Source organism: Aphelocoma coerulescens, chromosome 1A (assembly GCF_041296385.1).
Source record: "Aphelocoma coerulescens isolate FSJ_1873_10779 chromosome 1A, UR_Acoe_1.0, whole genome shotgun sequence".
NCBI lineage: Eukaryota > Metazoa > Chordata > Aves > Passeriformes > Corvidae > Aphelocoma > Aphelocoma coerulescens.
In genome coordinates, this window is record NC_091014.1 from 16,824,507 (window position 1) to 17,112,864 (window position 288,358).

Below are 288,358 nucleotides of genomic sequence, written 5' to 3' on the forward strand. Positions count from 1 at the left end.
ACCATGAAGCTGCTTTTACAATTCTCATTTAAAAGCTCTTCTAGCAATGCTGCTGTTATGGTAAAGTTTGTGAGTGGAAATACAGAGGGTGACCCAGCATTTTTCTAGAAATATGTCTTCATAACAGTGATGAAGATTTTATTCTCTCTACCAGTTGTAAATAGTCAAACTTACAGCAATCTACTCAACCTTTAGTGCTAGCTTTACTGTGCAGTTACAGTACACGTACCCAGGCAAAGCTTTCCAGAGAGTAAATGGAAAAGAAAAAATCTGGTTTTTGTTTTCTTGTTTCTTCTTTTATTTTTCTTCTTTTTAATATTTGTTTTGCAGTTTTTCTCTTTCCAGAATTTGGTCTTCATGATATTTTTAATTTGCATCACTTCTGTTATTATTTCAATATTTTTCCTTTATGAATAATTATTTTTCCTTTACATTTTTTCTGTCCCACGCTATTGAAATATTGAAAAAAAATACTAAAAACCTATTAATTTTATCTATTGGTGGAGGATTTCTATGAAATAAGCCAGAAAATTGCACCTTAGATGAAATAGCTACCAACAAGAGCAAATCATCCTTTCAGACATGCAATAGTCTCAAAGGAGACAACATTTTTTGAAGACAACCTCATTGACAATTTTGGTAGGTACCTATTATGAATCATTTCTAAACAGTAGGAAATTGAATAAAGAAATTGTGATTGCAAATACTCATTGCAGAGTATTTGAAAGGCATGACTGAAGAATGAATGCCCCACCCCCTTCTAATTAATTGGACTAGTCATGCATGAATTAAGAACATGCATAAGCTTTGCAAGATGTCCATCATGTACATAGAAGTGGGTAAGACAGAAGTCTGGGAAGACTGTTGCTTTGTTATGGACTCATTCAAATTCATTCATTTAATGCAACTTAAATACCAGTTAGAATCCACTGAATTACTTAACTCTCCTGTTGAAAAGTTGAAATAAGAGCAATGTCACTCACTAATGAGAATAAAAATGATGAATTCCTATTACTCATTTACTTCATAGGGATTAAGGCAGGAGTCTAAGGAAATTAATTCTGTGTTCAGTTCTGGGCCCCTCATTAGAAGAGGGGATCATGTCCAGAGAATGGCAACAGAACAGGGGACGTGTCTGGAGCACAAGTCTGGTGAGGAGCTGCTGAGGGAGACAGGGGTGTGCCTATTCTGAAGAAAAGGAGGCTCAGGGGAGACTATTACACTCTACAACTACCTGAAAAGAGCTTGTAGCCAGATGGGGGTCGGTCTCCTTTTCTATATAAAAGCAATAGAACAAGAGGAACTAGAGGAAATAGCCTCGAGTTGAGGCCAATATCAGCTTTAGACTCAAGCTGATCTTTAAAGTCCCTTCCATTCCAAGTTCCTATCAATTTGTGTCAGGGGAGGTTTAGATTCAATATTAGGAAAAATTTTTTTGTGGAAAGGATTATCAAACATTGGAACAGGCTGTCCAGGGAAGTGGTTGAGTCACTGTCCCTGGAAGTATTTAAAAGACATGTAGATGCAGCCTTTAGGGACATGGTTTAGTGGTGGACTCGGCAGTGCTGGTTTAAGGGTTGGGCTTTATGATATTAAAGGTCTTTTCCAACCTAAATGGTTCTAAGATTCTATTATTCTAATACTTGAATTGCAAGACACATGCTTGGAGAAATTTCTGATTCTAGACCATCCTCCTCAGGATGGGATGAAGAATGATGAAAAGCACATGGGTCAAGCTGAGGACAGGGAGGTTCCTTAGCAATTAGTCAGGGGCAAAACAAAGCCATCTTGGGGAAAATTAATTTATTGCCAATTAATACCAGAGTAAGACAGAAATAAACCCAAACTCAAACCTAAACTCACCACCTCCTCTCCTCCCTCTCTGCCTCATTCCTATGCTCAATTTCACTTTTGACTCTTTCAGCTCATCCCCTCTACCTTGAGCAGTGCAGGGGGATGGAGAAATGGGGGGTTCTAGTGAGTTCACCATTTTCCTACTTCTTCCTCCTTCCTGAGCAGTAAATGGTCCCCCATGGACCACAGTTCCTGCCAAAAATATCCACTCCTGTATGTGCTCCTCTCGGTGGCTGCAGCCCCTGCCAGGAAACTTGCTCCAGATGGGCTCTCCATGGGTTGCAGCTTTCCTCAAGGCACATCCACCTGCTCCAGTGTGGGGTCCTCCACTGGCTGCAGGGTAATCGCATCTGGTGCCTGGAGCACCTCCTCCCCCTTCTCCACTGACCTTAAGTGTCTCCAGGATGTTTATTTTCCACTCACTCCTTTCAAAGCTGTTGAGCAGCATTTTTGACCCTTTTTTTATTTATCATGGAGGTGCTTAGCAATGCCATTCAATGAGCTCAGCTTTGGCTGGTGGCAGGTCCATCTTGGAGCTGGCTGGGTTGTCTTCTTCCAGAAGTCACCCTTGCAGCCCCCCAGCTACCAAAACCTTGCCACACAAAACCAATACACTTCAAAAGCAGAAGTGTCTACAGAGCTGAAAAACACGTTCTCCTGTGCCCATTGTTTATCTACAATGAACACATTTTACTTACTAGAATACGTACTTCATCTCTAGTAATTATGGCAACAAAATTCTAGATTCCCATCTACTTATACTATTTATAGTATAATACATATTTCATGCTTCTTAGAACAGCAGTTTCTTTTCACTTCCATAATAATAGCAACTCTAAATATCTGCATTATAGTAAGTTTCATATTTAGTTTACCCTGGCAGAGTTGCTTAGTATTAGCCTAAGTCCAGCTTCACTAGTTGCTTTCCTTCACTCTCATGTTTTTTCACACTCACACTTGCCACAAAGCTGTTGTCAGCCCCACTGGAAGGTTATGAATTGCTTCTCTTGGTTTGATCAGCCCACAGTGGTTACACTAAGTGCACTACTGCTGGATTTCTGTTAGTGAGATTTTCTTTCAAATCAAGTTGTGAAAATAAGAAAAGCAACGTACTGTTGTACAATGCAGTTTTATTTTTTTAATGAAATGCCCTAGCATCATAAAACAGAACTCATTTTCTAATCTTGAAGCCAGCAAGATTGGGAAAAAAGAAAAATCAAAGTTGGTTTTCCTATACATAATTTCCATACTAAGATTACATTCCAAGAAAAAAAATCCCTGGAATTAAAATGTAAGCAGACATTACTTACACAGCTCTCTAAAACAAACAGGACATGTCATACAACTCACATATGGTGCTTTGCTAGTTTAATATGCTACAAATAGAATTATTCAAATGCAACTATGCAGCTTTTCTATTACCTAAGACCTTTTAATTTTATTATGTTGCAATGCCTTTATTATTTACTTCATACTTCTTTACCATACTATACAATGTTCTTTTGTCCTTTTCTGGTGGCTTTTTCTCAAAAAGGAGACCTTCACTGTGGCTTTCTTTGGAAACAACAAGCACTCAGTTGCAGATACTCAAATATTCAAAGCATTTCAATATACGTTCACTATGAGATTAAGTCTGCATTTTTCAAGTAGGAGTTTCATGACTTGCTAGTAAACTAATGGAGAGAGCTGGTTAGTATTTATTCCAGTTCTCATTGATGAGAATGTGCTCTGGATAGCTGCACCACCCCAAACTCCCCCACTGTTGGTAAGCTGAGTGTGCACAAGAATTACTGTAACTTGGAAGTCTGGGTACTCTCACAATATTCATGGATTAACCACAATTACTGCAGACATTTTTTAACAACTGACCCTTTCAAGAAATATTCACATTTGTAGAACTGCATAATTTCATTTTCAATGGGATGTTAGTTCAAAAGTACTATTTCACTTATTAAACATGGCTTTAAAAATACAGTATATGTAACACCTGTGTTACAAGTGTCAGAAAAAAATTGGATGAGTCAACATTTCAACTCATTGTATTAATAAGGAAAGCAAAGAACAGTAGTTTTGGAAAAGTATTCAAGTATTTTCCTGAAATACTATATAACAAAATAAAGATCCTAAACTTTGTATGATTGTACTTGAGGCAAATATAATTTGCAAGTGCTTTTTGTCACATAGAGCAATATGAATAATACTTTGTAACAGAGATATAGCACACAATTTTGATAATACACAAAACTGGAATGTAAATAACTTCAATAGAAAAAAATAACCTGCCATTTATAACAATATTCAAGTGCTTCAGTAATGAAATGACCCATCACCATGGCTTACATTGACCAAATACATGAGAAACATGAAACTAACACAAGCCGGATGACAGAAGTACCAATAAATACACATGAATACAGAATCATCAGCTGTTTGGATGCAAAAAAACCCCTCAGACTCAGTAAGTTTTAAAGAGAACTTTAAACTTAAAAGAACACTTATAAAAAGATAAAATAGAACTGGGGCTAACTTCTGTCCTCAAACAGGAATAAGTCTCTACAAGAAGAGCAAAATTTAGCCCCAACCCTGGACACAAAACATGTATGTGCCACAATACACATAACTATACACAAATAATCACTCCATAGCTCTATATGACAGTCTAATGTTTTTTATTATAAAAACAAATCAGCACAGTGCATTCATGATTTGTCAGATGCCAGTTTCTTCCCTTGGCTTCACAAAACAAATTATTTTGTTTCATATTTAGTTAAATTATTTTAAGGACTTCCAATCATCAGATCATATTTCTAAACATTTCAACATCTTATTTCGCAGAGACATTTTAACATACGGAGTAGAATGTCCAAAGAATTGTGTACTGAAGAGGGAAGCTTTTAATATGTTAATACTAGATACTTTTAAAAAAAATTAAAACTTGCTGGTGTTTGAGAACTTATTTATATTTTCCCTTGTCTGTGCCTTCCTGATATTATACAAGTATTCCTGCAATTTGCTTGCAAGACTTGTCAGTTGCACTGTGTGGTATTTGGTATCATCCAAACAGTCATAAAACCTTTTATAATCCCAAAAAGCATGGTGCAAGGAAGCCTTCAAAGACAGAATATATAGGATGAGGTGTGACCTGTATATAGTTGTGCTTTTATTTTTCAAATATTTGTACACTATTATTATTATTATTACTACTTAAAGCCAGGAATGTGTGTTTGAATTGCATTGATAAGTTGCAAGGTATTGTCAGAATTACAAAATGAAAGATTTTAATTAAAAAAAAAAAAAGATGCGAATGACAACACCGTTGTCCAGCATTTAAGCCACATGCAACTACATAACACTCCCAGCAGAAAACATCTTCTCAGACACTGAAAATGTCTTGTCTTGGTGCCAGTGGGAAGTCCAATGTTTCATAACATTTAGATATTATTGCAACACAATTACAAAATTAGCTCTCTAGAAAAGCACAGAGAATTTATCAGTCATCATGAATACACAGATATAGGCCAACCCTCTCTTTTCTAACATAACAGATTACATTGCTCCAAGATATATTTTAATGATTACAATGTTTTTTTTAAAAAATGACACAATGCAGTAAGATGTCTAAAATTATACTGAAGCCATAAAAAAAAAAATCTAAAAGTTTAAAATACTTGTCAATTTGACTAAAATGCATATTTACTCAATTTCCTTGAGCTTTTATTTTTTCTTCTCCCCATTGGAGGAACAATGTTTATAGTAATTGTTCAACACTACTCTGGCTGTAGGCAGTTTCATCTTTACAGTTTTCCTCAATTCCCCTTGCAAACAGTTTCATTAACTGGCAGTGAACCCTGAAAAATATAGAAATCAATTAACAAGACATAAATGGGTGCCACATATTTAATTCTAATAATTTAATTCTAATAATCCATTAATTTCAAGCAGTTGGACAAAGTTCCTTACTCCCGACTACAGAAACCACACCCTCATTTTTGATTCAATCCTCCCCTGCAAAGAGGGCTGGATGCTTTCATGTATCCTCTTTTACTCCCCTTGTCTACACAAGAAGTTCTATAGGCACTTAGATGAGCCAATCTTTTACAATATACAGCATTTACAAAACTCACCTTTGGACTGCTAAGTGATTATGTTTTAATGGAACACACTTGTATGTAAATGGTTTTGGTTCCCTTTGCTTTAAAAACAACAAAACAAGCAACCAAAACTAATCCAAACAAACAAAAAAAACCTTTCAAATTTCACAAACTTCTTTGCTAATTTGAGTATTTGCACAACTGCAAAATTCTTTCTCTGTATGCAAAGATCGGAGATAAGACTCTGTGCTGTGTGCCAAAAAACACAAAGTAGGGACATACTCAGTATTTCTGTAAGACGAAGATGCTTACTTAAGCTAAATAGGAAAAGCTATTGCTCAGAGTAATGAGGCATTCCACTCATTTGAAAAGAATCCTTACAACACCATTTTCACTTTCAGCACTTTAAGCACATAATACCAGTTCCTAAGAAGTAAGTATGACTTCAAAGGTAGGGCCATCCATCTCACTCAGAGTGATCATTTACAACACACCTGGTTGCAGTATTCTCTGGAAAGGATTCAAAACTGTAACAAAAATATTTAGGTTTATTATCAGAAGACTCAAATTTGCTATGCACAGGCATCTTTCTGGGATGTCTTTATGAACATCAATGAGAAGGCTTAATGTGTTCTGCTATATAGACAGAAAAATCAAAGCTTACCTCACTTCAATTGCTGAACTATCCAGAGTTTCTCCATCACAGTTCCAGGTGCTATTAACAATATTACAGCAGCAGGCTGGATGATCTCTGCAGAACTGGCCAAAACGTTTCTTTCCTATGTCCATGACATTGCTTTCATTGTCTTCTGAAAGCTTTGATGTAAATTGAAAACACTTCACCCGATAAACGTCTACAAATGGAAAGTCAAACTAGGAAGAAAAAAAAGAAATGGGCAAATCAGGCAATTACAAGTTAATATATTTGATGTGTAAAGCAACTCAGCATGCAGCATTTTGTACTCAAGGACAGTCTGTCCACTCCAATCTTCTAGAGAAGCTTACCTGAGACACAAAGTGATTTTTGGTTTTGAAAAACTGCACAAGTCAAAAACAATAAAGCCAAAATGAAACCTTACTTCTCAATGCTCACTGTACAGATAACCAGATAACAGGTTCTGAGATTATGAGTAAGTGGATTATAAAGACTATTTTAAACAACATATAAAAATTATTATAATGTGATATCAAAGTGTTGGAGACTGATGGTTTATAGCTTAAACATCTTTATGAAGGACTTTTGCCTATTATAGCAAAGCTGTATAAAAAAAAACTGCATGGAAGACCACCACACCCTGAACGTGCTTCCTGACTGAGGGCCTGCACTGCAAACTGGTGAAAATAAGATGCAGTGATTCAGGTCTGGGCTGGGGGAGAAGAATACATTCACAGGAGGATTAAGCCCAGCACCTTCGGGGTGGAGGCCACAGCCCCAGGGTTATCAGCTGCCAGGCTCAAACAGACCCTCACACCAAAGGGTGGTGGGGAGAGATGTGTGCTGAAAAAGCCTCTGGTGAGAGGCAGTGAACACCCATCTTCTGCTGTGCAGATCAGCTCAGCTGTGGAGACCTTTTGCCTCGGGAAAGCCACATCTAAGGGACATCTACATCAGGGACAGCAGAGGGAGTGTCATGGCCCATCAAAGGCCCACCCCCAAAGGGGTCCCCAGACCCTGCCCCAGAGCACTGCCCATGATACAAAATGATGCCACAGATCCACAGTCTTGCAAGGGACAGTGTCAAACTTGACCTCCCCAGAGAAGGCACGTGGGTGTTCCCATCTGGCCCAAATGTATACTAATTCCCTGGATTCTATACTTTTTGGTGGGGGACCCTCACCACCGAGAAGACCAGTTGGAGGGAAACAATGAGACGTTGTTGGGATCCATGGAAAGGTGATATGTTTCTGCTTAATCTGTCTCTGTCACTCTCCCTGTCCCCCCCTCTCCTTTTTCTATTTCTTTCTTTCTTTTCTCTTTCCTTCTCTTTGCCATTTTTACTATTAAATAAAATATATCATTCTTTTGGTTTCAACATCTAACCTCATTTGGTTTTAATCAAGTTTTGGGGTGTACTTCAAACCTTTTAAAGTTCGATCCGTTTTATTCACAGAGACTTGGTTTTCTCTGCTCTTCTGTGCTTAGACTGGATCTCAACACAAAGTCAAGAAGGTTTGGATTGTATCTTTGCATCATCCTCAGGACCTGTTCAAGTACAGTCCTTAAGGCTTTTCTGAAAGTCTTCTGCTTTTGCACTTGGAACAATGCCCTGAAGGCGAGAATTCCATGGCAGTGTTATCAAATCACAGAGCTGGGGGTACATGAAGAATAGAGGGAAATATTATTGCATTCCAAAAAAAAAAAAAAAAATTTAACTAGTTAATTGAACTAGAAAAAGCAGGTCAATTAGCAGATTGCTCCTAAAACCGAGGCTGCAGATTAACATTATAATACTGTACAGATGCTTTAAAACAGGCTTCATTAATTGAAGGAACAATAAATTAGAGGATGCCCCCGTCTGCCCAGAAAGCAACTTAACAGATATGGAACTAACTATTCAGCAAGCTGTAGTAAATACAGACAGGTCATTTAGCACAGGCCATGGAGCATGTCTGGGTGTGTCTATGAGAAGGGGATGGCAAGGAAGCAAATGTGAAGAAACAGTTTACTCACAAATCAGTATGTACGGGTGTACAGTCACCCTTTTCTTCCTTTTTTTTCACATTTCCTTAAGTTTTCAAAAAGGGTTTCCCACTACTATGGTGGATACTAACCTGAGCTAAGGACATATGTACAACCCTGCATTTAATCTCCACTGCAAAACCAGCATATCCCAGAGAGAAATGGGAAGCACTGGAAAGGAAATGGCTATAGTGAAAACCAGAAAAAGCAGAGATGGGTCAGAGATGGGTCTTAAGTTCCCTCAGCTTTTAACCATAAAGAACTGTAAAGTCATCAAACTCTATGCTTGGAAGTGGTGGCTCCTGGACCCAGTGGGACTCACTTAACAGTGTGCTGGTCCAAACTGCTCTGATGCAAATGCTGGTATCCATGGCTGTATCGTCACCTGTGTCTATGCAGAGAGCACCCGAGCTCTCATGTCTCAAGCCTAAGCAGAATGTTGTCCCTTGATAAATGTTACAGCCAATTTGAAAGGTAGCCAGGGGTGGCTTCAAATGATTGAAAATATCAAAGGAACAGTGAGTGAGAAGGAGTGAAGGGAAGAGGAGGAGATTGAGAACAGTGGGAAGGATGAATATGGACACATTCACAATGTCCCAGGGACTGGCAATGAGGAAATAAAGGGAAAAGAATCTATACTAATTCTTTTACAGAGGAAGAAGAGTAGCATCATAAACATGCAAGATTTGTATTGCTTTTATGCATTAGATATGACACTAGTCCATCATTCAGAAAATTTCCAGAACATATTAATAATATCATGTTGTGACAAATATTAAATATGTGTATTCACAGCCATAGCTCTGTTTCAACAGATACTACGAGCCAAAGCAGTGATGAATCTTCCCTCCTGACAGCTACAAGAAACACATGCAAGAAATAATTTTGAAGCTGAATGCATAAAGCTCATATCTTGGTTACTTACATGTAGTAAAATACTGCTAAAAGCCTACAGTTTACAATCAAACTGCAGTTCTGGTAACTTTCTTCTAAATCACATTTTTTTACAGTTCACAAAAGTGATTTATTATGCTTCACCACATCTACCTCAGCTATTCATGCTGTGAGCAGTTTTTCATGACAACTATATAAGGGCACAACTGTGATAAAGTAACTTTACATATTGTCCAAACAGCAAATACATGGAAAATGTTACAAAACTGAATTCCGTTGGCAGAAGTGGAATTTTGTTAGAATGCTACGGCCAAGGAGTTGACTTTGGTAAAATGTTTTGAGCTGCTTTATTTTTTATGATACACATGCTGAGATTGCATCACCCAAAATGTATAAATTTTAGAAAAACAAACAAACATGCTTTATAGATGTTATTTCTGTCATATAAGATTACCAATATTTACACCTTTGATGGACTGTCTATAATTCACTGTCAAAAGGAATACACACCTGATCATCTTGGTTTGTGTGTCTGACAAGATACCGTAGAAAATCAAATCTGGAGCATTTCCGAACTAGAATGAGGTCTGCTGAACCATCTGCCAAATGAGCTGCTGGTGAAAGACCTTTTGGACTTCGTGGACAGGCACAGCTCATACTTACTGCATTGATGGCTAGAAATTTCCCTTTTATAACCTTCCACTCTTCTTCACCTTCTGAAACATATCAGTAAAGACATGGAGATAGGTAATAATTTGATCTACTCACAAGAACACTAAAAGGCAACCACTGGCAACTTAAAAGTCTTCCCTGGGCATATTCATGTATTGTCAATAAATATCTAAAATAAGCTACATTTTAAAAATTACATTTTTAAGTATCTGTTTTTCACACACTAACATAGAAGGTTGCTTTCTCCCTCCAGACTGTGACTATCTCCCAAAATTGCTTGCCTGTTCTGGCATATGCATGTCAAATTCAGGATCAGTGCTATTTGGGTAAACTGGCAAAGGCATAGGAACAGAAAAGAGAGGCAAGTTACAGCTCTTGTAGTGTGAAAGTTCAGAGGGATTAACTTCTTAAAATTCTATTTTTGCTCTTCAACAATCTTAAATAAACAATGATGCAAAGATCGTAGTTTAGTATTTGGTTTCTAAAGCAATAGTCCTCTTCTGCCTCAATGCTACAAGTTAATATTTTAAAAAAAGACAAAGGGAAGAGATGACTCAGCAAGGACCAGCAGGCAGGATATCAGGAGTCTGTTTCCACCCCAGCCCCAAATGTCTGAAGATTAGAACTATTAACAGAGTTAAATGTCCCCGTGTGTAAATCTTCAGAGATTTCTAAAAAACAACACAAAGTCTGTTTTCAACACCATGAAACTCTGCTGGAGCTTACATCTAGACTGAGCTCAAATGTGTGCTGGCATCGATACTACCAGGAGGCAGAGGAATTTTCTAGAACAAAGAAGCATTGGCAGGCAAAGCAGAGATGTTACCTAAGCTGTATTTTCTTGAATATGGATAAAAATATATGAAAAATGCCTTTTTTATTTTTAGATTACACATAATTGTCTTCCTTATCACAATAAGAAAAAGCCAAAAAGCAGCCATAACACTCTTTTTCTCCTACCAAAAGTGGACTAATTTCAAATGAACAATTCCACAGATGTAATGACTGCAAAATAGACTATGGACATACATGTTGGGAGTTCAGGAGTGAAGTGTCATGAGGGGTAAAATTGAGGAGTGAACAAAAAATGCTGAAGTTTGTTTATGTAAACAAGGCAGAGTTTTTGAGGAATGTTAACTGGTATGGACTTGAACAGCTAACATTATTCAGTTCCCCAAATTTTGGTTAACTTACAGTGCTTTTCAAGGTGCTTTTGTGATGGGACTATAGACAATGTTTATGCTATGTATTTCATGTCCTGAAATTCTGATATTCCTTACTGTCTCAGTTTTAGGAACTTCACATTTATTTTAAAGAATCAATATCACAATTGTCTAGGTTATTTTGAACCTGAAGTCTATTATGCATTAATTTTGAATGGACATGTTCCAGGCTCTAAACATCAGAAAAAAGAAAAAGAAAAAAATTGTTTCCACAGTATTTAGTAGTTGCTCTTCACTCTTTGAACTTCTCTCATTTCCTGGAATTTTTATTCATTGGAACTTCTTACTATCCACTCTCTAGTAACAGAACCAAGAAAAACAGTGTTCCAGGAAAAACATGTAAGCTTATAATGTGACAAAAGACTTAAAGAAAACAAAAAACTTTATTATAATTTTTCCATCTAGACTATCCCCTCTATCTCCTGAGAAACAAATCAGAAATAGCAAGAAAAAACCACAGCTTTTAAATTCAGCATTTTTGCTTCATTTGCCACAGTGCTTTTTAGTATTGCTTGCTTTACTGCTGATCTTTTTATGTTGTTTTCAAACAGGACATTACTAAAGAAGTAATTTAAATCAGATTCAAAATGTGCATGTTAAGAGAGATGAGACAGACCTAAATGTCAGACTATAGAATGAATGTTCAGGCTGCAGGCAAATGACAAGACCCTGCTCTGAGATGAAGGTAACTGAACAGAACATAAACTACTGGAACTGGAAACAATAGGCATTTTCTGATACACAAACAACAAAATGAAAACAACACCTTTTACTGATAAATCCTTTTGCTGTTTCTCTGAGAACCATTAGTAATTTGGTCATCAGTGTTTCTAGATATGTATTAACATTTTAAGTATGCTCACTGTAGTAAGTCTCAAATTACTTAAGGTAAAATGCTTCTTTATTTTATTGTAATAGATGGTTTCATCTGGTATAAATTTCAGCATGTTACTCAAGAACACCTTCACTGTTCAAAGTAAGAACAAAGTCGGGGTATTAATCACATTTTAAATGAACAACTGTTTTCATAACCATTTTGCAGTGTGTATCACTGTAATAACACAAATTATTTGCTCAAAATATCTTTCCTACAATAGGGCAGTCATAGGCAGGGAGTGCATAAGTGGCACTCACTTCAATGGCCTATTGTGTACACACAGTGCAAATTGCTGAAGTCAGCATAAAGGACTAGCACTCAACATTTACTCAGCACATGCACAGAGACTCCTGCACAGTACAAAGAAATATGTTCAGTAACAACCAATCAGGCATCCTTCTAAACTTATCTGAATCATACACAAACCCAGTAGGCACAATGAAAGAGTCTGCCAAGACACCCTGCTGAGTGAAAAGCTTATCTGGAGATTTAAAATCCTTTCTATTGTGAATCAAAAGTAGCTGATTGTATTGTTCCCTTACCAGCACTGCATGGAGAAGAGACTGGACTGCAAAGAGAGCCAGCTACCAGAAGTAGAATGGAATAAAGTAAACAATATCCTACATAACCAGCTGCTTAATGTCATGTGCAATGTTGGCTAAAAGTGTCTTAATTGCTAACTAAGTCCTTTGCTGGATGAAAGGTAACAAAATGGCAGATTTAAAAACCAAACCAACCAACAAAATAACCAAACAACACACACAAACATGAAAAAAGGAAAATAAACCCCCCCCCACAAACAAAAGAAAAAAGTTTGGCAATTTCTAACTACAATTATCTCTCAAAAAGACAGAATTTATTTCTTACCAAAAAGCCTACTGTCATATTTATGTTATTATTTATGCCCATTATTTATAGTCTATAAAAAATTCTTTAGCTGAACCTGGGCATAGATTAAAATAACCCAAGAAATATTCTGATTTGGCCGTCTCTTGACTGTCTCAAAGATCTGAAAGCAGCAGCTGGGATGAAAGCACTAAACATGTGTAACAGGAATTCAAGTTGCACAGAAATCTTTGAGCTACCAGTGAATCTCCACAGTATGATGATCTTTTTGCTAAAAAATGCCTAGAACCTGGCACAGACACAGTGCAAAAAAACTGTAATTATAGGATAATCTAGGTCACAAGGACTAAAATGTTCATGTCAAGAAAATTGCGGTTGTATGCACTGGGCTCTACAAGAAGAAATAAAAACAGAGTAAAGGACCCACAGGAAGCCTGCCTGCTCTTTAAGAGGGGTTTATCCAAGATGATGAACCAAAGATGGAGGCAAAACCCAACTGAATCTATGTATCTTTCTCTACCATGGCCACAGGTGTATGAATATCAGTACTTCTTCCTGTTAGGATGTAGTAGCCAGAAATAAAGAGACACAACTAGGAGAATGACTGAACAGAATTCATTAACAGTTGTTTTAACAAAAGGAAAACAAAGTTACATCCATTAAAAAAAAATGACACAAGTGTGCACAGGGGTTAGAATGGGGATAAAGAAGAGAAAAAGGATAGTGTAACTAGAGAAAGAGGACAGAAATCTCATTTATCATTTACAGTGAGTATTGGTGGGGTGTTGTACAGAAATACTTAAGTCCACTAGATCAGCTACTAGTTGTCCAAGTTCACTGCCCCATAGTAGGGTGACATTTGTGCTAACAAAACCAAAATTTTACGCCTGATCCATTCTAAAAGTTATCTTAATGAACTGCTTCCTTCTATGACACCTCACAGTTTATCCATTCAGTCCTCACAAAAACCCAGAGTCCTAGCTCACAGAATATTATTTTTTCTAAAGAAAAGAAACTAAACACGCTGAAATATACAAGTAATTAGTAGGATTTTATCAGAACTTTCTGAGGTCTGGGTGGAGGAGACACCTTAAATGTTTTTCACATACTTAGAATCACAGTATCATAGAATCATTTTGTTTGGGAAAGACCTCTAAAATCAGATGTCAAAATTGGCATTGTCCAAATGTCAATTTAGCACCACTAAACCATATCTGCCCAAGTGCCACATCCATGTGTCTTCTGAACACTTCCAGGACACACGAATTGTTGGGAAATAGAATTATTGGGATCAATAAAAGAACTGTGCAAGCAATAGGCCTGGAAGCTTTAGGCTTGTGTGTGAGAAAACTTTCCATGGGAAAGTCCCTGTGTGAAAGATAACAAGCAGGGCTGGGAGAAAAAAGAGGGAGTCTTGAGATGGTCCAGCTGTACTATCTGGGAGTGAACGAGGGAGATGGGCACTGAATTCTTTTAATCATAACAAGATTATGGAAGCTTGCCAATGTAAGTCCAATTATGTAGAAATAGAAATGTGTTTTGATAAGCTTTAAGACACTTAGGAGTTAACAAGCTGGTATACTATATAAGTGCCTTTGGACTGCTAATAAACGGAGTTTGCTCTTATCAACCATATTGGCTGGCTGCTTCTCTCTCTCCCCCTCCGGGGGGCCCGAGCTTCTCGTCCTGTTAAGCTTCTAATAACGAATGTTGATTCTACCACTTCCATGGGCAGCCTTTTCCAATGCTTGACAACCCTTTCCCCAAAGAGATTTTTCCTAATATCCAAACTAAACCTTCCCTGGCATGACTTGAGGTCATTTCCTTTTGTCCTATCGCTTGTAACCTGGAAGAAGAAAGAGAACCCCGTGAGGCTACAAACTCCTTTCAGGCAGTTGGACAGAGTGATAAGGTCTCCCCTGATGCACCTTTTCTCCAGGCTATACACCCCCAGCTGCTCCTCACAGGACTTGTGCTCCAGACCCTTCACCAGCTCTGCTGTCCTTCTCTGGACATGCTCCAGCACCTCAATGTCCTTCTTAAAGTGAGGGGCTCAAAACTGAACACAGGATTTGAGGTGTGGCCTCACCAGTGCTGAGTGCAGAGGGCAATGACACACATGTTTTCTGTAAACTGAAAGAAACAATGGATTATCTAGTAACTCAGTGTTTAAAAAAACAAAATATATGAGCATTTGAACTGATATATTCTGAAAAATAATTATTTGTGTAATACTATCACATTTTACTTTTTTTGACAAATTACCTTCATGTTTTAATCCACATTCCTTGTGCTGTTCTTCCAGCTGTTTCTCACTTTTCTTGCAAATGTAACATCTGAAAACAAAAACACTATTCATTTCCTGAAAGACCTCCACTATTATTCATTTCAACTTTATTTTACCCAGTCATTACAAGATCTTCCCCCATCACAAGATGCAGCACAGCACTGACAACCCTCATGTGGCTGGAATCATCACAACCCGGCAGGCAGTGCAGTTATTTAAGTACAGCTCTGAAGATTACTGGATGTCAGTGGTAACAGCAGCAGAGAGACATAAGATCACATAGGTTGGGAGGGATCTCTGATGTGATCAAAGTGGTCTCACAGGAGTGCTCAAAGTTGGTCTTACAGGATCAGGATGTTCAGTGTCTTACTCAGCTGAGTTTTGAGGATCTGTGAGGGTAAAGTCCACAGACTTCTGAGCACCCTGTTCCAACGTTTGACTGCTCTAACAGTGAAAGACACTGACATACTGGGGACAGTCCATCTCACAAGTGTTGAGTGCAGGGGAAGAATCATTCCTACCTGTTGACTTCCTTTCTGCTTAGAAAACTCAGTATAAGGTGGGCTTTCCTTGCTGCAAGGACATACTGCTAACTAAGGTACAGCTGTTGTCCACCAGGATCTTGAAGTTATTTTTGGCAGAGCTGCCTTCCAGCCAGTCAATACCCAGTCAACACTCTTACACAGGACTATTCCACCCCAGGTACAGGACATTTACATCTCCTGAACTTCAGGAGATTCCTATCAGCCATTTCTTCAGCCACCAAGATCCCTCTGAATAGCAGCCCTGACTTTCAATATAAACCACTCCTCCCGATCTGGTATCATCCACAAAACAGCTGAGAGAGCACTTTCTGAGACTGTCCCAGTCATTAATAAGGACTCTGCACCATATTAGGTCCAATACTGCCAAGGGACACCATTAGTAATTGGCTGCCAGCCAGACTCTGCATTCACAACCTTTCTAGTAGTCCAGCCAGTTTCTCACCCACCCACTTACCTAGTCCACACCTCACCAACTTAGTTTTAACAGTACTACAGCAAACAGGACCATAGGTCTTGCTAAAGTCAAGGTATGTAACATCCACTGTTTCCCCTTCATCCAGGAGCCTGGGGACCTGTACGGCTTGGGGTGAGACTACATTAGTGAAAAATGGGATAAAGGGGTAACTTTGCAGCCTTTTTGATATATCTTATCACTATGTTCCCCATGCCACTAAGCAGCAGGCCCACAGTTCCTTCAGCCTTTTGTTATGATTGGTATATTTAAATAATCCCTTCATAAAAAGCAACACCGTTCACATCCCTCAGTGATTTCAACTCCACCTGAGCTTTGGCGTTTTCCAATTTCATTCCTGCATGTTTAAGCAGTATCTTTTGTGTTCTTCCAAAGTAACCCATTCCACTTTCACCTTCTTTTTACTGCTCAGTTCTTTGCTCATTCAAATTGCTTTTCTATCCTGGTTAATCAAGTTTCTGCATATCAGAGTGGATTATTCTTGAACTTTGATGAGGTACCAACTAACTCTCCTATGCCTCTTTATACTCCAGGACAGACTCCCATGGAATCCTGCCAAGTTCCCCAAATAAACCAAAGTCCAGGGTTGCAATTCTATGTCTTGTCTTGCTTACTACTCTCAGAAGTTAAAACTCTATAATCTCACAGCCACCACTGCCAAAATGGCCCACAACCATCACATTCCCACTTTTTATTTTCTGTAAAAAGACTGGCAGAGCAGTTGTTCTAGCCAGCCTGGCAATCATCTGCATCATCTATATCATTATCACACTCCAGGATTCTCCTAAATTGCTTGTGCCCAGCTCTGTTGCCCTTCCAGCAGTTACCAGGAAGTAAAAAATCCACTGTGAGGCACCAGGCATTCTTTACTCCATTCCTGACACCTGGATGACAGCTTTCTCCCTCTGGAGGCTCTGCTGCATCAGGGCACCTGATGGGTCAGGATTATTGCTCCAGCTGATACTAGAGACTGATCTGCAGCATGTCACAGCACTAGCACAGCAGTCTTGTTGTTTCTGGACAAAGTTTGTGGTTCCTCTGTATCCTGCTGTGCTGTTTGGCGCTGTGACAAGTACTTCATCTCTGATAGCTAAACTCATAGATAAAGAAGAATAATAAATACTAGTGCATAACTTCAAGCAGGTGAAAGCAAAGAGAAAGGAAGGAACACTGGGAGATTAAGACAGGCCCCCTGACTAAAGAAACACAGAATATCACACAGAATTTATACAGCATCATAGTAGTACACAAAAAACCAGGGTAGATAGGCTGATTCCTGAGAGGACTTGTCCTTAGGACAAGTCATGCCAGTTGTTGTCATGGCACTAAAACAACTGCTAAAATTGCTAGATCCAGTTACAATGTGAATACTTAAGAATTCCTGAATTATTATTTCCCTTTGTGGAAGCTACAAGGCATCCAGACTTTTGATTTCTTAGTAGTAACACAGCACAATATCCTCAGCATCTTGTAACTGGGTCCTGTGCTGTTATATTTTGCTTCCCTTAAAACTGAGGGAGGAGAAGAACCAGCTAACAAAATTTTATTAGATTTTTGTTTAATGACCTGATAAAATGAGGTGTTCGTTTTAATGAGTCAGTAATTTTTTTACAAGCTTATCTCTTTTAGAGTAAGTGTTTTGATATTAAAACCAACACTTCTGTAACCTCTCTTTATGTACGTTTTTAAATAGTTCACACCAAATATCCTGCGATAAACATTAGCCTACCCTGTTCTGCAGCTCTCTTTATCTCGTGGAGATCCGTGTGTATGTTTTGCTGGTTGATAAGCAATTGTTCCTTCATAATAATGATGAGAAAGAAAAGTCTTGAAGCCTACACAAAAAAGGCATTATGCAGCAGTAAGTCATTATAAATCCACATGGCAAACATCACTGCATACATTCCTTGATTTTTCCTCTCTTTCCTTTTCTAAGGACTGCAAAACAGTAGTAGCCCTCCTCAAGCTCAGAATTCTTTTTCTTACGATGTTTTAGACTGTAAGGAACAAGAAAATATCACAGTGCCACTCCAATGTTTTAACATTTGTCAGAAGTGCCATTATCGCACTTGACATCTTTAAAGACCAACTAAAAAATTTAGTTATACATCACTGTTGAATCTTAAAATTGGCCTGCACTAAAATTCTCCTAATGCATCTTCTTTCCCTAACACAAATCAAAGGAAGCAAAAGATACTTTCCCCTAGGAAAGTGCCATGGGATTTATTCAAATACTAGGTAACAAGACTAAATCACTCATCTCTCTCTAATCAGTGCTAGAGTAAGGGCAAAATTAACAATTCATTCCATCAGCTGAATGTTCAAGACAGAGGAGTGCCTATCTCTCTTTGAGTGACTAAAAAGAAAGTCATAATGATTAGGACAGAAGTTATTACTTTTTAGGCCATTTTCCATAGGTGGCACATATTCAACACAACTTTATTGAGCCCACTGTCAACACTAACCCCGAAGTCAAACCCAAAGAGCTTTACATAGTGCGATCCAATATACTTGGTGCTACAAGGAGTTCAAAATCAATTCTGTTTCTGATGTTTACAAACTTCTGACAAGGTTGGTTTGGAGAGACTAAACCAACTGCTCCAACGTATTTACACACTGACAAAAGAATGTAATAATTCCAAAAATTACCTGAGTAGTCATATCTCATTGGACCCATCCACCGCTTCTTCTCACTATCTTTTAATATATCTCCATAAAAACCATAACCCAGCAATGACACGGAGTATTTCAAAAACGTGTTGTTGTGATGTACAGAAGACACATCCAGAGGCTGACAGTCACCTATAAAGATCAGAAGTGCAAGGTTCTCTTAAGACTTACTTTATTTGCAGCTGCAAACGTTATAGTAACTTTAACATTGCAAAGTCATTAAAAATAAAAAATACATATTGCATTTATGTCAATATATATACCATGAATGCATATACTTCTTACACATGCAGAAAAAAGAAAAATAATTTTTAAAACTAATTTAATCTCATACTTTAAAAGCATTAAACACTAAGTGAGAAGAAAGGGCTCAGTATGCTAAAAATGTATAATGAAGAATTTACACTCCTTTATCCTGTAGCAGTAGGAGGGGATAGAGTCACAGAACTATTTAGATTGGAAAAGACCTTTAGGATCAGAGTCCAAATGTTAACCCAGCCCTGTCAAGGCCACCACTAAACCATGACCCTAAGTGCCACTTCTACACATTTTCTAAATATCTCCAGGGATGGGGACTCAACCACTTCCCTGGGCACACTGTGTAAATGCTTGACAGTCCCTTTCCCTGAGTGGACCGATGCAGTGTCTCCTGTGCATCTCCTGGGTACTACTTAAACCTCTATGTCATGCTATCAGAGGATAATTCGAGCTGGAAGGAGCCTTTGGAGGATTCTCATAAAACCTCCCACTCAAAGCAGGTTCAGCTATGAGGTCAGATCAGGTTACTCAGGGCTTGTCCTGTCAAGTTCTGGAAATTCCTAAGGACAAAGAGTACACCACTCCTCTCATGTCCTCCAGGTGTAAGCTTTGGAGTGATGGTGGGTGTTGTGGGGGTGGGTTTTTTTGCTTGTTTGGTATTTTGGTGTTTGCAGGTTTTTTTGTTTCACAGGGAAGTTGGACCAGATGATCCAACTAAAATACTACGATATACTAAAGCCACATCTCTCCAATCCTAGTCCAAAGGCCTAAACTCCACAGATGCTGAACAGAGTTAACCATAGGTTAGCAAGCGAAGCACATGTGCAGCTCTTTGCAACATGAGACCCTAAAACTGCAACTGTTAAATCAGTAATGATACTAAAAGGTGTTGTAACTCTAACTTGGCAAGGGAACATTGAATTGCCCAGGACAATTGGACAACTAGCACAAAATACTACTATTGAAATGTACATGCACTGATCATAGCTTTCTCTCAGATATATAGAGAGAGATATAGTCCAACAACTGATGCTGCTTATTGCATTTTACTATTTTCAAAAGAATGCCAGAATTCATGAAAACTTTAGCACCAAAGTTTCAAAATGTTACGATCCCTTGAAAACAATGAATTAGTGTAGACCAAGCATTAATTTTTAACCTCCTGTATTTCAAATCAGAGACTTAAATCCCAGACAAAAACTCTGTATTTCAACCCAGCCATTATGTTCAAATTATATTTCACAACGACAGAACTAAATGAAAACAGTATTTTGGGCTACTTTCATAATTTTCGTAACAAAACTGCAAACTGCGACCACCCACCTACAATAATATGAAGAGCTGAAGTTACTGGATCAGAAATGCCTACAGTTGAATAGCATATGCAATCTGTTGATCCTGAAAAACAGAAAACTAGGCATCAATTTGTATTTTTACAAAACAAGTATTATTGGCATAGTCCTCCACATAAAGGCATTATGTTCCTTCGGTTTGCTCCTTTCTATTTTATGGAACAAAGTATATACAGGGATACTGTATTATTATTAGTATTATTTAAACTGTAACACTCCCCCCCACTCCCTCCAGTGAGTACAAATTATTGCTCTCCATACAAAGTACAAAAATTTTCACAATATAAGCAATAAATATGTAGCAGTTAGTGAAGGGAAGTAAGTTAATTTACACAGAAAATTTCATGATCACATTATAGCTTTTATATCAAATGAGGTAGGCATACATTGATTCTCTTTTGTTTAAGATTTCTTGCTCATTGAAATCTCATGAAAAAAAGAGAAATTGACTGGTCTCCTGTTTTTGTGGTACTGATCTGAATTTCAGGATGTCATCTTATACCAGAAACTTCTGCTCTGTTCTATTATTTGAAAATCAGTAAAAATACTTGCTTTCAGGAATTAGTTTCTAGATAGGGTAACAAAATGGATAGAGATGTACCTTTACAGTCTTGATGCAAAATACCTACAAGAAGAAAGGGGGGAAGCTTTAGGTTTCACCTATATGCTGTTTAGAAATGGACAATTCTCCCTGTTCCCTATAAAAAACAAGAGCCTAGATAGGGATCTGGTTTCTACTCTGCAACAGGGACTTGGAACTCAGGTCCAGACATACAGAAGTGTATTTGTTGCAGCACCTAACACCAAATTTATCTTACAGTTTCTCCCATCCCTTCCATGAAACTGAATTCCTTCAAAGTCAAGGCTAGATATCTGAAAAGATAAACTTTGTCCACATACATGTTTTCAGCTTTCCTACCAATACATTAGGCTGAAGAGGAGCTCAAATACAGCATATTTGGTTACTGAGGCCTTACCAAGTTGAAATAGAAATTAAAAATGGAGGAATGAGCAACCATTATTTAAAACCACTTTTAGTTCTTTTTCACTTTGGAAATAGTCAGGGCATAAGCAGTTAAGAATAGGAGCAAAGAAAATCCTTTCTTCTCCAAGTCACTTTTCAGAAAATTGATACTACTTCCCCAACCTGTGAATGGCATGACAGAAGCTTCTACCAAGTAGACACTGTGCAGAAATTTGCCACAGCGAACAAGATGCAGCTCCAGGAGCCAATTAAAAAGAATAGAACAGGAATGTAGAACAAAAGAAACAGTGGGACTAAATTGAGTTGTTGCTACAAGACTGAGGTTCAGGACAGTGCCAGTGTATCATTACAGGCATATGCCACTACAGGACAGAGGACTCAAATTTCCTACAGTAACATAACAGACAAGGTACACAGATCTCATGTAACATTTAAAGTTTTATAGCAGAAAATATTAAGTGGAGTTATGAAGCTGAAGCTATACTTTACTGCCAAGTTTTTCAGTTTCATATTGTCTCCTATGTTCATGAATAGAAAATTCTACTTTTGAAAAGAAAAACAAACAAATAATCCCTGAGAGATCTGACCTAAACTTTACTGCTGAATGTACAAGCCTAACACTTTATCCAACATTTCTCATTTCTTCCAGATTTGTGTACATTCTGCTCCTAGAATTACCTCAGTCATGTTTGTCTTGATGTAAACAGAGCTTCCAAGTAGTCTTACACTACAGACGGATGAAGAAGAGGGGAATTCATGCAAGCTACATTTCAACACCAGAGGTTCATCTCCCTATGATCTTCTATAGCCAATTAAAAGCTGATTCATCTGTTTGGCAACTACACAGAACTTATTTTCATTTCTATTCATTTACTAGCAAGGAAGGGCTAAAATTAAAACTGAAGTCTGAAATTAATTCTGAGATTCTAAAATGGGAGACTGGGTAACATACCAACAGTAAAACATTTTTGGTTTTTTTTCTGTTGGAGCTAGTAGTGTGGAGCAACAAAATCAGTGACCTATTTACATGGATGTAACTACAGCATTCCTCACACACATGCCAAGAGAATGTAACTTACTACAACACCATACCAAGCATGAACCTAACAGTGCTTGTTTAAAGGTCACAAAAATGTTCATGATGACTAAGGTTTTGAGTCCTTTTGAACACTTCTTAGCCAAATAAGACTGCTAGACCATTGGGTGGGTCTTCACTAGATGTGGAATCTACAACTGCTGAAACAGCACTCTGAACAGATGCACACACGAACCCACCAAAATCTGGGTTATTTCATCAGTACAAGTTGAGTAAGTATAATATGAAAAGCAGGATTAGAAATGTAAATATAGCTTGAATAATATCCCATGATTAATATCTTAGGATTGCCAGAACACTCAGTTTGGGGAAGAAGCTTCCCATAGAGCATGACCCTTGACTAACGTTAAATGGTGGCTATTGCACACTCTGGCTAAACCAACAGAAAAATCATATACATACTCTGCCAGATTTTCTTTGGGGATTTTTAAGGGCAACAGCCTGAGTGAAGGAACATAAAAGAGGTTTTTATGGATTGCAGGGAACTACATGCAAATGTGAACAAAGTAGTTGGACTGCTTGCTAACTGGACCCTACTTCACTTAAAAAAAAGAGAGAAACATATTCAGTATAGAATCTAACTTTTGCATTGATTTGCTAGTAGAGAAGAAAATCAGCTTGCAAAGCAATGATTAAGTTGCAGGTTAAGACACTTACACACAGCTATTTGTGTGCATGTTACACTGCAGACAATATGTCAAAGCTTCTGTTCTGGTCAAGGACATCTTGTCAGGAATAGCTGATGGCACCTTCAGCTTGAGTCAAGGTACACACTCATAGGCCTCAGTGGAAGGGCTTTAGGAAGCAAGTGACAAGCAGATGCAACAGAAGATCAATGAGCTCTGTTGATCCTATTGACCAGATGCCTCCCATTATAATATGAATTTAGATGCCCATCTCACTTGTAGATACCATATGTAAGCATGAAAATTTGAGCGTCAGTTTCAAACCGAAACTTACCCTAAGGAGATTAATTCCTTCACCTAAAATGCCACCAACCACCAGGGATCAAGTGCTGCAGATTACTCTGCTTCTCCTCCCAACTCCTACTCTAGTATAACAATTGTCTTTCACAGGGCCAGTACATTTCAACAATGGTGGCACCATACCATGATACCATATGTAGATGCTGAATGTCTGAAATCTCCCAGCTAAAGAAAGCTCTCATCCCAGATACTTTGAGATTAAGAACTCATTGAAAATATGAAGTATGTAGAGGGCACAACAACTTTGTTAAAGTAAGCTAATTACTTTTAATCTTTACCATACATTGCTCATTTTCCCTGAAGTCTGTTTTTCATTAGGAGGTATCATACACCCACATAGTTGTTATACAGGCAAGTTCTTCTGTGTTCTTTTCCTCCCCAAATATGAGAAATGCAATCTTTTATATAAAATACATTTAATTATTTAAAAATTAAGGAAATCTTTCCTTTTAATTAATCAATCACAAGGAAGAATGATCAAGATATTTACTGAAGTGTAAAAGAGCATGTACTCTGCATAAGTAAGTTTTGCTACAGCAATACTAAAGAAAGCAAAGTGATGGACTGCATTACACAGAATGTACTACAGCTAAATCACCAGATTTCCCCTTTCACACGAACATTGCTAGATGTTTGTGAGTATAAGTGTCATGCAGACAGGTACACTCAGACACCACTTCACAAGTTTAAATTGGTACTAGAACCACCAAAGTGGTTAAGCAAAACCAGAAAATTTGCTGGTTGTATGGAAGAGTTCATGCCATTGATTGATGGACCAACAACAAAAAGTCGAAGTGCTAGACTTAATCATCTGAAACATGATTAGACTACTAACTTACAACTAGGGTTTCTTAAACCAAAACACACACATGGTGTAGGCTACAAGTATTTATTTTTGTGCTTTTACTGATGGAAAACTAAACAAATTGCAAACAGGTGAAGTACTAAACTAAGCAGGTGACAGAAGCAAGTCAGCTAGATGTTGATCCTATGCAAAACAGTGAATTTAACAAAGAAATAGAAATATTTTTAGAGCTAATGAGCATTGCTCCATGTGAGATACTCTTGACGGGGGCAGGTGCTCCCATAGCACACAAAGAATCCTCAGACAATTTAGTATGAAAACAGTATTTGTAGTGAAAACAGGCAGAATAGCAGCTTCAGTGGGGGTCTCATATTTGTGCAGTTTTTGAGAATCCATAACCTATGCAGTCATCACAGACAAAATGTCGGGTAAGTCACCCTAATGGCAGAGTAACTGCACGCTTTTGGATCAAACAGCATTTAATATTTTAAAAAATTCTAGAAAACTACTTGTCTGATAAGCGATTTTTAAAAGAGAAGGAGCTGGCACATTCAAAAGTAAGCAGAGAAGCTACTGCTGCAGGGAGAGATGAAGGGTCTGGGTTCACACCCATGTACCTACTTGAAGTTTTATACATCTTCCTTTCTGCATACAGAAACCAAGAAGTCAAGTCATCTGCAGAACAACAGACTGACTTAAAGAGAAGCAGTCCAGAAAGACTTTGGTGTAGGATTTTTTTTAGGTAATTACTTCAGCATAAGTTCAGTAACAGAGACAACAAAAATGGATTAATCCAATAATGGCAGATTTTAGACATGAAATGAACCTCACAAGAATAAGTAATGTTGACTTAGTTATCTCCATGGCAGGCCCACTATATTAAATTCAGTATTTAGCCCTAAGACTCTCATTTCAAGAAGTTTAATGGATTTAAAATGCTGGAGGAGGAACATAAAACATGCACTTCCAATTTCAAAGTGGATATACTGAACTTTGAAATGAGATGCTAACTAAATGGCAAAGATCATTAAATATTACAAGCATTGTAGCTGAGAAGGCTGTGAATAGATCACTTGGAGTAATTAAACAAGAAAGACAGCTTTTATGGCTATTCTTTAACACATTTTTAAGATAATTTTTACACTCTAAATAACAGAAATATGAGTCCAGTCACACTTCACAGCTTGACTTGAATCTATTTTTTAACTTTGTGAATGAATCCTCCATCTTTTTTCTGTATTACATTCATATAGGAAGCCTGCACTGTCTTTAGCATTCTTAACTTCTACAGTGACATATAAACAGTCTGATTATAATCATACTGCATCCTTCAATCCTAAACATTACAGAGCTGACCACCAACAAACAGAGTGATCTGGATACACTAGAAGCCTAAAATCACTATAGTTACTAACTTTATGTCTGTTCTTTACTCAATATTCCCAACTGCTTAGATTTACCCCCCAGGGTGGGTTGCAGACTTAGTTTTTGGAATGAATGCAATAGTATGTCACAACACAAAGTGAAGTGAGATTTTTTTCCCTATATGCTGAGATCATTAGAGTATTTAGTCTAGTAAGTTCTTTCTAACTAAAAAAGAACAGCAGTTGACAGCTTTGTCCTCCTATTCTATGCCAAGTGTAATAAGAACAGCAATTTACTTTGGCTTACCCCAGAGGGTGCAATTTTAATCCTAAAATATGTGGATAAAACGTCAGCGTCCACGCTGTATCAGGAATGAGTCTCTGTTTTTAAGTTCTATGGAGACATTACTTCTCTGAAGGCAGTGAGACCACATGGCTGAATGTGCTTTTAAGGCCAGTAAGAAATAACTGGTTTTTAAGGCTGAGAGGAAGAAATAACTAAGCAGAGGTTTTCAGAGATGCACTACAGCCTCTAAGTACTCTTAACAGCAAATCCATTTACAATGGCAAACTCATTTCCACTGGCAGATTTGAAGAATGGCTGCAACTAAGAGAAATTCAGAAGTTAAAACTGCCACTTGAGTAGAAGTTGTTTATTCATGTCAACAAAAACACAAGTTATTTCATAAAAATGTTCCATAATGCATAAGAATAAATGGTATTTTTCAACCATAAGACACACTAAGGAAAGACGATGTCTGAAAACTGACAGCTGTTCAAGAAAAAAAAAAGGAGCCAAGCAGGGACTTGCTCCAGAAAGTTAGAATCATGATTTACAAGTAGTATTCAACATTCAAAAAAGAGAGCCTGCACAATGCTATGAAATAAAGCTTATTACTGGAATAACCCAGTCATATAGGTGAGTGTTCTAGAATTAAATATCTTTCATTTGTAATTCTGAACCTTGTACAATTAAATTGTCAGTCTGAGCAAAGACTGACTATCTGCTGAATTTAGTGTTTGTTTGAATACAGAAACTGTTTAATCACAACCACAAACCACAGCCTGCCACATTTCACACAACTTGATATCAGGAACTAAATGATAAAAAAGGGGAAAACACTGATCTACTGTCACCTTACCCCAGGCTCCTGTTAACACTGAGTAAACTATCTCCACGTATCAGAAGACACACAGAGCTTTAGATCTTCGTCTCTAAACTATGAGTAGTCTTTCTTTTCAGTATCTATTCATGAGTCTTAGGATTTTTAAAAACAGGTTGGTTATAAAGAAGTAGAAAGAAGATAATGGATGAAGTTTTACTAGAGGTATCATTTTGACTTGCTGTGTTTCAGCACTATCAGTTTAGTTTAAAAAAAAAAGTTCTTCTTAAGAAGAATTTCACTTATTTTTGGAACAGACTTCTTGCACTAGTGATAGAACTAGGCGATCTGTTGGGGTCAATACATGGCCAGAACTGCATAATATCAAGCAAAGATGAATAGAGAACAGATTCACCATGGGCTGGAAAAATACAAACCAGAACAAACCCCCAAATCTTGCTGCCTTCAGGGTGGGTTTAGCTATTTCATACTCAATTTAAGGTCCCTGTCATGAGTAGATTTGAATGCTCAGATTTGATCAGTGACTTGACTACCTTTTTCAGTATATAAGCACTTTCCCATATATACCATAATGGATCATTTTAAATACCGTACAATATACAAACAGATCAAGAAATATATTATCCTCTGTACTTCCAAACACTTAATTAATAGAACTTTAGGGCCAGCTTCCTTATACATCATTATAAATAATTTCTGAGAGATTTGAATAATGACTTGGAGAAAATATTTGAACTATAGCACTGATTACAAGGCTGTACCTCATGTCAGTTCAAGGAGTAGAACATACAGTATACATTCAAATAGCAAAAAGATACAATGGACAAAACACAACAAACAAAACATTAAAATATGTAAGAGAAGTGACTTAATACATGTTAACAAAATTAAAATGTCAGTGAATATCATACTTTTTGGGTGCAATTGGAAAAAATGCATTAAGAAAATGTTGAAAAAGCAAGGTTAATCTTTCCTGAGGACAAAGAAATAGCTCTTAATATTGATGTTCTGTTTTTCCAATTGTATCTTCTTATGGTCATATATCACCAGTAGGCAAAATCTTCTGAAACCAATCATGTAAGCAAAAAACCTTCAGTTCAAGAAATTTACCCAAATAAGAAAAAGGAGGAGTAGAACACTTCAAGTTTTATTCTTGTGAAGTTTATTATACATATTGACTTTAATACAAAGCTTTAACAAATAAAACCAGAATATACCTAACTATAGCAGGAGAGTAAAAAACCATAAGGGGATGGATATTCACATTGCAACTTTTAGACACCAAACATTTATTGTACTGCAAGCAGAAAAGGTTAAGTTTCTTGCAAGCAACAATTCAGATCGTTTGGGTCTGGAGACATTCTTCACAATCATGTAAGGAGTATAAAATTAGTTACCTATAGCTTGAGAGTAGAAACATCGTACTTCACTTACTGTATTTTTACAACCTATGCTAAATTTTCTCAGAAGCCTCTGTTTTAATTCTAACCAGAAGCTCACAATATTTATTTTGTGTCCAGTTCTTTAATTCAAAGCTCAAGCATCAGACAAGAAAAGAGAACAAACAGCATAGAAAAGACACTGAACTGTCCATTTGTATTCCTACAGATACTTCAAAATTACTGATTCTGTTAAAGAGTTACAACACTTAATTCAGTCCTAGAAGAGAGCGCAAACTTATTAATCTGCTTTTGAAGGAATCTTTGAGGACCAAATGGGCATGATGAGGTAACACCTGGGACACTAGACTGCAAACAGCAAGATTGATCCAAAGAATGACTTTGTGGTCAATAATAGCAATAAGAAAAATATCAAAAAAGACCTCAATTGAAGAATGAGTTCTCTCAAATGACAGCAGTCAGGACTGCCTGAAAAAGTGGCTGACATTAAGAACTGTGAATGTGTAGCACCTCTAACAAGAGGCAGAAACTGCAGCTTGGTCTGGAAAACAAGAACTATTCCTCAGCTGTAGTTGCCCTGTACTTGCTGTGAGAACAAATGGAGGAAAAGAGAGTCAAGGAAACTTAGCATTTGTTTGGAGTTTGTCAGACCAGTGGGAAGTTCTCATTACAATTCTAACTAAATTAGTGAAGGATTTGGAACTGAAAAAATATTTATCTGGTAAATTTCTGTTTAGTAAATTCCACTCAATGTGTTTAGAAGGGTATTACTGTCAACATCTTATCTCATATTAATACACAATAAGCCACAAAAAAAGAAGTAGTAATTAAATTCTAAAGTTATACAGTAAGATTTGATTTCCTTTACAAAATATTCTTCCTAAATAAAATTGCATGTGATCAATAATTTTATATGGAAACAAACAGCTTTATCTAGGTGTCTTTATAAAATATCATTGCTCAGATCTTACACTTAGGCCTAAATTCAAGAAGTTATGAATAAGAAAAAAATTCAAGAATGAATGAATAAATTAAACTGAAAGTTAACCCTTTCTTACCAGCAGGAATTATGCCAATCCTTATATTGCACTGGACTAACGATGCTTTGGGATTATTTTGGTCTATGCCAGAGTCCTTCTGCATTCTTCCAATGAGACCATGCATCACTTCACTGAACATGCCGTCCCCACCAACACAAACAACACTGCCAGGAAACACAAATTAGAATGCACACTAACAGTCAATAAACAACACGGCAAATGTTCTACTTAGGGCATGCACTGGGCACACCAAAAATAGTTGTTCTATTCTCCTCTTCCATTTTTAGAGGATAAAGTAGCCCACAGTCAACCAGGCAATTAACAAAAAGAAGAAAAAAATTTTCAAGCTTCAAAACTGCAAGTGCACCTAGACATATCTGGAGCATTAGGCAAAAATGTTGGAATGCAACTGGCAAAAATCTTTATCCTCTACTACTGTGGGCAGACAGACAAATATCAGTGGAAATTCACTATACAAATAAAACACTGAACAGGACTGTACAAACAACTTTCTAAGTACACAAAATGGAAACAGGGTACCTTTACTAAAAGGGCAAAAAGTTGATACTTGCCACTTCAGGCAGAAGTTTATTTTACACAGTTTAGTAGGAATATACATTATATGAAAGTCAAAATCGAGAGGAGTGCATGCATCCTCTTTCCAACGTGCTGAGATCCCACCAGACAGAAGTCAAGTATATCTACAGAACCATTCGTAATCAGACAAAGTTCTAAATGTTACCAGATGCAAAACTTTGTTTCAGAAATTTAATTCAGGTCAGAACTGATACAGCAGCTACACAGATCCTCAATATGTTAAAGCTCAGCAGAGAGTTCACAACCAAGCAAATACTAGGAAGTAAAGCAGTATACATTTAATGAACAATAAACAAATGCACTGTGAACTCTAAGAGCATAAACATCCTTTAACTGAAAAACTAATTCAAATGCACTTTAAAAGAACACATGAGAAATCCAGAGTTACACATGTAGTTCCTAGTACATAAGTCTAGGAATGTGTACTGTTATCTATAGCATTAATTTCCAACTCATAAACTAATACTCTTTCACATCATCAGCAACAGATATTGCATATTACTTACTTCATAGAACAAATTAATTTAATTTTTAAGTATAGATCATTTAAATTTAGTTGTTCTATTTTTAGCAGGTGGAAAGCTTGATAAAAACATGGTTTTTTTCCATGAATGTAGAGGACAGTCTTAAAAATGTAAACTCTCCAACTCTAAGTCAAGACCTAGGAGACTGAGAGAGAAGGAATAAAAAGATATTTGTTTTCAATTTTTAATTTTTTTTCTCTTCCAATAGCTTAACTACACTATTCCTCAATTTTAGCCTTATCTTTCTCTGCAGACTCAAAAAAAGAGGCTAAAGAAACAAAAATTTTCCTCGTCAGCTCATGGCCAATGTTGTCTCAGTACTAGTATGCTCAAAGCTCCATCAATCCTGGCCTTTAAGACTTCCAGGGATGGGGTATCCATGACTTCTCTGAGCAGCCTGTTCCAGCGCCTCTCCACTCTCACAGTAAAAAATTTCTTCCTTAAACCTAGTCTAAACCTGCCCTCTTTCAGTTTAAAGCCATTCCCCCTTGTCCTATTGTTACATACCCTTGTAAAATGTCCCTCTCTAGCCTCCTTTTAAGTCCCCTTTAGGTACTGAAAGGTGCTCTAAAGTCTCCCTGGAGCCTGCCCATCTTCAGGCTGTACATGCCCAGCTCTCCCAACCTGCCTTCATAGGAGAGGTGCTACAGCCCTCTGATCATCTTCTATAACAAACACTACATCCAGGCTCAGAGGGGATAGTTACATGAATGTCTATACCTATCAAAGGTAAATATGATAAAGAACTTCACATATGCAGTAACAGCACAACCAAATTCATAGCAAACATCAGAAGACTAATGTACAAGTCAGACACATGCTGCACATGTGAAGGCCCCTAGTGAATAACATCTGAAAGAAACTGAGTGATTCTTACTCTTTGGCTTTGTTTTACTAGTGGGCAAGCATTTCACTTTTTAGATAGATGATAACAGCAAAGAACATCTGCTAGAGGACTTCAGAAGCTAATCCACAAGTCCAATGAGTTTTTAAAGAACTGCAGTTCCTTCTAATCTCAACCATTCTGTGAACTAACTCAAAAACTAGAAAAAAAAACCCAATCAGAACAATTTTACAAAGGCTTCTGCTACAGACATACGGATAAGAAACCACAGTGATACATATCACTTACTCCAAACATGGCTGTTACCTGCACAATATTACAGAATGTTCTAATTGTTCTGCACAGTGATGTACAAAACCCTGCAATATTGTAACCAAATGAATATTTTTAAGTAACTGTGCTTAAAGAAAAGCTGTTCTATTACTGAGCTATTAGCTTACTACATTCACCATAAGAATTTCCTATAAGGCAAAACAGGAAGAACAAACAGGAAACACACATAAGATATTTAAATAAGCTGTCTAAAATAAAAACATTTGAAAAGCAGCAAAGCAGTTATCATTAAGAATCCTGTATCTACTGGCAGAATTCCATGTATGATTTTGCCAAATAGGGAATCTGGAGATTAAATGAAGAAATTCATCACTGAATGAAGGGAAAGCCATATATCAGAACCAGTCTATGAGGACAGCTGAACAACAATTAGATGCAGGAATCCAAGGAACCTTTTATTGTATGTGAGAAAGGCCAAACTTGAAGAAACACACATTTATGTGGCTCAACCATTTTTAAAATCTTCCAGATGACCATGTGATCTGTTATTTAAAAAGCAGTTTTAATTCAAGAAGTCCTTCCTAACATCACTGTGAACCATAGAAAAAGAGTTGTACATGATGCCCAAAAGTCAGGCTTGGAAAGACAGGCTGCATATCCCAAGCAAACTGCCATTCAGGCCTAGCCCAGGAATAGAAGAACCATAAGATTCTAAAAAGATGCAGTTCTCTGGCATATTGTTTATCTTGGCATGTTAGAGAGACAAAAACCAAAAACACACCCCAAAACAAAACCAAAAAAACAAAGGAAAAGCAATTCTACAGTATGAGACTTTGAATCTGCCAAAAACGCTTCAGATATCACCACAATTGGTCACTGCCACTTGCTGTAAAAAAAAATTTTCTAGGACTGAACATGGGCTCACTTGCCTCCCTTTCTGCTCTGTATTGAAATTTCACCAATCATCAGTATACTTATTTCAAGTCAAAAATCAAATGAAAAGGAAAAAATCACAACTAACTAGCTTTTTCTAGGATCAGTGTTTCCCTTCCTCGAACTTCTGAAAAATTAAGAAAAATCATAGTATAGACAAAATGGTTTATTTAAAGGCAACTCACTTTTAAGCAGGTGAAGCCTGGGAACTCAGCCTATGAATACAATTTCCCAGCGTCATGCCCTTACTCAACACAGACAATGTATATAGTAAAGTCCTACAGCAAAAGTATTCTGGAAAGACCAACGTGTTTTCTTTTTGCAACTTACCAGTTTAAATGTACCTGTCAACAACCACGAGATATTTTAAAATACTGTAGTTATGGGAGTTTATCTGCATACATTTTCATGTTTTTCCAGACTTGTAGCTTCTTTCATGTCATGAACTGGAAACTGAAATGACTAGCTTTTTTTAAAATATTCTGCTTCTATAGCAGACTTAATAATGGAATGCAAGATCACCATTCAGTCAGGTCTTTTTTAAAAGCAGTAACTTCACAACAGGAGAAATGCAAATAAAACCAAACAATGTAGCCACTATCAAACAGTCAATATATAACAAGAGGAAATACCTGAAACATTTCTACACAGTTCATGTTTTTTACACAGGCTGAATGCCACTGGTGCAGTGCTCTGAACTCACGTATTTCAAGACCACAAAACATTTCTGGGTAGTTTTTGAGCTATAACAGAATGCTCAAGTGAGCAGAATTAATCTTACATTCATCTTTTGAACATAAATCTCATGCAAACATTGTTATACTATGCTTGAATATATTGTGTTGAACAAGTTTACTGAAACAGTTTCATTTTCTTTTTATACTCATAAATGTGGATCTCCTACAAAAAGGAACATGCCCCAGGACTTTCAGCTGTTGCAATAAGTGTATTAGCAATGATGTTTACTATTTTAAATTAGAGACAAGAACAGGCCAATTACATAATACATCAGCTTGAAAAGAATAAAAAGAAAAGGCAAGTAAAGTTACTTACCCATCATATTTATAAATATTAACTTCAAATAAGTTGTCCTTGGCATGGTTAGCATGTTCAGTTACTATGAAGAAATAAACACATTAAAATTTATTATTAGAAATACTACTACAAAGCTGCATATAATACAGAATTATAAAAATTAATTCATTAACAACCATGATTCGATTAGCAATGTGACCATAAAACAGTCTGTCCATAAGATGTGTCTCAAAAGATTTTTGCTAGGGAAAGAATTGAAGGAGACATGCACAGTAAATAGGAAAAAAAAAAAAAAATCACTAAAATTGTGCAAATGATCAATTAGTTTTAACAGTGAAACTAAAAATGAGAAGAAAAGCGGAGTCTAAAAAATTAAGACCTCAAATAGCTCAGGAGTACCAGAAGTTTTAATCTAGTAAGCAGAAAGCTGATAGATAGTTGCCATTTATCTGGCTACCTATGTTTTAATTAGAACACATTCTCTATGACTTTGTTTCATTTCCTTAGTAAGAAAAGTAGCTAACAGAAAGAACTTTAGCTACTTAGGGATGTTTAAAGAGTTCACACTGTGCTTATTAGGAAACTAAAATATTCATTACTCACTAACAACATCAGTGGATATAGAAGCCATACTGAAGAGTGGAGCAACTTTCTGTTCATAAATCCTCTTCCCTTGTCTTTTTCCTCCATAGGGATTAATATACACAAGCAACTGCTTTGGTCTAGACTCTGCAGTAAGGAAAATCATAGTATACTGCTTTTGTACACAAAACAGCAATTCAACAAGCCATACAAACCCAAACATATTAACATCAAAGCAAACACACAGCATAAAACACTTACTACCTCTTTATTAACTCTTAAAACTCTTTAACAAAGAGCTATAAAAGCCTGCTTTACCTGCCCTCTTTATTATACTGATACCAACAGTATAGAACAAATTTCTAATACGACAGCAGGTGGAATTCAGAATAATTTCTTTGGACTCCCTATCTCACATTCTTACTCATCATTCTTACTGTACCTTCCCACTACACAAGTTACACTGATTACATTAGTATTACGTGTGTACAAGACTAAAAGGGCAGCAATAGCAAAGGCACTTGTAAGTATCACACTTACATACATTTTACATACATAAAAATACTTTTACATTCATTTATTTAAACTACCTTCTTACTTTATTAACAGGGTTAAAATGCATTTCCTTTCTGTGATCAAGTTACAGCAAGAATGCCTCACAAAACTACAGGCTGCACAGCAAGTGCTTGTCCTACAGTGTTAGTTGCCCTAACACTGTTAGTTACCCCTCCCTCCCTCCCTCCCTCCAAAAACACCTTTGATATTACTATCTCAAATTTGTCCAAACAGTTATGGCTTTACACTAGTAGTGTCAATGAAAACAATTATTACACCTCTGTATTAACAGATATACAAAACAGTAATGCTTGCTGCACCTAGAAAACCTCCTTTTTTTATGGAACAGACAAAAACCTTAACATCTATACTTCCTCAGACAGCATTCTACATTATTACTTTAAAAGGAAAAAATATCAGATTTATTACATAAGCACGCTATTACAACAAATCCACCCAAGCAGATAGACTGAGTGGTTTAAATCTGCCAGGCACTTAAAGCACTATTGAACCTATCTGAGAACATATTCCCTTTCCTGAAATAGTTTGTTACCAATAAAATGAACAACTGTATTCAAATGGAATTGACTGCTCAGGCCACAGTTCTCACAGGTGTATTGATTTGGTGCACAAACCCCATTTTTTGAAAAAGACAGATACCTTGTGTAATGTAAACAAAACAAAAACATTAAGAATGCTTCGACTGCTTGTTCAGAACAGCTTTTCTTAAACTTACTAATTTTCAGTCTGTGAGCCTAAGCACTTGCTTGAGTCACACTGTAGGTACTTGTATCCAATCCCTTCTCCAGCTCTGGAGCTCAGCAGGGCCTCCGACCTACACTGTAGCAAGCTCATCCCTAGTCCTGTCTCCAGCTCCAGCTGTTCTACTCCAGCCTCCCTGGATGGACCCAATTACTTTATCTCATCTGAGCTATAAAATGGACCTACTTCTATTCCCATCCCTGTTCTGCCCACCCTGCTCAGAGACAGTGGGATGCTGGTCAGCAAGGGCACTGCCTCTGCTATGATCACCCTTGACATCCTTCTGTCATGGAGTTACTCTGCTCCTGCTGCTTCCTGACATCTATCAAGGTATCTCTTTCAGGAATAACTCCTTCAAAATTACTTTTAACCCCCCATGAAGCAGATGTCCAAGAGTCTCAGAAATTATTAATGGGAACTCTTATTACATAAGACATTTTGTTGATGACAGAGTCTGGAAAGGTGAAACACACCCATAAATCTTCCAATTGCTACAGTCCTTGCCCTCAAATCTCTAGAGTACCTCAAATCCCTGAGCTTACATCTCCCCATTACTTTTTCTGAAGCTACAGTCATTTAAAGCCTCTGCTAAGCTTCCAATGTGTCTCTATTTTGTGAAAATAGTTTATATCTGGGCAGAATTATATGACATCTACAGTCCTGACTGATTAAAGCACTCAGAACAACTTAGTGAATATGCAAGATAAAGTAGTGATAAGGGGACACTTCAGCTCCTGGCTCCCTCATTTTGAGCATAAGCTGCTCTTAAAAAGTTCAAAAAAGCAGATATATCAAAATAACATTGATTGATGTACAAGCCTACAAAATGATGGTGCAAATGTTCATAGTTTATTCAAACTTACTCTGCATTTCAAGTAATTCTTTCAGTGCCTGTATCCACTGATTACATATGGGCTCATCAACACACCAAAACGTCACATCACTGCACCGCCAGCGGTGATTTCGGGCTTTCTTCACATAATACACTATTTAAATTAAAAAAAAAAAAAAAAAAAAAAAAAAAGGCATAATGAGATGGTTCTGTGAAATGAAAAATGCATTTCAGAAAGATCTCCAAAATACTGACCTGTAATTAACCTCCACTACACATTTCTACAAATGACAGAAGCATTCCGATGAACAGCACATTTGTAGAGTCCAAACGAAAACATAAATGAAAACACTTGCTCGAGGTGTCTGCTTATAGCAGACACCCAAACACAGGCTTCTTTTTAAAGAAGCCATTTCTCATCAACTTATTATAGACATACTTGTTCAGAAGTTCACTGAGCTTATGTATTGTCTGTATTAAAGTCTGCAATATCTACATAAAATGCCACAAGCTTAAGATGATAAGCCAGGCTGACACCAGCTCTGATGTAACCAACAGCGTGAAATTTCATTACATAACGCTGAAATTTGAGAAAAAAAGGTTTTCTTGTGCATTAAGACCTTATACTTACTTCATCTACGGTATCTCCAATCACTCTCACTGGGGGACTAAATGTGAGGAAAGTACTCCACAACACATAATTTTGGCATGACATCTTTTTAGCACAGAAGTCACCACTCCTTTCCCAAAACAGACATTTATTTCTGGCACTTTGTTTTAAGAAAGCAGTCAATAATACAAAGAAACTTTCATGCATACATCCTGATGGTTAGGGGTAATTTAAAAAACCCCAAACATTTAGGGCTCTTTTTTTCAGGCTCTCTCGATTTTCTAGTCAAGTAGTAGAAAGCAGGTGTCCTGCTGCAGAGTCATTCAGCAGCAACAAGACATTAGAGTAAACACCCATAGATTAGTTTGAACTTCATTAAAAGTAACTAAACAGAGCATGTGTTCTTAAAGGAAGAGTTTTATCTTCCAAGTAAGGATCTTTAAATGTAAACTAACAGATTTTTGGTGGGGGTTCTTTTGGTTTTGTGGGACTTTTGCTTGGGTTTAGTTCAGTTTGGGTTTTTTTTTTGTTTGTTTTGGTTTTGGTTTTTTTGGGGGGGTTTTTGTTTGTTTGGTTTGGTTTTTTGTTTGTTGTGGGTTTTTTGTTTTGGATGATTGGTGTTTTGCAGGGTGGGATTTTTTTGAACGCATCATTTCTGTTAAAAAAAACCCCAAAACTCTGATGATTCCTTTTGAGTCTGCCTTAAACTGCCTTCAGAAAAAGGAGTACAAGCACCCAGAGACTGTTATTTGCCTTACCCGTGAAAGCATGTAGCTTTGCCATTTTGTGCCATCTGCCAATGTTACGTTGTTTCTTGTTGAACTCGGTTTCTTCTACAGCAATGATCTCAGAGATTGGTACAAAACAGTTTTCTGTATGAACACAAGATCTTACATATTAGAATCTTCAAACAGCACCTGAATGATTATTTCTATACCTAATATGATACAGACATATGATTAGAGCAGCTGCTCAGCAAGCACAACCAAGAGCATAACTAGCAATTTTCCGAATATTTTAGATTTTCTTTTGTCTTCAGTCAAAGCACATAATCCACAACCACCTACAAAATACCCATGACAGTATTTTAAATGCCTATGATTTCTCAGAAAATTAGGTATTCGATGTATAAAAAATATTTTTGCATGAAGCCAAAATCCAGCAACATTGATTTTAGAGTAATTAAACTGCCACTTCTATGAGGCCTAGTCCAGATACTTGACAGTGAATAGCACAAGCTATTTCAAAGAATGTGCAACTAAATCTAGTGCACAGACTACAGAGGCTATTTGTTATTCTCAAGTAAGTAGCTGGCTTATGAAAGAAGGGCATTCATATAAATTCTTTAGATTTTAAATCCCACTAAGCTTTTAAACTTTAGTATCTCTTAAGAACAGAATTCCAGAAGTTATGTTCACACACTGTGAAATGTTTTCCTGGTATCAACTTCAAAACAACTTTTTTTGAGAATGAAAGACCTCTTGTTCTTAGACTATGAAATAATTTCCTCCAGCCTTAATCTTTTTTCTCTTATTGTTCCTAAACATCATCTCAGACTTCTTAACTCCTGTAAAATTTTGTCTCATTTTCATTACTGATTTCAACACTGCTCTGCTTTTACTTCATCTAAAAGTGGAACTTAAAACACATGCTTTGTATTTATGTACAAGCAAGTGCTCTCTGTATACATACACATGTATAAAAGATTTATATTGTTACAATAGTATAGTTTTACATAAATAATCTCTTATATAATAAGAATTATAATATACTTGCTTCTCTCACATATACAGAGAGAGTGATACTAGGATATTAAGCCCATAAAATACAGACACTAATACCATTGATGCTGGGGTTTATTCTACATTCCATTTTCCTCACTATTTTGGTAGTGGTGAGGAATGTAAAATGTGCAAAAAGTTTTCCTGACCTCTTCACAGTGATGACTGCAATTCATTAGCCACTAATTCAATTTCATTTTTTCCCCCACCCTATTTAATTGGTTTAGTCAACAGAGTCTTTACAATCATCACAGATATCAACAATTTGTGGACTGCTCAGTCAAGGGGTTTTGGTATTTGACATGATTAGTGTCATGGTGTCACTCATTTATCTTCCCTGAAGTTTTTTTGCATGATTCAAAAGAAACGTAGCCTTCAAACTTTACACTGAACTCCTTTAGGAATCTGGCTGTATTTGAATGTTTCAACTTAAAAACAAATTTTGGCTTATAATAATTGCACTTAGTATATTTAAGGCATGATAGGGGAGTGCAGCAGTCACATAATGTTGATTAATAATATTAATATCCAACAGCAGGCATGGACTCTGAGATACATGATATGTACAATGTACATATGCACCTGTAAGAGTATATCTAGTATTGGACAGTAACAGTTATTTGGTCTTAGGAAGATAGATAGAAGATCTGCTAAGGGATCTCAATGTGATTATTAACCTATACATTTATCCGAGGAAGAAGAAATACGGAACAGACATGGAACAATAAAGGAAAGGAAGCACATTCTTTAGTCTTTCTTCCCCAAAATTCAAATGACAGTGCTCTAAAGAACATTTTTGGAAATAGTCCTTCATAGTGCATACTTTTTAGCACGTATACTGGGAGCAGCAACTGAAGTCATTGTCTTATGAGGCATTTTTTTATATAATAAAGCTGTCCAACTGTACAGATGGCTAACAGATTTAAAAGTACTTCCAAATCTGTATCACTGAAAGCATTTCTTTGGAGTATATACTTCAGTACATATTACACAGCTTCTATTAACAACCTTGAAACCACTTCTAAGGTCTCCTAATTCTGTGTTCTCCCTCTGACAGTTGCATGACTGTTTTGATTTTTGAGCAAATCTCTTCATAGATGTGGCAAAAAAAGAGCAAAAAGTAAATATTTTTGTTATATATGTACATTTTTTAATCTTATGGCACCAGAGCTACATATCTGAAAAAACAGATTCCTGAAAAATGGGGGGGGGGGGAAACACCAGAAGAACAAATCCCACTTTCTATCTGTAAATCTTTGGATTTGATGAAAGTTTGAGGAGTTTCTGTTCTATGAATACCAGCTCTGCTGATTATACCCCTCAGTACTACTCAGCACCATAAAAGCATCAAGCAACTCCATTGTCCTGAGAGTGTACTCCAATCTTAAGACAGTCAAAACCACGCACAACTGAACCCAGTAATTGCAGATGGCCAGAAAGATGCAAAGCTGTCTCAAATAACATGTGTTATTCAGAACATCCCCTACTGCTTAAACAACAAATTCTATTGTGCTTGAGTAGAACTCAAGAATTTCTATCAATCCAAATATCTCTATCACTATTTGACTTAGTGCTACACACAATATTATTTAATCACAGTGCAAACCAACTACTTAGTCCCACCCTTCCCCCTTTTCCCCAGAAGGAAGAAGCTTTCAGTGTGAAGCAATCAGAGACCTTCAGTACGAGCCCCACAGTCCTGTTCCTATAAACACAATGTCCTCATCTGCCGTTTAGTCACCAAAACCTGCCCCATGAAAACAAGTACCAACCCAGTCTCTCTTGAAGGTTCAAGAACATTCACATATGTACTAATTATAGTCCTTTCCCACACCTACTTTTGTAGCATTTACCCTATTATCAAGCAGCCTGAGATATTTATTTCACTGACAGCATAAAGGTGTTCACTCAAAGGCCTTCACCTTTATGTGTTTCTCCCAAAACATGGAAAACCTTATTGCCACATTAACAAAACAAATACACACAAAAAAGTTGTTTACAGAAAGTACTACAAGATCAACATTAAGGAAAAAAGGTTGAAATATGCACTCAGACAATACCAAAGAACTTTACTTGGCTCAGTCCAATTTATTCAACCAAGTAGCACACAACAGCTTTTAGGCAAAATTTTCACCATGATCAATGTCTAGCATACTAGAGACAAAGAGCTGACCATACAGAGAAGGTGGATGAAGGAGCATGGGGAAAAAAAAAGAGTAAAAAAAAGCCAAACAAAACACACAATAAACAGGTGTCAGTCTTCTCAGCACTCTGGCTGTGCCAGTCATTATTCATTCTGGGTCACAGTGCTCTTAATCTTAATATTCTTCCTAAATGCAAACTACTGATAAATCAGCAAAACACTGGATTAGATGCACACTACTTTTCCCACATTAAGCAAGTGGGAGGGGAGAAAAAAAATCCACAGAAATAAAACCAAGGTAAGCACACTAACAGTGGGCTTTCTTTGTGAAAAATGCAACCAGCAGTTGGGAAATGTGTTTTTCTGTGTTAAGAAAGGATTTTTGGTGTGTCATTCCTGTCTGCCACTCCCACAGAACAATTCCTGAGTTTATAAGCAAACTCACTCAGAACACCTCAGTCAAGACTTGTTCATTCATCACTGCCAGCTACGTATCCTACACAGCCAAATTTCCCCCTCAGAAACGTGTTAGCTCAAAGCAACCTAGACACATGCACAAGCATAAAAACATTGCTGATCACAGCATTTAGTTTACTCTTAAAATTCAGCTGAGGCCCACAGATGCAGTGGCATTTAGAATTAATTTAAACTATTAGTATATTCTCAGGACTTAAAAATATCAACAAGTAAAAATCTGGGATGTAGCTTTAAAGAAAAAGTGTATTTTCAGTCACTTTGAAAACTAATTTGCTGTTACCCACATGAAGGGTCAAGCTTTCAGGTTTAAGATTTGCTTTCACCTAAAAGCAAGAGAACAGGAACACTTTCTATCAGAAGGTACATGGTACTATATCAATCATGCACTATAGAAAGCTGTGTTTAATAAACACTAGAGTAAGAGAAGGTAGGATATAGAGCAGATTTACAGACAATTCACATCCTACGTGAGGGGGAAGAAAAAATGTATCATGATTGATTTGATTCAAAATTGTGGAGGAGTCACAGAAATATCCAAAGACCACAATTTCACCATACACTGCCATGTATAAGGAAATCTGCTGCTTTTATTTTAAAATAAATCTTCGTGTATTTTGTAAACCAATAGACCAGTTTCTACTATGATTACACAGCTACCTCAGATCACATGAATCTGAATCAAAGCACAGCAATTTGAACTTGGGTCAATTTGAATATTTAAATCATACTATTGAATGTCTTCCCACTGTTTCTTTTTCATTTCCAAATAAAACCTTTTCTACCCAACTATCAATATTTCAATGATAAAGCAGGGAGTAAGATGCACTTATTCACTTTAAGAGGGGGTAACAACCCAGCAAAAAGATGTATGCTAAAGAACATGTATTGTTTAATGTAGTGTCATCTCTATTTGAATAACGTATTTTCCAGAAGACAACATGTTCCAAAGAAGCAATGCCTGCTGGAGCAATTATTTCCCACATCCTACCTGTGTGATGTAGTTGTGGCATTGCCTATAGAGAAACATGGTTCACATTTCAGCACACACCCACTGCCAGATGGAAATGACTGATGAAAAATAACCTTGACTAAGGATGTGCCAACACACCACAGGTACCAGGTGCTGGACAGACCTTGTCCCCAAGCTGGCCCACCCTCTGCTGTCTCAGCACCCTGTTTATCAAACTGAGCTTTATTTAGAATCCACCAGAATAGCATCAGTCTTGTGAACACTAGTACTGAGGCTTCCTCAGGCAGTTGCTTTGGAAAGGACACATAGAATTCTGAAATACAAAGGCTTAAAGAAAGCACACACCCTAAGTGAACACATAAAAGTTCAGGGTCTAGTTTGGTCATCCCCTTCATGTTTGTACTTTAGAAATTAAAAAAGAAAAAAAAAATCCTAGAAAAATGACAGAAGAATCTCATTGGGCATTTGCAATGCCTTAGTACCAGGCACAATAAAATCTTAGCCAATGCTTCTAAAATACCTGTAAGTATATACATACAATATATACTCTGCTATAAATTTGGTACAAAATGTTTTATCATGTGTTACTTGAGAAAAACATGACTGTGCCATCAGCACGAGGGAAATAATAAAACAATTTATCTGACCAGCTTTGCATACACTATTGATGATTAATGACTAAATCTCATTGAGAAGTGTTACAAGGCTGAAAAATAATGTTCTTCAGAAAATTTGAAGATGAAGGCATCCCTAGGAAAAAAAGATGCATAGCTGAAAGTAACAGAGAAACACATGAAAATTTACAGGTAAAAATTTCTATCTAAGTTCAAACATGTCTAACCATCAAAGAACAGGAAACAGGAACCTGATTACACTGAAGACAGAACTCAAAACTATGATGCTGTTAAACAAAGTCTAACAGTAGGAAATAAATTGTATTTAGGAAGTTAAAAATACACCATGACTTGAAAAAACATGTGATGTTTTTGTTATTGTCAGTATCTTCCAAATGATAGCATTAAAAAGAATTCTCCTGAATTAATACTTCTTCTGCATTTTGACAGAATAGGATTTAAATACATACATATATATATATGTAAATATCACTGTACAGTGATGAGAAAATGTAAGAATCTCCCCATACTCTGTAAAATGGTATTGTCCTGGACAACAGGACAAAGTCTGGATTGTTTCCTATCTGTTTCTGATTTTGGATACAACAGGGAAAGGTAAACATTTCAACACTTCTACAATACACCTAGCTACAGCTCTAGTTCTGTACATGTGAAAGTCTGAAAACCTTGAAAAAACATACACCAAACAAATTTGATTTATATAGCTGAATTCAAGACAGTAATAAATGCTCAGAAAACAAGTAGCCCTGAGTTTTTACAGTTTAAAGACAACTGCTTCACTGTAATAACTACCTACTAAACAAGAAATATAGCACTTTTATACTGCATAATTTAGGCTGTATTTAGACACAATGTAGTCATGTAGTCAATGGCTAAATGGTAGAAAGATACCAATCTTGGTCAAGCAACTCTTCTGAAATTATAGGCTTCTAACTAACTATCTTCCATATGATTAAGTTTATTTATATACTGTCACGTATGCTGCTCATATTTCCAAAATAATTGGAGAGAACACAATGAATCATCACAGGTCTTAAAAAGAGCTTAGAGTCAACAAGGGAGCAATAATAGAAAACTGTGATGGTATTAAAGCACAAGGACAGGGAACACATGAATTACTCAGGGTGTTAAGAAGAGAGGGTACATTATCTATTGTATTGCTCCCTACACAAATTATACCTGTGCCTCCAGAACACTTAGGCATTTCTTTCTCTTCTCTTTTGTCCTCCAATTCCACATCACATTTTCCAAAATCTTGTAAACAGCTGTGCTACAAGACAGCAGCTGCACTCAGTAACCACACTTGCCTCTTAAGGAATCTCCAGCTGGGTAGTACTTCAGAAACTGCCTCATAAAGAATCTAACTTACTGTATCCCACTCTCCTTCCACCACTCCCAAAATTCTGACAGTCGGAACATGCTTCAGGGCAGGTTCACACTCAGTTTGGTCTACCAGGAGCAAGTCAAGAAAACTTACAACTTAAAAAGTAGTAAAAATTCACAACTGTAAGCAGCTGTAAACTTTAGAGTGCTAATGAGAGAGCTAGTGTGACTCTGTGGCACTCGTGCTTGATCTAAAGGAATTCATCAGACAGGAGAATGGGACTCCCCTTGAATTTGCTCTGCCTACAGATCAGTCAGCTAGTGACTTTGCAAAGGCATTTTCAGAAGGAAAATTCAACCAAATTACCTCCAAAGTAGGAGCTACTTTACCTAGCGGGAGACATTATCCCAAAAGGCCTTGAAACTTTCTATTTAAATTTAAGTTCAGGTACCTTTATCTAGACTAATTTTGTTTCATTTTGAAAAGTATACAGCTTATTTTTTGCAACAATGTATTAAGCTCGGCAGAATTAAAGAATCAATTTGTCCTCAAAATCTTAAGTTCTTTTAATTGAGAAAAGTTCAGGAATTTTTGACTACTTTTTCCATCAGTACTGCTGATAAACACTAGATTATGCCAAACTACTTGCACAGTAGCATGGGAAGGATAACAAACTATTTTTATATTATGAATAAGAAGGGTTGTACTTAAAACATGACCAAATCTCAGTTATGTAAACTGTAACACCAAATTCTTACAATTCTTGAGTTCTCCTTTTTTCCTCACCTTCTTGAAAAAAGCCTCAGGCCAATAAGATATATGATAAAATCTGAAAAATATTTAACAGAGGTACATAGTAAGAATGGAAGAACTATTTAACTTTTTAAGTTTGAGGACTTGCCTGGGATTGGAAACATCTATATTCAAACCTTTCTCAGATAAAACTTCTAGTCAGCCTTTCTATTATTAGTTTCTCTCTATCTCAGATCCTGCAACCTCTAAAATGAGGATGACAGCAGTTTGCAATTCTACAGCAGCTGCTGTGAAAAAAAAAGTCATTACACACTTTCAGACGTTCACAGTCTGTGTTAATATGGCTACATTAACAATGGGAATAACTACTATATAAAACCCCCAAGGTCAAGGACCCTGAAAAATACCACTTAAAAGTATAGTAGAAAGTTTGATATGCAGACATTTTCAGAAGTTAATCTGATTTTTTCCAGGTGTTTTCATCAGTGACTTCTCACATTGGCAGTTTTGTACATCCACACTATGCTAACTGCACAAAAGGGGAACTATAGACATCTTTGTTACATTGCAAACTAGCAGCCAACATTAAATATTTCCAGACCAGTAAATCGCAAAAGTCAAACTTTCTTTCTAAAATTTCCACTAAGCCCCTGAGAATGTTAAGAGTTTTTAAAATACTCAAGAAAAAAAAAAAAGGTAATAATTGCCTGAGACACAGCCTCAGTATGAAAGTGTTTTTAACCACAAGTCTTGTTGTAACTAAAAAAACAAAACTGCTTTTAGGGTTTTGTAAGTCTCTTATGTACTGCTACGATTACTTTAAATACATTACAAACTAGACACTTCTCCATACTCGCGGAGCCAAGAAACAATGGGGTTCAGCTGACCAAATCTGTGTTGTGCCCAGCCAGCTGCGGGGACAGGTGTCCCCCCCCGTGCCATCAGCGGCACGCTCGGAACAATGCTCGCCCGGGCTGCTCCGCGACACGCGGGACGGGCTGCACTCGCTCGCGGGGGCTGCGGCTCAGCGAAAGCAGGTCTGGGCTTTGTTTCGGAAGGCACAGCCCGATCAGCGTTCAGCACGGCCGGCTGCGGCCGGGGGCAGTCCCGGCTGCATCTCCCCGCTCCGAGCGCCCGGCCCAGCCCCGCGTGGGACTGGGCCACCCTCCGCCTGTCGGACTCTGAACCCCAGAGGCGACGCGAAGGCTCCCGAGCGCAGGAAGCGCTCACGCCGACACGGCGCTCCGGATGCTCAGCGCGCTCCGAGCGCGGAGGCGCCGCCGCGGGCGCCAGGGCAGCGCTGGCCGCAGGCCGCCCCCGCCAGCACCCGCGCCCGCCGCCGCCGGGGACGCTGAGGACGCTCTTCCCCCGCCGCCGAGGGCAGGCGCCCCTCGGGCGGCCCCGGCTCGCCCCAGGCCGCGGCAGGTGCGCCCCGGTCCCCGCCCGCCCCACTCACCGCCGGCGCGGCGCGGAGGGCGGGGGTCGCGCCAGGCCAGCCGCCCCCGCTCGTCGTCTAAGGTGACCTCCCAGGAGCGCCGCCCCAGCCCCAGCGAGGACACGAGCCGGGGCCGGCGGCCGCCGGGGAGCCGCTCCATGGACCGCCGAGAGCCCGGCCCGCCGCAGCCGCTACCGCATGGCCCGGCGGAGCGGGCGGGCGCCGCGGGGCGAGCCCAGCAGCAGCTAACGGCGCCCCCGGCCCGCCGCTACCCCGGCTGGCCCGGGCGGGGCGGGCGCGGCGTCAGCGCTACGCCAGCGCTGCGGGGCGGGGCCGCGGCTCCCGGCGCGGAGGAGGCTCCCGGATCGGCGCCGGGGCGGGCTGAGGCCGCGGCCGGGGCAGTGGTGGCTGCCCGGAGCTGGGGGACGCGGGGGACGCGGAGGGCCCGCCCTGCTTTGTCTCCGTGCCCCGGTGGAGAGAGACACTGCCCTGCGACCCGCGTCAGAGGCTTGCCCGCCCCGAGCCCCCGGCTCCGGGCAGGGACACCGGGGCTGACACCGTAACGGGCTTGGATTGCTTTCGTGGGGTTTTTTGCGGGACGACGAAACACCTATTTCAGTGTCGACGGACTCTTCCCTCTTTCCCTTTAGACACTGAAAATGCAGTAAGGAAATACAAATGGCTGGTGATACAAGCCTCTCCGTCTAACTTCACCTCCCTTTACATAAGAACGTTTTGGGTTTGCCTTAAATATAGTGTCAGTAATTCACTATAATAGAGCTCTTAATTCTTTGCTGCCTTCCCTCCTTGCTGTTGCTGAAGCGTATAACCATCAGCATCCTATCAAAATACACGCCAGACAGAGCAGTAGTAACTCCACCTCCAACATCCCTCCAAATCTGAGTACTTCCTACAGTTTAGTGGAAAACGTCTCAGGTCTGTTCTTACCTGGGTGCAGCCCAGGGCCAGCTTTCCAGATAGCTTTGCTCTGGCTGAAGAAGCTTCTGCACTTCGGCTCTGCAATGAAGCTTATAATATACTCACATTTCACTCACATTTTACAAGGAGGAATAGAGCAAGGGGGAACTTTAAATTGAAAGAGGGTAGGTTTAGATTAGATACTAGGAAAAAATTCTCTACTGTGAGGGTGGTGAGACACTGGAACAGGTTGCCCAGAGAAGCTGTGGATACCCCATCCCTGGAAGTGTTCAAGGCCAGGTTGGATAGGGCTCTGAATAACCCCATCTAGTGGAAGGTGTCCCTGCCCATGGCAGGGGGGCTGGAACTAGGGGGTCTTTAAGGTCCCTTCCAACCTATTCCATTCTGTTATTCTATGATTTCATCTCCTGAAAACAAATGAGCTAGGCACTGTCATCCAAGTTACACGTTGAAGATAGTCTTCCTGTACAACAAATACTATTTATCATCACAGTCATTCCAACAGTCTTTCTTTTGGCCTTGAAAGACATGATGTTACCTTTATTGGTGAACAAACCTAGGTATGCCACGCTTCCACAATTTCAAGGAACACTTTGTCAGTTGTTTTATTCTTAACATTTTTGAATCTGTCCCTCCACAAGCACCTGTAGAGCTCTTTATACTGAGGCTTAAGGTTTGTTGTGAAGATCCATTGGGAACATTAGTCTGCCAAATGCAGTTCTGAGCAGTCATTAGTATCTCACTGGTTCCTTGTATTTTGCCACTTGCATCATCTCTTATCATCCATCTTGCACTTGGATGGTACAGTGGGTTGACCCTGGTTGGAAGCCAGGCACCCACCAAAGTCTATTGCTTTCCTCCATAGCTGGACGGGGGAGAGAGAATGCAACAAAGTGCTCATGAGTGAGATAAGGACAGAGAGAGATCCCTCACCAAATACTGTCACAGGCAAAACACACTCAAATTAGAGACATTAATTGAATTTATTACTAAGAAAATCAGAGCAGGATAATGAGAAGTAAAGTAAGACCTTAAAAACACCCTCCTCCACCCCTCCCTCCTTCCCAGCTCTACCTCCTTCCCCTGCAGTGGCAGGAAAATGGGGAATGGGGGTTACAGTCAGTTCATCACACATTGCTTCTGCTACTGCTCAGGGAGGGGAGTCTTTCCCCTGCTCCAACATGGGCTCCCTCCTACAGGAGGCTTTTGCTGTTGAACCCTTCAGACATGCTCCTAAGATTGAATGGATCACTAATTAATACAAAACTGTTATCTTAAAAATAATACACGGGGTACTTATTTATCATTTCTCCAGTGGGAAAAGTAGATTTAATCGTTTATAGCCTACAGTCACCAGAATCAATATTCTTACACTGTGATCCATGTTAGCTGAAGAAGTAAAAAGTTAATTCCTTTCACCACTCCTGCCTATGATGGTTTCCTTTTATTCTTATTAATTTGACAACTCTTTCTTGCTTAGTTAAGGCTAAAGTCTTGAACTTTAAAATACAGAACTGATAAAATATTCTCTGGTCTGTTAGAAGCCTACTAAGGTGTAATAGCACCACTAGCAGGAATGGCATTCCCCATCCACAGTTCTTACTTGTTTAGATAAGAAGAAGCCACTTATTTCTTCCTTGCACACTGTTTCAGTGTTTTGTTCACAGAATCCAGAATGGGTAAGGTTGGAAGGGATCACAGTGTATCCTCTGGTCCAACCTTCCTGCTCAGTCAGGGCCATCCTAGAGCACATTGCACAGAATTGCACCAAGATGATTCTTGAAAATCTCTGGTGAGGGAGGCTCCACAACAATGCATGGTCAGCTTGACAGTAAAGAAGTTCTTCCTCATATTCAGGTGGAACTTCCTCTGCATCAGTTTCTGCCTGTTGCCTCTTGTCTTGTTGCTTGGCACCACTGAGCAGAGCCTGGCTCCATCTTCTTGACACTCACCCTTCAGATACTTATATACATCAATGAGGTTTGCTCTTATTCTTGTTTTCTCAAGACTGAACAGGCCCATCTCCCTCAGCCTTTTCTCATAAAAGAGATTCTCCAGTCCCTTAATCATCTTTGTTGCCCTCCACTGGACCTGTTCCAGGAGCAACATGTCTCTCTTGTGTTGAGGAGCCCACGATTTGGGATCCTCCATGCTACTACAGGAATGTCTTGCAGGAATTCTTACCTGTGCTTTGTTGGGTCTGCTCTGGTACTCTCTGAAAGTTCCCTGAATACTAACAAGTGCATCTGTCCCTAGTAAGTAAAGGTCAAATTTAAGCCAACATGTTTTTTTTTTTCAATCAGTTTTAGTACTTTATGTTTTTCTTCCCTAATTGTAACACAGAAAGAATTTCTAGAGGATGACTGATTTAGTAGACTAAAACACACACATCAATTATTGTTTTACTACTTATTACCTAAGCCTTTAATTAACACTGAGGGGACATAACTGTGGATGCAGTGATGCCAGTAAATTGCAGGATTTATAGCCTTGGCGGTAAAGATGTTCCATCACAGGGCTCCATCCTGAGAAATAGCATGGTTGTAAAAACACCTTACTTTATTCACTGGTCCAGAGAGGCCACAGGAAAGGTTGCAATTGTAGTGATCTTGGGAACAATAATACATTATGTAACAAGTACAATTAATGATGTCAAGTGGGAAGAATGCATGAAGGTAACACAACTTACAAAGTTTATTGCTATGATCCATTTACTACCTATCTAGCAAACAACACAATGTTTAAAGCCAAATTTCTCTCTTCAGTGTCTGATTTTAGAGTAGGTCATTCATCTCAAATGACACCAAGTTAAGCAGTGGAGCTGTTACTCCTGAGAGAAGGGGTGCCACCCAGAGGGATCTTGACAGCCTTGAGGAGTGGACCTTTGCAACCTCAGGAAGTTCAACATGGGAAGGTGCAAGGTCCCACCCCTGGGTCAGGGTAGTCACCAGTATCAATAAGCGATGGGGGATGAAATGATTGGGAGCAGCCCTAAGGAGAAGGATTTGGGGGTACTGGTGGATGAAAAATTGGACATGACCTGGCAATGCATTCTCACAGCCCAGAAAGCCAATTGTATCCTGGGCTGCATCAAAAGAAGTGTGACCAGCATGCCTCACCCCGGGAAGACAGTTCTCCCCCTTTACTCTGCTCTTGTGAGACCCCACTTGGAGTGGTAAGACACTAGAACAGGTTGCTCAGAGAAGTTGTGGATGCTCCATCCCTAGAAGTATTTGAGGGCAGATTGGATAGGGGTTTGAGCAGCCTGGTGTAGTGGAAGGTGTCCCTGTCTGTGGCAGGAAACCATTCTATGACTCTGAGATCTCTATAAAAAGTATCTACCTCTAGCAACTACTCTATGTTATACTAAACAGGATCATTACATAATAATGCAGGCAGTCAATTAAGGAACACTTCTAAGCAGGTACATCTTTTTAATCAACAGCAGCAGAGAGATATTCTTCAGCATGACCTGCATTACCAAAATATTGATTTAAATCATTACAAACTCCAGCTATCACTCTTCCTAATCTCTTGCAGGTGTACTTCTTCATTAGGATCCTGCAAGTAATTTATTTTTACTGTATTAGTACTAATTATATTTTTAATATAATTTATTATCTATTTTTTGAGAGTGAAAATCAAGCATGCCCTTGTAGTATTTTGGCAGAGGTGGAAAGTACTGTGTGTTCAGTCTTATCTGAGACAGTGAATCTAAAGTGAAAAAGATCTTAACCACAGTGAAAATTGGATAAATCTCACATAAGTATGCTGAAGAACAAAGAAGAATCATATTCCACCATATCTGGCCACTCAGCTATGTGTTTGAATTCCAGAGGGAATCACAGATTTGTAGAAGGAGCTCTGAAAAACACAGCTAGTCACAGACATGTCAGGGAGCCCTTCAGCTGCTTCCAGGGAGATGGTTGCAGGCTCAAGGATTCCTCCACGTCCCAAAGAGCATCTGCAATTATGCTCAGTCCCACTGAGGGAGGAGAAGGAAGTTGAAGATCAGTGAAGGTGTTCCTAACATTGTTCCTTGAATATGTATGTGAGAGTCAGCTGTGGTCTTGTCAAAATGAAAACTAGTGCAGAAGTGAAACTTTAATCTCATTGCTCAAGAATTTAAAACTGGAACCACAATCAGGAAAGGGTTTTTACTTTTTCATATTTTTTCTTTTTTACTGCCCACAGATAACTATCAAGTATTTCTTTTCTTCCAAAGAAAAATCCTCCAAGAATGTTTTTAGACAGCTGCTTGGGAATTATAAAAAAAATTTGTCTCAGGTCATGTCAGGCAAATTGAAGTACTTACATATGAATCAAATTTTGTTCTCAAATACACACAAAAGTCACATTAGAACAGTGTAAATACACCAAAAGGTCAAATTTGGCAACTGAAATACTTTTGGAAAAGGAAAACTAGCTGACAAAGATAATAGAACAGAGAAAAATAATTAATTTTAAATATCAAAATACTGACTAATATTCTAATTCCTTTTCTACTTATCAGAAAACAAAGACTAAAGCATGACATCACCTCCTTTAGAAAAATACCTGAACTATTTCAAAGCTCTTCTACACTCTTATCATAAAAGTTTAAATTGCATGTATTGTTGGAAATGATCTGGAAAATAAAGAAAAGAGCAATTTTAAAGGCTTGTTAAAAAGGATGATTGCAGCCCTTTATTCACTTGAGCCAAAAGGTAATTGAGAGAAAGTTGTTGATATACAGCAGGATGTGGGAAGAGATCCAGAAGGTACTTTGTTTTCTTGTGAAGAGAAATGTTACATGCTGTTCCTGAACCATGGAAATTTACAGAATCCTTCCTTTCTTCCAAAGCTCTGACCTCCCTGTATATTCTCTGCATAAACTGCCTATCACTGTGAAAAATACTAAGTATTATTTGTTCCAAGCCATTATAGCCGTGGCTCCCACCTACAGATATACACAGAAATACTGATTTGTGTTTCTTTGTTTAGGTCCTTATTCCTGTTTTAATTATAAATCTCAACCAAAGTCCCAGAGGAGATGTAAGACCCCACTTTTAACTAGCTGTATCCTTTTAAAAAACTGAAATCTAAAGGTCCTTGTCTGCCAGGATGATGATGCTCTCTGGCTGTGTCAGAGCAACCTTCCAGTACCTAACGGTAGGAAGATGGAGAGGGACTTCTTGCGGTGGCATGGAGTGATACAACAAGAGGGAGTGGTTTTAAACTGAAAAATGGTAGGTTTATATTGGATCCTAGGAAGAAATTCTCTAGTGTGAGAGTGGTGAGGCACTGGCACGAGTTGCCCAGAGAAGTTGTGGATGTCCCGTCCCTGGAAGTGTTCAAGGCCAGGTTGGATGGGGCCCTGAGCAACCTGGTCTAGGGAAAGCTGTCCCTGCCCATGGCAGGGACTTTGGGACAAGATGACATTTGAGGTCCCTTCCAACCCAAATCACCCTATGATTATGTCAGTCAGTGAAGAAAGTGCTGGTGACATCAGAAAGTTTCTCTCTTCTGTTCACCTCTCAAATGTATAATAAGAGTCTATTTTTCCCTACAAGATATGTTTTGCTGATATTTCCAGTCCCTCAAAGCTTCAGAAAAATTGCTCTTTACCAGGCCCATGCAGACTTGCCTGGAACATGCCCAGATGCTTTTTTACAGAACCATGTGTAGGGACTAGTTCTCAGGAAGAGCTCTAAGAAGCCGTAAGTCTGGGCAGGCAGATAATTTTTTATAGTTCTGGTATCAAAGTATTATCAAACTATGTATTATGTTCAATAGCAACCTCCCTCATATGTACTAACTTTTATACTTTCTGAGTATAAGAACAGTAAGATTTTTTGATGGTTTATTACTCTGCCTAAAGGGTTTTTTACACTGTTACAGGGCATGTGTGTGCCACCAGCATGACACTATTGACAAATTTCAGGTGCGGGCTCCAATCCGTGCAATAAAAGGGCTTCAGGATGAAAGTATTGTTAACGTAAAAATTCCTGCCATCACCAAAACAACAATTTTTCTCCCAACTCATTTTCAGACCTCTAAGTGGAGCCATTTTAACTGGATCTTTTATTCCCAGAGTGCTTCTCTAAATACTTTGCTTCTGCAGGCAGGGCTCTAATCCATATCAGGGCTCTTCTAACTTGCACCAGACAGTGTGGCCTTCATAAACTAAAAAATAAAGGAAAATTATTCTTCCATTGATGATGGAGAGACTTATTTTTATGCCACTTTTAGAAGAACACGTTGTAAAACTACTAATCAACACTGCAAGAGAAATAATAGGAAAACACAGGGGAGAAAAAAAATCACACAGACTTTGGAGGCAGTAGAAACAGCCCCCTTTCAAAGAGAGTATAAACCAAACCAGTAGCAAGTTTCTCTACTTCTTCAGAAGCAGAAAAATCTGTAGAGTATATTTATAGACTTAAAATAATAAACTAGTGAAATATTTTTAAAATAAAACTATCTTGCAATGAAAAATATTATTTACTTCCTTCAGTTCTGGATAGCCTTATTAACAACGCAGGAACTATAAAAATGCAGATAATCAGGTTATCAACACTAGGAAATAAGCACAGACTCATTATTTATCATGATACTTCAGACCAACTATTACCTAAGATATACTTAGTTGGAATAATTAGTTTAGCAGATAAAACCAGATAAAGTATCTAGTACTTAGACAACCATGGAAGCATCTCTGTATGCACCACCAATGGTATTTATTATCTTACTATAATAAATAAATAAAAAAAAAATTCAAAAGCCCATATGAACAGCAATGTTATCCATGACAGTCAAATCAGTTCTTCATTTCCAAGCATCAGTGGAAATATCTGTAGCCTCCCAATGTTAATAAATAAAAAAACCCAAGCAACAGAGACATCAGAATGTTTATGCAAAGAATCTACATTCCTAAAAAAAGTTCTTGATTCTGTAATAGCTGCCAGGATTAAAACTACCTGATACAGACTGAATCAGATGGAACATAAACCGAATTCATATTATTATTTTAAATAATTTTCATTTTTTTCTTATCACCAAGGAGATGACACTGATGTATCATTTCTGACTAAAGCTATAATCATTCCTGTGAACACAGGGAGATTGAGCTCACTCAGGAGCTAGTAAAATGCCTAATGACCAGATACCAAAAAATTCTCCCACTTCCTATCTGACATTTGGAAGGTTCTTCAACACTTTCATCAATTTTTCTCCTTTTGGACTCATCACCCATCAAATATACCATGAAACACAAACATTCACACCAGCCTTCTTGGAAGACATTTTGACTGATATTCACAGGCTCATATGTTTTTGATTACCTCAACATGACTATGAATAATTGGTTAAAGATGGATCTTGAATTCCATCTCCTTACAGGAGCAAGAGAGGTTCTAAGACACAGCCACTATTTACAAGACAGAAGAGTTACTATATGAGGAAGAAGGATGCTCAGAAGGGCAAAGACATTTGCCTAAAGGAAAAATATTTGACAGATTAAATTCTGTCTTTCTTGTGAATATTGTCATTTTAAAATGGAATAGCATGGAGTTAATTTTGATGAAAGTCTATTTTGAAAAATTGATTACTTATAATCAAGATTAATATTTTAATATTTTCATTTAAACTATTCCACCATTTTGATTTCAGCAGAAAAAAGCAAACCTACAGAATACCTTTATCAGAACAAAGTTTTTCAGAAAATATAGGAGTGTATGAAATAAAAAATAATATTTCTTTTCTCCATCTGATGACTTTTTGGACACAGTTTCATCAGTCGTGTTTTTGATTTATTATATAATTGGACAGTTCACAGGTGCACAAATTTATTTTTTTGTAACTACTACTTTTGTAAAGACAAAAATACTGTTTGTAGATTCTTCCAGTTGCATTTTCAGATTTAAGGTAAATAAAAGAAGAGGTTTTTTTTTCTTAAAATAACAGTGAATTTTCTCCTAGGCACAAGCGTAGTTAATTCATGTGATTTAATTAACAGTGTTGCTTTCTGTCATAGTACAATATTTAAAAATTACAGTATAAACCTAAATGCTTAGAAATGTAGGTGAAATTGTCTTTTTCAGACCAAGGTTCTGAATGGTAAGATCAAAGACGGATTGAAGAGGTTTATCTGAATAGAGTAATTTTCACTTTGTTTTTCAGAACACTGCAGTAGTAGAGATGATGACAGCTGGTAGGAAGTTGTCTGAATCAGTGATACTAGAATGCAAATACATGCCAATACTTTGCATAAAATCTACAAAGCACAGTTATTTATGCATATGCCTTTTGACATCTCAGCATGGATGTTGACTTGAATTGACATACTCTCTTTTTGATTTTCTAGTATTATATTTAAGTGGAAAGCTAAGAACAGAATATAAAATCAGGCACAGTAAAAAAGAGGGCAATGGTGAACAAAAGGTTCAGCTCACAACTGAAGTTAAATATTTAGTTCTAGCAAGCAAATATATTTAAGGAACTTTGCTGCACCCGACTCCATAGTTGTTCAAAGGGATGACAGTCATTTTGGGGATAGTTATGAGTATACTCCAAAGAAAATTCAAAGACTGAAGAGTAACGTAATAAACATTTATAAGCTGTTTATCTTACCAGGTGGCAAACGTAATAAACATTTATAAGCTGTTTATCTTACCAGGTGGCAATGGCTGACTAATTTGGAGCACACCATTTTATCAGAAACATAGTTAGAGCTGACTAGTCTATATGTCATTTGAAATACAATTTATACAAATTGTAGATTTTGATGAAAGTTATATGTTTTCAAAAGATTGCACAGGTTTTTAGTCAATCAGCTCATTTAGTCAGAACTATGAATCAGACTTCAATGCAATGCTTTGAAAAATCAATCACCTCAAAACTATCTCCAGACAGTGTAATGTGAACTGTTTTGTGAAAATCATGACTATGAAAGACATGATTCTAAATCATTATGGATGAGAAATGAAAATTAGTAGTAATCAATGTTTCAAAAAAGGACCTGATTGCAAAGGAACCATTTAAACCAATTGCTTTTATGGTTGTACCTATAAGTGGGAAAAAAGATTATATTCATAATGGCAGATTCTTCGTCTTGGTTAGAAAAGAAAATGCAATAATGAGACTTCAACTAATAAAACATTCATACTAGATTTAGCTGTGATTTACTGTCACAGTAGGATTGGCATAAGCCCATAAAGGGACAGAACAGCAACTATAATAGAAAGGGAAGTAGTATGGAGTTAAAATAAATATTCAGTCTAATTAGACTTGTACAACATTTCATTCCTCTTGCATTTTTTTAAGAAAATTATGAGGCTGTGACTAGAATTCTTAGGACAGAAGCTAATGTAATGCTGTATGTGTCTTTCACAGCCAGCAGTCACTGGCTACTGAGAAAGCATGTGTGACTTACTCACTGTACCATATGGTTAATAACCTCAACATCACAAATCGTTCTGGTCTTGGATGGAAGCATTATGAACACTGTGGGATAGAACATGAAGTGGGGAGAGAGAAATGGAGAAGTGTGCTACAGATTGTCTCAGTAAAAACCAGAAATGCAACTAGAGACTTAACAGAAGCTGATAGTACCCAACTACAAACAGGATGAGTAGAAGGAGATAAACCCCCACATCTTCCCTTTTTAACCAGAGCAAACCCCTGTACTCACAATGCAGTGTTTCAGAAGACAGGCAATGAATGTTTCATGTGGCTGATTAGAGAAACATGCATTGCAGTGTCGACAGCAACACAGCATGAGGTTGGGTTAAAACAAACTCCTTCGTAACTGAATCAATGGCAGCATGGCTCTCTGAAAACTATCAGATAACAAGTAACACGAGCAATGACAAAACTAAAGATGTTAATTCCTTTCACTCTCTGAAGACGCTGCAAAGCATGTGGGTATGGGTGCAGGTGTGCATGTACAGCCAGGTGGAAAAACCTGAACCTCCAAATTCACTGGGTAACAATGATGTTAACATTTCACCTACTATTTAACACTTCAGAGTAAAGAAAGTATAATGCAGCTAGACTTCTTTATCTTTGAAACTTAATTTGCTAATCCTAAAACTCTTAAAAGTTTCCCCTTTCTGCGTTCAACTCTCTGGTAATCTATTTAGCTATTCAGAGACTGTGATATATGAGAATAAATCATGCTCTCCTCACAGAAAGTGAGATACAGCCTGATGAGTGTTGGAGTGTTGTCTCCTAAACTACTTTCAAAGATATGAATTATGGAAAGGCATAAACATATGTAGGTAAAGCAGACTTAAAATGCAAGTCCTCACCATCACTTTCTATCCCTCTTCCATTTCCTGGACAGACACCAAAACTCTGAATTTGCACCCAAGCCATGGAAGCCATTGGATTTCTAATCTCTTCTGACATTGTTCACAGCTCCATTTTTTTTTTCCAGATTTTTTTGGTTTTGTTTAGCACGTACTTGGGTGCTGGACCCAACTGTGATCCAGCTGCCTAAAGCAAAGTGCCCAGTGCTAATTGAGAGGCCTCTGGATAGCCAAGATGCCTGTCTGGAACAGGCAGATTATGACACAGGGTCTCAGAAAAGACCCACATGCTCTGCAGCAGCAGCTGGTGGCTGAGGTGGGTACCCTACAGCCACTCTACATCGAGAACCACACTAAATGCCTAGGTTTGAAGAGCAGAATATCATGCCTCATGGCTGACAACATTCCCTAGCAGGGAGACCTCAAGAGTTTTATCACCTAAATCCCAGCATTAGTGTTTTAGCCAAGGGAACTTCTAATTATACTGATTTTGTCCTCTACTAGAAGTGCAGTCAGATCAGTGTGTCGTGCTAAGACTCCTTGCATATCCATTATATGAGGGTTGGGAGGCTCCCCCTTGTTTAGATGTGAACTGATTTTGCAGTTAAGACATCTCCATTATGTAGGTGGTCCAACACTCAAGGAAAAGCAGTAGGCACCACCAAATCAGGAGCGTTCTTGAAAAACATTGCAGCACCTGATTTGGTTTTCTTCCAAACAGAATCTGTTTCATGGCTACCACAGCTGTCCTCAGAACTTACCTAACAGACAGTAAATGAAGTTTACCAAGGTATTTGCTTCAAAACTGCATTGTTGCTCTGAACCATATTGCTAAGGTTACACTGCTCATTCAAAGCTTAGATTTGGCCCAGGGCCACAAGACTAGACCATTTATAATGTTTTATCAGCGTCACCTTTTGGTGTAGTAGTTTCCATGGTTTAGAAAACATTATCTTTTTTTTAAAAAATGCACCTCTCCTGCTTTTACTGGCCTTTGTATGTCACCCAAGGCTTCACATCATCATGGACACCTGGCAAAAAGGGGCTAGGATGACTCAGAGTTAGTGACCTTCCAAAGTTTCATGAGTTTAAAGTTCCAGCTGCAGTTCAAGTATTCAAAAAGCCAAACAGGTTTCAAGGGAAGTGATGGCTGTTATAAAGACCTCAAGCTGATATCTCAGTAACTTCAAGAGACAGCAGCTAATGTAGAAATATTTTGGTGACCACCAAATTAAAATATCCTGGTTTTAAACAGTTTTGTAATGGTGAAGTTATTATCAGGCTCAAGTAAATCTTGTATTCACCCATCTGGAATTAAATCTACAGAGACACCTTCTACAACATCAGTATTTGGCTGAGTAGCTTACCTCATTATTTCCTCTTCCCCAGTCTACCAATAATACAAGACATAGTGCTTATTTGTCCACTGCTACAAGTGATCTATCATGCCTTAAATAAATAGTATAGAATGTCTGATTCCTTTCATACCTATTTTTTATTGAAAGATGTAATGGACAGCTAGTGAAATGGCAGTTCTGTGAAATCACAACCATGTTCATCATTATCATGGTCTCAAAGATGCTGTTGTTGTAAGGGGGCAAGTGCTAACACACTTGTAACTGCTTCTAACCCCACGCAGAAGACTCCTCTTTTTGTTTTAGGAGTCCAGAAGCACTAGGGGCAGGGTATGTTCAGTCAAACCTGCTTCTAGGGTATCTTTGAGTTATTATCATATCATTCCTTTTCACAAGTTGCAGCTGACTGTATGGGAATAACTTGGTCACTTCCGTACAGTCTATCCAAACCACACATACTAATTAGTGCTGCTGGGACTTTTTATAAATGACTCAATAAAGATTCAATCAATCCAGCTAAACCCAAAAAGGTATCATATTATTTTGTTAAGAACAGGTACATAGAATCCTCCACTGATCAGAAATCCACAGGTGGATGCATTTTCTATGGAAATCTCTGACTCATACAGGAGCATGGTAAGCACACAAGGGCTGTGTCTCTTTAATTTGGTGAACAAGCTACTTCATGCTGATGCAATAACTAAACCACACAAGCAGGCAAATTTCAAGTTTATTCCTACCAATTAATTTGGAAGGCATAATGTATTTTCCTCTTTAGTAAACAATCTTTTGTTTTCTTTGGAGACATCAATACTTGAAAACTGATAGTAGAAACAGAAAACCAGCCTATAAATGAATCATCTTGTTTAGAGCAAGCTACTAGTGAATGACCAAATCCTGCATGAGATTTAGTAGTATGAAATAGCTCAGGAGTAGATGTTGTTCATTATTTTAGGGCAGCACACAGCACAAATGCACAAAATAACAAAAGCAATGCAGTCCCTAAGATGCAATCTCATTTGCTACTATTTGTTGTGGGGGAAATGGTTGGCTTGGAATTTGGTTGGTTCTGAATGGGCAAAAGCTTTTGTCAAATCAAGGGCTGTTCAACACATTATAAGATTTTTCTCTTCGATGCAAAATGATGCAACTTTAAGAATAGTCTCAAGGCTTGTTGGAAATGGTTCCAGTTACAAACACTTTCTTTATCACAGTACTCTAGGACAATCAACAAGAATTGGTTTTAATAGTTACCCTTCTTTCCTCAGGCTGCAGTGCAGCTGACCTCCTATAGCTGGGCACTGGTCAGAATTGCAAAAGGGAATCTGCAATGAGAAGCCATGGAGATGCTTTGGAACCCATAATTGCTTTGATCAAGTGTAGAAAGTGTAGGGCTTGCTAACTTTGCAGTCTACAATCAACTTTTCTACCCTTTACTGTCATTATCACATGTTAATGTTCTGATATTATAATGTTCTATATAATGTTCTGATTCCTGCTTAGAATAAACACACATTAGAAACACCAAACTGGTGAAAAACACATGAAGAGAAAAGAAAGAAGGTTTTCCTCAGATTTTATCAAAACTTTTTTATTAATATGCATGAAATAGATATTAATCAACAAGTAGTAAATACTGTTTAAAGAGATTTCATGCCGCATCTTACATAAAAAACCACCCTAATTTTCAGTTACTGATTTGTTTGCAGCTTGCTTCTATACGGCCACTAGACAAAAAACTGGAATGTAAGGGATGTTTTTTCTGAAAATTCTAATGTGAAAAAAAAATCATTCACGGCTTTGATATTAAGAAACATAGCAAAGAAGACAGAAGCACTGCACATCACTCAGTGCAGATGACTTTTATATTGAAGCCTTGGAAAGAAATTAATCATTGCTGTAAGTAGGCAGAACACAGCTGGGAGTGGCTGAATTGTGCTTGCAACCAAGGCAAACTGAACAGCACTCTGTAGGACAGCTCAGCTGGATTCCTGAGCAGTGAGAGGCTGCTAACCATCACAGCCTTTAAAACACCACAGTAGTAAAAGCCCACCAAATGGCTGCAAGAAAATGTTTGGTCTCAGACCCAGTGGGAATTTCCTCAGATTTCAAATAGTGGGGGCCATATGCCAAGATCCCTGCAGCACTTCCTAGCTTGAAACTAAACAGCTGAATGTATTTGGCACAGTTTTTACTACTGCTGCTCAAGCAGCTTTTGTATGAGTTTGTATAGGCACAGCTATCATAGCACTGGAATTATGAAGAATTCTTTTCTAAGTCAATAATTTGTTAGTAAGTATCTGGGAAGTATGTATAGGGAAAGTATGAACTGACAAAAAAACCCACCTTGAAAATAGATAAAGAAAGATGCAGGAGTTTTTACTCATCTCAAGCAGAAATCACCCTTCAATCATTCTTCCATATATAAGGACAGCACTTCCAGTTGTGGGATAAAGTAGGATGTGCCCTTCAAAATTCAGGAAGAACTCTTTTTCTCCTTTCCAATCTTAATGTTGTCAATGTTGCAGTTACTCAAAGAAATGCACTTTGTTTCCTAATACACTAATGCTATTATCAAAGTAGGCAGGTTCCAAAAATGCAGATCAACCACCCTGGTCATGCTGGCATAAGAAAGGCCAGGTTCAAACATCATGCGAGAACTCTTTGGTCTGCAGCTGACTGACACCTGCACATGCTGCAAATGATGCCTGACTTGGTCTTCTAGACTGCGATTACCAAAGCATTACAGCACTGAGCAGTATCAATACATCTACTCCAACAGCTGTTCTGCTGGCAGACTCCAGGAAGATCTCTTATCATAATCTCATAATGAGATATCAATCGCAACCTCAGAGAAAACTGCTTGCTCTTTCTCAGAGAGGAATTATTAGTAAATGCCAAACTCCATTTATGGTAGTGTACAGGGTGGAAACACTGGTGGCAAGGAAAACATTCCCTGGCTCCTCCTCTGCAAGTGGGAAGATGCTCCTGAGCTATGTCCTTCCTTCAATAGGAAAAATTGAATATTTAAAGTTCAATACTTGGTCAACAGAAAACTGAAACCAAGACAGTGGGCTTTGATGATACTTTATATGAGTAAGACAAATTTTTGGTTTTGCCTGCTTAAAAGAGGAAAAGCATTGATCCTGTGTGAAAGGATAGTGAGAGCTACTTATACAGTGCTACTATAAGTTCAGTTTGTTGCATAATAGAGAACAAATGAAGTGGACTAATTCTAACAGAAGGTACCAAGTCATAAAGCTCAATCCTCTAAAAGGGACACAATCCTCTTCTTTCTTGTGTCTGTTAAAAAGTTCTCAGATATTTTCTCAGAAAAAAAAGCCTTTGTTCAAAGTTACTGTTCTCAGAATCTGAGCTCTTTGGAAAAATTAGTGTTTCTCAGAGCAGTGTGGAACCTTACCACCTAGGTTCAGTTTCTCCCAGGCATTGTATATGTGTATATTGAGGCCTACCTGCCAGATAAAAATCAATAACAATGCAGGTTAGATGAGCAGGTGGCAAAAATAAAAAAGACTGCATGGAAGAATAAACATTCAGAGAACCACAGATGCCTGTTGCTGGCTGATTTCTTCAGGACTCCTAAGCTTACAATAGATCTCTGAGATATTGATCCTTTTTCCTTGGTATCAAAGAGATGAACAATCCCACTGAAGCTTGCAGGAGCTGACGGATGCTATGAAAGGCTTTTCACAAGGGCACTGATAAAGTTCCTTGCATGTTTCTTCGGCTGGAAGATCCTATGGCTTCACTGTTGAAAGAAACAAAATAGCAAACAAACACTGAGGAATTCTTTTAAGGTGAAATAAGTATTCAGGCTGCCCTTGCCTTCCAAATGCAGAGAATCACATTGTTTCTGTATGAAAAGCAGGTTCTGCATCGGTTAGGTTTGCAGAAAATAAGCACTGTTTTTGTCAATAATTCTGAAGCTCTTACAAGCCTAATGTTACAATTAGTGTTTTGGTGATGGCATATAACAGTTAAATTGAGCTAGAATGAAAATGAATTCTTCAAGATTTTCAGCACCCCAGAACACAAGGAAGAACCTGGGAGCATTTTTGACAAATTAGGCTGAACAAATATGATAGAAGTGAGTAGACATTGTTAAGAATGCCTTCTGTCAAGGTAAATATATCTGTTTGCTCTGATAACACCAATGAGCAACTTCTCCCTGTTAGACAAGTCAAATTCATTCATTAAACTGTACTAGGTACTGAGTGTCTATCAAGCTTAGTATAAACAAACAATCTAAAAAGTGTTCATGGAAAGATTTTGAATTCTCCTTTTTTTCCTCTCCTATATTAAGGTTATTGGAGTAATTATTTTCCTCATCAGTATAAATGGAAAAAGACCTTCACAAAATAATTCCATGTCTTTATGCATCTAAATCCTCAAATTGGACTACTTGGGACTTGAGCCAATAAGAACTAAAGGTGTCAACAGCAGGGTTAAATGATGCTTTGATATCTAGCAAGGCAGTGTTTTCCCCCCAGATGACAGGCTGTTCATAAGGAGCTACAGGACTTCCATACAGCTTTTTTGCTAAAGCCACCGCCAACTGCATGAAGAGGATACAAGAAGACCACAAAAAGTTTTTAAGTTCATTTGGCTAACCAGTTACATAATCCTTGAGTGTTGTATACTTGCGACACTATCCAAAGTGATACTAGTTTAGCACTCTGAACAACACTAATCTCTTCCAAGGCTTGTTTCTCAGCAGAGAGCTGAGCTTGTTCCAGCAGAGTCCTTTAGCTCTATCTGTCCTGCCTTTCCCAATGCACTGGCCCAGAGGCCTGTGGCTCTGGTTTGTCTTAGATGCAGATCCCGAGGCAGACACAGATGTCAGCACTGGCACTGCAGCCTGGCCGGGGAGCCAGCTGAGGGGCAGCGGGAAGGACTGTGGCACTGCACCTTCTCAAGGACTGCGGCACCGCACCCTCTCAAGGACTGCAGCACCGCACCTCTCAAGGACTGCAGCACTACATCCTCTCAAGGATTGCAGCACTGCACCTCTCAAGGACTGCAGCACTACATCCTCTCAAGGATTGCAGCACCGCACCTCTCAAGGACTGCAGCACTGCATCCTCTCAAGGATTGCAGCACTGCACCTCTCAAGGACTGCAGCACTGCATCTCTCAAGGATTGCAGCACTGCACCTCTCAAGGACTGCAGCACTGCATCTCTCAAGGACTGCAGCACCGCACCCTCCCAAAGTCAAGCCTCTGCGGGGCTGCCAGCCCTTGCACCCCACCCAGTGAAGTGCTGCCAGAGCTGTGTAGTCACACAAACCCAAGGGTAGGCTCGTCTGGTCTCAGCAGCAGGAAAAAGGCTAAAAGCTTTTCCCCTCTTCCCCACTGAATTAATTGTTGGTATGTGAAGTGGTTCCTTCACAAATAGAGTATACTATTTAAATGGCTGAAAGGCTGAAGCCTAATGTGGGCAAAAGATGCATTTTTTCATATTATCTGAGGTTGGCAGACATGTATTTACAGATGAATCAACTCATTTTCCTGGGCAGAGAGACAAATCAAATCCCTAGAGCTTCATACCACGGGAAATGCTTTGGAATGTATTCCAAGTGGTCCTTCATAAAATAACAAAGCAGTTTTGAGCCAGCAGCTACTCATCAAAGTATTGATCCTTTCCTGGCATAACAATATCTTGCTTAGATGACATAATGTTTCCAGTAGAGCCAAGGGCACCTCAGCCCTCTACAGACATGCTTGGGCACACTCAAAAGAGCAATGAGATGCAATGCTGATGAATAGCTCTTTGCCTTCAAGAAAGGAGAACTTGAATGCAAACAAGGATTTATTAACATATATGTTTGTTTCCCATTTTGAGATGGGTGAAAACAAAAGTACAAGCTTCAACCTTCTAAATACAACAGAAAATTTCCAAAGCTAATTTAGACACTGAAAGGTTACAGGACAACAAGGGTGTTATGAAAAACATCACGGCCAAATTGAAAGCCTACTAAAGGCAGTTTTATCCTAGATCCATCATTTCTAAAAACTAGATGAAAACTGACTGGTATTTCTCTGCCATAATAATTTTCTCATTAATTTTACTGTTTTTCAGCATTCTGCCAACTATTAGCAATGAAATAAAGTGGACATTTTCTTCTATTGTGCAGTGTGAAAGAGAGAAAATTGGAATACTATAAAAAATGCATAGAGCTGCTGCTGTGGTGATTTATTCCTTTGCTGTTCCCATATATTCACAATTCAACTGGATCATTACTTAAGACCTATGAAGGAAATTGCTCGTTACTGTTTCCAAAGGAAAAGGTTCCAATACAGACCCCTCCCACGAGCCATGTTAGAGAAGGTGACAACTCTCCTGACTTCTCAGTGAAGAGAGACAGAGCACATTTCCAGACAGAAGTTTAGATTTTAGTTGGACTAAAACCTATGCAGAGCCATGTGGCCCCCTTTCCTCACTACACAAACAGAGGAAAGCTCATTTTGAGACTTCAGACATAGCAATTTAAATGAATTTGTTCCATTAAATTTCCTTTTGCCAGAAGGACAAAAAGTCCACTATTCTTGGTGATACTCTACCAAAACTGCATTTTAATTTGATTTCTAAATAATAGTAAGCATCTGTATCTAATATGCATTCATATATACATATGCCATATCTAAAACAATATAATGCTGTTGAGACTTTAATACAGCCAAAGAGAGCAAGAAATTCCAAAGGGAATACCTTTGAGAGCAATTTATAGGTTGTGCAGGCCAAGGGATGGTTATGATCATCTCCTCTGATTTTCTTGCACAAAGAACATAGATTTTTCACACAGTAAAAACCTCAGTCAGGACCGATGAATTATAGCGAAAGCACAGCAAAGTTTTCAGCAATATAACTGAAATTAATCACACTTTCTCTAGCATTACTTTCCAACGACTTATTCGTGTTACGGCTCTGCTACATTCTGGAGTAGTGATTGCCCTTATCATTACTTTCAACTTTTAAGTTTTGCCACGAGTGATTTTGTATTTTTAGAGCATTACTAAAAGGTTGGCTAGCATTGACTGAGAATTGGTACAAACAGAAGATCATCACATACAAACTTATATAAGCCATAGACAACAAAGATGGTATGGGATCAGATACTAATGATAATTATAGTATTAATATGGGAACAAGAATACAGTATGACATGAGCTTTTTTTTCTTAGGGTTTGTAAAAGAATAGACAAAGATTTGTCTGGTAGAAATCTATCTGTTCTTCCCTTTAGCTACATTAATTAGTCCAGTTTAAGACACAAGTCTTTTTCAGAAAAAAACCAAGAAGAAAAAAACACAGACGTTTTCAAACTTCATTTCTATTTCAGTATTGTTCCTGTTCTACAGTCTGTGGCTGAGTTTCAGTGTTGGAGAGATCTTCGAAAAATTACACATTTAATGTATTTATTTCCTCTGGTTACTCGTGAAATCTTATTTTAATGACCATGCATACTAGAATTATTACCACTATACTTCAAGATTTCAGTATAAGAGATTAAACCTTTGAGCTCTTTCGATGTAAAATGGCTTTAACTTCTGAGAGCTTCCTGCGACTACCTTACCATTTTCTCTTCAAAACCTAGGGACTCTCTGGTGGTTTTACATCAGTATTTTCAGTTCATTTCTTGCACTAAGATTGCCAGTCCTGAAACAACTGTTAAGACCATTCAAACAAAATTCAAATTTTCATTTCAAGGTTTAGAAGCTAAGCTGTTTTTTTTATTACTTTACAGCATGATGCTACATACTGTGTTATACCAGAAAGTGATATGAATAGCAAAATACTTAATTCTCACTTTTTAGTCTGAGTTTTCTTTTTTTCACTTAGCTGAAAACTGTGTACTATTCCTACCCACTTCTCAAAAGTAATGATCTAAAAAGAACAAAATTGCAGGTTTTAATTTTTTTTCCCAATTCCCCCAACAATATTAAATATGGGAAAACATTTTTCATCTTCAACTAAAGACTACTTTGCAAATCCAACTCAGTAACAGAATATACCTCTTGGATAAGGAGCAGCAACACCTAAAAGCAAATGTATAAAATACTTTGTTACCTTTATCATATATTTTCACCCAAACATCTGCAGCTATTCCCATTTTCTTTGCACTATAATTTTGCTTATGTCTCTTTCACCAAGCTCTCAACCTCTCTGGTGCTAAATCCTAAGCCTTGCCAACACTCTCACTAGTAAAATGGGTAGCTCAATGAACAGCATTACCCCAGGAGCACTCAGTAACTCTTTTCTACTGAAAGTCACGGTGGGAAGACTCTGTTACTAGTACTCCAACTGCATTATCTTCATTACACTTGTTGCTCAGTTTATATTTGCTCTCATTCAGGCAAAAGCATACACAAAACACAACACCAGCAATAAATATTCAATAATGGACAATTCATGAGACCTGATACAGACTTACCTCTTAAGTAGCAAATTCCTTTCCTCTTTCAGGAAAAGAAAACATGACTTTGATACAACTCACTTGACTTGAATAATAACTATAATGTATTATACTGAAGATATAGTACCTGAAGATATAATTCTGAAAATTATACCTATGCAAGACACTGTACGGCCAGCTGTAATTTTTTAATTTTATCTGGTATTTTTAATTCACCTTACACTACCTGAACTTACTTTACCACTAATCCGTTTTTACAGAAATTGTATTAATAGGATTTCAATGCTGAAAATATATTGAACACTAAGAAAGAAGGGAATAAGACTCTTTTCAGTTCAAGTGTACATTTCAACTGCTATGCAAAGAAACCCTGAAATGGAATTAAAAAGCAAACAGTGAAACTTAATAACCTTCTAATACACATTTGGATCAAAGAGAAATTAATTGAGAGATAAATAGGTTCAAACAGCATGGTAAAGGCTTTGCTATCTTCAAGAAACATCAACAGAAACTAATCCCTCCCTCAGACACAGATGACATGAAAAATGCACTAACAGGGGCTCAGAGACATAAAAAGACATGTCAGTGGTAGACTTAGAGATCCAAGAAAAAGCCATAAGAGCACCGGTGATGAAGCTGGATAGTCAAAGACAGGACTAGAGAAAAAAAATCCCCAAGCCCCAAAACCCAAACCCCAAATCCTGCAGCAGTCAGTCATGAATATTCTGAGGTAACAAATGTGTGCTCTCAAGAGAAATGGTAGATGTCAATTAACACACAGCTTGATGCATTCTAACACCTGAAAATATCTGCTAAAAATAATTCATTGAAATTCCTACATATCATCATGTCTCCATTCTTCTTAGATACATGGGAGGAGTTACAGATTTACTTCTAAATAGCTTTTTTTGACCAAAACAAGGAAGGGACCAAGGACATGATTTAAGCTACTGGCATGCTAAATGCAATGCCTCCATGCTGAATACATCTTCTGGGAACAACGCACCAAACACAAAAAGAAACACAGACTGTGCAGAGAATGAACTAAAATAATGAAAAAGTAAAAATGCTGCTACATATTTCTGTCTGTGTCTGGTGTTTTTCCAATTTGAGCTTAAGTTGTCCATTAGAAGAAAAATTACCAAAACAGAGTGGTTGAACCAAAGCACCTAAGCTTGCTATTGAATTCCTGCTCAGAGTTACAAGACACTTTGTTTCAGGTACTCTCTCAAAAAAATTTCATAATACAAACTGTGAAAAGAAGAAAAGAAGTGAGGCACATAGTAAGATGAGTATGGCTGTTTTAAACAGAAACCTAAGGGAACCAAGAGCCCTGCTTACTCTCATATTACATGCCCAAACCTAGTTTTGCGCTCAAGTACATTACAGATGATTCTTAAGGAAAAAAAGAGCCAATTTGTAGATTCAGCAAAGCTCTAGATACATCTTTTACATTCTGTCCTGTTACATGTCCAGTTTTTAGACTAAAGCCATAGCTTTGCTATTTGTTATAATTTGCCATTAAAAAAAAGTGTGTGTGGGGGGGTGGGTTCTGTGTCTGTTCCAAAGAGTTGCCTGGTCTTACTGATCTTGGAGAAATGGTATTGCCTATTTCCTCATCAACTCACAGTACTAAGCAGGTCTCCTGGCATCTCTAAAGCTCTCCCAATATCTTGAGATCTTTTAACTCCAAGAAACGTAAACTAATCTTCCTTGTTCTGACAGTAAGTTGAATGTGAAATTCAGAAACTGATATAAACCATATAATTTAAAGAAAATACGTTTCTCTCAACAATGAACAGAAGAGAATGATCATGGCTCAGAGCCAAATACACATTGATTTATTATTCTGTGTTTGAAGTTCTGTCATGCTGTAATGCTATGTTTAAACACTCGCTGTACATACAGGAGGCACAATTATGTGGAATTTCAAGGAACTAGTAATATGTTTGAAAGAGGACCTGTTGCTTTTGCCAACTTCTCTGTCTTCTACCCAGTACTTCCACTTAAAAGCGTCTTTCTTTCTCTGAGTCATTTAAGCCTTAACTGCATATTGCATCAGACTTCAGGAAAGAGCATTTCCATCCACTGGGCTGTCGGTGAGCAGCAGTCCTTGGACACAGAGTGCAGCTCCAGGCTACACCCAGCAGGCTATGTCAGTTGATGTGTGGACATAGACAAAAGTAAAGCTAAAAACCTTCACCTAAAATGCATAAAATGTCAACATGAGCACTGTCACTAATATTTTAGTGAATGACAAGTTTTGAAAACTACCCACATCAATCACACTTCTAGACAGAGAAACAAGAGACATTTACCCCAAACCAGCATGTATTTATTTATTTTTTTTTTCTGTCTCACAGCCTTCTGTCACTGATACTGAATATAGTGTGAGTGAGCATGATTCCATACATGTGCATTACCAGTGTAAATGTATTTTGGCAAATTTGCTATTATTTTCAGAAACTTTTTCAATTCATGTGCAATAGGAAGGGCCATTTACACAGAAAAAGTTACAAAATGCTATGGTGATGACTTGTCTTCAATGATGACTCCTCCTGGCCATTACTCTCTCACGTTGATTTTTTCTCTCTTTTTTCCTCTCCAATTTTCTGGAGAAAAATTGCACTGCCCTGAAAGAGGTTTTGTGACTATGTGATTTGCCAGACCATATCTAACCTTGAATGTAGCTATTGCTTATCCCTCTTCTTTAACACCCGTTTTCTTTCTTCCATGGTTCTACTCGATTGCTTATTCCTTTTATCTTACTTTGCCTTGTATTGTTTGGTCCAAGTACCAAGTACTGTACACTCTGGGATTGTTTTCTACCCAGGAATAACTGTTGTCTTCCTCTCTCTGATTCTACCTGAATTCTGGTTTTGGATTAGCTTGCTTGGTAACTTCACCCTATTTGCTCAATTTTACTTTAAAGAACTGTTTCTTCCATGATATTTACAATAAAGTACATGGAGACAATGGCTTGGTAGAAAGGGATACCCACGGACCAGACAATATAGTGACCAGCAACCACAGAAAGCCTTGTGTGCTTCAGAAGAATTTCCACTAGTTTGTTAGAGCAGTAAAAATACGCATAAAATAATTCTTCAACATGGAAGTGTCTCATTTGAATTCTCTTTAATTTTTTTCCTTATTGATTAAAGCAAAGAGAAAAAATGCATGTAGAGACACGTGGCCTTGTCAGCTTGTACAGTGAGTTTAAGCCACACCTTGCAGTTGCATCAGCATTGCAGCATGTCGCTGACACAGCAGTGTAAGGATCAGCATGAGAAAGCACTCCCCAGCTTATACAACTTTATCAGCAAATCCTCCTGGTCTGAGTGCAGCGAAGCTAGCAGGGGAGTGCTGTTGTCAGCTTAGTTAATTATGTTTAGCATCAATCTATACTCTCACATCTGTCATCAGGAAAACTTTTTTTCCAAGGCACACTGCACCTCCACAGAGAAGTCTACCTGTGTAACCACACCAGCATAGCAGAAGCTTTCCAGAACAGATGAGCTAAAACCAAAACTGAATGTCCACATAAATGCATAGCTATCACACTAAATAACATCTCTGTGCCTTCTTTGTTCAAAACACTGCTAGTGCAAGCTACAACACTCCTCATTTTGACCAGCCAAGAGCAGGGATACATGTGTACATTTTAGAACATACTGAAACTTCCTGAGCATCCTTAGTAACAGTCACCAACTGTATGCAGTTACCTGATTCTGAAAAATGCTCAAGTTAAAAGGAATGCAAAGGGAAAAAAAAAGAAAGAAAATTTCAAAAGGGAAAAAAAAAGGGAGGAAAAGGAAAAAGAAAGAAGTCTACAAACTCTCTGTAGCTCAATACATTATTTGACCATACTGGCAACAGATCTCTTCCTAACTATAAATTCTTGCACACAATTTGCATGAAACAAAGAAAATACTACAGTAGACATTTTAATATTTTTTTTATTGCTCTGGAATAACAAAAATCCCTATTCAAATGGTACCTGAAATATTACTGCAGTCCCCATGAAGCAAAGCCTAGTTAATACAGCTGTGCAGATTTGAAACAACTGGTTTGGATGTTTGGGTGTTCTTGAAGACTGTGCTCACCAGCTGCAGTAGGTGAGTCGCAGCTGTGACTGCAATGTTGTTGCACTCCTTGAATGCCAGCACCTGGACACTCGCAGCTCTCCTCAAAAGTAAAGAAACTGACAGTGGAACCTGTGCACACCCTCAGCTGTCCATGCTACATTTGTGTAACCAGAAAAGTTAAGCAGAAACATTGTTAAAATACATGCGCAGACCAAATTCTCCTTCCATAGCTGTGAACTTACCTTCTTGGGATACTCAACCAGTACCATCTTGTAAGCCCTGTTCAAGGACACACTCTTTGCGGCCAGATCACCTTGAGTGGTGGGCATAAAGAATTGCACCTAACTTACTCGAGGATGTGTTGAAAGGTTCCTCCTTCCAAATCCCTTGCATCTCCAGAACCTTGGCAACACAGTTCTGTGTCAGGGATAAAATAAAATTCAGGATAAGGAGAAGATATGAAAATGAATGGAAAAGGAATGAAAACAGTGCCCTTGCCTTCTTGAAAGTGAACAGCAGCCAGCTCTGTAGGACTTTAGTCCACAGGTCTAAAATTGGCAGCAGCCCTTCACAGTAGAAGACGGGGCACTTGCAGTTTTTGATACAAATGTAGCCCCTTTTGCACCTCAGATTTATGCATGGGAAAAATCCATGCAACAGTCAGTCGTTTCCAGCACAAAATTCTGCAGCACATTAAAAATTTAGGCACAAGGTAACATATACTTAATATAATGAAATATTAATAATACAATTAACTTTGTACTGACCTGATTATGTAACTCAGCAAAACCTCCACTGCTAAATGAACAAGAAGTTCCACATGGCTGCACCAGACTGACACAAAAGTTAAATGGTGTCACTTCAGGATTCAGGTCAATTGTCATAAGGATGACAGATGGCTCAGGCTATCTAGGCTGAATCTAACTACATTTCCCTTTCATAAATACCAACAATGAACAAATAAAAATAACTGAAACATGGTTTTAAACATCCATATTAATGCTAAAGATGAAATGTATGTTTTATGGACCTATCACTTTTTTGATAAATCACTTTTGATTTTGATCACTTTTGTCACAAGTGAAATACCTCATTTTTGTATTATAACAGCAACAAGTATAATTTAAATTTAGCTAGCTGTGACCAAGCAAAGTTCCAGTCATGACTTTGCAGGTTTCATTTCACTTCAGCTAACAGACATAGATCATATTACATTTATTTTCCATTAATGATGATGATACTCAAGGTCCAGAATCTGTAAGAGGAATCCTACCTAAAGAACACAAATGGAGAAAATGATACTACTTACAGCAAATATATCTGTAAATGGCATTGAAATTACACCTTTCACCTGTGGACGGTGATCTAGCAAGCTCTGTGAAACATTTCCTTTTTGTCAGATCTTAGGCCGGCCCCTCTGTAGTTTGCCAGCAGAGAGAGAGGCAAAGCAAGATGTGTTTCAACCCAAGACTGCGAGTCTCAAGGTCTTTAGTGTCTCTTCGTGGTTGCCAGCAACTGATACCTTATCCTGGTCTTAAAATCAAGAGTCAAACATGGTTAGAAGGGAAGAAGGGATTTTACCTTGGTATTCATTTTAAGGATCCTTAGGTGCACTATGTCCAGGTCGAATGCACAGAAATGCACACCACAATGCACACCCCCAAAAGATCTGGTATAACATTATAGGTCTTACTAAATAGCATGTCTATCAAAAATTCCCCAATGAGAGGCTCAAGTGAGCCCCCTCCCCTGAGGAACCTTCCCCTGGATGGTTCTATCTTAGTTTACAAAATGTGTTCTGGAGAGGACCTTGGGGTCTGGGGGCATTTTGATCCCTAACTCCAAAGTTTCTAAAATGTTTTGTCTCCTAGCTTGACAAACAAGTCCAAGAATGAAGGCAAAAAGCACTAAGAATACAGAAGTTGTAAAAAGGTATAAAAGGGGTACAAAAGAGAAGGCAAAAATCATCATGGAATCAAAGGCAACTACTAAAGTAAATCCCAAAGCAGGAAGAAAACTTTTTTTCTTCTTTTTACTTCTTAAGCAGTAACTTACACATGAAATACATACTAAAGAACAAACGTTGCACTGTAGATCAGGTCTTATACTACACGCCAATTTTTTGGCTTAACTGTAGCAGGATGTTCCCCAAACCATTGCTGATATATTAAATTATATGCTAAATTGCATTGAGATGCAGCAAAAAAATCCTGTCACTCAGCACTGTTTTCTAAGGAGCCATACTCCAAAGAACAACATAAAACCATACTGTTTTCTAAGGAGCCATACTCCAAAGAACAACATAAAACCATACTTATTTTCTTGGCAGAAGTGAGGTATCCTCGGATCAGAAATGCTGGGAAGCCTACAGATACTAATAAAACCCCTCAATCTTGTACCGCCTCAAAGCCTTAAATAAAGTGGGTACAACGATTGGAGAGCTTTAAAAGAAAGGAAGCCTAAAGCCCCCCGACCCCACTAATTGGGTTGATATTGGAAATAATTGTACAAAGATAAAGTAGAAAAAATGTGATGGATTTTGTTATAAACCGATGCCCGCCGATCCTCAGTTAACGCCTCCATCCACTTACAAGGCGAGTTTTGCACTTCTAAGGAGTACTCTGAGGAATTGCTCTGTACGGTTCAATCAAAAAGGATTAAAGTCTGAACACGTCACCCTCGCAGAGCCGCGAAGTAACCCCCGAGTTACAGGAATGCTTTGGCCGGGGAACACGCGCGGGAACCTCCGTGACGGGGCTTCGGGCCGGGCCGGGGCCGCCACCCCAGCTGCCGCTCCCGGGGCCGCCCCCGTCCGCCCCAGCATCCCCTCGCTGCGATTGGCCCGACCGGACGCACCCGGCAGCAATCTCACTTCTGGTTGGCTCAAACTTCCGGGCCGCTTCGAGGGGCGAATGAGGCGCGGGGTTGTTTTCCCGTCCCAACATGGCGGCGCTCAGTGCTGCTTCTGTGGAAGGGAATGGTGGGAAGTGAAGCCTGAGGGAGCGGGCCGGGGCCGGGGCCGCGAACGCGGAGGGGGATGAGGTGACGCCGCAATGGCGAGCGACGGGGGCAGGAAGCAGTTCTGGAAGCGGAGCGGCGCGAAGGTGCCGGGCAGGTGAGAGGAGCCGCGGGAAGGTCGGTGTCGCGGGCCCCTGGACGCGGCCGGGCCGAGGGGGGGCGGCTCTGCCCGTCCGGCTTCGCTGGGACCCCAACACCGCGTTCCTGCCCCCTCGCCGCCCTGTCCAAAGGGACCTCGCAGGCCCTGTGAGTCTCTGCTGCCGTTGCCGTGTCCGGTCGGTCACTGTTCGGACCCGGTTCTCTGGTAGCTCAGTGCTCGGAGCCTTCCAGTGCTGGGCACCTCCAGTTGTCTGGTGCAGATCGCTGGTGGTCAGTAAGCGTTGGTGATAACTTGTATCAGAAAGGTTGTTAAATAATTATCTCCATGTGTGTTTCCAGCCTGACACCATGGTTAAAGGAGTTAACGTGATCTTGGGGATGTGTTCACGGGGAAATTTTGAGTGGGAGAATGTATTTGTAGATCTGAGCAGAGCCAAATTATGTTGTTTTGAAACTTGATATAAGTTATGCTATTTTAGAAATACTTTGCAGGAAACTCCATTTTATAGGCATAGAGACATGTTTTAGTTTCTGCTACGTATTTCCAATTATTGTCAATTTCTCAACTTTCTTTCTGAAGTGTGAACAGCAGACCAATCGTTGCATTATTTCAAGGAGCTACAAGCACATTCTCCAATTCAAGATTTTCCCGGGAACAGATCCCCAAAGTCACATTAACTCTTTTGACTGTTGCATCAGGCTGGGATTGCATGTTCAGATGATTATTTAGCAATGATGTACTCTGGGCTCATCCCTAAACTGTTCTCACAGTACAGTTTTCTATATTCTTTTTGTAAGAGTGATGTGTACTTGTGGTTCTCAGAGAACAGTAACTCTGTATTTTATACTCTTTACCTGAATTCAGCAACATAGCCCTGCTCACTGTTTGCATTCTTACATTTTCAGTTACCCCTAAGTGCTAACTGGGAGCGGTTTTGTTTCTCTGCAGTTACAAGCTAACTTTTTCAGTCCAACTGTTGTTGTTCCTCTAAAATGTTTTCTTTGTAACTTTGCTGAATCTCTTGAGGGTAGAACACTTTTGGCCCTCCTCTCTTGCAGAGGGTCTATAAATAGCTGCAGTTAATGTGCAGGCAACTGCAGGCTTGTGGAAAAACAAGGACCCTGTGGAGAATGTGCTTTTGATTTTTATTTATTTTTTTATGGCAGGGAGAGGATTGTTGTTGCTTTCTATTTGAGTGGATTTCCATTGCAGTTGTTCACGGAGTGGTGTAAGGAAAAGGCACGTTCTGTGTGTATGGAAATGGACAGTGACACCTGACCCTCATGTGAGCGTAGAGCAGGAAACTTGGCTGTGGAGAGGATGGTGTATGGTTGTGTGGAAAGGCTGATATGGGACTGACTTTTTTATTTCCATGGAATCACATAAAAATCGTTAAGAGTTTTTATGAACCACCATTTTCAGTCACCACTAGGGCTAATTTCACTGGTGTTAATGCTGCACCTGTTTTGAAAGTCTTAGACTCTCTTAAAATCTGTTATGACTGCAGTCTTTTTGGCTTGGTTCTATCTCAGGTTTACTAAGGTTGGACTTACTTATCGTTATGGTCTGGAGATTGGTTTTGGTGTGTCAGGAGCATATGTTTGTGTCCTTCTATGTGGTTTTAGTACAGGTTTGGGTAGATGTTAATGTTGTGTATGATTTATTTCTCTTACAATTAGAGAGTTCTGTAGCAATAATTTCTATTATGAAGCCACATGTAAATTTTGATGTATCTTCTGGCGAGTTTTTTTACTTGCAAAATAATTTTATATCCTATAACTGGGAGGTAATGAATTTTTAGTTTGTAGAGAGTTTTGGTTTTCACACAATAACATGCTGTTTTGTAATGTTAGGCTAGTGAATAACTCTGTCTTTGGAAGCTTATTTGTTTCAAAGCATTCTTTTAATACTCCTATGGCTTTTATTCTCTAACCTGTCACTGTCTACATTTTTCTGTAGCTTTGTTATCCTTGTACTTTAGTAGTGGTTAAGAATTGTCTGGTTGGATTTTGGGTGACAAGGGTACATGGAAGATTAAATCTTTATAGATATTTCTTTGAGAGTTTTTAATTTTTTGCAATAGAGAAATGAAGAAATGAGAAATCAGAGAAGAGAATTTTTGTAGATTCTTACCACAGAGTTAACTTATTTCTCGTTTTAATTCCTAGTTAGAAAAATAAAATAGCCTAAGTTAGCTTAGGTGTCACAAAGAGTTCCTGCTTAGCAAATCTATGGTTTTTATTAAATTACTCAATTGCAGCTTCATTATTTTTAGTGGTATGTGAAATTCTTTGAAACAGAGAACTGTTGGAACATTTCAGTTCTGTTTATTATTGACTATTTAATACACAGAAAGTCTCCAAATATTTATTATTTTTGTGGTAACTCTCTTTCTTTTCCTTTAGTATTCAACATGTGTATGGAGCTCAGCATCCACCTTTTGATCCATTATTGCACGGAACGTAAGTTAACCTAATATTTAAATATTTCAGATATTTTGTGTCTCCTCTGTCTTCTCTTTTTTTTTTTTTTTTTTCTCCTTTTGGTTATAAAGTTTATTGTTAATCTTCCTTTTTCAATTTTTGTCATAATCTTGACTTCTCTGTTCTGACTTCTCCTTTGTGACTTCCTGGTGGTTACCATATTTGCAGGAACAAATCAGCTCTTTCAGATCTTAGCTAACCTAGATTGCCAACTGTTATTATTTATTTGTAATGCCTTATATATGGGAAATTGTGGTAAAGTAAAAAAAAAATGTTATAAAGAAAACTATTTGGTTGGAAGAAGGTCATGCTTCTACTAGATTTTTTCAAGGGCTGCTTTAAAAGAGTACAAGAAGTAAACATTCTAGTTAGTTTTCAGATGATACAGAATTGCAGGCAGTTGAAATGTGAATCTTAAGGGCTGGATTAAAAGAAATGAGATTAATTGGTTCAAAATATGGAGGTATAGAGGCCCAGTATCAAAAAAACTGGAAGCTTATTGCTTGAAGTGACAGAATTGGAGAAAGACCTTGCTGTTTTAAACAGTGATGACAAGTCAGGTAAAAGTGTAATTGTTGTAGCACCTGTTAGGGAAGTTATTTCCTGTAAGATGTAACAGAAACGTTATTACTGACATTGCATTGGAATGGGTAAGAACTTTTTCTGATTTGCCGTTCTGCCTGCCTTGTCTTAGCAGCAAAAAGAAAAACTAGCCCAGGTAGAAAGACAGGGAGGTCAGAAACGAACTCTAGAACCATTTTGGTGCAATTCTCTGTAGGATGACCCTGCTTGAGCAGGGAGGTTGGGCCAGATGAGCCACTGTGGTCCTTTCCCACCTTACCCATTCTGTGAAAGCAAAATTAAGTTAATGACAGTAACTTCTCTATTTTTTGAGAACACACTGAGAAATCCTCTCAACTTTATACCCTGTTCAGCTCAGTTCTGAAGGGAGATGTGATTGCTCTGCATTACTGTAAGTGAGATCAAGTGCCAGGCTAGGGAGGGATACCTGGTTCATATCTCACATTGCGTGCTGACAGAGGGGCAAAAGGTTGGGAGCTGATCAGGGTCCACTCAGACGAGTAACCAGAAGAAATATCCTTCCTCTGAGAAGAGCAAAGTTCTGAAGGAACCATGCTGGCGTGCCTGGATGGGGAGGAGTGATAGATTTAATGAGTTTTTAGGTGAGACTTGATTTGTTTATGACAGTGATTGTGTTGTGTGATTGCTTATGATGACTTAAGAGTAGACCATGACTTGATGACAGCTCCTGTGCTGTTATGCAGCAATTGTATTGAAACAGCTGAAATCTACAGAAATGTATGAAGCAAGAGCAGTGCAATTGTGCCCTATTTTATAAGCTATTCTAGTAGTAATCCTTTCATGTGACTTTGGGGTTGGTCTTTTTTTTTTTGGTTTGGTTTTTTGTTGTTTTTTTTTTTTTTTCTTAAGAAAAGGGAAGGAAAGATTTGTTCAGCTTCTATTCAAAGCATCAAAGTGTCAGTTTTTACAGCCCTTGTTCTCAGATTTCTTCAGCTGTATGTTACCATGGGTGGATGTAGTGGTAACACGAGTGGGGAGAGATAAATATTTGCTACCTACATGGTGTCAACTATGAACGTTTGGGGTTTGGTCCTATCCACAGTGTTTTGCTTCCTTACTAGTTTTCTAAATATTGTTTATTTGGTTTTGAACAGCTTGATAAAAGCAGGTTCAAAGCCACCTACAACTCCAGTGAAATTGAAGAAAGTCAGCACCTTCCAAGAATTTGAAAGTAACACGAGTGATGCTTGGGATCTTGGAGATGATGATGATGAACTCTTAGCAATAGCTGCTGAAAACTTAAATACAGAAGTGGTCATGGAAACAGCTCACAAAGTAATTCAGAATCACAGCAAGCTACAAGAACAGCATAAATTTCAGGAAGAACATCTACAAGAAGAAAAACAAGAGGAATTTGCACAGCTGACTTCAGTTGCATGTGGTGATAATAGGCTTGTTAAATCAGTCAGCGAAGGTCATACATCGAGTTCATTAGGTATGTTGAAAAGTGAAAAAGATATTGGAAGTTGAAGGATGAGAGCTACAATATTTGCCCCTGTAAGACAGGAAACCCTTCCCAACCCTTTACTAATACTGCAGGAAAATACTGTTTGTCACCAGTGATTTATTTGAGAGGAAGACTGCATGCCTTACTAAATTGTAATGCATATGAGGGAAGAATAATTAAACTTTTTGTTTTCAGGCTTACAAAGTCTCCAATTTTGGAAGGAAGTTCCACTATTGAATGTATTTTATTGGTTAAATCCACCAAGACGTATGCAATTAATAGTAATACTACTATTCTGAAAAATTGTTATTAAAATAGTACTGCATAAAGTATACTGAAAAGCAGGTGGATTGGGAAATTCACCCTCATGTGATCTGTTCCGTGGTTTGTGTATAAGCTTTATACAAACCAGTTGCAATGGTTTCAAGATTTCTCAGTGGTTGATTTTTGTTTGTGTCCTGGTTTGAGACAAATTAAGGGAAACGCTCTGGGAGGAACATCCCCTCCAAAGAAGGCAGGTTTCAGCTGCCCCTCTCCCACCAGGTTTGGAAAGAAAATTCCTTGGACGAAAGTGAGAAAGGAAAAAAAGTTATTTATTTAACAAACACCATGCAGACACAGGAAAAGAATAATGCTAAATATTAAAACCTCTCGCTGTGGAGAGAACCTGGGTAGATTTCAGAGTCCTTTCTGTGGGTGTGGCTTTGTCCTTTTTGGAGCTGGGTCAGCTTGGGCCCCTCTGGGCTGAGATGTAAGGTCTCCCGACTGATGTTTTGGTGGTGTTGGACAGTCCAGAAGAGAAGAAGAAGAAACAGACGTTCCAGGAAAACTCCTTGCTTTAGCTAATGAACAAAAAGCTAGCTAGAAAGCAGGAGAATGCCACTCTCTTCCCTGCTGCAGAGAGCTGAGGTGAGCAGCTGGGCAGGAGAAGCCAGCGAGCTTATCTGTGTTTTGAACACAGCCCCAAAAGAATTCCACCGGCTTCCCCTCACTCTCTCTTAAAGGTCTGCCTTAAAGCTACAGAAAAGGCATGGGATTCATGTCTGGGCATAGAGCAGGCGGTAGCGGGTACACATCATAAAGTCACACCAAGACATTCCACCCCAAAGACTGTTAGTTTGTTTTATTTCTTTTTTAAGGATGGCAAGGAGAATGAAAACAGATTTTAGTAACACAGAGATTTTAGAAATCCATTAGCCTTGCTATTAATATGATTTCTAATTGATGTATTTTAATTGTGGAATACTACTTCAAAGAGAAATGCTCTTTCTGCTAAATCCTAGTAATTTGAAGTCCAAACTTCTGCTATACTTGAGTTTGCATTTTTCAAAACAGAATTCTATTTTAAATTTACAAATTAAGTTCAACTGATTAGTAGCCTTCTCACTGGCTGAGGCTAACTGCTATGCTTCTTTTTCCCTTCAGATAATGCTAGTGAAAATTCTTCCATGCAGAGATCACAGTCACTTCCACAAACTTCCATACCTCCCTTGACAAGTGGAATGGCAGACTACAGCACCTCAGTTACTCCTGCATTAACTGAGAGAGAAGCATCTCGATTAGACAAATTTAAGCAGCTACTTGCTGGCCCAAATACAGATCTTGGTGAGTGTTTCTTATAGGACCTGTGAATTACATCTAGATTATTTTTAAACTATAGAATTTTCCTGTTTGATCTAGTTTGATTCCTGCCATATAGTTTGCTTAGTATCTAATCCTTTCAACATTGAGAACTGGTCTTTCAGTATTATTCTTTCTTTTGTAAGCTTTTAGTACTCATGCTTTTAATGAGTGATTTGCATACATCCTACTAATACCTAGGGTGGTTGATGGCTTCTTATTCTTTCTCACATTATTTCTTCCTACTAGATTAATCTCTGTAGAAAAAACCCCAAAGTATAATTAGCAGTGTTTATTGTTAATGCCTGATAATGGAACAGTTTGGAATATAAGAGTTATTTTCGTGCTTGGAAATAAATAGGAGTGAAAAACGATGAGGGATATAAGTATTACTGCTTGTCTACTCAGTGAGCCTTCTTCATGTTCACAGGCTGATTACAGTAGTTCTGTGTCTCATCTGTGAATGCTGACAACAAGTCAATGAGAAAACAAATGCATTGTCACATAATTTGACTGTTCCCTTTGTATACTGGATTTTAGCTGCTGAATAGTCAATACAAGTGCTGAGAGAGTATCACAGAATCAAATGGCTTTGTATCCCAAGTGAAAATCTGAAGTAGAATTAGTACACTGTGTTTGGAGAACTTGGTGATTAGGAGTTTAGGGCAAAATAATTAATAAAGGAGGTGTCTTTGAGGTAGACCATTCTAGAAAATACTGCAGGAAACTTACTGGAAGAGGTAGAAATTGCATGTTTGCCTGGTCATTGTCATGAGGCTTCTTCAATATAATACAGTCTGAGTTGTAGCTTTTTTTTGTTTTCCTATGCTGTGTCTTATTGTCAGATTGATGCTAGGAAAGTACAACTATGGAAACTATCATAACTGGATGAGATTTAGCACTTCAGTGAGTTATAGGACATTCATATGAAATGCAACTGTGAATAAAAGGAGGTGTTAAAACATTTTACATAAACTTGAAAATAATAATCAAATATCACTTTTTAGCCCTTTGATCTAACAGATGTTATGACCTTTGTGATTTTGACCAACATGAAAACTCATAACTTAAGAATATTTTAACAGTAGAAATCTTTGTTACATAAGGTTGCAAAATCAGAGGAAAGACAGAGTTTAGTTTAAACCTATCCATTTCACTTTTGCTGTCTAATTAGTTGGGAATACTTTACCAATAAATCAGATTTATGGATTAAAGTAAAATAATTTTGGAAGAAAATTTCCACTTTTATTAGCAGTGCAGTCACCCTGCTTGTGAATTTAGTCAATGCTATTTAAACAAACTGGGTTTGGTTGTTTTTTTTTTTTTTTCCTATTGAACTTTATTCATCTCACACTGAAATATATGTAGGAAAGTGAAATTTGAGTATGTTTCCTTGATATCTTGATATTAAAGTGTGAAAAATATCTAATAAGCTCTCAATATTATTTATTGTACAAACCACTAAATAATGCCTTTTCTACATCTGTTTATAGGAAGCTTGTTCTTTCTATCGGTGTGCAAACTGATGAGTACAGTTTGAAGTCATGTGAATAGAATTTTATACCCAGTTTTGATTTGTTGATGCAGATATTTTGACTTTTGTATCTGTAATGTGTCCAATCATACATACATACATACACACACTCATACATATATATATATGTGTGTGTGTATATATATATATATACACACATGTATATTTAAATACAGGTAATACATGATTTTTTTTAGTGAAAGCAATAAATTCCTTATTGATGACATGCAAACTCTTGATGATCAGGAAGGTCTTAGGAGTAGATCATATATGATGGTAGTGCTTAGACTGCATTATTGGGATATATTAGAGAAAGTGTGTGTACACATATATACATATGTAAACATGTATGTGCTTATTACCATATGCACAATTCACCAGAATCTGGTGTGTGCATGTCTGTGTGCATTTTTAATGTATGCATTTTTGGAAGATGTTTGGTTTAGCTCTGTGCTACAATGAAGATTATGTTTAAAAAGTATTCTTATAATGACAGCAGTAGCCTGGGAAACTGTTGCAGGTTGTGTGTGGGTTTTTAAATTTGTTGTTGGGGTGGTTTTTGTGGTTTTTTTTCCTGTTTTTCTTCGGAACAATACTGGAAATGTACTAAGGTAGAAAGTAGGTAATAAGCTCCAAGCTAAAAGTGATGGTAAGTAATGTAGAGATAGGTGGCTATTCTGTTGCAACTGGCTTATTCTGTGTGTGTGTGGTGATGTGGTATGTGTGGGTCTGTTTTGTGTTAGAGCCATAAATAGTTGGGCTTTGTTTGTCATGATGAATTGAATTAGTAAGTCTTGTAGACATTTTTGTAAATATTTCTGTTCATTTCTGCAAGTATGAGGCTTGGTTTTGCTTGGAAGTAGAAGTAACAGAAGTAAAGTATTTCTATTGTGTTTGTTTCCTTGATACAGTTTTGCATATTGTTGAAATAGATTATGTAGCAAGTGCTTTCAAAGCAAAATAAAAGTAAGGTAATCTGTGGAACTGTAGCCATATCACACACATTTTCAACTGAAGACTTTTATCATAATGTGAGAAATCAACTTTGACTATGAATACAAAATAATACAAATGACGTTGAAATCCTTTCAGTCACACTTGAATAATCATTATCCTATAAAGATAGTGTAAAATGCAGTTTTAGTCTTGTTATGTCAACTAGAGGTTGTGAAAGAGTGTGTTCTTTCACAAGAAAACTCTCAGAAAGATGGATTATGTGTATAAATTTGGTAGTGAAGATTATTTTAGCCACTGGAGACTACTTACAGATTTTGGAGTTGGGTTTGGTCCACAGGTTGAATATTATGAACTTGTGGAAATAGTTACTGCAAGAAATGTGGGCTTGTAGAAGGAGGCTATTGTAAGAAGCAGTTTTGGTTGGAGGGGGACTTGAGGACTGACCCCTGTCAATTAGATCATAGTGAGGTGATAGGTGCAGGTTCTGGAAGCAGGGTGGGACTGTCAGTAGAACAGCTGTGTTCAGGAGGCAGCTGCAGAGTAGACTGTAGGGTCTGTGTGTCTGCAGAGCTTCCTGCTCCTGGTACTGCATGCCAGGTTATTCAGCAGGAATAATTCACAGTAGTTTTGTGCAATCAGCCTGTGCTTATGCTTGACTTGCAATCAGTTCGATGTAGACTTACCTAATTTCTGGTCTTGTGTTTCCTTGTAATGGACCTTGCATTACTGAGTGAAGATGGGCTTGCAGAATCTTTTGCAAACAGTTGCTTGCTTTAAGAGGAGGGCACAGAACCTTAACAAAGCAGCGTGGGGGGAATGTTTCTGAGAAGAAATTTCTCTTTCCTTCAACAGACCACTTTGTACGTATTAGAGAAACAGTACTGCTGTGTCTATCAGGTTTCCCATTAAAGTTTAATTCTATTAAATGTATTAAACTTGTGTTTTTTAGTAATCTTGTACATTGTTTTAGGGAGCTGTTTACTGTGCAAGCACAGTGTAAGCAGACTGTTGATAAAATTTGACAAAGCAACAAACAAGTTACTGCATACTTGCAACCTCAGCACAGCAGATGTATGCTGGGTTTTTAAAAATTAGCTGATGAAAGCACATGCTTAACTCCTTTATCTTCAAATCAACAATTTCTCTGCTTTTTTACACATGTATGGCTAATGAGTGTGTAGTTGGATGTGAGAAACATGTTTATTTGAGTCAGACAATAACCAGTGGTAAGCTTGGTGTACTGTGTTCTCTTGGTTTAATAAAGCTTCATAACATTGTAATGCTACTGTTATGCAACATAACACATGTATTTAATTATTTCAGAGTGAAACCAACTAATTTCTTAAGTTGTAAAACTGTTTTGCATGTTAAGATGACTTTTTTTCTACTTAGTCATGACAAATCTCGAATTGAATAAAGTAACATATAGAAGTTTTTGCATACTACCTTGATAAAAAAAAGGCCTGTAAAAGCACCCATGAAAATTGTAAAATATTCCCATCTTAAATTTACTCCTGCGCTGAACACATTCAAGAGCACTTTTCATTGTACTTTTTTTTAAACTCATCTATTTCTCTTCTTCCTTCTAACCAAATCTTAAAAAAAAAAACCTTTTCAGAGAGTACTACAAGCTGCTGAGTTGGGTGCTGTCTCTTAGCTAGTCCTTTGCTACGGAAGTAAGATAATGTTGTGAAGTCTTACAGAGCATGTAAAGAATAGCTGAATTTATGATTAATCTGATGGTAGCAAAACTGAATTAGAAATTCTACAGGAATTAAAAACGCTGTAATCTCAGATTATCTCGTAACAATAGCTGGTTGTTTCTGTATACTATAATAACAGAATTCAAGAGTGGTTCTCTAGAAGTTAAATTCAGAAAGAAAACTTGTTAGACATCTCTTTTTCCCATCACAGTGGTCTTTATGTATTGTTGCAGCAACTTGAAAAGTAGGATTTTCCTATTCATGGTCACATTCATTCTAGATTTATATTAAACCTGATCTAACATAGTAATTACCTTTTCTTTCACTTATGGCTCATAAATCTAGTATTCTGTAACAGCAGTCTGTTACGTCCTGTAAAATTGCTTGCCAAACTGGTGCTATTGAAAAGTTTCAATAACTTTACAAAATGCATTAATTGAAATGAACTTGATTAATTTTGTTCGCAGCTTCATTAATTTATCTGCACTGAGCTACACAGTGATTTATCTCTGTGCTCCTACTACTTCCATGTCATTTAGAATTTTAATGCCTCCTGCAGCTGTGAGTTACTTGTAGTTGATCATGTGAGCGCTTATTCTCCTTTCAGTTTGTTGATATATAGTGTAAAGTGAACGTGTCCTACTGCTGCTTCGTGTGACGTGCCATTAGTCATATCTGTCTTTTCAAATTATTATCACCTAAAGGTGTCTTCTCTGATTCTTGTTCTGTTCTAGTTAGCTTTTTTCCTACAAAACATGCTTTCCTATTTAGCTAATAAAAAAAGGTTAATAAAAAAGGGCAGTACTCTACCAGTAGACTTTGTAACTTTTTTTTTTAATTCCAGAATCTTCTGAAAGAAATGAATGCTAAATATCCATAAGTGATTCCTTTTTTAGTTACTTTTGGCAGGATTAGTGTTTTGTCTTCCTGTTTTCTGTGGGTTGGTCTCATAACTTGTATTTTCATGTAATAGTAAACATTTATTCTGATTACTGTTCTAGTGGAATATTTCGATGTAAAGGTGTTAATTTTTGTTTTTTCACTGTAACTAGATAATAATAGATTCTTGAAACAATTTTGAGAAGATTTTGCATAGTTTGTCTCTTCAGGATGTATTTACCTTCTTTTTTAAGATCCTTGATTGACATAGTAGTTCCAGACCTGTGCTGAATCTAGTGATTCTAGTGATTGCCCCAGTACGGGTACAGGACCTTAAACTTGCCCTTGTTGACCTTCTTGGGGTTTGCTGGGCCCTCATCTTAAGCCTGTCCATGTCTCTCTGGATGGGATCCACTCCTTCCAGCAAATCCACTGCATCACTCAGCTTGGTGTCATCTGCCACATTACTGAGTGTGCACTCCATCCCTCTGTCAAGGTCATCGAGGAAGATACTGAATGGTATTGGCCCCAGCGTGGACCTTTGTGGGACACCACTCGTTACTGGTTTCCACTTGGAGTTGAGCCATTGACTGTAACTCCTTGGATAGGGAGCTGACTGTGTGCCCATATCCGTCTAATAGCCCATCCCTCAAACTAATCTCTCCAGTATTAGTGGCAAGGATGTTGTAGGGGTCTGTATCACAGGCCTTACAGAAGAATTGTAGTTGGAATCAAATTTTTTCAAGTAGAAAAAATGTAGATTAATATTGTTATCTTTTAACAAGGATTTGTTAATTTTGACTTGAGTGAAGACTCCTTACTGTTCTGTGTTCCAAGCACCACCTATCATTGAATTAAGTTTTTATTGACGGAAAGAAAAAAAGAGTAAGACTGAACAGCTGGAGCTCCTATTAATAAACAAGATAATCTTTCCCTTTTCTCAGTTTGGAAAAAGGAGCCTGTACCCTAAAGCTTTCCCCTTTTTTTTTGGGTTAAGAGTTGTGGTATTCAAGTATGACTCAGATTAATAAAATGGATAAGAGGCATTGTGAACCACACAGATGAGCCCTAATTCTGAGGTTCTGGACTTCTTGCCTATAAATCGAAGATCTATGTGATTTTTGTTAGTATGAAAATACATCAAGATAGCTTAGAGACTAAGCTGTTTCTTTTTGTGTGGTAGTCCACAGTGAACATTTCAGGTTAAAACCACTTATCTGCTCAAAAAGAAATGTTCTCTTAGCACAGTCCTTAAAACTCCCACGTTATACTCATGGCTCCATTAAGGAAGAGCGGAGTTCTGTTCTATGTGTGTTTCCAAGTGGATTTGGATGTAGAGCATTAGAGCGGGACCCTAAGTTCAGCTGATGTGAAGGGGGTTTACTGTTAAAAAAAAAAAAAAAATCCCTAAATTATCATTCAAATTCCTGTGCACACACAAAATTGCCTTGATTGTTACCACTAACTGATCATAGGAAAAAAAATGGGGTTAGACAGCATTCTGTTCCAAATTGCAAGATTGATTAATTAAAAGGGTGTTTTTGTGTCAGTTAAAGTTTTAGCAGAATTTTTAGGAGATCATTGTACTGATTTGTGATCAAGTGTTCAAAAACAGTCTGTGAGTCTGAGCCATGTGGTGAGCAATAAAGTGAAGAGGGGTATTTTAGTCTGGATGAGCTGGGAGGAAGAGAGGTATTATATGATGAGATGTTCTTGTAGTTTGTGTGTTTGTATGGCTTTTTGTTTTTGATGTGCTGTCTCCTTTCCTTACCTAATAGCATCATTAAAGCTGAACTTACACTTGGTGAAATCTGTATGATCCAGTAAAATAGACTTGGGTGAGAGGTACAGTGTTCTCTGTTGAAGTCATAGACCGAGGGAGCAGCTTTGCCTCTTCCCATGATGTCTTGCAGACTTTGTGATGGGAGGAATTTACCAGGAATGTCACCAACAAGACTACTGGGAACTCTGAACATCCTGCGGGTCCTGAAGCTTTTGGACATCAAGATTAGCAATGTACATATTGTAATGAGTGGCACATACAGCTTGTAAGTCAGTTTACGAAGGCACAAGGAAGTATAATTAATCCTTTCGGTTTTCTTGCCAGCATGTCTTTCACTATTAATAAAATAGGAGCATAAGTCACTGTTACTTCATTAGCAGCATGCCCAGAACTGGAAGATGTACGTTAAACTTGTCTGGGGAGGTAATCATAGTGGAGCAGGCTGGGCTGTGCTGCCTCTCTGATGCAGAGTATTAGTTAGATGTGCTCTCACGTGTTTTAGTCACAATGGACAACTACTCTGGAGATGTAATGTGTGTTTGCAGTTAACTGGGAAAAACTTATGTGGGTTAGAGGTTAAGGGCTAGCGTTTTACAGGAATTTGATATAATAGAACCTAATGTATAGCTAAACTAAAATAATATTTCCAATGCAACCACTGGAGTAAAGACTCATAATTAAATCAGTAATAGCTGCAATTTTTTTAAACATTCAGAGTAGGGTTTAAAAGCTTTTCTCTTAGTTCTGCTTGAAAAGTTAGAGACTGTTTCAGTGGCATTAATGTAAAAATAAAAACAGTTGATGATGCAGAGAAATTGAATGTTTTGGGAGAACTATGGAAAACAACATCTGCTTCTGCCACAGTTGTTCTCTGTTACTTATCATCATTTCCATCACTGGCTTCACTTGTTGCAGGTCTTAGCAGTTTCAAGAATCTGCCTTTAGCCTTAGTTTTCCTAATCATTTGCTTTCTTGTACCTTCTAACACCAACCTCATCTGCTTCTGCTTCTCTGACTTTTTATGTGAAATAGCAGACAAGATGTACTTTCCTACTCTTTTCTAGCAAAGGTTCTGAAAAGGACCTTACCCTGTATTTACAAAGGTGCATTGGACTTTATTTCCTGTTCCCGCAGCATTCAGAATAACTCTTTGTTCCATTGTGAAGATTAAGGGCAGTGTTTGATTAAAAAAAAATTAATGAAGTGCCTAACAGAGCTATTACTCATTTTGAAAACCAGTTGCTGTGGTTGCCATAGTAATAACAAGCCCTCTGTTAAAGCTATTTTCTATATGTACTGCCTGTATTATAACATGCTGTTGGGGGAGCTGGAGTTCTTTGCATCTAGGCTTTTGAAAGAATCTTCCAGCTTTGTATAGTTAAAATATCCAAGGAATTTATGTTATAGGAACATAGAACATGTAAATCTAGTTTATCATATCTATCATGGAGTTGCTCATGCAGGCCATCACTTCATGTAGCCATTTATAGTAACTTCAATGAAGTAACAGCTGTATCAAAAATGAATAATGCATACATAGAAATTTTGAACTCCTTTAATATTTCTTATTTTTTATTCATTTGTAATGGATAGAATGATGAACTTGTAGTTCCAAGAAAAATACTTGTAGACTTGGTTGTTTGCCCTCATGTGTTTTAGGTGTAGTGGGTAATAACTCCAGTAATTGCTTGTACAGCTGAAGGCTGGTAAACTAATGTTATGTTTTCTTTGTAAAATGCTCCATGAAATATTTATGAAATATGAGAAGTCTTTAAATCTAAATGTATTAAAAGTGTACTGTCCTGAGATTTCTCTTAGAACAATTGATTTAAACTTTTTCTTCCTCAGAGATAGGAAATGTATATATAAATGTATTGTAGTAAACCAGATAAAACAATTTTGTTCTGAAATTAAATTAATCATATTAATTTGAAGCATTTTCACACCACATTATCCCATCATAAGATATCCTAACTCAACAACATTTCTGTGAAAAGTAACTGCTGTCTCCTGAGCAGAAGAGATGGTTGGCTAGTGCAAGCAAATTGAGATACTTTTCGTCTAAAATCTATGGGGATTTATAAATATTTTTGTACTCATTGGTCACAGAATTATATCAAATAATGAGGCAGCTGAAAGACAGAGTAACAGCTGGGGTTTAAAGTGTTTCTTCAGAAAGTATCCTTTCAGTTTTGGACAGAGTTCATAGACAGGGTTTTACAAAACTGTTTTTGGATCTGCCTAATTTCAGCTTGTTCATTGCTCACAGTTTTAACACATGATCATGTCTGTGATTAGAATTTATACAAATGCTCATTTTCAAAATAATAGTTCTGGAAGTTTAAGAAAATATTAATTGTATTGAAACAAGAATATTTTTGCAGTACTATCTTGATTGAAAATGTGTCTGATTCATAGGTGCTACTAAAACTTTTGTAGAAAGTCTGTGCTTGGGAACATGCTCAACAGCACACAGCTAGGATGTCTAATTCCTTGGGAAATCTACAAGGGGAAGGAGATACTCTAATGACAATTCATTGAAGTTATGCTTTGACTAGAGAATGTAACATTTCAGCCAGTGACAAATTGTTTAATAATTAATTATTTAATAACGATCAAGTTTCAAATATAAATACAAGCACATTTCCTTGCTATTCTCAGCATCTTGGTTGAGGATGGATTTTTTCTGGCACCTCAGTTTAAAATCTTGCTAACTATGAGGTAGACATATATAGTCAAGTATGTTTTTACAAGACAGCAGTTTCTGAGTTTGCAATTTTGTCACCTGTGAAGCTGTCTTCTATGCAATAGAAGTTAATAAACTTACTGTGTGGTTGGAGTCTATTTGTACCCTACACAGCCGAAATGTGGTACCTTTCGCAGTTTCCCCTAATTTCATTCTTTCCTGTTTGCCTTTATTGAAAATGAAATTTAACAGTCTAATAGCCACGGTCTAAATTTGGGGGGACCTTCATTGAAGGTAACTGCTTTTTATCATCTTAATATTGTTTGGCTTATGATTTTAGGTGTCAGTGGACCACCTTTCCTATGAAAACAGGCTGAGAGAGTTGGGATTGTTCAGCCTGGACAAGAGAAGGCTCTGGGGAGACGTTGTTGCGGCCTTTAAATACTTAAAGGGTGCTTATAAAAAAGATGGGGACAGATTTTTTGTCAGAGTCTGTTTTGATATGACAAGGGGTATTAGTTTTAATCTGAAAGAGAGTAGCTTCAGACTAGATATAAGGAAGAAATTTTTTACAGTGAAGATGGTGAAACACTGGAACAGGTTGCCCAAAGAAGTTGTGAATGTCCCATCCCTGGAAACATTCTGGGTCAGGGTCTTGGACGAACCTGATCTAGTTGAATATGTCCCTGCCAATTGCAGGGGTGTTAAGCTAGATGGCCTTTAAAGGTCCCTTCGAACCCAAACTATTCTGTGAACTCGGTATTTTAATTCTGATATATAAATGCGAGAATGATTTCATTCCAGCTCTTTTTTTTTTTTTTTTTTTTATTTAAGACCCTAGCATCTCAAGGTAACCTGAGAACTGGAATGCAAGTATTTCAATTATGTGCTGTTATTTGATTTTTAGGAACTTACCTGTTGAGTCATTTGTAAGAACAAAGCCCATCTTCAGGACAGTAATAGAGATGCTGTAGAATTTATTTATGTATGTCTAATAATATGCACATGTAATTACTGTATTTTAACAGCAGTATTATAATTTAGCTTCACTGACAGTCTTTTATGTATTTCTAAAATGGTACTCTTATGTATATGCTTCAATTTTTTTTACCTCTCTTATCACCAGAAGAATTTTTTATTTTATGCTGTAGTAGTGTAGATTAAGTCTTCTAGGAGTGACTTTTGTCCTGCTGTTGTAATTGTTGTTGGAAAGGGCAGGGTTCTTTGTTTTCTTTACTCTTGGTGTTGCACCGTCAGAGGAAAGCATAATGTGAATTGCTGCTTTAGCAATAGCGACATGGGAGGGTCAGACTCTGTGCTTTTGGGGTTTGCTACTACACCTGATAAGAACTCTTGCATAGCCCCTTTGAGTTTTACTGTGTGCTCTTTGTCACTGGCAAAATACTAGTTGAGTTCACTGTAGTGAAAAGTTAGGGCCAGAATTTTATATGATTTTTTGGGTTAGTCTGAGATCCTGGAATTTTGGAAGACTGTGATATAGGACAGCAGCCAGTGTGAAGAAATAGAATTATCACATACCTGGGGCTAATGGTTTGTGATGGAGTTGACTTAACTCTCAGATGTGCAATCATCTGTCTAACAGTTTCTGTCCTGAAAGCAATTACTGTACCACTTATGAAAGCAAAACCAGAAACAGAAGCCTTGAGAAGGTTTAGAAGGATGGCATAACAACAGAGCAGAGGAGGTTATTAAATACAATAGAAGGTTATTAAATACAATCCAAAAGGTAAAGTTCTGTGTCAAATAAGGAGAGCAGAGCGGAACGTGAATCCTGTTAGGCCAAATGAACAGAAGCATTTCTAAAAGAGAGTTTGAGAAACAACTTAGTAACATACAAAAACTAGCTTTAAGTGGTTTTTCTCAAGTATATTGGGAGAAGGAACATTGCCAAACATTTTGTAGGCCCAGCAGACAATCTAGGTATAAAAAGAGCTCCCAGAGAGGGTAAGACAGGGGCAAAGCAACATAAATAATTATTTGTGTTCTGCGTGGAAAATGCAGGGATGTATTCACTGCCAAATCCTACATTATAGATAAATAGAGGATCGGTTTCAGATAAGTGTTATATTGTAAAAAAAAGATGATTTGTCCTTGGTTTTTACTTCCATGTCCAGTGCTGAGATTTCCTCCCAGAAGGAGTGGTCCTTTGGAACCCAGTCCCGTAGGATATGTGTGTTATTTTTCAGAATTAGATGATAACCCAAGCTATCCCTAATTAAAGGAAATGTATGTTCATTGCAGAATAGCATCAGGAGTGGAGGGAAAATAAGCTCTGTTCCACTTTGTTTGTGTATTTCCTATCTTTGGCCTTAAATGAGTTACTTAAAAGTAAGTGGAATTTTTGTACTGGATGATTTGGGATGGTTGTCACTCATTTAATTACATGCTTCACATTTCTGATTGTGACAGTAAATTTGCGTATTTTCCTGTTTTGTACTTTTTTTTTTCTTTACGTGGGCTGTTTATAGAGGTTGGTACCTGTGTTTGGGCATGGATTCCTATTGAGTTGAGTTAAGGGTTGAGGAAAAAAAAGGAAAGGTGAAAGATCAGAGTTCGATGGGGATAGAGTTGAGAATGGACAATTGATGTTACTAGAAAATAATAAAAATAGTTGCTGAGTTGCAATTTATTTTCTATTTTCTGCATATACTAATTACTGTTTGTAAACAGTATGGTTGTGTGTAAAGGTAGCCAAAACTTGAAACTTGAGCAAAATGATTGTGTAAGGAAGTAATAAACTAATGCACAAGATGCGGATTCCATTTGGCCCAGGCACAAATAGATTAGATCCAGTAAAACATATTTGTTCATAAATACTGCACAAGGAGGAGTAGAGGAGGAAGATGCACAGCTGGAGATTTTGCTTTTGAAAGCTTTGGGCTTTCATTGGTATTAAACCAGCTGGAGCTAACTATCATGGTGGAAGGGAAATACATATATAATTTGTAGATTGTTTAGTTAAGGCGGATATTACATCTTTTTTAAAATTGTTTTTGTTCATAAACTATACAAAATACCCTTTCTATACTCTTGTTCATATTACATGTTTACTTTCCCTTTACATTTTCTGACCAATTCCTGCCTTTTTGGCTTTTAGAAGAATATAACCAGTGGTACTGTTACTTACGATGTAGTGCTTGGTATCGTGGGGATTTACTTGGCATCAAATCATGTGGAATTGAAACTTGTTGCAGAAGTGGTAGAGGCTGCAAGCCAATACTGAAGCTGCTCGGAGGCTGAGCAAACTCCCTGGGGTGTGGAGAACTATGGTAGGTGATGTGAGAAATTGCTGTATGTAACAAACCACAGTGTGAGAAGCTGACACAAGTTGTAGATAGCACCCTATGGTGTTCCTGGATTTCACAAGTAGTAAAGGGGGAATTGTGTGAGAAATGCCCAAACAGTACCATTGCATGGAGAGGAGCACTGGGGACACTTAGGGAAGTGTGGTGTTACAAGATCAATGGTGCCTGATAATCGTTTCAGAAATACCGAATTTGGGTATAGCAGTCGCAAAGCTGGAACCATGAAGGGAAGAAATAATTTGAGTGGTTTGTTAAATGGGGGCAGAGAAAAGGAAGTAGAAGTGTGCTGGAAAAAGAAGGTCAAAAAATGGGAAACAAGGTTAAGTTGTGTGACCAGGTGCTGTCTGGGGTCCCTGTTGGGCAGCTTGTGCATGATCATCACAGCTGAAGTCCGATAATAAATTGTTTCAGTTGCTTATTGCATTTTTTCCCATTCAGTCCTTGTGTTTGCAGTGACAGCATACTCATGATCAAAGTGCATTTGTTGTGCCAGCCTGTAACTTTTTGAATTTATCTCTTAATCAGTGTTTATAGTCTGTACAAGTTCTGCTTTCATTGTTTCTTTGAGACTTTGATTCACACTGAACTCTAGTAGTGTCATATTTTGCTAATGTTACTTATCCTTTGGTCATTTCTTATTCTCCAATGCCTCTCAACTCCTTGTGATGAAGGATAAGGGAGAAATTTATTGTGATACTCCGACATTTCTTGGGGTTATGTGTATAAGCATGCTTTTGTGCTTTCTCCATCCAGGCATATTTAGTATGCAGAAGTACTGTGAACTTTTTAATGTTTTTTGAAAGCATATCCTGCTGCTCCTTATTTTGTGTAGACTTTAATAATATTGCAACTGCTTTACCTGCTTTGATACACTGTATTCCTTTCATATGTATCTCGAAAATACTTGGAAGAATAATACAATACATTTATGTAGTAAGTTGCCAAGTGAGACAATATAAGGCATGTATACCAAAAAGTAATGCTGAGAAATACTCCAGAAAGTTACCTTATCACACTCAGTACCTATTACCACAGGTGTCCCTATGGATAGCAGTTATCCAGTATTTTATTAATTCATTAGGATTGCCCTGTATGTGTAATTTCACTGGATTTTCTAAGAAGATGTGATCATTGTTGTAAACAGCTTTGTGCTAATTTGAATATACCTGTGTATATAAATCGGTAGTAGTTTCCTCACTTCTCATGAAACTCTCGTGTTTTAATAGACGAGTTGCGAAAATTGAGTTGGTCTGGCATTCCCAAACGTGTTCGTCCAATTGCATGGAAGCTTCTTTCAGTAAGTCGTATTTTTTTTTATTCTTCCTCTGCATTTAGTAGTAATAGCTTTTTCAAGCATTGCAAATGATTTTGCATGAATTGTAATCAATCAGCGATGGTTGAAAACATGTCCTGTGCTGAATTGTAATGGAAGTTATGTTCTTTTACTCAGTTTCAAGATTAATCTATCAAATTGATAGGAGGGGGATGAGAAGTAGTAGTAAATCATGTCAGCTGTGTATCTTTATTTTTCAGCCTGGCTTTCTATGAAAGAAAGGCTTGTGATAACAGTAGCCTCTTTCAACCAGTTTTGATGGACTGGTGGAGAGTCTAAAGACAAGTATATTCTTAATAGTTTTCTTGAAAATAGACACAACAGTAGGGGAAGCAAAGACTATTGGCATCCTACAAAAGGCTTCATTCTGACTTCACATTAAAATAACTACAAGAAAGGATTAGCACTGTAGTGAGGAGAAGCTGTGATAGGATCTATAGGGTTTTTTTGGCTGATTTTTCCATAGTGCTTTAAGATGAGCAACTCTGAACCACTGTTGTGTCAATGGCTCTCCTGATGTCAGACCTGTGAGTTAGTCAGAGAGACAATCTCATTAAAAAGCTAATCACGTTTTTGTAGTGTGAGTTTTTGGCTGGCTGAGCACTCTAAACTTTTCCCAATGGCCAGAGGATTTTGCGGTGGCTGTAGCTTTAAGAGTAGGTTGACTGAAGTACCGTGGAGCAGAACACAGAGGTGTTTGAGTTGGGCATCAGAGAGAAGCTTGTGGGATCTGTGACAGAACAGGCTTTTTGTCAAATTGGTGTTTGCACTGTGTTTAAAAAGGTTCTTCTGCAAAAATACAGTGTATTCTTCATAGAAATATTTTTCATGTCAATCTTTTCAGCTATAGTGCTTGTGATGACAAACAGTTACGCATTTTAGCTGTTGTTTGTCTGCCTGTGGTTGGGAAAAGGTTTATGAGGATGTTTGTATTAAAAAGAAGCAGAACTCTTGTGATGCCTACTCTCCAGAGGCTATGAACGACACTTTCTCAGCAAATCTTCATGCATTTAAGAACTGTTTAAAATTTGAATTATACACACACCAGTTTAACACTATTGAATTTTTCAGAGAGTAGACTTAAATAGCTTTGCTTTTTATAGAATAATTCCGTAGGGAATGCAAAGTATTTACTTCAGATTGACACTGATTTCCAGTGACTGAAAGAATCTCTCTTGCTGATGAGTTCTACTAAATTTGCAGCTTAGTTCCTTCTAATGCTAAATGCAGATGCAGCTTAATGGTGGATATTCAAATATGCTGCTGTAATTGAAATTAAACATGGAGCTTACAATTTACTTCAGTTCTGTTTCCAAAGTTATCTGTGATTTTGGTAGTAAAAAAAGCATTTTTTTCTGTTGAAGTTTAGGATGTCTGATTTAAAATACTCAAAGCAAGAAAAAAATAAGGCTAACTCAAATGTGACTTTGAAACACAGTAAGCTAAAGCATAAGCATTTCTTGAGTTCTGAATCAGAAGACTGACACTGGGGTTTAGAGAGTTGGAATTATGCAAATTATAAAAATATAAAGGGAGCTGACTCCTCTTGCTTTCTAGTGAGAGCATGGGCTTTCCAAGAGCTTTAACTTAATTCCATAAGTTGATTTTAGTTTAATATTCCTGGTCTAGAAAAATGCCTAAGTGTAGCATTCTCCTGTTGCTTTAACCAACTCCGGGATCTATTTCAGTTCAATTCTTAACTTTATCTTGCCATAACCTCTGCAAAAAACCTGCTTTCAGATTACTTTTTTTATACTTTAGCAATTAAGTGGATTTTTTTTTTTATTAAGAGATGTATGAAACTATGGCTTTTTTCTTGTTTGTTTGTTTTTTTCTACCTCCAAATGGCAATATTTTGAAATCCTGCCGTGATTTCTTATCTCCTATGTAGTCCTCATTTACTACATTTTAGAAACCCAGAGATGAGTCATTTAGTTATCATTACTTCTCTATACTATAAGAGGCAGCATTTTCTTTCAGTTTTTCAGTTTTTTCACTTCAGAAAAGTACTTTCAGTTTTTGTGGTCAGAAGCTCCACCATGCTTTTTTCTGATGGTAACCTAATGGTGACTTACTGTTAATATATATCCCGTGTAAGGGAGAGTAATGGTAATCCCTGGAAGTGTTTAAAGCCAGGGTGGATGGAGCTTTGAGCAATCTGGTCTAGTGGAAGAGGGGTTGGAACTAGGTGGTCTTTAAGGACCCTTCCAACACAAACCACCAGGAGCTCCTGGGATACAAGTGTTCCTAACAATCAAGTGATATTTTGATTAAAGATGAGTTGCAATACTGAAAAAACAACCAGAAAACTGAAGAAACCAATGTATAGTTATAGTTTTAGTATGTTTGTTTCAAAAGGATTCAAAAGTCTTACTTAAAAAGCCCAAACTTAATTTTTGCAGGGAACAGAGTACGCTTGGTAGTATCTGAGGCAAATGATGATTGTCTTGTTTGTAAAATCAGCATGTAAATTGGAATTTTAAAAATAAGATTTAGGAAAATGATCAGTTGAGATATTTATTACATAGTTAGCAGGTTAATAATATTATCAAGTGTTTGATGAAGACAGTTTTTCAAAGGGAAAGCATTTGAAAATAATATTATACTCTGTTGATATTATGCATGTCTACTGATAACAGTATATAAAAAAATTACACAATTTATTTTTAAAATGTAGCAAAAAATTTAAAAACACTGTACCTAAACAGCAAGAAGAACTATGCAGGCTCTCTTCTCTTTTGAATAACAAAACTAAAGATATGTTTGCAAAAGCCTTTGGAGGAAATTAATGAATAAATGGATTAAACTCTCCCCCAGTTTATTTGCTGCTGATACGTTGCAAGCCTTCCCAACTTTTAAAAATAAAACCTAATTTGTAAAGTGAACAGGAAACACGACGTGTCGAATTGAAAGATTAGTTCAGTCTTCGAAGCTGAATAATGGCAAAAAGACTTGCTGAGAAAGTATTGGTGTCCTTCAAACAATCACATTTGATCTCACAAATGAATTAGTTTTTAATGCAACCAACCAAGATATCCTACAGGGAAAAAACCACAACTGTTGAGAATAAATGGGCTGCAGAATTCAATATTTAATACAAAACACTGGGAGAGGATATTAAATGTCAGACAAAGTCTTTAGGCAAAAGCGAAGCTGGTGGGATTTAAAGTGCCTGGAATAAGACACAAGTCAGTATATCTTAAAGGAATTCATTTTGCCAAAGCAAGTACCTCTTAAGGTATCTGGAATGTAATATGGCTTGTACTTATTCTGTTGTCATTATAAACTAAGTAATTAAAGTATACAGGAATAGCATTTTCAATGATTTTGATATAGAATCATAGAATTGTATAGGTTGGAAAGGACCTTTAAGGTCATGTAGTCCAATCATAAACCCAGCACTGCCAAGTCCACCATTAAACCATGTCCCTAAGGGCCACATCTATATGTCTTTTAAATACCTCCAGGGACGGTGACTCAGCCACTTCCTCAGGCAGCCTCTTCCAATACTTGATAATTCTTTCCATGAAGAAGTTTTTCCTAGTATTGAATCTAAGCCTCCCTTGCTAATGTATGTAATTCCTACTTGAAGGCAACTGAGTTAATACACATTGTTTAAAAATTTAATAAAATTGCTCCAGTACTGGCCACATAGAAATTGAGGAACTCACATGGTATTAAATTTACCTGAACTTATTTATTTAAGTTTTTCTCCTTGAAAGTCAACATCATCTTAGTATTTCTGATGAGAAATTGCATTTTATAACAACAACAAAAAAAAGCAGCTGTTTTTATAAGGTATTTGTGTCTGGATTTTTGTACAATTTGGAATGATTAGGAAGATAATTTAGTAAAGTATTATTTAGATTTGTGTAGGAGTACATGGCACTACATCAGTTTATTAGATCTCCTGTCACATGTAATCAAATGCCAGCAGTGCTTTTTGTAAGGCAGAGAGTAATATCCTTCTCATTTTGGTGTTTTTTCAGGGCTATCTTCCTGCAAATGTGGACCGAAGAGAAAGCACTTTACAAAGAAAACGCAAAGAGTATTTTGCATTTGTTGAACAATACTATGATTCCAGAAATGATGAAAACCACCAAGATACCTACAGACAGGTAGAACATCTATTGAACTGACTTTTATCTACAGAACATTTGCTAAAGGACTTAAAGATTATTTTTGAGCTTTGCTATTGTTTTCTCTGTGTCTTTAGTCTTACCCAATAGACAACTCTCTAATAATTTTCCTAAATTTTGGAAGCAAAAACGTGAAGTTGTTTTGTTCTGAAATTCGAAATAGTGGATTTTGAATAGTCAGCTTTAGTGTTGCCATGGCTTTCTGTTTAAGAATAGTTGTATTTTCAAATCTTTCATCTCCTGCTCAGATCCTCTTTCAAATGAGTGAAGACGGACAGGGAAGGTACAACAGTGACTGTTTCTTACTGGCTCCATGCTTCTGCTTGAGAAGTTGAAACTGTATATAATACGCAATAAACAGGGGTGTCAAACTTTCATGCCCACCCAGATAAGCAGATTTTCTTCAAGTTTTGTATTGAAATGAGTAGTTTGTAACACTAACTATAGACTAAGCAATGATACTTTAGCCTTCCTTGGGACAGAAAAAGCTAAGATCTTCCTTTCAGCTTCAAGACTAATCTTTAGTAGCAAGAAGTATATAGCGTTAATAACATAAGGTACTTGTGAATGGAACCCAAAATCATCACTTGAACACTCTGTTGCATAAAACTCCTTTGTGAAGTTTGGAATAGAAGTTTAAGAAATACTGGTATTTTGTGCTCTCTTCTTGACTGTCAAATACATTAAAATAGGTGCTAAAAATCTGTTTTTATCTTTGAACAATTGGACTTGATGATCTTGCAGATCTTTTCCAACCTAAATGATTATATGACAGTGGCAGTTGAGTATGACTTTATAGAAGCAATATTATGTATTTACTCATAATTATGCTGAGGTAATGAGTATTGCCAATATGATTATAATTTGCAAATAATTAAAATGTGATACAAAGATCCTAGAGTGTAAATACAAATATATATGTTTTTAAATTTTGCTTCATTGAAAGATTAACTTAAAAGAATTGGCTGTATGTTTTGAAGTACAGTAAAAATCCATGTTATCCCAAAAGTAATGATACAATGGGACTACAACTAATAGTGTAAACAAATAGAATTATTTAAAGTATTATGTTGTTTAGAAAGTGTGCTGTTGGTTCCTTTTACAGTATTCTTCTTTGTCTAATTAGATCCACATAGATATCCCACGCATGAGTCCTGAAGTTTTAAGACTTCAGCCCAAAGTAACAGAGGTAAGAATGATGTATTTTCTTTTTGAGAAAACATTTTATTAATGAATCTGATATCACAGTTTAATTAATAATTCTTTTGATTGCACTTGCTATTTTGACTTCAGAACTAGCTTAAAGAAGTAAAAAAAAACGAGGATATATAATTAGAGGCTAAGAATAGCAGTGTAAGTATGAGTAATAAAAGCAAAGGCACCTCATTAATTTCCTGTATTGAATCTGTCAGTTTTTATTGTGGTCTTGTGCCATTGAGGAGTTTTTTTTCCCTTTTTTACCTTTTTATATATTTTGTTAATTCTGTGTTTTTTAAGTAAGCCAGAGCATAGTCCTGTGGTTCCATGTATTTGTCAAAATCACTTAAGGTCTGGAAGTTCTTAGAGTGTTCCACGTGGGAAATTCTCTATTTTGAGTTTGTAGCACAACTGGTTTGAGTGCCTTATCTGATTTTGCTTCCTTGTAAGTTTTGTATGTTGAGTACACTATTTAAATTGTTTTACTACTGTTGTAATAATATAATTAATGTAAATATATAATAATGTGATTAAATATGTAATTAATGATAAATATATTAATCAAATTATATTGTTGGGTAATCAAATCTCATGGGGTCTTTTCATTTTAAAGTATATAGGTCATAAATAGCATAGATGGTGTGGGTTATCCTCTTTTAATTATTTTGTTTAATTCTTCAATTTATTCTCCTTTCTAATGGTTCTAGTTAGACCTTCAAATGTACTTCCATGTGCTCCCGTTCATAGCATTATAGATCCAATTAGAACATCATCTGATAGTTCATTATGAGAACTTAAATGCAGAACTAGCTTTCACTTGGTTTTCCATTGTTGCAATTATTTGTTTAATGGCAGTGCTCTTGAACATGTTGGATAAATTGGTTTGAAGAAATAGCCTAGTGCAGCATTTAAAAAAAAATACTATAAATATAGGGCTTTCCACCTGCTTTCTATGTAGTGGGGTTTTACCTGGGCTGTTGTAGGGATGAATCGAGGAGTAGTGTAAGTAAAATCAGGGAACAAGAAGGAAACAATACAAGTAAGAAATAAACTATTAAAGAAATGAATTAGATCAGTGGGCTGTTGGGAGGGTGGGCTTGCATCTGTCTTTTACTCTCTGTCTGATTTTAACCAAACCCAGCTTGCTTGATGCCAATGTACAAAAGATGCTGAAAGGGTCATAGCACCCAATTTCTCCCTGGTTTCTTTCTCTTGCTTTCTGGGTTTCTGGAGACCTCCCATAGCACCAGTGAATCCCTCAGCCCCACAGGGATCCTTCCCTACTCCCAAGGGCTCATGCAGATAGAATGTGTTGTTCCCAGAGCTGATTCCTGTCTAGAGAGAGAAGATGGTGCTGGTCTTTGGTGAGCAAGTCACTCTCCCCTTTTAAGGTGAGATGGCAAGGTCTATAAAGAGGAGAAGGGAATCAGGGTAAGGGTCAAAGGTTTCAAAGGATGACACTGTGTGCAAAGCTATTGTGGTGGATATTATGGTGAGTTTTGTACAAACTTCTGATGCCACAAAGATTTAGAATAATGATACCACTTCTGGAAATAATCTCACATAGAATGAGGTGAAGAGACTAGTTGACAGAACTGGACAAAAGCACTAGTTAAAGCTTCAGAAAGACAGCACATGTATAAACTCACAGTCTTCTGACAAATCTTGAAATAGCAGCATTTGGAAATTTTTGCTGTTCTTGGTGGTATCAGAGTCTATGTTGCCAAAGAACTTTTAATTAGCGTTAATAAGGCTGTTTTAATTTCTTATCTGAATTTGGAGTTTGGTTTCTATAATAAAATGTTGCAGTTTGGAAGAAGATGTTTTGAATCTGATGTGTGGAAATAACTAGTTATTGTATGTTCCTTTTAAAATCAGTTTAAAGTATTTATTTTTTATGGGAGTTATACAGATCCTGAGTGAGGGGAAAGTAATGTTGAAGCGAGGACCTGACTAAAAATGTCCTAATAGTGGCCTTGAAAGAGAAGAACAGAGGAGTTGGAGGTGGTCTTTCTATAGTGCAGTCAAGTTATTTTAAAGACCAGTGATTGTAAATTTAGTTTTAATAAATTTGATTATCTAACATGGACTGGTCTAATTTATTACCTTTTCTTGCTTTAACTGAATTTTGTTGAAATGGAAAGCATGTGGCTGTGTATTTCCCATCTATGTTTGCATATTATACATAATAATTTCAAGAAAACTGCACAATTTAAAATAGTTTATAATTTTGTCCTCCCCTCTTTTTTTTTCCTTTCCGTCCCCTACTTAGAAAACAAAAAGCAAATTTTCAAAAGTTTTTGGATTAAGGCTTTGGGAGTTTCAGACTTCCTCTGAGGTGACAAAACCCACAAGTAATTCAATACCTTCATTTAAGCTGATGGATTCTTCTCTTTATTTATATGAATATAATTCTTGCTGTAATTATGAATGAGAGTTAAATTCAAAAGAGAATAATAGATTGGTAATGACATCTCATGAGATGTAGTGGTTCTTAGTAGAGAAATAATTCCACTTTTTGTTGCTGGTTTGGAAATCAAGAAGGGATCCTTTTGGGAAAGTGACCTTTTTAATGAGTCCTATTTGAACACAGTCATGAGTGCTGTATAGAAACTTAAATCAGTCTGCTGTTCAGGTTTTCAGTGCTCATTTTTTTCAATTCAGAACAGTAAATGAAACTTTATGAAAATGGGTAGGAAATTGAAAATGCATTTCAGTGTGTATTTGAATTTCTGATTAGAGGCATTTGGGGATATTAAAGCTGATGTGCCATCACTAAGTGGTGCTTCCTTCTAAAAAATATAACACCCCCTCTTCCATCTTAACAAATCCGAACACCATCCCCCTCTTAGTTTTCATACCTGGATTTTAAAAATGTTTTTAAATCCATACACTTCTCAATTTGCAATGCAAACTGTGTATCCTATCAGGTTCTGAGGAAACAAAAGGTTGGTGGTACAAATTCGTGGATTATTTGACTTCACACATGCCTTCATGAAAAACACTGTTTATAGTTTTTGCAGGGGGTGTTTTGTTCTTACTGAATTGCCATGGTTTTTTGTTTGGTTGGTTGTTGACTTTGCGCATTTTGCAACCCCCATCACACCATGAGTTTTTTATTTAGCCTAGTGCATAACCCTGTTCTACATTCTGCAGCTGCATAAAAATGACTGCAAGAGAGCTTTTAAACTAAATAATAAGATTTTATTTAAAATTGAATTAAAACAGTCAACTTCTTAATCTAAGAAAAACTTAAAGTGAGATTGAATATAAATAATCCTAACTTCACAAATAACTTCCTCCACCTATTGCATCCTTTCAGGGCAGGTCTTTTACCAGCTTTATTGAAGCCTGAGCATTCATTGACTTCTGGAGTTGCAGCAAACCACAGAATCCTTTGGATCCTTCCAAAATGTCTCCTTTTTTGTTAGTATTGAGGCCTGATCTGAAGAACAATGTAGTTTGTGCTCTCATGAATGAGCAAACATTTTTTTGTTTTGGAAGATTATATATCCCTGATGCAGTGCCTGTAGTTAGGACAAAGCATGTATGAGCTTTCACTCTGCTGCTTATTTGCAGCCTTTCAAGGGTACGTAATATCTTCAGAAACAAATAATTGAGAGGAAATACAGCCTGTCACAGACCTAAATGGAGTCAGAGAAAAGTTCTGTGATTTCCCTGCTCTCTACTCTTCTCATGCTGAGATACGGTGTGGCCTCATGAGCTTTTGCAGATCCCAAGCAAGCTTCCGTTTACAGAGTTGAGAGGGTGTGGCTCTGTGATATGGCAGGCAGTTGCCTTATTTCTACATTTCCTGATTGTTTTAGATTTTTTATTAACCAGCATTACAGACTTCTGGAGTATAAAACTTCACACTGCAGTATTAGGCAGGCTTAACTGTTGTGGAATCTCTTTTTATGGGTATGTTATTAAAAAATCTAAACTATATCAAGTCCTTCTTTCTGTTACTTAGGAATAAAAAGAATACTGCATTAGTAGAATACTTCTTTCAAAGAGATGAAAAATGATGGGAAGATAATTTAATATTTCTTTCCCTTGAGAAATGAGGATTTTTATATTATTGGAAAAGCTCCAGTGAATACGTGCTACTTTGTATTAACTACTGTAACTGAATTATATACCAGGTTGGTTTTAACATGTGCTAATATTCTGAAAATGCTTCCTTTTGAAGAACTGAGAAGCTTACATAGCACTGGGAGTTAGTTATGAATACCAGTGTTCATTTGTGCTTGTGTATGCATGTTTTTTCTACTACTTAACTTCATGATATTAAATTTACCTGCAAGGAGGTCTTCAACACCTTGCGAGGGGAAGGAGATGGGCAGGTACCAACTTTTTTACTCTCATGACCAGTGACAGGACTCAAAGAAATGGCACAAAGCTGAGTTGATGAGGTTTAGGTTGGATATTAGGAAAAGGTTTTTCACTCTGAGAGTGGTTGAACACTGGAAGAGGCTCCCCAGGGAAATGGTCACAGCACCAAGCCTGAGAGTTCAGTTGTTTGGACAATGCTCTCAGGCACATGGTATGATTCCTGGGGTGTCCTGCACAGGACCAGGAGTTGGACTCAGTGATCCTGATGGGTCTCTTCCAACTCAGAATATTCTATGTTTCTATAATGTTAATTTACAAGTGTCTTGTTTAAAATATGTTCATTACTTGTAAAATTACCTGATAGCTTCTTTACCTCTTTTTCAGATCTTTGAAAGAATTTTGTTTATCTGGGCAATACGTCATCCAGCCAGTGGATATGTTCAGGGCATAAATGATCTTGTTACTCCTTTTTTTGTAGTCTTCGTTTGTGAATATATAGGTAAGATTTGTCTTAATACTAGATTATGAGTTAGTATTGGTTTTGAAACATCATTTTCATTTTCATCTGACTAACAGTTTGGATGAGCTAATAAAAGCATAGATTTATACATTAATTTTATCATAAATGTTTGTAATTATAAATCCATATCGCTTTAAATATATACTGAGAAGCAACAAGATTTTAAGTAGTCAGTGGAGTTCAGGAATCATCTTGATTTCTACTTAAGCAGTGTTCATTGTTTTATTTTCCCTTTCTCTTTTAATTTATGTTTTTTGTGAAAACTTAAAATTGTACATATGAACCAGACAACACCAGCAAAACAGAAAGCAAAACAAAAAACCCAACAATGCCTGCCCCACAGGAAAAAAAATCACCAAAACAAAAAAAGTAACCCACGAAACACAGATATTGTGGGGAAATTAAAATGAAGGGAACCTATTAAACTGCATCTGTGACTGAAATAATGGCATCCTGGAATTAGGGTCTGAAAATTAAGACAACAGTAATCAAATTTCTCTGTTTAAGAACTGTGCTCTTCTGAGACTTACAACATTAGTAGTAATGGTAGTGTCAACAGCTCTATTTGTGTTGAGTTTGTGGCTTTATGTGTAAATATACTTTTGAAAACATAAACAACTTAGATGTGGAATAAATCTTAAATTTACAGATTTGTATTTAGATTGTTATAAGAATTAAGAGAATGACAGATTGTTAATAATTCATTAATAACTTGGGTATAACTATGGATATAAAAGGTAAGGTTTAACAGTAAAAATGACAGTGTTAATCTGGCTTGAACTGTTTTTCTTGTACTTGTGTTTGTCATACACATATACAGTGAAAATTCAAGTGTGTATGTAAACTTGAACAATGCATTGTCTGGCTCCTTCAGTAGGGCTGCATATAGTGGATTCTTCCTACCTGGTCTGTGCAAGATATCCATCGGTGTATTAATCCAGATTGATTCATTTTAATGAAGGACAGATTATCCTTGAGTGGATGATATACTATCCATTTATTCATTTGCATGGCAACACCTCTGTTGCTTTTTCATTTCTTGTTTCATAGGGGGACATTTCATTGCTAAGCAACAAATGAGAACTACTGCTGCTTTCTCCCTAATCATCTCTTAAGTAGGGTAGAGGCCTACTCCTGAGAGTATTTGCAGTTTCTGCCTTTTACGTCCTCATTTGACAGATAATGAAAATGTTCTTAATGATTCTAGAACAGTAGGGTCTCTAGTAGACTTTAGGGTTGCTAATTGAAATAAGAAGTTCAAATGAGATGTGATTAGAGAATTGATATTCCATGTTAAATAGGCCATTTAATTAATATGGTAAATAAGTTTGTCTTTACCACCAACTTACATTTTGAGACCCTGGTGATTGTTAATGTATTTGCTGCTTTGTCAGGATTTTCATATTGGAGAGCATAGCTGTTCCAGTAAGTATTTGGTGAAGAAAGACAAAACTTGGAAACTTTCAACCATAAAAGATAGTTGGGGGAAGTGTATGAAGCTCGGAAAACTGTATTCTGAAAACTCATTGAAAAACTAGTATCTACATATCATAAGAAAAACAGCAAAATGAAGGCTTTTTGGTTTGTTTTTTTTTTTTTTTCAATATAGTGGTGGTCATGGTTAAGTGCTAAGAGCAGTTATTTCCCCCAAGGACATATAAAAACTTTCAAAGATTTTTCTTTAAATAGCTTTTTGATTTGAATCTTTCTAATATATTCAAGTTACACTGAGTGATGCAGTCAAGTTAGAATGAATAAATGAAATGGGGACATTGCATTTACAAAGTACGTCAAAAATCCTGCAATAAAATTATAGGATTCAAAATCAACACTGTGAATTGGGCTTTAGTAATTTATATAGAAATAAACACAGAATTGCAGAATTTTCCTTTCAAAAATGTTTGAAATGCTAGTGCATTTAATATTTACTTCAATAATATTCTGTATTTATTTTAGATTTTTACTTGGATCTCATTTCTTGGTTTTATATGAATATTGGTTTGTACATTAAACATCTTTATTTATTGCTATCTTTTCACTATTGACTTTTGTACTTTTCCTAATTTAAAAGAACCCTTTTTTGCTGCAGTTCTAAGTCACTTGGATACTAATTTATACAGTTGAAAGTGATAATACTTTTAGCTTCTTTCTATAGTAAAAAAGTCCTAAAGAATTATTAATAATAAATTCTTATGCTTAAGAATGCCATTAATAATAAATCTGTGCTGATTAGGTCATCTGATGGTACATCCTGGTAATGTTTAAACACATTTGCAGTTTTGTCAAATATTTTGGTGGGAGGAAAGCCATGTTTATTTTAGCTTTACGACAACTGAGATAGCCCTTAATCCTTAATCTTGTATAACAAGTGTGTGACATAGTTATTCTAGTGATGGGAGTCTTTTTGCTCTGCTAAAGACCTCTGCAAACTGGAAAAATTTAAAGAACTTCTGAAGATACAGATGGCATGGATGAAAATGCTAATTTATTTCTCATTCAAATCTGAATGCCATAAAGGAGGTTTTTGGGTGTATAAATAAGAACTGAAGTCATAGATGTTTTGATGGTTTAGTATGGATTGTGATACCTAATTTTAGCACATAGATAAACACATGTAGAATATATTGAGGGATTGAATGTAGGAATTGAGTATGTTAAATGTTCAGGACATTCTTTCAAACTTTCCATCAGTATAGTGATGAAAGTGTAATCTGGTAATGTCTCATTAGTTTCCATTCTGCAATAAAAGCAGAATGCTGTAACATTTTCAGCAAGATAAAACTTAATTGTCAAACCAAGCCAGGAGAGGAAAAACCATAATTAAAGAAAATTTCAGAGGGGGTAGATACTGGCCCCTGCTGGAATACAGTAGTTTCAGTTTTGATTTTCTGGCCTAAATTAGGAGGAGGAGGATTTTAAACCTTAGCTTTCTTATACCAGATGATTTTGTGTGTTATTCTCAACTTTTTTTTTTTAAATTTTTGCTCCTCATGAAAATGCTAGAGGTATTTAATCTTATTTGTCATATTGTAACAGCCTCTTTAGAAATCCAAACACTAGAGGTGTGGGAAAACTATTCTGGGCTTACTTCTAACCTCCAGCATGACACAGCAGTGTTGTAGCATGTGCTGTCAGAACACACGCTAATACTGTCAGAGCAGTTTTCCTGAAAGCCCTGTGTGTTTGTAGCATATTAGTTTGTGTCAAAATGAATCTCATCCCTGTGGATGCACCAGAGGTGTTTTTTGTTAATGAGATAAGATATACCATGTGATTACTCACTGTTTGTAGACTTAACCTGGACAAGGAAATTTTGCCCTGGATTGCAAGTTGCCACAGCTGTCTCTTTGTACACCTTCCTCTTGCCCTGAGTTCCTGTAAAGCTACATTGTTTCCTAGTGTTAAGTTGTGCTGTACAATTACTTGTGGTCTCTTGCTCACCTACGCTTCACTTTATCTGACGTTCCAGTACATCGTCGTTCCCTGGGCTTGTGTGTATATCCAAAACCCCAGAGAGGACCTGGATTTATTCACCATCCAGAGAGATGAAAGTTTCAGAGAAGTACCACCATGATAAGGATATGTGTCAGATTGTTGCTAAGTGGAATAACTGTATGAAATAATTTTAAGACGCCTAGGAGTATTGGATCAAGGGAAAATTAGGAGTTAGTAGGAAGTCAAGCGCAGGAAATGAACACTATTGTACTTGGTCATTTTATATTGGATAAAGAATGTCAAGAAAAATGAGGCTGCTGAAGACTGGAATGGTGATTGAGATATTGTCTGCAATCTTCTTGAAATAGAGGAGCCTGAGAAGTTGATGATGCTTACAGGAACTCATGAACTGAAAACTTTGAAAAGAGAGATCTTACCCTTGTAAGTATTTTTTCTTGCCATCTTAAATCCTTTTGTAGAAGGCATTAAATGAAACTCCTGTTTTTTAAATTGATACTGCTATGACTTTATGGGATAATAATCTAGGCCCAAGTCCTGTTGGAAATGGGACAGGATTTATTCCTAGACTTCTTTTACTATGAGTAAAGGAAGGTTCTTTGGTCCTGAAAAAGCCTCCATCTGTCTCTATCTCCCTTTCTTACCATTTTTTCCATTCCCCCTCATATGTTACAGGAAGTCTTCCTGCCCTTATAGCTGGTATGCGATCTCATTTTTGTGTTCTTTTCCTCCTTTTCAACAGTGAATAATTGTATTTAAAACTATTAATTTTGCTGGGGTTTTTCCCACAGTTTGAATACTGTATCCAAAGTGATTCTTTTTATTGTATAATTGGAGTAAAGTTTCAGAGCATTTTATCATGGCCATATCTGAGGTGATTCCTCAGTGTTTGTTTATAAAATATGAAAAATTGTCAGTTAAGCAGAGATTTTTTTTTTCAAGAGAGTTGTAGTTTTTGTGTGGTAAATATATCTGTTTAGAATGTACATAAAACTGAATTTCTGTATGATGAGACAGCAAGCGAGAGAGCAAAGAGTATTAACCCATTGACTTTAGGGAACTGCTTTTCTCCATACTACATGAAGTAAAATTTTGTTTAGCGTGCATTATTTCATTTACAAGACCAAGCTGAAGCCTTGATTGCTACAGTATATAAATTAATTTGAGATAATTTATCCTGCTGTCATAAATATTTAGACCTTTATTATTCAGTTCCACCAATTCTCTAGTCCTTGGAGAATTATGAATAGGACTTATACACTGTGGTTTTGAGGAGAGAAAGTGGAAAAGATGCACCATGTTTGTAGTTGTTTAGAAGAAACTGACACTGAAGGATGGCAAATTGTTTTCATAAAATAGAACAAAGAGCTATAACTGGGTTAACTGGATGTGTCTTCTTCTCCCAGGTCCTTCAAGTTCCTCTGCCTTCTGATTTACTGGGAAAGAAATTCTGGAAGACTTCCCAGGACTGATTTTCAGGAATATGAGGGATTTCTTTGGTTTGAGAGAGATGCAAAGATTTTACTTGCAATTGTAGTATGCTCTTCAATTTTAATTTTGGCATTAAACTTTGTAATAAACTTCTACTGTTTTCATGCTTTTTTTTGTTTAAATAAATACAAGGTTTTGCACAATATTGTGTTAAAATGTTTTTATTTACGCTTTTTTTTGAAATGATTTATGAAACATGAAACAAATTTGCATAAAAGCAGGGACATGAAGCATAATTGATATTTTAATGTTTCCCTGCAAGTTGTGAAACTATTAAGTAAATTTTTTTTAGAACCCTTTTAAAATTTGTATGAAAAATTATTCAAAATAATTTAAATCACTTTTCTGTCAAACAGAAATTCCATACCACAAGTTCCATTTAATCTCATTAAATTTTTTCTCCTCTATGCAAATTACCAGTAGTGTAGTTTCCATAGTAGGTATTTCCATAGGTATATTTCAGTGCTGTTTCTTAATATTTCCATAATTTTGTAGTAATACTTGTGACATCAGGAAAGTTGACTCAAGTTGTCATAAGCATGAGCAATTTTCTATGAAATAGTGTTTGATAATTATATGGATATTATTATCTGTGTGATTTGGGTGAGAAAAAATGAAGAAATCTTACAGAAAACTGTTGAATTCAAGACTTGAAACTTCAAGACTGAAAAGTCTTTTATGTAAGTCCAGAAAACATCATCTGCATTGCTCTGAAAAAGCTGCAGTACACGAGCCACTCGGTGACCTGAATGTTTTTACTTCCCCGTCAGTTCTCTTTGCTGCACTCTTGCTTTCACGTATTACTGAACACTTAGTATACATATACATGTATATACATATATATTTATAACTATAACATGGCATGGAAGTTGTTCAGCGTTATCTTAGCTTGCATTGAGATAACCACTGTTCACTTTTTCAATTTCTAGAAATATGTTGTCCCACTCTCCCCCTATTGCTGTGCCAATCTGTTGTCAGTGAAAGTAATTTGTAAGTGCTGCAGGGTAGCTGAAGAGAGGGAGGACTGTAATGAATAAGATAGACAGTATTTGAATTTGGTTTCACAAACTGATGATTCCTGCTTTGCACCATGGAAAAGGTCCGGAATTAAACAGAAACCTGCGTTGAGCCCATCCACAGAGGACTTGGTGCTTCTGTGCCAGTCTTCTGTGCTGTGAGGCGGGACTGATTTTGACTGCAGTGGGAAAGCAGTTAGAAATTTTTTCCATTAACTTAAATATTTTTGAGTTGTAGTTTTTGAAAAAGACTCAAAGTTCCTTCAGGTAAATTATATGGAAATAAAGACAATAAGAATATAGACCTGAATTTTAGTGCTTTAAAAAGCAAGCTTTTGAAGCACGTGGGCAGATCATACTTTTAAATTGTTAATTTGTTTTTATGTATGTCTGACTTAAGAAAAAATTATTCACGATGTCTGAGCAATTGTCTTTATTAATATATAATATAGTTTTTCAGGCCTAATTGGATAAAGAAGTCTTACTATTTTACATTCTTTTATTCACTTTAAACAAATCGGAGAATCCATGTGAAGATAACTAGCCCTGAATTGTTTGAATTGGTTGTCAGCTAGCAGTGCTTGCCATGATACACTGTCCTGTCTAGGGTTGGTTCATAAAGCAAGATAGTTGGAGGCATTCCAAACAGAACTAAGGAAAATGTAGATAGTATTAAGAGGACATCTCATGCTTAGTTTGTGAGGGGTTAGGGAATAAGGGAGCATGAAGAAGGGCAAATAAGTTGCCAGAACTTGTGTAATGGAGAGAACTGATAGGAATCAGTGAATTACACATTTCTTTTAATCTTTTGATCCTTTTATTTTGTGTTTGAATATTTGTTTTAATTATTTACCTGGACAAGTTTATCTTTTAGCATGAGATGTTAGAATATCAGTTTTTTCGTTGCAGCTTGACTCGTTCTGTAGTGGGCACTTTGTTCTGGCTTAGAGTTATAAAATTATTTAATTTCAGAATTATTTTTAAATGTAGTTACAATAGTACAGAAGTCCAAATGAACATAGTTAAGCTTTACTCAGATATGCAGTTTGCATGCGACTTGCTAGTGGTAGAGTTTATTCCCTACTGTTTTTCCCTAGTTGCTTAACCTACTGGAAGTTTGTGATGGCATTTAGTGTCAACTATATGAGTGGATCTGTTTGCATAAGTGCTCTCTATAGGCTTTGATAACATGAGGTGATTTATTTACTTAACTGGTGGATTTTTGGCTAATTGCACCAACCCACTTTTGGCATAATTTGGAATATAGTAACCTTGAGAGAAGATGTCAATAATGAGCAGCTGAGCATATATCTGCAAGTAACTGTATAGGGTAGTTGGGTAGTAGTATATTGCTGCATATATTTTACTCATTAATGTATTTGATTCCCTGTGAGGTCTTGGAACAGTGTGAACTGGATTCTTATGTGCTGTAGAATCTTCCAGATCCCATTTGTTCTTTCAAGAGGTCAGTGTACCCTGCCTCTTCTAGCTTCATTTCTCTATTCCTTAAAACTTCACAGTAGAGCCACATGTTTGAGTATTTCCAGATTATGTTTCGCTGGTCAGAAAAGGGTTTGCTTGCTGTGTGCTTAGATGACACAGCTGAAGCAGGGCTTTCTGCTGTCAAAAGAGGTGGCTTTGCTTTTTCTTTTCCAACCCAAAACATGCATTCCAGTCTTCTCTTTTTGGTCTGCATTGGCTTTCCTTGGGCACAGTTAAACTGGCTGGAAACTATGTCCATAATAAACTGAATTATTTAACTTTCTGCACTCATCTTGAGGATCTGAGAAGAGTATCAGTGCTGATATGAGGATATTAGGGAAGAAGGGAGAAGCAAAGATCTGTTTAGTGCTAGGTAGCACTTAGGCTGCTTTAGCTGTGTAATAACACATGCTCATAAGAATTTGTGAATTACACTGACTTTCTGCTTAGCAGGTTAGGAAGCACAACAGACAGATGCAGGATATGGCAACCTGCTTTTCTATTATTTGCTTCCTAGTACTGTCTTGAATGATCTTGATTTACTATAAACAGTGCAGTTTTACAAAATCCGTTCTTCTGTCTGTTTCAATTTTTATTTCACTTTCTTTAATATACTGTCAGATTTCTGAGCTAATTAGAATGGTTCATCTGAAGTGTTGGATGTATTGTTGCATCCAATAGACTTGAGCTTTGCTCTCTTCCTTTGCTTTTTCTACGTAGACTTTTTTTTTATGTTAATTCTGTCACGTTTTCTAAAATCTTACTTCTTTCTTTAAAGTATATTTGTAGTTCTTAGTAATCAAAGTGTTCAAAGTCATATCATACTGATGTGATGGAGAAAGTAACTCCAGTAATCTTCAGGACCTCCACGGAAACAAAATGAATTTCTTGAAAATCCATTCAGTTAACTGCACAAACTGTAAAATGAAAATTCTTGTTCTTATGAACTGGCACATATTACTAGCTTGAATAAAGTATGGGCTGTGATGAAATATTTTTTATCAGTTGATTACAGATATAGTGTAGTAATAGTCCTGGATACTTAAATCATAAGGATGTATTAGTTGACAAAGTAGGATGTACCTCAGCTTTGCTATCTTTCTGGAAAAAAATTAATGTAATTCAACTAAAACTGGTTTTGTGGATAATTTTAAAAAATGCTTCTATCTATTTGCAGTGGAATAAGCCTAATTAAAGTTAGAATTCTCTGGCTGTTATTAACAATAGCTGTCAGAAGTGAAAAAGAGACATTAAGATTATCCTAAGTATATCCAACTGCTTAATTGCCTGTTATTTTTAGCTTTGCATGAGAGAGAAAAGCAGTATTTTGAGTAATGTTATTAATTGCTCGTAGTCTCTTATAAGTGTCTGTTTAAAACAAAGCAAAAAAGTCCCCAACCTCCCTTAACACCTGAAATTTTGGTCTATTAGTCTTGCAAATTTGTTAAATTTTTAAATGATCTTCAAAGAAAGAGCAAACAATCTATATAACTTTTTTTCAGAAAAGCATCTACATATGAAGTTGCTGTGCTCCGAATCTGAAACCTGTCACTTTACCCCACCTAAATAAATGTTTCAAAACAGTATCATAACTAATTATCATATTTTCATTGAAAATGTAGCAACAGTGGCTGCATTTTATGATCTGTTTTGCATTGATTTTTTTGCATTTTTTGACTTACAAGCTTTAAAAAAAGTATCTCAAGGGATTAAGAAAGGTTGGCTGTGGAGAAAAGCTGTAAGAGCAACTATGGAAGAAGCAAACACCTACTTTCTCAAAGATTAAAATAAGTGTTGGACTGAGGATTTTTCAGACCTAATGATTTCTGATGCCTGGTAGTAATTGCTTCAGGGTACCACTGTTTAAGTTAAATGTTCTTTTCTTAAATATGTTGCTATATATGACTGGCTTTCCTGGTACATAGGGGATTAAATGAACATTTTTAATCTTTGGTGGCGTAAGATACTAACTGAAAACTTTTCATAAAAAGTTTTTTGGCTAAATCTGTAGGCATGAAATTACAGTCATCTTCCTACTCTTCCTAACATTACAAAGATTTCTTACTGATGCTAGAGCAATAATAATTGGATTATATCTCCTTAAATTTAGAGCTTCTTTTTATTTGTTGTACTGCTCTCCCCATTATTGTGAGTGGAGGCATCTGTAGGTGGAATTCAGTGGTTTGGGTTGGCCTTTATTTTAGCTTGTTTTAAATATTTGTTGCATGCTTCTATGTCATACCAAAGAAATTTGTCTTGAGAATACTGATCAGCATACTACAGTGTATGGCCCATCCTCCATTTACTTTTTGTGGTAAAGCTGTGCTTTAAAGTGAATACTCTGAAAAGCAGCTGAGGAGTTCAAGCCCATTTAAAGCCCATCTTTTAGATGACTGTCATGGTTTTACACTTTAGAGGAAAAGCCAAGTAGGGACTTGAAAGTTACTAATAAAAATTTCTTCAATCATATTAGTGCCAGGAAGTCTATCAAAGAGGCAAAAACTCTGACACTGGTGTCATGGAACCTATAAAATACCACCTCATAGCAGGAGACCTATGTGTATTTTTTACTTAGATGTTTCTTGTGAAGAAACTTTCCAAATCCTGTCTTATGGGCAAAATCAGAGCCATTCTTTTGAATTTTTGCCATAAGAGATGTATAGAAGAAATCTCTGAATTAATAAAAAAATTCTTAGGTCAAATGGGACTAATCAAACTTCTATCATAAGTAATCAGAATAAATAAGTCAGGTCTAGCCTTTCTATTGATTTGAAGTGTTTGATGTTTTCAGCTAAGTCAGATTTGTCTTTTAAATCACAGTCTTTTTGTATTATTCAAGTTTGCTTTTTTTTTTTTTCTTCTGTGATGTATACTAAAAAGAACTTGAGGAAAAAGAATTTTTGTTCCCCATGTATCTATTAAAACAAATCTGTCAATGAAGGTCCTCTTTTACTGCATAGGATGATGTGGATTTAAATTACCTGCTTTTAAAGTTTATTTTGCATCTATATATGTGTTTCTAAATTTTCAGATGTATCTGTCTAAAGAAGATGTGTTATTTCATGATGCTTAGTGCACAACTCTCAGTATTTTAAAAATGAAATTAATTTTATGATATGAATGCTAGTGTAAAAATGCATTTCTCAAGTTTGAAATACATTTTGTGGTTTATATTGTCTCATTTTTGAAGGCAATTAAGAGATTAATAGACTAATACTGTGAGGAAGTCATGAGAGATTAGTGAAAGGTATTCTGTTTGAAATTACAGACTGGAAATGTTGTGCCATGGGAATAAAATGGATAACAACATCTTGGAAAATGGTAAAAGCAGTAAAGTAAAATTAAAGAGAAACCAAAAGATTTCTTCAGGTATAAAAATGGAAGAATTGTGAAGAAGGAAGTTAATTGCAATAAATATAGCTATGGGAGAGACATATATTCCAAAGGGAGCAGCATATCTTAGTTCTGGCTTCTGCATTCTTATTTCTCCTCTCCCCGAGGTCTTCATATAGTTATAATTAATGATCATCCCTCTATGTGAAGCGGCTCAGGGGTGGTTATACTTCCAGATCGAAGTCTTCTCAAACATGCTTTCCAACAGATTGGGAAATTACTTTAATGGCTTTTATGCCATTAAAAGTGGCTTTTGACATGCAAATACCACAACTTTATGTGTTTATTATGAAGTAACTCATGCGAAGAAAAGCTAAAAGAGAAAGAGTCGCTTGAGCAATGGCAACCTGCTTTACAAATGCCAGAAGAATAACATTCCAATCCTGTTGCATAGATCAGTAGCAGCTGAAGATCTAAGAAAAGATTTTCAAATTAGGTGGATCAGTGATTAAACAGAATTATAAGAAATTTTTTTCGGTCTTATTTCCAATGAGATGTATGGTTAGTTAATAATTAATAGATTTCAAACCAATACAAATAAATTTGTCAGAAGTTTGTGTGCTGCAACTTCAGTTTGAGTTGGCTTTGCTTGTAGTTTAAATACAAACCTTTTGTACTCATAGTAATAATAAGGTCATTGGGTTTTTCATTAGCATGGGGATATTTTGCTTGTTTTTTATTTGAGAAATTTGATATTTTAAATTTTTACTTTAAGCTGTGGAAAAATTTATAAAGCAGAAGTGAAAAATTAAGTACTTAAGCACAATAACCAAAAAAGGCAAAAAAGTTTTCTTGCAAAACAGTTTTTCTTCTGTAGGCTTTCATTGCATTATTTCACAGGAGCAGAGAGTACTTTATGCTTTTATAGCACATTTGTTTTGACAAAACCCAGTACACTAAAAAAATTGGCTTATGAATTGTGTTCTCATAAAAAATATTTGTGAAACTGATTTACATGTTCCAGCTTTAGTCAATTATGAGATAAAAATTTACTGCAGTATGACTGAAGTTTAAAGACAACTACCTTTCTTACAGTAACATTGTTGAAGAAAATTAGAGATCATAGTATTTTTGAACAGACAGAGCAGGCTTTTTTTTTCATAGAGGTTTAATTATTTCTTTTTCTTTATCATAAATACCTATACGAAATGTAAAAATATGTTTGAATTTTATGAAAAAAGCAGGCCTTGTGGCTTTTTTGCCTCAGAAGCATATGTGGCAGTTTGATTAGGAAAGTGTAAATCACAGCAGATTAAGGTAGTTAAGGAATGCATTCAGCAATTAAGCAATATAAGAAGTAGTGTTTCCTGCAGAGTGCATTCTTCTCAAATACACTTCTTCAAATTCAGTATTTGCAGTTTGTGCTAAAAAGTGGAAATAATGGAGGGTACTTAATTTCTGTTGTAAATAAGGCAAGAAGTCTGTAAGGTAGATTTCTTATTAGCTGTGAATAATGTGGGACCTTACAAAATAAGGAAGCATGTAATTTTGGTTAAGAAAAGGGACATATTTATCCAGTTGAGAATTGGATATTGCACAGTGTGGGTTGCAGCAAACTGCCACTGTCATAGGTGTGTGGGGATGATGTCACTGAAGGACAGTTGTTTCCTCTGCCGTCCATTTTTCTTTCAGTTTGTTATGCCATTCAGTGACATTAATGGGTTAAAGTAAAAATGGCTTCATGAGTGACTGAAGTTATACTTACATAGAGTTATGGTCATATGTAAATGGGTGGTAAGTTTACTTGACAGTGGCAAAGTTTTCAGTCTTCCGTCACCGAAAAAATTACATTTCTGAATTTTTAGAAGTTTTTATATTTACATACAAGTGCTTGGATAATTTGTATTAATTTTATATTTACCCAAGTTAGAATTGAACTTTTGGGCTTTTGAAGTTATCCAGGTAATATCTTAAATGTATTTCTGTTTACGGAATTGTTCAAATGAGTTGTCTTTGCCAGTCTTCTATTTTTAAGTAATTACATGCAAGACAATTTCTTATTTTGATTTTTCTTTTTATTTAATAGTTTCAGTTAAGAAGCATTAATTTTCATTACTTTTAAAATCCACCCCTGTATATGCAGATACATATACTGGTTTCTTTATCTTTTAAATATGTTGTAGCCTTTAGTGCAGTTGATTTTTTTCCGTCTCCAATAAACAGTTCTTTTTCAAAACTACGTTAGTTTACAGATTCTTTTTGAAGGCTTTTCCAGTGCTGGAGTGATAGTTCTGAAATAACTGTCTAATCAATCCCATACCTGAACACAGGGAAGGCCTGGGTTCTTGAGGTTTGCTTTAGACTTGTTTGACCATACTATGGTTTACTCTTGTCCGACACTTGGTGTGTTGTCTCTGCATGTTTGTGGTTATGTGTGTTGATGCTTTGAAAAATTAAATGATAAAGGACAAACTAGTTAATTAAAAATGCAGTGTGGGAGATATGTTCAACCTTTAATCTTTCATTTCCTATTCTCCAAGAACCTTTTGGATTTCTCAGGGAATTCCCTTATGAGGCATTCTAAGAAAATACTCATCAGCATCCTGTGCTCATCATGCATACTGGTTGCTAATTATGAGTCCTGTAATTCGGTGTCACATGCACAACTTCTCCCTGGCAAGCTGCTTTGGTTGGCAGCAGCAAACCTATTGAAGTGAGTACTATAAGAAGAATTTGTGCTGAGCATTTTATTCATTGTTGCCGAAATCCAGTTTTGAGAGCTGCCATCTTAGAAGCTTTGAAGGCTCCTGTTTCATAATAATGTCATACCCAAGGATGTTGCTTATACTCCTTACTGTAATTTCAAACTGCATTTACTGGCTGATTTCTCACCTGCGTGGAAGAGGTTCCCAGTCTTGTATTTGGCATTATGCAAGTTCTGTGGGTCAAAGACTTGTTGGTACCCCCAGGTTTACTTAATCCTCCTTTGTACTCTGTTTTGGTCATAGAGCGTTTGAAGTAGTAAAGATATGTTTCATCTTCCTCCTGTCTGGCTTGTGGAGCAGTAATCTCAGTCTGCAGCCTATGAGGAACCAATGTCTTTTGTTTAATTTGCAACAGGAGCTGAGAATTTCCTTTTTTCAAATAAATTTATCATCCTTAAAAACAGGTCTGATTTTGTGTAGATATGTGCAGTGGATTATGAATATGAATTAAGAGCAAATTCTGGATTATTTAGTGTGGAGGAAAAAAGATACCTGCCATTAAAATCGAGCCAAGAAAAAACCTGTGAAACCTGTGTAGAAAAGATGGTACTGGCAAGCAATGTAGGCCCACTAAAGGAAGTGTCTGAATGATTTACTGATTACTTTCATACAGAATCTGGAATTAGGGAAAAGGATATGAAATATCTACTCTTTTGTGATAAAGAAAATTAAGAGTACTTGCAGGGTTGTTTTTTATTTATAATTATTTTTATTAATTATATGTTAGTTTTTATGAGCATAAAAATTGAGTCCATGTGATCAAGATGTTTTTGGACAGGATGATTTACTGTGCTGGCCAGGTCATGCAAGATTGTAACCATTGCCATGTGCAGTAAAATTATTTAGAAAATTCATATTAATAAAATATAATGATTAATATTTGAAACTTCATTCTTATATTGATGTTTTAAGATATTTATCTTGCTTCCTATTGCATCTGAATGAAATTGTGTAAGATTGTTAAAATGACAAGTCATCAATACATCATTTATGTAAGAACATGACTGGTTATAGGGGAATATTTGAAATGAAGTAAGGTCATGTTTACCTAAGCCTGGACTGATGGGATGATTAAGTTTTTTAAAAAAAATTACCATTGTGACTGCAGTACTATAAAGAAAGGAAAGATTTTATTTTAGTGATTCATCCTTTACAGCTCAAGAGCTATTTCTATCAAGATTAACATGTAACTAGGACTTTTTCAATGAGAGATATTGATATGGTAATATACATATTTAATTAGGCAATTGTTACTGAAAGAATTTACATTTAAATGCTCTATTATGTCCTGATCTTCTTAGAAAAACATTGCTGCAGTGCAGTAGTGACTGAGTAGCTGTTTCGTAAGGCTTTTTGAAAACTGAGTTTGGAGTGGAACATGTAAGAACTTCTAGATGTGGAAATATTACTGTGCACCTCTTCATGCCATCATGTGTGTATGATTTTGTACTCTGCATACTTGGGTGGTAACTTTTATGTTAGGTCTACCTGAAGATGCAACATCTGAAGTAGATTACAGCAAAGTAAGCTTTATACAGACAAACACCTGTGCATGTGTGGTCAGAATGGTTTCCTTGCTCTGCTGCAAGAGGTACATAATTTGGACTTGAGATATGTGGTAAATACATTATGCCTTTACACAAATTAGTGCTAAAAAACCGCCCAATTTTAAAATGTTCAATTAATTAACTGATCTAGTGCTTGTATTTATTATTTTGTATATTGGGTGTATGTAAAGAACAATCATTGTTTATCGGTGACCTTGCAGTCTGTTTTGGGCTTCGGCACTGCGTCTTTCTTACCCTGCCATCCATTTTGTCCCCTGCCTCCCACTCCAGTGAATTCATCTGAGTTTTGCTGATTCTGAGTGTTGAGAAGCAACTTCAAGATAAAAAGCTACAGTTAAAACATTAATAGCACAATTAAATATGTTTCTTTAAAAAAAAATCCTTTGAGAGAATGTATGCTTTATTTAAAAGAGATATCTTTTGTAGGAACTTGCTTAGTGTAATGAAGTATGAAAACTATCAAGTTACATTTTTTTTCCCTGCTTTATAAAGACTGAATTTTGGTGTTGGTAACAGGTTTAGAGAAGTTCTGAATGCAAGCTACCTTTTTGTTGGTTGCTTGTGTTTTTACCCCTGATGTGTACTGAAAAGGTGAAATTCCAGCACTCTTTAGAAGAAATCTATTACATCTAAAAGACAGAGATCAGTTGTGAACTTAATTTTAACATTCTGAACAACTTCCATCAAAATCATCCATTAGGCTTAATCTTGAATTAAAACTTTTAATGGAGGCAAGCTGTTTAGCATGTTTATTTTCTACTATCATTGGGAAACTAAATCTGTAAGTAATATTTTTTTAAATTTTGGTTTTATCCTTATGTCTCTGCCTTTGTGAGTGGATCCAGTTAAAGCTGTTTAGAAAAAGTCTTTTTGCATGGTGGGAAGTTTCAGAAGCATACCCTGGGAATGAGTATAGAACAGCTAATACCATGCTTACAGCAATGCACATATTCAGATCAGCATGTCATAGATTCCATGCTAAAACAGTTTTCCTCCAGGCAACTATTTCCTGTCTTTTACAGTTGTATAGATAACATGATAAAGATCTCTGCAGGAAACTGAAGAAAATGACAAATGCTTCTGCAGACTTTGTAATTGGGAAATTTAGGCAGTGATCTTTTCTCCCCCAGATACTGCACATGCTGGCCTGCTATTTCTGTCCGTATTCTTTTATTCAGTCTTTATATTACTGTCCATTCAGATTTCACTCACTGAAAATAAATTTAATGTTATTTAAAACCAGAAATTGCAATTATGTTCTCAAGCACAAATAATATCTTATGTACTTTTGGGGTGTTTTTTCTTATTTTTGCTTCTGTTGTTTTTCCTGAAATCCCTTGTGCTTTTCTTTCAAAACTTTTCTAGAAAGTATGTTTACTTCCTCATCCAAATAAGAAAAAGAAAAAAAAGAGGGAGAGAGCAGCAGCTTTTGCCATTGAAATTGCATGGAAAAAGAAGCATTTTGCACTATGTACATGCCCAAATAAATGAATAAATGCTAAATATGTAGATTATGATTTTGCATAGCATTCTGTCATTCAAATGTTCCTTAACTGGAGCTTGTGCTATATCTGTGTTTATTATATAGCGTATTTGAAATCTGTTGAATACTTGTTTATCTGCTTTTAGGAATTGGGTTTTTAAAACTGCACTCAAATGCAAAGGTGGCATTCCTTTAATTACCAGTGAATGACTACTGGTCCAGTGTTTACAACCCTGCCACCTCTGAGATCCCCCCATGGTGTTATTTTATGGAGTCTGCTGCAATCCCCTGTTTTATTTACCAAATTTCCCTAGTAAGTAAATATGTTAACTAATGCTTTATTAGCACAACCTAATCTTCTTGTCCTACAGCTATTAATATTTCACAATCTAAAACCAGTGATCCCTTGAAGATGTACACCCACATATAGATACCAATGCAAACAAGAATGCTTTGGCAACACCTTGCTACCAGTGTCTACTAGTAGTGGTAAAATCACTGGTATGTTAAAATTATTTTAAAACGTATGTAATGATAATGGTTGTTACCAATGGACAAAAGGTAACATAATCAAATGTAACAGCCTAAAGATGTACTTGGGGATCTCCAATTACATACTGCAAAGCTATGAGACAGGTAATAGAGGACTTTTAAGATACTGTATATTCTTGGTTTTCTCTTACCTTTTACTCTATGCTACCTTGCAGTTGTGTAAAGGAGGAAATTCCTTCTTGGGTATACCATGCACAATTTAGGTAAAATTAATCTCTTCTGCACCTCCATCTCCCTGAGAATAAACCAGGGCTGGGACAGATACTTTGTTACTCATTCTGATACAGTAAGACACTGTGAGCCCCTGCAAGAAGGAAGCTACAGCGTTTACGAGAGCCTTCACAGGTCACGTTAAACTCTCTTCTGGAGCTTTGCAACTTTGGGAGTTAGGTGGCAGGACAGCACATTGTGTTTCTTTTCAAAATGGATTAATTCAGATGCCATGCCTTAAAAAGACAATGTAAAATGTTGGTTCATGTTGAAGTGTGAATTTCATTAAATGCATTTGTGTGGAAGACTCAGTTTCCATGCATGAGATGTCATTTAGATTCTGTGCTTTTCCGCTGTTGAGAATCTCAGAGTTCTTTTGTGGGGTAGGAGTGGGAATCATCTGTTTTCTTTTGTCTGATTTCCTTCTAATACCAAATGCTTGCCTGAAAAACAAATCTTCCTTGAAAAGCTGTAGTCTGCTTTCTAAATAAATTTCAGTGGTTTTCTAAGAAGTATTTTTCAGGGCTTTTTCTTCTGTGAAGACTGGCAAAATATTTGCACATTCTGTGCATGGTGCAAACACAGTCATCTTCTTAGGGATTGTTCATATATAGGATTCTCAAAGTACTTCTGATCCTCTTTCAGGTGTGAAATGTTTAGAATAAAGTAATTTATTATATAATAATTCTGGTTAACCAGGCATGATTTGAGATTTTCACAGTCTGCAAGAAATTAAGTATTCATTAACATTTAAAGCCATTAGATGACACAGTTGAGCAATAAATGATTAATTTAGTCCCTGTTTAAGTAAATGTGCATTGAAGTTTCTGAGTAGAAGATAAGTGGTGGCTGTCTTTGTTTTCAATTATTTTCCTCATTCTTGCTTTATTTATTATGTGCACTTCATTGAGTTGTCTTTCTCTCTCTTTTCCTAAAACAGAAGAAGAAGAAGTGGAAAATTTTGATGTTTCCAGTCTGCCCGAAGAAGTGCTGCAGAACATAGAGGCTGACAGTTACTGGTGCATGAGCAAGTTGCTTGATGGCATTCAGGTAAATTGATTTTTCCAGTCTGTAAGTAGTGGAGTTAACTGATTAATGTCATGGTTGTGAACTACTTTAAGGCTGAAAAAGAGTATGTCTATAAAAAACAGGGGAGAAGTCGATTTTCCCATTGGAGAAATCCACTGCTAGTTTGGCATAGAAAGGAAAGAAAGGAAAACAGAAAAAAAAAACCTGTGCAACTTCTCTTGGTCAAAATGTCTTCATGTTTCATTGTGGTGTGATGTTCTAGAGCAGAATTGAAACCTCTGGTTCTAGAGGCATGTTTTGCAACTGTCACCAAGCATGTAGAATGGTTGCTCAGGATCTCACTGAGGTGGTGAAAAACTGGCTTATTTATTAATTTTTAAGTCAATAATATAGCAACCTAAAAGTGATTTCTGTCTTAATAGTTCCTGAAGTTATCTTCATATTTTTAAAATACACATTTAAAACCTGAGACTTATGCTACTTCACTGAATGTTTGAATTTTTTCTATGTGGAAAAACTATGAATTAAGGCACAATTTTCTGTTACATGCAGCAAGTTGGAGTCTAATAATGGTAAATTTTTGTGTAAATTTTCATGGGCTTATAAGTTTATGAAGATGAGAAGTTTCTACAACATTCTTTCCTATGACTTATATTTTAATATGAATGTTTCATTGGCTAAGGCACATTGTGAATTGGAACTTGCAACAGAGTTCATTTTTGACAAAACTGTTATAAAATTGAGTCAACAATAGAAGGCTTAAACTTTTTTGAAGGTTTTTTAAAGTGTATTTCTCCTGGTTAAAGGTCAAATCAAGCTCAATATTCTGTGTAGCATTTTTTTGAAATGCATAGTCATTTTCTCATGTCAATTCCTGTAACAAATACTGGTTTGCTTATTTCAATCTCTCAGAATTCCTAAATTTTAAAGTACTTGACCACATAGCAAAAATATGTGAAAAATTATAAAGAAAAAAAGTGAGAACTTGAAATCTACTGGAAAGGAAGAAACCCAGGTAAAGAAATGCAAACCCTCCAACTGTTTTACCTACTTCTGGAACATCATTGTCACTGGCCTGTTGCTCTATTTTTTTTCTAGGAAAGGAAGTTCACAGATTAGGTGATTTCTCCTTAAAACTGTTTTCATGCAAAACCATCAGGCACTGAGAAGCAAAATATGGAAACTAATTGCAATGGAATTAAATTGCATCAATGAAAATTTAAGCTGTTGTATAAATGGAATGGTGTTGGATGTATTCAAGGATGCACTCATCTATCAAAAGCAGGCTTGAAAGATTATGCTAGTGGTGTGACTAATGATGCTACAGTTAATTCAGTGCAACTGCAGTGCTGCTGAAATAAAGGTGTTTCTTGCTTTTCTTTTTCCATTCTCCTGTTTTCTTTCCTTTCTGTGATGATACCAGTTTACTTAACAGATAAAACAGCCATGTAGGTCCAGGTTGAGTTGGTTGGAAGAACTAACCCTGTAGAGAAGGATGTGGGATACTGGTGGACATGACCGGCAATGTGCACTTGCAGCCCAGAAAGCCATTTGGGTCCTGGGCTGCATGGAAAGCAGGTGGGCAGCAAGGTGAGGGAGGGGATTCTGCCCTTCTGCTCTGTTCTTGTGAGACCCCACCTGGGGTGCTGAAGCTGTTTCAGGGATCCCCAGCACAGGACAGACATGGACCTGTTGAAGTGGGTGCAGAGGATCAGAGGGCTGGAGCCTCTCTCCTATGAGGAAAGGCTGACAAGGTTGGGGTTGTTCAACCTGGAGAAGAGAAGGCTCTGGGGAGACATTACTGGAACCTTTCTGTACTTAAAGGTGGCTTTTAAGAAAGCTGGAGAAAACCTTTTTGCCAGGGCCTGTAGAGATAGGACAAGGGGCAACATTTCAAACTGAGAGTAGATTTAGATTGGACATAAGGAGTACATTTTCTATGATGAGAGAGCCCAAAGAAGTTGTGGATGTCCTCTTCCTGGACGTGTTCAAGGTCAGGACTGATGTGGCTTTAAACAGCCTGATATAGCTGAAGCTGTTCCTGCCCATGACAGGAGGTTTGGACTGAGTGAACTTTAAAGATTCTCAGTGGTTCACTGTATGATGCTGTAGTTCTAGCTTGCATTCTGGATGCACAATTATTTTTGTCTGAAAATATGACATAAGAGACTCCTGTATGTGATGGTTTTGTCTGAAGTGTCTGAATAAACTGTACAGGGATTTTAGAAGAGAGGAATGTGACATGTGGTAATAACTGCAATCAAAGAATCTCTGCAGAATATTGCCATTAATTTATTCATCAATATAAGCTTCCATTTCATGTTGCCCTACCATATTGGATAAATTTAAAGAGTGCACTTTGATAACAGTTAGGGTCATCTTGTGAAATTTTTGGCTAATATGAACTAGATACATTTTTTTGTGTGTTTTGTCCTTTCAGTGCAGAAGTGTGTAATGGAAGAATGATTGTATGATTGTATTTGTACCCCTTTATTATTCTTAACAGAAAACTCATTTATTTTTCCAATCCATCCAGACAGTCTCATTTTCTTGATTCCAGAATTGTCAAAGGTGTTATTAAGACATATGTATTTCTTGCTTGAGTTTTACCACGTGTAGTATCTATTATTTCTTCATTCCTCACTCATCCACCCTCCCTTATGTATCTAACGTGACTGTGTATTTTTAATATAAGAATACATCTTTGAACCACAGAGATGTGTAGAATAAAGAACAGAGTTGGCACTGGGCAGCAAGACAGTCACTTCCTGACATGCATACAGTTCTTAGCTGAGAGAAGAAATAAAAAAATTGTTCAAATCATCTGCCACTTTAGCAGGTTCCTTCATGCTGTTTTTTTATCGTCTGAAGGTTCCTATTGTAAGTATGTTTTTAGCTCCAGCTAGAGTTTTGCAGAACTTTTCCAGTAGTTAATGTTTGATCTTGCATGATAGTTTAAACTATTTTTTCTTCTTAGATTACTTTGCATCTTCTTTTTCTCTTGGTTGTCTCCAAGTTTAGGCTTCTAAGTGACTGTGCATGTGTCATATCACAGTTCGATTAAAATTTATAAAATTGATCTAACAAATACTAGGGCCTTTTTTGATATAACTTTATCTCTCTAAAATGTCATTTAATCTTGGAATCTATAGCTGTCTTATAGCAGTCAATTTTGGATGATGATGTATGTAATGGTTTTCCTTTTCAGTGCTTCATGAGTGCTCTAAATTTTTTCTTTCATTTTTGTCCCAGAAAGACTATGCCTCACTGCAATTGCTTCTTATTTATTTCAAGAAAACAAATGAGAGCTTCTGAAATCATAAGAACATATGATAATTCTGCTCAATGTATGGCCAGGTCTGAGGTCAGATTGAGTTTTTTCAAAGCTTTGTCCAGTTGGATCGTGAACCCTCCAAGGACAGAGACTTCACAGTCTCTGGGGGTTAATCTAATCCAGTGCTTCCTCGTCCTTATGTTGAAGTTTCTTCCCAACAGCCAGCTAGAACGTTTTTTGTTTATGCTACTTGTCTCTTCTCTTCCCACTATGCACCACTATTAAAAATGGAGATTTCTCATCATGATAGCATTGGTTTTATCAGGCTGTGATTAGGTGCTCTGGAGCTTTCTTTTCTTCAGGCTGAACAAGCCCAGTTTCCCCAGCCTCTCAAAGAGCATGTGCACCTCTGAGCATCTTGGTGACCTTTTGCTCTTGATTCAGTTTATTCACATTTTTCTTGTATCAGGGTCCCTAAAACTGGATGTGGTATTTTAGATGTGGTCTTGAAATACAATAAATTATTTTTAAACATTTTAAGGGAGATCTACACAGTAAAGATTGAACTCTGGAACTGTTTGGTCAGAGAGGTTGTAGAATCCTAATCCTGGAAGTTCAAAACCAGAGTCCATATGGCCTTGAGCGGCTTGCTCCAGGTGACTTGGCTTTGGGCAGTGCTTGGGCTCAGAGGTCTCTGCCAACCTCTGTGATTTCACAATGAGTGCTGAGGGGGGGTAATCACTTCCCTCCATCTACTGGGCCAGGAGGCTGTTGGCTGGCTTTGCTGCCAGGGCTTACTAGTGACTCAGTCTGAGGTTTCTGTCTGCTGAGATTTCAGGTCCTTTTCCACAGAATTCGTCTCCAGCTTGTATTCTTACAAGATGTTCTGATTTTTTATGCTGATTTATAAAAACCTGCTTCTGAGGCTGTGTGTGGCCATATGCAAAATACATCTCCACTGTGTGTGATAAAGCTGGTTGTCTTTAAAAGACTTCTAAACTGTAGATGATGCATGAGCATTTTTGTATTTTCCTCTGTATCTGTTCATATGGGAAAACTAGAATTATCCCATGAGAATTTTTTCCATGTAATTAAGTAGACATTCCCATATATCCAGATTATTAACTTTTTTTTATTACTAAATCGTCCTTTATAACACTTTCCTCAATAAAGTCTCATTAACATTCAAGTAAAAAGTTCACATTGATCTGTGCCACCTGAAAATGTAATGTTCATGTATAAAATAGAGTATAACTTTTCATTTTAAGTTCAAGTATACTGGTAATAAAATAACCAAAGGGGAAATACGTGCATTGCATAATGATTTAACCAGATGTATTAAAAATGGCACAGAAATATTAATATAATTATTTGTCAGGGCCTGGTAATTTTTAGAATAAAAGTGAGATAATTCATATCCAGGGACTGGAGTGTGCTGAGGTACATATTAGCTATTCCTATGGCTGATAAAATAGAAAGATTTATGACCTTCAAAGGGAATGAGTTATGGAAAGTTGTTGCTAAGATATGCCTGAAGTCTGGATTATGGATGGATGGATGGGTGGATGGATGGAAGGCTGCTTGGAAAGCCTTTCAGAGGTCTGCTGGATCCAATAAGTAACATGAACATGCATTTCAAATGTTGAGAAGTACGTGCAGAAATAACTCTTCTCAAAACTCTTCACAGGACCTTCCTGAGGTTTATTTTAAAGGAAAAATAGGTCAAATATAGCTTTCTTTGTACCTTTTTATTAAACTCCTACAAGACAAGTTTCTTGGTTATGTCTGCAATTCATTTGGGGGGTTAGTTTATGTGTGTATGAGTTTTTTAGCCAAGATAAAAAGATAAAAGGAGTATGTACTTTAAGTGTCTGCATCTATTTGTTACCTGTCTCTTGTCGTGGGAACCCTCTGTCTGCTGCATATGTGCTTTTATGCAAGGGTCAGCTTTCTGTATCAGGCTGCAGGGTCTACCTGTGCAAATGCAGTGACAGATTGTCTAGGATTTCTAGGCATGCATCTGCCCTGCACTTCTGGTAAACTTAGCTAAATTGAGAAAATACTCTTTCTTCCTGCCTCCTTCCTGAACACAGCATGGCAAATCTGGTGTGTACAGGGAAAATGGGATATAACTATCTGAGAGGCAGTCTAAAGAGTCTCCACTAGCATTGTATAGCTGATACTGAAAGACAGTACTGCAGTCATGCTCCAGTTTCTGTGTAAGCAGATCCTAATGCCAGTCAGAAATGGATGCTTTACAAATGTGGAAGCCCTGTCAGGGATTGTCTGAAATTCTGGCAGCAGTTATTCCTGTATGTTATTCTCTTCAGTGTTTCAACTGCATGTTCACACTGTGTGTCTGTCCCTCACTCTGTGAGTTAGAACTTCTGTATGGTAATAACTGTTTACTAATTTCCAGAAATCCAGGTTGTTCATTATGTCTTGTCCAGGTTGGATCCTGAGAATGGGATAGGACATAGTGGGTTTTTTTTCTTGAAGGTATGACTATTCCAGGGAAAAGCAATGGTTTGTTTGCTAAGAATTGTGCTCTAAAATACTAAAATAACAGATTTTTGAGAAGTCATAAACATGAGAAATTTAATGAGAAATAGGTTCTGCAATTAGAGCGGGCAGTTGTGCCCACTCAGGGTTCTAGAATGGCTTTTCTTCTAATGAGAAATGGACAACTTCACCATTTTTAGTAATCACTTATCAAATGATACTCCTAAATGGTATTTTTCTTACTTTATCTGCATGTCATATATGAGACTGAAATCTTCTGGAACATAAGCCTGCCCACAATAGGTAATTCTATCCAGAATCCTTTCTGTCTTTATGCTCAGATGTCTGATTTATGTGTCTTAATAATGTGTTGGAGGAAATACTGTTTTATGGTATTTTAAACTTTTATTAAAGGACAAGAAAACTCAAGAGCGGGAGTTCAGAAATTTTTCTTAATTTTACCTACCTTTCTCAATTCAAGATATTCTAGTAGCTTGCTTGGTCACTGGAGGACTTACATTCCTCCCCATCAGTTTGAGAAGATTGAATGCATCACTAGGGTACTGTGCATGGATGCCTAGTAAAAATTTCAGAGTCAATTGCAAAGTCTGCTCTGTTTAATGTATATCTGTGTTTTCCTCCTATTATGGACTCTGGTAATGAGTAAACAAGAAAGCCAATACTCAAAACTGCTTTGGTATTGGGTGGAATGGAATAGAGTAGGTAGGACATTAGATTTTGGAAATGATTTCAAGGGGATTCAGGAGAGCACAGACAATTAGCCATGTACATCAGAGAAGTTTGGAGAAAGTGTAAAATAAGCAGAATTAATGCTTAAAAGATAAAACCCTGTATTATTTAATATTTTCTGTACCTCCTGTAAAGCAGAACAAATCTGGCAGCTTTTGGAAGGAATCAGTGAACCTGTGAAGAACGTTATGGTTAAATTTTATTTCCAAAGTGCATTTTGAAAAAGTCCTTTTACTAGAAGTTCATAAAAAAGCTAAGCACCCGTGGTAGAAGCATTGGCTGTTAGCACATAGCGGGGAGAAGGGTTTATATAAGTAGTCCTTGAGAGGAAACATCACTTTGCTACTTTTAAAATGAGCTTGTTCTCAGTATGCTCTATGCTGTTCTAATCTCTTTTGTCTGTCCCATTTTAAAAAGATGGCTTGAAAGTTAAAAAAATGATAAGGAAACAAGATAAGTGTGATCAAAAGTATGGAACAGTTTCCAAATGATGGATTATGTATGGATTTGGCTAAGGGAGGAATGTAATATAAGTTTCTGAAATGATGAGGTGCATGAAGAAGGTGAAGAGGAAGTAGTTGCTTTCCATCTCGTCTGATGCAAGATCTAGCATCTTGTAATTCTACTGAGTGATATTGTTAGAAAAAAAGAGTGGTTGAGTAACTAAGCTGCTGGGCTACTTGTCAAAGAATGAAAAGCATTTTGCATGGGTTTAGAACCTGAACAATTTGAACTTTTGTTGAAGAAGAAATCTTCAAACAACTTTAATTATGAAGATACCACCCTGAGTTAGGGAAGTCTCCGCGCTGCAAACTGGAAACTGAAAGAATGCTGCAAGTGCATCACTGAGCTTATTGTGCTCCTACCATCCCCTATAGTCATTTGCTGTTGACTTCTCTTAAAAGGGAAAAGCCAAGGTGGTTCATTTGCTTGGCCCGGTTAGCCAATTTTAACTTTGTAACAATAAACTTCGGTACTTCAAGTAATAGAAAATTGAGGGCAGCAGTAGGATTTATCCTGAGAGCTGTAGTTTTTGTTAAGGATGGGTGTCTTCAGAAGCTTTTAAGGAGACTGTGTCCCTTTGGAGACCAATAGTAGTTTTCCAGCCTGTCACTGAGAGTAAAATTTTCAGGAAGACAACAAATCTATTTGTAATCAATACATGTAATATACTGTGCCATCAGTATGCTTCAGCATAAAAGTATTTATCCTCTACCTAAAATTTGCAGCATCAGCTTTTGGGATTGTACATGTTTGTATTTATGATTTCTATCTCTTATCCAGATTTGAACTGTTGTCTGGCCTATGCTGTAATCCAAAAATATACCCTGAATACTTTTGTCATTGCTACTTTCTGTAATTTATGATTCATCCACTTGTATAAAACTGAGGTTTGATTACACAGACCACTAGAAGGTTGGATCTGTGGTTCTGGTTCTATGGATACTATTCTAACATGAGAATCAGTACCTATATTTGAATAAGCTGTTGCTTTTTTTTTTTTTTTTGTCCTATTATGTAGGAATAAGTAAGATACTGTTTTGCATGTAAAAAATTTTGGGCTGCCATTTTACATTTTCAAAAGTCAGGCTTAACAATTACAATGGTTGACAGACCTTTTCTTCTAAAGGAAGTGTGTTGAAGAATTATGGAACATGCTATGGACTGTGCTAACAGCATAGTCCAGCACACTCCTGTGTTTGTTCTTGTGCATGCACACTCTCTCTATCCTAAACTGTATTCAGGAGTGAATTTACATTATAATCTCTATCTTCAAGAAACATTTTGGGTAAACTGTGCTTCCATTGATAGTGTTAATATACATGGTGACTATCATTATCTAGTGTCATGCTTCCCTCCCTCCTGCCCCCATCTTTTTGCATAACTTTGAGAACAAGATAAACCAAGATTTTTAATAGGGGTTTGCTTAGAGAATTCAGAAATATGTGAATGAGTAAAAAAGAATTCAGGAGATCGCTTTGTGACATAATGAGGATAAGAAAACTGTTTTCTTTCAGTTGTTATTTGTTCATGTGACACTATACTTGAACATACTAAATTGATGCATAGGAATTCTTAAATATGCATCAGTAGAGAAAGTAGACATTCAAGTCTGTATGTCCATATGATGTATATGGATTGCTTAGTGTATCCTCTATATTTAAAAGCTCTGATCTGATTGATAAAACCTTGTTAAAATGAGCAAACCACACATGAACACATTGTGTCAAAAGTTTCCATTTGCTTCTGTGAATGTTTCTGATATTTTCTTCGGTACATTGTTGGTGAACAGTTTGTATGACCTGAAAAGATGAGAAGCATTGTGCCTCTGCTTGGCTGCAGTCATTATGTCAAATTATTGACTGTTTTTTCTTTTAGTTTGGCTGGCTCTGTTTCTCCTTCATGATGACATGAAAGATTGTTTTCCATTCCTCTTCAGCTTGCTGCTTCTTCTCTTAAAATTATCCCATCATCACCTGTTTAAAGAAAAAGATGGGGTATTTTCTTCAGCTAGTGCCTGCAAAGTCTCTCTTTCTATCTCTCTGTGTCCCTCTCTCTCCCCCTGTCTCTGGGAGGACAGTCCCAGTTAAATTTGTTATGAGCATTTTTCCAAGTTTTTTCCGTTTAGAATTTCTCTACCCTTAAAAAAAGTAAGGAATTACTTAATACTTTTTTTAATGTTTAGTGAAGTCTATAATTCTAGTATTTTATTTTACATTATAACAACTGGGTTTTGAGAAATCCTGCCAGACCTAGTTGTAGTTGCAGGGAAGTGGGGTGGTTATACCAGCTTCTACAGGATAAGTACAGACTACTAACACAAAGGTTTGAAGCTGAAACAAGTTTTGATCTCTTGTGACAGTATGAAGTCCTAACCTTCTCTATTGTAAGTTGGAACTAATTATGTGTCAGTCTAAACTAGATGTTTTTAACCATTCAGTTGTGAAGCAGGTTAGCAGAGTTCACTGAAAGTGTGTTGGAAGCTATCTGAGCAGAACGTCAAGGAATTTAGGTATTGCACACCAGTGCATGAATTTTTATGTTTATCATGGATTCTGGTGTGTACCCATGCATACTTTGTAATATGTGAATGCTTACTGGAAAGTGTCAAGAACAATGTTTAGAAAGAAGAGATATTTTATGTGAACTCCTTGTTTTCATCCTGAAAATTTTTGTTGTATTTCCTCATTTGAAACTTTGACCATTGATATGAGCAAAAGACAAACTCTGAAATAGTCCCAATTGAGAAAAGCATTGTCTTGGCTCAACAGCCCTGGGCAATAATTCATGAATTTTATGAGTTTGGCATGTTTTTTCTTTTCTGTTTTACTATTTTTCCTTCACCTATAAGCACAAAAGAAGCAAGAATAGTGGGTAACAGAATACCTTTTATGTTTACAAAGTCCTTCTCACAGTTTCATAAACTCCAGAAAGTCAACTACAAGTGTCATAGGAGGGGTATGTACAACACAGTTTAATTAGAAGAGGGGACTGGGAAAGCCAATAAAGATCTTTCCAGTCTAGGTGAGTCAGCATAAGTAGAAGAGTGACCCCCAGCTGTGTTCATTTGCAGCCAAAATAATGAACAGAAAAATAAATAGACGAAAGATCAAACGTAGTGAAAAGCAAATTTATCTGTTTTCAAATCAAGATGGCAGTTTTGGGTTGCATTTCCAGGTGTGTATGGAGTAAATTAGGCTTTGAGAAAGAAAGTAGTTTCAGATTCATAGATCACAGTCAAGAGTTGCACTACCTGGGGAGAGACTAATGATCGAAGCACTGGTGTTTTAACTCTGTGTTGATTTTCATTGTTAAATACAGGAACATTCTTTTACAGGGGATCTGTTACAGAGGAAATAATTAAATACCATGTTATTTATAATAATATATACCAAATAAATGTTGCTGTACTTTGAGTGCAGTACTACTTCTAGAAACACCAGTTAACTTTGTTCAAATAAGCATTTTGGGGGAAAAAAAAGCGAATGTGGTTTTTGTTTTAGGAGCACGTTCTGTAAAGAAAACGATTATGATTTCCTAAAGATGCTGTATCCTGGATATTATCCATGACTAATACAGGTGTGTGCCAGACTTGTATAAAAGGCAGTGTACCAGTGCATGGGAGAGTTTCTTTCTCCCTGAAGTGAGATTATAATAGATCTGAATTCTGTGCGAGTCTTTCCATTCTTTCAGTTTTGGTGCTTTATTGCACTACAAGGATGTTCATGTTCTTTTTGAGAATTAATGTCAAAAAGGTGAAATTGTTGCCTATTTTACTTGGTGATTCCTGTGGAAAATTAAAAAATTCAGAGAATTATTTTTGCTTCCTCATCCATACTGTTTTGGTTTATATGTTGAGTTCTAATATTAATTACTGTGAAAGGGCTACTGCTACACCAGTAGAAAATTTTGCTATAAATTTTAAAATAGCTACTACTGTGGTCAGGTACAAGTGATCAGAGCATACAGTAGACTTTTTGATACTGTAAATTACTTGTTGGCTGATGTACTTACAGAATTATTAGTGTATCATTTTGCCTTGTGAACTTTTAGGCTTCACACTTTATAGCAGTTTTACAGAATCTGAAGATTAAATTGCCATTCAGTTTCATAAGTCAAATAACACCTAAAAAAGCTCCATGTGAATATAGTCAAAAGGGTCAATAAGACTTTTTTTGTTTCTAATAGAAAACCATATCAGAATACATAAAAACGAATAATAATCATCTCTAAGACCCAGTAGAAATTTGAAATAAAGACAAGAAAAATTAATATTTCAGTGTAAGTGAAAAAAATTTTAGGGTAATTTTTGGGATTACTCAGCTCCAATTGATAAAGGAACTACTCAAACAGTAGCAGTCGAGGCAAAACATTTTTTACCCTTCTTTTCTGTGTATGTGGTGGTTACACAAAAAAAATCCTACATAGCAACTTTGTTTTAAAATATGTACGTGTAATTTTCTTTTCTTGAATCTTTCAAGAACCACAGGAAGACAACTGCAACAAAATGAGCTGAATGGAGGGATTGTCAATTAAATATTCAGAAAGATTGCTGTATATTTAAATAATTTCATTATTTTAATAGATTGATCACTTTGTTTCAAGCAGAGATATCTTTTTTGCTCTCATTATTTAAAACTCAAGTCTATATTATAGAGCTGCAATCTGCAAATTAAAAATCCATTTAGAGTTAATCCATTCAAAGAAATATATGCAAATATAATGCCTTTTTATCTACATAGCTTGTGTATTAGATTTTGATTTATGATATTAACTGTAATCTTGGGTTCAGAACAGTTATGAGTACATTAAAACAGACTTTTGATTTCTTATGCTACTTGAAGTTATCTCTCTGCAATTCTAAAGATCACATTCTTTCCCTGTCTCTGATTATAGGCTAAACTTCCATATTTCCTACATTATTTGTAGAATTGTAAATTTATGAGAAAAAAATCACCTTAAAAATCTCTAGCATGGCGCATTTTGGCATGTAAGATGAGAGCCTTTTAAAGTTACTTGGATTTCTGCAATAAAGTAATTCCACTAGATTAGGAAGTAGAGAGCAATTGATGCAGGAATATCTATACAGAATATACTGTTAGAGGTGGGAACTCACAGGACTGTACAGTGTGATGATTTACTGTTTTACTGTAGAAGCAGACCTAGGAAATATAGATGCTAAACAGAAACACCATAAGAAAACAGAGAAAAATACATGAATTTAAGAAAAGAAACCTTTTTTTGCTTTTCTGCAACTAATATTTTTATGTGGTCTCCTTTTTAGGACAACTACACATTTGCACAGCCAGGAATTCAGAAGAAAGTGAAGATGTTGGAAGAACTTGTTAGTCGGATTGATGGTAAGTCTCAAAGGCTAAACTAATTTCTAACTGATGTTACATTGAATGTGTTTAGTTAAAATGTTTGTGAGAAAAGCCAACATCACTGCAGTCGCCTGCAATGGTGTGGTAACATCTCCTTCCTCCGGTGAGGTGTCATCAGTAGTTTGTGGCACACTGGCCTTTGTGGATGACTGTTGTGTATCATTTAAAAGAAAGCCACTAGAGCATGAGCCTCTTTCATTACTTTTTATTAAGGCAATATAATCCAAATTCAATGGCAATTTCTTCACAGCAGAGTAATGACCACATACAAAAGGCAGCCAGTATTCATTTCCCATTAAGCCTCAATGGTTGTTGTAATGTGGGCAAGTCACAGTGGTTGTTTATGGTTGTCCTTCGGCACTTTGTTTTGTGCCTTTGTGCATCATTTTGCTATCTGGAATGCTGCATAATTTCTCTGTGGAATCCAATTAATTATGAACTCTGGAAATAACATCTTTAATTTTATAGATAAATTACAGTGTGTGCAGGGGTAATTTTAGATTATGCTTTCATGTTTTAGCAGCGCACTTTGAAATATTTTCTACCTTCATCCTTAAAATGATTCCTTTCATGAAATGCTGACTGTCATATAGCTAGAATAGAGTTTAATTAAATGAAATGCAAGAGATAATGCTTGCCCATTCTAAACATACTCTCTTGATAGTTTATTAAATTAATGAACAGAGTATTAACAAAATGCAGCCAAGGAGAACCAAGCATATATTTGCAACACTAGCCTGTCAGTGATGACTTAGAAAAACTATTTATTCTGTAGCTTAATATTTGATAATCTTCTTGGAAACATTAATTCCCTCTTTTTGTTACATATACTGTGAAGGTTCTGTTGTGCCAGTGCTGGCTGTAGGAGATTTTGTCTGCTTGTGTATACATCCTTAATATTTGATAATGGTCTTTGTGTTTTTCTAGAATATTAAAGTATTTTTAATGATCAAAAACCAAGGGCAGGAGAACAGTGTTTGTCTAATGTTACATTCTAAACTTAAATGTATGTAAAAATTTTTTTTGTAGGTATTTTTTTTTAATGCAAGTGAATATGAAAAATATAAGGGCATATTTCTGTATATAGGGTTGCTAAGTATTTCTATTAAAAATATAGGTAAATCAGTGTAATTTGTTACTTCAAAGATAATCTAACTTCTTGTAATGTGACTTTTTATATGTAATTTTAGTCTTGTGCCAATATTGATGCTTACATTTCAGAAACAAATGATTGTATAGTAAATGAAGTGTCTAATTAAAATTCCTATAAATAGACTTCCTTAACCTGGTCAATGAACATTTATATAAACAAATTGTTTAACCAAGTTTATAAAACTAAAAATAGCATTCTGATAGTCAACTTTATTGTTTGATTTAATAAAAATATTAAGTATAATACAATATATTATTGTTTAGTTTAAGGAAAAAAGACATGCTGAAGTCTTATTTGTACCTTCAGTGCTTTAGGGATATAATTAAATAATTTCTCACAGTTATTAGGTTTAGGAAGCATTATTTTTAAAGCTTCACACTTTAAAAGAACAAGTCAGTTGTAGGACATAGTTGTGTCATCTTATATGGTCCTTTGATCATCCTTTGTAACTGAGGGTAAAGTGTGGATTCCTGTTTTTTATCTAATATAAAATAAAGTTGTGAGGTCTTTATAATTTTTTTGGTAGTTCTCAGTAGATGTTATGAGTGTTTGCTAGTAAATATTGATGGAAATTTAGAACTGCTTAGGTTATATGGGGCCTCTAGAAGTCAGTGTTCCAAGCCTTTGCCCTTGCCTTGATCACTCTTTATCTAATGGGACAGGGCCAACTTAGATCAGGCTGTATGGAGTCTTGTCCTGTTGAGTTTTGAGTGATTCTGAGGATGGAGGTTCTGCAGCTTCTTTGGGTAAGAATATTGGAAGTTTGACTACTTCTGCTGACATTTTTTTAATATAAATAATTATTTTTTTAAATGGAGCTTATGTCTACCAGCTTTTATTTTGTCTCAGTATACCTCTGAGAAGAATTTGGCTCCATATTCTCTACATGCTCCCATTAGGCAGTTGCACCTATTCATAGACCTTTTTTAAGGTTGAGTAAACCGAGTTCTATCAGCCTCCTTTCCTGTGTGAAGTGCTCCAGCTTCCTCTGCCCCCACCCTGGGCTTGCTCATGTGTGCCAGTGGCACAGAATTTGAGGTAATGCTGCAGACATGGTTTCCCAAGTGGCGAATACAGAGAAAGAATCACTTCTCCTGACCTGTTGGCTTCTTTCTTGCTTCGAAAACCCAACATATATTTGGCCTTGCTTTCTGCAAGGACATTCTTGGGTACAGCCTGTTGTCCATGAGAATCCCCAAGTCCTTCTTGGCAGAGCTGCTCTCCATCAAGTTGTGCCCAGGCAGTGCTTGTTGAATGAGACTGTTCCATCCCAGAGAGAGGACACTTGCCTCTCCTGAACCTCAGGAGGTTCCTCTTAGCCATTCCTTCAGCCTGCCAAGGTTCATTCGAATAGTAGCCCTCACTTTCAACGTGTCAAGCACTCCTCCCCACCATTTGCAAACACAGAGTCTGCTCTGTGCTATCGTTAGTTTTTAACAAAGGTATTGGCCCCAGTGCTGACTTTGGAGGGATACCATTAGTAATTAGTGGTCAATTGGGCTTTGTATTGCTGATCACAACCTAATTTATAATGCAGGGGTACAGTTAAAAGTTTTGGATATTAAGGATACACATTTTTCAATATTCTTTGGGCTGTTTTTTTGTCTAGAAAACTGTCCAATCAGTTACTTTTTTTTGGAAGGAAAGCACACCAAAGTATGTGTAAGACTAAAATAAAGTTTTAGTTGCTAATTAGACAATGCTGGTTGTGTACTGCAGTACATTTTGGATACCTCAGCTAAGGGATCCTGAACTTGTTGGCTTTTTGGTGGAATCATGGCATAATTTGATTGAATATTGTGGTTTAGTCTTAATTTCCTTTTTGCTTTTGTCTTTTTATACTGGGTTTGCTATACTGCTAAAGGAAAATGTATGGTTGATATAAATTCAGTGGCTTTGCCTTTTATAAAAGCCTCTCATGATCCGTATTTGCTGTACTTATCCTAAGTACTCATTAAGGTTGCTGTGCAAGAAAATAATATTCCTGTTGGTACTGTGTCACATTATTTTCTCAATGCTGGGTAGCTGCATGGTTATCCTGGCATCCCGCAGTGGAAGGGAGAAGAAGAGAGATCCAACAGGCAGGCATTGTGCAGCAAGATTCCTTTATTTAATTATTTTACAACTCTTTTATAGACTTTTTTCATCATAGTCTTATTAGTCAAAGGATCAGCCACCCCCCTGCGGTGATTGGCTAAAATCCTAAAACATCCATTGTTAAAATATTTTTTACTGCACCATAAACAAAGCTCTACAAGGTTGCAGGTGTTCATAGTTTATAGAACTCTACAAACATCTTCCATGAGAGAGAAAAGTATTTCATGGGACTGGAAAGAAGCAAGAAAAATTCTTCCTAGCAGCAATATTTGTATCCACACACGGTGAAGTGAATCTTGATGTAGTAGGTAGCTGTGTGAGTGGTTGAAGCTTGTACTCCTTATTTGCTAATACTAATGGATTACCAGTATATGAAAGGTGATGCTTGTGCTTTGGAGAGTGCTAATGCATTATGTCAGTGACTCAAGCAACCTTCATCAACCCAGACATATGGATCACAACTCCCCTTAAAGTAACTGTCCTTGTGTGTACACTCCAGAACATTACAGAAGATTTCAAACAGCCAAAATACTCTCTTAATTTAATCATAATCTCATTTCGCTTAAACTCCAGAAAATAATTTTGATGAATTTTGTTTAATGGAATTTTTTTAGTTTGTTAATAGAATATTGTTATAGATGAGATGGAGTTTGAAGATAAAATATTATTCAATCTCATTAGTGTTCTTGTCATCATCATTCAGGTTTTTCTTGGAATTACACAAAAAAATTGAGAGGGAGGATCAATAATATGAGGAATCTCTTATAACTAATTATCTTTTCTGTTTCCTGTAATGACAGTAGAGCTTCTCTACTCTAAATCATGAACCATTTCTCATGGTTTGTAAAAGGTCATACTCATGTGACATGCTATCTTCCACTTTCGCTTCATTTAGGCTAGAAAGCAAAGAGACATGTTGTAGGAATGCCCAAATTAATTCAGGATTTGTGTTTCCAGAATTTATGGGTGCTTAGCACTTGGCTGGTTTCATGCTTGGAAGAGTCTAAACTTCTTCAATTTACTGTAAGACAACTGGTAATTACATGAGAGTTTGAGGTAGCCATTTGGAGAAGGCTTTTGTAGATAAAAGAAGTCTGGGGATTCCATAAACATTGATAAAAGATGTTAAAATCATGTAACATTCTGTCCAAATTAGCAATAAGGCAGTTCTAGGAAAAAAACCTTAGCCTATTGTAATGTTAAATATATTTTTTATATATGTTGGCTTCTTATTAGTATTACAGAAAATTATAAAGGCACTATTGACAACTCAGTATAAATATTCTGCAACTTGTGCGTGGATAAGTTTGAAAAGATTTTTTCTACATGTTTTCTAGAACAGCTCAGGCCAGGTTTTGCATTTGTGTTCTGCACAGTCTGATCTTATTTTCTCTTGTAGATAAAGAAATTCCATGTTATTACTGTTTCACATTTTTTCACCAAAAATCGCCAATTTTTTTTTAGAATTGGCCCTTGAATGTTAGTAACAAGAGATGGAAAAAGGCAGAAAATTATTAAAAATAATAATTAAAAAAGCCCTTACTATTGCTGTATATACTTTCCCCCTTCTCTTGAAAATGGAAGTGATGGAAGAATACCCAAGAATATAAAACGAGTGCTGCATTTTAACTTTCTCATAAGGAAGTTCATCTAGAATTTAGCTACATTTTTGAAAGATTCAGGAAAATTTCAGAATTTCTGCTGTTTCCATTGTGAATGCATCTTCTGATTGTTCTGGACAGTTACCCCAGCTATTCCTACATATGATGTTTTCATTGGGACAATTTCTAATTTATATTTATTTTAATGTAAAAAAAAACATTAAAATTTTTTTAAGAGGAAGGTATTTTTAGAGCAAAATTTAAGTTGTTATATTTAGATTGCTTCAAAGAATGACTTTTAATAAATACTGAGTAGTATTGTTGGGGGAAACACTTTTAGTTATTCCTAAGTGCAGTTAAAATGCTGTTTCACCTTTTAAAACCATGTTCTATTAATAATTTTAAAAGTCCTATTTTTCTTATTGCTGCCATGTTTTATATGTATTCTCATTCACATCAAATGACAAATTTGATAATGCCTTTTGTCTTAATGTTCTAAGCAAATTAGTCTTGACTCTACTAATCATACTTTATTTACTTGTTTCTCTTGGGTTACAAATATCTTGGTTGGCCAGTTATCTAAAGTTCTGTAGATAATGCCACAACTAAGGACTTGTAATAAAGTACTTTAGTGTTGTGGCCTTAAATTCATATTTTGCGTAGTTTTGCTACTCACATAATTTTTTAAAATATAACTCTCTTGTAAATAGTTATGTGTTGTATATAAATATGTGCAAATCAAGTTCTTCCTGAAATGTAGTCAGTTAAAACTTTTTCATTTTTATATGCATTTTTGTTTAACCACAGTGAAAGAGCTTATTTAATTGTACCATTCTGTGTACTTCTCATGCTTTGAAATATTTGCTGTAGATATGCCTGAAAGGTTGGTTGGTTAAGCTCTCAATATTTATGTATAATATGTTTTCTTGTTTAATTGGAGAAGTTTATAAAACATTGTTCATTAGAATAGGATTAGTACTGGTGGGATTATCCTTTCTAATGTCTGAGTTTATTTAAAAGCTGTGTGTTTTTTCTGGGCTGCTAAAGTTTAAAATGTCCACACTTCACTTGGGATTCTTACAGTTTCTTCTCTGAATGTTGTGTGGATGTTTTGCATTCAGCAGGAATCCCAGGAGATAAAGGTGCCTATTCCCATAGAACTGTCCAATGCTTCCAACACAAACGTTTCACAGTTCTGCTCAGAACTTAATTTCATATGACGAGTTAAGCCAAAAACTACTTAGAGATACCTAATGAGTATTTTTAATGCTTTCATAGTTTCTGAAGGACGTTCAGTTTCTCTGCCGATTGAACTTTTTAAACTGCAGAGAAAATGGTTTTGCTTTTTTCTTTAAGAAAATCTGACTCTCAAAAAGGCAAAATATCAACCAAGACTAATACATTTTCTTATTAATCTGTTTACTTTTGTTTAATAAAAACTCACAGAAGAAGTTATCTGTTCAATATATGTGATAGATATAGATTAATTAATTTGGTTTTTAATTTGAATCTTGGGTGTTCATACAATGAAGTGATAATGAAACTGTGCTAATAGATGACATTTGATCTATCTTTGTTACATATTCAACCACGCTAATGATTTTTTGTTTGATGGTTAAAGAATGCATAATTGTATGTGCAAAATTATGTTCATGTTTAATTATATTGTAAAACATTTTACTGACACCAATAACTTTGAATTAGGATTGTGTTGAAGTATCTGGAAAAAAGAGCTCTAATTGCAAGAGTTGCAAAACTGGTATACTCAGCCATGCGAAAGCATTTTGAATTGGAAATGGACATAGAATTTACTTAGACTTTACTGCTGCTATTGAGAATGAGTGATTAATAAGGACCTTGTTTCTTGGTCCATCTTTGTATGCCAGATTGGTGCTGAAGTGATTAAAAATCTTGTAAGCATTTAATAATTGTTTTAATTAATTTGCACTGTAAAGCTCTTTCACATTTTAATAAAGCTATTTTATTTAGCTCAATAGTAGTTATTTTATATCTGACTTTATGGTTGTAATTACTGTATTATACTTTAATCCACTTGTAAGTGCTGTTCACTGGGCATTATAATTAATTTATATATCTTTTAAATAATATTTTTTATGTTTTACTGTGGAGATTATATTTGTATGCTATTACAGAGTTCAGAGATCTTAGCAAAAGTTGAGACTGACTGTAAAATAATTTGTGAATTCCTGACTGCTGTAAGCACTTTAAGTTTTAAATAGCCAAAACTTACTAGTTTCATGGCAAATTAAAAAAAGAAAAAAGGGAAGAAAAAAGATGTTTCACATGATGGGGAATTTAAAAAGTGTCAGGCATAAACCCTTTTATGAATGCACACAGGTATGATTTAGAAGAACAGGTAGAGAAGTAGAGAAGTAGAAGTGTCTCATCAAACATATTTTTCTCTGTTGTTTGTTTTACTCAAAATATTAAGTTTGAGGTCTATCTGGAAACCAGGATTTTTTTTGAACTTTGAACTAGAAGGGTAGGTCTTTTTTGATTACTACTAAATGTTTTTCCTAGTATTTTTTTCCATTTGGTGTTACATACCACAGAGTTGTTACTTTCATTTGATTCCATGAGGCAACTAGGCCTTTCCTTCCCCCCTTCCCTCCTCTAGTATTTCTTCTTTTGCTTCTAGTATTTTCTTCTTTTGCTTTGGTAGCAGTGTCTTGGGCTTTTCAGTATTAGAGTATATATTTTGTGTATGATGAAGATGCTTCTCAGTCATAGCTGTGAGCTGTATGTTTAGTGAGCTAAATTCAAATAGACCATTATCTTTAAATTGTAGGCCATGAGAAGAATGTAACTGGTAATATTTCTGGGTTTCTGCCGGTCATATTTTCATTTTTAGGACTTTCAGTGCATTTTTAAAAATGCTTTTATTGTAATTTTTAACAGTGGACAATTTTAGCCAGTTATAAAAATAAACTAAATCTGGAACAAGATATAATCAGCATATAAACATTTTACTTGGATCTCTACTATTACTTGAAGTGGAACTATATGTATCATGATGAGATCTTGTCTTGAGGTGCACATCTTTAGAATGTCTTCTTCAGTCAGCAGGAACTTCTTTTGTAATTAATGTATATTAATAAAAGTTAATATACATAACTACTAATAACTCATTGCTAAGCTGTTGTCTTGACAGAATTACTTTTGTTCAGAATTTCACATTGGGGGTTTTAAGCCCTTATCTGCATCTGGCAGCATCTGGTGTTGAGATTTTACTTCAAACTCTTACCTTTGTGTCCCATAAACACCCTGGCTTTGAACAATGTAGAAATTATTCAGAAGGAGAGAGAATTAGCTTAAAAATTAGCTTTCAATGGATAGATTACTAAAAAAGAAGTCAGCCATTGACTGGTGACAAGGTTCTTTCTTTTGGACAGCAAGGTTCTGTATGTGGGAACTGTAACATAGGGGTGGAGTGCACCCTCAGTCAGTTTGCACCAAGTCAAGTGGGAGTGTTGATCTGCTGGAGGAAGACTCTGGACAGGGATCTGGACAGGCTGGATCAATGGGTCAAGGCCAGTTGTGTGAGGTTCAACAAGGCCAAATGCCAGGTCCTTCTCTTTGGCCACAACAACCCCAGACTGCCCTGCAGGGTGGGGCAGAATGGCTGAAACGGCATGGCAGAAAAGGGCGGGGGGGTGCTGGTCAACAGCTGGATGAACATCAGCCTGTGTGTGCCCAGGTGGCCAAGAAGGCCAATGTAATCCTGGCTCGTATCAGAAACAGTGTGGCCAGCAGGACCAGGGTAGTGATTGTCTGGCACTGGTGAGACGTTCAGCTCTGGGCCCTTCACAACAAGAAAGACATTGAGGTGCTGGAGTACATCCAGAGAAGGGCAGTGGAGCTGGTGAAGGGTCTGGAGCATAAGTTTGATGAGTAGTGGCTGAGGGAGCTGGGAGTGTTTAGCCTGGAAAAGAGGGCCGGGGAGACATTATTGTTTTCTACAACTGCCTGAAAGGAGGTTGTAGCCAGGTGGGAGTTGGTCAGTTCTCCCAAATAACAAGTGACAGGATGAGAGGAAATGACAAGAGGATGTTGTGTTAGGAGAAGTTTAGGTTGGAGATCAGGAAACATTTTTTCACCAGAATGATTATCAAGGACTGGAACAGGCTGCCCAGGGAAGTGGTTGAGTCACCATCGCTGGAGATATTTAAAAGATGTGTAGATGTGGCATTTAGGAACATGGTTTAGTGGTGGGCTTTAGTGTTAAGTTAATGGTTTAGTATCAAGATCTTACAGGTCTTTTCCAGCCTAAATGATTACATGATTCCACGGAAAACAGGACTGCTAGCGTGTTTCTACAGCATGTTTTCGTAGGTTAAAGATCGATGCACAAAAATCATTGTGCATGCAAATGGCAATGCCAATAAGCTCCTGTGGCAAAGATTGGCTCATTATTTTACTTTCTTTTTGCTTTGGTATCAGAGCAGTTAATCTTGCACTTTTTAAGAAAAATTGTGTGGCTTTTAATGAGAAATACTCACTTTGTTTTGTTGAACTAAAACGCCTCTTTATGACAGATTGTTAACTTATCTTCATTTCAGATAATTTTTAACACCTAGTGCTTTTTATAGTTACTATTTATATTTACTAATTTTATATTTATTTTATTTTTATATTATTTTATATATTTTTATTTTGTGACAAATGTAAAGTATTGAAAAAATAGAGTTAAAAGCAAAGTGCTCAGGGTATGAAATATGACTAAAAAATAAACTTTAAGTAATGGTCAAAATTTCAAAACTAGGTCAAACATCAGAAACGATTACTAGGATTGATAGGAATCTTTGAGTAAAGGTGAACACCAAAAGGCTAATGTTCTGAAGTGATGAATTGTACAGATGGATGTGGTGATACCATGCTGTGCCACAGTAATTTGGCAGTTCATGCATAATCTTACATTATTTTGCGATTCCTCTTAGCTTATGTGTAAACTTGCTTAGGGGCTTGTTCTAACAGCATCCTTCTGTCAGGACAACAGAGTCATGCTTTAGTACAGGTTGTTTCTGTCCTTAACTGTTTAGTTCATAATTCTGTAATCATATCGATTTTAATTTTGAAATCAGTGAAACAGCATGAGATGCTGACATTGAACGTGAAGACTAAATATGTGTATGGGCCCATCTAACATGAGAAGCATCTGTTTAAGGTGGCTGTGATCATTGAAAATAATGTACCAATAAGTGTATTTAATAAAAATATGAATAGTTATAAATGGCTTTTGTCTACAAGTTACCTATTTTTGACAGTATACTACTTTGGAATGTATCTCTATAATGTATTTTATTCTTTAATCAGAAGACTTCCTTCACCCAAACTTTATGTGTAGATTTATGTAAAGTGTTGGGAAACTTACCAAATATAATTCTTATTTCTTTTAAATTTTGATTAAAGCATTGATTTTTTAACTGTAAAATAATTTTGCTATCAGAAACTGCAGTAGAAGTAGTTTTTATAAAATACTTGAAGTCTTAAAGCTGACAGTAATTATGTATCTTCTTGTTCATTGCACATACATACTTATTTTCATTGAAATGGAAAATTTAGATTTAGATTATGCCGGTCCAAATTACCTTTATCAGCAAATTAGACTCTACTTACAATTACTTACAAAGTAGGAAGAATTAGCTTCTTTACTCACTGCATCTTCTATTCCAGTCTTGCATCAATTAGGTATAAAGTACAGAGTTTAGTAATCCATTTTTCAACTTGTTTAGGCTAGAAAGCAACTTTCAAGAAATTCATTATGCCCATTAACTACCATAGTTGAAATATCACAACTGGCACAATTTATTGTTCTTCATTACTTACTTTTAATGGCTACAAGCAACCAAATGAAAATTGTTTCTGCTGTGTGAAGAACAAAAATTTTGTGAGTTAGTAACTTTGCTTAGAAATAAAACTGACCTTTTTTTCTCATCCTGCTTGATGTACTAGATTATCAAATCATAGTAGTCTGCAATTTAGGTACCTAAATGTGACAGTCAAATAATAAATTTAACCTAGTATCTCACTTCAGTATATTTAACTTGCAGCTAAATTTTTCTAAAGCAAAGGCAGACACACAATAGTAGCTCAGCATTTGGCATGAATAAGTGATCTAATAATGGTGCAGTGGGCAGAGAACTGGCAGAGGACAAGGCTCAAAGGGTTGTAGTGAGTGAGGCTACATCTGGAAGGTGAACGTTCACCTGTGATGTCCTTCAAGGTTCAATTCTAAGGCCGACTCTGTTGAATATTTTTATCAGTGATCCGATGCAGGAGTTGAATGCACCATTACCAAGTCTGCAGATGATGCTATACCGGGAGGTACTGGTTACACTTGAGGGACAAGATGCCTTGCAGAGGGATCTTGTTAGATCAGAGCATTGGGCAGTCATCAGTGTTTTATTTAAGATTTGAAAATTTAACAAGAACAAATGACAAGTTCTGCGCCCATGATACAGTAATTCTGAGCACAGGTATAGACTGGGAGAAGAGTGGCTGGAGAACAGCCCTGAGGAAAGGGATCTGGTGTGTCCTGGCCAGGAGGGCAAATCCCATCCTGGGTGCATCAAACACAGCATTACCAGCTGGTCAAAAGAGTTGATTACCCCACTGTATTCAGTGTTGGTGCAGCATCACCTTGAGCACAGTGTGCAGTTCTGGGCCTCACAATTTAAGAATTTGTCTATATTTGTTTATATTGTGGAAGGGTATGACTTTAAGAGCATAGATACCAGGTCTGCTGAAGACTGCTTTAGCCACAGATAAATGGAGGCTGACAAGTGCTATGGAGAAATACCAGTGCTTAATACATTTTCATTGATATTTGTTTTCAGCTATCATTGGAGACAAGATGTGATAAGTGGACCTTTGGAGCAATGTGTTGTGATGTCTTATTTTTTTAAAAAAACCTTATTTGTAATTGTTTTTAAAACCTTCAAGATTTCTACTTCCAGCTTCCATATTGAAACAACTGTTTTATATTGGCTGACATTTTCATATAGCCAAAAAATACATCTTGAGGGGAAAAAAAAATGGAGCAGCTTCAGCCTTTATTATAATTTAGTTTCACTTAACTTCTGTTACCTTAATTTCTAGGTAACGTTTCCTGTAATAGTGCTGCCATACTCTTGGGATTATTCTTTTAATTAATTTAGTGGTTTAGTGTATTTTTAGATATTTATTAGATAGGTAAAGTTTTTAAGATGAGCATTTACTCATTGTTTTAGCTGATAATACATCTCCGTGAGTGTGGATGAAGGGGTGATCTGGGCAGCAAAAATCTCTAAAGAATATATTTGTATACGGAAAGACAGTAGGAATGTCTTATTTAGGCTTTAATAAAGACTTTTTGTCATAAATTTGTCCAAAATAAGACATTGGCATTTCTGCAGTATTTGTCACCCACACCATGCTAATACCATATCTGAGCCTGTTAACTAAAGCCTGTTAACAGAATGTCTGTGATTCTTTTTGGAGAAAATTCTGCTCAATATAGACAAGCCGTGTAATAGATTAGTTCTATTAGCTCTAGCAATAACCTTGCAAGTGACTATCACAGCTTTCAAATAGTATAATGTTCTACAATAAACACAGTGCATGTGGGCATGAGTGTAGAAACCATTGATTTGTACTGGTTTTATTTGCATTTATTTCTAATACTAAGAAATTATTTAAGCTGCAAATTAGTAAAGCTTTTTCAACCGTATTTCCTACACATTAGTCTCAATTTTTTTCTCAAATGAATGCAACCGTTATATGTCCTTTCCTTCTATTTCTTTGCCTTCGTAATTTAATAATGTTTGGTTTGTTTCTTTTTTTTAAATTTTTTTTTTGGGGTTGTTTTTTTTTTTTTTTTAATTTTTCTTTTAGATTGCCAACACTTTATTTTTGGAGGCCATTATGTTATTTGGAAGCTATGTTTCTTGCCCCAAATAATTTGTAACCTAAGAAAATAATGAGGATATATGTACCTAATAATTTCACATTATAATTTGTGGTATATTGTAAAGCTCTGATCTTAATGCTTTCTTAAGATGGTGCAACTCGGACCAGTTATTTAATCCATCTAGTGGCAGAAAAATCAATCCAGTGTAATGTTTCACTAATTTGTATATTCAGTGTTCTCATTTGGTTATGAGAATTTGCATGCACTACCACAAGTTGTTTCCATGAGATTGGAGGAGTATTTTATTGTTTTAGACAATGTACTTGGTACTTCAAGACTTCAGAAAAGTTGCAGTAAAATACCTCTTTATTCTGTCTTCAGAACAAGTTCACAGGCACTTGGATCAGCATGAGGTGAAATACTTGCAATTTGCTTTCCGTTGGATGAATAACTTGCTGATGAGAGAAGTCCCTTTACGGTGTACCATCAGGTTATGGGACACATACCAAGTAAGTACTTTTTTAAACCTCCATAACTCTGGTAATGTGTTTTGGACATGCCAGTATCTTTGTGAGTGGTTTTTCTTGAACCTTTTGCTTTGGTGTCATCTGAGAATTACCATAATAAGAGAGAAAACCTTCACTGATCACCACTACTTAGAAACATTTAATGTCTTCAGTCTTCTTGCCCTTCAAAGCCGAGCACTTGATGTCATGATAGTTTATAGTACTAAAATGAACACTCACTTGAAGTTGATATCAATATTCCCTTCTGTCTCTTCAGAGAAGCGAAACATTGAATTGTGCTTAATCAATGCCCTCCATCGATTCTGAGTTCCAGGCTTCTTATTGTCCATCTGCTTAACTACTCAATCCAATATTAGCTTTCAATCTTCAGTTCTCAGCATTTGTCCTTTGTCATGTCTTCTGTCTTATAGTTTGTCCAGATAAAACTCTTTATGTCACTGACCTCTTGTTGCGGTAATTATTTTTCTCAATAATTTCTTTTCCTATTGTCAAGAGAAAAAATTGATATTTGAGAAAAGTGGTTTACCCATTCTTAGTTCTATAACTTGATGTTCCAGTAGCTTCTGGTTGCAATTTTTTACTATATGTTTAAACTATGTATTCTTATCTACCAACTTTGTTGTTGAAGTCAATGGGAGAGGGGAAAGTAATACTTTAAATTCCATAAGCATTTTCAACTGGATTAGTCAGTAAATATGAGACTAACTCATAATTTGTGCCTTGTAAAGAGGTGTAATATCTTTAAATATCATTGTCTTTATATCTACTCATTATGTAGAAATGTTCAGTTAGTTTCATACACTTTAATGCCAGAATGTCTACTTAGACCATCTATCCAGACTTGTAACAGAGGGTGAAGAACTGCTTGATCTTCATTTAATGGGTCCAGTAAGCTGTTTCAGTGAAGTCTGATGGTATCCAACTCTAATAAGAACATGTTGAGAAATGAGGAATCTATCAGTTCTACTGTTAATCTGTTCTAAGAGGTGGTATCCTTGCAGAGTTTATTTGGCTGCTCATCTTTGACAAATTTCTGAATTGAACATGGCTATTGTTTCCATCTGAGGTTCTTTTGCCTCCTTTGTTTCATTATAGTATCTGTTACTCATTGTGATATCTGTTATTACCTGGTGAGTTATTCCAGTGTAAAATATTTATTCTTTGTAAGACCTTCCTGATAATTTGTAAGATTGAGCTATTTAAGTGTTTTACTGTAACTAATTTATCTCCTTTTGAATAATTTTTGTTGCTGTTGCTGTAGTATTTCTAGCTCCTGGAGGTTTTTTACCATGCTAACTCTAGCACTGCACTTGGTACCTGATCATTAGTGTTATGTATGCAATAAAATAGTGTAAGAATGCCTCCTTAATCCAACTAACCACCCATGTGTGCCCCAAAAATAGATGTTTTTGCCAGAATTCCAATTTGTGCTCATCTCTGAGCTATGATTCTATGATAATGTTGAGAAATTTCCTTTGAAAACCAAGTCTGGGGTTAATTTCTTGAACTATTGCCATGCTGAAAGGAACCCTTTCTCATTGCTAGTCCATAGGTACTTCTCAAGTCACACTTCAGTGGAATCTTTATCCATAAGTGTTTCTGATTATTTAATTCTAATTTTTAAAAATTTCTGATGTATTTAAAGTAGTATTTAAAAACTTAATACTTAAGTCTTTGCATGCAATTTCCAACTGTATCTTTTAAATCAAGGTTTCTTATATCTAAATACCTAAATGCAATTCCTATGCCCAGAGTGGGGACTATTTTTGTATATTAAACAAGCTTAAGGAATAATTCTGTGTTTTGACTCAGTAGGTGCAGGAAATCTGTACTGTGTTCTAGGTTTCATTATTTAGTAGTTTGTTCTGTATGCGTGTCTTGTCTAGTGTATTTCAAACCAGTAAAGATATCTTAATGTAGTCACCTCTATTGCCAACCCTTTTTCTGAAACAACCTCAACAATTCCTTGCTAATCAGATTTCAGTTGTACTTATGCTACACTGATTATCAACCTATAATATGCATCTTTTCACCCTCTTACTATGGATAATAAATGCAGTGAATCTGCAAGAGCCAATAAAGTTCATGCAAAGTTTTTGCTAAAGTGTTAAGCAATAACATTACAGATTTTTACCCAACTTTTCATGAAGCCATTCTGTTGCATGTGATTTCTACCTTAATTGTTTACAACTGTATTAGCAGTGCTGCTTTCCGAATGGAAAACACTTCAGAGATGGAATTTGTTCAGTTGGTTGTATTGTCTGTTTCATATTTTTAACATAAAGCCTGCTATAGGCCAAAGTTTATCTCTCATTTAGAGATATATTGTTAAAGAAGTTTTTCAGAGGGTTTAGCTATGGATGGACCTGTGATATTGGATTTGAAAGAGAGGTGTAAAATGAGTAAAGGCAAGAAATATAATTAGCTTTCCAGATACAGATGGGAGGAACAATCCTACTAATAAAAAGGGCTGGATAGATACTTAACTGCTTTTCTCCATGTACTCAAAAGCTGATGATCCTGTTATCAGGCTTGCTTTTGCTACCTCATGTGCCCTAAAACAGTAAATTAAGGAAACGTGGGAGTTCTGCTTAGATTTACACAGTTTTTCCATCTTCTGTTTCAGTGGGTACTTAGGATGTGCCTGTACCGACTTTTACCCCCCAATAATCTTGAACTGCTGTGAACAGAAATAGCTTTACCTGCACTTTAAGTTTGGAAAGGTGAACTAATCATGTTGTAATGTAACATCAGCAGGGACTACAGGCATTCATCCCTACGCTGTTGTTGTAGGGCTTTTGCTCAGACTCTACCTGCCTTGTGGCTCTTGGGAAGGGATGGGGCATTTTGAAGGCCTTGTTTACAGTCATCTCTAGTCTCAGTGTGTGTCATGATGTGGGAATGGCATAGGAGCAGCATCAGAGGAGGGTTCAGGATGGGTGGGACAGTCAGATCCTTTCATGTGGAAGGAATAGGAAGGCAGGTGGAACTGTCAGATCCCTTCATGTCTGCACCAGGAGTGCATTCTGGTTCCATTTCCTGCAGAAATCCAATGAGTAGAGAACAGTGGCACCTCTTGAAAGAGAGGATCTGCTGCTGATGTTTTCACAGAAAATAAAATTTTTCTCTCTTGTGTCTTCCTCTCTCCCATTAAAGCTGAAACCATGCCTTATTTTGCCAAGCTGCCTATTTTCCTCTGTAGCATTGGAAAAATAAATACTGTGCTGTTTCCAGCTTAAATTCTAGATTGGTGATTCTCACAGCAGGCCCCAGTTTCTCATGAACTGCAACAGAGGGCTTTCAGGGGAATAACAGCACGCTTAAATAGTCTGCTGTTGTGTATTTCCTAGTGTGACAGATAACTGCTGTTGGCTGGAGGTGTTAGGACTGCATTCTGGCTCTTGATATTTGTCACTGTTCTTCCATTGACTTTGGTGGGAATAAAATTGGACACTTTAATGATGTCCACCTCTGTGGCAGAATGTATGGTAGTTAGAATACTCTAGCTGGACTCATATTCTCTGTCTAGTTTAATTTAGGATTCATCAGTCATTTGTTAGGGTGTGTGGAGTAAATCATTGAACATACCCAAAATACCTGCACTTGAGCTAGTTAGAGTTGAGGGGAAGAGAAATTTGGAAAGGTTCCCAAATCCTCACTTCAGTAAGTACTCTGTCATTCAGTAACTTTATCTATGAAATCCACTAAAATACATCACTGTTATCTGAAGAACTGTGTAAAGTAGAAAAAGTAGACATGAAAGACATTATGCATTTTGCTTACGAAGGATATGTTGAGAAAGCTTCTTAGCCATAAATATTTAGTTTGATTTATTCTTTAACCTGAATTGCATTTTAATGAGTGAATTATCCCACTTCTTCACTTGTTTCAGGCTTTGTTTTTTGTGGATTTTGTTTTTATATAAATGCAGTAAATACCTTGTAAATTCTTTCAAAATAGAAATTGCTTGTTAAGTTATAACCAAGACATTTAAAATTTAAATTCATAGAACTGAAACTGATTTATATGATGTTCATGTCCGCAAACCAAAACAGTGAAACATAAGACCTGAGTTTTATCTTTTATTATATCTTGCCTTTTTATCATATATGTTATCATCTTTTTTGGCACAAAGGATTGGTAAAGTGAAGTAGCATGGTGACTGAATTATTCAGGATATATAAGTGTTTAACATATTTCTGTGGACTTACAAAATGCAAGTTAGTTTTATATTTGGTCCTTGACAGAAGGGTGCTTTGACACTATTTTAAAGATTGCTATTTGAAACTGACTTTTGTGGGCTTCTAACTTTAACTCAAGATTCAACATACTGTATTAGAAAAGGTGGAGATGTCTCAATGCTCAGCATCTGTGCTGTCTTACTCTAGATAAATACTTTATATGCTTACCATCAAATCTCAGAAAGTATCCTTTCTTCAGACTAAGACATTTTATTGAAGTTTCCATTAAAGTTTTTATTTTCATTTATTTAAATTCTTAGAATGTGTGTTGTCCTTCAGGCACTTCTAAGATACGCTGTGTTTACATGGCTGTGTACTCCTGTGTTGGGGGATAGGAAGCAATGCCATTACAGTGGTGGCATCCATTTCCAATTCTTCATCCTTGACTAGAAATGGCAGTACAGGACTTGAATGTCAGTGCTTGTATACCAATACTTAGAACAGAACAGAGTTTAGAACTGCTTAAATAGAGTTCAAAACTACATCTGATTTGTAGGCAGTTTGCAGCTGGAAGGAAGTCTCTAACAATGCCATCAAATCATCCTGATGCAAGATAACAAGGTGTTACATTGACTGGTGTTGTAAATAGGATGAGAATTTTCATAGACATATAAGTACTTAATTTTATTTATTTTTCATGTAGAATGGAGTGCATGTATTTTTCATTAAAGTGTTTACCTTCTGATCTGATGTTCTTATATAAATTACCTTTTTGTGCTGTCTTATGTGAAGTGATTTCTCTGTGTAACTCACCACAGTAGTAGTACATAATTTGCAAAGAGACACCAGCACAGGTTTCATAGCTAAAACCTTGCTCAGAAAAAATGAAAAGGGAAAAGGAAAGTAAAGTAGCAGCTATGTATGTTAGCTTCCAATTCTAAATACGTGCTGTCATATGCTGTGTGAATATTTAGAGTTGAAGTGGACAACCTAATATTTTCACCTGCCAGCAGGCCTTTTTGTTTGGTACCATTTAGCTGACTGCTGTAGTGCCAGCTCACCAGTAAGTAGATGATGCAGTTGGCATGAATAATGCACTCAGACTCATTGGAAATACAAAACCAATGTTTTGTACTGTTTACAGTGCCCTGCTGTCCTACTTTACAGCATTACCCTGTTCTTGTGTGAGGAAAACTTTAGTATTATTTTAAGGCTTACTGCATAAAATTAAGTGCAAATGAAAGAATTTATAAAATCCTGCCATGTAAAATGCAAAACAGTTACAAAGATTAACAAAAGACACAGAAAAAAAGCAAACAATAACGCTGATAGATTTTGACAGTATTGGTGAGTTGATTTACTGTCTCACTGCTGAAACAGATTTTTCTTCTAGTTTCTGTTCCCCTCAGCTCCCTGGCAGTATCTGTTAGTTTTCTTCACATTAGGGAAGTGAGGAGGCTGATGAGTACCATAGCCAGTGCAAGGGAGAGAGGATGAGAGAGGAGAGCTGTGATTTCAGCCCTAGTGTTAGATCAGAATCATTGCTTGTCCTTATTTGCCATCTTTCCTAAGAAGATTTTCTTCGTTGGTAGTTAGTACATTTCTCAGGCTGCATCCCTTAGACAAACTTCAGTAGGGAGCAGCTGTTGCTGGTGGAGCCTGTTGGCTTCTGTCTTTCTTCCTGAAATCCTGCAGGTGGGTCTAGAAAAAGACATTTTTTTTCCTCCTTCACATTTATTCTTTTTTCTTAGTCAAGGAGACTGATGCTTTCTTTGCCCAAAATAAATGCTATTTTTTTCTGGAAAATGTAAGTGTATCATCACATGTAATTGACCACCATTTACATCCTTCCCTTCTTCAAGGACGGTTGAAGTGTATTTTTCATTTCTTTGACTTAATGTTCATTTTTATTTTCATGTATCTCATATTGGACCTCATATGGTTTGTTGACCAATATGGTAACAGACATGATATTTGTTGGTATCATTTATGTAGCTCATTACTAGTTTTTCATTAAGGGTATTTTGTTTAAAAGTAGGCATCTAATGTTAAGTTTTAAGAAATAATATTGGTACAATTTTCCAGAAGTGCTGAGAATCCAGCAATCTTATTAAGCTCATGAAAAACTGCAGAAGCACAGGTTTTCTCTTTATCCAAATGGAAAGTAGATGTCTAAGTGTAGGGAATTATTAAAATAAAATTTTTGTTACATAAATTGTAACACTACCACCTCTTGCTCCTCCTTCACCCTGCCCTCCCAGGAAAAAAAAAAAAAAGCCATAAAGAGGGGAAAAAAGTTACACATAACAATGATTTTTGTCTGGCCATAAGTCATTGGAATTTAGGAAGTGTTCAAAAATGCAGCTATGGTTTTTTCCTATGTTTCTATTTTCCACATAGACTCAATCAGAGAATTTCATTCCCTCAACATGAGAATGATTTAAGTGTTTTCCAGTAGAGTTGTCTTGTGTTTAGTGCTTATTTTAAAAAAAAAAAAAAAAATCAATTAAAGTTGAAACTGGAGTACATTTCTCAATAGATACTGTAGAATCTATAAAAGAAAGGTGTTATTGCTACTCTGGTCTCAATCAAAGCCTTAAGCCACCTGAGACAAGAGACTCAAAATACAAGTACTGAAATCAAATTTAATTTTTCATGGCCAGGAATTTAGAGTGTGAGACATCTCATTGTTCCAGTCTGGTCGTTTTGGACCACCAAGATCCTTGAATCAGGTTAGGTTAAGTGAACAAAGACAAACATTTAGAGTGAGAGCAAAACAGTGGGGAAGGTATATACCCTCCCATCTTCTTCTACTTGCAAGCTTCATTATATATTTATCTCTTATAGTGATTTTTTTTAAATGGCTATTGAGTATTATTAAATATGTATCTAATTGTTTTAAGGTATACTACTTAAAACATCCCGTGGCAGTGATTTTTTTGCAATTTCTTTATGCAGTGTGAAAAGAAATTTTCCTTCTTTGATTTAACAAAAGATTCTTTTGAATTCACTTCCACTTATTTCTTTGATGATGAGAAATTGTGTCAAATCATTCTTTATTCACTTTTTCCCATCAGCTGTCTCAAAACTGTTTTCTATCTCTATGCAATCGCTCCTTTTACAAGCTGAAAATATCTGTACTTACAAAAGCCATTTCATGTGCTTTTTGTGCTTATTTCTGTTGTGTAGTAAATGGAAACTGCTTTGGGAGGTGATAATACCATGGATTCATAAATGAGATTTAAGTTGTTTCCTATTTATTTATTTATTTATTTATTTATAATTTTTCATGTCTTTTCTCCTGTGAAAAGTGAGTACTTCAGGTAATTGTTCTTACTTAATCCAACTTGACTGTCTTAGAGGTTCATGTCATGCATGACATCAGATGTTTATGCTTTGCAGTGTTTTTACCTCTGTGTGCATATCCAGATTGAATTTCATTTGTCATTTTATTATTCAGTAGCACAACAGCTTTCTGAAACTTCTTGAAGCCAAGTTTATTTTTTACCAGTAAAAGCTACTCTGAATAATTTTGCATCTCTACCAAACTAAGATTTTCCAAGACCACTTAGTATTTTAGTGAACAACACAGATTCTATTCTGCTATTTTTTGTCCTTTTAATTCTCTCATTTGACAATAACCTAATTTTAGAATCTGGCTTAGTTACCTTGTGAGAAGTGTCTGGACATATGAATATTTAATATCCAATTACTAACATGTGGGTCGGATCACATCTTTCAGATTTCTAGGCATTTGTCAATTTGAGACTGGCCAGTAGGTTAAATGTTCTGGAGTGGAGGAGACAGACATAGTGGGATATAACCTTTCCTGCCAGATGTAAAATGCAAACATGAAAGTTTAATTTTCTTAGGAAATAAAGGTAAAAATACTGTGTGTCTTGGTAGTGACTCTTCTTGTCACTACCTCTCATATACTGTAAGAGAAACCAGCTTCTGGGTTAAAAAGCATCAGTGTCCTCAGGAGGCTGTATTCAGGTCATGCCTCTGCCTTTGATTCTGCCACCTCTTGTTTTCTCTTGGGAATTTTTTAGCTCCTTCAGAGCTGGAATTCACCATCCTACTGTCTACTGAGCCCAGCCTTGATCTTGCCAACTTCCATTATAATTCAGGAAAACCTTTTCACATTGTTCTCTTTAAAAGTAAATGTAAAAGTATGGTTTAACTAAAATGTAGTTATTTGGAGCCATAGGAAGACATGAACAAGTGAGAAAAGAACTTTTTATTGCAAGACTGGCAATCTGAAGATGTACCTGTTTTAACATAATGTCCTTGTTCTAACTCTGCGTTCATTTGGAAGTTTCTTAATCCCTTTGTGTTCAGCAAGTCAGTATTTTCTTGTGTCAATAGACTCCTGGTACATCAAGTTTCCGTTGAACTTGAGCAATTGAAAAGTTTTTATAGTTTTCGAATCTTTGTCAGACAGCTGACTGCCATCAGCTTCTACCACATGGATAGTTACCTTCTGGGATAACTTTGTTGCCAGGGCAACCTTCCATTGGCAAGGGTTGTGCTCATTAGGAATTTATTGTGGCAGGCAGTTGTATTTCAGTGGTACAGCAATGAAGTCACTGACCTCTTATTGTTTGTCTTGTGTTAAGTGCAATCTCAAATAATAGAAAACTCAAAGAAAAGAAGGTAAGAGTGTTAGTCAAAAAAAGAGCCACACTGCTTTAACCATATATATATATATGCATATAAAACTTTATGTACAGTCTTTAACATGCCTAAGAATTACGTGCACAAAGGAGAAAAAAATGAGTTTTTTAAACAATAGTTCAACTTTTCAGTGAGAATTTAAAATACTCTGACGGACATCTATATATGAATACAACTCACAGGTTTTCTCCTAGAATAGAAAAAAGCCAGATGGTATTTATAGAATTATAATGGTGTATATATACGACTGGTACTCTTTTGTTGAGTCCAAGTCTATTTTGTTAGTTTTTCCTATTTATTTTGTAGTTTCTTGTGGAGAGACAGGGTTCCCAAATTCTCAGTGAAAGCAGACTAAGTGGGTCCTGATTTTCTGCTGGACCACATTCTAGCACAGAGCGGTGTGCACATTCAGCTTCCCAACTGTGATCTGCAATTTCACTGGCACTGGCAGATATAAAACTGACAGTAGCAGCCTCTATGAGATGCTTAAATATGACTCCCCATACCAGTTGAAGTTGTTAACTGGCACAAATGCATGCTTTTAAATGTGTTTGCATATTACTCACCAATACATGGGAATTTCTGTGTTTAGAGATCTGTCAGATCCAAGACTCTAAAGTTCCTAGTCTGTCCTTCCTGCCAGTGGGCTTACTGTGAACAGCAGAGGTGGGGTTGAGTTTGAGATATAAATGCAAAAAGATAGGTGTCTTTCTGTAAGTTTGTGTTCATTGCTGTGTTGGGTATCTAAGCTTCACCCAGTAAATAAACTCAGGAGCCTAGAGAGAGATTTAGAGTGATTTATGAGGTTTATGGTTTAGAGTGGCTCATCAGCTGAATGCCTTTTTAGGCTCCATTGAACATATTAACTCCATCTTCATTACCTTTGTAGAATAAGTACACAGCATGCTGGTAGGCACTCAAATTTAAAAATCTTCATCTCAAAATTGAGGCTGTCTGCATTTTTGCAAAAAGTGAATTAAAATTCCTTTCATAATATTTAAAAGGGCTTTTTATGATGTGAAATTCTTGACCACTAGATCAACTGTTTTAATGTAAGTGTGGATTGCAAATATGTTTGTGTATTGCTAATTTTTGTCCATTTTTCTTTGGTAGCATTCATTGACATCAGGGAAGATTCAGTGTGGAAAATAAAAGAAGGAAAAAGATGCGAATCCATGGGGTTTTTTTATGAGGAAGGTATTTAGACATGTAAAAACCAGAAAATCAAAACTCAGCAGTATGCATAGGGAAGCCTGGAGGTTTTTCTAGGTTCGAGTTCTTTAGACAACTTCTAGTACTGTTAAAATAGATGTTAATTTTTCTGTGGCTAAATGAAAGCTGATTGTGAATGCAGAGAGAAAGTACTTTCTCTTATGCTTAGCTTATCTTAAAGAATGGGACTAATCTCATTGACTTCAATAGAACAACTCATGAATTTTGTTATTTAAGCATGTACTCAAGTGCTTTATTGATCAGGATCTTGATGAATGAATATAGGATACTTGTAGGACATTAGATACAGTCTAGAATACAGTTTGTTTTGCTCCTTGGCTACTTTGAAGTAGCCAGTGTTTCTAGAAGGAGGCTTTATTAAAATTAATATTGTTCTCAAAGACCAAAGTCTGAAAGAGAGTTGTGCTGCTATACAAGAAGATAAAAAGGGAAATAGCCTTTCTTACATCCATAGGCTCTTTTAATTTTATGCTCCTTCCTCCCATAGATGTGTTTTAAGACTACATTACAATTTCAAGTTGTTTAGTATTTTAAATCTACTTAGTTTTCTTTTCTGAAGCTCCAGTTAGTTGTGTCAGTTATTGTTGTTCGTAGAAGTGAGCACTAACAACTAAACCATGACTGCCATTTGACTTTTCCCTGTTTGTTCTGATGTCTTCTTGTTGTTAAAACCTGAACAAATGTACAAAAGTCCTAACATGTTGTACAGTTCTCTGGTTCCTTGTTTCAGATTTATTAAGACATCTCAAGCTAACGCAGCCTGCACAGAAAATCTTTTAAACATTAATTTTAACTCTTTGCTACTGTGTAAGACATAATACCTAAATGCAAACACAACCTTGGGAGAGCAGGGGAAAAAAAGGATAAACAAATATTTGACAAATCCAGTAAAATCCAGTAAAAATAGCTTATTTATAGCAGCATAGGTCCTTGTGGAGAGTGTATGAAATTAGTATAATTACTGTTTGTTTCTGGAATGCACAACATCATTACAACTACATGAAATATTAAAAATCTTATCTTCTTTTGTCTCTCCAGTCCTTTAGCTCCTAGTAATGATCACTACGTCTTTAATATTCTGGCCTTTCTTGTATTCCTGATACATGACAGTCTTGTGCTTTGCTCTGCCACTTGCATTGTCCTTGGCTGTCTGTTTTGAGAGCTATTCTGCCCTTTCTTCCAGTCTCACAGGGGTTCTTGGTTCTTTTTCACTCTTCCTCCTCCATCCTATTCATGGGTGATCTGAGACTTTCTTACAACTTCACTGTCAGCTCATGCTGATGATTTGCATATCTACTTTTTTTCCTGACCTGTCTTCCTTAGTTAAGATACACGTTTCAGAATGTCTGTATGACAGTTCTCTTGAGATAGCTGATGACAATTACTGATACCAAGAATTCCTCTTTTCCTCAATAGAGCTCTTGCTTCTCCTATTTCATAACTTTTTCTAGTAGATTCTGCATAGGATTTTTTTGTTCAACATATTTTTCTCTTACATTTTCCAGACAATCTGTACTGTACTTTCCCCTCACAGAATTTCAAAAAGCCCAGTTCTTATTCTTTTTTTCTTGAATTTTCATCTAATGCAAATAATATGAATCCCTTTAAATCAGATAGAATATGTAATTTTCTTCTTCTGTCATTACTCAGATGTTCCATCATTCAGTTGCTTCATTTTCTTGGCATTTTTCTCTGTAAGTATTCATGTTGTTATCCCAATTTAGTTTCTAGTCTCCCAGAAGTAGTTCAGGAACTACTGATCAAAAAACTCTAACTATTTCAAAGAGTATATAAATCTAATAAATTTTGGCTGTTCTGTGCTTAGTTGGAATTAATATTTTTGTAGTGTGAAACTGAAATAATGCTACTTATGCTGCAGTATGTAGGTGAATTATGAAGGAGTTCTAAAGTGATGCCTAATGTGGCATCAGAAATGGACAGTGGTTTTCAAATTAAACCTGATTTCATCAGTCCTCTGGGCTGTCTTTAGTAAGTGTTATTCCACTAAATCTTTGTCACCTTTAGCTGTTAAGATTCATTTCTACACAACAAAAACCTTCAGCATAGAAATCTTCACTTGGGCACTAGTTCAGAAATAAAGTTGTCCTGATTATTCAGACCTCTGAACAGAGTATTTTCTGTGGAAGTATATAGTGAAAATATGTAGTGAAATATATAGTTACTATACTGGTTATTCTGATTAAGTATACAAATAGTTATTACTAATAATAACTGCATATTTTAAATTAGTGAATTAGTTTGATGCTTCCATCTTTTGTTTTGTTTTAAATTTGGCCTAGTCTATTTACCTTTTTGAAAACATATGTCTGTGAATGAACATTCGTTTCTTTATTCAACCTTTTTGGCTGCACCCTAATCCACTTTCACTGTGTGTGCAAGAAACCATTTAACAAACTTGTCCATGGGAGTCAGTGGGTAAGATTAATTTCACTAACTTAGTTGTCTTCAATAATGTTCCATAGGGTAATGATCTCTTTCAAGGAAGCTAAAATTCAAATTTCTCTAAAACACTCAAGACTAAGTATAATGTCTGAATCACATCTTGAACATCTTTACTCTGCTGCAATACTGTCATGACTTTGTAAACAATGAAAGAGTTTACAAACTGAAAATAGCTGTTGTGGGAAACATCTTTCAGAGATGGTGACTCACATCTGCTGTTGTAGATTTTGATAGCTGTGACTGGTGGTATTTGAAGGAAGATAAATTTCATTTCAAGCTCTCTAGCAAGCATGTGGGTTAAATTCTGGAACTGTATTTTCCCAAAGTGGGGAGGGAAAAATAGGACTTGATTTTTATTTAATAAAAAAATTAATTGTAAGAAAGAATTGTGTCGTTTATATAGCTTTCTCAGTTTGTATTAACCCTGATGTTTGAGAAATACCAAGTTCATGCAGTCAGATAGAAGTTGAATTGTGCATTGCAAATGGCACAAGTTTGTCATTTAGGTATGCTGACAGAGGTTGCAAAAAATGCCTTTGGGAACTTCATTTGAAGATAACTTATGAAATGAACTTCAAAAGTCATACTCTTTTTTTTTTTCTTCTTCTTTTAAGTGCCTCTGATTGAACTGGTAGTTTGTGAAGTTGAACAATATCCTTTTCTCTAATTTTTATAGTGGGCTGTATACTGAATTTAGCTACTATTATTTTTAAATGTTGAATATTGTTACAATAAGGATACTTCAGCCCACTTTAGCAGAATAATAAAGCACACTTGTATTTAGTTGATTACTGTGATATCTTTTCATTCCATTTGCAGGGGTTCACAATGCTTTAATTTCACACAGTCTAGCTTTTATTTCTCCACTGTTTTAAGCAGCACTGACAATTCACCAACCTTCCCACCTTTGCTTCCAAGTGCTCCAATTGCAACTTTCATATTTTCCTTGTTTTTTTGAAATTAAAAAAGATTTCTCTCTCTAGTACCATTAAGTTTTTGTTTTAAAGATGTATTTTTTACAGCCATGGAAATGAGAACTTCTGGCTTTTTTGGACAATGTGGTACTAACAGCCATGCTGCTCATTATGAGGTTTGTACTTACAGGTGTTAATAGGCAACATCCTGTAGGAACCTCAGCCCAGCCTGCTCTGATCTTCCCGTCATCTCCTATTGCCTTCAGTTATTTTTGCTAATGTGAATGCTGACATAAGCTTTCAGATAGCCCTATTCAATCCATCTCATATAATCCTGGGTTAATTAGACATTATGTCAACTCCAGTAGTGCATTTTGTTATTATATGGAGATCAGTGCAGTCTATCAAGTGGTTCTTAGTGTCTAATGTTACTCAGTGCATCTTCAACATCTGCTGAAAAAAATGGAAAAGCTGTGCACATTTTACAATAGTAATTTCAGACTATTTGTGCTTGGTTAACAGAAGTTCACATATATCTAGATTTGATGACATTGCTGTATCATGATGATGTGATAAAATACACAATAAAATTCATCATTTATTTTTGCAACCATAAATTAGAACCTCGCACAGCAGGTCACCTTCTCATAGAAAGAGCTCTGGTTAGTCAAGCAGGACCTGCTTTCCATAAACCCATGCTGGCTATTTTGCAAATTTTACAATTTGTGTTTTAGTAATTTTTTTCCTGTATAGCTCAACAGTTCCAAAAATTGTCATGTAGTTTTCCATATACGTAAACTAGTTACAAATTCCATGTACATTTTCAAAATATGGTTGCGACTTCATGAGAAAACATACAGGTAGTTGTGCTTCATTTCTTTTTAACATTCTTTGGTGAGAGGACTGTGTTTATAAATGCCATTGTCATATGCCATTCAGTGTATTTCAATTTATTTTCCATGGAAATTTGCATTGGAAAGATGTGATACCAGTGCTTTTCAATTTAAATGCATTAACATCCACTAAGGAAGTTGCAATATCTGCATTTTGAAGAGTGACGTATGTTGTGCAAGCTGAAGGATTGTGTTAATCTAATCAAACTGTCAAAACAATCCTACTTACAATATTCTTCTTCATAAACCCAGTAAGCATTTGAACTTGTGTTTTATGCCTTTTTCCTAGCAGAAAATAAGCATCGATCACACTCAAAGCATTTAGAAATGAGAATATTAACAAAGATTTAACTGGCAAGCTAGTATGCAACTGTGAGTAATGAACAGGAAAACCTATATCATGCCAGTTGCTCATCAACAGTAATTAAAATATAGTTTATAAACTTACAGCTGATACTTTAAAAAGAAGCAAGGTACATATTTTCTATACTTTTTAATATAGCATTTCAATCAAAGATACTTTCCTTTTTGAGGATAGCTGATTAGTAGTGATTCATACAAAGCTCACATTATCTTCCTGTGTGATTATCTTTCAACCTGCAGATTAAGTCATATTTTAAAACAGAGATTCGTTATAAGAGATTTATTTCTAGTTTTGATGTGATGATGTTTTTTTCCTACTGACTAAAAAGACATGTTTAAGTGTCATTTTGTCCTAGTATACTTTAGATATACTTAGTTATCTTAACTCTGTTATTACTTTCTGTTATATCACATTACTTCAGAGACTGAACACAGAGGAAATATTAATAGCTGTGGTGATTTATTATTAAAATGCCAAATTGGAAAAAAAGGTGCACAGAAGTACTACTGTTGGGGAGCAGACCAAAAAAACCCCACTAAACACGTTTCAGGATAGTTTGCAGTTAAAGTATCTTTGGTAAACCTTTTCTTGTTATCAGTTTTGATGTAAAACAGTGTCTGAGTAGTTATCAATTTAGAGAAGACAGTGTGAGCCTCTGGGAAGTACTAATGGAAAGATATTTTGGTATAACACTCTTTCTCCTTTATTCACTGTGAAGGAACTTACTTTGTCGATTAGAAATTTAAAAAAGTCATTCAATTACTTTGTAATGCGCAATAGTTGAAGTTGAAACAAAACAGATATTCCTTTATTTCATCTGAACAAAAAAGTAGCATCTGGTAGCATAACAGGTAGAAAGTTTTCGGATCAAAATACGATTTTAAGTTGATGAACAGAAAGTACTGCAGATGTCTGTGTATTTTTCCTATATGTGCTAGTTGTACACGTTATGTACATGTTACATATTTAGTTTTGAACATGTCTTTATTTAATATCAGGTGATCAGGAAAGAAAAGTGAATAACAGAATAGGAATACCTGCAGCTGCTAAAACTCATTCAGAATAAACATAGACCTGAACTTACAAACCAAGAAAAGCAGAAAAACCTTCTGAGACAGAGTGACAAAAATATAGTGGCACTTGAAATTCCCATTCATGTAAATGTAAAGTGACATGGAAAGATTTGGGGAGAAAAAGAAAATTATATTCTGGTACATAATCTTTAACTATGAACTGTGTGTTGCCAATTAGGAACAAAACTAAAGGTCATAACACTTTTATGAAAGTGTTAGAATGAAGAATGAGGACCCTAATTTTGCCATTATATAAATCTATGGTGTTCCTATGGAACAGGTTGGAGGAAATTGAAGATAAGTCAAAGCAAAGAATTGCACCTTCAAGATTCCTTAGCCTGGGGGAGAAAAGAAAAAAAGATTGAGAGAAGAATGTAGTACAAGTGTACAAAGTACCTGTGACATAAGGAAAAGTTTAGTCACATTTAAAAACTGGTATAAAGGTCCAAGCCTAAGATAGTTCTTTATACAGCACACAGTTTAACTGCTGAACTCTTTACCACAACACTCCATGGGTCCTGAATGTTATGTGGATTCAGAAAGGGACTGAGCAAACTTATGAGAGAAAAATCTATCATTAGGAATTGAAGCAGATTCCAATATCTAGATCAAGATACCTCTGTGCTATGATGCTGGTGGATGGGAACAAGTTACCTAAAGCTTGCACTTCCTTGAATTTTCCCTTACTGTTAACTGTCAAAGACAAGACAACCTAGATTCTTTAAGAGTAGCCATACTGGGACACTGAAGCTCACATGTTGATAACATGTGCATGTATTCCACATAGAAGAAGATCTTTAGGTTAGAAAGATACTATTTTTTTACAGTTTTTTACAAACTCCATGTGATTCAAGACTGTTTCTTCTTCTACAAGGCACTGTGTTTTTTCATAACCGCATCACGGTTGGAATGTTTTATGTTGCCTCAAGGGTCTAAGGAATGCAAAGTTGGCATGCAAAATTAGGCAGCATTTCTTCATTCACAGTATTTTTTAGCTTACAATACTGATATTGAATTTTTCTACTAATTTACATATTTAAATAGAAAATTGCAACATGTTGATTTGCGAGACACTGAAATCTGTGTTTTCTATGTAAATTTATTTTGTTTAAAAACTATATTCTTAAATGTGTCCTCTTTTGTTTTTCAAATATATTTTCTGCTCTTCTTTCCACATACATTTTATTTGAGCACTTGGCAATATGACACAGTAAGAAAATTTAATTTCCTTGTTTGGTCTTCAAATATATGAAGGGAGCTGTGAGGAGAGCAGGTTTCTTCATTCAGTCCAGGTCAGCAGGTTGCTTGATTTGCTGACAAATAAATAAGCAGAGGAAAGTGCCAAGAAAAAAATTGATACAAATATTTTACATAAAATATGATTTGTATTCTAGGAAAATTATCTTTGCTTCTAATTAAGAAAGCCTTTAAATAATTATTCATCAAAGTTCTTATTTTTAATGGGATTATGATAGGTAGACCTTTTTGTGTTAATAAACTTACTTAAAGTGCAAAGTGGTTTCCTCTAGGTGTTAAGGTTGCTCACAGTATAAAGACCTGCTTTTTGTCTCCTTTCTTTACTGCTTCCTTTTCCTGGTCTCAAGCAAACATCCATTTTGACCTCCAGTTTTTCCAGTAATCCACTTTTTAATATTTATATCTTATTTAGTTCCACATTATTCATATGAGAATCATTTTGTTCTTCACAAAATTTTAATACCAGTTTTGTATGTTTAAATGCCAGGAACACATATATCATATATTTGGAAATATATATTTCTTTAATTTTAAGCATGGTAGTTTTCCACTATGGATAAGACATTTATATTGTTTAACAGCATTAACAAAACCTAATGTTATTCCTTCAGCAGGGGAGCAGGGATGAAGCAGGGAGAACAAAGTGTAGGAGAGATGAGTCATCTTGTTTTTAATATTTCTAAATAAAACAGTTGTGTTAACATGCTTTGATCCTTCAATAAGTGCTTGGAAAATGAAGGGAAGATAAAAAATTCTTTCATCTTTTTGAATAATTTCAAACCATTTGGAATTTGGTTTTCTTCCAGGTTGTCCCTTTATATAAGTACTAAATACCACATTATTAGGTTTTCCATCATATTGCTAAGTCCAGGTAATTAACAAAAAATTATGCAAAGTATAATGTTGCAGGTACTTTTATTGTAGTAAGTAAGTCTTGTAAAGCACTTTTTAATGAGGAATTTAACAGTTGCTCATTTTGGTATTAAAATGTAATGACTATCTATTTTCTTTTAGATGCATTTGAATTTATGATTTAAGCTACTCTGTGCATTTTATCCCCTTAGCTTTTATTCAGATTAATCAGCTTGTTGCTATAAATATTTTTTCCTTGTGTCATTTCCAAAAATTCTGCTAGTATCAGTAGAAAAGTAGACTTTGTAGAGTTAAATCTATATTAAATGTTTTTACTCACCAATGCAATTATACCTTTTTCTTCTTGCCCTTATTTTGCTTCATTGCTTTCAGAAGTGCAAATAAATCCTGAATCAGAAAACTTCATATTTAGAAGGAGTTCTTGGAAGTGTGAAGATGAGCACATGTGGAATCATGCGTATCTGTGCTAAAACAAGCTTAATCTCACACAAAATTATGAAACAGATGCCCATAAGTTCATTAATGTTGTGCAAAAACAGTGTGTTAACAACCTTGGGAGGTGTTTATCTCATCAAGTATGGGTCTCCTTGCAATCTACCTTTGGTGCAGCCTAGTTCTTTTGCAGAATGCTATTTACTGAAACCAAGTGTGAGTTGTGAGTGCTTTCTTGTTCTCCTGTCAGTGAGAGGGTTGAACTTGTGGTGTCTCAGCTGCCATTAATTTCTTTCCTTCTGCCCATGGCTGTGAGGAGGATCCTTTTCTAACACAACTTTATTGTTTATTAGACATGATTAAGTTTAGGCAAGGCACAGGGAGCTAGGCAGAGCTGGGCAGTTCTGTGTTGTGCTGCTGTGAGAGGAGGCTGGGAATGGCTGGCTGACCATGTTAGAAGCAGTCATTTCTGCCCATTTCTACATGAGATGTGAGTCAGTTTTACTGACTGCATGTGCTAATAACTGTTTTTTCTGATGTAATTCGTAGAGCAGAATAGAATAGTTCATTTGGAAGGGATGTACAATCATCATGAGTCCAACTGCCTGACCACATTATGATAAATTTTTGTTGCTCACCTACACTAAGAAAAAACAAAAAATATCAATGCTTTACTGACTTCTCTTGATGCTTTCTCTTCCGTACATTACTAGGAAAGGGTGTCACCAAAATACAATATATTTAAATCTAGCACCACTGCAGATACAATTTTAGCTATATACTTTCACTGGGGAAGGTGTTTTGTAGGGCTTCATCCTGAGTTTTGATCTTTTTACAAGCATGATTGAGAGGTGCAGGAAACTATTTAACACATTCCTGCTGGAAAAGTTGCTGTTTATGTCACAGGAGCAGTGTAGTTTCTCAAGAAAATGTGATCAGTTGAGTCACTCATTAAGTTTTATTGCATCTCTGGTTTGCTGAGATGTCAGCTCGTGTTCTGAAAATAGTGTTCAGAAGCCTCATTCACCAATGCCTTATTCCTGAGAAGAGGCACAAAAGTTGTTCTCTGTTTCTCCAAGCTGGATTTGATGCTGGCATACGTTCCTGTTCGCTCTAAAATGGACTGTAGCGTGTTGTGCACTATTGAAATAATCTGCTTCTGGTCAAGCACAAAGGCATTTCACAGTCTACAGCACCATCCTTCATCCTTTATGGAGCAGTACAAGAATTTAAATAAGCTCTCATGCAAGGAAGATTATTTCTCTTTAATATAAACATTTTAACTGAAGGGAGAAAGAATATCTTATTGACTGTCAGGAAACAGAAGTGTAAACTCATTCGGTTTGTGGTTATGAAGTATAAGATTTAGAGAATTAATGAACTTGCAACTTAGTGTTGATTTAAAAGAGAATGTAGTACAAAAAGAATTAAGGTTTCCTAGGTTAGTTGATTCATTTTCTTTGCCAGCTTTCTGATGTCTTTCCTCCCTTCAGCCATTCTATCTTATCTACAAGACTGCGTAGACTTTTCCAGGTCATTGTGAAAATAAGTTTTGATATAATATTTAAAAATATTTCGTAGAAATAACCTTTCTAGAGGAAGGACACTGCTTTATCACTGGTCAGAAAGTGGAATTTATCATAACTAACTATTGAAATATAAATTTTTGGAAAGCACTTTATAATGTATTTATTACTGAACATCCACTAATGCACGTGAGCTAGAAAAACGCACTTTTTATTTTTCCTGCACTTTTTAGTTTTCCTACTAAAGCATAGCTTACTTTCATGGTGGAGTGTTGATTTTTGTATTTGAAATTACAAAAATAAAAGTGAAAACCTCTATTAAGTTATGAATGACAATTCAGTTGCCTTCCTGAGTTGTCTGATAGCTTTGTCGATATGGCAGTCTAGATTCTGGGGGCATGTTTGCAGAGATTTAATATCAGGCTTATACCCTTGTTTCAGCTAAAGCCATGAACACACCACTAAACAGTGCAGGGAGGAGACAGGCTGAGCTACTAAGAGATTCTACTTAGAATATCAACCATCATCCATGTTTTGATCTGACCTCTAGTTTTTTTCACTTTATTAAAATGATTAAGAGCAAGTCTGTGCTTAGGTCCTTGCATCAGCAAAAATAAAAAGTGCTTAAGAAGAATTGAGTATTGATAGATGAGATATTCTGTGTAGAAATTCAGTCTTTCTCACTGGTAGCACAATTACTCCACTCATCCTTTTCCTCTGACAAATGGAACACAACTGCTGCCAGTTGTCTGCTAATTGCATCCTTTTTATCAACTTTCAACTCTTTCTATTAAACTGTGATATGCTCTATTTAGTATATTATTCTGTAGATTTGTTTCTTAGCATTCCCACTCAACAGATATTTATTTTTGTCATGCATGTGTTTCTCTGCGAGAGTGAGGGAGTGTGAAAGAACGTGTTGAGCAGTGTCAGAAGAAGCTCATTGCTATTCTAACAGCATGACTGCGCTCCTTTAGGAGGGCATTCAATCCTTGGCATTCATTCCCTCACACTGATGTGATAACAGAATAAAAGAGTTTTACAGCTGATTGAAGTCAAGTAGTAGAGCCATTGTAAAGGCTCACAAGAAGATTACTGATGAATACCATTACTGCTGGAGGTTGGACTAGCAATTGTGCATGTCCGTGCTTTCTTATAGAGAGTGAATAATGAAAGAGAGCATGTGTTAATAATTCTGAATTAGCTATGCTTTCCTTTCCTAAAGGGAAGATGGTGGTGTCTGTTTGACTTCAGAGTGCTAAGAATTATGTCATAAATGTTTACCAAGTTCTGAGAAATCTTCATTTTTAAGTGGTAATTGGAATTGTGGTTGTATTAGTTCTCTATTTTTGAATATGAGAATAAAGGAAATTTAGAATGATATTCTGCTTTAGTCAAAAGGTGTTTGGCCATTTCAGTTATTAATGGAAATTCATAGTTTTTCCCATCTTTTGCACTGCAACATTTTCATTTTTCTTATGACAGGAAACAGATTGAAAGCTTTGAATTTATTGCAGTACATGGAACATTCTTTGCTTATAAATGAAACCGGTGACTGAGATAAAATTGAAGGCTCTTTTGTGGTTTAGTTTGGCTGAACATTTTTGAAACTAAAATAGTTTGTGTCTGATTTTTTTTTCCTGCAGAGAGGGAGTATGTGGGAAAACATTACATGAAATTCCCAGTCTGACTCATTTTTTTCTGTTATGCTTTTAAGTAATGAAGGAATAAGAAATAAAACTTTGCAAGAAGACTTTCATGTGCAAGAGTATAGTTCATAACTATGTGTACTACCTCTGACAAGACCCTGGATGCTCCATAAAATCACAGGTTGGCCTTAGCCATGGTTCAATACATGACTGTATGTGAGAACGTGTTTCAAAAGAATGATTGCAATCCAAACCACTGCAGTAGCTGTGTCATTCAGAAATGACTTTCTGAATCCTAGCAAGCTCCTCAGAGCCCTCTCTGGCCTCTACAAGATTCTTTTCATCAAACTCTGTTTGCTTCCTGATCCTCTCTTCAGTCTTCCTGGCTCTGGTTGATGTTCTTTGCTGTAGTTTTTCTCCCAGTGTTCACTGTGGTCCCTGGAACTTTCAATTTGCCTGAAGGGAAGCTCCTAAGGGATCTCACTTCTTCTCTGGAGACATCATCCTGACCTCTGGTGTCTGTTTTTTGAAAAGGAATAAACCCCCACAAACTGAAAACATATAATAATCTTTTACAATACTCTTCAGTTGGATCCTCACAAATATTCGTAGGATTACTGTACATTGTATAACCTTTAATACATATTCCATTGGTTTTGTAGATTGCAATAATTGCATGCAGTGATTATTTTTTGTCCTTTATCTGTCTTTGAGAACAATGGCAGAAATTCCATAGATAGTGTTGGTATCTCTGAATGAAAAAGGTATTATGAAAAGTAATAAATGGAAATTATGCCTCCAACTTCTATTTTCTCTGAATTTGTTTCTAATGGAACTTTTATGAAACACAATAAATAGTATTGAAAAATGCAAGTTTTATGTAGTGACTTAGGAAATATTAATAATACCTTGAATAAGCTCAATAGATACCAATAGCTATACAGCAGGTTTTTGCATTCTAGGCAGAAATTAATATTTTGGAGAGGAAACATGGTCTAATAGATAGGACAGTAGAGATAATAGTTGAAATGCCTGTGCTTTCTTGCTTTTTGATTTAAATACAATCAATTTTTCTTTCTTTCTTGCAAGAAGTTATGGATGAAAATTTCCAGATAACATCGCCTACTCTTTCCTTTCTGTAAAAGGAGAACAGACTTTGTGAAAATTTTATATAAATTATTAAATACAAATCAGCTCAACAAAGACTGTATCTTCTGATTATCCTTTAATAAATTCTCATGTTGCTGAAAAAAAGATCTTATACATTGTGCTCAAAGTTCCACAAAACTAATAGTAGCATTTTCATGATTGAGCTTTTAATAATCTTCCTGCTTGTTAATAAACAGGTTTTCTTCTCTCTAATGGGATTCTTTCCTTGTTCATAGTAATTTATCAAACCTGTGGAAGAGCAGTGTGTTAATGGGAAAACAAATCAATCTGTCCTTTTCGAGAAGTATAAACAACTTTCATTGGTGATACTTTTTTAAAGCTTAGGTCGCAGACAGAGAAAAGTTGTCTCTTAAGTCTGTTCTAACTTCATTTTAATATTTCAGAAAAAAATCTTTTTCTGCCAGTTATGTGCTGTTGGTTTGCTTTGAAACAAGCCAACACCTGCTTTTTAATAAAACATTTTCATAATTAAAAACATCAATTTTGTTCAGTTTTCCATAAGATACAATTTGAAATGTTTTGTTTCATGATACTGTATGACTTTTGAAGTTAAATATTTAAGTGCAGACTAAATGTTTGTATGGTTGCAGTATATTTATTTTTTTAAGTGTGATTATTGATATTATCTCTGAATACCTGCTATGTAAATGAGGTATATGGTAAAGAGATTTTTGGGATTCTGCCTCCCAGACTCCCTTCCTCTCTGGTATTGAGTCCTGTTCCATTACACATGCGCTCTTCATGGCTTTTATTCTATCTGGGCTATGAAATTCTCTTTGCCTCTGGTCCTGTACCCATTATGGAAAAGGAACTCTGCTGTTTGGTTCCCTGTAGGCTCCCAGTGAGCAGTGCTGACAACCTTTGCTTCCTGCCTGTTTCCATAGTAGCAGCACCTTGTCATTTTTGAGAAGTGATTATTAATTTGGTTTATAGTTTAAGTGCCCAGGCGTGCAGTGAATTTTACAGCCTTCAAAGGCTAGCCAAGCTTTAGCGGGATAACATGAAAAATAAACAGCCCTTGGAATGCTCCTGATCGAGTCCTTGCCGTCTGAAAGTTACGTGGCAAATGCAGATTCTTGAAAGGTGGCCAGGATCCATCTTCAGTAGGTCATCACGAGTCCTCAGAGTTGTAAAACTTCTGGAATCAGTTAGTAGTTTGCCACCACTGTTTCTGTCACTGTGCCTGGATGCACGGCTCTGGGAGTCTCTTCAGTGTGTAAATGTTCAGTATAACTTTGTGTGAACTGATTGCTCTGTTTCGCAGCTCATTTTGCACATTGCTTGTTTCGAGCATGTTTCTTCCAGCTACGTGCACTGTGCTGACTTTGTTTTGGCTGGAATGAGCTACAGATGTTTTCAGTGTGTGGTGAGCTTCATCTTTCCACAGAGCCATTCTGTAATAGCAGAGATTTTATACTAGTAAGTTTTTAATGCTACCCTGAAAAATGAGGTGTACAGAAAATGGTTCTGAAATGCTATTGGATGATAACTATTGATCATCATAAAATCTCTGCTTCATTTTTTTTTGTAAGATATCTAATTGCATTAAATATGGTTTATTTTTTATTTAATTTTTCTTTATCCTTTGCTATTTTGATATTGATTTAGGATGTTTGGGAATCAAGGAATCACAATGTTCAAAAAGTAACCATGGATGAGTAAGCTGTGTCAAAAATCTTGTAGCTATGTACCAAATCAAGTTGTATTTGAAGTTTACATTATTTGTGAGATATGAAAACATCGGCACTAACTTAAATTTATGCCCAAAAATACAGCTTTACATCCTTCTTTCTAGCATTTTGGAATATATATTAATCAGATGCTAAAGTCTAAAAGTTCAGAGTCTTCAGTCTTCACTGCTATAGGCAAAGTAATGTGGGAAATATCAGTTTAATTAATTTGGAAAATATTATAAAGCTGAAGGACAGATACAGTTAACAATTACATTTTGATGCCACATCGTTTAATAAGTAAATATGTTATTTTAGTTCACACTTTGGGTAGATAATATTTTGTTTGGTCTCTGTTGTAATTTTCTAGAGTCTGAGTTGTTACTGTGTAGCATATTTGTTTCTTTCACATTAATTTTGTTGATAAAATTCCTCTTGAAGCCTGGCAGCATAATTTTTTTATGATTTTTATTGTTGCTGGTTACAACTTAATAAGAGAGATTTAAAGAAAATTATATGTAATTTTTTTTCTTTTATAATAGTAGAAAATAAATCCAGTAAGAGTTATTTATAATCTCACTATGTATTCTTTTAAAGTCCTAAATAAAGTAAGCAAGTAAAATGCTTCTGAAAATTTGGAGAGATGCTTAGGAATCTAATGCAGTGTCCAGGTTGTTTCAGGGGGACTAGTATTTGGTCGATAGTTTTTGATAAAGGAATTCACAGAAGTACTATACTAGATGTTAACTGTGAATGTCAGCTGAAGAGTCTGTGTTCAGTCAAAAAAATCAGCAAGAAAGCTTTTCTTTGGATCAAAGCTGTCCTCCTATTTTGAGCTGCTTAAGGGTAGAGGTAGTGATTAGGGCACTCTTGTTTGCTTTGTCATCTGTTGGAAGTGTCTCAGGCTCCTGGTACTGAACACTCAGTCCTGTAAATGTCAGCATGGATTAGTGGAGAATTGCTCACAAAAGCTGATGGAAAGAGAACAGCAAGTCATGTTTATTGACAGCAATAACAGATTTGAGTAACTTAAACTTCACAGTCTGGTGATGTCATGTCAAACAGGAAAAACATGAAGCTGTGCAGGTTACCTCAGGCTGTCAGTATGGAAAAACCTGTTGTAGAGCAAGAGCTTTTTAAGCCCTTGTGCTGTATTTGTGATGGAGTAAGGATTTCCAGAAAAAACCTCAATGCATTATTGATAATATTAAAATGAATAAATTGCATGCAGGTGGTAGTATCTTAAAATCTGCCTCACTTTCTGCCACTTTCTTCTTCATTTATACCACTACTGGATATTCTTGTACGAGCTTTTCTAAGAAAGTGGCTGCTGGGAAAGCCTTGATGGTTAGTGTCTGATACACCTGAGATGGAGAAAAGTACAAAAGTGCTACTGTTGTAATCATCTTGTAATTTCTCAGGGCTCTTCAGGGTCAACATAGAAATTTCGTTTTTCAGAGATAAGAACAGTAGCATCAGAGGTAACCTCCAGAGAACCTTGATAAAGCAGATTGCAACAACTCTGCAGGTGTTGCCATTCCCACACGAGTCTTTTGCTTTATGCTGCTGTCTTCAGTCACTGGTCTGGTGTGAAAACTTACTACTAAAGCAGACTTTGTCTTGATTGTTCTGCAGTTGATTGTCAGCATCTTAAGAAGATTTAAATCAAAGATCTTACCTTGATTCAGTGTCCTGAAAGATATTTAAGTTCTGAGCAGGCTGTGGCATCTATGGAGTCATTTAGCATCTTCAGAACTTTAGTGTTATTCACAGGAAATACTTTTGCTAAATCTAATAAAGGCAATCATATGTAGTGGATGTAGTCTCTCATTCTGATCAGAGTTCAGCAAAGCTGCACCTGATCATCACTATTAATTCTTTGTGTGCTAACCAGTTGGTAGATGGGAATAGAAGTGATCTGTAAAGTAGTTTTGGATTATCTTGGTGAGTCTTTTGTATTAACAAAAGAAGCAGCTAGTCTTATTCATCCCAAAAAGATCAAGCTCCTGGTGATAGCTATCAAGTATTTAATGAATTTAATTAAAATTCGTGCATTATTAACATTTCCATCTGTGATATTGAGTGACTAGCAATTTTCAGATACTTGGAATGAGTAATGTTGGCTTTTCAGTTGCTTTTGACATCAGCCCTTTTATAAACCTGCAGTTTTGCACAATCACAACTATAGAGCCTCTGTGCTGGACGTAGCTGAAGAGCAGCTGAGTAATGTTCTCAGATGTTTTGCTTTTTCTTCTCTTTAATCAGACAAGATGTTGCTGCATTCAGCAACTGCCTTCTTTAGTTTCGGTGGCATTATTAGTTTGTTTTAATAGAAGTTGAATGAAATGTGAAGTGTGCACACCAAGGAATGTTGTAAGCAGTCATATGGTCAGAAAAAGCTTGGTATAATTAAATCATCATCACGAAGCAAGATTGAACATTCAGGCAAATTGCCATCCCTAAGTAGAGGCTGATTCGGATAGTGTTGCTCTGCAATGAAACAGTGTTTTCTTGAATAAGATTTTTGCAGGGCAGCAAATGGAGAAAAATACCAGTCCCAGCTATTTCCTAGCCTCTAACGGGAATAACAGTGATCAGAAATTAAGGATTTTGTTGTTTGTTTCTTGTTTTGTAGAATGTAATGTGGTTTAATGATGGGAGAAGGGGAAGCAGCCAGTGATGTGTCTTGAGTACATTGATAATGGTTGTGCTAGAAAGTTGCATGATGTTCTTGGCTCTGTGTTATGACTTAACTCTGTCATGCCTAAACTTGTAAAGATAAGCATGGAAAACGGGGAAGGAAGGTAATATCTCATGCTTATTACTAAATACTTTTGGTATTTGCACTTACCATCTTAGTCAACAAGACCACCTATTAGAAAGTGTGACTGAACATGCGACAGACTTATTCATTCTCAGCTCTTATGGTGTGTTCCTTGAAAGAAAGAAAAAGTTGTTGAAATAGTTTTCTTGAAAATTTATTGTTTTATTAAGAAGAAAATAGGTCTTTCCTAGAACACACAAGGTCGTGGTAAATCTAATAAGAAATCTTCATAAAACTTTTACATTATGTTGCTGTAATCATTCCCCGATTTACAGAAGTAGGAATTTTAGGATTGTAGAGTTTTTATTCACTGAACAAGAATTCAGCAATATCTTTGTTGGATTATTTAATATGCTTTGCTCAAATGACCTGTAATACTTTATTTAAGAGTGTTCATTGTAATCAAACTACCGACTTTGTCCAGAAAGGCGCATGAGAACCTTGCTATCTGGAAGTGACATATGTAGCCTAAAACATACTTCATGAGAGGATTTCTTTGAAATACGTGTCTGCAGTGTGTCAGTAAGCACCTTCTTGTTATTTGATGAGAAGTTGGAATAAGCAACCATAATTTTTTAATACTGTTACTTATATTTTGCTTTAGTGTCTCTGTATAAATATGTGATATATATGTGTAGAGGCATTCACACTTTTTTTCAGTTGTGAAATGGTAGACTAGCACTTACTACTTTCTATAGGTCTGCCTTGAAGTATTAATTTGATACATTTTATTAAAGCTAAAAATATGATGAAACTAAAGCCAATTAATTAAACAATTATACAACTATTATACAACTATTTCAGTATCTTTGAAATCCGTGGACTAAAAGGTCTAGTGATTTCTTGAGTATGTATTTCAGTAGATTTGATAACCCATGAATATCTGCAGAAAAGGATATCATTGTGCTCTTTTTAATGAACTAACAATTTCATACAAAAAATTCAGCAGTACCACTGTTTAGAATAAAGGGATACATGTAAATGAGGCTAGTGCTGAAATTATATTTAAACAATGCTGACAGTTCTTCTATTGTGCCCATTAATTAATTTCCCAGCATTGAGGTTCTCTGGGAATGAACTATAAAAATAATTAAAATGATACATGAGGTAAATAATTTTGAAATTCAAAAGGTGAAATAGGGAATTAGTTTAGTAAATATTAGTCATACTGCTTGTTTGTGCTCATTTGCATTTTAAAAGCAGGTTACTGAGGAAGTGTGGTCTGGTTTTGGTTCACATGGTCTGCTGAAGTTCTCACAGGTGGAAAAGTTGCCATATTCTTTTTTAATCAATAGTGCTTGTCCCTATTTCAAATCAGTAGTTTTCTTAAAGCAGGTTGGCATTTATGTAAAGATATGTTGACTTGCAGCAAAGTACTTCAAAATTCAATCAGTTGCAGCATATATTTACTAATGATCTGGATTAAGTTTGTGCTTTTTAAGTTAAAACATACTTTTAAGTAGAATTCTGTGAATAAGAGCAGTGTTGATTTTAGTGTGGCACAGCTTTGCTGTTTTTCCACCACATTTTTGGCCAACTAATTGGTGTCAAGTCATGACTTGAGATGGAATTTAAGTACAAATTAAATTAGTGATTTCAGATAGAATGAGTGGGGTTTTAATTAGAAGAAAAGTTCAAAACAAATTTCTTTCCAGCTGGACAGTCATGTCTGAATAATTGAAGCCCAATTTTAAGCCTAGCTTAAAATAAAATAAGTCTTTGCAATACATATTCTTTTAATCATTGAATGGTGAAGCAAAGATGAAATCTAAATTTTGGTATCTCAGATGTGCATGCCTTTGAAAATATTTTGTCTGGAGGTTTTTAGTTAAATCTGCCATGTCACCTATTAAAAAAGAAATAGCCTGCAGGTTTTAGAAGGTGTTTTCTGCAACTTCACCTATGCTGGGGAGGCAGCTAGTTGGTCACTTCCGGGTTTATCCTTATCTTTTTGCTCCTCAGACTTTCCATAACAACTTGGTACTTCCATAACTTCACATGTGCAAGAGGGATTTTAAGTTCAGGTGAGGGAATCTCAGCAAATTAAAGATGCAAAGTGAATTTTCTGGGAAATAGCCAGAGATTTAGACTTTCCAAGGCTATGGGAGTTTTTGAAAAGGCTGTTGGTAGTGTTGCCTTCTCATACTGTCTTAGAGCTTGTGTGATCTGTCTGCCTAAGCCTTTTCTGAGGAAAAGACTCAGGGCTAAGATGTGTAGGGAGGTATAGGCTTCACCTTTATATGTATGAGAAACAGAATTAATTGTATGCTTGTATTTCATGTTGTTAGAGGAAGTAAAGGACATAGTGATGTTCAGTGGTAATTACAGAGAGATTCGCTACTTTGAGTCATTACACTGTGTCATGGTTTGGTAAGATAATTAGGAACCATATTAATGGCTCTAACCTAAATACTTTGGTTTTTAATACATCAATTATGGTGAATGAAAGAAAATACAGCTATAAATAATCAACTGCTCTCTAAAACCTAAACAGTGTAAATTATCTATTGTTATTGATGTGGGCTTATAATGTAATGTGGCTCCTACTTGTTAATGCACTTAAAACCAGCCTCATTAGTTCTTGCTGCTGGTTCTCCTGTTCTCATCACCAAACAAATAACTTGCAGAAAGTAATTATTTGTTTATACTAGAGGACCCACAAATATGTATATTAGATTGGGGGTTTATATACATCCCTCATTATTATTGTTATCTAAAATCACAGTGATTGATCTGTCACTGGCAGAATTCTTGCTCATATTGCCACATCCCTGTTTTTGCTATGTTCTATGTAGTAAAAACTAGTAGGTCAAATGGAAGTTGTTTGCCTTTTCAAATTGTAGAAATTCAAAGAAGCACATTAAATAATAGGCTTTCCAGCAAGTACAAAGAACAGCTCATGGTCACTCTTCACAAGAGGCTGATTAACATGGGAAATTAGAGAAGAGAAATTATATTTTCTGATGGTCTCACTGCCTATAATGCTTCTGTATCTATCTAGGTTCTTTGCAAAGTAATATTAGAAATAAGTATTGCAAAGTGTTCTCCTTGTGTAGAGTTCAGCATCTTCTTGCATTTGTATCAAAGGCATTTTTCAAGAGAACTGCTCTACTCCACTTTCTTCTGTCAATATCCAATTCAGCAAGCAAGGGCTACAGGGGAGTTTCATAAGAAGCTCCATTTCTTTGCTAAGATCTAGCAACACTGCTGTGTGCAAAGATAATAAACCACCATGCAAGAGGAGAAAAATAGCTATAAAAGACGACAACATTTCAGTGTTGGATGTGAAAGTGCTTCATTGAATGAGAATCCACTTGACATCCTAGTCATGATTGAACTCTTTAAAAACTTTGTGGTGAATTCTTTAAAAGAACCAAATGAGAAACATTGATTTTTGTTTTCCACCACAGTTTATTCTGGAAAAGCTAGGACAAAAAAGTCAAATACACACTTTGTTAGTTTTTTTTTATTCTATTTGAATTGAGCATATTAGCATGTGAAGAGGGCAGTAATTTAAACTCCATTCCAAAAATACAAGGTCATGTGGAAATTTATATGAAAGATGCTTCATAAAACTAAATTATTAGTTGAAGAGTGGGTAAATCAGGTAAATAGTAATTATAACTAGCATCCCTTTGTATTTGATATTGATTCACAGTCTTAACATGCATTTTGCATGCCATATGGAGCATTCCAACAGGGCAAGGTATTGATCCAAAAAAATTCCAGCAGTGGTCTGTGTTCTTTGTGGCTGGGATTTCACAGCAGAGGTATAATATATCACAAGTCATATTTTAGGAATTGTTGCCAAGTTGTTGTTGACTTGATCATAGAGGCCAATGACTGAACTGTTATGAAAACTGATCTACACCTAGTTTTCAGCATAAATTTGCCAAACCTAATAGAACATTGTATTATAAGTAATTTTTTTGAACATACCTAGCAGAAGTAGGAAATGTAAACAGAGTTCTTGTAACTTTTTCTTAAAAATAGCTCTTCCAGAAGGGATTTAGTGAGCTCTGAGAGCTGAGATATTTGCATAGTTTTTTTTGGCTGTGACAGATACTTCTAGCTTGATATTATGACCTGGAAATGTTACTTTCCATTAAAGATTTTGAAATGCTATGAAATGTGTTTGGATCAGATTTTTTTTATGCAAAGATCAAACCTGCCCATACATTTTCTTGTTAATCGATGGATGTTTGCATTAGAAACAGCTACTTGTAGGCCTTAGCTATAAGTTAGGTTTTATGTTTGTTTGTTTTTGTCTTTTAAAGCAAAAAAGATCCAGCTTCATTGCTGAGTTTATGGTGAGTTTGGATTCAGCTTAGACAAGTGCTCTTGGTCACTTACTGCTTTCAGGATCATTGTCTTGGGAATAGTTGTAGTGAAGCAAAAACAATGATGGAAGACAATCCAAAATGTGCAAACTCAGCAAAAGCGTTTTTAATAGCTATTTTTGCATATAACTATAAGAAAACTTTTTAACATGTATGACGAATAAAATTTAATTTTTTTAGCACCATTTAATAATCGAAATTTCATTTTGTAACTGACTGGAATACTGACAAGTGGGAGAATGTTATTGATCCAACATGAGCTCGTAGGCTGCTGTGTATAATAAAAACAGTTGCAGTCTGCAAAGTATTCCAGTATCTTTTAGAATGACAAGGTTAAGGTGGCTTCAATTCAGTGTTCTCTAAACTTGATTGTAATATTCTTTCACCATGACTAAATATGTTATTTTAAGAAAGTGTTGACATGATTTTTGTAGGGGGAAATCACACCTCACAAAGCTTAAGAGCCTGTGAACACATGTACCAGGTTGATGTAGAATACTGAGATTGCTGAAAACAGTGAAGAGGGTTCTTAACTAAAGGTTATTAAAGAAGAAACAGCTGTGGAATTCAAGGGAATGCCCTTGTATGAATAATAACTGCCTGAAGGATAGAAAACAAATGTTAAGAACAAGCAGGCAAGTTTCAAAATTAAAGGCAATAACATGTAATTATTTTGCAATTTGTCATGAGGCTTAAGGGCTTTCTGCTGAAGAGATAAAAAAGGAGTACAGGAGCAACTGAGACAGCAAAGTTTGCTGTCAACACCATGTTACTAAGGGTAGTAAAGGTGAGAGGTGTACAGCAGAGTCACAGGACTTCATGTTGCTCTTAACAGCATAAATAACAGGTGAAATTTTGTGTGGACAGATATAAAGAGATATTGTGTGTTTGGACCAATCCTAGCTTTACTGGTATAACTATGGGCTTCTAGGTAGCTTCCTTTAGTCAACCACAAGAGGAAAACACGAGCTCAGTAGGAGTCAAGGACAGAAAAAGAAAAAAAAACCAACAAGATTAGGAATTATTGGGAAAGGTAAGGAGAACAAAATATCAATATCCACTATGAGAGTTAATATTCTTTCTGCTGCTTACATGGTGTATACAGCTCAGACCCCCACACTGTAACAAGACCCTACCTATTTCAAAATCAGAAAACTGCAGGAAAGGGTGTTTAAGAAGGCTGAGCAAAGGTGGTGGAACTGGTACATTATGAACAGTGGAATAGACAAAATAATTCTAGTCTGCAAGAGAGAAGGAAATATGAATGGATTGAAGAAAGTGAACAGGAAGTGATTCATACTCTTTCAGTGCAATAACTGAACTATTGTGCGTGAACCTGGCAGGTGTTGGGTTTAAACCAGACATGCTATATAGCATGCACTTGTGTTTTGGAATTCTTTGTTCCAGGACTTGGTGATTTACCAAAAAGCTTACAGTTGCAAAAAGATTTAGGAAGTTAAGTGAAGACAAATCCATTAACACCTATTAAATGGACATATTCTACAGCTTCTCTTAGGACATCTCTTAGGACATCTCGGAGCATGAAACCTTTGAAACTTGGAGTATTCTGGGGAGGTACTGCTGTATCTTGCACTCCTATACTCAGTCATCTGCTGTTGGTCGTTCCTGGTGAAAGGCTAGTTACTGTGATGGACCTCACTGGTGTGATCTTGCTGTGTTTCCTCTCAGACTAGAATTCTTGAGTCTGTTTTGACAGTGGATTGAGTCTGTGCCTAGAAAGTCGAAGCTCCTGGCTGATCAAAAATGAAAACCGTGGAAGAGCAGCCAACATATTCCACTTCCCATGATGTTCCTGTGCTGGCTTCTTTCTCTTTTTCTGCCATAGACTGCTTGGATATTTTGTCAAAAATTATTTAAATCTCTTTTCACCTAAACTATCTGCTCTTTGTAATGTGGTAGAAATGGAGTTTCCTAAAGTTGCTGTATTCATGTGTAATCATTGAGTGTTTGGAAGTTCTTGTGTCTGAGCTATTATTTGAATGTGAAATGTGGATTAATACCTAAGCCTGAAAAAATGTCATAGCTTTAATTATTCTGAGTACTTAAACAATAATCTTCTACTGTATTTATTAATAAATAAAATAGCATGAGGTATTACACTCCCTAAATGTTGAAGTATCCAGGGTGGGAGGCAGCTTAGACTAATCATTGACAAGACAATAATCAGTCTTGTCATATAACAAAATTAGCATTCTTTTGGTGGTCATCTAATTCAAGAAGTTTGGGGAGTGCAGTACAAAGAATGCCTTTAATTTCAGCTACAGAGGAGATCCAGCATTTGCAGGGCAATGAGATATTTGTGATGTTAACAATCTAAATGATTTTTATTGATAATGACAGATGGTTCTTAGATAATGTACTTTGAGTCGTCTGTAATATGTTCAGAATAAGTCTTCTGGAAGGTTGTACATCTGCCTTTAGATTTTTTGCTAAAATATTTAAATCAAGGTCATTGTTTATACTTGATTTTAAATAGCTTTTAGCTGGTAGTCTGCATTTCTGTACATTTAGAGATCAAACTGTTTGTAACTTCAAAAGCTGCAAATGGAAAAGTATAATAGGTATCAGGTGTTAGAAAAGGCAATTATGCATTAGCTGTTTTACTCAATTTCTAAAACTGTCTAAAACTATCCATTGGAAATACTTTGTACCTAGACTTATCTCTGAAGCATGATGAATTTTTAAATCTGTAGGGGATATGCATTTTTTCTCTAATGAATTGCATTTTTAAACCTATTTCGTTTCATTTAAAAGTGCTGAAGAAACTTGTATGGGTAAAAAAAAAGTTAAACAGAAAAATCACAAGATGAAGTAGAGGTTCCTATACATGTCCAGATAATTTTTCTGCAGTTCCTTAAACATATTTCCAAAATTAGCTAATTCTTATTTTCAGTTCCAAGTACACTTTTAGACTTAAAAGCTTCCTTCCAAATAATTGGCATTATCTGTTTTCTGGAACCTTACTGATTTAGTGGACCATATGGTCTGTAGTTTCTGTAGCTGTTAACAAGGTGTTTTACAAAACTCTTGTAGCACACTCTGCTCTTTTATCAGTCAAGGATAGAGGAGAAGGAAAAACAGTAGTAGGAGAATATTTTTCCTTGCCCACTTGTTATAGCTGGCAAGTTTATTTATTGCACAAATTTTAAATACCATGTTGTTCTAGGTTAAATAGCAATAAAATAGGTATTTTATCATGTTATTTTTTATGTAAGAAGTTTCAGTTCACTGTACTTGAGCAGAACACTGTATTTTTCTAAAGAGTAAACTTCAATTTTGAAATGACCAGCAGAGAATATGAAAAAACTTGCTATATTTTTAAAGCACGATAATTAGATCTTGTAAATTATAGAGATATCACCATTAAAATATATCTCCATTTGCCAGATTGTATAGTTTAATTTTATAATTATTATTTTTAAATTCTATTTTAATGAGATTTTACATAGCATTAATTCACAGTCATAATATTGATAATTTAGTATAATAAATCTTTTTTCAGTTCTCAGTGGTATAGAAAATAAAATCTAAGATTAATTTGGTACTATGAAAAAACTTAGTGATGTCTTTTAAAGACAGCATCACAAAATTTTCTAAACTCTTATGTATGCTTATAAAACACTAATTTCTAGGGGGAGTTTTATAAAGTGATGCAATCGGATGACTCGAACCAGAAGAGAAAGCTGCAGATCTGAATACAAAACTGAGCTTTAAATGTTTCATCTTGCGAGTAGATTTTTTTCCTGTAGTGAAAACATCTAATTCAGTTCTATATAATCCAAGTTACTTATTTTTACAATGCTTAATAATTTCCTATAGCAAAATTTATACTTCAAAAGCCACTGCTAGTAATAGAATTGACTCTTAATGATGGAGATGAAGTGTTGGGGTTCCCCCCCCCCGCCATGTGGTCCTGGGAGAGGGGCCCTGGGGTAGAGGCAGGGCCTATGGGGTTTCCTTGGTCAGCCTCATTCCCCATTGGTTGTTTTGTGTTCCCCTGCCCGGGAAGGACCCTCTGGTCCCATGGTTGCCTCAGTTCTTTGGCAGGTCGCCGACCAGGCGGCTGGAAAAATAAACATCTCTGAAAATATCTACCGAGAATCAGTCCATATATTCATTTCCACGGGCCTTGTTGTCTGATACACGTGTTGCAAGAATCCTCACTGCAACAATGTTCATGCCACAATGTTGAGCTGGGCAGTACAGTATTTCATACCAGAAATAAGCTAATGGATAACACCACAAATGGAAAACACATCAGTAAAGAATGAATTTAAATATGAGAAATGGATGCTGCCTCACCTCTGTCCCCGTTACAGATAATAGCAATGAATAGGTTTGGCACAGATGAAATGCAAGCGTGTTTGTGATACAGAGACAGATGTAGCTGACATTTGTAGTTAGAAGTAAATGTCATAAAAATACACTTGGGGCATATGGTGATCAAAAGTATTATTATTTGTGTATTGAAAGGATGATCTATTTTTATTTTTTCTAGTCTGAACCAGAGGGTTTTTCTCACTTCCACTTGTACGTCTGTGCTGCCTTCCTTGTCAGGTGGAGGAAAGAGATCCTGGAAGAGAAAGATTTTCAAGTAAGTGAAGGGGATATTTTTCAAGCACAGGGTGGCATTTCTTAGATTTACCTTCCTAACATTACTTGGGGATGAATTTAAGACAAAATAGGAGCAGCAAGACTGAGAATACCTTACTTACTTAGAGTTGTTCCAAAATGGTTAGATCTGAAGTGATGCAGTAGGAGATGTGTTTTCTTTGTCCACTTTGGGAAAAAAAAATGCTGTTTTAAGTGAGGCAGACTTTGAGAAGATGATTTCTGGAGATGTTGTTACCTTGGGATTTCGCAGAGATTTTCTGAAAAGCTAACTGGATTTTTTTAATCTTAAATGCATCACTGAAGTATTTATTTATAATTTCTCATCTGTGTAACATTCTCTAACAAGGTCATGGTCATTCTTTCAAAAAAGCTGGGTAAGCAGTCTCTTAAAATAAGTAGCCTGTTTTTCATTTGGAAGTAAAAAGACCTCAGGCCCCTACATTTCAAAACCTAACATTTTTCCAGCAAAGAGCATATCAGGAAGTTGTTTGTAAGAAGACTTGAATATGGTATATAGGCAAATCATTTGCATACATCTGTAGAAGTCCAGTTATTTTTGTAAACTGATGACAGTTCACTTTCATAGAAATATTTATATTGAGTTTTACCCTGTGATACCCATTCAGTGCCTAAAAGGCTTTAAAGTCTTGTTTGAAGGCTGAATGTGAATAGCCTGTGCTGCAAAACCCCCACCATTGCCTACCCCGGGGAAATGGCCCATTACCAGCTTATTTTCTCTCCATCTGACTGAACTCTGTGGCCCTGTACAAATGAACTGTTGTGCAAATTTGTGTATCACTTCAATCTATTTTATCTTTCTTCATGAAAGGATTTATTCAGAGCTGTCGTTGCCTGTCTTTGCAGTAAATAAATCCCTAAGGGCACAACATAACAGCTTTAATTTTTACTACCTGCTAACACTGTCAGATTTTCTCATTTTATGGTACTTTGTCAAAATCAACTCTGATGTTGGTATCCATATCTCTTGATTACAATTGTTCACTGTTAATCCTCCCTATTAAATTTTTCATGTTGATTTCCTGCACCAAAGAGCATAATTTTCCTCTCTCTACCAAATCTATTACAACTATGTTTTAAATAAATAATCCCAGAGTATATACTATGAAGATTGGTTTTGTTCTCCTTACACACATTCAGATTTGTTTACTTATTTAATAATTAAGATATTTCTTTATGGTTTAATTTCTTTATAGGCCATGTAAACTAGACTATAAAGTACAAAAATCAGGAATACACTGGAATGCATTTATCACACTGCTTTAGATTGCTTACAACACAGAAATGCAGTTGGTAATTTTGAGGATCTGTAGATCCATGCTGGTTTTATCACCATCATATGTTATCACTAAAAGGCTTGGCCTTCTTTATTGTCTAACATGACCTTTTCAAATGGCTAAACTAAAGTGTTATCAATTCTCTAAATGATACTTCTGTCCCACAGGCAAGAATAATATCCATTATTCTTCCACTTTGTTAATAATAGCTGTAGATCATTGCCTAGTCTTCAAAGTAATAAGCACTTAAACTACATTGGAAAATTGGGAAGTTCAGTATATGCTGTTTGGAGTACTCTGATTGCATTGAATTCACATTATTGAGAAGTCATAGCTGTAGTACATTTTGTACAGAAGTTTTTTGTTCCATAAACTGTATCAAGTATCACAGGCATTCAGTCATTTCTCTTGCACATAATGTGTGTTGTATTTGTTTTTTTGCATATGATAGGAATAAGAGAAGTCTTCCCTAACTGTCAGTGAGAGGGCCTGGTTCTTTGCTGCTAGCTATGAAAACTCCTGCTCTTCTTTTACATGTCTGGTTGACCTCTTTCAATAGAATTAAAAACCTCACAGGAAATTTAAGTCAGGATAATTTCCCAAGAACATCAGGTGTGGCAATGTGCCAGATGAGACATTGAGCAGGTTTTGAATGAAAGACCAATTTTAAAGGATATGAAGGGAATTAAATTTGATGAGGGAAGAGTGGAAGAAATAAATGTGTCAGCTCAGGCCTCCAGATTTTCAAATGTTCATATATATATATTATATGTATATATTATAGATGTACATATGTATATATTATAGATGTGCATGTATATGCCTTAACAGGTGTATATATAGACTTGGAACACAGACATACAAAACTGTGTTGATGCTCTGCCATATTTTTCATGTTTCAAATAGCATAATAAAATAATTTTTTCATTGTAAGACAGTAATTGAGTCATGATGGTAGTTGTCTTCTTTTGAATCATGTGAATAAGTTATTGCACTCACTGCCATTTATTTGATTAACAAAATATCAGTGTAAACCTCCTGTGAAACATGAGATTTGCAGGTTAATGTAAGTTTTACCAAAGACAAATGAGGAGCAAGGCAATGCTTTATATGTAAATCTCAAGGAATTTATGTTATTTGTAGAAGTTGTCCCATGTTTTGTGCCTTATGAAAACTGGGACCTCTTGACTTTTCAGAGAATATTCCACACCACTTCTCCATTCCATGTCCTTATAGATTATTGCCTGACTACTGTAACATACACTGGAGAACAGTGAACAGCTATTTCAAACTCCAGTGTCCCAAGAAAAAGCATCTAATTTTAGGTAGATGGGAAGTGGGAGAAATGTGGGAAATGTCAAGTGGTTTTATTTTCCTAGGAGCTTATAATTGCTTACATTTTGTCCTGTTTAATCAGTAATCTTTCTAGTAAGCTTTAATCCCATTTTGAAATTTGCTACTTAATGCAATGAGCTGTGTGATGCAATGCTATGTAATGAGGGCAAAAATTATTACATTCAGCACTTTTCAAATTCCCCAGAGTCACTTTTTGATAGCAGTGAAATTAAACTGACATATTTTCAGGGAGATGTTTTAAATATTTAATGCCCATGTATAATACAAAGATTAATATTATGGAAAAGAATGAGGGTTTTTAAAGTTAGAGCTTGTTATTCTCTCTTCTCACTTCTAATGAGTCCTCTTTATCTGGATAGGGTGCCCTCCAAACCGAGGTACAGAGAGGTAGTTTGGATAGCTCTGTTACTCTACTCACAGTTCAGATTAGCAGTTAATATGTCATGTGTGGGGGAGCAGGGCACATAATGGCTAGACAGTAAAAAGCAGAAATTTTAATTCTGGCTCAGATTTTCCCTTGTAACCAGTGTGATGTTTTATAGAATCAAACAGGTCATTCTTGGTTTCTGACATTTCTGTTGATGATATAAATATTCTACGTTAATTGAATGGTTCCATACTAGTGTCAGACAAAAAAAAAAAAAGAAAAAAATCAGTAAGCTTAATATAAATAAAAATATATTTTTTAATGTGATAAAGTAGCCTTGTGAGTGCAAAATATGAAATTAATTTAGCTTCTACTATCTAAGCTTAAGTAATTAAACATGCAACTAATGAAAACCTTTCTACTCATCAGTATGTCTCAGACTTTGACTTGCTGTTATTCATTTTCCTAACTACAGTCATAATTCCAAAATTCTCCTGAATTCTTGAGAGGTGTTAATGGCTGATGCTGTTAAGTGCTAAAATATTCATGTATGATTTTGAACATATTTGGAATTAAAATATTGATAGAAAATATGGCTACTGAGCTTACTGTGGGAATGTACAAGATATCTGAAAGACTTTTACAGAAACAAGACTTCAGGGACTAGATTAAACTGTTGAACTGAATATAAACTAATGGTAATTATTATTAAGTTAGCAAATTAGTCCAAATTTATACTTTAGAGAAGTTATCATTTTGTTGACACAGCTGAGCTACAAAAATATATTCAGTATGTTGTGGTAAGGAATTTGTCTTGCAGAGCTTTTCTTATTAATGATTTTAAGTATAGGCTTTTCTCTCTGTCTAACAGACATTTTCACCCCTGCTGTCACCAACTCACATATTTATTACTGCATTTTCCTTTTCTTTGTCTTTGACAAATGCATTTTTGCTCCAATTATATTCACCCAGACTGCAAAGAAGCTGTAAAGATCATTTTTCAGTCCATCATTTTTTCTTGCTTTCTTGCTCTGCATTTCCCTTAGCTCCCTTTCTTTTAGAGCACACCAAGGAAAACTTAGACATTTTGTCTTTTAAGGCCTTTAATGTACTAATACTGACACCTTTCATGGCATCTCAGATTCAGCATTGAGATGCTGACTCCATTCTATCAGCCTATGATAACAGCTTCATCATCCACTTGAGCTCACAAAAAAGTAGCTATGCTATCTCCCACTCTGCCACCTTACTTAAATGGAGCACCTAATGCAGATATTCTACTTTTTTTCTAAGTCCTTATGTTAAGTTCTGGTTTTTGGAATACCCAGAATAGATCTGACAGGTAGGCTTGAGTCTGTTAATAGCACTTAAAGTCACATTGATGAGTTTTGTGTTGCTTCTTTTTGCTTTTCTGTGAACTTATTGTCTCCTGTTTAATACTTGAGCCATAAAATCTGCAGGATAGCAACTGTGCTTTATTCTTATTTATATAATATTTTAAATAATTATTATTTCATTATTATTTTATATAAATATCAGAAGTAATTCTTACTGACCTGTTTACCAAAATGAATGCATGCACAATTGTTTATCTTATTAAAATTTAGAAAAATGCTGAATAACAAGATTCTTAGAAGATAAATTCAATTCATACTCCTGTCCATATAAGTGACAGGCTTTAGTTTAAAAAGTTTGATGTTGCTGTCTTTCCTAGAAATTATCTACTATAGAAACATGTCAGATATCAGAAATGTAATTTCATACTATCTTTTTACACTCAGTAATATAGATTTCATTAATCTTTTGTGATCTTTACATAGTTTATGATGTAAATTTTCAACTTTTATTTTTTCTGCCTGAAAGTATAGGAGTGCTCACTTCATATTATATGAGGTATAACTAATAAATAAATTTTAATTTAGCTTCTCGGTACATACTGTGCTAAAAATTTAGTTTCCATTGCTCCTGCAGTAAAAAGAAATGTTTTTCAATTAAAGAAAAAATTAAAATTTTATGTTTCTGAAAGGATTAGTTTTTTGAACAGAGGAGTGTTTGCCCTCCTTCTCTGTAAGCTCTATGATGAGATGATTTTGCAGTTGTGGACCCTGTGCCCTCCTTCTTCTGTGAATGGAAGCTAACAGGGTCTTCTCTGTGGATGTTCCAAAACCTGTAAAGAATTAAGAACATGGAAGTCTTTCTAATTGTAAAGAGCCTGTGATTTTATTCCCTGCTGAGAGCACTTTTGGAAGATGTTCAATATATTGTCATGTGTTTCAAGAAACTGGAAGCTCTGCTGTTTTAGACTTTGAAAATCAGAGCTGGCAACCTAACATGAGATCCTTAAATCTCTGAGTACTGGTAGCAGACAGCTGGGATTCAACACTCTTGAATCATTTATGTTCAGAAGAACCAATTTACAATGATAAAATTACTGACTTTATTTTTGCATGCAGAGCTTAATGAACAGAGAATGATGTGAGTGGCAAATTTTAACTGCTCTGTTAACAACCCCACTCAACTTACTCAAAAGCTTCTGCATATTTTGATTGTCATCTTGACTTGGTCTCCACATGTGAGTGTATTGTAAATTAAACATAAAAATGCAAAGATGTTTTAACATGCAGTCTTAGAAGTACAGGTTTTGGCCCACAAAAATTATTATTGCAAAATTTTAATATTGAACCAAAATATAACAGACTGTATGTCATCCTTCTTTTAATGATGGTACTTGTGTTGTACCTGGAGGAGGACTTGCCCTCTGTCTGGAAAGTTACTGGAAGATTCTGACTAGTTTATATGGTACACTAAAAATGGCTTAAAAAGCATGAAAAGGAAATAAAAATTGTAACACTACTCTTACTTATGTCTTTCAGTATGGCTTTCTGTTTTCTTTTGGTGATAACTGTAGGCCTATTTTTCCTATGTTATACATTGTTTTTCCCCAAAGCTTGGCTTCAGATGTGCAAAGCTGAGAATGAAAATTATTTTTAAAAAAGCAACAAACAAACTAACCCCACATTTGATTTACATTTTATATAGCTAGCAATGTGCATATTTTTTATTCCTAAATTCACCTCTTTTTTCCTTCTTTTGCTTAAGTTTATAGGCCTTAAGAGTCTATAGGAATAATGTATTCCTCATGCCTGGCATGTTAAAAATAATATTTAATATACTTCTAATAATAAGATAAATTTTGTAATATCTGAATTTGAAATCTGCTCCTGTTTCTATTGCCCTCCTTCCAAATAACTCTTTCCCAGAAGTCATCCTTCCTCCTCAAGATATTTGGAACAGTTGCACATAGTAAAATTGCAAGCTATAGTACAATGATATTGAATTGCAAGTAGCTTAAATATATGTATTAGCTACAGAAACTCAGAAGTTACTCTGTGATATGATCTACTCTAATATTATCAGATAAATCACAAGAGTCAGTGAGAGGAAGCCCTGCTCTCTCCAAAGCAACTGAGCAAGAACAGAAGTCCTTGAACACCTGATTACTGCAGCCATGACTTACCCTGGGAAATCTGTCTGGATTTTCTTTGTACTGAAATAGGTTGGTCAAAACAGGAAGAAATTTTCAAAATCTTTGCTGGAGGAGACCAATTCTACAGGGCCAGCATACTGTATCAGTAGAAATTTTATTTGGAATGCATCATGAAAAGTAGAAAATGGAAACCTTGCTGATAAGAAACAGGACAGGGATCTTCAGCTTTTGATATTGATATAAGTGGAATAAATGTGTTTTTTAATTTTTTAAAGATCTTAATATTTTATTAATATTTCTAACTATAATCTTTGTTATCTGTGTTGAGATTTAGTAACTTCATTTTTACCCTCACCTGTTTAAATGTAATTCCAAGGCACGTGGCTTTTACAAAGTCATTTATTTCTCAGGAGTTTAACAAATCTGGAAGTCAAGGTACCAGGGCATAGTAACAAGTGCCTTCTTCTCCAGCACAGCAGTTGAGAGCATCTAAAAGGGAATGAGGTACTTTAATGTAAAAGCTGCAGTGGCTCTTTCTACAGAAAATGTGTAAGATGCAAGAAAAGTACAAAGAATTGTTTTGCAGTGATGACCAGCTACTTTTTCTTGCAAGTAGATGGGGAGTATGCTTGAAGAGCAAAGGTCTTAAGAATTTAGGTCTCTCACCAGAACAGTTTGGAGACATTTTTTGAATCATTTTGCACAAGAGTCTGTTTGTAATACTTCCACATTTAGTGAAGATTAAAAAAAAAACCAACCCAAAATTCAAAATGGGATTTAGTGATTTATAATCCTGAATAATCTGTTTTTTCTTCCATGCAAATGTTCATGCCATTTGAAAAATTGTATTTCATCAGGTTTTTTTCTACAGTTAGTTTCAAATTAAGTTGTTATTTGAATAGTTTGCTTTTCTGATAGTCAGGGAATGTGTTGCAATTTTAGATGATGCATCAAATTAAAAAGTTCAAATGGAAGCACTGAAAGTGCAGATTTGTGCTTGGATTTCATGTGCAACATACTGCAATTCATTCACTTATAACCTTTCTTTCATACAGAACAAAATCTTTAACAATAGATTTAGTGTATTTGACAACTGAGTTCATTTTACCATATGTTAGTAGGACAGGGTTCTTATTCTGGTGTTTCTCTGTGTTCTTCAAAAAAGCCCAAAGCAACTATATGACAAAGTGAGCAGTTATTTCTATTTTCTAAATCAATTATGTGTGATATTAGCTAATGTCTTCCTTATTTTTCAAATATTAATATTTTAAGTAACAAAGAAAGATGTTAACCAGATGCATAGTTCAGTACAAATATAGGAAGGTGTGATTCATGTTTCAGAGACCAGTTAGATTGAAAATGTGTTATATTATATGCTTTGGCTTAAGGTTTAGTGAAATAAAGTGAATCCTGTGACTCAGGTCTAAATTAGAAATAAAGTCACTTTAAATTACATTTGTAGTCAGGGAAAATATGTGTGAATCAGTCGCTTCTGATCTCATGCTGTCCTCTGCAAATATTTATTTCACTGTATTGTTTATGAAGGAATATGGCATTGACAGAAATTAGAATTCATCTGTTAAATCCTACATTTAATGGTCTGAATATAAAATACTCTATGAAGACTTCCTTGCAGATGTGAATGTCTCTTTGCAAGCCCAGATGTTGCTTCCTGTACTGATTGTTACCAGAGATGTTGCCAGTAAGGAGTGATGGAAGTTCTGAAGCATCCAGGAGCAAATCCCGTGGAGACTGCTCAATAAAGGGAAAGAGATATTGAACGTAATTCCTCTAAAACTTGTTGTGTGGAGAAATACTGTAGGACATAGTGTTTGTACAATTCCTAGTGGCTGGAAGATCCCCTTACATTCTGAATGTTTTAATGGAAAAGGTATCTGTTTCTTTAGCACATTCCTTCTTCAGACAGAGTTACTTGACTCTTCAGAGACTCCTGAGCCCTTGCCTTTGTGTGCGCCTGTATTCTTATTGTTTGAATTTAAGGAATTTAGTGTTACAGATTTGAATACAATTTGGTTTTTTTTTTTTTGGTGGGAAACACATCCTTGTGGTTGTAATAGGAAAATAACTTTAACTCTTGTTTAGTAATGGATCTTATCTTTTACTGTCACTGAGTGAGCTCTAGAATTAATTTTTATTTCACTTCATAGTTATTCTGTAAAATCATACTATGTGTTCTGTATATTCTTGCCAACAATTGATTTAATGTATTTTGTTGATTGGGTTTAAACCTTTTCATTACTACCCATGTTGCATAGTGACTAATTAGCAGAGCAACCTAAAAAAGAGTATTACAAAGATATCACTTGGTCCTTGACTATCTGCCAGTCTCTTCATTATCAGAATTTCTTGGAGAAGGAAATATAAAGGGTTAAAAAAAAAAAAAGACATGGAGACTTTCCTGGATGTAGAACTTCAGACATTATTCCAGTAACAATTGCAATTGTATAATAAAATTTCCCACAAAAACAAATTTCTGTCTTGAACTCTGGGTACTGCAAAGGCTCTAGGATCCTAACTCTTTAATCTTGTAAAGCTGACTACCTAGTGTTGCATATCTGCAAAGTTCTGCAGTTTACCAAAATCTTTATTTCATTTTACTCCCTGAACATTGCATATTTTGAATGTGATTAGATTAATCCCATTTACCTTATAGTGTAATTGGTCAGCTTTTCCTGTCTTCCCTAGGAGTTAATTCTCAAATTTTTAATGGAAATTGCTTAGTGAAATTTGTGCTAGATTAAGTGCTTTTTTCTCTATTGTTTTTGTTAATGTTGTTGTTTTAATTGCAGGAAAATGTTTAATATAGCTTTATGTCCCTTATGTGATTATTTTTCTTGAAGGTTGTCCTTGCAGAATTAACTGCCACCTAATAAATAGGCCCAGATGTAGCAACAAAAATGAATAGCAAATGCAGCTTTTGGAGTGAATGAGACTGGCTTGGACTGAATGTAGCATAATCATTGCTATTCTAAAGGAGGTTTCTTTATGAACAGTGTTACAGAAACTAGTTTTTGGATCCAAATATTCTGATGGGGTCCTAAAGCATTTATGCATAAGATATTTAATGATGGATAACAACTTTTTCCTGAGCTGAAGGGCAGTACTTGGAGTTTCACACTTGCTTGCCTGCATTAAAAATATGAAGAAAATATATATCAGGTGAAATTAATCCTAGTAATAAAGAACCATTACAAGTTTCAGATATAGTCACACAGAACCCTCTTCCAATGATTATCAAAACATACAGCCATGTTTTACTAAATGAAAGATTTAGCTGTTAATTACATGAGAACAGCTTATTTACATTGAGACTATAACAAGAGTTTTAATTTTCTTTGATCCAAAGATTCTTTATTTAGCTGTATGTGTTCTTTGTATCTTCAGGAATACTGTGGTTTGGATTTTTCTACTGTGGATTTTAGTGTGCAAGTACTTGAACAGTACTTGGACATTACAAGATCAGAAAATGATTTTACAATGCTGTTTATAATGTGGGTTGTGTATTTTATTGTTGGTTGGGTTTTTTTTAAACACACCTGTAAATATAATTCTTACAACTGATGGTACCCATATGGTTTTTATGTTTCTTCATATTATCAGAATATTGCTCAGGGTGAAGATAGAGTTTTATAGAAAAAAAAACCCCAACCCCAAAAAAACTGCCCCAAACTCTAGTACCATTTTTTTCTGTCATACAGGGGAACCACAGTTTTGTTGTATTCAACTGCAGAAGATAGAGGATGAAAAGCTGTAGCAAATCTATAGTGTTCAGAAAGACAAACATCCTTAATGCTACTAATGTGCAAAGACCACAATGAATTCAAATTTATGAAAATGTTATCCTAGAATTCATAAATCTGTAGGTTAAAATGAAGTTGGTAGGAAACTTTTTTTCTCCTCCAGCTCTTTAAAAGACAATTATATATGAAGAGGTAAAAATACCTGTTTAGGGACAGCGGACGCTTGACAGTCTCCAACAGATCTGGTCTTTTTTCACTAAGTTTATTTAAGTAATTTTTGCTAAACCTTTATGGCTTTGGCACAATTTTCTAATAACTTTTAAGTTAAGTAGTTGTGATTACATCTAAAAATCACATGATGTATATCATAATTGAAACAATTCTATTTTGCTTATTCTAGAAAAAAGAATAAGGTTAAAAGTATTCACATAGAATGCAACAGGTGATGAATATTGCTGGGCTAATAAGCCTTTGGGAAGGATGCAAGAATACAGATTGATTTTTGTTCTCTTATCTATAAAGTAGTTTCTTGACAACCCTCCAGGTCTTTGGATGGCTTTAAGTGAACCAGAATAACAATCTGATTTTGGCTTCAGTTGAGTTATTTGACAAACTGAACTCACCATTTTTAGCTGCTGTTGAAGAGTTAAATTGATCACAGAGCAGAAAAAAAACCCCAGGCATAGCATTTTGAATATTTTGAGTAGGATCTCAGGGATCCAGAGGCATGCTGCTGCTACATAAATACAATCTTACCTCTTTTCAAAGCATATTCACTTGGGCACTTTGAGAATCAATAGAATGTAAGTTCAGTAAATAGGCTTCAAAACAAAAAATTTTTTGCAAATATGCAGAGCAATTCAAATACAATTTGCAGAGCATTTTACCGAGATGCAAAGGTTTTAGTCTTTCTGTTTTATAGTTAAGATTTACACATATCATTATTAATACTGCATAAAATCCTAACAGAAAATCAGATGGAAAAGCTGAGCTGAGGTTTTTGCATCCATATTCTGGTATCATCTATGCTTTTTTAAAGTGCTGTTTCACTCTGGACATGCTGTTCTGAGCCGATCTTAAGTAAGTAATAAAACTTGATAAGGCCTTCTACGAATAGAAAACAAAATTACCACTAGAAATTTTCAGTCTGGCAAAACCTCAAAGGTATTGAATCTCCCTTACTGTTAAAAAAACCCCAAGCAAAGAAAGAAGCCCCAACAAACCCAGCCAAAACCATCCAAACCAGAAAAGGCTGTCTATGCTCTGTGATAAAAAACCCACAACTCTGCTTTTTAATGGGTTCATTTATATTCATTCCAGCTGTGATTTGTACATTGGAACAGCACATAATGTGTAGCTTTCCATGATGTTTGAATTTTCACCTGACAGAATAGTACACTTCTTGGCACAGGAGGGGATTTTTGATTTGTCTAAATTCCATGGGATGTTCTTGTCAGTCTAGATTTCATTTTTGCTACATTACAGTCATGCTGTATCTTGAATGGTTTCATTGTAATTACTTCTTTCTCAGAGGAAACATTGAGTTCATCTTAATTGCAGAATTATCATATTTAAACTTTACTGAAGTTGCCTGTCTTAACAATTTGAGCCTTAGGATAAAAATATCTACGTAATAATGGACATTTGCTGTAGAAAAGCAATGCCAGACTGTCAATGTGTCAAAAAATTATACTGAAGCTAATTCAGCTAAAATTGCTGTGGTGAATATCAACAGAATTGAGAAAGTTGACCAAAACAAAATGACTAATGCTGGAAACATGAAATTGGAAGGTGGTTTAACATTTATTTTATATAATGCCCATTTCTACAGTCATAATGGGGAGAGAATTAGAAGCAGAATAAATGTAGATTTTACTTACAGAAGGATGAAAATATCTAAAAATGTGTTAAGTAATAAAGTGAATGTCACAAAATTGAAAAAATACCCGTTTATTTCAGAGCAACCAAAGTCCAGGTATTCAGCGAAAGAAACTCAGTATCTAAAATTATACTCCAATGGAATGATTGAACTAATTTGAAGATTTGATCAAAATTAGAAATTAAAAGGTGAATTTTTGCTTGGAAGTTGCAGGTGGTCAATACACAATATTTCTTTAGTGCTTTCCAAATCTGGCTGTTCAGATAAAATCTTGTCAGTAAGCCAGGGGCTTTTTTTGCTGTTCGGGTTCCCAGGAATTTTATTCAAATTATTTGGTTATAGTTGGCAAATAGAATTGCTGAAGATGCACTATAAGAAACCCTGGAAAAATCCAAACCACAGTATTCCTGAAGATACAAAGAACACATACAGCTAAATAAAGACTCTTTGGATCAAAGAAAAAGAAAAGCTCATGTTACAGTCTCAATGTAAATAAGCTGTTCTCATGTAATTAACAGCTAAATCTTGCATTTGGCAAAACATGGCTGTATGTTTTGATAATCATTGGAAGAGGGTTCTGTGTGACTATATCTGAAACTTGTAATGGTTCTTTATAACTTGAATTAATTTCACCTGATACTTAGACTATATATTTTAATGCAGGCAAGCAACTGTTGTTTCCTCTTGACATGAAGTTCATCATCTGCTCTGGCTCTGACCATAATGAAGTCTCCCACCATAAAGTAGCATGATAACAGCATAAATATAATGTAGTAACAGCAGGATTTAACTGCATGAATCAGCAGTGGACTGTTGTGGCTTTCCAAATCTGTACTGCAACTTTGCTATCTCAACACAATGTTAGAAAATAAATGAGGTAGCTTTATGCTTGGAATGTTTCCAGTCACCATAGGTAGTCTGACTTCGTGCTTTGCTGGGGCTGCAAGGATGCTACTTCATGCTTCAGTCCTATCTTGGTCTTAGTGTGTTAGCATTTCCCTTGTGGCAACATGATCACTCACCAATAAGCAATACACTCTAGGTCATGAATGTGGAACTATAATGAAATTATTTGCCTTTTTATTACCTTTATTTATGTTTACTTTTCAGAAAGAAATTGAAATTATTTTGAATATTTTTAGCTATTTGGACAGTCTTGGGTATTTATTTTTGCCTCCATGCAGGTTGTGAATACTGAATTGATTTTTGTTAATACATCTACACGTGTATCAGAACTCTTCCTATTGATGGGCTTGTTCTCTTCATCAGTAGGCTGTCCAAAGCTTTTCCTAATTTTCAGGAAGATTGTCAATAGAGAAACTCCAACATATCAGATGATAATACTGTAATGAAACTGGTTTTCCAGTGACCACGATGTACCCAGCTTACAATAGTAATGAGTCATTAATTAATATTGTCTGCAAAAAGACCTTTATGTTCATTTTCCTTAATGAAAAGCTTGTAACATGTAAGTGCTTCCTGTATCTGTGACAATTCTTGTTTATCTATCTCAGAAGACACTGTGGGAAGAAAATAATATGTTCAGGAAGATAAAAAAGATATAGTTTTGATTACAAGTATTAAATTCTATCATCTTTACTTATTATCTCTCTAATAATTTTTATTTATTAGTATTTACTTAGCCAATTTTCTTACTATCAGCTAAGAAGAACAAATGAAACATTTTTTTCCCCCATGTCATTCTTAACAGCTTCATTTCTGTCTTTAATTCTGAAAAGTGAATCTACATTGGTAGATGCAAATGTGCAATATAATAATACTGTTGTCTATTATTTTCTGTACATTTAAATAGCATTTAACAGAATCAACAAAAATATAATACAATGTCCTACCAGGAAGACTAAAGAAAATACTTTTTTTGTTAATCATCTTCAAGAGGATGCTCGTCTAGTAAGTGTCTGTGGGAGTCAGTATGAAGCTATTCAGAATTTCCACCAACAAAACAGCTGATGATAAAAATCTGTGGATGAGAGAGATTTACCATTCTGACAAAGTTAGGAGAAAAGTTACATAAACAAATCCTGAATCACTTGTTCATTGAACTCTTCAGGAAAGTAGTATTTTGATATAGTCAAATGAAAAGTTTTGCAAATAAAGTAAAATTAGAATGGGTCATACCTCTGGAGTGTGAGACTGTACCCTGTGATGTCTGGCATAGACCAAAAGAGGTCTATGGGGTGGGCAATGCCTACAGCTCTCCTAGTAAGCTCCCAGAATGATGCTGTGGCACATGGGAGTGATTGGATCCTTGAATTAATGAACCTAAGAGCTTGTTTTGCCTTTCAGTGGTTTTCTTTCTTTGTCAGTATTGCATCCAGTTCTGAAGTTGTAAGTCAAAGACATAGAGAGGGCTCAGAGAGCATAACTGAAGTATTTGATATACTTAATTTGTCAAAAAGAAAAGCAATAGGTGAATTGATTAATATATGAGAAATTTAATATGGAAAAAACCCCATACACTAAATAACAATGAATTTCTGCAGCTCTTAAAGATTTCAAATTGGTGTTTTTTCTGAAATTTAAAACAACCCCAAAAATAGGTTTAGTTTTAGTTCCTATTATCCACACAAGAGGCCAGACCAGAATAAGTAATGTTCTTCTCTGGTAGTATCATGTATGACTAGGAAACAGCCCCAAATTTATGTTGTGTACCTGTCAAGTAATACTCCCACTGACATACATGGTTGTTATCATGTGTGGGTACAAAAAACATCTGAAACCCTCACAGTTGTTGAAACAGTTAGATAGTGAACTGGCCTTAGAATATAATTTTGAAATGTCAGTCACCATTTCTAAAACATGTGTAATGTTTTTGTCTACAAACGAATTACTTCTAAACATTTTGGTATCTAGTAATTTTTAATTATCCTTACCAACTTAGAGCACACAGTGTTAGAACCACATTGCAGTGGTAAAATATGTCTAAAATTGTAATTCTCTGTAAAGCCTAGTTGCAGAGGAAAAGCACTATTTTTTTTTTCAAAACAGGTTCAATAGTTGTTGAGTAATCACTGTTTTTTTTCCTTAATGTTTTTAATTTTTGTCACCATATCCAGTAACATTATTGAACTCTAGAAGCACGTTGATTTTGTTCTGCCCCTAAGTTGTGTCCTTCCTCATCCTGGAAGGCTATATTTCTGGAAGGCTATTTTCTGTTCACACTTCTACACCTCTCAGGGTGCTGGGACTAAACTCCTTATGGATCGAGCAGTGTGTTTTGAAGGCTGGGAGGAGCACATTACTGAATTGGGGTCCCCCTTCACCTGCACATGTTGCCAAGAATTGTGTTTGTCTGACTCCTGCTATAGCAAAGGAAAGACATGGTGCTAGGTGTGTGTAATCTGAAGGGATTTCCAGTAAGCCTTGCTTTATGGCTTCTACTTCACAGTGCTGCTGTTACTGTCCAAGTTTAAATCAAATCTTCCACACAATGAAAATCTATTTTACTGTCCTGTAAGTTTCTAGAAAAACCACTTTCTGACTCCTGTAAGATGTATTTCTCTCATCAACCAATGTTTTTATTTATTTTCAGTAAATACCACAAAAGGATCTCTGCATTTTCTCCATTTCAATATAAAAAGGATTTTTCTTGAACAAAGGAAAAACTCCTGTTCATCCTGAGCAATTTCAGTGACCTGCTAAACTAAATGCACTGGCAGGACTTCCATTTAGTTAGTAATTCACAGCTGTCACTGGAGACATCTCTCTACAAAGAAAACTGTTTTCCTTCCATGTTTATTTGTTCAGCAGAACCTGCTGCATAACAATGTCAATTATTTGCCTTATCAGTGTGTAACCCTGGAGAAGACTAAAATCACAGGAGCCCGTACACTTGACAACCAAACTCAATCAAAACTACTGATAAGAGAACAAAGAGAAACCAGAAGCTTTTGGAGTATGAGCTGAGTAATAGGATGAAGTGACATATGCCTTTCTTTGAGACAAGCAGATGGAGGAGGATTAATTTTCTTTCTTTCAATTTTCTGTTCTCTCCTATGGTTTCCTAAATGCTAGTGCTTGTAGATTTTGCTGTCTTACAAAATTGTCTCATTGCAACTGCAAGACAGTAAAAATAACAAGAACTGAAATGTCTATTGTTTTGTCATTCTTGTAAACAAATCAGAATTAGATTTTTTTCCAGAAATGTCATTATGGCAGATTTACTATTGTAGCCTCCTGGTTAGATCTTTCACCTGCCATAAAGAGTAAAATCTTTGCACAACTTGTTTGCTCTCTGTAGCATTTTTTGCATTAGACACTCCTTTTCAAATATACTGAGAGCTCTCATTTATCCCATCCTAACTTGTTTTCTTCACAGTAGCATTTGCTTGCTGTTAGCTGAATGGATAGCGATGGTTCCATCCAGTCCTTGGCAGCTGATGCACTAAAGCTTTGTGTTAATTTTTTTTCCTTGCAATTCTCACACATCTTGCTTAATTTCAGGTGCTGATCCCCATAGGTCAGCAGGTTAAACAGGGGCATCTGAAATCCTTAATAGCTGTTGTTCTCTCCCATATCCTTTCTTAAATATTGCCACCCTGAGAAAAGATGACAGAGCATGGCACGGAACTGCTACGGCAGCGCCAGTTCACAGGCAAGCCTATTAAAGCAACCCGAAATTGCCAGCAGTAATGTACCTCTGCAAGTTATATTTCATGTAGTTGACGTCTTTATTCTCTTCTGTGAGAAAAGGTCACATCTCCCAAGCTGTGCTATAGTTTCCTTTCTAGGAGATTACTGTGATAAATACTGGAATTCCTCCTCTCATCTGCCTGCTAAAGATGAGGGATGTGTCACTGTAGGTGACCAGCCCATCAAACACTTATGTTATACCATGCAGTGCATCACTGAAATGTTTATACATTAGAACTGTTAGTGTGTTTTTTGCCAGACCCTGAAACACTTTTTGGTCATGTTTATTTATTTAAACAAAATGACATTTTATTCACAAGGTGTATTTTTGTAAAAGAAATAATGTTGTCACAAGTCCAGTTATCCAAACAAAATGAATTTGGGTATAATGTTGTCCTTAAAACCTATTTGGATTATGTGGTTTTTCTTTGGATAACCATTTCAGATAGATTTTTTGAGGCTTTTCTTTGAATCTCTGAAGGCCACAACCTTCTTCTTAATGTAATTTGAATTTTTACAAAACCAAGTGTGTGTAAGAACCCAACACCTGGGAGAAATACAGCAAAATATTACTCATATTTGATTTATGTAATACTAGCTGTTGCATGCTAAAATAATTATTATGAAAACAGTATTTTCTCTCCCTATTGATTCTCTCTGGTTTTAGTAATATTTTTCCTTACATAGTGGGAAATTAAGGACTTTGACCTGTTTGATGTTTGATGACCGTTCTGGAGCTGCTGTGCAATTGTCAGGGTCTTCCTTTGCCAAACTGCTCTTTGGGTATTGATACCATGACAGAGGCCACTGCTTTCAATCTGAAGATTCTTTTGAAGTCTCAGTGTGAATGTGTTTATCTCATTATGTGTGTGGACTACGATTACCAAGAAGAGGTACTCATGGCCTAAGAGCTTTTAGGACTTTAGCCTTGGAAATCTTAAAAATGAGCAGTCAGAAAAGATTAAGCTAGCCCACTGTCACCCACTATACTGAAAAAACATTCAGTTCTTTCATGTTTGTGTCTGGAGGTTGTTTTTTTGTAGATAAGTAAAGAATAAACCCTGCATTCAGCTATTGGTTTACAAACGCATACTTTGCATGAAAGTTGCGGCATTTATCATCTTACATAGAAATTTGATCTCAAATTCTGGCTGGCCAAAGTTGAGTTGTAGATATCTATTTTTATCAGTGTAGCAATGTGTAAGAAAGGCAATTAAATATTATATAAAGAAAGTGTGATAGTGTTTTAATTGTCTTAGAAGTCCAGGGCCTTAGGATATTTGTATGTACCTTAGGACTTCTAAGTACTCCATTTAGAGTTATTATTTTTCTGTGGTTCCAGTAATATACTCTTTGTTTTGAAAAATTGCATTTCTCTGGGACTTGCATGAGAATTATGTATTTGGGTTTTATGTAATTTCTTTAGAATTGTGTTTAACGACAGTAGACTGGGAAATGAAGAACTGACCTGAGCAGAGAGTATTAAAAGAATGTTTAACCTTGTGAAGCAAAGCTTGAGAGAGAATATGACTATCTTCTAGAACGCATTTGGATTGCTTTATAGTGGGGTAGATTTAAGTCCTAATGTAATTTTGGTGAAAGATCAAAAGTATATAAATTTTTTCACTTTGATTTTTAAACCATTAGATAAAGTGAAGCATCTCATATGTGAAATACCAGGACATAAAGAGCAGCATATATTTTCTAACAAAGCTTGATAAGTTTACGTTATTGTGTGATACAGGAATACGAATCCTGGTTTGGGTTTTTTGTTGTCCTCAAACAAACTAAAGGTGTCTTGAGCACAGTCTCAGTTGTTAATCATGTTTCTCATGTAGTATTTATTGTTTTAGGATACTTTTATTCTTTAGCTTATAGTGTACAATTGGATTATATTACGTTAATTTGAATTGATGCTTCAGTCTATTGTCTATGGATTCACTTTTGGAATTTCTCTCTGACTGAAGCATTCTATATCATATATCTTTCTCTTAAGGTATCAAGGAATGGGTAGAAATTTGTGGGGGTGTAGTTGTTTTTGTACATTGGAAAAAGCTATGCAGCTTGGGTGATCCCCTGTCTTGTGTTCTTGTGCCTGCATGCTGTGCTCATCAAGGAAGCTTAATTGATTTCTTAATCTGAACAGTGGCATTTTCCTCAGAGATGAAGGGATTTTCGGATTACTTCTTATTGATTTTTGTGAGGCTTCTCAAGGTAACTGGGAAATTTTCAGTTATCAGATGGGGCAGGTTGTTTCCTCTAACTGTGATATATTCATTAAGTTCTCTTCCACTGCCAAATCATTGGTTCTCTAAGTCTCTTAGAGGTGCACAAATGCTTTATGGGCTTTGACTTGGCAAGTGGGGCACGACTGTTTGTTATTCAGAACAAAACACCAAAATATGGCTTCAGATGGTGGTGATTGAGCAATGTAATGGAAATGGCCTCTTTCAGTCCTATATCCCCCAGGATACTGACCATATTCTATTTGAACTGTGTTTAGGACTACTTGTTTTTGAAAATACACTAGTTTAAGTAGGCACTGCACTGTGACATATTTATTGAATGTAAAACTTTCATATCTCTGACAGTTCTACTTAAATTACAGAAAACAGGCAATTGTGCATCAGCCATCCTTAATACATGTTTTCTCTTAAACAAGATGAGATTTTACTCAGAACAATTTAAAGTGTTTTGTCAAAACATAATAATAATTACTATAAGTTACAAAACCATAAAATTTTTATACACTTTTGTCCTTTGCTTCATTATATTAAATTGGTATTTTATGATTTTCTTTCTTCTTTTTCTTTTTTTGGCTGAGTTTTTAGCTATTCATACTACAGTGTTAAAATCTAAGTCATTGTAGATAAGGGAATGAAATATGTGTGAATTTGTAGCTGTAGAAATTGTCCCACTTAAAATGCATTGCCAAATTATGGTCAGGAAAACCAAACCAAGAAGAGTGGTTAGCATATGGACTTCATGGATAGGCAGAATTGTAAATTTTCTCTTGGAATCTGCTATAGAAATATTTTGATCTTGCTTGACTGCAGGAAAAAATAGATAGAATGTGGTAACTTACTCATTGGTAAGTCATTTCAGGAATTAAGTTCTGCCATAATTTCTGCAGCCTTAATTGGTACAGTACATTCTATGTTTGGATGAGTTCTGTTTGGATTTTCTTTTAATAGAATGACAACTGATCTTCATGACTTTTTTATACTCTGGAGAGTTGCATCTGCTCTCCTTTATTTGTTGTGTTTTGGATGGAACTAGTGGTAAATTACATACTTGGGCTTTTTATTATTTATTTGTTATGATTTATATTTTGGTACACATATCTCTGAATACCATCAATATAACAATATTTCATTTAAAAATATGGCAAAAATTGTAATCAGAGTGGTTCAGGGCTGTTCTGTTCTGAGCTCTACCAATTGGAACTTTCAACTCTATTGGAACTGCTCTATCAACTGTGAAACTTTCCTGGGTGCTTCTTGAGATACTCAGTTCTGTTTTCTCTAGTTTAAGTGTGAGAAAGAACCTAGGACTGTTTTTGTTTGACTGTCCAATTTAAGTATGAATTTAGATCAGTGTTTGAGTATCATAGAATCATAGAATCATAGAACAATTTGGGATGGAAGGGACCTTAAATCCTTTAGGTTCTGTGGCAATGTTTGCTTTGATTTTAACTCCTTGTCTTATAAACTTGAGATAATAATGTGTGGATAGTATGTTTAGTTGAGGAAAAGACCTAGCATGCAAATTTGATTCCCATTTTAGGGATGAAGATTACTTGTGGATTTGGTTTTAATTTGAGACCAAGGAAATAAGACTACCTGTAGTACCAGTTGAGATGTGGTCCTTTAATGTACTTTTTAACCAATACCCTTGGAAATGAAGATGTAAATCTTCTGTTCAGCTAAGTGAGCTGAAGCTAAGCACAGCTCCTCTGACATAGTCCTTTAGAACCACATATTTTATGATTAGCAATTAAGGTTGCTAATGACTTGTGTAAGTGATCCATACTGGATGAAACAGGACTTTAATTGCTATTTTAGTATGCTGAGTCCTGGAATCTTCTTCAGTAGTCATGAAAAGAAAAACATGAAAGAGAAATGATAAAACCATCAACTTTCCATAAACTTTCATTTTCAGGATGTTAAGGTGTGTTTCTATGAAGTTCTTACTAGGAATATTGAATTAATTATAAGAATAGCATACTTCTTTATGTTTTCATAAGAGTAAGGGGGGATTGATCAGTTGAAATGAAAAATTACAGTGTATATTTGAATCAAGGAATATATATATGTATATCTATTTATACTATATTTGAATCAAAGGATAAAAACATATATACTTGTTGAGAATCACTGTGTCCTTGAGGTGCTGAATGTAAGCTGGTCGCAGAAGAAATTAATCTTTAAGCTATTTAGATTTTTTTTAAAGTATTAATTTTAAGATGCAACAAGTCTAGTTAATATTCTGAATAACATTTTTTCTCTGTAGTTAGATTCCTACTTTTCCGAGTTCTGTATGCTGTGGTCTGTTGATTGAGATGTCATGGTGTGAAAAAAAGGTCAAAATTAAGATGTATAAGACTGATTGAACTAATTAATGTTCCTTTCAAGGAATTCTAGGTGCATAATATAAGTAATGCACAATAAAGGAATGTACAAGAAAAAAATCAAATTTAGCATTGAATTTAGGAAGTTTAATGTTACAGTATTTCAGCAAATACTTGGGTTGGGGTTTTTTGACTCTTGCTTTTTCCTCTAAACTTTCACATTCCAGGTGGAAGTTCTTGAGTGACGCTGATTTATGACTGGCCAAGAATGCGTTTCTTAAATCCTTCAGACTGCATCCAGTGCAGATTTCAATGCTCTTAACACTTGGCATAGATAAACCAGTGTTTCCCATCTTGTGCTTGTCAGAGTTTCGGTTCATCCATAGTCTTTGAAGTTACAGGAACGAGGAAGGCATTGCTGCATCCAGTATCTAAAAGGGACTGTTCTGTGCTATCTCAGCCATTGCTGCCATGTGCTTTCCATGCTCAGGAAGCAGCACAGGCACCCAGCTGTACCACTGAAGGATCTAGGTCCACTTATGCCTCTTAACCCATATCTGCAGCAAATATTTCTTAAGCTGCAGTAGGTGACCTATTCCTACTATCTTTTTAATATTACATTTTGAAATCTTAGTATTCTCAATTCCAGCTTTGCCCAACAGGAAAGAAATGTTTTCTCTGACTCCAAGACACAGGTAATTAATAAGATGCACAGCACTCCAGAAATAGAGCTCATTATTTGCAACTCCATGTAGCAGGTGGAGACATCTGGAGAAGTAAGAAGAGGCAGCAGAATAGGGAATATTACTGAGCACATTGCAAGAGGAGAAACAGTACTCAAGAAAGAAAAGAGAATTTGTCTCAGAGCTAGAGCCCTATTGATTTGGTCCACTATCATATCAACAGCAAGGGGCAGAGAGAAGGAAAAAGTAGCACTAAGGCAGCTGATCAAGGTCATCCAGGCTCTGCAGTGTGTGCTTTCATGTCACCAGCTAGTGCAGTTACTGCTTTGATAGCAGGCTGGAGGGGGAGGATTGGTAGTGAGCTTGGCTGAGTCCCAAAGCAGCAGGTATCCTTCATCCTAAATATCTGGGAAGAGGATTAGAGGTTAACATGGCACAGCACCTTGCCAGCCTGGTCACTGCAGCTCTTACAGGGTCGGAGGCACCGCAGCCCTGGCACATCTGTCTTTCTGCTCCATAGTGCAGGGAAAGGGACTGAGGCCACGGAGGGGAGGCCACTTGGCCCTAACCATCCTTTCCTTTCACACTTGACAAACCCAAATGCAATCAAGTGAAAAAGAATTTTGTAAAGGAAATAGGAATTAAATAATCCCTCTATTAATGACTTCTTTTGCCTGTATAGTGGTTGCATCTGGTTGCAAAACAATGTATGAATCATCATTCAGCTCTACCTCTGGTGTAACATTATGCAACTTCTCATGAAACCATAAAAATGTTTAGATTTTTTTAATGTATGCATAGGTTCTATTTCTCTTTTCTATTATCTAAAAAGATAAATGAGCTTTTTTTTTTTTTTCCTTTGTAATATTTGGTTTCCTACTTAAGTTGTCTCAATAATTACTCTAAATAAATTTTAGTAGAATTTCACCTCATTAGTTCTTTAAAAGTAAGTGCTATGTTCTGGGATTTCAAATAAAACTTCAGAAAGTAAAAATAACTCTCAGAAAGGGTCTATTTAATCAAGTTGCCAGCATCAATTTTGCAGTGTTTTATATGTGTTCATAATGTGTAATAGGTGCAGCTCTTATTAAAAATACAGTGGTTAGCATTTTCTTATCAAATCAATGAAGATTATATATAAATTTAATTTACGTTTAAGTTACTTATATGCAGTCCTAAAGTATAATATTGAAAAGTTTATGATCATAAAATATAGTAAGAGTGTAAGTTCTGCCTATCAGTATAAAATAGAGCTGTTGTAGACCAGAGGTACTCAGACCATAATTACATTGCAGTTAACAGCAGGAAGGATTAACAACTCCCATAGAAAAGTACTGCATTTTAGGAGGGTCTTTATTTGTTAAATTAATAGACTGGTTCTCAGTTTTGACACTAAAACTAATTCTATTAACATCCACAGTATGTTCAAGTTTGATTTTAACTTTAGTTACTGCCATTTTATATTATCTAAAATGAAAACACTATTGCTGGTTTTTATGTCCTGTTAAGTTTCTCCTATAAAAAAAACCCAAACCCTTGCAATTGAACTTTGTCAATAACTCACACAGACAAAACCTATGAATTTTCAAGGTAAATATATTGCTTTGATTAGCACAGAAGACACCTTAGTGCTCTACTCACTAGAATAAGATATTTATGTTTTGTAAAGTATCAACCTGTTATTTTTTCTGTAATTGGTTTTGATGTTCCTTCCTCCAAGATCCACATATGGAGTCAGAATAGGGGTGACAATAGATAGCATAAAAACTACAGATAGCCATTGCCAAATAACCAATATTATTGCCCAATTTTTTGCTAAAAATTGTATTTATTAACGGGATTATAGCAGACGTCATACTGTAAGGAGATTTGACAATGAGTGAGATTTCAAAACATGATAAAATTTGCTTTCTTTGCCCTGGGTTTGGGGTTTTTAAGGATTGTTTTAATATGCTGAGATTTCACTGGGTTATAATCTCAGTGAGGAGAAAGAGGCTGATAACTTTGTAATAATTATTAAAAATATATTTTGTGAAATTTTATTAATATTCAGTTTTGATTTAGTCTACAAGGAGCAGACCTTGACCTTTTTGATTTTAGAGGAAACTGAGGAATAAGGGCTTTGGAAATCACCTTTTTGAGCTATCTGGTAGTCTGGTATTTTATTGTAGATATGTGTATTGGATCTTGTGGGATAACAGTTTTTTCACTCAAGAATAATTTTGTATCTGAAAACAGCCATTGCTTAACCTGCAGTATTACTCTTAACTGTTGTGGTGTGCAAAACATAGACCTCATGCTTTTACTCTTCACACATCTAGAGGTGCTTTTATACCACAGCACTTCCAGCATATTTACCACTGTCTTGTCTTAACTACAAGATGAAGAGAGTAGTTCTAGAATACATGTTAATTATCTGAGAAAAATTACATTTTGAAATTACATTTACTTTAAAATTTCACTCTATATAGCTGCTTCTAAGTATTTAAAAATACTTTATATATAGTAGCATAGTTGAATATGCTATATATAAAGTGTTTTAGCATATTTTACAAACACATTCGTAAAGTATCATGTAAATCCAAATGTAGTTAAAACTGTGGAAATACAATGAGTGAAATTCTATGAAATATAAGATTTTTGTTTGGTAACAAAAATGTTGAATTTCAAATGTACTGAAGAATTATTTCAGAATTGTGGTTTAAATACGTCAGTATAAACCAAAATCTCAAAGGCTAGTATGTAGTTTACGTTCAGATCTTTTGCCATACTTAAAAGTCATTTTGATATGTAGATTTTTAATCTATTCATAGTCTCACCCAGCAACTCTGCTACACAGCCCCCTATATCCTTCAAATACAAATGAAAAATACATATTTCTACTTGTTAGGAAACATACCTTTATTAGGTTCTTGAAATGGTCTAAAGTGATAAGTGTTTAGCAGGTCTTTTTGTTGCACTTTTGGATTTCTTTTCTAATTAAGCCCATGTCCTTTAAAAAATAAAACACTGGAAGATTTCACTGTGGAAGGGAGCTTCATTGTGCAAGTTGTTGCTGCAAGCCAGGCCAGCATCAGAGCTCAAGCAGCCTGTTCAGGGGTTTGCCAGGCGAGTTGTGGAAATCCCAGTGGACAAATTCTCAGTTTCCCTGGCAAGCTGCTCAAGCACCCTCATTGCAAAGGATTGTTTTTTTATGACAAGTTAGCTTTGTATGACAAGTTAGCTTTTACTTGTTACTATTGCTTCTTGACACCTCTTTTCTTCTTTCCAACCCCCTGTATGTAGAACTGCTCTTACATCCTGCCTTATCCTTCACTTCTTGCTGCTAAAAAATGCCAGATTTCTCACACTGTCCTGTGACATCAGCTGCAGCCTCAAAACCATGGTAGTAACACTGTGACTAAAATCGCTTCACTTTTTGTGCTTGGTGGGGGCAGGAGCAAATACAAGTGATACCTTGATCCTCCTCTGCTTGGCTGGCAAGGAGGGAGGGAGGATGGAGATGCCTTTCCATGGTGTGTGGCACGAGAGGGCAAACACCACAAACAGACCGAGCTGAAGCTGTGCTGGCAGGCTGGGCCATGCAGATGGGCCCCAGTTCAAGGGATTAAAAATGTCTGTTCCTCTCAGTAAGAGTACAGAAAAACAGGGCACTCTAATTGCCAAATTCAAAGGATATAATTTTGAGCATATTTTTTGATGATACAGCCAAAATATAAACAAACATTGGACTGGGATTTTGGAAACCCCAGATCTGATGATGATCTACTGGCTGCCCTGATTCTTTGGTCAGGTGTCATCAAAATACCATTTAAATTAAGCAGAAAACAAAGTTCTTCCAGGAATTTTTTACAAATATTGATTTTCAGACTCAGTTTTCTTCTGAAATAGACCAGGCAGTTTATCATCGACAAGTTTTTAATGGTAACTATTAATTCACATTATGATTCATCATTTTTCAAAGAGTGCCTCATATTTTAACACTGGTGTGGATAGGAAAATGAATCTAAGCAGGTAGCATGCATGCCTTATTTGCACATGCAACCTAGTAGTTCCTGTTTATCTGTTGGCAAAAAAAATATGAATGATAATTAAAAAGAAATTAGTAGGCTTGAGTCACTTGTAGTAATCCTTGCTTTTTTTTTTTTTTAACTGTAAAATGCTGAATTGAACAGTTTTAGACAAACTTCTCATGTGGTCTTATAAATATTAAGTAGTGTATGTTTGTACATTTCTTAAAATCCAAAGACTTTGTTTAGGGGTTTTTTATTGCTTCTTTATAGTAGTTTCCTTGTTCCAAAGAATGCTCCATATGCAGCAATAAAGGCTGTATGATTTTCTTTAGCAGTTAAAGAAAACCAAGATTTTCTTATTTAAAGAAAATGACATTTTCTTTACTAAAGTTTTGGCCAACTTTTACTTTATTTTTAAGAAGATGTAAATTTTATTTCTATCTGAGCAAGTTTTGAAGCTCTGTAATAGATTACAGGAAGATAAGCCGTATCTTTAGACGATCATACAAGTAATATGTCTTTGGCCAGTTATTTTACTTGGATTTCTAACACATATTCACTAGTCAGGATCAGTCTTACACTTTGGTCTTTTCCCTTGGAAACAGTGGCAAAATGCCCACTCAAACAGAAATGGACTTGGACAGTCAATGTATTACTCTGCCATTTATTGATATATTTAATTCTGATGAAAATTATTATCAAATTTGGAGCTAATGAAAGAAGTATTAAACTAGTTTGTAATTAACAGTCCTATTTCAGATTTGAGCTATATGTTAAATTTCATATAGTATGGATATTGAAGCTGTAGTCTTTGGATGTTCCAAAGTCCAAAGAAAACCAAAGCCCAAAAGAAAACTAAAACACTGCTCCAACAATATGAATAGTTTGCACCAGAAGTCTGACTCAGAAAAGTCTTGAGACTACAAACAGTAAAAGAGGTAATTTCACAGAGCTCACTGAATTAATTGCTGTGTCTTAGGGCTGCTTGAAAGTTACTTTTGTAAAAGGAGAAAAGAACTTTCATGGAGGTAGGCATTTATGATCTCTCCACACAACCCTCCTACTCTCTACTGCTAATTTATTAATTACAGTTATCAGCATAACTGTCAAATAAGTACATAGAAATTTAAAAAAAAAGAGTGGGATTTTGACAATTGTACAATACTTTATTAAAATGTGTTCTCTCAAGTGTAATAGAGACATTCTCATGCTAACTCTGTTGTATTACTACTTATTATTCATAATTAAATATACAGTACTGCTCAGCTTCTATCCTTTCTCTTTTCATATTACAAGAACCAGTATAGCAAGACTGTGAAATAGATGAAGTCAAAATAATTTTCTCAGAAACACAAAGAAATCATTTAATGTTAATTTCTGCTCCTGGCTGTTTCCTAAAATCACTGAATCCTTGCTAAGGGCTCCTACAGGCATCTTCTATGAAAGTAGGTGCAGAGGAGGGAGAAGGGGGAGCAAGGAAATTTAAGACTCTTATGAAGAAGAATCATTTCCCTGGGTACTTATACATGATACTGCAGCATTCTGATTTATAACAAGATAATGGCTGTGGTTTTAATTGCATTCCCATTCACTTACTTCTGATCTTTAGAATAAACCTTAACAAACATATTCACACAAAAATATACACATGCACATCCTCACAAATACCTATGCACGTATACAAATGTGCACGAATAGTCTGCATTTTTTTCTGCAAAAACAGAGCACCTAGGAGATACAAGCAGGCTTAACAACTTCACTTATTCCTAAGATTGCCTTATACCTCCCATCATAAAAATCCACATTCATTTTGTTGTGACTCATCCAAAACTTCTCTTTTGCTGTTTTGCCACAGCTTATCAAAACAATTAAAAGCATGAGACAGGTGATCTGCTCTATGGAAATTTTCAAACATGAACTTCAAAGTTGGCTTAGGGTGGCTTTTACATCACATTTGACCTTATGGGTCACCATTTTTTTTTTAAAGAACAAACTAACTTCCTGAGTTTGGTCAAATTATGAGCCTTATAAAAATTGTCATTTGCATGAAGTCAGGAGACAATTTGTGATAGCTGATCTTCCAAAGAGTCCTCTCAAAGCTGGCAGGTTTCAGCCCACAGATGAGGATTTGAGGCTTTGTGCTGGTGGGGATCATGGTGGATTTTGGTGCATGTTCATCAGAACTGAATGTGGAGGCACTGTCCCGGTGAGCTTCTTGTTACCTCTGTTTCTGGGCTTCCGCTTCTTGGAAGTGAATTTTGCCTAAACCTAATATGAGAAAGAGGAAAAGCTGATCCACAAGAAAATATTTGGGGATCAGAAACCAGCAGAGAGTGGGAAATCAGGGCTAAGAATTGAGGTGGGAGTTGACTGCAACTGACTGAAATAATAATTTCTTTCGTAATTCTTCATGTATAAATAGAGAAGTAGCGTAGCTTTGCATTGGTGTGAGAGAATCCCAGACTTAGCAATCGTCCATAACTTTGAAAATGTGTCTAACAGTATAACTTCATGCCCTGGAGCATAAAAATAATTTGAATAGGCAATAACACATTATTTTTCTCAAAAAAATTATCTAGAAAATAAAGATATTTCAGCTACAATTAATAGCAGGTTTCTGAACTGAAAGGTTGAATAGCAAGTTCTCTGCAAAAGTCACTAAACCTAAGGGGATCTCAGGTTTGTTTGGGATACTGAGGTGCTGTATGAGTGATTGCTAGTAAATGATCATTGTATAAGTAATACATAGTTACTACACTGCTATTTGAAAAAATATATTTATTTCGTTTTTGTTTTTGTTTTTTTTTTTTTCCCAATTAGGAGTTACTGATATTTCTGCAGAATTTGCCCACAGTACACTGGGGAAATGAAGACATCAGTGTACTCCTAGCAGAGGCCTACAGACTGAAGTTTGCATTTGCGGATGCCCCCAATCATTACAAGAAATGAATATAAAGAGACAGAAACCATTAGAACCAATGTGTTCTGCAGTATTATGGCATCTGTTGTTCTGGTTGTGCTTTCAGCTCATTGCTCTTTTGTTTGAAGTAAGATGACCATTAAAATTTTGTTAGAATTTTCAGAATGAGAACAGAATACCAAAGAAGTGGACAAAGCAGGATATCGAGCACTGAATGAACTTAAAAGTGAATTTTTTTGCTCAGCATGAAAAATGAGTTCAGAAGTCTTATGACATAATTTGCTTCTTTTTTCCCCTTCTCTAAATAGGAGAATTGTAGTCTAATTTATGTTAAACAATTTTTCTATGTACTTTAGACTTAAAACTACTTATGGAATGATTTTGTCATTACTTCTGTGTCACCTACCATTACTTTATCAGCCAGTTTTGGTCAGTGAAATTTATCTGCTTTGAGTGGCAAAAAAGAACTTTTCCATGATCATAAAGACCATATGAGACACCAAGACCTGTGTTTTAAGGTCTGGTTATAACTCAAAAGACACTCAAAAGATATTAGCACACCATCTGTTGTTTTTCTATGGAATTAGGTTAGAATACTTCCATAATATAAGAATATAGAAGGCTGTAATGGAAATTGGTGGCATTTTTCTAAACATTATTCAGTCTTGAAGGATGCTATAGAAGCTTTTTAGCCATAAAAAGGAGTTACTTAAAGCTGAAGACTCATCTATTACACTAAAAATAAATCCCTCTCAATATGTTTTGGAGTGCTTTAAAATAATGAATTAAACAGAAGGCATGGTCTTGTTAAAGTAATTAGCATTTCTCTTTTAAGGCCTTGCAATTTTTCAGCATGAAAGTTCACTTTTAAGAAATGTATTAAGAAGCTTGGTTTACAAAGCAAGATATATTTTTATCTCAGTTGTTGCCTTATTCTCTATTTCTAGCAAGTTAGAAAAGGAAAATTAATATATCTTTCCAAAGCTTTTTTTGTTAAATAATTTAATACCTTTTTTTCCTGATCATTCAGAGGAAGAGAACTAGTTCCCAATAACAATAACAGTAACTGTATACTCAGATTGCTCGTGGGTCATTAGCAGAACAAAAATTCTCTATGAGTTTATAGACTAAAATTAATGTTTCTTCATATAACCATGGGATACTGAATAATCTCTTAAAACTTGCATAATTTAAGTGCACTATTTTTTTTCAAGAAATATTTTATGATAAGAATTCTAATTTTTCTCTGTTGGATGTAAATAACTCATATTAATTTGTGCCTACCATACACATACAGGTAATGAAGGGTGAGAGTTGCAATAAGCAATACACTTAAAAGTTCAGACTTACTATTCCTCAGTTTGGTTCTTGAGTTGCACAGCATTGCACAGGAAGTGTAATGCACTTCTAAGTTTGGGAAATAAAAAACCTTCAAGAGATTTTCTCATATGACTTGTTATTGGAAAATTATTTTCAACTTGTTAAAAATATGTAGATACATATTTTGAAGAAAGCTTTCTAAATGTGTTAGTTACATTACTTTCTTTAGGGGCCTTAGTTCTTGACATTGACTTCAAAATAATTAGGTGTTTCAGGGTAAATAAAGTAAAATACATTTTTACCAACATGTGATTATGAGACCATCCATATTTTAAAAGTATATGAAATCTTTGGTAGAAGAGAAAAAAAAGAATTATTTCAATAGAAGCAGGAGTGTTTGGCAATTAGATTGCATTTCTTTTCCACTGGTGTCAGCTGGGTGTTTCAGTTGTGATGGATACAGGGTCAGGCCTCCCAGATGGCTGCATTTGTGCCTGGAATGTGTAGTGGATCTGTGCTTCTTACGTGTCTGTGTACTGCTTTCTGTAACTTCAGTTCGTGGTCTAATGTATCAAAATTTATGTTTACAAAGAATGTCATATTGTGCCTAACAGTGTCTCTCAGTAACAGAATAAAAGAAATATGAAATTTATGACCATTTGCTTTAAACTTAGTATCTGCAATCATTTGTTAATAGAAATGCATATTATTGTAATGAGAGAAGACAACACAGCATTAACTGTTGTAAGGGTTTTCTATAATTAACTTTTTTCTATTAAGACGTTATTTAGGTAGTTACATGTAACATGGAAAGTTGACCCAAAGTCGTCTGCTGTGTCAGATGCTCCTGCATAACATTTTTGGGACTGGATATATAAAATTGCCGTCATTGGGGCCACATAAGTTGTCTTCCATGTCTTCCAAATTCAACAGGTACCTCTTACTTCCCTTGGAAGGACGTATTACCATTAGAGGTCACATTTACTATTGTGTCTGTGTCAGAAGTTGAATATTGTACTTGAGCACATTGCTTTTTAAGGATAGTGGGAAGTTTCCTAGTATAATACCAGTGTTTATTTATGTAGATATAGACTTTTCTGGAAAATATGATATAGATATATAAATAAAATTTATATATCTATACGGATAGGCATAGTTCTCAGTAAATAGAAGGCCAACATTTATGTAAAATTTCAAATTTTTATCAAAAGCCCACACATTTAACAATTTTACATCTCAGGTAAAATGTCATTCCAAACAAAATATTGCATAGAAAAGGAAATAGCATTATCATTATTACATCCCATATACTTAGCTTTTTCAAAATTCAAGATTCTGAATATTATAAAATTCCTTTGTAATGTGTATTTTCTTATGAAGGAGGCATCTTGACACATCACTAGTGAAACCAGGCAGTAATTTCCTAGAACTCATGTGAAATATTGTAATTGCAGTGTCTAAAACGCATGTTAAATAATTTCTGTAATAAAAGTTTCAACTAGAATGTACAATATAAAAAGATTTATGACTACAGAATTTGAAAAATGTAAATAATAAATTAGTTAACTGTGTAAATACAGTACATGGAATAAGATAGAAATGTAAGTTGAAATCTTATGTAACTCTGTAATATGCTATAAGAAATTAGTTTCATTATTTTTTGGCGCAGTTCCGTATGGAAAGGCCTGTTAATTTGTTTTTAATTTCATAACTACAGAGTAGAAGAATCTGAAGTTCCATTGTATGCTTCTGACAAACATTACCACTGAGGCACTGGTTAAAACTGTAAAACTGATGAAAGAAGAGGAAATAAACACATATTTATGAAGTGCTATATAGGAGTGGGAAGTTTTTGTTTATTGTTTTCTTCAAATGTGTTGCACCCTATGCCAAAGCATGGATTTGGTGTGTTTCTATTTTACAGCCTCAAAAGCCTTTATCACAAGAGGAAATGCATTAACAGAACCTCAGGTCTCAGTTACATTTCTGCCCATGGATCTTGTAGGTTTTGCAAGTTGGTAATACAAGCAAGTTCCAAGGGTGTGTCTGTGCATGTACATGCAGGGTACTGAGCATTTTCTGGAAAAAGCAGATGTAGATAGATTTGACACCACAGCAGAACTAAATGAAGAGAAGGTGGAGCATATCAGGGCAAAGCAAACAGAGGAGGCACAGAATTCACTATGGCTCTGGGGGTGCAGGAGAAGGGGAATCTTCAGCTCATAGTGGGGAAACAGTAAACAGGTGATGGGATCAATAAGATCTGGAAACTAAGATGATTGAAGTAGATGAACAATGAGGGGGAGATGTCCTGTATACATACATATATATATATATATATATATATATATATATATATATATATATGAAGCTCAAGTCCCTTATGTCAAGGAAGCTACTGGGACACTTCCAATAATCCAGTGTGTCTGGTGAGAAAATATATGAGAAGGCAAAGACCGTAACTTCTCTCTTTAAAACTCTACACCACATTCAGGGGAGAAGAGGCAGGGAAGCAGAGGCAATCTATCTGTTATGTGCTTGAATGACAATGAATTGTAATCATGCTGGTTTCTCACCTTGAATAAAATTTGTGTTTCTTCATCTGCTATAATCCTCTGAAGATCCTGAATAAAATCAGCAATGGGAGATCTTTCAAATTGTTTTTTCAAAAGCAGAAGAGATCAAGAAGGTGGAGTAAAGGCCCAAGGTGTCACAAGGTATGTGCTGGTAGACAAAGCTGAAAGCTATTTGTTTGTGGATTATCTTGTGCAAAAGGAGCCCTGGAAAACTGATATTCTGGGCAGATGGAGGACTTTCCACGGATATAAATGTGAAGTACAACAGAAAGGACTTTCTAAAAATCCGATCTGTACTTCAGGTGACTTCCTCCTTGAAAACAGAGTGGGGTGGAAGATAAGTGTTTTGTAGCACATTAAATTCTTTGGAGATAGGAAGAGGAGGTGAGGTGGAAAAGCTCCCAGTCCAGCGATCACTCAGGCAGAATTCTGTGCCATGGGAAAGAACTGCAGTTCAAGTGCTTCTTATCACTTGTGTATGATGGAGAGTCAAGTTCCTGAGCAATTTAATTCCAGATCATTTGCATTTTTATAAGTTAAAGCTAAAATCTTGCATCCCATCTAATTCCTTAAGCTTAGTGGAGCTGAGGCAGCATGGGAGAAAATAATTATTGCTATGGCACCATATCAAAGACTCTTTTAACACTTCAAAGTCTTCTATATGGAGCCCATAGTAGAGTCAATGCTTATGCCAGAAATGAGAGGCTGAGAGATGTGATGCTACAGAAAGCCTCTCAGAGACAGGTGCTCTGAAACTTGGGCTTTTTTTGGCCACAAGAATTTCCTACAAGCTTCCAAAGGAGAATTGATGTGCACAGTGCATAGTTGTTTGAACTGGACTTCCACGTTTGTTCTTGTAATCAAGCTTCCACATCAGAGAAAATAAAGTCTGAAATTGCAATCAGCATGGACGGAGCTGCTTGGAAACTTAAGATCCAGGCACAAGCTTAAAAGTCTGAACTACAGCAACGGTATTCATTTTGTTCCTAGTACACAATCGTCTACAAAGGTAAGTCAGAAATGGCCAAAATTTCTAGCAGAAGTCTATTGCAATGTCTGTTGTTCTGTCTTTATTATCAAGTCAATCAAGATTTAGTGTACATATTTCTCTGATTTTCCTGTTATGTATCCTTCAGGACTGAGATCTGATTTCTGTGAGATCTGGATTTGGGGACCCAATACACTTTATTCCAGAAATTTCTTATCCAACCATCACTTACCTGTGTATACTCAGAGATCCTCCTCATGGGAAGAAGAACATTCTGAAATTTAGAGCAATATGAGAAAAAAATCCCAAACCAACAAAACCAAACAGGGAGAATAGAAGAACTTTATTTCCATTAATTTCTGATTTCCAGAAAGGAGAAAATGCACCTCTTGGGATATTTAGACAACTTAATCCTCAAACTCAGGATGCTGTCTCTCACATAGAGCTTTTTTGAAATTCAGCTTGTGTATTTTCATATATTTCCATCTTCCTCCAGAAAGATCTGAGATTTCCAGTGAACAGTTCCTGCTACCATCCCATTCAATCAAAAAATACGTAGCTGTCATGACAGCTCACAGGAAGTAATGAGATACCCAGGCTTATCAATAGTTAGATGTCTATCTCACTCATAAAATATCATTCAAACGGTGAACAGACTTTGTAACTTTTCATCTCTTGTGGTCAAAAAATAAATCTGTAGCTCCAGCTCAAATCTATGCTTGTAGAAGCACTTTCAGACTGTAGTTAACAATAAACTATATATCTAGAGAAAGAAATTTAGTCCTATACTCATGTGATCAAGTAAAACTTTTCCTAAGACATCAACAAGTATTTGCTGCAACTGTATAGAATCAATTGCCTCATGCAGATAAATAATTCAGTTTTTGCATGCAGAAATGAATAAAGTTGGCATATCAGTAAAGAAAATTTTTACTGTTATATTTTTCCCCAGATATTTTACTGTTATCACATCAGTGAAAAATTCTATATAAATTTTAAAAAGGAGTACTTTTCTCTTCATCGCTGTCATCAAATACAGGGCATCAGACTTCTTCACATCAGGTGAAGCAGCCATCACATTCTTAGTAAAGAAACTTTATGTGAATATTTTGATGGTAAGGGCCAGCCTGTTGCATGTGCAGTCATTCTCTGGGTTGTAATAGCTATTCCAAATAAATCATGCTGGACAATACTGTCTCTGTTATCCATGAAAGAATAATAAGAAAAAAAGTCCATCTTTCTTCATCCAAGATCACCTGTTTGGTTTTGGAAACTTGTATTCATTATGGAAATGCTCTGGAAAGAATATATTTTTATATAATATGCATATATAATATTATACAATTTTCATATCAATTTAAGTTAAATTGATACTTGTAGCCCGCTAAGGATACCCAAATCCAACAAGCATTCCCCACAAAATGTAGTTAAGCACAAAATATTTGTCCTGACAGGGGGATGTCAGTGGACAACATAAGATTTAGTGTTGGTTAAGTAGTAACTTTGCTTATTTATGCAAGTTATTATGTCCCCAGTCTTACAGTATGTCAGAAATGGAGAGACATCTACATCTGAGCTTTGCTCACACGCCTTTTCCAGCCAATGGAGACAATCAAGGCTTTAGTTCCAGGCCACAGAAGGTTCTGTGTTGGAAAGGACCCACAAGGATCTTGAAGTCCAGCTCTTACACGAATGGCCTGTTCAGGACTGAACCCACAACCTTGGTGTTACTTGCACCAGGCTCCAGCCAGCTGAGCTGATCTCAGGCCCTTCAAGGTGCCATCGCCTCCGGCTCTGAGTACACCCCTGGACTGTGCCAAGTGCCAGAACCAGGTCCTGGTGCCCCCAACATATGAAGGACATGGAACTTTTGGAGCAAGTCCAGAGGAGGGACATGAAATTTATAAGGGGACTAGAGCACCTCCACTATGAAGACAGACTGAGGGAGCTGGGGCTGTTCAGCCTGGAGAAGGGTGTGTGGAGACCTCATAGCAACTGGGAAACTGGAGAAGGACCCTTCATCAGGAACTGTAGTGACAGGACAAGGAGTAATGGGTTAAAACTGAAAGGGGAAAAATAGATATATGGAGGAAATTCTTTACTGTGAGGGTGGTGAGGCACTGGAACAGTTTGGTCAGAGAAGCTGTGGAGGTCTCCTCCTTGGAAGTGCTCAAGGCCAGGTTGGGTGGGGCATTGAGCAACCCAGTCTAGTGGAGGGTGTCCCTGCCCATGGCAGAGGGCTTGGAACTAGATGATCTTTAAGGTCCCTTCCATCCCAAACCATTCTATGATTCTGTGATTCTAAATGAGTGACACCCAAAAAGTTCTCCATCTCTTCACTGGCACTAAAGGAGCCCAGAGGACAAATAGAGGACATCTATAGGTAGATGTTAACATTGCCCCTTTGGTATTTTGAAGTGGCTGCTACAACTGCAGTTTGAAACAGCATTTCTTTACATAGATTAGAGAGAATCACAAGCTGTCTCAGATGCATTCTTAAAAGGCACACTTGAATTTCAAATCCTATATTCATTCTCATGGCCCAAATAAGTTATAATCTGCAGCTCACATCGATGTGTTTGCTGCAGCTACTGTACTGTGACATCAACCTAAGGCAAGCTTCAGCTCCAGCTAGATGGTGGCTCAGCCCATTAGCTTGCTGTTTATATTTGCTCTCTCTCCTGCTGTGAATAAACTATAGCCCTGTAGCACAGCCAGAGATAAAACCTAGTATCCTTGCATGCAAATTGAAATGAGTGGAAAAACAAATGTTGACAAATTACTTCATTTTAAAATGGAATCTTTGCACTGTGATCTTCTTCCTACCACTTGTTATGTAAATAAACGTTATAGCCTGCTAAGTAAAATGTATAGAACACAAATTCCCATTCTGTCTAACCAAAAGTAATAGTAATGGTAGGGTTTACTCTCCCTATTTAAATAGCATCCAAACTGTATAATCTGTTTTCCAGACAGTAAGGAAGACAAAGATCCTACCTCACAGAATGGAATGTGTGGAGCACGACAGGGAGTGTTGGCTGGGACAGTGACATCTGACAGGGACCGAGGACTTGACAAATGTCCAGAGGAGGCCCTGCTTAGCTGACCATATTTCCAATCCACAAATTAGTGTGAAATACATTCATTTCATATACCAGCATGTTTCTTGGGAACAAAATGGCCTGATTGTGTCCTGACTGAATGTATTCTTTATTAAAACAAAAATAAACAACGCCCCCAAATTAGTAACCCACAGTAACATCAATCCATGGGATAAACAAAATAACTCCATTGTGAAACCATTGTTGAAGTACACTGATATAAAGCAACAGTATTAGCAATGGAAAAATTGGAGGATATTGCTGAAGTTTAGAATGAATCCAACAGCTATCCGAGAAGTACTTGCATGTGATAGGAGGTGACACACAGTGTCTGCATATTAGAGGTTAGACTAGCTCTCAAAGCTCTTTTAAACCTCGCATTCATTTTTGTGATGGGGTTGTATTTTTTACCATGTCAGGAGAAAAGGCAAACTTTGCTACAGAGGGCTTCAGAAATGGCAAGTTTCCATGTTGTCTTCTCTTTAGTTTAGAGACCCATCTCTGTATCAGAGCCTAACCAGTCCACCTTAAATTGTTGTTTCTCAACTAAATTAATAACATCAATCTTTTGTCTTGCTACTTGCATACACTGATTATATTTTATACAACGTTCTTGTAAAGTATTGATGTAGAAAGTTTCTGTAAGACAGCACTGGTACTCTCTTAATTTCAAATTATCAAGTAGAGCTAGGGGAAAATACATCAAGTTTTATTGAGCAGGAACATTGTGAAGATGCCTCTTTTCATTATGAATTATTGCTTTAGTTCCTTAGACTGCTCTGGGCTCTGTATGCAGATTTTCTTAGACTCCTTTCTAACAGGCAGGGCAAACCCAACTCTCCTCTAACTTAGGAGATACCAGAAATGGTTGGAGGAAAAGGGTGGTTAGAGGGAATAGATGCCATAATTGGTAAAATATCATGGAACTCATCCAAACTACCTATAAATGATACCTATGGATTGATACAGGCCCAACAAATAGAAGTTTGGTTTCAAACACTATAGTTTTGGGATCCTGAGGGCCAGCATCTGTCTTGGGCAATCCCTTGTAGACTAATAAATACTACTAGCTAGGTTTTAAACTCAGTTCAAAAAACAACTCTGCAAAACATTTGTGTGTACTCTTAAATGTTTTGTCAAGTCCGATTTTGGGCCCTAGGTGTTTGAACTGTAAAAGAATCTTCCTAATCTTATTATGTCATGTTATGTGGTAACTTTATATTGTATACAGTAAATATTTTTGAGAATTAAGTAATGGCAAAAACATCAATCTCCACTTTTATATAATCATCTTTATAAGCTTTTTTTTTTTTTTCCCCACTGGCTTTTAAAGCACACTAACAGGAGCTACAGAATGAGAAAATGATACAGCATCAGCTTCTGGCTTATTGAAAAGGAAGTGATTTAAACTTTAGAAATAATTGGTAGGTTTCTTGGTTGGCCTAAGTGAAAGGAAGTGTCATTTAAGGACCTGAAACCAGGTTCCAGTAAGATTCTTTTTTATTAAAAGAAAGAAACAAATTCAGGCAAAAAAACTAACAACAACCCTGATAGATCTGAGGCAGCCCACAGCATAAGTGCCAGTGCCTGAATGGGGACTAAGTGTTGCTTATGTTTAAAGTGCAAATTAATTTTCTCTCTGGAGAAATGAAGTAGCTCAAAGCTATGCAAATCTCATACGTGAACAAGGACTATTAAAGAAACTGCCAGTTAAGACAACTGATGGAACAAATGCAGCAGAGGAAGAACATTGAAATTTATGGTGACTAGGCAAAATAGATCAATGGAAACAAAATACATCTGGAATTTCCCTACCTACAATAGGAGATGAAGAGAAATAGCCTGAAAGCTATCCAAAGACAGAAATACCACTCCTTCCTGTAGAAGAGAAAAGGAAAAAAGAATAGACAAAAATTAATCTAATTGGATAATCTGTTGAAAGGAAAGCAGTCCAATATATCTCTAACCAAATAAACATACTGACCATTTGATTGTCTTGGATAGCAGGGTAAAGAAAGAGGGAAGGCAAAGCATATTTTTGAAGCAGCTCTGTTGCCACCCAACAGGTATTTTTCACAGTACCCACCTTTAAACAGGCAGTTTACTGCCTACACTGCTCAGAGGATCTCTGTAAGTTGCTTCCAGGGACCATGAAGAGACAAAGATACAGAGACAGCCTCCAACCTCTGTCCTGCTCCCAGTCACTGGGGAAGACATGTGCCAAGAACTGAGATGGATTAGTCAGCTACATGAAAATGGCTGATAAGAATATCTCCCCTTCCTACTCCACACCATTGATGAGGGAAAAGATAAAGAAATAGCTGACATAACTCTTCTGCTACTTGAAGCTGAATTATCTTCAGGACCTTTTCTTTGCCAGCTCTGTAATGTAGATACCTTATAATTTAATAATATGCTCTCATATACTAGGAAGAAACATAGACTCTTAAAAAACACAGTAATTTCCATTGTTGTACACAGGTGGCCACTATTTTGATTCTATGTTTTCTGGTGAATCAATGCAGTGATGATGGTGTCAAAATCAAAGTAAGTAAAATTTAAAAGATTTCTCAGTGGTTCTAGCTAAATTCTGCTGGCACTACACTCCTTCAAAGAAGTTCATGCAAAGTGACTGTCACCTTGAAATATTTCTTTCTTTACCCTGTTCTATTTGACAGAAATTTTACTGATTTTATGAAAGGTGGATGTATAAAGTCTTATTAGACCATTTTTGGGAGTAGCAAAAACTCTTGGGGAATGTACCCTTGTTTGTTCTGACTGGGGTTCTCTGCATAAGCAAAAAAAGCCATGTGGGGAGGACCCAACCCCACTATTTTTATTGCTGCTTTGCAAGTCTAAGCTTCTCAATTTTTTCCAAATTAAATTTTTATCAACAAATTCAGGCAGATTGAGCAATAGTTTTTGCAGAGTTGCTATTTGACAACATTTTGTTAAAAAAAAAAAAAAAAAAAAAGCAAACAACCCAAACCCCAAACCTCCAAATGTGTAGAGAGTTGCCTTGATGTCCAAATGCTGTGGCTCTGCAAACACTTCGGAGCTGGTACACGGGAGGGCGCATCTATCCTACAGTTGCAGAGCCTAAGCCGCACTCGGCAGTCGGCTCCGCAGCAGTAACCCTTTACTTCTGAGACACAAAAGCCGACTTTAGCAATCAAATCTCCAGCTAGAACACAGGAATTGTAAAAATAGCCGCAGTCCAGGAGCTTATGCCAGACAGGGATAGTTACATTACAAGCCAGGCTTCAGAAATTACTTGCCTCCCTTCAGTCAGGCCAGTCAAAAGAAATTTACTTAACCAGCCATGATGCTGCCTTCAGAACCAGGAAAATCATGTGTGTCTTTTCTGTGGGTTTTTGGGGGCTGGTCGTATCTGACAGGACACATCTTCAGGGGAACAAATCTAGCAAAATGTGGCCTTTCGTGTACATCTTGTTATGCTTTGGTATATGGGCTGAAACTATAGGAAAATAGCATACTGAAGATGTGGACCATATGGTAAAATAGTGAAATACCAGCAGCAGTAAGACTGGAATGACATATCCTCTCCATACTGGTACTCTGTCTCATTAAAGTTTTATATTACAGGCTGTCCCAGTCAGAATTAGGGGCCTCTGTGTGAGGTATTCAACAATCACTTTGCCTTGAGCAAACAAAGCTGGGAAAACAACAAAGACTGGGATTTAAAAATCCCAGCCTAAAGCAACAAACAGCACAAAGCAGAGTCTCATAGCTTGTTGTAAATGCCTCTGATCATGGGATTTATCACTCTCCCACCTGTATTCTTCTAATCTAGCTACTTAGCCTCTGCAAGCTGATTCAGAAAATGACTATCTGAATGCTTCAGCTGTTCACCTTGAGTAATACCATGGGGCCAGAATTTGTCTCTGCAACTTGGTTCAATATTGAAATGGAAGGAGACAAAATGAGCACGTGCATCGTGTAGGGATGAATCCCAATTAAAGTGTCTATAGTTCCTTTGTTACTAGGATAGATATTGGCCCATGGTGTCATGATGGAAAAAAGCAGTCATGCTCCTGCCTCATTTTTTGCACAAGGCAACATTCCTGCTACAATGGGGAGACCATGCCAAAGACCTTGAGAAATGTCTGACCTCTGAAAGTTCAGCTATGGCTCTTCTCTCACCTTTTTCAGTTTGAACTCACTTGTCCTTAGGCAAAACAATCATCCCCCATAGCAAAAATTTCCAAGCGGTTCTCTCCGTGCCTCTGAAATCTGGGAAGCTCTGGAGCTGCTGCATTGCGTATCAGCACAATATGATCTAGTACTTGGGCATTGGTCTTAGCATCTGGGATAGCGCTTCTCCTAATAAACCAAAGCAATCAAAACATCAGCAAAGGCATGCAAAACCTCCTGAAGCAAACTAACAGGTGAAGAAATGCAACCAGATACCAGTAAGGCCCCAGATAAATTAAAATCTGCAAACTAATTGTTTCCTTAATGGGATAATTCTTCTGAGGACTGCTGTTTGGAAAAGCAATGGCCTGGAAAACGGGGTCAATAAAGCAACAAAAGGACAACTAACATAGCTGAAAGAGGGACCATTTGATGGAAATGATTTAATCACCAAACTAATTCCTTATCTGTTAAGTAGGGAATGCTGGGTTGGGAATGCAGCGGAGCATGCTAGTCTTAACAGCCAAAGTCCTAACAATGTAGTTAGCTGCTCTTTGATGTAGCAACACATACCCTTTGGGATGGAGCTGATGCTGCTTTTCTCTAAAAGGTATTAAAATGCCTGGAGCCAATAACAACAGCTGTTTTGTTGCTGTTGAGAACAGGGTTATTCTACATGTGCAACACACTACCTTCATATTTTCTTTCTTACCATATTTTTCTGTCTTACCAAGTCACCCTGGATGCTGTGTACTTGATACCAAATCTACCACAGTGACTCTGGTCTGACAGCTGATGGCAGGTTCTTTGTGAAGTCCTGCACTGTTACCACTGAACTCCATTGCTCAACATGGGACACACTTTTAGGTGAAGTTTAAGACACTCAGATGAAATGTCATCCCTTGCAAAAATTCCTCCAGTGTAACTTGTCACCAAGTCCTCTTCCTCTACCGCCTCTTATCCTGGCCAAAAAGCTGTGTAAGTGGTAACAAAGTTTGCTGCCTCTTACCATCATCATTTTGTGACATAATGTCATGTAATTCAGACCAGTTCTTCCAGAAAATCAGGAACCATTGTTGTATAACACAATCAAATACAGTCTGCCTTAAGAGAAGACTCAAAGAAAAATATAGCATCTAATGCAATAAAAGGCAGAAGGACAATAAAATAGCACAAATCTATATTTCTCATTGAAAGTCTGTAGACAGACAATCTAATGTTACCTGAGATTTTTGAGCCACAGCCCTTTCTAGTGTTACTTCTGTGCTTTTACATGTTTTCCATAGATAAGTTTTCAAAAGATTCACTTTGAATTTGTATATAGCACTTAATCTTTCAGAAATATGCAGTTAAAATTGAGCTAGAAAATACAGCTGCGTCTGTCCCTCCCAGATAAGGGATAGGAGTATTCATCTTTTTGTTTGTGGCAGAGAAAGGCTGGAGACCAGCCAGTGTTAAACTATATCAACATTGTAAGGTAGACTCTGAGGGTACCAAGCAGTATCACAAGTCCGAACAAAGTGGGTTAGCAAAATGACCTGCATGGATTAATCCAAGGAATTTCAGAGGGGAGAAAATGAAACCATCAAATATGTAGCTAATCAGGCTCATGAGATATTAGGAGACCAAAGAGTCAAGAATAAATAGTCCATAAATAATAAGATGCTGTATTTCAGGGATAAGAATGTTGCTGATTTAATACGATGTGATTTAACTGCCTGTGTTTTCTGTTAACAGACCCTTTCCAGCACAGTCTGATCATCATTTATGTTTTCATGTTCTCTGCCAAATGATGCAAATACTATGCATATGGAGAAATGCACTGGAATGTGTAATACAAGCAGAAAGAAGATCTATACCAAAAGGTAAGCTCAATAACAAAAATGCAAGATATAATCAAAGTTTCAGAGATTTTTCCTTTGCCTTATTAATATATTTTCTCAGCTTTGATGTAGCAAATCACCTTCAAACACAGGATGAGTCTTGAAAGCTGTGTCTCTGTCAGAGCTGATGCAGTTCACTAATGATGTGCTGCTACTGTCTACTGGAGAGTACTCTCATTAAACCTACAAGCCCACGTTCAATCGAGAGAGCAACCTGGGGTAGAGGAACCACAAAACATCTTAGTTTATAAGAAAAGGTCTCTCTCTCTATTAGCCAGAAGAGGCAAAATTTTATCTATGGAGTTGCAAAGAAGCTTGTGATATTTTCTGAGAGATATCAAGGTGTGCTTCCCCAGCAGTTCAAGGTAATCTAGGACTAAGTAATTGTAACCTGCACATTCCCTGTGGACCAAGGCTGCACACCTCTGTCCCCACTCTTGCATTATCCCTGGCATCTCTCTGATTTCACATGGATCCCATCCAGGGAAGTTACTTGGCTGAAAGCTAATTATTTTATTTCATAAGCTTTCAGTTTTTCCAGCTCTGTGAACCACTTCACTATGCAATCAAATAAGTGCCTGTGCTAAAGTAACAGAGAAGAGCATAAAAAGCTGGGGGGAAAAAAAAAAAAGCTGGTCAGGATAGTGGGACCAGAGCTTGATCTAAATTAGCTTAAAACACATGCTGACCTAAGGGCTCTGAGTGGCACAGGCCACAGAGGTCTGATCTTCTGCCAGCTGCTAGCTAACCTATGCTCACATTTTGATACTGTATTCAGGCCTTTCTTTTTCCTCTACTGCTTTTTTCACGCAGCTTAAAGAAAAGAATTATTTTTTCTAGTCAGGCTTTTTGTATCTGCTTGGTGTTTGCCACTGGTCAGAAGAGAAGCAAAGCAGTGCTGCTGTTCTGTTGGACTCACGGAAAGAGCACATCTGGTATGTGAGCAATGATGGGCAGCCTCTCCGTGCAACAAAGATGGTCAATATTCCCAGCATTTATTGTTCAAACCCTAATTTACAGAGAGCAATCTTCTCTTGATGAAAATCATCAGTTTTGCACAAGAGTACAGCAGAGAACATGTACAAGGTACTTTAAGGATGCTCATCTCCCTTCAGCTCTGCTCTTCCTGGTCATTAGAGTGACCTTTCTCTGACAGCAGCCTGCCCTCTTCCTCCCCGCACCCCATTCCTTTACTGTGCTTCCCTCTATTTCCTGTTTGTTGGCACTTTGCTTTTCCAACTAGGCCAATGTTTGTGTACTTTTTCTTTTTACTTATATGTATATGTTTTTTGTCTTTAGACTTTTAAAAGTGTTCTAAACAAATCTCTTTCTTTAAGTTCTGGCTTGTGTGCTCATTTAATCAGAATCTCTAACATAAAATGTTCCCCAGAAATCAGTCTCTCTCTAGTTTGCATGTCTTGTATTAAAAATCTTGCTTAAAAATTCACACTATAATTCTTACTCCTTGCTTCCAAAGCCAGTGGATAAATCCTGCCACAGAGATGGACTCTGTTATATGACAGCACATTCATTATGTATAATTACAAAGCACACGAGCTGTTATTCAATGTTGTTAGCTTGGCTTCACTGGAATTCCGGAACACATCTGTACACAATTTATAGTTGCTTATAACATATGCTTGCACACAGTGTGTGAACAGCTAGAATTTAAACTCAGATCCTGCATGAGGCTCTTTACGAATCACAGCTGCTGCCAGTATTGCTCAGTCTTGGAAAACAGGAACAGTGGAATTCTACTCAAGGCAAAATTAAGGCAAGGCATGAATGCCAAGGCTCTAGGAAGGGGGCAGAGATTTGACTGACTCTAGAGTAACTTTCTTTTTCTTCAAATAGGGATATGGAGAACTGTGGGTAGCTTTTAGGAGTTTTTTCCTGAACATTCAATTTATTTTTTTTCAAAGTTTAATGATTGCCTGACAATACAGGAAATAAACTTTCAGAGTGCAAGAGAAGGTAGTAATTGTACTGTAAGTTAAAATTGCAGGGCCTATATTGGTCTGACATGGAGCCTCTCAGAATGTGTTCAGGGGTCTTGTATTAACATTAAACAGCTGTTGAGATCTTGTCTTTAATAATGCACAATGTTATTACTCTGAAGAGTACTGGCACTGACATCTCCAAGCTCATATTAGAAGGAAAGCAGACTACTTTAATTGTATTATTCACTATTTCATATGTCAGCACTGCCACTTTAGCTTTCAGGCTCTGAAGAGGGACTACATTTACTGCTGTGTCGTGTAGTCTGCAGTAAAAACTTTCAGGCAATAGAGAATGCTATTTAAAAAGTAACCCTTAATCTTTTCTAAATTTCATGAATTAGAGTACATTATTTCATCTCAACAGACTGTAAATATAATTTTTCAGTGGCAAACAATGTAGGTGTTACTGTACCTTGTGAAAACCAAACACTGTAATTTCCCAGCCTGGATGACTGAAAGCTTTTCTTCTCTCAACTGTTTCAGACAGCTTGGCTACAGATTTGCTGTCTTCTGTGCCTTGAGTCAGCTGCCTCTCTTATAGCCATGTGTGGTCTGACAGGTGCTTCCTAGGAAACCCAACCTGTGAGTGTCTGCTTTCAGAGTCCAGAAAATTTAACTGCCATCCTGCTATCCAGCTGATTGTCTTCAAAGTGAACCTTTAAAGTCAAGCTTGTAGGAGAGAGGATGATGTGAGGATCCCAAACTCATTCCCTTCTCAGAGCTGGTTACCATCCTATCTAAACTGACTGTTGGTAATACACTGCATGTATCAGTCTGGTTTTGACATCCTATTAAATATGATTAACAAGGTGGATGTATATGCAGAACTTAAGGTTTACATGTGAAGAAGTTTATTCCTGCCTTTGCATAATATCCCTGGACAAGTCATTATGATAAGCTAATACTCTGCTAAGGTTTATTCTGGGTATGGTTGCTTCTGGTCAGCAATGGCCAGTTGAGAGTGGCACCAGGCTTTGCCTGTGCAAAGTAGTTGTAATAGATGATGACTTTGTGTGAGGGAGGTAGAGATGTTTCTGCTTGAGGTAATAAACAAAAAATCAGGGAGAGCACAAAATTTGACTTACATCCAGGGGTGGAGCTGGGTTGTGAAAGAAACTAGGATGCCCTCCAACCCCATCCTCTTCTAAGAGTACAAATGGAGGACGCGAGGTTGGATAAAAGTGTCCTCAACAGAAGGGCTGGGAGTGGCTGGCAACTTCTCAGCTGGACCATGCCAGTGGAGCAGTCACGTGTGAGGCATGCTTCGTTTCCCTTCATTTCTGTCCAACTGTTTCCACAGACAGGGGAGCTGCTCTCCTTGAATGTGGTATACTGATTTGCTTTTGGCTTTTCCTAACCTTTCCTAAGGGCAGTTTCAGACTAACTGGCAAAACTGCAAGGCTCCCGTCACTTTTGGATGGTTATCCTTAGGACAGAAGAATGGGCTTCCACTTAGCCAACCTGAACTCCGAGAGAAAGAATGGTCCTCAGTGGCCAACGCTAGTCAGGCAGCATCTGACATGCAGCTATAAAGTGGGAAGGATGAAGAAACAGGCAGTGTCAGTGGCAATGGTAACTGGCATTGCACTGAGCTGACAGACTGTCCTGGGTGGCCCAGGTGGGCCCTGACACCAGGGCTGCTCAGCCAGGGGATCCCATCATTCCCACTTCCCCAGGCTGCATGGCTCAAATGGAGTGTAGGGACTGATGGCTAGGGTACAGCCTCAAGGAGGCTCTTCAGCTGGGGGCTGAGGATAAGCCATCTGAATATTCCAGTTAAATCCAGTCTGACAAGAGTCTGTGCAGTCCTTCTTTCTGCTTAGTGGAAAGAATAATTGATATTAACTTTTTCCCACAAGGAATTTTGCTTTCATTTTCAGACTGTTTTGTGACACAAACTTTGTGCAACAAAAAATTATCAACAGGCTACATAGAGTGCCAAAGTTATGCTCAGCCATTGATCTACTGTCCAATGTGATTATGGTCAGAGTGGATTGGTATGACTATCTTATTCGATCTGATTTAAACAGCTTCTTCTAGCCTTGCCTCAAAGGCCCTACAACTTCCTTCTAACTTCTTGTCCAGTCAGAAGTTGAAATTCAAATACTTCAAGTCATGGAAAGTGATATTTTCTTCTTTATATCTTTCCCAAGGCTCTAACAATCAGAAATATGATTTAAATTTTTTTATGATCCTGTTTGTCATGCACCAAGAAGAACTTAGTCCATGGATCTCAGTGCTGTGAAGTGAATTCAGTTTTATAGCTGGTGTGTCTGAGAAAGAGCAATTTGGGACATTTTGTTGGTAGTTATAGAAACCACTGAAATAGGGAACTCTTTTGTTAATGCACTGACCATTGCAAAATGAAATTATGTATTTTTATTCCCTCCACCTTAGGAAGTGGATCCACTGGTGAGTGATGGCTGTCATCAATGAGTGCCCCAGAATTCATATGTTAAACAAAGTGCCACTCATGGAAGGACAAAAGTAGAAACCTCCAGCTTCACAAAATCTCTTCCTGCTTTTTCCAACTGTGCTGAAAACCCTTTTCCAATTTAAGATAGCACTTCAACTAGTGTTCACCACCAGCAGAGAAGGACTCATTTGGAGGTAATACAACTCTTTCTAAAAGACTTTCTAGCTTAATTTTGAGAAGTACCATGCTTTTCTGGTTTCTCCTGATGATAATGTGGGCTGCATTTTTTTCCTGACACTGAGAGAACCAAAATGTCCTGAATAAAAGCACCTGTGTTGAGTGACAGAATTACATCCAAATCCCATCAAAATCAGTGGCAGCCTTTCCAGAGAGCTCCAAGAGAGTTGGACTAGATGTGTTAGTGATCATATTTTATCTTCGCTCCATGGTTCCTTAGAGTATATATGTTTATTCATAGCCAAACTGATTACAGGTGAAGATGACTCCACATAAAACTTGATCCTGCCTCTGAAAGGAATTAGTTTCTCCTTGGATAGTACTTAAGGTGAACTACAGGCTTTCTTCCTTTAGAGTGGACTGGCTTATCTTTTAAAAAAAAGTTTATTTTTTTTTACCTGATTGTAGGACTTTCTTGCTTGTATCTCTTTCTTGAACCATTGCAATAAATCTTAGCAGGATTATCAGAGTTTTACAGGCTTTTGGAAGCTTTGGATTTGCCTTCATGCTGTTAGGCAGCGCAGGCATGAGAGGATGAATCTGCATCACAACTAAACACCTGCCACTTCAAATCCTGCAGTGACAATCAGAGTGTCCCAGTAGGATCACCCAATTACTGCAGCCTACAGCACACACGATTTTTCCTGCAGCCACAAAAAATTAATTCATGTTTTGTCATAGGCTTACTGCACTGGGCTATGATGCAGACAAATATGAGAAGGCTGGAGCCCATGACAGAATCAAAATGAATTTTCTCTGAAATTATGTAGTACTATGATAGGAAGGATAAAGATAACTTGTTGTCCTAGAAAGTAGATTATGTATTCTTCAATTCGAGTAGAAATCCCTTTGACAGATGATATATAGGGCTGTGGAGAAGAGAAGGGCTGTGTTAATGCAGACATAAACACCTTTAATGGTAAAGACCAGATAAAACAATAGTTTAGTAGAAAGATATTATCAATGAGCTGCAAATAACACTCATGCTCCAAAGGAACTACTGATTCTGCTGTCCTGAAGCAGAATAGGTGGAGGAGTGCTGGGAGTCTGTAGTGACATCAGTGAAGAAGAATGAAATGTCATCTGCACCTCTGCATTACTTTCCAGATATATAACTAAGTGACAATGAAATAGAGATGCAACAATTCAGTAACAATTTGGGCTGTTACTTTTTTTGATGAATTTGTGCTCTTTTTTTATAAAAAGCTGTTGTACATTTTAATTGAGGGATTTGCAAAAAGGTTCAATTATGTAAAAAAACCCACAGCAAGGCTCCAATTTCACGCAAATGTTCACAAGATAAAAAAGGCCAAGTATGTCTTTTAATTGTAAAGCTATTTGATTTATAATTATAGCTTGATACATGTTATAAAAACAGTTTTAGAGAAATACTTTATACCAGGAACTAAGAATATCCTAATACTTAGTACTAGCAGCCAAGCAAAAAGAGCTTGTTTTTAAGAAGTGTGTCTAATTATTGCCAGGCGGTAGATAATTCCAGATTCTTGGAATCAAGACTCAAAGAATTTGATCACAATTAAGTATTGCCCTGAATGACTACTGACTGCGGCATCACATCCCATTGAAAACAGCTTGAGAACATCACCTGAAAACACCCTGAGTCTAGGTACTCAGTGAATGGCTTCATGCAGCATCATAGTTTAAATGTGATGGTATCCACCACCTCTTCTGGGGTTCTAGCAATGCACTGTTTACTTTGTGTGGGATCTAGCATTCAGAAAAGCTCTGATGCAATTAATATTTCCAGTAGAAGATTGAACCATAAAAATTACTAGATTAGTGAATTTAAAACATCTCAAATGAAAGCAGAATTCAGGGAACAGATAAAAAGTGACAACGATGAGGGAGAAGGAAGAGGAGGGAAGCAAGATGGATGAGTGAAAAAGAAGACAATCTCCCTCTAGGAAAGCTGTGTTCAATCCCACAGCTTCAGATATTGACTGGAAAGGGGATATGGAGCCCAAGTGCTTTAGCCTTTTACCTGTCTGCTTTACTCTCAGTTCTTGTCACAGGGGCAGGTACTGATAGGACAAGGGGGAATGGCCTTAAACTGAAAGAGAGCAGGTTTAGATTAGATATTAAGAAGAAATTCTTTATTGTTAGGGTGATAAGGTCCTGGAACAGGTTGCCCAGAGAGGCTGAGGATGCCCCACCCCTGCAGGTGTTTGAGACCAGATTGGATGGGGCTCTGAGTAACTTGGTTTAGTGGAAAGTGTCCCTGCCCATGGCAGGGGGGTGGAAACTAGATGATCTTTATGTTCCTTTCAACCCCAACCATTCTATCATTCTATTATTCCTGAGATATAAACCATGAAGTAACCATTGCAAGCTGCATCTACCTTTTTGACTGACTCCCTAATTTTATTTTTTAAAAGATTAACATCTCTTTTCTCTCTGCAGTCTCAAATTCCTGTGTGCAAATGCTACATCATAGCAAAAACTTTGGAGCAACAGTTTCTATAGGTTAGGAAACGTAGTAAAGATTCCAAAGGTTTCCCAAGTCCAACAGTATAGTTCTGGCATCTTAATTTGTACCTAGGGGCATCCTCCAACAGTTTGTTATAGCATCTGAACAGGGTGGAAGAGAGGACAGATTTATGAGCTCTCCAGAAGTGAGGTCTCTGGGACTAAGACAATGATCATAAAGTGGTTTTTCAGGTTCCATGGTTCCATGCCGGTTTTCTCTTGTGATGCAAAGCTTTCCACACCCTGCTTGCAGCTGGTCTCACAAACGCAATTGCCTTTAGCCCATGATCCAAACCACTTGTGCAATAGGATCAAAGTAAATTATTTTTGACTGGTAGTTGGTTTTTTTTGTTTGTTTGGTTGGTTTGTTTTGTTTTGTTTTTGTTTTTGTTTTTGTTTTTGTTTTTGTTTTTAAAAACACAGTCATTTGACTGGTCCTGTTTAGAATATTTTTCCAAGAGATGCTTGCACAACTGGCTGCAGAAAATTGCATTGTTGAGGGAGGATTGAAAGAATGGGAACTACTTACACTGCTTTTGTGGTAGAGGACTGGCATCTAATCACTGCCTAAGACTGGATGAACGAGGTTACTGATTACAGCAGTATCATTCCAGTTCTCTTGTCCCTTTTCTCACTTTGGGATCAAAAATTTGCAGTTGCAGGTCACATGTTTCCATGCAGAGAGAGAATTGTGCATCAATATTGCTTCCATGGCATCTGCTATGTGCACTAGATGTTAAGAAGGGGTAGTTTACTGGCCTACATTACGTTAGAAGTGACCTTTGAGGAATATTCAATATAGGTCACTCTAGGGGAGTTTAATTGGCTGCAGCTGAAGATGTTGCTGTGAGCATTGCTTTTTTATCTCTGGTAGATCTCCTGGCAGTGTACTAGAACAGTGACACTGGATTCTGGGTGTAGGCAGTGAGCTGCCTTGAGGAACACTGCTGGATAGGATTGGCTTGGCAGTCGGGCTGGTTCAAGCACAGTAGCCTTAGTACAGCACCGTGTCAGCTGCAGAGTCGGGCAGGCTGGGGGCGGGGTGTTGTTTAGGATGCCAGGCACAAAGAAGACTGCTACTTATCCTTTCTTCAAAAATACACAGTAATTGAAAATGCTTCTGCAAAAATCTGTCACAAGCATGTTGTGGCTGGCTCACTATCTTAGTCTCAATGGAGTTACATTAGCACCGTGTTAAATACTCCATTGATTTTGGAATTGCTGTAATGGCCTATAAGTATTGCAGGGTTCTGAGCGTCTGTATTGATCTCAGTGGCTGGTCTTGCACTGAGCCTAGATGTTGCACAGCAGGGCTTCTTTTGAAGTTGTACTGTAGGATATTTGAAAACACAGGTGCAGAACCATGCCCTTTTGCTTGCTGAGCATGACTCTTTAGGCGTCACTTTGCAACAGAAGTCTGAGACTTTGAGTCATATAAGTTGCTATTTTTCTATTTCTTTAATAAGATTTCTATTATTCTGACAGCCTTTAGAACATTTTGTCTACTGTTAATACCTAGAGAGGTGTTCACTTGAAGAATTGTTTTATTTTATTAATTACAATTTATTCTTTTTTCTTTAGAAGAGGAAAGTCAACAAAATGATAAAACAAGATATTGTCTCTCCCCTTTCTTTGTCAGGACTTTCAATTTCACTTCAATGAAATACAGCTGAATGCAGCAATCATTTGAAGGCTGATGCTCCTATTGTTTGGGGAAGTAGCTACCAGTGAGTTAAATACAGGGAGCCCAAAAGCTAAACTGATTCCTTTATGTGTGCACTCTGTGAAGACACATGAAATGATCTCAGCTTTTCACCACAGGTGCCTTAGTGTGCCTCAATCAGAAACACACATTTCAAAATGACCTTGGCTATCCAACAGACACATCCCATGGCACTAATTCCCTGAAAAACAAGTTGACTGCCTTCAAATGCAGAGGGATGGAAAAAAGCTATTGCAAGGAATAAACTTCCCATTTATTTTTCAGTGGTTTTGGCTATTAGGTGCTGATCCCTAAGAAAGAGGAGACTTTTTGTCTGAGAGGAGCACTGGACTCAGATCTTTAGACTTCTGAGGTGACTTGAGGTTTTCAGTCCTTGAGTAAATGATCCCTCTTTCAGTGAATAACCAGAGTTAAACAGCAAGAATTAGTTTACGGTTTCTGAGAGAGAAAACAAACGTGACTATAAGGTATTCTTTTTGGAGGTATGGATGAGTCTCTTTTTAGCTACAAATGACAACTGAAGAGGGGTTTCTCAGGTCTCTGCAGAACCCTGTTCTATCCCAGTCATTCTCAAGCACATCCATCTGAAGTGCCAGCAGGGCTTGCTGGCACAGGCAGGACACTTGGAATGGTGGTTATCACTGTATACCAGGTAGCAGATAAGGACAAGGGAAGGACAGAAAAAGACATTCCTTGAATATTCCAGAACTTATTGACTGCCAAAGACAGAGGGAAAAATGTAAAGTTCAGACTGGGAAATATGTGGCACAGAGGCACAAATGTTAGTATTTAGGAGCTCCTGAAAAAAAACCAAACCAAAACAAACCCAAAAAACTACAGAGACTTCTGTAAGAAAAATCACTGAAATGGGGGAAGGATGATGAATAGAATGTATGTGTATATTTCTGGACACTCCTGGTCAAAAAAGGGGAGTTCTGTGTTGACTGGCTGCAGGCAAAGGCTGGCAGAACGGAGGAGTGGCAAGTCTGCTTTAGAAGGTGGGAGTTCAGCTTCTTCAGTCCAGGAGAAGGGAAGCTGACAAGGGGCTTTCTCTCTATAAATTCATCAAATATGTGTGAATAGTCCTAGGGCAAACACTGAACAAACAACAGACACTGAAAAAAATTCAAATGGCTGTCAAAAAACCATTCAAATATGATTAGAGGCTGGAAAATAAGCCTAATATTATCAAGTTTAAAGAGATTGCTATGGTTATGTTTATCAAAAAGGAAAGAGAGATGATTTACTCCGAATGTGTAAGTACCTCCCAGGAAAAATACGTTTGATCTCTAGGAATCATAGAATCATTAAGGTTGGAAAAGACCTCTGAGATCATTGAGTACAACCTTTGACCAATCACCACCTTCTCAACTAGACCGTGGCACTAAGTGCCATGTCCAGTGATTTCATTAACTCCTCCAGGGACAGTGACTTCATTACCTCCATAGGCAGCCCATTCCAATAATTAATCACCCCTTCTGTGAAAAAATTCTCCTTGATGTCCAACCTAAACCACATCAGGCGCAATTTGAGGCTGTGTCCTCTCTTCCTGTCACCAGTTGCCTGGGAGAAGAGACCAATCTCCACCTGGCTACACCCTCCTGTCAGTCAGTTGTAGAGTGATAAGGTCCCCCAGTCTCCTCTTCACCAGACTAACTTGGCAGCTCCTCATAAGACTTATGCCCCAGACCCTTCACCAGCTTTGCTGCCCTTCAGCCTCACTCAATGTCTTTCTTCTGTAGTGAGGGGCCCAAAACTGAGCACAGGGTTTGAGGTGTGGTCTCACCAGTGCCAAGTACCAAGGGACAATCCCTTCCTGCTGGTCACACTGGTTCTGATACAAGCCAGGATTCCACTGACCATCTTGGCCACCTGGGCACACACAGCCTCAGCACCCCCAAGTCCAGCACCCCTAGATCCTTTTCTGCTGAGCAGCTTTCCAGCCACTCTGCCCCCAGCCCGTAGCACTGCATGGGATTGTTGTGAGACAGCTCTCTCAAACAGAACAGGAAGATGCTGAGCAACTACTGCCGTGAACAAAGCTCTTTCTCTGTTTCAGAGAGCTCAAGTTCTCCACATGAGGATTATGGTTACAGCAAACCATGAGAGAGTGCTGAATGCTTCAGCTCCTAATACCCATCTAGAAGACATAGTTTTAGTCAAAAGCAGTTATTGCTCCATGCAAATGTGTGATAGGTACAGTTTCACAGACTGAAAGAAGTAAGGCCTGTTGTGACTTTGAGGTCTAAGAACATATCCTACAACAGAACATAGAACATATAGCCCTACAGGAAATAAAACTCTGCTAAAACCCCAAAGACGAACAAGCAAACACATGGACTTTCTGCTCCCTTCCTGAATAAGTTTGATTCATCGATTCTGGCTGTTTGCTTCACTTATAGAGACTCTCCTGTTCTGAAATAAATCATTGTCAGTCTCTTGCTCCTCTGCCGTGTCACAGAATTGTTCATGCCCAGCATCTCCCTGGCAGCCATTTGGTTCAGTCCACCTGGTGGCACAAATGACATTTTACAGCTTTACTCACCTTTGGTTCCTTCACCACTTTGTGCTACTGGAGCTCATAATCCTTTTTCCTCCTCACCTGGATAAACCAACCTTGTGATTAACCCTGGCTGTGTCCACAATGGACAGACCTGCAGGCAGGTAACTTTGATCTTGGATATCAGATATGCCAAACCTTACAGCTCACTGCATGCAAAATCCTTCTAGATAGCAGGGGGCATTCCGGTGTTTACATTTCATATCTACTCCCACTTTCTAGCCCCAAAGTCAATTATTAACAGCATTTCCTGATAACTTTTCAACTAAAGAAATGTAGCAACCAAATATATACAAATGCATACAAAATATCTTACAGTAAAAAAAGAGACCAGATCATTATTGCAGAACTTTGATGCAGCTGACTTTTTATTTGAAAATGGATCAACTTGCCAACTAATAAATGGTAATTGTGACATGGCACAGGGGATATTTACCAGGCTGGTTTTCATGTGGAGAAAACATAATTAGGAGACAGTTTTGCACAGAATTCCTGTGCAGTTATCCCCTTGTGCTATGTGGAAAAGAAAGACTGATGCTGCCCTCTTATTCCGACCAAGCTCAGGATCTGACATCTTTGTGGGGTGATGTCAGGTTCGCAGGAACTCTGCTTGTAAGCCTTGTGAGCAGAGGATGCAGCCAGCCAGCATGGCTTTAAGTGACAAAAGGCAGCTTAGTGGGCTCAGGCACTGCTCCTGCCTGGGTTCCACTAGCTAAGAAGGCTCTAATAAGGTCAGGACTGGATGAGAATCATAACTGGTTCCTATATATCATATTTCTCCCCACTCTTCCTAATTTTCCTGTGGCATGTAAACATTTACCTGTCAGCTTCAGAAGCTGAAAATTGAGTGAGATCCCAGTAAATTCTCTCTGCAGCTTCATGAAGCATAGCTACAGAAATGGGCACTTTTATTCCTTCATTATGAACCTAGCTCCATGAGATCACTACAGGCTCTGATTCGCAATTTAATCTCTTCTGCTAATAGTGAGAGGAACTGAAGTAGCTGCAAAGAAACTCAATTAGTATTGTAGCTAATAAAAATGATAGTTGTGATAGAAAAATGATTCATAACTGCAGAATGTGCTTCTGCATGTTTTTTGTTACTTAGCCTGCACTAACTCTTGTAATATAATATTGCCCCACACTTTCTGAACCACACGTCTTCCCACTGAGTAGCATCTAAAATTTGTGTTTACTCCAGAGTGGTTTTTACTGACACTTCCTTTTGTCAGTATCATCTTCTTCCACCTAAGGCAGTAGTGTAAATATGACCTAGTATTTTAGGCATTGCTGCCTGCTTCTGCACATAAAAAAACTCCATAGAAGAGACCACATAATTGTCAAATAAAAGTTGTCTATGGATATGATTCCTTTACTGCTCACCTGGCAACAGCAGTAGTGAGCTTTTCATTCATTAGACTTTCACAAACCTCTGGATGTCAACTGTGGCATACGTAGATTTGCCAGTGTTTTTCTAGTGTTTTTTGTAAATAGGTTATAACCTATTTTAGTGCTAACAAAAGATGCTGAAATACATTAATGAGGAGATTTTTCACAGAAGCATTGATAGCATTCAGTGGCCATGGAGATTCCTGGAGAGGTTAGTGTATAATTGCCACTTGCGACTGTGAAAAGCTGTTCCTTTTCTGATGTCTTTTACAAATAATACTTTACTCTGGTGGTAATTATCTTCCACCTCTGATGGCAGAAAGAATCATTCTGTGTTTCAAATTGCTTTTCATATTTCTATTTCTGTAATTAAAAAGCCCAATTTATTATACAAGCTTAATAGAAGATAATTGGAAACAAACTCAGTTATTTTTAACTATAGAGATGGAAAGGAAAAGGAGTTGTATGATATCAAAAAGACAGATCCTTTTTTCACCTGAATTTTCCAGAAATTTTGTTACTGGACCTAAGTCAAGTCCCACTGAGTTCAGTAAGTTGAGAGCTACAGTTTGGCCTTTCAGAGTGGGTTTTTATCTCCAAAAAATGTTTCCCCAATAATCATGGTAATACTTTTACTGGCACAAATTGAACGTCTGATTATTTAAGAGAAATAACATATGCCAGCATGAAAAGGTAACACTTGATGACACAAAATCTCTACTGTGAATACATGAACATTATTCTTTTCCTCTATGTTGTAGAATTGCATACACTTTCAGAATGGCAAAAAAAAAAAATAACCTACAAGTTGATTCTGCCCTGGCAGTGATGAGCTAGAACAATCACTGAAGACTAGAATGCAACTTCTGAAATAATTTGATTAACAAGTTGCTTATGCATTTTGATTAGTACAAAGTAGACTGTAAAAAAAGCGCTTGTGGTACAGTTCATCTCTGGTGTAACTCCGCTGATCAGAGCCCAGTGGGAGTGATAAAAAAGAAAAAAAGAGATCCATTCTTCCATTAATAATTTATATTCTTTTCTTGATAAGTGACCTACTAAATGGAAATACAAGAATCATCTGGAAATGTCTCAAATATAAAACTAGGTGCACAGTGTCTTTCTATATCTCACTCCCAAGATTTTCAGTTGCTTAACAAGAGAAGCTTTTTCTGGTTTGGGGGGTACATGGCCAGGTTTTAGAGGAAAACAGAGACATAAGGCAGCAGCTGTAGAAACAGCATGATCTTTTCCTCAGTCCTTTGTGATAAATCTCAGCCCTTCTGAAGCAAGTTATGATTATGGTGTGGAAACATGAAAATATTCTTAAAGGGTACATATTTTTACTGATCACATGAATACCAGTAAAATTTAAATACCCACCAAATTATAGTTTCCATAGTCAAACTTCTCATTTCAGCATAAAGTGGAGACACTAACAAAAATTTTTAAATGATGGGATTAAAAGACCATCCCCTCACACACATGAAGAATATGGGGGAACAAGAAAAGGCAAGATGGTAAGCTCCAGTATCCCAGTCAGGCAAACAACCCCCACTCTGGGATGGGCACTGGAGAGCCCAGAGATTCTGAGAGTTGGCTACTTGAGGGACTGGAAATCTGGTGTAAATGACCCCTGGAGTCCCATGGATTCCCAGTAGGGAGCATGGACCTTCAGGTCCCTTTGGGATGGCCCTGGCAACAGGGAGCAGTGGCAGCCTCTCTCCTGACTCTCCCAGGCTATGGGATTTGGCAAAACTTTAATAAAGTTCAACCTTCATTCCTGGCAGTTTCACAAAGGAAACCATCTAAGGAGAGGAAGTATAACATCAGTACAATCCCAATCCATTAGCATGCTGAGTAGTGCTGAAACTCCTCCTGTGATGGGCAGTACTCAGCAGAAGACAGAGCTGCTTTGTGATGGCAGGGAAGAAGCACCATACAGCCACTGGAGAAGGCTGCCAAGCCAGAGAACCCTTCCTCTAGACATGACCAGATGGGCTGACAGAGCCAGGTCTGGGGTGTCCCAGCCCTGCAGCAGCATTGCCTGCACGCAGGGAAAGGCCCATTGCATCCTCCTCTCTGGAGTTTCCGGAGAGGACAGCAAGGAGGAGCTGGAGCTAACGCAGTGTTCAAAGACACTGCAAACTCCAAAGCCTGGCTCCCTCCAGGGGACCCCATCTGTTTTTAAGTCCTGCTGCTCCCTGAACTGAGGAATGAAAGTGGCTGTAAGGGAAGAAGGAATTTGTTGTATGGGCTGGCTAGTCTGCATTTACATCATTCTTTTGTTTTCAAAGAAACTTGGCAAAACATTCCCTAAATGAGTCTCTAGTGTGGACAACTGAGTTCTCATTTTTGTTGCTGAAGTTGGGTGCTGAGGAAGGTACCTCAGCACCCAGCCAAGGAAGGCACCTGGGGCCTGGGAGATGCACCAGGCAGGTGCTGCCAGGCAGGTGTCCATACATTGTGCGTTGCTGTGCTGTGGGTGTTGCCAGCCCAGGGAAACCTGGGGATGAGGGCAAGGGAATGCCTGGGGGAGACTGAGTGCCCTTCTCTCCACAGCTGGTCCCTGTGAGGCTGAGCTGTCCCCTGCAGCACACAGGAAGGCTTTGTGGGGATGTCACAGGGGAAGTGTGCTGTGCTGCTCCAGTGTGTGACCCCAAAGATTCTCTCCCCTTGCTTTACAAGTTAAGGCATGCACTGCTCTCCTCCATAGCTGTTCATGACCGAGATTGAAGGCAGCACTTATTTGCAGAATAATCATTTTAGCCTGCGTTTGAAGTGTTCCCTTTTTCCCCTTACAATGATATTTTCTGTTTAGTTTTGCTGGAAGCATTTCTTAATGAGCTTCTTCAGCTTGCCTTGCAATCTCTGCAGCCGGGCAGGTGCTGGGCCACTACGGCTGTTTCACTGAACATCCACAGCTCTTTCCAAAGGATTGCTGCAGTCCCCATGCCCATGGATGTCTCAGCATCTGTTTGGCTTTAAACTTGTGAGCCTGCTCACACCACATGTGTTTGGAGCATGTCCAAAAAGTCCACAAAAGAGATTTTTCAGGTCCTTATCTCTCCTAACTCAGTTGTGAGCTCTGTGCCCAAGCTCTCAGTTGAATTTTAAGAAACTTTTAAAGCAGCTCACAGTCACTCTTGCGGCTGCTTGGGACCTGACCCTGGAGGGAGCCAATGCAGTTGCTCCTTATTTTTCTGGAGTCAGATGCTCAAGCTTCTAACTTCCTGATGTACAAAATCTCCAGATGTTGGGATATTTCACTGGTGGAAACCTGAGTAACTTCAGTAACTCCAGGGTAACACAGGGAAACTGTGCATGGCTGTAGTGTCGTATCTCTTGGGACTTTCAGGCACCACTGGTAGTAATCCAGTCCCCTTAGCCAATCTGTGTCTTAATTATTTAAAACTGCAAAACATGTCTCACCTTCCATTCCTTTTGTATAAGGGATTAAAAATAATGCCAGCCAAAACTTGCTCTTAAGTAATCAGTTTCCAGAATATTTTTTAGATCTAAATGTCTTATTCAATTTCCAGTTGTTTTGGAGATGCTATAAAACTGAACACATATTTCTGAAGATTAAGTTCAGTATTTGGTACTTATTCTCTGCAAGATAGTGGATTTTTTAAAACAGAAATAGAATAAGTGGCTTTAAAATTTGTATGGTTTACTTTTGTATTTTGCATTTTCAGTAGGGGAACATACTTTAGAAAGTAAATTAGTATCTTGACCCAGAGTAAAAATATGAATTCCTTATGAAATTTGCAGAAATTATTTAGATCAGAAAAGCAACTACATAAGATAAATGTGCAAGAAAGCCTGTGTTACAGCCTTCTTATTGAAACTCAATCATTCTTTGTCAAGTTTGCATGGGAAAAAGTTGATATTCAAGGGACACTTATCATCCACTTTTTAAAGCAGAAAATGAAAAAGCTTTGTAGGAGAGACACAATTATTTCATGCTAAAATTCTCTTAACTATTTAGCATGTGCAGCACTACTACTTTTGAGTTTGCTCAGATAGTCACATGAGTAAATTTGATACCTTCACTGTACTGTCCTTTTAATATCCTCTCTCCTATAAGTTTCCAATTTATTCCAATTTCTCTGGTATGCTTTTCATAACTATAATATATTCCAATACCAGGTTTTATAATTACTTGGACTCTCTTCATTTCCAAATTTATATTTCAGGCTGTATCTCCTCCCGTGCTACAAGGAACAGATGATTGTACTGAAAAGCAATCTAGGATGTTTGTTAAAGTTATTGCAACAGTAGTGTAGGAGATCGAGTTTAATTTGGGGAGTGTCTGGGATGGCTGTTGAAGAGCATGGGGGAATTATTCAACATGGAACTGGTAAAATGACTTGATACATCTACAGACAGCTACTTGTTAATGTGCTGACCGGCAGGTGGGTGTGTCTGCCAGCATTATATTTGGTTTTACTGAAATTAAATGTCAGCACTGGAGGACAAAGAAGGCACAGAGTTCCCCCTCACTAGTATTACAAGAAATTGTTTTTTAGGTCAGATTCTGGACAACTCAGTGTTGCATGGGTATGGTCCTGCACTGAGCAGCACCCCAGGATGTCAGAGGAAAACATAAGGCTCAGCTCTGTGACTGAAACCATGAACCCTGATCCACCTGAGGACTTAATTTCATACTTAAATTTAAATATGTGAGCAGGTGCTTACAGCTGGGGTAGATTGCACGTGGGCTGAACACTAAGCCAATGTTTAAGTGCTCCAATGCAGTGTTAGGCTTAGTGTAATCAAAAGCTGAGCTCTAAGTGGCTCGGGACAATGTTACAAAAATAAGTTACGGGTCAGATGGATGCTGATTCTTCAGTCTAGAGAGTAAATACCTCAAAAATATGAGGAAAATCACAACTGGGGCCTTTTTAGACAGAGAAAACTATAGACTGTGTTCAAAGATTAGTGGAGGGTGAATGTAACTACTTGCAGAAACACTTGTTTCTGCAGAGCAAAATATTATGAATTTTATGAATTGGAATGGCAGATATGAAAGAAATTTCAGTGTACTAATGTTCAGAAGGTAAAATGTGTAGTATGTCCAAAAATATGAAGGATTACAGTAACTGTACTGCTTGTAACATGGGAACCTGTGTGAGCACTGAGGAGAAGAGAGGTAAGAAAAATACAACATAACTCTTCAGGGATCATACTGAGGGAAATGGAGATTGAAAATGCGGTGGGAGTTGACAAAAGATACCAGCACTGATAAAAGAGTTCTCAAAAGGCACTGAAGTAGTGATTTTTGAATCAAAAAAAGGCATATACTTTTATAAAAAGGGGCTTAACAATGACTTTTGTAGAAGAAATGGAATAAGAGGTAGTACAATGAGCACTGGAAGTGGATCAAAAGAAAAAGTGATCTTTTTTTCCTAAACAGAACAGTTATATTCATTGAGTTCATAAACCAAATAACATAAAGAGGAAGGAGCACAGGAAGGTGGGGAGGGGTGGCACAAACTGAGCCAGAGGGAGGAAGGGAGTGCTGGGAGCAGACTCCTGAGTTCAGCATGTCACCAATGGCATGAAAAAGAAAAGAAAAAAAAACAGAAGTGAAGGAAAATGCAAATTTTTCTTAGCTACCATTCTGAAAAGAACAAAGTTTTGTTGGGAAATAGGTCACAAAAGATGTGAAGAGGCGAGGAAAGAAAGCAGGACCTTTGTTTGCAAGTGCAGCATAAAAGTAGGGTGTTCTGACAGAAACATTGTGATCAGAGAGGAGACTTCTGAGGCTGGGATGGACAGTCTGCTGCTTTTCAAAGTCTCATTGTATCTAAGATCAAAGGATGGCCAGAGCATCATAGTATCATTGCTCACAGGTAAAAGTCAGACAGGTTTTGAGACAGGCATTTTCATCATTAAATGGGGGATTAACAGCTGTATTAACATTTGCAGTGATTACCAGGCTTAGGAGTGGATGAAGTATAATTGTTCGCTTTATACTATTTTCCATCCCTGGGGTATCTGAGTGACTGCCATGTAAAACTGATAGCTGAAATCTGAAATCCAGAGGGCGGTAGAGGGTAGCCAGCCTTCCTGACAAGATGTCCCTCTAGTTTGAGAGTACACGGGGAAATTTTATATCTGGGGCCATCTGCATGGCTCTTGCACCCATCTGACTTTGGGGACCAGAGCCTGATTTACACCCCACTATGTCCCCTGGTCCCTGGGTGGCTCAGCCGCAGTTACATGCTCTCCCTCTGCAGCTGCAGGGCAGTGCCTGGCCCTCCCACGCCCCACGGCTGGCCCAGGTGGGGACACCCAGCCGGCGCAGCAGTGTCAGCCTTCTGACGCCTGTCTGGGCTGGCAGCCGCTGCCCCTCCTTCCCAAGCTCCGGAAACATGAGGTGCCACTGCATCCACCCACAACCATGGACCAGGCTTTACAAGTGCTGAACGTGTCCTGCAGCCCAGTACTCTTCAGACACCACAATGTCCATGCTCTGATGCCAGAAGGCTTCAGGAGCATCCCATTATTGTGCCTGAGGTGTTTGCCATCACTGGGCTTCTGCTGCACTCAGAGAAGGATATTGAGATCTCAGGGGCTAATTGGTGACTATAGGGACACTGAAACATCTGCCTCCAGGAGGTACAGGATCAGGCTTCAGAGCTTAGACTAGATGCCTAAAAAGTCTGTCTGACTATGGCCTTCCTACAATAAGTATGACCTCCTAACAACAGAAAAATAGAACTCTGAAAAAATATTTTCTAGAATTTTTTTTCTAATTCTTGCTTGTGCCTCCGTTTCTATGACAAATACCCTTCCTGCAACTGAGGTACTGTGCACAGAAACAATTTGCTTAGAGTAGTTTGGTCAGTAGGCTGGTTTATGAATTTATAATTAGGGTTACACTGATTAAAAATAGGGGAAAACTGAATTACATAGTCTTGCGGGTCCATGAAGTCAGTCATTTCTTACCTCTTAATCTGATAGTTGACTACTGATCACCGCCTTACTCTAATTTCCCCACATTCACAGAAGATAAAATGTACAAACAAGTCAGCTGAATTTTAGGCACTTCAGGTATTTGTATGTGACATTAATTTACAATTCTCTCCTGTACAATATTTCACTTAAACATTAGCAGTCCTATACGGTAAGTTTTTCTTTCTTATCCAAAAGTATTATTACTGAATCATCTTCTATAGAAAGAAAACAATCATTAATCTCCTGAAAGTGAATCTATGAGAGTAAACAGAATCATTAAGAATGTTATATGGAATCAGAATATCTTTGTCACTTGAGTAGTGCCCCACTTAGGTCAAGAGAGACTATGGCCCTCCATTGTACAGGAAAACAGAGAAAAAAATTCATAAAAACTACTTGGTAAAGGCTTTGATTTTTCTTGGATGATGATGTGATTTCATTACCTTTACGTACCCGTATGAACTGAGCTTAATTTTCATGTGAGAAAATCACAGTCAGTGGCAGAAACATTTCTATTTGGCTGCAGCTTCAAAAAGGGAATAAAAAACTTAGAAGGTAAGATCAATAGCTGGAAAATGAAGTTCATCTTAACAAGGAAACTTACGGCTTAGAGCCATGAAAAACAGCTGGAGAAACTGTGACTTTCAAAATCACACTGGATGAGAAGTGATACAGTTCAAGTGAACGAAGCAGCAGCTAAGCTAAAACAAAGAAGTGAGAAAGGAAAAAAACCTCACCTTTGCTCACACATTCTCAAATAACTTGGAGATAAAAATTTGGCACAGTGGCTCAATCAACCTTCCACCCCCAGCTGTACAGGCCAGGTGCATCTGCAGAGCACACACCTTCCCATCCTAGTGCACCCAGTATCGAGAAGCCTTTAAGGAGCACAGAGTAGTGGCTTAGAAGCTGACTCCACAAAGGGAAGAAGGCACTGAAGAGGAGTTTTCAATTTCCTGAGTATTTGCATCATCTGGTGGAAGTGCTGTAGAAAAGAGAGGAAAAGGTTTTTGGTTCCCAGCCCGAGACTCATAACCATGACTGAATTCAGCTGAGGGGCACCATGATGGTGGGGAACTGGAGCACTTGCCCTGTGAGAAGAGGCAGAGGGAGCTGGGGATGACTGGCCTGGAGCAGAGATAGCTTCTGGTGGGCTAAAGAGCCACTCCAGGTGCCTGCAGGAAGTCATTGAGGGGGTGGAGCTAGGCCCTGCACAGCAGGATATGGAAGGAGGATGAGAGACCACAGGCATGAGCTGAAACAGGGAGGTTCAGATGGGAAAGGAAAGGAAGGAAGGAGAACCTTTTTCTCCATGGGGACAATGAAGCTGTGGGCTGGGTTGCCCATAGATCATGTGCAATCTTTATCCTTTTAGTTTTTCCAGACTCAGCTAGGTAAAGCCCTGAGTAACCTGGTCTTATCTAAGAGCTGAGACTGCTCTGAGGAGGAGGTTGGTCTAGAGACATCTTGAAGTCCCTTCCCACCTGAATTTATCGTATTAAATACAAACATGCACAGAAAAAATCCCCCATAGATGAGAGGTCTGTATATCAAGACTGAAATGAGTACCTCACCCTAAGAAATGTTTTCAGACACCCTATGCACAAAATCTTTCAGATACAGGTTTCACATCGGCATTTCTTTTTTGCTGACCTCTCTCCACACTCCCAGTGCTGCTGCAACCATTCCAGACCAAGGTAACCATTTCCATCTGTGTGCAGAAAAGGAAATCCATGTCTGGGACATAAAATGTGGCAGTACTGTGTGAGAGAATATACAAATGCATTTGGGACTTTGGTCTGGAGTGCATAATAAGCCAGATAATAAGATAATAGCTACTAATTCATTTCCCTATATTGCAATTAGTTTGCAGACTTATCTGCTACTTTGGAAGATGTACCACACCTACCCATTCCTCACAATACACAGTCCTGTAGACTGATTTCTAATCCTGCAAATTAAATGAGCTTCATTCTTTTCCGGTGGCAGATTCCACATGTTAAAAATGGTTGGTCCCAGAGGAAGCTATAATGGCAGGCTCCAGATGGGCCAGTGACAAAGTATCAAACAGTAATCCCACTCACGGGTTTGAAGACCAAATCCTATATTGCTCTGAAAGACGTTAAGTGCAGTTTGATGACTAAATCCCAAAGCATTTTGCTCAGCTGCTGCATAACCCTATGTACTGTAGAAACATGGAACTTCGCCTCTGTGCAAGCTCACAGATGCCTTATATTTGACAGTACCGAGCATTTTGGCATCTGTGTTACACCTGAATGCTTTCACGTTTCACAAAGAGGATGCTGTGCCAGCTGTCTCAGCATGGATGTTTGGTGTTTTAGACATGCTCTCAGCCTAGCTTCTGGATCAGAAATTGGGATCCTCAGTTGAAAGAGGGGAAAGGAAAATCCTGAGTTGCAGTCCTTTTCTGAGGACTGTTGATATATTATGCAGCATCTAAGTAAAATGCTATCTAGGTTGTAAAATGCTTACACTGAGATCTAAAATGCCACAGATCTCCTTCTCAACATGCTCCTTTGTGGTGTAGGTAGCAATCCAGTTTCATTGCTGGGAGCTTTCTTTGTGCCTTGGTTGGTTTTGCAGCCAGGACTGCACCGTGACCCATCTTTGACAAGGGCGACAGCCAGTGCTGTGATTCAGTTAGTGAGAGGTTCCTCTGCCTGAAGTAAGGTGCAAAGGAGACCATGTGCTGTTGCGGTGGGCCATGGCTCCCGCCATGGTGTCCTGGACCTGGCTGGACAAAAAGTTCAATGGTTCAGCCCCCCTGAGGCCCAGGACCATAAAATGGCCACCCGCCTCAACATGGCTGCCCTCAAGCAGCTTGGCGGGAAAGTCCGTTAGCTGTAGCGGGAAAGACGTGCCACCCTGCACATCTGCGATGGCCGCCCTGCTCCCCTCCCTGCCTTACCTCATTGTTCCCTTATTGGCCTTCATCCACCCTCCCTGCCTACCCCACTCCCCATTGGATACATTGTGTACATCCCTGCCTATGTAACACCCCCTATCTGCCCTGTTACTGGCTGTGTTATGTTCGCTCCGCCCTGAGCTGGGGGGTATAAAACGGCCTGTCAGAGGCTCTCTTTTGCTCTTCTTGGTGTTCCCTTTGATTTGCTCCAATGCACCTGTTCCTGTTCTCCTGAGAAGAGTCCCTCGTTCCTGCATCTCTCCTCGTGCTCTGCCCACCGGTGGCTGAGGCGAGCCTCCCTTAGGCCCTCGCCTAGCCTCTCGCACATAGTCAGTGCTCTTCTCCTGCAGCCACCCTGGGCAAAGCAACTGCCCAGTGCTGGCGGCCTTTGAGCTAGCCACTCGGCCACCACCGCAGCTATGTGCCAGAGTCAGTAATGCGGATTTTGTTTAACAGTGAGGTAGAGAGATGGAAAGAAATAGAAAAGGGTGGGGTGGGGCAGGGGAGAGAGAGAGAGAGAGAGATCAAGTGGAAGATAGGCACCACACATGGATCCAGCGGCATCCTGTTGGTCCTTCTTCACCCTGGGCTACTCAGCAGTGGGGACTCCAGAGTTGTTCTTCTGTGGGTACCACCTTTATACAGCCCAAGTTCTGGGTATCCACAGGGTGGTTGCAGATGCCGTTCCCATAACTTGGGTGATACGTATATGAGCAGTTACTTCCTTTCTCACAGTTTGCCACAGTGGGAATTTTTGTCTGGATGCGTTACCCAGGATGTGCAAACCAGATCTCGCCTTGCCAGCACCTTCCTATTGCAAATTCCTCCCCTCTGTGCTTATTTCAAGTACCTGCTGTGGTGGCTTATCTTATGGCAAGATCCTTCTGTGGCCCTGACAGTATTTTGAGACAGGCTGCTGTGCTCTTCAAGTCCTTACAGCCTGTCCTCAGCCTGGCCAGCAGTTTAGTCTCCTCCAGGGAGATAGTTCTGAACCTGCAGTTTCAAAATATTCAGAGATGAAGGGAATGAAACAGCCTGCATCTTAGGTGATATAAATACCATGCAACTGCATGAAAGGACTGGATGAAGCCTGCTACTTTCAGGGAAGAAAGATTTACCTTTTGGGCAGTTAGTATCTCAAGACAGATTCCTCCAGATGGGAGGAGACGGAAAAGAAGGAGAATATGGGGAAAAAAAAAAGGAAAAGCCTGCTCTGTCTCCTCTGGGCTAGATAAGCAGCTTCCCCTTCAGCAGGTTTATTTTGTGATCCTTTCTTGAGGCATCTCTTCAGATAGGGAGGCAAGTTCCTAAAATGGGGCTGTGAGACTGAGCACCTTGTCTCTTTGTAATCTGTGCTGAGGTGTTTGTAATTCAGAAGCAGCACATAGCTCATTCCTCAGGAGTATTTCCCTTCACTTCAGGGTAGGCATAGATTACATACAGTGTTTGATCAGGTTTTATTTTAAATTGAGCCTCGGAGTCTCTGATGTTCTATAAAGGGCCAAGCACGCTGATGAGTCTGTCTGAAGGACAGCCCTTATGCAAACACAAGTGTGCTGCCTGCAGCCAGATCCCTTAATAGCTTTCCACTGCTATTTTATTTTCCTCACTTTTACCTCTTGGGCACTTTAAAGTGATCTGTACTTTATCCCACACCTTTCTATTACGCAGTCAATCAAGAAAGGATGGACAAAAGGATGCTCAGTCCTTTACACCACTTCTAAGTTAGTTGTGCTTTTTCAAGTACTCCTTCCTACCATGAGTTATTTTTTACTAAGGGCTACTTTTATGAAGGGATTTAATCAGTGTAATGTCTATTATGGCTAATTTACAAAATATAGAACAGTTGCCTTATAGGAGACAAAAGCCGAAAATAAGACAATACTTAATATTTGGAACAAAGACTGCTTTTAAATTGGCTCTTTATAGTGTATAAACCACTGGGATTGTGTTTCCAGGCAACAAGTTACCTAACTATATGTGACCAGCAAAGACAACTGCCATCTTTAACTGTCCTTAAAAGGATCCATGATGCCTGCAGTCTTTTTTAATAAGCCTGGAAGGGTGGGTAAACTCCTCCTTTGCATGTTTAACCAGAAGATTTGCTAGTACTAACTGTCCTAGTCCATCAAACTGGATCACTGACCTGACATAATGAAATCATAATGCAGTTTTTCTATTTCACTGAATATTTTTCCCTTTCTCTCCTAGAGAAACAAAAGTTTTACTCCTTAGGTAATACCCACTCCAAACCAGGCATGTCATGACCTATCAGCTTTTGATGAGTATTTCCTCCCACTTCTATTTTATCTCATAGAAGAATGAGATGCTCTTTTCTGAATTCATATCCATTAAAAAAGAAAATCATGTAAAATAGAACACTTATTAAAATAGTTATTAGAAATTCTGCTTTGCCTCCTTAGACATACAATTCCCTAGCAGAGCTGTTGCTCTGGTGTGCTGGAATGGGAAACAAAATGTGTAATATTTCCCACAGACAAGTCACATGATGCCTTTTCTGAACAACTCACAATTCAGGATGTTTAATTACTTTCCATTTGGAAACAACATACCCTGTGCTTACACTACAAACTTCTCTTAGATTGGACCAAAATTGTATTATAATTTCACGATTACTCTTGCAGAAGAGCAAAAATGAAAGTCCTAGGACAGAGTTAACATGAATCTAATACCAAATAATTGCCGTGAATCCAATACCAAATAACTGATATTTTGCTTTGACAGCTCTAAAGCAAATAGACTTGTTTTCAGTCTTCAAATGAAAATTCTGTAGGATGTAAATTACAGTTTTATAAGTATCTGTAACAGATTTAAGAAATGCTTGAGGCACACATTTACATGGTTAGGGCTATGTCTAGCCTGCTCCTCTCAGCATCTGAAGATTTCTCAGTGAAGGGAAGAAGAAGGGTGCTGAGTGTCACTGGTGAGAGCAGGAAAATCACACACCATAATTCAAGGAGCTGGCACTGGCGCTCAAAGCACCAACCTTGCTGAACACCCTTCCCCAGCAGCTTCTGCCTGATCTTGTTAGTTCACTGCCTTCATCCTTGTGCTTAAATTTCTCATGCGATAATGTAGTGAGCATTTTGTCCCCTCTCCCACTTCAGACTGAGCTTGGACCAGCTCCCTGTTCCAGTCTGCCACTCAGCTGCATGTAGCTTTGTGCCAGGGAGGAGAAATGCAACAGCAGGCAGGAGAAGTGGAAGAAGTCAGCAGAAGTGGAGGAAGTCAGCAGGGCAATTTTCTTAGGGTCAATGATGGCAAATGCCAGCTTAAAGCTCTTGTGAACTTCTGGTCTGAAATGGGTCATGAAAAAGAATGCCTTGGAATTCAGCAATAATACACATTTTTGTGGCAGAAGGACAAATAATTAACAAAGCTTTTCTCTATGTTTAAAGATGGTATCTTACATAATTAAAAAGTTAAGGCACTAGCTGCAGCTCCTTAAAAGATTCTTAGCTCTTAATAGAGTAACACAATTTGTTATAGCTTCTTTAGTCCATTCTCCAGTTGCACAGGTCTTGGGTTCAAAGTATAGTGTTTCCCTGCAAATTCAGACTGCAATAAAGGATTGAAACTATCCTTCATCCTGAGAACTCTGACTGGATTGACCCAAACTCCATTTCAGGAAACACATTCCTTTAATTTTACCTTGAAATCATACCGTGTTGGATACAGCTTTCAAGAGGGAAAGATTATTATTATAAATAGATAACATGGCTTCAGACCGTACCATTTGTTACTTCAATCTCAGTTAGGTCCATAATAATGTTTGTGCTCAGAAAATCCTCAAGAGCATGAGAGTGCATTTGTATGTCCTGTTAGGCACAAAATTGCCTGTTTTATTGGTGCAATACAGGTGCACCTTTTAAAAATTTTACTCCCTTTGTTTATAACTGATCAACTAAAAAAAAAAAAAATCACAAAGCAGATGTGACACACTGCCTGGTGATATGGAGATAGAGTCTGCTAATGCAATGTACACATAATTTGTCACTTTTCTTAACATACTTATATGCTGCATTTCTTCAGCCTCCTTATCAGACTTCTTTCCTAAGCAACATCCACACCAAAACAGAGCCAGAGGCATTGAAACAATGGTATTGCATTATCTCATGAAATAAATATCAGTTTTCTTTCCTTTAATGGAGCTGAACAGGTTGAACTCTACTACAAGGCACAAGAAGTGCCTGCACTGTGTTTCAATACAGAAAATGTCTATATGGTTGGCTAAATCACACCACAATATTTCAGCATCCTGTGTTTTTGCTTGCCTCAGTACCAGTTGTCAGCTTAACCCTAGGCATCATTGTTGTGGTCATGAGCTCATGAGTATATATCTTGGCTTTTGAGAATGTGTGTTACTTTGTCGTAGTCCCACAAATGCAGTTCAGGTTTCATAGTTCAGTCTATAATAATACAACCACATCACAATTCATGTACTCTTTGCATTTGACCAGAGAGGCATTCTCACTGACCAGGTGTCTTCCATTGCTGCAGGTCCATAAGCCAGGATACCTTGCTGCCAGTAGCTCTCATTAGGATAAGGAATTAACCCTTTTTTATCTCTTTCTTCTCAAGAGAATGGAATCTTCAGATAATTTACAGCTCAGAGCCAAGCTCAGTGGTCTTACTCAGGAGCTTGAAGAAGGCAGTGGGACTTCCTTTGGATTTTCAGAATGGAAGGACACAAGGTCTGGGTAAGCTCATGAGAGATCCTGTTTTCCCCTTGCTGTCACTGCAGGCAGTGTTGTGTGCCTGCAGGAATCATCACTTCCAACTGGTAGAAGCAACAAAGCTACAGCCACTCCATCTTCAGTGCTCCCTTCCCCTTCTTAAAATTTAACCTGTTCTCTGAGGCACTTCATTTTCCCATATATTTCTATTTTGCATATACCTACATGAACACTACTATTTTATTAACCACACCTAAAACCTAGGATATTTTTGTTAATGGAAAAGATTTTGCAGGAGTATCAAATGAGAGAAACTGGACAAATTCTTGAAGGACACACAAAGGTAGCTTCTTATTACTTAACTGGATATATACAATTTCCAGAATTAAGCAAGGGTTTATTGTCATACACTGACTATATATTGTCTATATATCAGAAACTTTGGACTGAAACAGAAACAAAAAGGATATTACACAAGATCCCCTAAAAAGTCTGTGCTGGGACTAGAAACTGAGCTGAAAATGTATTCACCCTGAAGTGAAGCCACTGTCTACCTCTATTTCTTAAAGTGGCTACTGCAAAACATATCAGAGTACATTGAACTTCTAACACTATTTTTTATTAGAACAGAGCAGTAAGTGTTTTTTTCAAGTGAGAAACTCATAAGGGGCTGAAAACAAAAGACTACAAACCTTCATCTCCTGTACTGGACTGGGCGGGATTTTCTTTTGAGCCCTGTTTTTAGTCTAGAACATTTAAACAGACTGCTGCTTTGGATCAACTTCCATCATCCCACCAGGTACCTCAGAAAATTCCCTTTTCTTTAGCTCTGGGCTACATGTGTGTTTTCTGCTCCCCTCCACCTGTTTCTCCACCTTAGCACTTCCCTGCCTGCCCAGAGGGACTTCCCTGTCCCTTCCCAGATGCACAGCTCTGTTTTCCTTTGCCTTTTCCCCGCTGAGCAAGTTCAGTTGCTGTCAGAAAAGAAGCAACTGCCCCGTCTGTAAAACGTCCCCCTATTGCCAAAGTCCAGTGGGAAAGTGGTCAAGGCAAGGCAGACAAGCAGTTTTCTTACCTGCTATCAGCCACTGATTTTTAAAAGGAACATGAAAACACTAACTGCAAACCAGAAAATTAAACAGATGCTATTCATCACAGTCCCACCTGCAGCATCTGGACTGCAACACCATCCTCTTTCTACCTCAGCTCTTCTCTCTCCTCTACACCTTTTTCCTGTATGCCCATCTCTCACTGTCACCCCAAATCCTTTCATATTTTCTGTAATCTATATCAAAGGAATTTAATTTTTATTGAACTTTTCCCCTCTTGTTCCAAAAACTCAGTGTTCCTCAGATCATCTTTTTTTTCCTTCTGCTCACTTGTAAATTGCTTTTCATTCAAGAAGACTTTCTTTTCTTTGCTTACATGAAACCTGATATGGTTTCTGATTATTTTTCTTCATTCTGAATCTACTCATCTCAGTCTTTCATTTCCTGACAAACTCTGTGCCCTTGGCTTGCACACGTTTTTGAACACCAATTGCAGTGTATCCAGACCAGATCCTCACAGGGAGCATATCCTGTAGGTGGGCTGACATCAATTTTGATTTATTTGCAGTTACGCCAGCTCAGAATTTGATTCCTCTTGGTTTTTTTTTTTTTGTTTTTTTTTTTTCCCTCTATCATTTAAATTTGGTCTAGTTAAAAAAAATCCTGACAATGATTGTATACCTTACCATTCCTGGTTTAGTTTGCAACCAGGTAGCAATGCCTACTTCTCCTCTCTTTTTTCCTGTTGCTGACAAATAACTGACTGCTGTGCATTTTCAGGACTGAAGCTGTCTTTTTTTTTTGCTTGTGTTGCTACTTTGCTAACTAATGTCTACTCTCAAACTCCTTATTTACTTTTTTCCCTTTATACCCCAGAAGTTTTATCTGATCTGTCAAGCTTCCTTTATAATTGTGTTCATATTCTTGACCTTGTCATACGTTATTTTCTTTATAAGAACATGGGAATTGCCAAATCAGAAAACAAACAATGATTCATCAAGCCTACTAGCTTGTCAAAGAGGGCAGAAAAGGCTCACAGGATATCTAGACAGGAATAAAATATTATATAAGAGGATATAAATCCTCTTTGGCTTCCAGCATTGATCAGTTTGAGCCCTCAGGCTTTAGTTTATATAGTTTACTGTTCTTATTTCAGCTAGTATGAACTACATATGGCCTTTTTTTGTGCAGGTGTATTTTATGCTGGTAAAATTTTACCATCTTTACATTTTGGCTAAAAGCAACTGGGTTGGTTATTTACATATTATATGAGAAGCCTTTTTCAATGCTAAGAAAATGTCTGCTTACAAAAAACCTTCCTGGTCTACCTACATATAAACAAAACAATAGGAAAAAAGGTATTTCACTTTATGTACCTTCTGTGAAACAGGATCCTTCCTCTCTCAGTTATGTTTATATATGACTCCTTTAAATTTTTCTTAAGAACATCAAATGATTTGAATCTTGCACCCACTCTGTGGTGCAAGATATAAGAAGAAAAAGAACAGCTTCCCAAATGGAAAGGAAAATTACTTCTGTAGATCTTCAGCAGGAGAACACACAGGACAGGGTTGCAGGGTTATTGTAAAGCTCAGTGGTGAGGTAGGGAACTGAGACAGTCACTTTAAGAAGGTAGACTTGAGAAGACAAGTTTAGATAGAAAGTTTTGGATAGCCTTTAGCTAGACAACAGTTTTGTTTCCTTAAAATCTGCCTTTGGGATGAGAGAATCACCAAGATGCCACTTGCTGAGGAACTTCTCTTAAATGAATACCATGGATACAGTGTCACTTATGGTTTTTTAGGTAAATTACAGTCTTTAAAACTTTTTCTTTCCCTCAGTTATGAAAAAATGCTTGAAAATGGGGTATGTACGTGCCTTTGGTGGGTAAAACATGTGAAGTGTTCTTTTCAAACAGATGAGTAAAACTCCATCAGGAAATCAGCCATGTGCTGCAGTGCTGCTCCAGTTGGGAGGCGGTTGTCCTGTTTGGAGCCAGTGCTCTGATACTGTCCTCCATTCCACTTTGAACCTTCACTCACAAGTTGAAACTGAGCATTATCTGCCTCAGCTGCAGAGAGAAGGCTCCCCAGTGCCAGTAGAGCCATTGCTTTCCTGGATAGCCCAGTTGGCACAGTTGTGTCCCACAAATCATGGGCCAGCTGGGAAACCTTGGAGAATTCATCTCAGACCCCCGTGAAATATTCTTTCCCAAATGCCTGAGGGATCATGGTCAGTTCATGACTGTTTACAAAGGTGTGCTTTGAGCAGTTCAAGGAATATTACAGTTAGGTCAATTGAGTCATTATTAGTTGTAAGTTGAGTCTGATTAGTTGTAAGATCAAAATAGGAAAGCTCAGAGTAATGTACTGCATGCTGTACTGCACTTTAGGTAAATAAGAACAGCTGGGATAGAAATCATATAGCAGAAATTAGGTTTTTTCCCTCTTTAGCTTGTAGGTGGTGGTAGATATCTTTTATCTCCATCTACTAGTACTAAGACTCAATTAATGTAACTAGCTTGTCATATAAATGAACTTTACCAGAGCTAGTAAAATTTTCCAGTCATCTCAGTTCCCTCTGGTATTTTCAGCCCAAATCAATGATGAGTGAAGTATTTACCTGGTTTAGGGTGATCTGTGGCCTTCCTTTAAGCCTCCTGGATTATTTTCCCTCTTTTCCACTAAAAAGAGTGCACAGCACTTCGTCTTTCTATAATTTATTGATATGGCCTTTGACAACTTTTATGTACAGAACATGTTGTCTAAGCACTGCCCCCTATTTCCTCGTTTCCTACCAAGCACAGCCCCAGAGGAGGTTTGAGTATTTCAGTTTCACTGATTGCAGATGAGCAGGAACTTCAGCTGCCATGTGTTGTTTTCTAACACACCCTTGTTAGTCAGAGAGGTACCCACAGAGACCAGCTATGTGCAACTGAACCTCAGCCATCTAGACGAGGTGTAGCTGCTGTGTTCCTGCTTGCCTGGGTTCCTTCTCAGGCTCCTCTCTCTCCCAGCAGAAATTCAGGAACGGCAGTGCTTGTTCTCTCCATTTAGTGAGGAGGAGGGTGCCAGTGTGCATGTCCATACTCTGACTTTGTAGATCAGAAGGGTAAATTCTTTGTTTGAAGCATGTTTTCTATATCTATCTGAAAAATGCTTGGTGATCATTTGGTATCATTACACTCTTGACGTATAAGGATTTAAAAATGAAAGGAGAGCTGGATCTTAAGCAGAACAATAACACATTTGGTCTGAAGGATTGCTCCTACTGACTTGGAATGGTTATGAGGCTGAAGAAACCATTTGCTCTTGAATGCTTAGCAGCTGATTCAACACAGACTGATTAGATGAAGAAAAGAGAGTGGAAGGATAATAAATAAAAAGAGTGCTGTGATGAGAGTTCTAAGGAAATGAAAAACACTTTATTGATAATCAATCTGTGGTAGATTTTGATAATGAACTCCTGTATAATAAGCAGCCAACGTGCTCACCCTGCCACTGGAATTCTAATGAGGAAGATAATAGATCCAAATTAGAAGTTTGCCAGTGAGCCTGTTATTAAAACAATTAAACATTTTAAATGAAGTAAACAGAAGTTGGAATCCCTATTTTGCTATTAGGTTATATACTATCTTCCTTTTGTTTTCTTACTAATGTATGGGCAAAGCTATCCTTTGGATATGTACCTTTAAGATTTTTATGATTACCTTCTTAAAGCAGGTGAGACTATTGTGGATGAAATGGGGTTAAACACTGACATAAGAGCAGGTAATTATGTTGTATGGGACCGATAAAAATAAGTCTTCATGTCAAGACACAGAAATATGGATATGAAAGTCCTTCTGCTCTTAGAAGTTATAAGCTCTATTGAACTATGTTCTGTTGCAAGGCAGCAGGTCTGTACATGGCATAGTTAAAAAATATAAGTCTATCCACCCAGGGGTTAATCAGATTTCTTCTTGCACCCAGGCAGCTCTGATCATCCCCTTACTGAGCTCTGCTAGAATGAGCATTGACCAACACAACAGTGTTTTCCCAGCTCAAACACACCTCCTGACAATGCCCCTATGCTTAATTACTTGCCATAATTCTGCCTTTGTGGCTGCAATACCCTCCATCAACTGCTTCTCACCAGCCTGTTGAGAATCTGCCTTTCCACCTTATTTAGCTACTGTTTAGCTCGTCCCTTGTTATTCTAATTTTCTTTTTCCAATGAACTTACTGCACAATTGGTTCTTGCTAATTCTGCCAGATAGTCACTAACTGTTGCCAAGCAGGCTTGTCACATCATTTCAGCAATTTTATACTTTGCTCTTCCTCTCCTCTTGTTCCCATTGCTGCCAGCACTGAAACCAGGGCCCAAGAGGTCACCTGAAAGCTGAAATGGGTCACTGTGGCTCCGTGCGCCATTTTGTGTCCCAGCACTATCTCCTCTTCCATTTCACAAAGCAGGTTAAGCAGTTGAGCAACAGACCTGGAGGTGGAAGTGGGTTTAATCTTTCCTTTTTCTTTGAATAATTCAAGGCAAATTTAATATTTTAGCTTCTACCATGCTTGGCAGAATACTTCATGTTTGGGAGTTGTGTGTTGGGAGGAAAACAAGAGGAAGGACATGAGAAAGGAAATGAGAAAGACCTAACTGTTTACAGAATGCCTTAGATAGCTTAATGAATTTCAGCTTCACCAGGGAGTGACCCTTTAGGGTGAAGGATGACTCAACATAGAACAAGTTTCACATGTACACTTGTGGTAGATAATATGCTACTCCTGAGTGGAGAAAACCCTTTGAAATTAGTAGTATTGATTGGATCCTCAAGGAACCCCTGACCCCCCTCACTTCAGACCCTACCTGAACTCCCTACCCAGGGCTCCAGGGTCTCAGCTCACCTCAGGACTGAACCCCTGGCCCATGCTACTTCCTACAGTCACCCAGAAGGATACCTTATTATATATTTAAAAAATTAATTACATTTCAGAAGACTGCAGCATGACCATAGTATATGGACAGTTCCATTTCCTCTGGAATTATGAAAAATATCTGTGCAACTGATAAGTGAAATGTTCACAAATCATGATCAAGGGAAAAGATTTAACAACTTTTAGTGCAGAAGAGATTTAAGTATTGAACTAAAATATAAACCAGTAGCTGCTTCAGTCTTTTTTTATGTGCATCAGTCTTCCATTTTACTGCTACCTCTTTTTGACATGGACTCTTAAATTCATCTTACAAGTTCTGTTGTTCTGAGGAGACAGCTCACTTTTAAAGGAGACATGAAAGGTCTAAAGATGTGTGGCTGCATTACTAGCAGTTCAATCTCAGAGATTTCTATGTAGTGATTAAATCATTTAATAAGACTTTTACTTATGTAGGAAAAGAGGGGAAAACCCTACATAACCGAAAACAGATTGAGTAGCACAAGGCATTAGAGAAAGACTGATTTAATATCATACGAAAACGAGAGATATACATTTTGGAGACCATCTAATTTTTCCATTCAAGAGAATTTTGGGGCTGAGAGGGAGTAGAATTTTTTAAATTTCTTATTAAATATGTTTTACATCACATGTGGCTGCTCTACATATCAGACATATTTGAATAATGCAGATCTGTGCTAGCTCCACTCAGAACATGGTCTAAATGAAAACTGGTGCTACCCAATGGGATTTTAAGGGAGTGTGATAGTTGTGGTGGAATGTGAATCTCTCTGAGCACACTGCAAAAGTAAACAGATTCCATGACACGAATTTCTTAGGAAATATTTACATTTTTATCCTACAAAAACTAGAAATTTTGTGGTTTTGTTCTCTTTTACAGAAGATGGTTATGTCAGTATCAGACTGAACCTGCAGTCAAGGTACCTCACAGGTTCTTGTCCTGAGGGGGTTTCATAGCTTCTCCTTCATACTTTTTCTTGTGCATGCACTCCATTTTTGACAACAGCACTGATTTCCACTAGTCCAACCACTTCTACAGACAATGTGCTCTTTGCTCCATATCATTAATCCTAGATAGAAGAAGTTCCCCAAAATAGGTCATTTATCCATGGTCCTTTCCTCATCTCTTGTGTACATATAACAAATTCTTTAATGTTAAAAGTCTAACATAATAACCCTGGGATTTTTTCCAAACTTCTTACTCCATTCCTTCTCCTTCATTTTGTTCCAATTGAGCTGCAGTCCATGGAGGCCTCTATCTAGCAACAGTATTTAACACAATGAGTGCTTAATAGGGTAAGACATGGTTAAGGGGAAGGGAAAATTCTAGGTGTTATAATATAATTGGCAATGCAAATTAAAATCTGTCTTCTTTAAAGTCTATTTTTCTGTGCAAGGAGGGCTGAAAAATGCCTTGTATTTAGTCTTCTACACTCTGACTTCTATTTCAATATGCCTAAGGTAAAGCTCAGAGTCAGAGCATTTCCGTTCTTGGGTCACTGCATTAAGATACTCTGCCATCAGTAAGGATACTGTTAATGGCATTCATGTAGCATGGTTTTCCATTTAAATGAACTATCGTGAGCAGTCTGCCTTTTTTACCCAACTCATACAGTTGACCTTCATCAAAACAATTTGCTTTCTACAGGAAGATGGAACCAACAAGTGACACTTGCATTGTGAAATGAAAAAATAGTGATAAATCATACATGACAAATGAAGTTCTAGAAAAGTTTGGGGTTCTATTTACCACTGTTCCCAAGCAGATTCAATTTACTGTTCCCCCAGGAACAGATACTGTGTGTCATGCAGTAAGGTATTAATCTTGCCAATTACTGAGGATAATATCTTATATTTCTGAGTTGTTGCATTATTCTTGAAACATGTTTCTTGGTTACTAAACACAAATCGTTTTATACATATGTTCTTCAGACCTGTCAATTTTAAAACCAAATGTGTTTTATATAGTTCTCTAAAAATAGAATCACCATTACTGTATAAAATTCTTTCCCCATATTATTGGTAGAATTTAGGTTATATTAATATATTTGATTTTAAGGACTTCTTTCAGAAGTGCAATGTAACTAATTGGTCCTTAAAAATTGTCTAAGTTAGTAGTTTGACTACAAGGAACTGAACCAGTAATTTTTTTTGAGTTGAAATAACAAGTTCATAATGGGTTGTTTACTCCTTAATTGAAAATACTTCTTAAAACAGCATTAAAGAAGAAGAATCACTGGGAAATCAGAGGAAGACTGTATTAAGAAGGAATTATTTATTCCTAGATGAAAAGATTAATTTACACCTATTCCCAGCCAGAAGATAGCTGATTTTCAGAAGGAATCTGAGGTAGACTATTATAAGTCATTCATGACATTGCAGCACCACTTTTATGCTTTCTGCCTAAATATTACTAACTGAAGGAAACAATTTTGACTTAGAGTATGTCTTCTGCAGATGACTTAAGTACCTGATGGTAAATCTGCACCCAAACTTATGGTTAAGCAGTATGGACATATGGATCAAGTCATGACTTTGAACTGCTCTAGTCTTCATACCATCTTCTCCAGAATTTTGTTGAAATGTCCTTAGGGAACAGACCTTGAAAATAGTTCATGTGCTAATTTTAAAATTTTCAGTAGAGTTGATCACAATTAGAGTTGAACTTTGAGAAAATGCTGAGCTCCTAGTAGACAACTTGTGGATTCACTTTGTATTAAAACCTGGTCACTTCCTTTGGTGTCTTAGTGAGATCTGATTTTTCTGTTAATCTTTTGTCCCAGCTATTGAGGTTTAGTTATTCTGAAAACTGTAGCATGAATTGCTGTCTTGATACTCTCCCTGAATTGCAAGCAGGAATATTTTGTCACTCGAATGTTTTTATAGTTGCCTATAACTTGCAATGTTCTGTCATTGCAGAGTTTGCCTCCTAAACTTTCAGAGGAAGTTGGACTTGCTTGTTCCAAATCTATATGTGAATTTTTGACACAGAGGGAAGTACAGCAGTAAAAAAGATTTATGCTCAGACTTTATTACTGATGAATAGAATCATGCTAGAGTGAAGCTTGGAAAGACATGTTTACTGATAGTAAGTCTTCTGTTTAAAGTGGCAAGTCCCAAGTTTGATGGGATATGTGATACGCAAGCAGAAGACAAAATTTTACTGGGGTGATGAAGTGAATAAAGTTTTCAGAAGGATTTTTGAAGGAGTGCAGAAAAGTTGGCCATTTACCTCCAGCTGATGTTCAGCAAAAACTGAGTGCCAAAGTTCCTTAAGCTCTCCTTTACATTTAGTTCAGCAACTCTACTGGAATTTTCTTAGCCTTATTTATCACCACAAGAACAGGTTCAGACTTTTTTCTTTAAATTTCCTTTACATGAGATGGGAAAATTTGCCAGCTTGCTTAGTTAAAGAGGGTGGGTGTTCATGTTTATGAGATGCTTTGTTTTGTTCACTTTAAGAAAATGAAAATGTTCCTGTTCTGTTTTCTCTGGGCTCCTTACTGAAAGTGTGCAGGGTCAGGCTATTTTTCAGCATGAGAGAAGATTATTTGCTTGGCGATTATCTCAGTGTCATGAACAAAATTTATAGGTAGTTTGGGAACTGTAATTTTTTTTTTTCAATTTCAGAATATTTTTTACATTAAGATTTGCAGATCCAATTGACTTGCCTCCCCCTTCAAGCTCTAACTCCATGCAGGTGTGTCTCTGTAGCCATTACACCTGCAAGCACTTCTGGGCTCTTTTATGATGCAGACTGGGATGATTCAGTGGTGTAGGGAGGCAGGTGGGAGAAGATCTGTGCACTAGGGCTTTGCATGTTTTACGTGTTCATACTGGAAGATGCAGGGCCCTAGTGCATCTGAATAGTACTTCTAAAAAAGTATCCCTAAAACAGTGCTCCAATAAAAATGTCAAACTCTGTATCCTGGAGTATCTTCAGGGCTGTGGTGGAGTCAACCTGCTAGAGATCTTGGAGAGCATCAAATGGGTCTTCTACTTCCCAAGTGGACTCCAGGCCTGATTTACATGCAAGATGTCTCCTTGCAGTCACTGGCTGCCCCATCAGCTCCTACCATGAGATAAGGGGTGTACACTTTCAGAGCAGGGGGAATAACCTATTACTTTTCCTTTGAAGACCCAGGACAGCTCTGATGCTATCCATACTGTAGTGGTGGGGAGTTGTAGGGAATCTAAACACAGGCTTGAGTGCTGGTTGCCTTAAAGGAAAAGTTTGGATCATCTGCTGTATCCCAGGAGTGCTCGGCTCCATGGTGTGCAGTGTCCAGCTCACACTACAGCTTCCTCAGCCAGCATGCTCGCGTGTGTGCATGTCTTCATGGGAACCAAGGTCCCTGGGCCAAAGCACCACGAAAAGCAGGGAAGCAGCCTCAGCTGCACTGTGCAATAGCATAATACTCTTGGGTTATGTGCTCACTGTACTGTGGTGGAGCAGATGCATGGGTGTTGTGTTGCTCTTGTTAGGGAAGATCCGATTTCTGTCCTTGCAAAACTTCATCCTATACACAAGTTCAGATCTGATTCTCTCTGCGTTTCTTAACAAAATACCCTCCCGTATAGTCTTTCTGTTTTTTTCCATTCCCATGAAGCCCTTCTAAGGTTCACTGGACATGTTTAAAGCAATTTCAGTATATGTTAAAAGATAACCCTAAGAACATGGCAGGAAATCAGTCTATTATGGAGGATTTTAGTTGATTTTTCAAATTAATGTTTCAGATCACCATGCAGCAGTAGATATAATTAAGTGTCAGAGAGTGAGGGCTAAATGCATGAATAAAATATCTTATTGTATCATTACACTTTTATAATAAGATTTACTTGTCAACTTATAATGTAATAATGTAACTAACAAGATAATTTATTTCTCAATGTAATGAAGATGTACAGAAGGCAGAAGCAGGACCTTGTGAGATGCCAGCTTCACTCTGTGGCTGAGCCTGCTGGGTAGCATGCGCATATAATGAAGGAAAAACCCTACTGAACTGAAGGAGGGGGCGTAGGATGGATAGCGGATGAGGAAAGAGCAGGAGTAGGCTTGAAGTTTGCATTTGGTAGAGGAGTGAAAGATGAGAGAAAAACTGTGATAACAGAAGGCATAAGAGTCTGCTGGGGAAGATGATATGGAGTGTATTTCTCCAATTGATAGAGCAAGACATTTCCATAATGTAAACTTTCAGAGAAAGAAGGTTAAAATAGCTAATTGCCTTGGTGTGGGCTGAGAAGATATGTATGGAAAGCTATCCCAGACCGGATGACACATGCTAACTTGTCTGGCTGTGTAAGTTTAATGATGCCTTCCTTAGGAAAAAAGAGGTCTACTGGATGTCAACCAGGAAGACAGAAATCTTTATGAATTTTCCCCCAATTTAGCTACATCTGATAGAGACTGTGATTTATAAAAATGTGAGAGCTACTGAAAGAGGATGTGAGGAATAATTTGCTACCATCTCATTTCTAAGACTATGAACGCACCAGGTCCTGGAAAGGTTCTGCTTGTCGCTGTTTCTGGGCCATGAGTAATGCCCCTTACTTGCCCTCTCTAATTTTCTGTCAGTGGAACTCTATAGGGACAGGCATGTATTTGCAGAGAAACAGAGGGCTGTGCTGCCATTCCAGCTGGCTTCAAAAATAACCCAGGGAGCTGCAAACATGAGACCCTGCAAAGTCTGTGGTTGCTTCCTTCCTGTCTCCTTCCCCCAGACACTGGTTCTTCCAGGGACCACCATAATCAAGCAAGGCAGACAGGGAAGCATGTCTCCCCATGTCTGGGTGGGGAAAAATATAGGTGCAGGTATGCTGGGGCGATGTTCAGCATCACTGAAGCAGGTGAATTGTTGCAGGGCTGTCTCAGAGAGAGAATGGCACATGCTGAACTAATCCACTGATTCTTATTAGACCCGGGGTTTGGCCAAGTGCTGAGGGAGCTGGCTCTGTTGACGTCTGGGCAGTTCTGCAGGCATCCAGTGGGAACAGTTGCAGGATAGGCTGCAGTCTGTGGGAGTGCTGGAGCAGGCTATGAGGTGGTGACAGGATCCCTGTATCGTCATGGTGGAAGGAGTTGCTGCGATTATCATCCGCGGTGCAGTGCAAGGCTGTGTTGTGGAAAGTGTGTAATTTCTGTATAATGCACTCTCTCTCATATATCCTATGTAATCTACACAGCCAAGCAACACACGGAATAGCAATGGCACACAAAGTAAGTGCATTTCTGAGCTACGTAGCATAAATATGAATGAGAGGTAACATACTGCACTTTAAATATTTTGTACATTGTGCTGTGTGTTATGACAATTAGTACACTGTGGTACATTATTAAAAACGTGAGAAGTACAGTAACCTGCAAATGATGGTTTGTTTTTCCCTTTATAACTGCCAGATGGTGTGGAACCATTTACACAACATCTGAGCGTTAGTGCATTTTAACCAGGGAAAGAAGGATCTTGCTCAGTGTTTTTCTTTTCTCTTTTTTTTTTTCCTTTATTTTTTTTCATTTGTAACTACCTAGCCAGCATATTTGAAGATATTTTTTTGTGCCGGACAAAATAAAGCCTACACAGTGTTACCTTATTTTGCATTTCCAAGTCACTTCAGGAGCTTCGGTGTAAGCAGAGAAAGAACAGTTTCTCATTGTTGCTTTTTTGACAGTGGAAAAATAGTGAAAGCTTTATTTACTGTGATTATTTTGTTTCTTCACAGAGGTCTAGTATGAAAAGATAGTGCTTGGAGATCCAACCAGACCACTTGTTTCAGGACTATTTTAAGGGATCTCCTAGACATGAAGGAACATACATACCACATAGACCTTATGACATAAGGCAATATTATACTGTCCTTCTGGTCAAAACAGTAGACTTACAAAAGAGATCTTCCACTTGTATGCAATTTGATAAGCATACTATTCCTAAACTAAGACAGTAGGTTATTCGTCTCAGCTTGTTTGTATTTTCTTGGCTGAGATGCTGGCACAAAGCAGGCCACAGATGTGAGGTCAATATACTCAGACTGGCTCCAAGTTAGCCCTTCAAAGAGACCAGGAAGTTTTGAAAGTCAGTGTTGTCTTGTTTTATGTAAATGGAACTTCACTTTTAAAAATAAAGCTCTAAGCAAATAGAGATCACAGACTGGAAGTTAAAGAAGAACAGTAATTTTATATACAGCTCTTATATTTCCCACTGTGTCTCAGCCAATGAGTTCTTGCTTCTGAGTTTTTACTCTAGTTAACATTGTATTGGTAGCTTAGAAAAAAAATGCTGTGTCCCCTTTGGTCTTGGTAAATCCCTTTCCATTGCCTCTGAGGTCTCTCTGTGCTGTGATTCTTACATGAATCACAGCATACGTCTTGATTCTTTTCTTACTGAAGAAAATGTGATATCTTGTCTTCTTACAGAAGTTCTGCCAGAATTAGTGCAAAAACATTTTTCTTCTTAAAGAAAATGTTTTAAACAAGTGAAATATACCCCCAGACACACCACAGATATTATGACGATCATGATTTGAATTTTGCCTTCTGGAGTGAAGGGCAAGGCCACAGCTATACTGTGGCATGTTTAGAGAAACCACAGCTAGCTTAAAATTGCCTTTCTTGGATTCTGCTGGCAGTGCTGTTATGATAGCACATTCTTGTTGTGGGCTCCAGGGAAGTTGGGAAAACTTTAGATAAAAAGATCCACTAATAGAGTTATTCCACTGGTGCTGACCTACATAAAACTAGCAAAAGTATGTATATGTGTGCTATAGATGTTGCTGCTTAAGTTTAACCCTAATGAACAGTAAATCTTTTGCATTGCTGAAGTCATAAATTTGATCCATTAACTGTCATTTTTCCAGTCACCCTTTTCTAGTTTTGAGGTTTTTTTTCTTTCTGTTACCAGTTCCAGTCATGTCAATATATAGCTCTCTGTATATAAATCCTAATATGTTAAATCCCATCAATGTATTTGGTTACTTTCCCTCTTAAATGAAAATAATCAATACACCTTGATGATCAACTTAGAGAAATTACCATTTTTCTTACCTTTTGTGGAAAAATGATAAAAAGGAAAAAGTTTTGGTAGATTTCTGTACCTGGCACAGTCTTGTTCCTTTGAAAATGTGGGTTAAAGTAGTGACCTTTGCTGCATGTACAAGGGAGAAGGGAAGGAGAACTGTTGCTCACCTTCAGTTTCCAGCATTCTCCCACCTGTTCACACTGTAGGAAGTCACCAACATTCAAAGTCAAATTCCTAAAGTATTTGAGTGTTGGAAGTCTACATTATAATATTGGCCTGTGTAAGTAACTTCTATCCAGTCTTAGAGAAAGGGAGGATGAGAGGAAGGGAGGAGATATTGTATTACATTGGTAGTTGATTAGGGTCATTCAACCTTACAGAATACATGTATTTTGATATAAACTGATATAGTACATCTTCCAGAAATACAGTTTTCACAGTGGGTAGAACCTTGTGGGCAGGTAGTAAAATCTCTGCACTGACCAGAAACTGTTGTGAACATCTGTTCCCTGACTACTTAAATTATACTTGGACAGTTTGATGCATCTCTGGCATCCATCCCACGTGCTAGCAGAATGAAAGTAGAAGAGAAGAAGAATGTAAAATCAGGAATACTGTTGGGTTGTAGTATTTCTGCTTTCTCTTTTCTTCTCTGTCCAGCAAATGTCACGTCTTTGTTTCATCAACGTCACGTGTTTGTTTCATTCTTTCTTTCCCTCTATTATATTTGCAGCTGCCTGCTTACTTATTTTGTGTACATTACTTTGAGCCATGCAAGACTTTAAACTTAATTAAAAGGCGTGACAAAAGAAAGAGATTTCTATAGAAATATCTTCTTGTGGAATGTGCTGTTAAATCCACCCTACCAAACTATAATTTCTGAAATAAATAATTATTCCATTAATCTCATCTTTCAGTACCATCTTCACTTGAATTCTGCTGCATGACTTGTGTCATGCTCAGGGGTTTTATATAGCCTTGAAAATGAGGCCAGGAGAAGGATGATTAGTTTGGTTGAAATTGTGGTGGCACAATTGTGGTGGCACACAGAAATCTGAATTGCCTTCAGCTTCCCCAGATATTACAGCAAAAGAACAATTAACTCCCATCCTCATGTTAAAGCTACACATGATCAATTTTTAGGCTTTACTTATGCACTTGAAGTGTTATTGCAATGTGACAGGTTTTCCATTCTGGCAAAAACAGTGCTTGATTTAACAAAAAGTGAAAATCAAAGCCACTGCACAAATTTTAAACTCCATTTAAAAAGAGCAATAATCACTGATTAAGTCAGAATTATTAGTGTTTTTAAGGGCCTTTTTAATCGCAGTTTGGCTCAAGGATATAATCTCATTTTGGCATGCTTGCATGAAAATGGGTTGGTGCCTGTGGGTTGGCTTTCCACAACAGTAATTTAGAATATGACTCATCTATCATTAGTTTAAGCACATGTGAAAATATAGACCTCGTGTTTTAAAGCAGTGGAGAAAGACTATAACATGTAATAACAAGGTGTACCTTAACTGTGTGGCCTTAGGAGATGCTCCAGATGATATTCTTCACTGCCAATGGCAGAGAAAGCCTTTTCTGTATACGCTGGTATAAATTTGCTCCATACATAAAAAGGAACACATTGTGATTTCAGTAATCGTACTGGGCACAAAACACAACTACTAGCTTGTATTCAAATGAAATTCTGTAATCCTTTCCACAAACTCAGAGCTGCATTCAGCTGGGAAATCTGAGAATAGATTATGTGCCTTATGAGAAATGGAGTACAGTGAAAGACAGAATTATGTGCCTCATTCAACAAATATGTTAATAATGAAGATTTTTTTCCCCTTGAGGGTAGAGGAGGAGACAACTGGCAAAAATCCTGGCCACCAAAGACAACCGAAGTTTCTATGCTGAGATACACGTGCTAATTCTGTCAGGTATGCTATCTGTCTTCCCAAGCATTTAGGGCTTGTCAAAATCCTTTTTTGCCATTCCTCTCCCTGATTCCTCTGAACCACTTCTATGCAATTCTATGGTCTGATTTGCAATCAACTCATATATTGGTAAAAGTAAGAAAATTGAGTTTAAATGCAAAATTCTTCCACATTAATCCTTCACAGAATCATTATTTTATAAAGCCAAAGCTTTCTCAATTAAAGGCAAAAATTGCAATATATGTAAAAGATTTAAATACTATATTAAAACATAGAATCCTCTTTCCTCCTCTTCTAGCCTGGATTCTGTTTCTTCTTCTTCGTTCTTGTTCTTGTTCTTATTCTTGTTCTTCTTCTTGTTCTTCTTCTTCTTCTTCTTCTTCTTCTTCTTCTTCTTCTCCTCTCATATATCTGAGTGCCACATCTCTATAAATAAAGCACATCATGTAGTTAAAAATGGAAATTAAAAAAAATAGCAAAACATATGCTTTTCCTTTCCTCAGTTTTTAAGACCAATAACTAGGACCAATTAATGTAGGAAGATGTGTGTGAAGCTATATTTCTTAGAAAAACTAAAGTCAAGAAGTTGTATTTTGTACTTTGTCTCTTCTGGGTGAAAGAAGACCGCTCCTTGCCTCTTCTGGCATGAGTTCTGTACCTGAGAATGGTAAAACAGGTTCCCCTTACAGATCTGTACACTCCAGTGGAAGCTAATGATCCTGGACTAAAAGGAAAAACAATAGCACAAATAAGGGAAAAAAATACATAACAGAAATCAAAGTAGAAGAGCAAAGCTAAAAGCAAAGGATAAGTGATTTGCTGTGATTATTGCAATCAATATGTGCTCCTTTTTCTGTCCATGGAAAATGTATATGTATATACTAAAAAGATCTCAGAATAACATTAGCAGGGTACATATTGTTGGGGTAGCTCAGCCTGCTCTCGGGCTGAAACCATCAAATGTCAGTCACCAGAAGAGATCACTGAGATCTAGGTTACCTCCCCCTGGGTGGCTCCCAATCCTAAATTACCTCCCCCTGTTCCAGAAAGTTCTCCCTTTCTTAGTTATTAATTGGTTCCCTGTTATGACTCCCGCCTCCCTGTTTTCCCCATTTGTTCTGAAAAATTGTATCCTCCCCTCTGCTTGTACCCCATTGGTTTTTTTCTCTTTCCCTGCCTTGCTCCACCCCCCCACAAAGGGGCTAGCCCGCATCTCCTGGAGGCTGCTCTGGTCCCTGGACCCTCCTGCAGATAAAGCTGTTGGAACCCACACCAGAAGCCCCTCCCGCCTTCTTTGCCTCCGGGCTAACGCGAGCCCAATCCATCGGCCGCCCGGGGTGCTTCCTCTGAGGAGGAGCCAGCGCCCGCACCCATCCCACGCCGATTCCACTGAGCCGGCCAGCGAGGACGCTGTGGAGGCCAACGCTGCGTCCCCTCTGCCCGAGGGCACGCCGGGCCTTGTGGGTACAAGCCCCTGGTTGTGTTACATAATATGAAGCACATTGAAAAAAATTCCCCAAAACCCCTCATAAAAAAAAACCAACAAAACAAAGGCAGGGATTGATTTCTATGTAAGAAGATACAAGTAACCTAGTACTTTTGACCTTGGAAAAGAAACACCTGGGAAAGGATATAGTAAATGACGTTATGTATAGATTATTAGGCTGGCAGTGGTCATTACAAAGTTGTGTAAAGTTAGTCACATCTCTGATCACCTCTAATAATTTTGTTTCGCTAGAGGATTGAGACAGAAGCCAAGTGCCTGTTCATCTACATACAAGTCCCCAGTTGGGTAACAGACGCTCATTTCTGCTTAAAAAGGCATTTCTGAGCATGCACAACTGATACGAAATAGAAAAGGATCTAACAAGATTGAAGGACTGGGTGGGGTTAGGAAGGTTGGTAAGTAGGTTTACTGCCTGGCACTTAGCAAGATATAAGATGCCTGGTAGGACTGGGGCAGGCTGCAGAGCACCCCAGGTTTATGTTCAAAACAGTGATGTACAATCTCCTACCTGCAGGATGGAAAGACATTTTTTCAGCTGTTACATGTCACACAGTCCATGGCCCTGTGTGTGATGAATACATTTACTGGGGGTGGATGCCCTTCACACTTGATGTTGCTATGAAGGAGGCAGCTTCTTTAGTGTATTTTCTCAGTTCTTTTGATTTCTGCATCTTTACTCAGGCACTGCTTGCAGGCTGCTGCCGGGACAGCTCAGTGAAAGAGCTGCTCATGGTTCTTACTCTCACCTGTGTAGTGCTATCGATTCTGTGTACATTATCCTATCATCTCTCCCTAAAACTTCTGTAGGTATGGAGTAAAATGGAGAAAGGGGCAGAGCTGATGTGGAAAACAGGTCATTGTAATCAGCGCATCAATTCAGCTAGAGAGGAGAAACTTGAGTCACCTCAGGGCATTTCCATTCAATGTGTTCTTAAGTTGCTCCTGAGAGTTTACACATGAAATATATTTATTAAATGTGCTGTAAAAATTGTTCTTCAATTTTTTATTAGCTTAATTAAGTATTAATATCCAATTTACTTTATACTTCAAACTTCAAATTCTAATTTTTTGCTCACTACAATTTATTATGAAGAGTATAGTCATAATTATTTTGTTATGTTGAATGAGTATGCATCATTTAAAATGTAAATACTTTTACCCAGAATAACAATCAAAGATAAGATTGGTGTTGCTTATGAAAGTTACGATCCTATCTCCAGAAGAATCCATGAACTTCCCATGATAGGTGTCAGGTGCACATGAAATATAAAAACCTGCAGTGGATGTTCACACCTGCACTTGGGGTACCTGTACACTGTAATGTGTGTAGTTACAGCTTGAAGGCAGTCTGAAAGCCTCTTCTGGCTTTGGTGCAGGTACTTGGTACAGGTCTCATGCCTCTGTACCAGGTATGGCAGCCGAGGATGCAAACCGTGTCTTTTAAATGCTAAGGTAATTATTTTGCAATTAGCTCCCTGTTACAGCTGCTACACAGCTAATGTTGCCCATGGTAGTTTGCTTAGAAATAGCTGAAGAAATTCCACATGAGCTGAAATCACCATTGACAGCAGTTTATAGATTTATAGAAACAAGAAGGTGCTACTGCTGTTATTTTACTGAAGGGAAGAAAAAGGAATGCTGGAATTAACTAGATAGGGAGAAACTGGGAGTCTGATGGACTGCACATAGAATGGTCACTCATAAATCTAAGGTCTAATGTAGGTTCTAGTGCACTCTTGCATGATGATTGTGTCACTTAACTCCTCTGAATCTGAGTTTTTGGTGTACTAAGATGGAAGTAATTATATGCAGCTACCATATAATATCCACAGAGAGCTGTGCAGTTGGAAGGTACTACTGAACCTATCAACAGAAAAAATGGGAGGTACTTAATAAATTTTAAGGCCAGAAGGGAACATCATGATCGTTTAACCTGTCCTTCTGTGTTACTGAGGCCATAAAATTTCCTCTGTATGATGTTTGAATTACTTCTGAAACTTGTAGTTTCAGAAAGGCATTCAGACATTTTCTAGTCTTGATGAGAATACTTTTAGAATCTGTACCAGTAAGCTTTTCTAAAGGCAATAAATAGAAGCATATCTTTAGTATCCTAGGGAATGTTGTGCTTCAAAACAGGAGGAAAAACCCATTTAAAACAGTGTGAAGATATTCTTTAAAGCAAAAATCAGTTTGTTTGAGTCAGTGGAAATATCTTCCTTGAATTAAATTGAAAATGTTAATTATTCCCTCATCCTGCGTTCCTCTCTGTCTGAGCAGGGCAGAGGTCTGCTGGTGCAGATGGATGTCTCCATATGTATAGTGTGGGTCTCCAGAAGCTGGGCTCTTACACCCAGTACCTGTCCCTGGGTCCCAGTCTCCCATTTCTGGCACTTGGATGTATGAGCCCCCAAGGCTGTGGCTTCATTCCAGCTGCTGGGACAGATGCTCTGACACACATCTGCAGTGGCACACACACACACCACACACCCACTGGGCCTCGCTCCTGGAACTGGGCTTAGCCACACAGTTCATGCAGAAGCTGCTCTGGATTACCACTCTCTCCTTCCTCCAATCTCATTCCCAGAGACACACACACCAATGCCCACTCACCCCAGAGAGTCCCTCACCCAGGAGAAGAGGTAGAGAGAGGTTTAGCAAGAGGACACGACAGATTTCACTAATGGGGTGCAGGACACAGCCGGATGAGTGTCCTGACCAGCCCCTGTTCATACATAACTGATCTCTTTCATCCCCTTACTCTTCTGTCTTTCTATGTGTGCTCCTTCCCAAATCACCTCTGGTTCCTGCCCTAAACATCCCATCAGTCCTATGCAATCCTGCAGTGCTCTTCCTCTGCATCTCACAGTGTATCCCCTGTCCTAGGCAGTGGCCCCCTCAGTGTGGTGAGGGACCTGGACAGCAGCTCCTACTGCCTCATGGGGATGAATGTCCCCAGTCCATGATACTGAGGCACTCCTGTGGCAGTCTTGGAGGAGTTGGATGGGGGCTATTTCTCTGACTGGGTTACTGGAGTTTTTCCACCTGCCTTGAGTCCTTGTGCTTCTTCATGGATGTGGAGATGGGCCTTTGATGGCCTGTTGGCTAAGATGGGGCTGGCATGAGGTGGGAAAGGGCATCATTTGAACTCCCTACCTTTGTGCCTCTGTGTTCCTCTGTGTGTGTGCAGTCAAGCTTTTTATCCCATTGCTTAACAATTGTATTATTGGAATGCATCACAAAATCACTTTTTTTCCTCCTCACGTTTCTTTTCAAACAAGAGATTTTCAAATTACTTAAGTGAAGGTGAAACATTTCCTTTTGGGGAAATCCATATTAAAATATTAAGCAGGAATGTTTCCAGCTGGCCTCTCTTAATAGTTTTCTGTGGTGAAGATTTGTGTCTTGTGAAAATACTTAAACAGCATATAAATCCTCCTACCTCCCACTTGTGCTTCTAATAGGGAAAACCAGCTCACTCTGCACTAGTCATCTTTGCCAATTATTTTAGGATGGAGAATCTTTGTCTGGAGGTTCTTCAGTCTTTCTGTTGTTTATAGGGTGAATCTATACCTTAAGTAAAGTGAATGCCTAAATTTGACATAGCTAAAACCAGGTAAGATGGTTCCCATTCTGTATATCATTTTGGAGGAAAAAGGTCAACTTTTTTTTTTGCAATCACTGCTATGTGAAAATGTAGAATGCTTTTCCACATAATTTCCCAAGTGTTTAGACTAAAAATGTCTGATCAAGCAGCTGCATTTCAGGAGGTCCAATAGCCCATAAAAATAATCAGTGGAAAATCATGCACCCATTTTTGTACCTTTTTCGATTTACAGCTGTAAAAGTCTGTCCAAACCCTTTATCCTGCAAGGTATTTACCAAGAAACAGGTGTTGACACTGCTATGGATTCCACTGCAAATACAGCATGAGAGACAAAAAGTCTTGGTAAAACCTCATGTCACAAGTTTAAAAATTCTGCATCACCCTTTTGTCAGCCATTGCTCCTGAACACAGCTGATTGGGACTGAAAGTGCTTCTTCTCCAGGCAATGTCCTTGCATAGTCCTGCATCTCCAGGTACACTCTTCTCCACAGACAGCTGACCTTATGTTGAGTGCCTGTGCCACGAGGATGTATTTTATTATGTGGAAAGGTAGATAGGAAACAGTGCAGTGAGGGCAACTGAAGACTCTTCTATCAGTCGTAACTAATATTTTCTTTCTAAGATTCCCTACCCTATTCCTTATACTTGCCACCTTGATGAGTTTCAGAATGACCAGGCGAACAAAAACTTTCTCAATTCTCTCTGTATCTTCCTGTTCAAGATTGACAGATATAATAACATCAAATAAAACTAGAGTGGGTGAGAAACACTGTTGTAAAGTTTAACTGTGGTTTAAAGCCAGCTGACTAAATAGCAGTGAAGAGAATTTTGCCAATTATCTCAGTCCCTAGCTGATTGAAAGATTTAATGGAAGTATCATCTTTTCTATAAATACAGCATTACTCTTCTGACATATAGAGAGAAATTGCAGGAAGTATACTGTATTTTTAGCAAGATTAATTTAATGTTGAAAAATGTTACTTCTTGAAACATTAGATATTTTATATAGAGTTGTATAATTGAGGACTGTGATTATCACAGCAAACATAATCTGATTATGAAGGTCTTTTTTTAATCTATCATAGATACAAGTCTAATATATGCCTTTTAGAACCTGTGTCAAAATGAGTGTGGCTTTATGAGGCATTCAGTTTCTGCCAAGAAAAACAAACTGGTGGGGTACCAAGATAAGTGATGCTGGTAACAGGATGCATGCCCTGTAGAAAATCATAACCTCTTCTTGCTGCAGTGCTTCCTCTGGCTTGTATAAAGCATGGTCCTGGCACACCCTGCCTGTTACCCTGCCAGAATTTGGGGTGGCTGGAGTCCACCACAGCTGCCAGATGAGTGCATTGCACTGAGACAGGGAAGGCATTGCCTCCACCAGCTCCATTTTCTGCCAGCAGAATGCAGAGGAAGGCATGAGTCACCCTGCACACGCTTCCTGTATGGGTTTGATTAGCTAAGATTTTTTTTATGTAATTAAATTTTTAGAGAAGGTGTATAATGGCCTGCATTTTCCAGAGTAATAGGTTACATTGCCTGTTCTCAGCTTCTTTGCTGAAGTTGGTAAAACTGAGTGTTCAGATCTCTTCTAAAAACAGACCCCACTTTAAGGATGAAGTCAGGCACATGCCTTGGTTTAAAAAATGCTGGCTGTTCTGTCTTCTGGAGGGTATGTGAAGTACGCATATATTCATAGCAAAATCCTCACCTTTTGTAGTCTTGATTTTACTGTTTTTTCTAATTAAAATAATATGCTCTACGCAAAATGTTTCCCAAATTCATTACACCTCAACATTGCTGTTAAAATCAGTACACACTTTTTTCTGAAATGTCCCCTATTTTTAAAATCCATATTCCTGATGGTTGAAATTCCTCTTGACATGTAAAATAGCAAATGATCTTATGGGACTTGATGCAATGCAGACTGCAGGCAGCCCAGAGTAATGAGGACTGTGGGCTGATGGTATTTGGCCCTGCATGTGCTTGGTCCTGGTCTTTCAGCATAATGTGTACAAATGAAAGAGATTTCTTAGTGGTTTTTCTGTTTGGCTTTAATTTGTTTTTTGTTGTTGTTGTTGTTGTTGTTTTGTTTTTGTTTTTTTTTTTTTTTTTCTTTTTTTCTTTTTTTCTCCTTTAGACCATTTTGATGTTTTCTGGATGGGATTGCTATATAGCTCTGAAAACTGGCTACTGCTCAGGTCATGTAGCTATTTTGATATGCATTTACATTGCAAATTCTACCCATTTTAGAAATATTTGGAGTACATATGTTGCCATGAAATTAAACTGTGATGGTTCCAGTGGAAGTGTTGTGCATTATCAAGCTCATAATATCAGTTGAAAAGAATTTTTTTGAAGAAGAGGTGCACCACACAGTGTGGAGAATAATATATCTTTTCACAATTTATTGAACTTCATTTATATAATTCAATTTTTTGAAGTCCATAAATACTTATTTATTTGGAAATTCTTGACATTATGGTACTAGATGTACTAGTTTGAAAGCAAACCAGTGAGAAACTCGAAATCAGAAATACAATTTAATAGGAAAATTAAAAATAATGCAATAGTACAAAAACACTGACAAGAGTCAGGATACAACCTGACACCCTGTCAGGCAGGATGGTGGTAGCAGTCTGATTAAATGGTGCCTGCAGTACTCCTGAAGTGGTGGATGTGGTTCTGTTGAAGTGGTGATCCTGTAGAAGGGTCTTCTCTTCCTCTGAAGCTCCAGTGGTGGTTATGTAGCTCCTGTCCTCTGGGAACCCAGTAGGTAAGGGCTGCCTGTGGTGTTCCAAACCTCAGATTATATCCAGGTAGGAATGCTTGGTTCCTCCCCCTGGGTGGAGCATCTCACAATGGGACGATGTAATTTTATGAGTCATGAAGCGAGGCTGGATGGCTCCTTAACAGAAAAATCTCTCTCTGGAGGGAGTTACCAGGGATGTGTCATGGAAGAGGCAAAGAAAACTGTCCCACCTGGTTTTAACAGATGGTGATAGTACATACTTTTGGTTACATTTTACATTGTAACCTAAGACGTGACTATATCAGTTCTCATGTAGCCTAATGAGAATTAAAGAAATTAAAAATCAGGGCACTAACACAGGAAAGTCAAAAGAATCCTATAAAAATAGCCAAGAAAATATGATATGAGAAGAGAAAATTTGACACATTTAAAATTAAATCTGACATGCTCTTCTCAGTCCACCCCACTGTGTCTAGGAACTGTTGAACAGTGGGTGTTTTGTGATTGTTTTTCCAGAGTGAATCCCATTCTCAGAAAAACTCCTGGCCTGATAGAACCAGTATGCAAAAGGTATGTTCTTTTTAAAAATGTTCCACACATGAACTATAGGAAAATCAAGAAAAGTATGAGCTGCCGAGCATCCTTTTCTTCTGGGAACTGAGTGGGGAGAAGGGCATTCAGCATTCCACAGGATGGGCTTGCTCTTTTTTTCCTTTTAATTCACTTTTAGCTTTTTGTCATCGGATCAAGTTCTAGATAAGAAAGTGATGAGATTTCCTTGCCTCTCTTGCCCATAATTGTTGGATTTGTGAGAATTTCTGTGCTTGACCTCTCTAATATAGGAACATAAAGGGTCCTTAATGCTAAATCTCTCAATTAAGCAAGCCTTTCATGGGGTGAAACATTTTCCCTAGAAAACATCTCATTGCAGGCCAAGAAAAATCAGAGTTGGGTCATTGCTCCCTCCCATAAAAATTTACAAGGAAGTCAATGTCCTGGAAATGCATTTATTCACTTTTGTTTCCTATTGCAAAAGAGCCAGTTCTCTAAAATAAAGGAGCAGAAGGTTTAGCTAATCTCCCTCTGAATGAGGTTTTTGTTTTTGATACAAGCACAAGGAAGTTTTTGCACCAATCTCTTTGCAAGACCAGGGTCTACTGCTGAGTGCATTCTGATCAAAATCAATATTAGAACTTTGCACACTGGGGTTTGTGAAGGAGTTCAAGAAATAAAAATCTATTTTAATAATAAAGAAAATAGCATGAAAAACAGTCCAAAGTAAGATTGTAGAGTTTCTCATTTGAATTCTAACAGAAAAAAATCAGATTACTGTAAATTTAACTGCACAATGTAGATGCTTACTTGAGATATGAAGGCAGTATTTTCTTCTAGATGAATTTGGAATCTCTTTCCAAAAAGCCTTTGTCCTCTGCAGTAGACATGAACACAACAGTGGGAGCACAAGTATAGCATTGCATTCTACAGCTGGAACAAGCAAACAAAAAGCCTCTCTGTAATTGGATGCATACATTAATGCAGTTGAAGGAGACCCTCTTGGCAATGTCTCTGTGGCACAGAAACAATATTACAGCCAGGAGCAGCTCTTTTCTTGTCTGTTCACTCCATCTTATTGATACAAGCCTGGACAATCAAGCTGTATATGAAGTGGATGCATCCGTTTAAGTTGCAAGCATCCTTTAAAATAGTCAGTTAGTTGCATATTTTGCATGTTGCTATACTATAATCATGCAGCTGTATCATGCTTCTCATCCAGAAATTCCTGGAAATCTGAAATTGTTTGTTCCTTGTTGTGGCCACAGGCTGTTGAAATTCAAATGAGCTTTTTGCTCAGCCTCAATTGTATTGTCTGCAGGACAGCCTGTGATGCCTGGATTGGAGGCAGGAGACAGCTCTTGTTAGGAAATGTGTGTTTGAGTGTATTGGTACTACGGAATGATAGCTAATCACCTGAAAGGAAGGCTCTTTAAGGGAGCGATGCCTTGCCAGGAGAATAGGAAGAATTCTGGGCCACATCCTTAGAAGTAATGAATTCTCATTTCTTTTCAATCTAGCAAATGCCCTCTTTAAAGGTTAATTCTTAAATAGTCACTTGGGAACAGATGACTCCTTCAGTCTGATCTCCGTGAGTCTAGCAGACTGCTACGAAACCTCAGTTTGTCTCTTTTGTTGCCTGATGCCCCTTTGCTTCAGATTAAAACTGCTGATAAAGATGATTTCAGCTGCCTCATCTCCTGCATATTTTTTTAATTGCTGAATAAAGGAATGAGCTGAACTAAATAAACAATATCAAAGGAATATCTAGGCAAGTTAAAACTGCTTTTCCCAAATTCCTCACTGTTATGTGAGGTAGTGAGGCAAAAGGGAACATGGTTTTTTTCTATATCATTCTGGTGGCACAAAGGCTCTGAGGAGACAATTGCCTTGGCTGAGCAAAGGACCATAAAGGCTGTTGGGATGATACAGTAAATTATCATTTTCTCTTATTCAGAGTGATCTGGCTGAAGGCTGAGTATCAACTAAAGTATGTCTGTGACAATCAGAAAGGATGCTGTCCTTGTTCCATGGCCCTCACAGACCTAGATAATCACCCCCATCTCCCATCTGCAGCTCTGAAATTCTTGCAATGATAAAACAGAATGAAATTGTTTTGACACTGTTCATTCATCTGTATGAGTGTGGAACAGGAAGGTTTGACAGGAAAATACGTCAGAGACATATGATAAACTAATACTATCCAGATGAATGCAAGAGCTGCCTGGAATGTAGAGATGGTGGGTAAATTGCTTGAAATGAGCCTTATTGATTCCACTCTGTGTTGATGAGGCATATCTGAAAGACGAAGTTTCATTTAAACACTTGGTCACTGCAGTAATTAATTGAACCCTGGGACAGTAAATGTAAAGGACTGGCTCTGATTCTTTAGGAGCTGGTGACTCTCTCTTAAACATGAAGCATGTTAATAGCAAAACAGCTAATTTATTATGATGACATGGAAAAATACCACAGCACCCTTGTGGCCCAAATAATGTAGCAGCAGGTTACTGCTCTGATGAATAGGGACGTTGATCAGCAGATGTAGCGCTTTCTAGTCTTAGAAGAGAATAGATCAATTTCTTCTTTATGAAGAATGATTCCTTTGCAGTGCTGCTGAGAGATGTGGACATTTACACTTGAGTTAATCACCCCCAGAACAATCCAACCACTACAGGTATTCTTAGCTGTTATTTTTCTTGCTATATAAATAAGCAATTAATTTGTAAAACAGGAAACGTGAGAGAAATTTGATTTCTGTTTCTATACCTTGGTGGTATTTCTGTAGGCTTCTACTGCTCACATTGTATATAAGGAAGATCAGAGAGGGGAAAGACCATCTCTCGTGGGCTGGGAAGGCTGCAGATGGGAACATGTGGGGCTTCTAGGCTGAGTGAGCTGTATTTGGGTGGGCAGCCTAGAGAAAGGCTGGGGTTCAGTAGATGGCACTCTTCCCTCAGAGTCTGCTTCATCCCTGCCTAGGTTGAGGTGGTGTGGAGCTGGGAAAGGGACACGAGCTCGGTGCCCTCCACATTATTGCAAACACAGTTTGGAAACTCTTTACACACCTTTGGGAACTGCTGGTTATAGGCCTAGTGCTCCATCTGCATTGTTTAGAGGTGCCAGTTATAAACCCCTTTTTTCTGGCATTCTGGCCCCACAGCTCCCTGCTTGCCTTTACTTGATGGTTAGAGGTGACTTGTATCTGAACACACAGAAGAGCACAAGAATGGGGCACACACAGCTGATCCAGCCCTGGTAGCAACTCTCTCCCAGTTTTTCTCTCAACCAGTGTCTGAGATTTTTTACAGTCAGGTTTCATAGTAGTCAAAAAAATGACATAGTGACAGTGTTGATGAATGCCCTGAACAACTTTTTCATGGCCTACACCAAGGAATAGCATTATAATGGTATTACTGGATGAGTGACATTTAAGATGATACATTATGCTTTGCATAAAGATGGCTCCTAACATAAAAATCAATGTCTGGATTTTATTATGTCATTTAACTTAACTCTTGATTTTCATTAATTTGGGACATGTTGCACTCCCAGCAGATACTCAAAAAGGAAAAGGCAGCTTTGTCCTCTATTGAAAGCACATAAATAGCAAATCTTCCCATGCCAAGATTCAGGTCTATTTGCAGAGAGTTCCCTGCTGTTCTCACTGCCCCTACTTTGGTATGGTAATAAGATCTTCATGATTTAAGAACACTTCAATAATTTTCTGTAAGTCTTTTCTTGTGGTCCCTCCTGATCTCACTTCCATGCTCACCCTGTGTCATACTTAAGAGCTTACCCAAGGCTTTCTTCAGCTGAAACAAAAGTGAAGCAGCACCCAGTTGCCTCTCCTTACATTTGCAGATGTGCACTGATGTAGTCCTGCACATTTAATCATGAAGAGAAAACACAGAGCTGGAAATGAGGATGACTATTCTACAGTAAATTCTAATTATCCCTTAGTGTCAAACTGAAATTGACATCTGACTGATCCAGCTTGTGAAAAATATCCTGAAAAATTGTTTAGGGAATAGAAAAATGAGCTCTTTAATACATATATAAATGTCTTGTTTCTATAAGACCAAATGCTTTGATGACACTTTTTCTAGAATACTTTCAAAATGATAAGGTGAATTTATATTATATATTATGAATAACTTCTTGACTGGTAAGCAGGATAAAACAAACAAACAAAAAGCCTTGTGAGGCTAGATTAGACAAAGCTCTGCCAGGGATGCTCTATTTAAGTTGATGGTACCTAAAAAGCAAAGGAATGGACAGTCAGTTGCTGTCTTCAGGCAACTCCCAGCCTGTCAGTTCTGAGATACTCTGCAATAAAACACATTATCACTAGCAGTGAAAGAAAATGCTCTGAATTTCTCGAAATGAAATGTTTCAGCTATATCAAAAAGGAATGTGTAGACTATTTTTGTAAAATCTACAGATAGAAACATTCCTGCAAAAGTGCTTTGATTTAAGTAGGACACAATCTTTCATCAGGAATTTTTTAACCAGTTTTCCTCTTCATCTCTTTGGGGAGTGCTTTGCTACACCACTGTAACTTTCACCAGAAGTTCTTCCAACAGCGTGTTCCTTGGGTGTTTGCTAGAGAAGTGGTTTCACAGTTCATGTGTTTCCCAGTCCAGTGTGTTTGGATTGCAGCTCTGCAGGACCTCTTGTCAGTCTGGCTTGTCTGACTCACACCAGAGTGCTGCACACTGAGGGGAGAGGTCCTTGCAGCAGCACATCATTGTAAGAGAGAGGGAGGTCATGCTGTCGGGTTTCAGGTCATTGACAGACTCCAACCCTGCAAAGGATATGTCTGTACGTTGTTTGTGTCCTAAAAACTTCAGCCAAGAAACTGTCTATGTGGATCTAATTGCAGGTCAAATTGACAAGCAACAGTATGTGCTTGACTCTAATCTAGTTTTATATTGTCTGTAACCAGAAGCCATGTACCTTTATCAGAGGGTTTTACAGGCTATGTCTACAATAGTAAATAAAACAAGCAGGGGCAGGTCTCCAGTCTTGAGGCCAGTTGATGCTGCATGGTGTGTGTCCAGCCAGAAGGAACTTTGCTCCCCTTCTCCCATAAATCAGGACTGCCATGTCCAGGCTACCACTGCAGAGAGGCCTCTGCCCTTGCTACCCCTGAGCCCTTTCCTAGGCAATGTTTGAAACAGCAACGCCAAAATCAGTGTTGGTGACTGTGGTAACAGTAGGAGAATGTTACTGTTGAAAGGAGACCTGCAGACCAGCATTTGGCCTGTACCTTGACCTTCTTTAGTTGATTTCTGTAGCTGTAACCATATGTGAAGCTGTACCCACTCTCTGTATTTTCTCCTCTCAGCATTTTGCTGAGGTAAGGAAGGGCTATATTGACTTTCCATGACTCCCTGCCCTCACAGATAACACACCAAGAGATGGTGTGGCTTGCCCAGGTTTATGCAGTAATCTTGTAGAAAAGCTGGAATACCCATGCCAGGCTCTATGTCATACCAGACTACCATTGTTTAAAAAGGTGCACTAACAGAACCCTGTTTTATGCAAGGATTTCTTTTGTCCATTGTGGCAATGGGTAGGGACTTCAAAGTATGTGTACTTTAAAGTATTCTAAATCATATTTATAAAACCAAAAGAAACCTCAGAATAGATGGGAAACAATGAATTTTTAAACACACTTCTCCCCCTAAAAATTTGATAAGATACAGTGTTGTTTTTGCCTCCTGTTTGTTTAGAGTGAAAAATTTATTTCAATTAGAGTGGCAGCTCCTCACCCCCAAAATGTTCCATAATTATCAGCTAAAAATGCAGAATCAACAGAAAAATCTGTTTTATTAATTGCTCACAAACATAAATCATTCAGACAATACAACTCTACTTCCTGCTTGGGCACTTATCCAGGCAGAGCTCCAGCTGAGATTTATTTCCTTTTTAATTTTAACTGAATGTGCTGCTACAGATACTGTGCACAAATACGAAGCATAGTAACTGACTTAATTACATATTTTTTCCTTGGAAAGCATGACTTTACACATCCCCTTAATACAACCACAGTTCCTGTGTAATCTCGCTCCCTTTCTCACTTTGGGTTTTGACAGATGGGCTGTGTCAGACTGAGCAGCCGTGATCCAAGGTGTTACCACTCTCGGCTCCCCTGTGCCCTGTGCTGCTGGGAGCTGCCACTCTGGAGCAGGGTGCCAGAAGCCGCCGTGCCCTGCTGGTGGCAGCCGCAGCCGGGCGGAACACTGATGAGCTGAGAGCGGGATCCGTGCTCAGCGGCAGGTACGTTTGTCCCGGGTGCCTCTGCTACGGGAAGGCTGGCTTTGGAGAGAAAAGGGAGGTGGACAGATGGGGTGATAATGCCCTCAGCCACACTTACTGGTCTGTCAGAGCCCCCGGCTTCCTCTGACAGCATCCCAGCACTGCCTCCACACTTACAAATTTTCTGTTTCAGTAATATCAGCACAAATTTCCCTGTGGCAAACTCCAAGCCACTGTCCTGTTGTCTACCATGTGCACACCCAAATGTTCAAAAACCCTAGCTGGACTCCCCAAGCCATGCTATGATAAAGCATTCGAAAATTGAATTCTGCAGTTTTGTCTTCAAACTGTACAAGAATAAAAGATAGCAAGTTAATTTTTTTTGTAAATTTGGTTGGGGTTTTTTTGTTATGATAAAGCAGAATTTTCACATATCTGCATGAATTCTTAGGGACACAGTGAACTCCTTCTTCCAGGACTTCTCTGAGACACTGGGGTGGCCCAAGGCACTGCCAGAGCAGTGCATGTTCAAGCTGTGGTCCCACATCAGTGCCACTGCCAGGTTCTGCATGGGGGACAAGGAGAGGGTTTTATCAGTAGATTAAGGGTCTGTGATTGCCCCCTGGAGCAGAGGTGACATCACTTCTTTCCTGCAGGAAAGAGAAGGCAAAGAAGAGCACCATGAGGCTGTGGCAGAGGGACGTTGCTGTCAGGCAACTGTGTGGTCTCTGGGGGCGAGGGAGCTCGTCATCCTGCTCCACGTTAGCCCAGTCCTATGGAATCAGAGTGATGGCCACTGTCATCTCAAGGGATTAGCCTGCCTGGAAATTCTTTTCTTTGGCACAGTCAGTGTCTACTCTTCATATATCAGACCCTACATGATTTGCTGCCTCTTCGGCGTTGCAGCTCAGTGTGTTGTTTTTGATCATTAGAGCCTCTCACTGTCTTTGTGCATTACTCCGTTCAGCTGGGAATTGTTTTCGGTGAGAATCATCTGCTCTGGAGCTGATCCCAATCTCAGCCACAGATAACATCAGTGAAATGCAAGGTCTAGACACAGATTCATGATTAAGAAATAATGATCTATAGAACTCTTTGACAGATCAGTATATGTCAAGATATGCAAGAATATTTTAATGTGACTTCAATAGACAGATTTGCTGAATGTTAGTTGCAAATCATTTGTTCTTGGTAAGGATTTACCTTTTTAATGTGCATTGTATTTACTTGTGCAATAAGTGTCAAAAAACTAGCAGATATATTTATTTCATTCTATAGCATGTATCAAAGAACTATTTATTCACAGTACAGTGATCATAAATTTGGTTTCCTTAGTGATTTCCCCTGTGTGCATGAACTCTGGTTTATGTTCAAAATTCTTTTCCCTGTTAGATCAAATTATTTGTCTTCAGGGAAGATGGGTGGACTGAAGTGACACAGTAATACTTGTGATGGAAATCTGAAAAACGAGTACTTTTGTGATTATTTACAAGGCAGATATTGGAGAACTGTGTGTTCATTATGTTGTACTCAAAATAATAGGCTCAAAAAATCTGGCTTTTATCCATAGAGGTGGAATGGAGCATGTGTTAATTCCAACACTTAAAATTGCATATAAAGAAGATAGATGGAAGAAGAAATTCTCAAAAAACTCCTCAAAACATAAGTTTCTTTCTAAGATTTCCCTCCTTCATATGGATTTTCTGCTCCATAGTCTTGTGACTCTGGAGACATGCCTT

At 37.1% G+C, this 288,358-nt stretch overlaps 2 protein-coding genes across 3 annotated transcripts; one reads left to right on the forward strand and one right to left on the reverse strand.

Moving 5' to 3' along the window:
* Positions 1-2,967: 2,967 nt before the first annotated feature.
* Positions 2,968-46,868, reverse strand: CERK (ceramide kinase). Of its 2 annotated transcripts, none has more exons than XM_068995446.1 (13): positions 46,608-46,868; positions 37,827-37,940; positions 36,490-36,612; positions 34,331-34,456; positions 33,746-33,809; positions 29,540-29,685; positions 20,693-20,767; positions 19,091-19,243; positions 18,171-18,276; positions 15,403-15,473; positions 10,030-10,235; positions 6,610-6,818; positions 2,968-5,702 (listed from the first exon to the last, which is right to left on the reverse strand). In XM_068995446.1, the coding sequence occupies exons 1-13, from the start codon at positions 46,744-46,746 to the stop codon at positions 5,603-5,605; spliced, it is 1,632 nt and encodes a 543-aa protein (XP_068851547.1). In that variant the 5' UTR covers positions 46,747-46,868; the 3' UTR covers positions 2,968-5,602. The 2 variants fall into 2 exon arrangements, 1 of the variants encoding a protein (XP_068851547.1); XR_011146637.1 differs by lacking the exon at positions 2,968-5,702 and adding an exon at positions 8,027-8,254 and having other exon boundaries at positions 6,731-6,818.
* A 27,763-nt stretch (positions 46,869-74,631) lies between these two features.
* TBC1D22A (TBC1 domain family member 22A) lies at positions 74,632-216,559 on the forward strand. The gene is made up of 13 exons (XM_068995461.1): positions 74,632-74,801; positions 77,210-77,266; positions 78,985-79,325; positions 80,763-80,942; positions 95,052-95,122; positions 99,148-99,276; positions 100,424-100,486; positions 105,214-105,328; positions 123,643-123,752; positions 136,043-136,118; positions 149,284-149,411; positions 185,488-185,583; positions 214,488-216,559. The coding sequence occupies exons 1-13, from the start codon at positions 74,740-74,742 to the stop codon at positions 214,614-214,616; spliced, it is 1,557 nt and encodes a 518-aa protein (XP_068851562.1). The 5' UTR covers positions 74,632-74,739; the 3' UTR covers positions 214,617-216,559.
* Positions 216,560-288,358: the final 71,799 nt, after the last annotated feature.

Bases quoted from the DNA above. Each gene is read 5' to 3' on its own strand.
- TBC1D22A (XM_068995461.1), top strand. From the start codon at position 74,740: ATGGCGAGCGACGGGGGCAGGAAGCAGTTCTGGAAGCGGAGCGGCGCG. The intron at 99,277-100,423 runs GTAGAACATCTA...TTGTCTAATTAG, and splicing joins ACCAAGATACCTACAGACAG to ATCCACATAGATATCCCACG. The intron at 100,487-105,213 runs GTAAGAATGATG...CCTCTTTTTCAG, and splicing joins TTCAGCCCAAAGTAACAGAG to ATCTTTGAAAGAATTTTGTT.
- CERK (XM_068995446.1), bottom strand. From the start codon at position 46,746: ATGGAGCGGCTCCCCGGCGGCCGCCGGCCCCGGCTCGTGTCCTCGCTG. The intron at 20,768-29,539 runs GTAAGAAAGGGT...TCTGTTTTTCAG, and splicing joins GATTGGCATAATTCCTGCTG to GATCAACAGATTGCATATGC. The intron at 6,819-10,029 runs GTGTGTATTCCT...TTTTCTTCCTAG, and splicing joins ACACAAACCAAGATGATCAG to TTTGACTTTCCATTTGTAGA.